A 288,358-nucleotide genomic window follows, 5' to 3' on the forward strand; every position below is an offset into this window, starting at 1 on the left:
ATTTGAAGATCAAATCTTCTGTTCAGCTCTGGCCATTCCAACAGGAACATTTTAAATTCCCCTGGTTCATTGAAAGTCCATCTTTTTCCCTGGAAGAGGATGTTCAGTTTGCTAGGTAGTTGATTCTCGGTTGCATTCTAAGCTCTTTTGCCTTCCAGAATATTATATTCCAAGCCCTAAGAGCTTTTAATGTAGTTGCTGCTAAGTCCTGTGTGATCCTGACTGCAGCTCCACGATATTTGAGTTGTGTCCTTCTGGCTGCTTGTAATATTTTCTCTTTGACTTGGGAGTTCTGGAACTTGGCTATAATATTCCTGGGGGTTGGTTTTTGGGGATCTCTTTCTCGGTGTGGGGGATCGGTGGATTCTCTCCATTTCTATTTTGCCCTCTGCTTCTAGAATATCAGGGCAATTTTCCTGAAATAATTCTTTGAAAATGATGTCAAGGCTCTTTTCCTGGTCATGACTTTCAGGTATTTCAATAATTTTTAAGTTATCTTTTCTAAATCTGTTTTCCATATCAGTTGTTTTTTCAATGAGATGTTTCATATTTTCTTCTAATTTTTCATTCTTTTGGTTTTGAAGTATTAAGTCCTGATTTCTAGTAAAATCAGTAATCTCCCTGAGTTCTATTCTTTGTCTGAAGGATTTGTTTTCCTCAGAGAGCTTTCTTATCTCCTTTTCCATCTGGCCAATTCTGCTTTTTAAGCATTCTTCTCCTCAATAGAACTTTTTGAACTGTTTTATCCATTTGACCTATGCTGGTTTTTTAACATGTTACTTTCTCCAACATTTTTTTGGATCTCCTTGACTAAGCTGCTGACTTCATTTTCATGTTTTTCCTGAATCTCTCTCATTTCTTTTCCAAATTTTTCCTCTATCTCCCTCACTCTGTCATGGCCTGAGCCCAATTTCTGTTTTCTTGGAGTCTTTAGATGCAGGAACTTGTACCTCCTCATCTTCAGATTGAGTATTTTGATCCTTCTTGGGGTCACAGGCAAAGTATCTCTCAATTGTGTTCCTCTTTTTTTTCTCTGCTTGCTCATTTTCCCAGCCTGCCTGGTTTCAGGGTGCTTCCTGAGCCTTTGGGACACCTCCACAAGGATCTCAGTGTGTGAGGCTCTGTCCTCCCTCCTGGTCTGTGAATGACCATAGTTGCCCCCCTCTTCCATGAGGCTGAGGTGGGGGGGCTGCTGTTCTATGGGGGGCCTAGAGTTCAATCAGGATCTGAATGTTGTCAGAACCCCAGAGTTTCAGGGTCCTAGGAGAGAGCTCTGCAGTCTCTTTTCCCTGCCCTCCCTAGGTTCAATGGGCTCATGCCCTGGGGGCTCCTGCTTACCAGCTCTGCCTGTTTCTGTTTCCTAGATCTGGGCTGCCTTGGCCAAGCTGCTCAATGTGTGCCCTGAGGGCTGGGCTTCACAGCTAGCTCTGGCAGAGGTTCCCCCCACTGTTCCTGTTTTGCCTAGTGCTCCCCGGGGTGTAGGCCAGGGAACTGCCCCTGCTGCTTTGAGCTGTGGCTCCCAGCACCCTGGGGCTGCCTCTGGGAGGCTGAAGTTCCTTCGCTCTGGCGGGCCACCCCTCTAATCCCATGGAGCCGAGCCTTTCCGCTCTTTTCCAGGTTACCTTGGGTTGGAAAATTGCCTCACTGGATCCTTCTGTGGGTTCTGTCTCTCAAAAATGTAGTTAGAGTCCTTAGTTTATAAGTTTTGCTCTAGAGCAACTGAGAGAAGGTCCTCTCCTGTCACCATCTTGGCTCTGGACAATTTCTTTAAAAAAAAAAGGGTACCACCATCTCTACCATTTTGACAAAAAGTATATAGGTTTGTCCATGCAATGGAAAAAGGTGTATCATGAACAGAACTGCACTTTTAAGAAAATCATTTGTGGGGAGGGGGGGGAGGATGATTTTTAGTGATGAAAGACGTGAAACCAGGGAGACCCTGGCATTTGAATTATGCCACTGCAATAAGAGACAGGTGTTGAGGATCTGAACTCTAGTGTAGTCATGTGAGAAGGGATAATAGGTGCAAGAGAAATTGTGGAGAAACAAAATTTGGCAATTACTCCAATATATGAGGTGAGTGAAAGTCAGAGGTCAAAGATGTTACAGGTTATGAATCTGGTGGTGCCCTCAGAGAAACAGGGAAGTTTAAAAGAATGATTGATTGGAGTGGGAGAGAAAAATATAATGTTATTTGTGATGAAAACCACAATCCATTCATAATTGCTCTCATGCCCCATAATTCATCTTCCCACCCAAAACAAAAATGATTGGGGGGGGCGGATTTTTACTCATCATTGCTCTAGAGCATAGTGTCCACTCTCCAGAGGGGAACTTGCAGAAGCTTTGAAGTGATTTTTGGACCAGAGGGTGCATATGCTGGGGGGGGAAATTTTCATTATGGCATTAGAACAGTTATTGTTTGTGGGTACCCAGATTGCAAGGTTATATTGTAACTGATGAGAGAGGTTGAATCTTGGTACAGAAGGGAAAACAATGGAGTAATGAAGAGGGAGTATTTGGGCATGGCTATATTAAAAGCCCACCATTGGTTCTCACAGAGAAGATTTGTTATATCCCATTCTCTTATTTGTCAGTCGATTGGTCAGATACCCTTTGGGGAATTGCATTGGCTTCCACTTTGAAGACTGTCGACTTAAAACAACCCCCGTCTTAAAACAACTGCTTTCTTATCATTTTCCATTTTTCTTTAACTCCCTTAAAGACTAGGGTGGGGGGTTGGGGGTAATAAGGGAAGAATCTAAGTAATTTATATAAATTTAAGAGGAAGTATTTAACTCAGTTTTAACCAAATGCAAGATGGTAGCCTTCTCAATCAACAGTCTAGGAGAAATATTAAATAATTTTTAAAAATATACTTTGTTTCTTGTAGACAGTGTGGGGAGGGGAAAGTTGCTTGTTCAGCAAAAACAGCTTTGCTTTCATAAAGCCAGTGCTAATTACAGACATAAAAAGGAGGGTCAGGTGATATTGTAAGTGCAGAAAGTTGGCCCTGTGGGATAATTTGAATGGCATTTAAGGAATCTTCCCTGGAAAATATGGACACAATGAAAAGAATACTGGATTTGGAAATGAGGATCTAAGTTCAAATATTAGTTTTTGCCACTTAATACTTTTATCATCTTGGTTAAGTCATTCAACCTCTCTTGGCCCCAGTTTCTTCATTCTTAAAATGAGGAGAGCTGGACTACTTTCCTCTGTAGTAGAGAGTATATAGTAGAAGCAAAATCCTAACCCATACCTCTTTACAAGTTAGGGTTGATTTATTTTCCTTAAAAGGTACTGAGAAGGAGGTGACTAGGTGGTACAGTGGGTAGAGCACCAGCCCTGGAGTCAGGAGCACCTGAGTTCAAATCCAGCCTCAGATAATAATTAACTAGCTGTGGGCAATAATTACCTAGCACTGTGGGCAAGCCACTTAACCCCATTTGCCTTGCAAAAAAAAAATCTAAAAAAAAGTACTGAGAATGAGCAGAACCAGAATTAATACTGCAACATGGGGTTGATGATCAATCTTAATGGACTTGCTCATTCCATCAGTGCAACAATCAGGGACAATTTTGGGGGTATCTGTGATGGAGAATACCATCTATATCCAAAGAAAGAATTGTGAAGTTTGAATAAAGATCAAAGAGTATTGCCTCTACTTTTAAAAAACAAAAAAAATTATCTTATTATGTAATTTTGCTATCTTATATTTTATTTTTTTCCTTAAGGATATGATTTCTCTCTCAACATATTCAATTTAGATCAATGTATAGCATGGAAACAATATAAAGACTAGCAGACTGCCTTCTATGGGGTGGGGGGAGGGAAGCGAGATTAGGGGGAAAATTGTAAAATTCAAAAATAAATAAAATTTTTTTAAAAAGGTACTGAGACCATCCTCTAGTTTTAGTTGGCTCAGATTGTTGATAGTGCTTCCTGCTCTCCTGAGTACAAGGTAGCCATGAGGAGTTCCAGAAGATCTTGGCTGCTTGGCTTGTCAATCACTAAGGGCAACTGAAGGAAAACAGTTTGGTTCAGCTGAATCAATTTTAGGTATCCTCAATGCCTATTCATGTGGAATATCCTTCTTCTATTATGTCTAAGTAAATCTTTTTGTTAATCATTGAATGACCTATGACTATTTTGATAATTGGCATACCAGGATCTCTGAAGAATCAAAACTATGTGACAGTGATGACTTGCATGAAAGAAGTGACCTGCTATATATTGAAAAGAAAATACATGATACTCCAATAAAGAAGGCAGTCAGTCATATTTAGAGAGCAAGATAATGGATGGATAGCTTGGGTACTGCATTGGTACCTGGGAAATGTACAAGTCTTCAAATATGGTATATAGATCCATAAATATTACATGCAGATATACATACAAATGTATTTATTATATGAGTGAAAAAAATTCCATGTGTGTTTTACCCAAATCCATCAGACAATTTATTAAGGTACAAGTATTTGTTTGGAATAGGATTCAGATTTCTCCCTGCTAATGATAAAAACTCTCCATCACCTAATAATTTCCACTTATATTTTATAGTAGTTGCACAACAAAAGATAAAATTCTACAGCAAAAAAATACCAAATATAATAGTTTAAGGGCAGTGTTTTTGATATACTAAAATAGAATAGTCATTTGCCCTTGGAGAAAAAGTCTTCCTGAAACCAACTATTCCCTCTAATGATTCTCCTTCCTATCTATCTGTTCAAAGATAAACAGTTAGCATTAATATAGTATGTTGAAATTTCCAAAATGCTTTACTGCATTATTTTATTCGGACCTCTTAGGCAGGTGCTTATCATTGTTCACATTTTACAGATGAGAAACTGAGGCTAAGAAAAGTTCAGTATTTTGCCTTGGGTCAATCACATACCTCATGGCAGAAACAGCTTTTGAACTCACAGTCTTCCTAACTCTATACTGGCTATACTGTGATATCCAGCAGATCCTAACAAAGAATGCTGTTCTTAAGTCTAAGTCTCTGAGTTGCAAAGAATCAAAAATCTGTCCTAAAACTGATTAGGTCTTTATGGAAGGAAGGCTAAGTTGGTCTTTGCTTCAAGTGAGAGCAAGGACTTCTGACCTTGTCATATCTTGCTATATTATAACACACTTTTGATTGAATTATCTGACAATTTGGGGTGGAAACCTTCTAGTCAACTGAGAAATTGTTTGGAACAGAGAAGAGTCCTGAATATAGTTAGGGTTTCCTCTTCCCTGCCTCTGCCCCAATCTTGTAAACTTTGGAGGGACATGAAGATTGGGGAGTTCCTATTTTTAGGACATTATTGTCCTCATAATGGTTAATGGCAGGGTTTGTAGTAAGAAGACAATGATACATTGGTCATTCTGACATTTCAAACTATGTAAGTACAGCAGAAAAACTACCCCATGCCTACTCCAGTAAAAGGCCTTCCATGAGCTGTTAGTCCTTTGTGTTATAAACTTAAATTCACTTTTCCTAGACTGTAGAGTATGTCAGACTTCTGGGGGGAAATATTTAAAATTTCTTTTCTTTTTATTTAAGGCAATGGGGTTAAGTGACTTGCCCAAAGTCACATAGCTAGGCAATATAGAGTCTGAGGTTGGATTTGAACTGAGGTCCTCCTGACTCCAGGGCCAGTACTCTGCACCACCTAGATGCCCAGGAAAATTTCAATAGTAGTAAATAACTATTTCTCAAATTTAAGTAAGTTTGGTTGAGCATACAATCATATCAATAGATAATCATGGAGGGAAGCACACTGATGAGGTTCATGAGTTATTTCCTTAGACATCCCAATTCCTTTGAGTTACTTCTAAGAGTCTAAGGGGAAATGTCATAGTGTGACTCTCAGAACATAGAGGAGGGCTAGAAAAATAAGAGCTGAAAATCATCTACATAGAGATAGTAAGATAACCAAATGAGAGAACATATGGTGAAAAACAGAAGGGGCTTCAGATCAGACTTGGAGGACATTCATCTTACATGAATGAAGGCCCAGCAACAGAGAATGAGAAGGCATGGTTGGACAAAAAGGAAGAAAAACAGGAAAGAACAATGTCATAAAAACCTACAGGAAAGAGTATCCAGGAGGGTTAAGTTTCAAATGCTGCTGTTAAGGATGAAGACTGATTAAAGGACATCAGACTTGGTAATGAGATAATTGGTATGTTGGAGAGGGCCATTTCAGTTGAATGATGATTTGGGGGAAGACAGACTGAAGAGATAGACTGGCTTTCTTGGGCTTATAACTTCAAAGGGGAGGAAAAAATGATAGCTAGCAAGATGTTAATATATATATATATATATGTTAATATATAGGTGGCACAGTAGATAGAGCACTGAGCTTATAGTCAAGAAAATGAGTTCAAATCTGGTCTCAGACACTCGTGTGACTGGGCAAGCCACTTAACGCTATTTGTCTGTTTTAACATCTGTAAAATGAGCTGGAGAAAAATCATTTCAATAGTTTTGCCAAGAAAACCCCAAATGAGATCACAAAAAAATTGAAAACAACTGCAACACAAGGGCCAACGGCTTCATCCAAGACCAATGATGTAAGAGATAGATGTCTGAATGATGTAAAATGAAGACATTAGAAAAGAGAAGACTTCGCTAGATTTTTGGCAAAATTAAGGTCCTTGGCTAAGGAGAAGTAGGGGTAGGTGCTGTGAGAAGTTTAAAGAGGGATACAAATTTTTGGAATAGCTGCTGTGAAAAACAGGTTATCTATTTAATTAGGAATGTTTACCTTACTGAAGGCCCAGCTGAAATTCATTAACAAATTTCTAATGGACCCTTTGTTTCATGATTAGAAATGTGGTAGCACTTAGACAAATATCCATTACCCCAGCCAAAATATACCAGGTGTTACATTTGTTTATGGGGATAATTAAATTATTGCACTTATTTTTAAAATACTTAATCCCATTCAAGTTTTCTGAAGATTTTTCAGTTTAAAGGAGTTATGTAAAAACTTGCCTTTGGTTTAACTTCCATGGGATCTGAACATCACAGATTCATAGCTAAGTGAAAAGGGTTGAATAGTATTTCAACATAAATCCTCTGATCCTCTAATTCATAGTCTAAAGAAACTGAATGAGTATAGGACTGGTCATAGGCCTTAAAGTTGGAAAAGTTTCTTAAAGGACAGTGGGAGTTAGGGTAGTTAGGTGGTGCAGCATGGATAGAGTACTGGCCTTGGAGTCAGGTGGATGGGAGTTTGAGTCTGACTTGACTCTAGCTATGACTTTGGGCAAGTCACTTAACTGCATCTCAGGCCATATCCAGTCATCCTAATTCATATCTGGTCAGTGGACCCAGATGGCTCTGGAGGAGAAAGTGAGGCTGGGGACTTAGCCCAGGTCCCCTCTCTCAATTCACCTGCTTATCAAGGCATCACCTTCCTGATGTCTTCTTCAGAAAACAAAGGACAAGCATTATTATAGTGGGAGGAACACTAACTGAAAAGAACCTGAATTCAAATCCCACCTCTGAAACTCACTACGTAACCTTGTGCAAATTGATTGGGTCTTTCATGGGCCTCCAGATTCCGTATCTATAATCCTATGATATATTCCAAAGTTTTCAGTTTAGAGTTTGGGAAAAGTGAGGCCCCCCAAAAATCATTTGTAGAAAGAAAAGTCATATTTGAACCCAATTTCTCAACATGCAGCATCTTTTTTATTCTAACACATGGCCTACATCAGTCCAACTTTGGTGTGTCACCGAAGTTAAGAGGATGGCAATTTGGCTTTCAGGTGTCACACCTTTCAAAGATTAACTTTTCTTTACTCTAAATTATCACTAGTTAGCCTAAGCAGGTTCTAGAATAATATATAATCTGCTCCCCTTTTATAGATTATTTCTGGATTTAAATATAAATTTTTAGAGTAACATCATGACATAAGAGATAAAGAACTGGACTAGGAATGGAAAACTTGGGTTCAAGACCTATTTCACATACTAACTGCATGACCATGGGTAAATCATTTGATTTCTATGTGCCTCTGGCTATTCTCTGAGATTGAAAATTGAGGGAAAGGTGTTGATCTTAACTGCTAGAGGAAGCTCTTCTCCATGAGCTCTCTCCCCTAATGAAATCACAGATCGAAGTAAAAAAAAAGGGTGTAATAGAATTTAGGATTTCTGGGTCACATGACTATTATGAGGGCATATTTATTACTTCCAAAACACTTTAATATTCAATCCTCTGGGCATTATGAATTATATATAAAAATCAGATATACATATACAAAAATCAAAAGATCTGATGAGATAAAACAATTAACTTTAACTTATAAATTAATAATGAATTATTATAATCCTTAAAATTACACATCTTAAGTAGTTTGTGTCTAGTGTCCACCTTAGACTATCCCATCCTTCAAAGAACAAGACACTGATTTTGCCCAGTCATATGAGGCCAAAAGGAGGAAATAGAATATTTAAATAAAAAATAAAATAAATAAAAAAGTGTTCTCTTTTGACTGGGGCCTACCCCAAAGTTAGGAACCACTGAGACTGCAAACTGTTAATATTCCATTCATACTACTTCAACTAAGCCAAGATAAGAAAAGCTGGGAGAATCAAGGTATTAGGGGTCAGTGTGGTCAGTGATGATAAGGGCTGAAGGGGATTAAAAGCCAGGTTAAGGCCAGTACTATTCCCTGTAGAGGGTACTCAGATTAGGATTAAGGCGTCAACGTAGCCTTGGAAGTGTACTCACCAAGAAAAGGAATGGGTAGGGAGGGGTTAATAAGTGATAGAGAAATCTTTTTAAAATAGCTAACATATCAAAATTTCAAGGAAATTTAGGTCTAGAGGACAAGCAGATAAATCAAGAGGATTCTAAAACCAAAAGGATGATTACATTTCCAAAAGGATTAAGTTCTCTTAACAAATATCATAACAAAGCAGGTAAACAACTCTCGATTCCAAGAGAACCCAATAACACCAAACTCCAGAAGGGTTCAAATGGAAAAAAAATGAATTCACAATAATCTCTTTAAAGTGCATATAATAAACATATTGAACATAAAATACTAAAATGGAGTTAAATTTGGCAAAAGAGAGACAAAAGCCAATATTAAGAAGTTCTATATTTAAATCACTTGAATTTGAAGAAAAAATTCCACTTTAGGATGAGTCTCCCTGAAAAACATTAGTTCAAAAAATCCTGAATAAACAAGAAAATAAATGTAAATGGCTTACAATTTTTAATGGTCAACAAAGAACCAATCTAGAAAATCCATAGATCACCTCCAGAAAAAAACAACTGTTTTGCATGAAAAAGATAACTGGCTGTGTGCTTTCTCCCGTCATTCTTTGACCAATAGTATTTCAGAGTCTGTTGACTATGATGAGAGATTATTATATACAGCTGTGGTCATGGAAAATTATTTTGTTCACATAAGGCCTTTGAGCTGACTTACACATAATTCTAACCTAGTTTGTCAGAATCAAAAATTAGGAAAATGGGTTTTTTTTAATTCTAAAAGCAATGGATATGGCCAACCACTTCATTCTGCTTTGGGGAAGAGATAGTAGAAGGTATTCATCAGAAAGAAAAGGAATCGAGAGAATCTAATTTTTGAAAGAACCTCAAAGGACCTCAAACCTAGAAACTATTACAACATACTGGACAATTGGTAAAAGCTGTTTAACTTTAAATATGGTTGAAGTTGCAATGGAGGAATATTAAGTGAAGATAAGTTTCTAAAAATCCTGTAAATTATAAATTTTCAAAAAGGAACATAAAAAGTCATCATGACCTAAGTTTATTACAAAAAAGCCAAATTGTAAAAAATAAAAACTGTAGTTCAAAAAAAAAAAGAGAAAAGAATTGATCTTCTTAAAGTCCACTATTCTGGGGCAGCTAGGTGATGCTGTGATAAGAGCACCAGTCCTAGAGAGTCAGGACCTGAGTTCAAATCTGCTTTGACAAATAAATTACCTAGCTGTTTCACCTTGGGCAAGTCACTTAATCCCACTGCCTTGTAAAAACTGAAAAAAAAAGTCTGTTATTCATTACACTTCCTAGAGTGTTTCAAATTTAAGTTTCTTCTTTCTCCAGTGAAAAAGCCTTCTTTCCTATCCAATCTTTGTGAACGAATCAGGCTCTATGGCCAACTTTAAGAACTTTATTGGCAGTAGTAGTAAGGCAAGATTAAAACAAATGGAGGTCTATATGTGGTCTGATTCTGCTATCTTACAATTTTTTAATAGGCTAGGGCAAAACTTAAAAATGACACAGTTGAGGCTTAAATCATTTAATAGCCTTGTACTTTCTAGCCATTAAAATTAAATCTTTTGTGCTTTTTAATGCCCAAGCTATTGCTTTAAATAACTTAATAGTACTGAACGGTTTGTAAATGTGTTTATTAAATGTCAGTAATTTTTACAATGCAATATTAATAGCAAAAAAGCAAAATATCTGCAAAGTATGTACAAAAGTAAAAAGCTTTACTATACTAGCAATTCAATCACCTTATAAAATCAAATTATGTTTCCCTCTTTTTAGACCTCTTCTAGTAATAATTTATTGCCAATCAAACTAAAGTACAGATGGTAAAATTTACAATGATATCCAGATGATACTCAGTCCCTGGAAAGTTATAAAAAGTTTTATGTATAAAAAGTCCCAAGCCACAAATACTTTTATACAGAGCTAATACAAATCATGTTTTATTTGATACAGTATCTATTACGGTTGTTACAAAATATATTTTTTAGATAAGGCTTCTTATGGTAACTAAGCTCTCACCACTGTATAGTACAGGAAGTTATTTAAAATATTTTGCAGTTAGTTACCTGTTTTCAAGTAAAAGGCAAAGAAATGGTAAATAGCAATTTGTAGCAATGTTGCATAATTTTCCAAGAACTAAACCAATTTTTTTCTGGTACCATAAAGTAGGGATATAGTTGCTGAGTGGTGCATGTCCATTACAACATTGCTTTTAAGGACAAAATTTTTTTTCACAGATTTAAAGCAGTATCTAGGCAATAATCCTGTAATGTTAAAGACCAAAATCACACACAAGGTGTAATGTCTTCACTGGATTAAATTCTCATGAATCTCACCCTTTTACTTATCAGTGTATACAGTGCCTGACACATAGTAGGTGCTTAATACTTACTGAGTAAAATTTTCATCAACAGAATCAAAACAAGCTAAATTATGATAATTTTCTACAACCTCAAAAAGCACTGCTTGAATTTCTAAGGCTTATAAGAAATAAATTTTGGTATATGAACAGTAGTGGTATTTAGAACCAAATGATTAAACATGAACATCACAAAAGTGAAATCTCTCTTGAAAATGTTAATATTACATTCAAGTACAGGTGAAGAGACTGCAATAGATAGTGGTCTGCAAAATGTACCTCAAATGACGTTCTTACAACACTAAGTCTAATATCTACTTGATGGTACTTGGAAAATACATCTAGTCAAAGTTCAAATTGTTAAACAAAACCCTCAGCTTTATTTCTATATTTCCATCTCTATTATAAGTTTATTAAGCCCTGACATCGTACCATAACATAATGGGTCTTTATTACAAACCTTGCTATTAAATATTAACTTCTATTTAGTCCTTGGACTTGTCTGTTCCTTGATGTAAACCATTAATACACTCCCTTAAAGATTATTACATATCATGTAACCAATGAACATCCTGCTACAGGGTAATAAATTTCTTAAGGAATTAATATTTAAAAAAATCAAGCAGCATAAAAAATCTACTTCAATTGCAAATATTGAAATAATGGGAAAAGGAAAGCAAGGCTGACCCAGTATCTTTTTAAAGCAAAACAACAAAAGATATTTCAACAAGAAAGATGTTTCTTTTTTAGATTATACAAAAAAAAAACTTGAAACACATGTGGCTTTAAAAAAATTTCAGTAGGGCTGTCTATTACCACTTTATGTAGTAAGTTAAACAAGTATGATTTCATGGACTCAGGAAATTAACAGTTAACACTGATATTCAATCTTCTTATACTTGTATACACAAAGAATACAAATAAAATCTGCAATGGAAGAAACCTGGCTTAAATTTTAAATTTAATTTTTGGATCTAACCAAATGTATTTCTTATTAAAAATGTCGATTTGAGGATTTTTCAATCAAGGAAGAACATAACTTGTTAAGTTTATTCCACATAAATACTGAGAATGAAACTGGGTATGTATTAAGGCTAGAATAAATTTTCTCCCCCAAAATATAAGTATATATATATTATAAGTTTTGGTTTGCCCAGCTCTTATCTACAAAAATTATAAGAATTTAAAATGGCATAATGCCCAATCACTTCCAATACTGATTTTAAGGAATATAGCTTTAAACGTCTGCTTCAAAATGCTTGCCCAATATCACTGAAAAGGTTTGTTTTAAAAAAATATACTGCAGATACCAAACAGTAGAAAACTTATATAAAATTTAATCAATTAAATTTAAAAAATAAACAAAACCTTCCATTCTTCCTAAACTTCCTTTTTTTCTTTTTTTTAATCTTTGGCTGAAAGTAATTTCCCAGATAGCAAAACTGGAGTCATTTTCACAACTGAATCAAATACATTAAAAATTTAAAGGTTTGGCTTAATTTTGGATATAATAAATCAAATGGCATCATGAATAACAGTATTTTGATTGGCACAAGCACAACATCTTGGATTAATGCCTTCATAAAACAAAGAAAAAATAAAAAGTAAAACTGAAGCCCAATTTTTTTATACTGTTTGACTTGAACAGCAACATTTTGTGGGAATACTTTTCTCCAAAGCCATTAAAACACTTTAGTGATATTACATGAAGTTTAAAAAGTTTACAACCACTGTGTCAGTATACATTACATAATATAATGTGCTACCCAAAAACACAAGGAAGGTTTGCAAAATCAATTGCTCAAAGGCACAATACATTTAAAGTGATTTTTAAAAAATGATTGGAACAAAGTTTTCTTTTGCCATGTTAAAAAAAAAACCTAAAGCAACCTCATTTACTACCCTGCCTTTTTTTACCATTTCTTCCCCATATAGTGGTATTTCAAAGGGAAGATCAATGCTCCAAATATTAAGACTCCTTTCCTTTAGTTTCAAAAGATATGCACAATGTGCCCTAAAGATTAGACTCATAGGGGCAGCTAGGTGACGCAGTGGATAGAGCACCGGCCCTGGAGTCAGGAGTACCTGAGTTCAAATCCGGCCTCAGACACTTAATAATTACCTAGCTGTGTGGCCTTGGGCAAGCCACTTAACCCCCACTGCCTTGCAAAAACTTAAAAAAAAAAATTGGACTTATAGTTCTATTTTAACTACTACCAAATGTTAAAATAATGTCACTGAAAAAAAACCCCATACATTTCAATTTGCAGAAATAAAACTTCATTACAAAATTATTCTATGGCAGGTATTATTAACAGTTTTTAATGGCAGTTCAAAAAATGTAGATTGCTTTAAGTAGGCAAATTTTAGTAATCTTACCTTTTTAGTGAGTATTTATGGCTCCAATAACATACTTTAAATGATTTAGAAAGACTAAACATTTTTCTTTATATATATATAAAAACATGTTCATCTTCACTAATGTTGTTTTGACCATTTGATAGTTAGATTTACATAGCACTTTACTATTGAAAAGCCTAATGTCATTATCTGAAAATCACTAGTGAAATCTAATCCTGTGGGTTTTAAAACAATTTTTTAAAGTTCATTTTGGCAAGAAGCATTAGATGTGGAAAAACTTTAGACATGCATGGAATCTGCTATATAGTCACATTATGATGTAAGATCATAGATCTAGAGCTAGAAGGGACCTCAGAGGTCATCTAGGAGTACATGTTTGAATGCTCATGCATTACCATACTGAAATACTGAAAGGTAATAATCCTAGAATGATGGTAATGGGACCTGAAGCCAAAAGGAAATCTACTTTGACAAGAATGTCAAGAAAAATCCCTGTTTAGATAGCTCACTGTGAAGTTTTAAAACTTAAGCCAGTTTAGTGAACTCAGCCCCTGAAAGACTTGATGATACATATTTTTGACCACACATTCAAGGAATTTCTAATCAATAAAATACCTGAGAAGAGTCAGCTACAGTCAAGTGATCTATGTCACATTTCTTAATCACAATTTTAAAAAAGGAAAGTTTGATTTAAAAAAAAATCACACAAGTTTTTCTAAAATCCAAGTTCTAAGACTACATATAACCTAAAATACAGTATTTGTTATTGCAACCACAACCATTTCTGATCTTAATGAGTGCATTTGTAATTATGAAGCTATTTAGTAGGATTCAATGATTCAAAAAAATCGTTATTTAAAAACAGAGGGGAATCAAATTTAATTTAATCAGGTGTCAATCAGAGTTATAAAAACTATAACTTTTTAAAAAGCATGTTTAACACTTAAAATGTACCTAAAAATGTTATTTCATAAACAGAAATAATACATCCAATATATGTTGTGTTTTTTGGACAATTAATAATGATAACCCCATTGAATGATCTGCTGAATTTGAAGGGGAAATGACTGTCCATAGTAAGTTTCAAACAAACACAAAAATGCCTCAAAGACTGAAGTTATTGGAATGATCAAATATAGTCAAAGAATGGTAACTGTGATGTTGCAACTGTATTTTTTAAAACAGCAATCACCAAAATCTTCTGAGACAGAATTTATAAAAGTCTGAGAGTTAAACAAATAAAAGAATTCTGAAAAGGCTTTATTTTAAAAGTCATATCACTTAAGTTGCAAGCAGCTTTGATTTACTACTATTGCCAGAATATTCAGCACATGGTACATTATTAATATATCATCATTAAAGAGGAACAAAGAAGATTTAAGTTACAATTCATGATTTCCTTTTGAACAAATTATTACACGGGGTCTTATTTACTTCTTAGCTTTCCTTGTACCATTGGTGAATACTCTTTGATTAGCATCAAATCAGAAATGCTTATGTAAACTTTAAAATATTAAGAACATTACTTTTAAAAAGCACAAATTTTAAAAAATGTACAACCAAGAGTTGTATATTAATTAAAAAAACAGTAAGGCCAAATCTGTGATAAGCCCATGGAATGCCATTCTTTAGATCAAATCTTTTTTGCTGTCACTACAACCTAGATAAAAGGCTACTTGAGTGTAAGGCAAAAAAGACACCTTTGTTTTTAAGAACTGAATAACTTAACCACATATCTACAAGTTAATCGCGGCTACAGAAATACAACTCAGACTGGAAAAGTGGGAAGAGACTGAAGCCTGTAGTAAATTTAAATGAGGTCTGCTACAGAAATACAATTTGATTTAACTTTATGCTATAGTGGGCAAGATTCAAAGCCTGAATCTGAGCAGAAGTTGGCAATAATGGGGTATTCAGCAGCTTTCAGCCACAAACCAAAGTTTTTGAAAGAAAGACTATGGTTTTCAAAAAGTTTAACACAGGATTAAGATTTTGTAGTCCTGTTGTAAACTGCTATTTATAAAAAAATAGACAACAACAAATCCCAGAAAACAAACAAACACAAAAGGGTATTAAAATAAAGTCTTTTGCACATCACTGTAGCATAAGCTGTTTGAGGTTGTCATGAAGGATAGTATCCTTCACATCACGAAAAACAAGTCGAATATTTTCTGTGTTAATAGCAGTGGTGAAATGGTGATATAAAGGCTTCTGCTGCTGGTCCCGGCGTTTGTTACGGAAACATTCCACCAGGAAAGTTTGGACGTCTGTTAAGCAGTGGGGATCCCCTTCAAATTCTAGGAAATAGTCTTTGATGCTCACAATTTGCACTTTTTCCTCAAGTAGGTCTGTCTTATTTAAGAAGAGAATTATGGAGACATTGCTGAATACCCGATTGTTGACTATTGTTTCAAAAATGTTCAGAGATTCTGTAAGGCGATTTGTCAGTCGATCTTCCATAAGCACCTGGTCAAATTCACTTGAAGAGACAAGGAAAAGTATTGATGTTACACTGTCGAAGCATTCAAACCAACGTTTCCTTTCAGATCTCTGACCACCCACATCGACCATTTTGAAAGGAACATTTTTAATTTCAAAGTCGTATTCATGAATGCCTTTAGTGGGTCTTCGGGCAAGCAGAATATCTTGTTGTGATGGAATGTAATCCTAGAGGAGAAGAATTATATTTATTACTTTAAAATGCAGTAATTGTAATTACTGTGATTCTGATATGTTTATTAATTGGGTTTACTGAACAAATGTCCACTTAAATTATTTATCCCCCAAAATTATTAAATACTATAACTTTAATATTATATAATTAAATTCTAATATCTTTAAAATATTCAAAAGTATCAAGGTGGATATTCTGACAAAAAGAAACACCTTAAATAATAAGTAGTATTACTTATTTCACTAAGCAAGGATACTATTTTTTTCATATTACTTCCTGTACAATAATGCACATTCATTTTCTACTACTCAACTTCTCAGTCAAGCTTTTATAAAATAGTCAAGAACTGTTCTCCTCATTTATCTACCCAATACCAACTTTATTATGCTTCTATACATGTAGCACGTATGCCAAACTAATAAATAATCTTTCCTTACATGAAACAAAGCCATCTTGTTTATTCCTGCCTCTACTGTGTTCTGAATTTCTATCTTCCTCTACAGTATCAAAGTATAGATTGGTGTACAAAATACACTTCAATTAATTCTTGCTGAGGACTAAGCTCAGTGAGATCTGGTACTACTACTGCAGGAATGTCCCTTTGTAATTTGGGGTTTTCCTAAGAAAGGTGCTTTCTAAACTTGTAAATTCTATATGAATATGAGCTGTCATTTTCTGTCTCAACTTTCCAACTCATGTTGGAATAGCACAGAATTAAAATTTTCTAGTAGTTTCTAGTGCTCCCATATCATGTTTATTAGCCTGAGTATACAGCTGCTTGCAGAAGAGTTTAATGGGGGGTAATAAGACTGTAGTCCGCATATAATCTGTAGTCAGAGATCTGACTTCCTGTAACACAATTAACCAAACTTTTTTAAGAACTTCCTTAAAGAAAACAACTCTCTTTCACAGTAGCTTTTCTTTTCTTTTTTTTCTTCTTGCAAGGCAATGGGGTTAAGTGGCTTGCCCAAGGCCTCACAGCTAGGTAATTATTAAATGTCTGAGACCGGATTTGAACCCAGGTACTCCTGACTCCAGGGCCGGTGCTTTATCCACTGTGCCACCTAGCCTCCCCTGTGCGCCACCTAGCCGCCCCCACAGTAGCTTTTCTTAAAATACTAATGAAGGGCAGACAGCAAACTAAAGTACTTCAATAATATTTACTTAAGTTATTTAACAAGTTCATTTTTAATACAAGCATTCTTCTAAAACTACAGCATATCACTATCATCAGTCTAATACTGTGCTGTTGAAAAGAGGGGCTAATCAAGGTAATTTTAAAAAATCACCAGTTTATGATCCCTATTCCTTATCACTATATCTTTTCCCAAAAATGATAGCACAATGATTACTTAGAATGTTGCTGTAAAATTACCCCACTGAAATGACAACAGAGGAAATACAAATATTGTTATTTTATGTTTGTATTTATGTAAGAGACAACAACACGGACAATCTAAATTATATAAAATTAATTTTGAAAACATTTACATTTTAAAGATAAAATTTCAAAGTAACATATTGTTCCCACTTTTTTCAAATTATACCACTCCATTAATCTAGAGGATCTACCTTAATTGTTAATGATCAAACATAAATGACTTATTAAGCATCTACTACATGCACAGCATCGTGAAGGCAAAAAAGAGATCTGTAAGACTTGATTCATGAAATATGAGCTGACAATTTATTTGGATAGATAAGATTAGTAGTGAAACAATGGGACACAATGTAAGATAGAGCTCAAACCAATTCTTTCACTCATACAAATCTTTTAGTCATTAGAACTATATAATTAAATTATTTCTGACTCTTCTGTTTACTTGACCCCCATATCCAATACCATCAAATTGGGTTTTCCCTTTGAAATTCTTCTACTTTTATCTCTCTATTTTCTGTGATATCACCCTAAATCTAGGCCTTTTATCTTTTCACACATGGATAATGATATTCTTATTTCTTCTATCTCTATATTCTTATTTATCTTTAAGCCAATGCCAATTTTCCTATTTTTTATTCTTTGCTCAAAAATCTCTAATGGTTTTCTACTACTTAATGAAGACCAATAATCTGGTTTGTATTTACCTCTAAGTTGCAGTCTACCTCCCTAACTAGATTTCTCAATAAATGTCCACATTTTATCTGTTTACTTATTCATGTTGCCTTAAATAAAAGCACTTTTATTTTTTCCTACCTTGGCCCGAGGTTGACTTCTATTGATAAACAGAAAAAAAAGACAATAGTAAATATATAAAATATGATCTCATCACTTCTAATTTAAGACACTAGGAATTAATTTTTTTCTAAACCTAGGAACTACTGTTCTCCTTAACACAGCTTACATTGTGACAGACAAGTTAGTTCCAAATATCATAAAAGTTTCCCTTATGAAGTATGCTCCTTTACTCTTTATTCCTTCTCTCCCTTCCTTCTTTTTTTTTATTTTATTTATTTAAGGCAATGGGATGCCTTAAGAGTGACTTGCCTATGGTCACCCAGCTAAGTGTCTAAGGTCACATTTGAACACAGATCCTCCTGACTCCAGGGCTGGTGCTCTATCCACTGTGCCACCTAGTTGCCCCATCTCCCTTCCTTTTCTAAGTAAATCTTATGTCTTTCATAGCCTAGATCCAATTTCATACATGGGCTAAACTTAAACTATCCATTCTCTGAACTCTCATTACTGTACTAATCTCAGCATTATAGTTTAGCACTTAATATATATTAATTTAGCTTTCCTTTTAGATTATACATTCATTAAAAAATCAGAACCTTTTCATGAACTTTTGGATCCCCACAAGATGCTGAGCAGAAAGGAGAAGGTACCAAAAACAACAATGAACACATTACTCTATCTTCTACAAAAACGCAAAGAGTAGTCAACCAACCAGAAAATTTAGTGCATCTTCTTCTACTATAGGTTTTCAGAAAAGATTTGTGGTGGCAGGATTATGCTACTCTTGCCTAGGTGTTGGAAAATATATATAAAGAATTCTTTTTTATCACTTGTTGGTTGTTACAGAAAGAAATTTCTAGGATAATAATTATAAAATCACTTAAATATTATCAGGAAAGAAAACAAAATGCTCGTTTGTTCTTGCAACAAAAATACTAAGCACTTATATACAAGGAATTGTACTATCTTGCAGCATAATTCCCATGGAGCCAGATCAACAGCATTCAGTAAGTCTAGAAAGGTTTGTCTTTAGAAAGGACAAAAACAAGTGATTCTGAGATGAAAATGTTTTTAATCCAAAAAGTTTTAACATCAATTCTTCTAAAATTTCTTTTCTTGTTTTACTAAATTACACAGGAGAATAAAGCAAAATTAAAATGTCTTTTTCTTATTCAGATGCATTTTTTTCCTTCCTTCAAACTGTCTTCTTCTTTACAAGTTTGATGGATCATAGCTGTGAATGGGATAATGGCTGTTGTTACTGTTTCTGATGTGAAGGTCCAAGAGACCATTTTGAGAAGGCTGCCTGTACTCTCAAGAGTAAGAATACCTACGTTCCTCTTTGGGAGTTAAGGAATCAAAATTTCAGAGGCTCTGATGAGAGATTAGACTCTCCTGACTGCAGTTTTATTGATACTCTGGTTGAACTCACTCCCCCAACTGTTAACAATCTCTGTCCCTCTTAAATCTATCCGCCCCTGTGATAGACTAATTCAAGACTAATGAAGAGCAACCTTCCTCCCCAAATCCCTAGTGCCACTTTCCAATCCCTATTGATCTCAAATGATACTGAACAATTTCCTGTTCCTTATCTGCCTATACCTTCTAAATAATGCAACTCCTGGAATTCCCAGTTTATAGTTAACAAAGTTTCCTTAATTATAAAACTCTTCCTCTAAGGCTTCTGCTATCTTCTGGTTCCAAATTCCAAGCCTTTTCAGTAGCAATTACACTGTCTCTCACACATGACTTATTGGACCTGTAGGGTGAATTGGAACACTCCTAGCCCTTCATTGTCCCTCTATCTAGATATATAGAAACCACTTCTATTGTCATCACTTAGGAACTTCTCTTTTAAGGTTCAACCTCTCTAAATCTGTTATGTATAACCAGATTCTGGTGGTTATTATCTAATAACTTCTAGAATATTCTCCCTCCTTTTTCAATGGATTCAGTGCCTGGCTCACCATTTTCTTTTTCATTTCAACTACTGTCCTTTTACCAGAAACTTTCAAAATATATGAAGTTCCCTCAAATAAATACCCATTTCCTTTATTTGATCACCATTTTCTAACATTCTATTGATCCCTATGCTTCTTGCTCCTCTTAATTCTGCTCTTTGTCCTTATAGTCACTGGAATAACTCTCTTAACTCCACAGTACTTCACCCAAATTCTGGCTAAATTCTCTGCCCTTTTTGATCTCAAACCCAAATTAACAGACCAGTTAGCCTAAAATTTCTGCTATGCAATCTCAACTGGGCTCTTACTGAAGCAAGATAATCCTTCTAGTCTTTCTTAATTTTCTATTTCCCTCTCACAGAGGCTGTTCCAAAACTCTTCTCTCAAGCTTCCAAATGCCCCCTCCACTCACTCAGTTGAGAATGTTAGTTTTCTAGGAGGATTATTTACAGAGAACTTCTTCTCCTTCCTTCTTCATCTGACAATTAATTCCTCCTCTTCCAAGTTCCTTGACTTCATTCCTTACCATTAAAATTTCTTTTATTTATTTAAAGCAATGGGGTTAAGTGACTTGCCCAAGATCACACAGTTAGGCAATTGTTAAGTATCTGAGTCTGCTACTTAGCAAAGTCAAACCTGTTTCTTACCTCCCCTCCCTTAGCCACCCCCACCCCAATATACTGGTCTCTTCTGTATATATATGTATATAAATGTGTCCAAGTCTCCCCAATCCATAAAAAATTCTCCCGAGGTTCTATCATTTCTGTTACCATTATATTACCTTCTCTTCCCAGCTGACATCGAGTAGGTGCCTTGACTTCCCATTTGTGCTCTCTTAACTTCCTTCTGAATTCATCATTCAAAAACTGCACTCTCCGAAGTTATCTATCTTTTAATGAATTAAACCTAATAGTCTCTGCTCTTATCCTCTTTAATCTTTCTACAAATTCTGACAAAATGACCACATTTCCCTCTCCTTCTGCATAATCTCTCTTCTCTGGGTTTTCAAGAAATTGTCCAGTCCTGGTTCTCAGACCTATCTCACCACTTCTCGGCTTCTTCAGATGATTCAATGTATGTAACACACCCAAACTCTGGGTGTATTCTAAAGTTCTGTCTTGAGTACTCTCTTTTCTAAATACTCTTTTTTTTTTTGTAAGGTAATGGGATTAAGTGATGAGACCAAGGAAACTATTGTGTCTGGGGCCAAATTTGAACTCAGGTCCTCCTGACTCCAGGGACAGTACTCTATTCACTGCACCACCTAGCTGCCCCTATATTTTCTGTTCTCTCCTGAGCACTACTCTTAACATCACCAACTAACCCATTTGACATGATTCAGAGGTATTTCAAACCCAGACTGTCCAAAATGGAATTAATTTTCTTCCCCAATCCACATCTTTCCCAACTTAATATACTACCATCCTCCCAGTCATTCAGGTTTGTAACCCTGATGCTATCCACAACCCCTCAATCTCACTCACCCTTGAATATACCACCAGAAGACTAACTCCTGTTTTTGCACCTTTGCAATGATTGTCACCCACGCCTAGAATGTATGCCGCCCTCCTCACTTCTGCCTCTTGGAACCCTTGATCTTCTACTTAAGCACCACTTATCTACATAAAGTGTTTCCTGATTCCCCTGTCTATTAGTACCCTCTCTCCCAAAATGGCTATCCTTTATTTTGACTATAAGTACACACACACACACACACACACACACACACACACAAATAAAAAACTGTGTGTATGAGTATGTGTACACACCTTTGTCTCCCCCCATTAAAATGTAAGTACCTGAAAGGCAAGGACTATTTCACTATTGTCTTTGTATTCTCAGTGCTTAGCACAATGCCTGCAAAGTACTTATCAACTAATGAGCAAAAAATCTCTCTGCTACTTTTATGTGATTAAAAATCCAGACATATACATTGTTAAAACTTACAGATTCTCCAAGTTTATCCAAGTTGTCCAGAAAATACTTTACAGATTCACCCTAAAAAACAAGAGTATGAATATACATTAAAGCCTCTTTAAGGAATGTAAAACTTTGCTGTAACAATTTATATTATTACATAGTCTTCCTTCATACAATCAAAATATAACTATTTATTCACTAACATAAAAACACATTTAAACCTCCCCAAAATATTAAAATCTCACCCTCCATAAAACATTGAAGCCCCAGATGAAGATCATAAATCTTTTTTTGTTTGTTTTTTTCACACAACTATTATTAAATGACTGAGATGGATTTGAACTCCTGACTCCAGGATTATTAGTGCTCTATCCACTGCACCACTTAGCTGACCTGATCATAAATATTTCACTGAAAAATCCCCTCAATAAGCCAATTAGTTTTTAAAAGTCTCTACTGGCTTTTTTTTTTTTAGGTTTTTGCTAGGCAATGGGGTTAAGTAGCTTGCCCAAGGCCACACAGCTAAGTAATTATTAAGTGTCTCTGAGGCTGGGTTTGAACTCCGGTCCTCCTGAATCCAAGGCCAGTGCTCTATCCACGTTGCCTCCTAGCTGCCTCCTCTATTGGCTTTTATATTTGGCTATAATATGTAGAGTTTGAGATATGCTTATTTTTTTGTTTTAGGTTTTTGCAAGGCAAATGGGGTTAAGTGGCTTGCCCAAGGCCACACAGCTAGGTAATTATTAAGTGTCCGAGGCCAGATTTGAACCCAGGTACTCCTGACTCCAAGGCCAGTGCTTTATCCACTACGCCACCTAGCCACCCCCAACATTATCTTTTGAAGTTCTTTCTATCATCCCTGTGGCAGTTAGATGGTACAGTGAACAGAATGATGGGCCTGGAGTTAGGAAAACTAATCTTCCTGAGTTCAAATTTGGCCTCAGACACTTAATAATTACCTAGCTGTGTGGCCTTGGGCAAGCCACTTAACCCTGACTGCCTTAGTTTCCTAATCTGTAAAATGAGCTGGAGAAAGAAAAGGTCCTTCAGTATCTTTGTTAAGAAAATCTTAAAAGGGCCAAAGAGTCAGACACAACTGAAAACAATTGAACGATAATTTTTTTTAACCACAATAAACCACAACTTGTTTGCTCAACAAACCACATCTCCTTGATTTCCAATTCTGAGCTACCATAAAAACAGCTGCTGTAAATAATTTTGTACAAATTGAAGTCCCCGTGCCTTTTTAAAAAGAATTGACTGATGTTGTCTGAATACAGAAGGAAACATACTGTATTTCTTCAAGTTTCCTTGCACAAAAATGACCAATATGGAAATATTTTACATGATTGCACAAGTATAACTTATATCAGATTGCTTATCATGGCGGGGGGAGGAATGGGAGGGGAGAAAGGGAAAGGAGGGAATAGAATTCAAAATTCAAAACTTTTAAAAAACACACAATAAATGTCAAAACTTCTTTTTACATATATTGAAGAGAAAATATTATTTAAAAATAATTCTCAAAAAAAAAGAATAAAAAAGGAATGACTGGACAAACTTCATAGAAATATGTCTGTCCTTCTATCCGAAAAATGGGTTGGAACTTCAGTTGTCCCAAAAGCTATGAAATTGTGTAGGTCTTATTACTAGCAATTCTACTACTAGGTTTATGCCACCCCCCCCCCCCCCCGCAAAAGAGATCAGTAGCCCTTTTTTGTAGTGGCAAAGAAAAAAATTAGGAGAATGGCTGAATAAACTATAGTATATGAATGTGATATAATACTATTATGCTGTAAGAAATGATGAAGGGGGGTTCTAGAAACACCTTTGTTTGAATGAACTGATGTTTGCATGAACTGTTGCAAAATGGGAGTAAGCAGAAAGCAGAAACAAAAGAATAATTTATATAATAATAGCAATATTGTAAAGCTAATCAACTCTGAAAGACTTAACAACCCCTGAGCAACATGACCAACCAGTTACAAAAGAATCATGGTTTTCTTTTTTTTGGACATCACTAATGAATTTGTTTTACAGATCTAAACATTTGTAATGGGTCATTTTTCTTGCCTTCTCATTGGTTGATGGAAGGGAGGAAAATTAAGAATTGAAAATAAAAATGAATTTTAAAAAAACTCAGTTATTTTTATCTTTCTTCTTTTATATATTTCTATCAATTACCTATCTGTTTTGGACCAGACCTTTATCAGAGAAATTTAATGCAAAGATTTATTCTGAATTGTTTTGCTATCAATTAAAATATTTTTCAATATAAGTAATCTAAATTATTTACTTTAGTTCTGGTTTGGACAAATGTATCTTCTTTCTTGCTCTAGTTTTTTTAAAAAATATTAGCACCATCTGGAATTTAGTCACTTCTTGTTTATTAAATGATAACTATATGTTAGAATTGTGCTAAGCACTGGGAATCCAAAGAAAGGTAAAAGACAATTCCTGACTATCCTTGAGAAGCTCAAGATTTAATGGAGAACGGCAGCTAGGTAGTAAAATAGAGTACTAACCCTGGAGTCAGGAGGACCTGAGTTCAAATTTGACTTCCAACACTTAACTGCCTAGCTGTTTGACCTTGGGCAAGTTACTTAACCCCACTGCTTTAAATAAAATTAAAAAAGAAAAAGAAAAACTAAGATTTAATGGAGGAGACAAAAAGTAAACAAAAATGCAAAGATGAATTACACAAAGAATAGAAAATAATTAACAGCAGGAAAAACCCAAAATTAAGAAGGTACGGAACTTGATGGAAGCCTAGGAAGTCAGGAGGTGGAGATGAGGAAAGGAAAGCATTCCAAGCATAGGAGAGAAACTAATTTTAGCTGACTCAATAAATATCCAAGAAAACCAGTATATCAGTGAAAGGTAATATTTGGCTTCCTCCTTGCCTATACAAGAAGGAATTTCTCATGCTTTATTGCTATAGCTAGAATTTCTAGGACTGTATCCAAATAATAGTGGTATCATTGTAAATATTTTGCATTGTGATCTTGCCAGGATGACCTCTCATGGTTTTCTTATCACAAATTATGCTAGTTCTTGGTTTCAGATAAGTATTCATCATCTTAAGGAATGGTTCCTTTATTCCTCTATTTTTTTAAAGGAGTATTTTATTTTGACAAAAGATTTTTCTGCATCTGACGATTTTTGCTTTTTGTTATAATTTCTCTTCATACTTAAATCAATGGTATAAATCCAATAACAGGATAGGAACTTTGAAATATTTTGTTGAAAGCCTCTTTGATAACATTTTATTCAATGTTTTGTGTCAACATTCAGTAGAAATACTGAGTTACCGAAAATAACAAAGTCATTAAGATAAATCAGGAGCAAGGTTTTGCTTTCAATAATAAATTCACCATTAGCCAATTTGATCCAATATAAGCTAATTGCCCAGAGCAACTGTAATTATATGTAATTCATTTTATGCACTTAGAACATTATTCTGAAAAAGAGCCTATTAGAGTTCCTCCAGAGTGAGAGTTCTTATCACATTGAAAAAATACCAGTTATGGCTTGTAATTTTCTTTCTTATCTTTAATTGTTTCAGAGAAGGCGCATAGAAGGATCCTATTATTCTGTTTTTGCAAATGATTTATATATATTCTAAAATTGACGGCTCTTTCAACATTTACTATAAGTCTTATATATCTATTGGGTCCTATAGTTTTATCCTTTATGGCACATTCAATTCCTTTGCCAGAGACTGAATTATTTAAGCTTTTTATTTCTTGGTCTGATATATTTATTTTTATGTTTGTTTATTTTTATATATCTTTCTCTATTCAATTTATTAATTTTATTGACAAATATTAAGTGTCTGAGACCGGATTTGAACCCAGGTACTACTGACTCCAAGGCTGATGCTTTATCCACTATGCCACCTAGCTGCCCCTTAGGGAAAAGTTTTAAAATAATTTCTTTCATTTCTCAGTATGTCTCTGATTTTTGATAATGGCAATTTGATTTTTGCTTGATTTTGAAAAATTGCTAACACTGAAACAGTGCTTTTTAAGATTTCCAAAGTGTTTAAAAAACATTATATCTCATTTTCTCTTCTCAACAAACATTAAAGTTAGGTGTTATCACTATCCCTATTTTATAAAGGAAAAAATAAGGTAGACAGAGGTTCTAACTTTGTGGAGGAAGATATCAGAAATATAAATTTTCCTGCAACAAGACTAAATCCCAAAAGCTTGGGTATGTTACCTGATTTTTTTTCCATTTGAAAATGAAATTACTTACTGCTTATTTTTGTTTTATGACCCAGGTATTATTAAGGATTTAAACTGTCTCCAGAAAGGAATCATACATGTTACCAGTACTTTTCTGAATTAACCCAAAGTATAATACAGGTGGCTGTGTTATATGTGTTTCAAAAATGAGAATTTCTCCAAATCTGTTCCAACATGACAGATATATTAGGGAACATTCTAAGCATTAACTTGAATTTTGAGCTTGTTTCTGTGCAGCTCTTCCAAAATAATCAACAAGACAGAAAATCACATCATTACACGATAACTCACTACTTTTCCAAAGGATATTCACTTTCACAAGCAAATTTCATGACTCTGTCACATGAATATATTTATTATATATCTTATGATATACAGGAGAAGTTATGATGAGGAAGAGAGATGGTATGTACCCTCTTTCAGGGCCCAGAGTTTTGGAGAGACTGCAGGCTGATAGCAGACTCAGGTCTAGATTAAATCATTATTTATTGTAAAATTCATTCATTTCTTAATCATTTAACATGTATAAAACCATGTTACCTTTTTTTAGTGTGTTCCTGGTTTTTTAATTTATCACTACAAAATTTTTGAACTGTGCCCTAACCCCATTTTCCTCATATGCTGTTTTTGCATAGCCCATGCTTTCATTCACTGTCATGACTATTAATTTTTGTATTTTTCTTCATCTTTATCTTATAAATTGTCCCCATTTTAAAGAGAATGGATAAAGATGAGAGGGAATCTGATCAACATTAATTTACAAGTGAAATATGTTCCACCTCTTCTACTCCATTTCTCTTTTATTCCTCCTATTAAAGAGAATTGGATGGAGAAGGAATTTGATCAACATTAATTTTTTATTAAAGATTTTATTTATTTTGAGTTTTACAATTTTTCCCCTAATCTTACTTCTTTCCCCACCCTCCACAGAAGGCAATTTGTCAGTCTTTACACTGATCAACATTAATTTTTAAATGAAGTATTGTGTTCTTCCTCTTCTGCTCCACTTCTCTTTAAAAGATAAGACTCATTTAGAACTAAGCCCAAAGGGCAATAAAACCGTACATATGCTTTGATTTAGCAATAACACACTAAGACTCTATCCCAAAGAGATCATAAAAAAGGAGAAAAGTACAAAAGTACAGTACAAAAATATTTTTAACAGCTCTTTCTGTAGTAGAAAAGAATTGGAAATTAAGGGGATGCCCATCATTTGGGAATTTACTGAACAAGCTATGGTATATGAACAACTGTTCTGTAAGAAATCATGAGTATACTAAGTACCTAGCTGTGTGACAGCTTGGGCAAGTCACTTAACCCCCATTGCCTAGCAAAAACCTCAAATAAATAAATAATTGAAAGAAATCATGAGTAGCCTGACTTCAGAAAAGCCTGAAGAGTTTTGCACAAACTGTTGCTAAGTAAAGTGAGCTGAATAGGAGAAATTGTGCATAATAACAGCAACATTGTGAGATGATTAACTAGGATGCATGCATCTTCCTCTCAGCAATTCAGTGATCAAGGTCAATCCTGAGAGAACTGGGGCATCTAGGTAGCAAAGTGGATAGAAAGAACGCTGACCCTGGAGTCAGGAGGACCTTAGTTCAAATGTGACCTCAGACCTTAATAATGCCCTAGCTGTGTGACCTTGGGCAAGTCAGTCTTAACCCCATTGCCTTAAATTAAAAAAAAATCCTGAGTGACCTATAAAGGAAAATGCCATTCACATTCAGGGAAAAAACTATGGATTCTGAATTCAGAGCAAAGTATACCATGATCATTTTTTTAAACTTCTTTAATGTGTTTACTTTCTTTCTCATTGTTTTTTTTTTTTGTCCCTTAGTTCTACTTCTTTCACAACATGACTAATATGGAATATACTGAACACAATTATATGTGCACAACCTACATCAGATTGTTTGCTGTTAAGGGGAGAGCTGGGATGAAAGGGAGAATAGTAAAAAATGTGGAACTCAAAAGCTTACAAAAGGATAAATACTTACATCTATCTTAGTATGTAATTGGAAAAAAAATGTTTAGTCATTACAAAATAAATTTAAAATAAAGCTAAAAAACAAACCCCCAAAACAAAGACAAGCCAAAACCTCCATATCATCATTTCTTACTATTATATTTTAAAATCCTCCCTTTCTGATCAATCCTCCACAGGTGAAGTTGATTTTGCTATTCCCTCCAGAGCATTACTGTCTCTTCACTTATCTTGTCACTGAGTATTTCCTTGTGGAATTTAATATATATCTACCCAATCAACTCTGTATGTGTGTGTGTATGTATGTATTTGGTTTCTCTTCCTTCGTGTATTTCAGTTTTTAAGACATAAGATACCCTTTTTTTTCCACCCTGTTGCTCTAGCACATTCCCATTCATGCAAAATATATTCTTCCCTCTTCTTATACAATGTATTCCTTTTTTTCTCCATTGGAAAAACCCAACAACACAGCAAATTCTCACCCTGGACTATAATTTGTCTTATGTAACTTCTTCTGTGACTCTTGAAAACAAAAGGATTCTGAAGAGACACTTGTCTGTTCTCTATTAGAATCTAAATACTTCATCATTGTTTAAATCTTTCCATTCCAAATATATTTACTTTCCTTAGTTTGTCTTGACTTCTTTGTTTGCATTTCAAAGCTCCATATTTAGTTGGTTCTCGTGCACCCCCCCCCCCAAATTGCCACCTTTTCTTTAACATCGGCTTTGGTCCTTTTCAAATATTTGATAGATTTTTTGTGGGAGAGGTATAAATTGGTTTCTATCTACAACCTACTATGTAACTAACTTTTCTGAAGATGGGTTCCTTTTTTTTAGACACTTTTAAACTACAAGTTTGACAGTTTACAGGCTCTTTTGTCTTCATTTTGAAAATAAAGGCAACATCTTTCCTCCAATATTGTGATATTTCTTCTTTCCCAAACTTTCATAATTTATTGACAATGGCTCAAAAATCACAAGACATTTCTTCTTGGCCAAGCCACTTGAATTCATAAAAGGGAAACTAGATGCTTTCTTCCTATCTCTTGCTTGGCTTTTTTTTTTTGCAAGGCAATGGAGTTAAGTGACTTTCCCAAGGTCACACAGCTAGGTAATTATTACTAAGTGTCTGAGGCCAGATTTAAAGTCAGGTCCTCCTGACTCCAGGGCCGGTGCTCTTATCTACTGTGCCACCTAGCTGGTGGCATTTTCGATATACTGCTCCTTCCCTGCCACATAAAAATAAAACAACCCTTTTCATTGTCCTTAGTTTCCCTGAAAGTGTCTCAACTTATTCTGAGTTTGGGGTTCCTGTTACTATTTTTATAATATCATGTGTTACTATAATCTTCTATTCAATGTTAATCAGTTTTCTTTCCATCCTTTCTTTAAAAAAATCCCAGTTGATAATATTCAGAGCAGTTCTTTTTGGTAGTGGCAAAGAAGTGGAAATTGAGGGGATACCCATCAATTGGGGAATGGCTAAACAAATTATATTTATATGTATGTGATGGAATACTATTATTCTATAAGAAATCACGAGGTGGGGCAGCTAGGTGGCGCAGTGGATAGAGCACAAGCCCTGGAGTCAGGAGGACCTGAGTTCAAATCTAGCCTCAAACACTTAATAATTATCTAGCTGTGTGGCCCTGGGCAAGCCACTTAACCCCATTTGCCTTGCAAAAAACTAAAAAGAAATCATGAGGGATGGGTTTTCAGAAAAGCCAAGAAAGATTAGCATGAATTGATGTAGAATGAAATGAGTAGAACCACAAAAATATTATATACACTAACAGCAACATAGGGTTATCATCAAATATGATGGACTTGTTCATTTCAGCAGTACAATAATCAAAGACAATTTTAAAAGACTTATGATAGAAAATACCATCCATATCCAAAACAGCAACTGTGGAATTTAAATGAAGACAAAAGCTCATTATCTTCAATTTTTAAGTTGCCTTATGCCTTTTTTTCCCCTCTCTAATGCTTTTTTTCTTCCATTTGGATTAGATTCTTCTCTCACAGCATGATCAATAATGGACCTATGTTTTAGCATGGTTATAAATAGAGAGCCTTAGGGGCGGCTAGGTGGCGCAGTGAATAAAGCACCGGCCCTGGAGTCAGGAGTACCTGGGTTCAAATCTGGTCTCAGATACTTTAATAATTACCTAGCTGTGTTGCCTTGGGCAAGCCACTTAACTCCATTTGCCTGGCAAAAACCCCCAAATAAATAAATAAATGAATGAATGAATAAAAAAAATAGAGAGAGAACCTTTATCTGATTGCTTTCTATCAGGGGAAGGAACTAAATGTAAAACTCAAAACCTTACCCGCCACAAAAGGATTGTTAAAACTACCATTGCATGTGGTTGGAAAAACAAAAAAAATTTAAAACACAAAACAAAACTTGATTGATGGATAAATTTCCTTGGGAACTACATTGATCTCTTCAAACAAATTCCATTTTTCCTCCTCAACAGACATGCTTCCCTTTGTGTCTTAATAATTTCATTCTTGTTAATCTCTCAATCTCTCCTGGGGCTAACTTAATATAGCATTTTAGTCCTCAGGCTCTTTCCCTTGACTCCTTTACAATCCGCTCCCTCCCCAAACCTAAGGTACATACAAGACTATTCTGAGATTTTCTTTCTTCCTCTATTACAACTTCTAAGAGGGAGTAGATCCTTTTCTCTCAAGATTTCCATCATTTTCATCCCAGCAACTGGCTTGTCCCTGTTGGAATCAGATACAGAAAAGAGAAGTTCCCTTTATTGATTCCTCCAGGATGAAATCAATACTAAAGTAAATAAGAAAAGTGAGCAAGAACAGCACATTCTTGAGGAAATGGACATCACTACTGTAATCATGCCTTTGTGACAGGATAGTGAGTTATTTCTGAAAGATGTATTCTTTTTTTAATGCTTACTTGACTGAGTCAACCAAACATTTTTTCATGTTTCCTTCTTCTGGTTCCTAGAATTTCTCACTTGAAAACACCTTAATAAAACAATGCTACTCTAAGTGATAGATTCACAGTGCCACAAAAAAAGAGATAGCTAGATAGCCTACATACATACATACATACATACATACATGCAAACTCACACAACTGCTGTTTCATTTCATTGATGGGATGATTTTTGGAAATTATGCAACAAACCCTGTTTTTTTTCCCCCACTCCTGCAAATACCTCCCCCTTCAAGAATGCAATTTCATATAAAATACAATATTTAAAAAAAGGAACTCCCCAGTCAAATTACCTCTCCCACCCCCCAAAAAAATGAAAAAAAGTTTAAAAAATACATTCTACACCTTTGCAAAGAAGATGGGGATGTTTTAACATCTCTTTGCAGCATTCACAATTCATGTAAATTGTTTTCTGGTTTTTCCATTCCATTTACATTTTGTAGTCAATTTGTTTATTGTTTTCTTGGTTCTGTTTACTCTGCATCAGACTGCAAATTTTTCTATGCTTCTCTGTATTCCTTGTAGTTATCACTTCTTACAGCACAATTAATATTTCACTATATTCATCTACCATAATCTGTTTGGCAATCCTTGACAAGCAATTTACTTTGCTTCCAATTATTTGCTACTGTAAAAAGCATATAAATACTTTTACATGTACATGTGGTCGTTCTTATCAATGACATCTTTGGAGAATAAATCCAGTTCACAATAACAAATGTTATTAATACTATCAATTTTATTGCATAAGTTTTATTTTATTAATTTAATTTTATTGAACAATTCTAAAATAGTTACTGATTCACAGTTCCATCAATATGCAACAATTTACCTTTTTATCTACAACTTCTCCAACACTAACTTCCCATCTGTTGACAGATGGGAAAATAAAAAATGATAAAGACCTCTCCTGGTTTATCACATCCTACTCCTTTGGCACCTTACATTTCAGCAAAATTCATCATTCATATTTAGTGTTTCAAATTTCATCTCTACCTTCTTTGCCTTTGTAGTGTCCCTCTGTTCCTTGCATTCCCTCCTCCTTACCTCAGCTCTTAGAATCTCTAGCTTCCTTCAAAGTTTTCCTCCTCCTTCCTCTCACAATCCTGTCCCAACTGCCCTTGCTCCAGTTACTAATATTCCCCTCCAATCATCCTCTTCCTTTATTCTACACATATTTCTTATTTAATATTTGTTTATCTTGTTTTCTCCTTCAAGATTCTGTAGCACAGGGCCTATTTTTTTGTGTCTTTATATCTCATATTTGTCACTCAGCAAGTGTTTACTAAATGCTGTTGACTGTTCTGAACTGAACCTAGAAGAAAGCTAGGGTTTTAAAAAGCAGAGATGAGTGGACTTAGAACGTTAGGAAGAAAGAAACAAGATAAAATTATCAGGTACAGGGACCATTAAGTAAAGCAGTCTGGAAGGACAGCAGAAGGAAAACATACAATTAACTGGAAAGGTGAGGTCAAAATCAAATAGTGAAGTTTTAAATATCAAACAGGAGTTTCTATTTTATCCAAAAGCTTTATGAGTAAGGGAGTAATACAATCAACACTTGTGATTTAGGATTATCAATTTGACACTGTATGAAAGATGCGCTGGACACTGGAGAGGTCTGAGGCATGGAAATCAATAAAAAAGCTATTGCAATAATCCAAGTGGGAAATGATTTAGGGTCTTAACTAGAGTATTTCTGGTGTGAACAAAGAGAATGTGATCAATATAGGAAATATCAACTTCAATGTAGACACTGTTCAATGTTTTTGTTAAGTTTTTGCAAAAGCAGTGGGGTTAAGTGGCTTGCTCAAGGCCACACAGCTAGGTAATTATTAAGTGTCTGAGGCTGATTTTGAACTTCTGACTGCAGGGCCACCACTACGCCACCTAGTCACCCTTACTGTTCAATTTTTTAAAACCATACTACTTTGAAAAAACCTAAAAAACAAAAACAAAAACAAATGGGGAAGGATTAAGTTTTCAGAGTTGAAGAACCTAATGTTAATATGACATAACTAATTATTAGCCTTTAATCCTTCTCTTGCTTAATAATTCACATTTTTAAAAACCTTTTTTTTTTGCAAGGCAAACGGGGTTAAGTGGCTTGCCCAAGGCCACACAGCTAGGTAATTATTAAGTGTCTGAGACCGGATTTGAACCCAGGTACTCCTGACTCCAGGGCCGGTGCTTTATCCACTACGCCACCTAGCTGCCCTAAAAAACCTTTTTTTAATTTAAAAGAGAAGAAAACTAAACTATTCACATCAAAAGCAAATTAAAAATTAGTTTTTAACTGTCCTTTCAAAAAAATCATGCAGTTTTATTTATCAATTGAATGGTCTTTTTATTAATCCTTAATTTTCAGAGTTTCTACTGTTATTTAGTTGGGAATTCTTTATTTGTTTTTACCCAACCTTTATAAAAATTGCATATTCAATTCACTGATTTGTTCTTTCTCTTTCATGGATGAAAATATTTGAAAATAAAAACTTCCTGCTTTTAACTTCTGTAGTTGCATCTCTTAAGTCTTTGGCATATTATCTCATTGTTTTAATTTTCTTTGATGAAACTTACCCACCAGTTCACTAGAATAATGCTTTTTATAATATTTTCTTTAGGGACTGGACAGTGAACATAAATCTTATTGAATTATGAGCAGTAAATGAAATACTTATTATTTTCTATCTCAAAGAATGATTAATCTTTGCCAAGGGTCTAATATACAATTAAAATTATGTAAATTTATTTCTATTCCCAGGGATCTATTAATACCTATAATTTTTCTGAATTTCTATTCAGGACCTTAACTTCTTTCTTGTTTATCTCCTGTTTAGCTTTTTCTAAGTCTAAAGGGGATGTGTGTTGGGAGAGAAAAGTCAAACATGTTATATTAAGGTCCCTTACCAATGGGTTTGTTTCCTGAGCAAAAAGGAGATGCTTGTGTTATTTACCTTATAAAGTAGTTGTAAAGAATGTCCTTTGTGACCTAAAGGGACTATGTAAATGAGTCATGAGTCATTTCACATCATTTTGGAATCTCTTTTCCTGTCAAGGTGATCTAGAATGACTGTAGGTATTATATGACTTGGGACATGATACCTTTTGAAGATCAAACATCATCAGCTATCATGTTTTCAACTATCCATGAGCCTTTCTAAGAACAGTTTCCCTCTAAAACCAAGCTATACTGATATATAAATATATAAAGAGAGAGAGAGAGAGAGAGAGAGAGAGAGACTCCCCCCCCCATTTGGACCCCATGTAATATAGAACTATATAAATCTATACCCAAACAAGAATATTTTTTGCCACAACCTTTACAAGTGATCATCCAACTTTTACTGGAAAGAGCTCTAAATAGATAAGAACTCAATTATGGCCTAACCCAAGCAGAAGGAAAGTGGGAGACAGACAACTTCATCTACCTCAGGGATGTTGAGATAATATACATAAAGCACATTACAAATATTAAAAGTACTATAAATGTGACTCTCAGAGCAGTCCTACACTTTTGGATAGCTTTAATGGCTAGAATATTTTCTTTATATCAAAAGTCTTGATCTGTCCATCAGCAACATTCACCCAAATTGCCAACTAGTTCTCCCCTTTGGGAGTCATGCAGAGAAAGATCTAATTGCTCTCAACACACAATACATCAAACACACTAAAACAAATTAAAAAAGAAAAAACACCCCAGTTATTGAATCCTCTATCTACTGAGTTTCTTCTTCTCCAGACTACAAACATGAATAGTTTCTCCAACCTATTCTCACTTGACAAAGACTTCGGGGCCTTCCACCCTCTTTGTTTCCATTCCTCAGGAAGCTCTCTACTTATGACATTCCTAATCTTCAGTGCCCAGAACTGAATATAATACTCCTGATAGAGTCTGGTAAAGTGACAGTACAATGGAACCATCCCTGTCATATTCTTGAAAATTACCTTTTCTCTTAATAGAGCTCAAGACCACAATTAGAATTTTTGTTTTTGTATACAGATCACATTGCTTACTATTAAGTTTGTAATCCACTAAAGTCTTCAAGGTGCTTAAGTGGATAGAATACCAGGTGTGAAGTCAGAAATTTATCTTCTTGAGTTCTAATCTGGCCTCAGACACTTAATAGCTTGTCATCTGTCAAATGAGCTGGAGAAGGAAAAAGCTACCTCAACTCTAATATCTTTGCCTACAAAACCCCAAATGGGAACACAAAGAATCAGATAGAATGGAAAAAGTCCTCCCATCTTTTATAAATTGATTGCCTAAATACTGCATCTAGGAAGTTGATTTTCTGAACTCATCTGTAAGACTTTATATTCTTATTAGATTCAATCTAATGCTCTAATTGGTTGGAATTCTGTCATTCAAGTGTGTTACCTACCTATCCCTTATAGTTTTGTGTCATCTCCCAAGGCTGATGGGTATATTATCTATACCTTTAAACTTTTTGTTAAATAACATAAGGTGAAGCCTAGGACATTTCAATGGAAACATGTAAAGCTGAGAGGGAACCATTAATAACTACTCTCAGTTTGGCCATTTAACCAGTTATGAATCCATTCAACTGTTATCTAATTCAGTGAAAAAATTCTAAGCACATATCCTCTCATATATGTATATTTACTTATTGACAAATTTATATAATGCATATTGATAATCATAAAATAGATACTGATAATTGTTATAAAATATGGATATTGACAACTGTGTTTATATTGTTAACATATTGGTAATTATGCTATAAAACTTACACAAAAATACATTTTTAAAAGAATGACACAAAGAAGAAATATTTTATATTCATCACAATAAGGAAAAACTAGAGTTTAATGTATAGAGGAATGATATAATTAAACCTGTGCTTTGGGAATATTACTTGGTAGTTTTATTGAAGATAACTTAAGAGTGTGGAAAGTTTTTAAGTCAGGAAGACTAATTAGGAAGCTAAAGGATCCAGGTAAGAAGTGATGAGGGACAGAAACTATTGAAACTGCATGAGTGAAAACAGAAGGAAGAACATGAGATATGTTGTAGAGGTAGAAACAATGATATTTGTCAACTAGTCTAAGTGTTGAGGAAGAATGAGGTGTCAAGAATGACTTGTTAAGAGTATAAAGCTAGGTTGCTGAGGGGTATCTACTCCAGTCAGAAACTATTTGGAAGGAGGGAAGTTATTCTTAGATGCTGTGAGCATTAGAGCTGAGAGTGGATTATAACTACCCTGAAGAGTCAATTCTCATTCCTAGAATAGTCAAGGGAGGTCAATAGTGAAAAGGTGAGAAATGAGGAAATGTTGAACAATAATGGGTAAAGTTGTGGTGGAGACAATTCCATATTTAATTTTCGCAGGAAAATGTGGGGTGGGACTAATCTTCTCATCCTCTGATTACTTTATTACACACCTCTTAGTCATGCCATGTCCCACAAGAAGTACAAAGTCCCCACTCTGGAGATCACTGTGCTTGTTATTGTTTGGTTGTATCCTACTCTTCCTTACCCTACCCCCTCACCTCAAATAAACCTTTTTAACAAATACAGTCAAGCAAAACAAATTCCCAGGTTGCTCATGTCCAAAAATGTGTGCCTTAATCAAGAAGTGGGCAACATTCTTCATCATCAATCCTGTGTTGATCATTGAGTTGATCAGAGTTCTTCAATCTTCTAAAACTAGTACAAACTGTTCTCCTGATTCATTTCACTGTATAAGACCACACAATTCTTCATTAATTTTTCTGAAACTATTCAATATACAAAATGTTCATTATCCTATATATACACCATAATTTGTTATTTTCAACTGATGGGCATTCCCTTAGTTTCCAGGTTTTTTGGCCACAAAAAGGAGGTACTAGAAATATTTCTGTTCATGTAAGACTTTCCCTCTCTCTTTGAAGTCCTTAGGGTTTAAGGCCTAGTTGTAGGTATTGCTGGGTCAAAAGTATGTTCAATTGGTAACTTTTGGGGCATAGTTCCAAATTGCTTTCCAGAATGGCAGGGCCAATAACACAACTCCACCAACTTCATCAATGTATCTAGGAATGTCTGAACAAGTATTGGTAGATGAATATGGTACAATACTACTGGGCTATAAGAAGCAAGGAGAGATCAATGACAATTAAAGACAATGTGATGGTGTATATCCATGCATATCCAGAGAAGAATATGTGGAATTTAAATGTAGACCAAAATTTACCATCTTCCAATTTTTAAAAGTTGTCTTATATTGTTTTTCCCCCTCTCTTGTTTTTTTCTCCATTCTGGTTTGATTCTTCTCTAACAAGATAACTAGTGTGGATCTATTTTTAGCATGATTATATATGTAGGACCTATGTTGAATAGCTTTCTGTTGGGGAGGGGAAAATGTAAAAACAGAAAAATGACTATTGAAAGCTACCATTTCATGTAGGTGGGGGGGGATGGTTTTAGAAAAAAATACATATGAACAGATGCAATATGAAGTAGGCAGAACCAGAACAATTTACACAGCAGTAGTAATATTTTAATCAATTTGAGTGATAATGAGAAGGGGGGGAGGGAGTTTTAGGTGAGTGGCCTAATTTATTTTTCATGAAATATAAGGCAAGGTTCTCTGCTGAGAGAATGAGAAAGGAAAAAATCATGGGGGGGAAGGGCTAAGGAGAAAAGAATAGGTTCAGAAAAGACATTGGTAAGTAGAATACTGAATTCATTAAGGAGGTATAAAAGGACTGCCTTGCTGTAATGAAGGCCTGGTTAGATTATATCTCATTAATTTGTAGTGGACTTAAGTCTGTATGGTTTCAGTTTTTCTACAGCTTTGTTCAGCAGTATGTGAACAGGAATCATAGGCAAAGGATAGTAGTATTACTCTAATCCAAGGTTGAGGCTTAGACTTGTAAGTTATTTTATATATTCTCTATAAAATCCTCAAGTCAGAATGTTTAATTAAAAGTTAAAATGACTCATTCCTTTAACAGCAATTTAAATACTAATACCATGACATTTTTTTACATCTGGCTCCCTTCATCCAAACCTCAAAACCTAAACCAAAGATCAGAATAATCCATCTTCAACAGGTCAAGGCAAGTAATACTAAATACAATTTACACAAGTTATTGGAAAATATGTCAACTCAATGGCTCAAATCACTGTACAAGGACAAATACAGAACTGACATAAGTTCAAGAAAGAAATTTTGAATAGTCAAAGCTTTTTTATACTATAATTTTCATAGTAAGTCATTTTGTTTCAATTTAATTTTAATTTATTTCTTCATTTCTAAATATAGTCCTCCTGTCCTCTCCTTCACCTCCAGCAAACCATCCCTTATAACAAAGATTTTTGGCAATTTGGCAAAAGAACAGATCATCTACCAAGATTAACAGTTTATGCAACATTCCACTCTTAAGTCTCTTACCTCTGCTTTTAATTCAATTCTTTCAAGGTCTTAAAACCAAGAAGTTATTAGCATTCATTTACTTTTTGTTGTTATATTTTTGTACTCATTGCATGTTGTTTTCTTGGTTCTGCTTATCTGACTAGCCCATCACATAAGTCCTCTCATGTTTGTCAGAATTTTCTATATTTATAATTTCTTTAAATTTGGTCATTCCCTACCTAACTGACAGCTATCTCTTTCTTCACCATACTATAAAGTATGAGACCATCTCCATTCATCCTGATTCATATCTGACCACTGGACCCAGATGGCTCTGGAGGAGACTGGTGACTTAGTACAACCCCTATCACTCAAATCCAATTCATGTGCTTGTCATGGCATCACCTCCCCTATACCATGGTCTTCTTCTGGAATGAAGGACAAAAATCACCACCATCACCACCACCACGACCTTACTTCTTACCACAGCTCTACTTATTGAAATGATTCTGTCATAACTCTTCTAAAAGATTCTCATCCTCATTCTTTCACTTACTGTCAATCTCTCCTTGGCTTATTCTCAATTCCCTACAAATGTGTCCATGGCTTCCAAAGCCTGAAAAAATACTCACTTGATCCTTTTCCCTGGACTACCTTCTTAAATCTCTTTTGCTCCTTGAAGCTAAAGTCCTCAAAAAGGTTATCAATAACAGATGCTTCCACTTTCTCTTCTCTCATATGATTTGGCTTCCAATCTTATTCCATCAAAACTCCTCCAAAATTACTAGGGATCTCTTAGTTGGCAAATCCAATGGTCTTTTCTCAATACTCATTCTCCTAGATCTCTGTGCAGCCTCTGACAGTGCTGATCATTCTCTCTTCCTAGACACCATCCTGTCTAGGACAACACTCTCTCCTAACCTATCTGACTGTTCCCTCTCTCCTTTGTTGGATCCTCTTCCTGATCATAGGTGTCCCAAAGGGTTCAGTTTGGCCTTTCTTCACTTTTCCCTCTATACTACACTTCATCTGGTGATTTTTGCCAACTCCCAGATTTAATTACTATTTTTATGACAATCATTCTCAAATCTACCTATCCTGCCCCAAACTTTGCTGACCTCCACCTCTGCATCTCCAATGCCTTTCAGATGTCCAGCACACATCTTAAACTTAACAGGTCCAAAACTGAACTCATCTTTTTTCCCCTTAAATTCTCTCCCTTTCTACCTTTCCCATTACTGTAGAGGATTACCATCCTCACAGTCACTCACAGAAGCCATCTCGATTCCCCACTATTCTCTTATCCTCCAGATGCAATCTATTGGCAGCCTATCAATTTCACTTTTCCCCCTATTCAATAAACTTCAATGACTTCTGATTACCTCTAGAATCAAATATATAAAATCATCCATTTAGCATTTAAAGTCCTTCAATAAGCTAATCTCCACCTATCTTTCAAGCTTTCTTATTAAATCACTCCCAGTCCTAAACTCTTTTTTTAAAGGCAAATGGGGTTAAGTGACTTGCTCAAGGCCACACAGCTAGGTAATTAGTGTCTGAGGCTGGATTTGAACTCAGAAACTCCACTGCACCACCTAGCTGTCCCCCAGTCTTAAACTCTTCACTGACTTCCTACTTCCTGACTGTTCCAAGAAAAATCTCTTACCTCTGGGCATTTTCCCTGGCTGTTTACTAAGACTGGAATGGTTTTCCTACTGATTTCCCTGGCACCTTGAAGTCCCAAGTAAAATGCCAACTTTTATAGGAAGCCTTTCCCAAACCTTCTTAATTCTAGTGCTTCCTTCTACTAATTATTTCCTATTTATCTTGTATCTAACTTGTTTGTATATATTTGCCCCAACCCCCGTATTTGTTTGCATGCTATCTCCATCAGATTGTGAGATCTTTGTAGGCAGGAGCTGTCTCTTGTCTCTCTCTCTTTTTTTTAATCTCCAGGAATTAACAGCACAGTGTTTGGCAGATAGAAGGCACTTGTGTATTTTAATGGATTGGTTGAATTGCCAATTGTCTTTTGGTTGTTAGGAAGTGAAACAGAATAGTATTGCCCAAAGAGCAATGGAAAAACACAATAGCCATGAAAAGGTTACAATGAACTAGAAATTGCAAAGAAAATGATGATGTTTGGTCTTTATCCCCCAAGACCAGGACATCAGGAAGGTGACAACAAGTCATGACAAGTAAGTGAATTGCAAAGGAAATGAAATATGAGTAAAGATATAACCAATGGGCAGATTGTGTGCTCCACTGGTATCCTCATGAAAAAGATTAACATTGTATAGATCACTTTCTATGGCAAACTCATAGGAGAACATGAAGATCACCCATAAGAGAAGGGCATGGATGAGTTGCAATCTCTATCACTGAAGGGAATACTATGCATATTGGTGAAACAGGAATCCCTAGCATAACAGGTAGTATGGTAAGATCATATCAGGATATTGTATTCAATCTAAAGTACATCATAAGAAAGACACTAATTTGAAAAACCCATGGGTGAAAAGACTGAATCATTTATTCAACATGTAATTACTATGCACTAAACTACTACTCACAAGACACCATTAGACACTCAGAATACAAAGATAAAATGAAATATAGTCTTTTAAAGACCTTTAATGCTACTAGGGGACCATAGCATTTATAAGAGATGAGAAAGTACAAGACAATGCCATTCAAAACTCATTTGAAAGAATTGGGGATGATCAATCAGGAAAAGAGAAAATTTGAGAAGGCTGAAGGGAGTAAGGATGGATAATACTAGTTTCTTTCAAGCATTCAGAAGGACAGACATGCTGGAGGGACAACATTGGTTTGACTTGGCTCCTGAGTGCAAAAACAAGAGAAGTTCACAGAATAGTCTAAAGGCCAGTGGTATTCCATGGACAGAAGAGTATATGGTGGAGAGTAAGTTATAAAGAGACTAGATTATGCAGGATTTTGAATGTCAAACAGAAGATTTTATGTTTGATCTTGGAAACAACAGGGAGTCACTGGAATTGAGTTGGAATCTGCATTTTAGGAAAATCACTTCAGTTGCTGAATGGAGAATAATCAAAATGGAGGAGAAACTTGGAAGAAGGCAGTGGCAATGGCAACTCTGTAGACTTGAGGTGATGACCTGCACAGTAGAAGAGGAGTCCTTCCTGACTTCAGGCTGAGCATTCTATCCAGTGCACTACCTAGCTGCTCTACTTTTGAAGTTACCTATACCCAAATTTTATAAACTGAAATTCTATAAAACAAGAGATATTTACTTTACATACTATAACACTAAACAAATATTTAATTACTTGAAAAATATCACTTGCAAAGTTGCCAGAGTCCAATTGTAAGTTGCCATTCATTAGCTGTGCAAATTACAAGAAATTCATTGCTTTAAAAGTTGATTTTAAATTGTCAGGCATTCATTTTCCAGAGTTTGAGTTTCCCTTTGTATTCCTGAAGATCTCACCTACTAACAGAACAGTAATTTTATTGTTATTTATTATACAATGTTATGAATCTTTTTCATGAGAATACCAGTGGAGCACACAATCTGCCCCTCACATTTCCTTTCCTTTGCAATTCACTTGCTTTTCACCTTCTTGATGTAATGGTCTTTGAGGAGAAAGAACATTATTTCCTTTGAAATTTCTACTTATTATTATTATTAATTTTATTATACATGAAATGCAAGAAATATTCCAAGTCTGAGCACATGGTCTAAATTAATAAAGCAAGCAACAACGTGTGTGTGTGTATGTGTGTGTGTGTGTGTGTGTGTGTGTGTGTGTGTGTTCACCCACACATGTTATGTCTTTTCTTCTAAAAATTGTTTGGGGGGCAACTAGGTGGCACAGTGAAGATAGAGCACCAGCCTTTGAGCGAGGAGGACCTGAGTTCAAATTCAGCCAAAGGCACTTAATAATTACCTAGCTGTGTGACCTTGGGCAAATTACTTAACCCTACTGCCTTGTAAAAACCAAAAAAACAAAAAGAATAATAAAAATTTATTGTTTGACTCAAAAGTTATATCTTCAGACACCATGCAGATATTACAAAATATATATGCTTGTTGGTTAAGGCAAGTCTCCCTATGATGGAAAGTAGGGGTGACTTCAGGAGATCGAGGAAACAAGAGTACAAATAACGAAAACAGAGGTAAAAAAATTGACAAGGAATTAGTGATTATGGCTAATGAGAGAGATCTACAGTGTCTATACCTGTTCAACCCACCCATTCTTCCTATTAGAACTTGTTATTGTTTAATGTATATACACAACTTCAAGCTATTTGATACTACTATTCAAGTATACAAATGGCTATTAACTTTGCTTTCTGGTCAAGCTGCAGTTTGGGACTAAGATAGGGAAAGTCAAACTCAACAATTAAGAGAGATTTCTTGATCATGTTCAGTAATAGAGATATTTATCTGTGTGTTGCCAGGCACTAAGCTAAGCACTCAGGATACAAAGAAAAAAAGTAAAACACTTGTCCTGTCCTCAATGAATTTAGAACTGAATGGGCAAAAAATAAAACATATGCACAAGTATCACAAAAATATATACATCATAGTTTCAAAAGAGGAACCCTAGTATCTGAGGGGACCATGAAAGGATTCATGAATAAAGGCAATACTTGAATTAAGTCTTGAAGAAAACCCAGAATAACAGAACAAGTCAGTAATTAGGAAGTATGTGGCAGGAAGCCATGAAAGACAATCAGAGAGACAAAAGATGAGGAACCCGTGTGAAGAATCGCAAGACATCCATTATGGTTAGATCACAAAGTGCAAGAGAAGGGGAATGAAATATGAGAAAAATGTAAAGGGAGAAAGGGATGAGTTTCTGAGGAACTTTCAAGAGTTTTATGGGGATAGGAGGAAGGAGAAAGGGGTGGGTAAATAATGGAACCAGGGCTTTACATTTAAAAGCATCACTGAATTGGCTCTGTTGCCCATAGAATGGAGTGAAGAGAAACTTGAGACAAGATAACCAAACAAGAGAAACAAGAATTAAAGTAATTTAGTTTTGACACCAACAATTACTAGCACTGAGACCTCAAATTATGCAACCACTTTGAATCTCAGTTTCCTCTTCTATAAAATGGAGATAATACTTTCAAGAAAGCAATTGTGCTTTACATGCTACGTGCTTTCATAATCCTCAAACGACTGCTTCTGCAGATTATATTCATTGTAAGAAAATGAAAACTTCTCCTTGAAAAGAAACATGAAATTAGAATTTAGATCCCTGATTCTTTTGTATTTTAAGAGTGGGTTTTACTAAACTCTAGTAAGCCACCTACCTCACCTCAGTCTCCTCAGCAGTAGGAATTCTAAGACTATTTAGACTGTTGGGATTTTTTTAATCAAATTGTAAAATGTTCATGTGGTACCTTACAGGTGGCCTACAAGAGTGACTGAAAAAATTCACATTACTTAAGTCAAGAAGCATTTAAAGGGCAGCTAGGTGGCGCAGTGGATAGAGCACCAGCCCTGGAGTGAGGAGTACCTGAGTTCAAATCGAGCCCCAGACACATAATAATTATCTAGCTGTGTGGCCTTGGGCAAGCCACTTAACCCCATTGCCTTGCAAAAATCTTTTAAAAAAAAGTAAAAAGAAGCATTTAACACTGCCTCTATGTTCCAGAAACTGATCTAAGCACCAGAAATACAAAGAAAGGCAAAAAAAAAAGGTGGGGGAAAGTCCTTGATCTCAAAGATTGCTCAGTCTAAGGGAAGAGACACTGTAAATAATTATACAAACAATACAAAAACAAGATAAAGTGGAATTACTTTTAGAGGGCAGGTACTGGTTGAGGGGAAGCTCTGAAAAAAAAAAACTTCTTGCAGAAGTTGGAATTTTAGATGTAACCTGAAACAAGTCAGGGAAGCCATGATACAGAGATGAGGAGGGAAAGTATCTTAGGCAGGCAGGACAAACAGTAAACTAATAGTAGATTCAGTCAGGAGAAGGAGGTGTAAAATTCAAGGGAGAGAGCAAGGCCAGTGACCCTAGACAGGTTAAGAGGGCTTTAAAATGCTTAATAATGGTCTAGCTGTGTGGCCTAGGACAAGTCACCTGACCTCATTGCCTTGCAAAAACAAACAAAAGAAGGTGGGCAGCTAGGTAGCATAGAAGATAGAGTTCAGTCCCTGAGTCAGGAGGACCTGAGTTCAAATGCGACCTGACAATTAATAATTATTTAACTGTGTGACCTTCAGCAAGTCACTTAACCCCATTGCCTAACAAAAACAAAGAAAGAAGGGCTTTAAAAACTATGGAGTATTTTCTATTTGATCCTAGAATAACAAGGGACCCACTATACTGTCTTATCCTGAATAATCTGGTTTTTGAAAGACATAATTTTTCTTTAAGAATTTAATTAACTCTTACTACTTTTGACATTTAAATGAGCAAAAAGGCCTTATAGGAAAAGATCATCCACATTCAGAGAAAGAACAATGGAGTCTGAATGCAGAACAAAGCATACTATTTTCACTTTCAAAAATTTATGTTCTTTTTCCTTCTCATGTTCCCTTTTGTTCTGATTCTTTCACAACATGACTTATATGGAAATGTCTAACACAGTTGAACATGTATAAATTATTTCTTACATTACTCAATGATAAAGAGAGGGAGAAAGGAAAAAATGTGGAGCTTAAAGTCTTACAAAAAACTGAATGCTGGGTGGAGCCAAGATGTCAGCAAGAAGGGATCCTGTCTTAGGCTCTTTCTCATAAATCTTCGAAACTAAGGACTCTAAATTTTCAAGAGACAGAACCCAGAGAGGGACCCACTGAGGCAGTTCTACTCAAGGTAACCTGGAAAAGAGCAGAAAGGCTCTGCTTCCTGGGGTTGGAGGGGCGACCCCCCAGAGGGCTGGCCCTCCAGAGTGAAGGAACTTCAGGCTCCTGGAGGCAGCCCCGGGGAGCTGGGAGCCAGCACTCACAGCAGGGGGGCAGTTTCCTCAGCTACGCCCCAGGGAGCACCAGGCACAAATTGAGGGAACAGCAGGGGACCCCTGCCAGAGAGAGCACATGAAGCTCAGCCCACAGGGCACACAGCAAGCAGCATGGCCAAGGCAGTCCAGATCCAGGAAACAGAAGCAGGTGGAGCAAGTAAGCAGGAGCCCCCAGGGCATGAGCCCAAGGAACCTAGGGAGGTGAGTAAAGAGAGAGAGAAACTGCCTAGCTCTGTCCTCTGCCTCCGGAACAGGACTCTGGGGCTCTGACCACATTCAGATCCTGATCCCAGTCTAGGCCCCCCCATAGAACAGCAGGGGCCCCCCACCTCAGCCCTATGGCAGAGGGGGGGCACATATGGTCATTCACAGACCAGGAGGGAGGACAGAGCCTCACATACTGAGGCCCTTGTGGGAGTACCCCAAAAACTCAGGAAGCACCCCCAAAACAGGCTTAGGCTGGGAAAATGAGCAAGCAGAGAAAAAAAACAGGAACACCATTGAGAAATACATTATCTATGATCCCAAGAAGGATCAAAATACTCAGTCTGAAGATGAGGAAGCACAAACTCCTGCATCTAAAGACTCCAAGAAAAACAGAAATTGGGCTCAGGCTATGACAGAGCTCAAAAAAGACTTTGAAAATCAAATGAGGAAGTTAGAAGAAAAACTGGGAAAAGAAATGAGAGAGATGCAGGAAAAACATGAAAATGAAGTCAGCAGCCTAGTCAAGGAAATCCAAAAAAATGCTGAAGAAAATAGCATGCTAAAAACCAGCTTAGGTCAAATGGATAAAACAGTTCAAAATGTTATTGAAGAGAAGAATGCTTTAAAAAGCAAAACTGGCCAGATGGAAAAGAGATAAGAAAACTCTCAGAGGAAAACATCCTTCAGACAAAGAATAGAACTCAGGGTGAATGATGAATTTACCAGAAATCAGGGCTCAATACTTCAAAACCAAAAAAATGAAAAATTAGAAGAAAATGTGAAATATCTCATTGAAAAAACAACTGATATGGAAAACAGACTTAGGAAAGATAATTTAAAAATTATTGGAATACCTGAAAGTCATGATCAGGAAAAGAGCCTTGACATCATTTTCAAAGAATTACTACAGGAAAATTGCCCGGATATCCTAGAAGCAGAGGGCAAAATAGAAACAGAGAGAATCCACCAATCCCCCCCCCCCCCCGAAAGAGATCCCAAAAAACCAACCCCCAGGAATATTATAGCCAAGTTCCAGAATGTCCAAGTCAAAGAGAAAATATTACAAGCAGCCAGAAGGACACAATTCAAATATCATGGAGCTGTAGTCAGGATCACACAGGACTTAGCAGCAACTACATTAAAAGCTCATAGGGTTTGGAATATAATATTCCAGAAGGCAAAAGAGCTTAGAATGCAGCCAAGAATCAACTACCCAGCAAAACTGAATGTTCTCTTCCAAGGAAAAAGATGGACTTTCAATGAACCAGGGGAATTTCAAATGTTCCTGTTGGAATGGCCAGAGCTGAACAGAAGGTTTGATCTTCAAATATAGGACTCAGGTGAAGCATAGAGATTGGAGAAGGGGAAAATATGAGGGACTCATGTATTCCTGCATAGAAAAATAACACTGATAATACTCATATGAACCTTCTCAATTAACAGAGCAGGTAGAAGGAGCTTTTATAGTTGAAGTACAGGAGAAAGCTGAATTTGAAGATAAAATATGGTATAAAAATGGAGTTAATAGAAAAAAGGGAAATGTAAAGGGAGAAAGAAAAAGGAGAGGGGGGAATAGGCCAAGATATTTCATATGATAAGATTTTTCTTTATTACAATGAGCTATTGCAATGATATGGAAGGGGGGAAGGCAAGGGGGAATGAGGGAATCTTCGCTCTCATAAGAGGTGGCTAGGAGAGGAAACAGCATCTATACTCAATGGGGTATAGACATCTGGAGTGGGGGGGGGACAGGGGGAAGGGGGGTGATGTGAGTGATGGAGAGGATGGACCATGGGGGGAGAGTGGCCAGATATAACACATTTTCTTTTTTACTTCTTGCAAGGGGCTGGGATTGGATGGCCTGTCCGGGACCATAGGACCAGGTGGATGCTGGGCCTAAGGGGTGGTAGGGGGGCTCAGGGCCTCTTGACCCCAGGACTAGGGATCTGTCTGCTGCACAACTCAGCAACCCTACAGCAGAGTCAGAGTGAAAGGAGAGAGAAAATATAGTACATGGTAGTGGAGAAATATGAAAGGAGGGAGCTGCGATCAGCAATGGCAACAGTGGAAAAATATGAAAGTAACTTTTGTGATGGACTTATTAAGAATATGATCCACCCATGACAGAGTTGTTGGTGTTGGAACAAAGAATGAAGCACATTTTTAATTATTATTATTTTGGGGGGTGCAGGGAAAATGGGGCTGGGTGGCCTGCCTGGGGCCACATAGCAGGGTGATTGTTGGGTGTCTGAGGCCGGATTTGGACCCAGGTGCTCCTGGCTCAAGGGCCAATGCTCTGTCCACCACCCAGCCATCCCTACTAAAAATTTTGGGTCTTTTTTTTGGTTTTTGCAGGGCAGTGGGGTTGGGGTGGCTTGCATGTCACACAGCTGGGTGATTGTTGGGTGTACGGGGCCGGATGTGGGCTCAGGTGCTCCTGGCTCCAGGGCTTGTGCTCCATCCACTGCACCACCTGGCCATACCTACAATTATTACTATTATTTTTTTATTTTAATTTTTTTCTCTCCCCTTTGCTTTATTGCTCAAGCGAGTCTGTATTTTTGGGGGGAGGGGTTATTTTGTTTACTCTTAAACAAGAATATTTTATTAATGTATAAAAAAATTATTTGTACAAAATGAGAATAAATAAATATTAAATATAACCCCCCCCAAAATCTGAATGTTAAAAACTCTTTACATATAATTGGAAATAAATAAACTGTTATAGCTATGGAGCTAAAAATAAAAATCTGCCCATTTTTTCCACACCATACACTTATGAGTCATATTAAAAGTTTTTTTCAGATTTCAGGTGGGCAAATAATATAGGTCTTAGTAAATTGTTCCATTTTTTTAACCAGTAAAAAATGAGATGATTCAAAAGTTTTTATGCTATTTAATTATCAAGTCAAATAAAAATAGCACCATATATATGTTTAGCATTCTTAAGGAAGCATATTTTGGCCTTCTTGATTCCTTTTTTGGAATACATCAAGAATACTGCTGACTATATTAAAATTAATATTAAGAGAGTACATTACTGTGACTTGACTATCTGGATGAGGAACCTTAGCAGTCTTTCTTCAACCATCAATATTGGAGAAACAATGTCTGGAGCTGATCTTTTTTGATTCATTCTCATCAAGACGTAACAAGTTCCTAAATGGAGAGACTTAGGAACTAAGTTCAGGAAATAATCTTCCTTGAAATTAAGATAATGATTAGTCTAAGGGCAAGAAGATCCTCTGATTAATCTAATTCTAGGCAGGAGTCTTTTCTGTCCATCATGGACTGATCTGAATAGGTTTGAGAAAGTTAAGATCTAGTTTTCTGTTTGATGAAAAAAAAATTGTGTTTTTTTAAACTTACTTTAAGCAATAGGGTTAAGTGACTTGCCTAAGGTCACACAGTTAGGCAATTAAGTGTCTGAGGCTGGATTTGAACTCAGGCCCTCCTGATTCCAAGGCTGGAGCCACCTAGCTGCCTGATTAATCAAAAATTGTTGCAAAAACTTTGTACCCATATTTAAACTTGACTAATTTTGCCTTTGTATTTGAATACTATAAATTGAAAAGAGAAAATGGTCAGAGAAAATTTCAAAATCAAGATTGCTCTCTATCTTTTTGGATTTCTCATAAACTTAATAAAGGTTCTTAGAATATATTTAATATTCATGACAGATTTGTGCCAAAAATGAAGAGTACCTGAAACTTTCTTCCACAAACTATACTTTCCAAAATACTTCTGTGTGCATTATTGGATAGTCCCACAAATCACTAAAGCAACAACAGAGAGCTCTAATAGCAGCAATTCAAAGTCTGTTATAATTTTTTATTACCTGTAGTACCCACTAGATATCTCTTTTGCACTTAAAGAATGGATTTTAAAAGTGGAGTCAGTCTTTACTCATGGAAGAATGGAATTCAAACATACTAAATAGTTTAATAACTTCTATAGCATAATGTCAATTTCTAACAGTCTTACTTTAGTCAGTAAACAAAATATTTAATCAATTAATATAGGGTTCTTCAACTGGGTGGGGGGGAGGGTTTCTGTGACCTTAAAAAAAATTATTTCAATATAATTTTTTTCCTTTGTAATCCTATGTGTTGTATGTCATGCCTTTAAAAAGTAGTATTCCAAAAAGGGTTATGTAGATTTCATCAAATTTGTCAAGTGTAAATAGACATAAAAAGTTAAAATTCCAGCATTAAAGAGGAAAAGTGATCAGCAAAGGAACACGTATCAAATGAATAAAAAAAAATTCTCTTCCAATCTTTCCAATAGTGCTGTTTTATTAAATGGGCTCTGACTCAAGGAAGCCAACAATAATTTATGTTTGTAAATACTGACTAAATTTAATTGTTCTTTGCTGACTGCTAAATGTCAAAATAAGTAATTTTTTTTATGGTGAGTTACTTGTTCTACTCCACAGTAGAACACAGGAATTAACCTAGACCAGCAGTCTAGTAAACTTGTTTTTAAAAGTATTTTGCTAAAATTAGTATAGAAATGTTTAAATAGTTATACAATATAACCTGTTATTAGATTTCTCTCCAACTAGGAGAGACTGGGGAAAGGGAAGGGAAGGGAAGGAGAGAGAAAAATGTGGAACTGAAAACTGTAAAGAAAAATGACTATTAAAAACTTATCTTTACATATAGTTGGAAAAATAAGTTAATTATTAAAAATATTTTGCTAACTACAGTATCAATCATTTTCTTTGGAACTCTATTTTTATATATTTAAAAATATTCTGAGAAAAAAAAGAACTCCCTTATTTCTAGCATTCTCCAAGATTATCTCGAATTTGTTTTGTCTATATCTTGTTTATAATATAATTGTTTGCATGTTGTCTCTTGGATTAGCATTACAAGCTCCTTCAATACAGGACTATTTTTTCAACCTTTTTTTGGTATCCCAAAGTGCTTAGCTGACTTCACTTCTTGTTGATTTGACCTCTAATTCAAGATTGGGGAAAAGAAACATTAAATGCTATTAATTAATTCTCCCTCCCAAAATAGCTAGTTTTTATTCTGTATATACTTATATCCACATATGGTTTCCTCCCAATGCAATGTTAAATTCTTTGAGAATGGGAATTGTTTCAGGCTCCATATACCAATGCCTAGCATTAGTGCTTGGCATAAACGGTTGTCCATAAGGGATTTCCTTTAAAGGAATTATAATAACTTTGGGACAGTTATTTCTAAGAGGAAGTAGGATGAGAGTCTGCCTCAAAAATTAAACTTAAAACTTGCTGAGTTAAACAATAAATGTTTTTTCCTGCCATATAAGGAATCAGTATCAAACTTATTCCCCAAAACTACTGTTGACTAACTCAACAAACTGGCTAAAGCACCAACAAGTACCTAAATCAGAGTGATGATGGAAGCGAACAGACAAATGAAAGAAAAGTATTTATTAAGCACTATCTACAAAGCACTGGACATACATAATGAAAAGCCAAAACCAAATCTTATTCTCAAAGAGCTCAAATTCTAATAGGGAAGGGTAGCATACAGATAGTATATGATTTTTCTCTGTAAGTGTTATGAACATAAATTACCTAGGTGTCTTGTTCATGTGAACAATGTATTAATCAGTAGACCACTGGTGATTTGACTTCAGGAAGTTAAAGAAATAGCTATATTAATTCTGGTCTTTTGTTTAACTGTTTCACATAGCAAATACTCCAGTAGCAGACTCATTTTGTGTGGATATGTATGAGTAGTAACTGGATTAACCACTCTAGTATCTTTGCCAAGAAACTTCAAATGAATTGTGGACAACTGAAAAATGACAAGAACAATGTAGTAGTAAGACTTCTTTGGTTGTGGTTGAATGGCATTACTTTTGCCTTTTATCTTAAAAGTGAAATGAAAATTGATCTTGGAATGTAGTTTATATTTTTACATTATTTTAAAAGTTTTTATAATTCTTTGTGATAATCAGCTTTTTAGAGAATAGTTTATGCTTTCTTCAGTGCCTAATATATTACAGATGAACACAGATGAATATTTAAAAAACATTTTGTAGAAGGTTTCATATTATTTAAATTTCTGAGACCTAACAATAGGTTTCAAAATTTCTAATTTCCCTATTGCAGTACTTTTTCTGCTCACATTTTGACACTGTAACATTATTTTGTTATCTCCTACGTGAATATATTCTCTAAGACTCAGCTCTCTTCTTCCTCTACTGAAATTACCAACTGATCTTTGATGATTTCTTAATTTGTATCTCTATCTCAACCTTCACTTCAAGCTCAACATGCAAAAAACAGAACTCCTATCTGATTTTTCTTCAGTTCCATTTACTACATTCTATGAATGGCAAAATCATTTTCCCAAATAACTGGATTCAAAAATTGAAGGTTATCATTTCTACCTTTGTCTCATGATTCATAACCACTAAATTTCCGAGTTTTGTTGATTGTACCTCTCTTGTAATACCTTGCTCCATCTATCTCATCCTACCACTTGCCTACCCTTTCATAATTACCTCTTGCTTGAACATTTTCTAACTTGGCTGGCCTGCTTAACTCCCCACCTCAAAGAAGTCACCCTTATGTCTACTCCATCTGGCACATCATTGACAATAATTTTCTTAATGAAGAGATAGGATCCATGTTATTGTTCAAAATTCTTCTGTGCACTATTACCTATTGAATAAAGGTCAACCTCCTTAACCTGGCACTCATGGATGTATCTGACTCTAATCCATCAAATACTACTACTTCTCTTCGTGGATTTTATATTCTAATAAAAGTGGACCAATCATCAGTAAAAGAATGTGCCTAGTTCTTTCCTATGCCTTGAACAGTTTTCCCACATGCCATGCCAAAATTTTATCTGGTCTTTAAGAAAATGCTACCTGTGGGTAGTTAAGTGGTACAGCAGATAAGAGCACTAACCCCGGAGTCAGGAGGACCTGAGTTCAAATTCAGCCTCAGACACTTAATAACTATCTAGCTTTGTGACCTTGGGCAAATTACTTAACCCCATTGCCTGGCAAAAAAAATCTTTTTCTTTCAGACTTTCTTTCAAACTTGACCACGCTTCCATTTTGTACTGTATTTTCATATATTTTTCCATCTCATCTAGAAGATTTTTAAGTTCCTTACTAATATTTTCCTCATATTAAACAAATGTTTAGAAACTCCTGGCAAGTCAATGTAAACATGTGCATGTATATGTATGTGTAAATAAAGTAGCGGGGCAGCTGGGTGAGGCAGTGGATAAAACACTGACTCTCAAGTCAGGATTCTGATCTCATATAGCTGTGTGACTCTGGGTGAGTCACTTAACCCTTAATGCCTCAAAAAGAGGCAAGAAAAAGACAAGAAAAATACTATTTTTGATAGAAAATATATAGTTTGCTGATATTTAAAAATATCTAAATTTTTAAAAATTATTAAAGGATTCTTAATGAACATCAAAAAAATTTTAAGGACTAGATTTAAAATATTTCTCATAACTATTATGATAAATTCAACTAATGTGAAAATTCTTAGAACTTCAGGGAGATGGTTACATCTCATACTCAAATAAATTTGTGATCCATGTTTGCCCATTTTGTATAACTCTTGTTCATTGTTACTTCTGTAAGTTCATCATAGAAAGTTCACCCAATATGCTAGAGGATTTTCTTGATTAATCCTAACATTTTAGGGGTTACAGGGGGATACACCTGAATCACTTGCCCTCAATATGTAACCAGTTCATTTTCTATCATAAATTTCTTTAATGCCTATCTTTTGTTACTGTTTTTCCACATATGTTGATATCTGCACATATCTACCATATGTCTCTTCATTTAATTAATCATTGAACATTTATTAAATGCCTATTATGTGCCAAGTACTATGCTAAGTGCTGGAGACATAAAGAGGCAAAAGGGAGTCCCTGCCTTCAAAGAGTTTATTGGAGTGGTTGACTGTCAGAGGAGAGAAAGGAGCTGCTTTAAGAGATGTTGGAAAGGTGAAATCAATAGGCCTTGGTAAGTGCTTAGATATGTGAAGGGTGAGGAACTGAGATATAGTGAGGAGTCAAGTAATTCCCTTTCTGTGATCTTCATTTAAAATTTTTCATCTCTTTCATCTGTACTAACATCCCCACCCCAACACTATGGATGGTTTGTTCGAATACATGTCAAAACCAAATTCTTTAGTTGCTATAGATCTTTTTGTAGTGCTCTAAGATTTGATATTCTCAGAACAATCTCATCAGCAAAAAGAAGCATCTGGAGGACTTTATCATCCACAGAGAAGCCATCTTAAATTCTAGTTCTCCTCTAATACTGCAATAAATACCTTTGATAAGCAAATAGCTCTCTGATCTATGCTTTACCTGATGTTTACCAAAGGATAGTGGAAAGAGCAATTTCTATTCCAGTTTTCAACAAACTTTAAATAGTATTAATATGAGGATGGAAGACACCTTTCTGGCCCCCTTGGTTTTTGTGGGGCAACTGGGGTTAAGTGACTTACCCACTGTCACATAGCTATTCAGAATCAAATATCTGATTTGAATCCAGATCCTCTTAACTCTAGAGCCAGTGTTCTATATGCTGTGCCACCCAGCTGCCCCTGAGAGATTTCTTTTTTGGACAAGAATCTTTAAGGCAGCATTTTCCTTTACCAAATCAAATGTTTTTCAAATAATCAACAAGCAAAAAAGGGGAGTGAAATCTTTTATTTAATACATCTTTCAATCATTTTCAAACTGGTACAGTTGTGGTACATTTTTAAAATACAGTTTGAGAAAATCATTTGTTTCCTAAAAGCATTATAGATCTAGAGTTTCAAGAGCTTTAGTGTCTAACCCTTTTTTTTCAAAAATAAGGAAACTAAAGCCAAAGATATTATGCCCAGGGTGACACTATTTATAGGACCTTTATTTTCCAAGTTTTCTTTGAATTGATTTTGCTCCCCACTTTATGCTTAAGAATAATATAATATAGTGGTTTAAAATATAAACTAATTTAAAAAATCTTATGGATCATGGACAATTATGATCTTATCATAAAGATGTTTACTAATCATCTTTTTAACAATTCATTCTAGAATTTTTCCAGGAACCTAAATCAAGTTCACTGGCCTAAAGTTTATCAACTATTTAATTCCCTTTTTTGGAAGTCAAGACAACATTTCCAGTCCTGAGGTAGCTTCTCCTCCTTTCCATGATCTTTCACATATTATTGCCACTGCCCCAGTAATCACCATCTTCCAGTTCTTTTTACATACCAGCACATAGTCTAGGGTGGCTAGATGATGCAGTGGATAGAGCACTGGCCTTGGAATCAGGAGGATAGGAGCTGAAATCCAGTCTCAGACACTAGCTGTGTGACCTTGGGCAAGTTACTTAACCCTGATTGCTTGGCATTATCTCCAGTCATCCTGATTCATATCTGATCACTGGACCCAGATGGCTCTGGAGGAGAAAGCAAGGCTGGTGACTTAGCACAGCCCCATTCACTCATATCCAACTCATGTATTTGTCAATGGCATCACCTACCTGATTTTGTGGTCTTCTTTGAAAATGAAGGACAAAGCTTTATTATACAGTTGTCTAGCCTGGAAATACATATTCACCAAGGATACTTGATATTAACTTATTGTTTATTTACAATATCAAGTTCCAACTAGTTAGTTCTATCACTTCCAGTGAAAAAATCCTTATCCTTGGCAGAGAAAACAGAAAATGAAAATGAAAGGTGAATAGGACTTATTTTTCTGCCCATAGTTATTATCTTTGTCCTATCCACTTCAAGCGTTGGTTCTACTTCTGCTTTGATCCTCTTTTCACTCAACATATCTCCAACCAAAACAGAACTCTCTTACTTCTTAGCTTCCTTTAACAGCATCAGCTTATTCTGAGATTTAGCATTCCTGACCCTCTTTTGAAAAATGTTCTTTTAAAATGAATTTAACCATCAACATAAACACTTCAAAATGCAAAAAACAGAAGACATAGAATTGTGAATTGCTGGTCTTTTGAAAGTGTATATTGAAAAAGGTGACAAAACTATTCTGTTTGTCACTTTAACTTTTTTGGTTTCTATGTATTTTTATGTTTTACTGATGCTCCTTTTTCTATTTATTCTTCACCACTAATTCCTTCTTACCACCAGAGAAAAGCATCGCTTGAAACAAAAAGCATAATCAAACAAAACACATCAATAAAATGACCATATCCGAATATATCACCCTACCCTTGTTGAATTTTTCATGGATCTGAAATCTGTTCCTTTTCCAACCATACTGCTCTCTTCAAAATACTCCTATTTTGGGGGAGCAGCTAGATGATACAATGGACAGAGCACCAGGCTGGAGTCAGGACTACCTGAGTTCAAATCTGGCTTCAGACACTTAATAATTACTTAGGTGTGGGACCGTGAAGTCACTTAACCCCATTGCCTTGTAAAACCAAAAATAAACAACAAAAAAAAGAACTCCTATTTTTCTTCCTCATTAAAAATATGTATATTTGGTCCTAGTCATAGGAATCTAATCTATCCTTTCTCTGATCCTCTGAAATCTGTTTTCTCAAAATTTATTTTTTATGTCATGTTATGAAGAGCATTCCTCTCATTTATCACAAACTCTTAAGAGGGAAGGGTCAGTTTTTCAAGATTCCCATCATTTTCCACCCCAGCAACCAGTTCATCCCTATTAGTGAGAATCAGATCCAGAATTCCTGTTGGTTCCTCTTCCTTTTGAAGAATGAAATCATTAAAGCTAGCCAAGAACTTAGAACCTCTCAGATGGTTTGTTTTTGGCAAAGTGAGCTCTAACAGATGTCCAGGTAATTCAAATTCCTCATTATGCCTCTTTGCCAGACTTATGATCTTATTTCCCAAACTCTTCAACCTATTTCCTCTTTCTATTCAGTTCTCTACAGTATATTCCTGACAAAAATCCCTACTGTTTCTCTCAATTGATCATCATCCACATAATCTAGACTCCTTCCCCTAACCCTCCATTTCCTAAATTTCCTCACATGCAAATGCCTTAAAATAGAATCTGAGCCATTCCAACCCCCCCAACCAATCTCTTCTGTTTGTTTTAAATAAAATAAGAGATAAAATTTGCTTTCTTATATTAGAACCTGTAGTTCCTCTCTAATTGCTGCTCAAACTCTGGACATTTGGTTCTGTGAGTTTCATTACTGATCCCTCTCTACTCTTTATGGGTCAGTGGCTAGATCTATTTCTCCCTCTCCCAATAATTTCCTAAGTGTATATGGACAAAACACATTAAGTATACCTGTGGAAAAATATGCCAAGATTAAAAGAAAATCCAGCCTATGAGGGAAAAAAACACTTTTCCCTATAAAATAGAATTCCTCTAGCTTTAGTCATTGTTGAACAATGTTTTGGTGGAAAAGTGGAAATCTGAAAAGACCCATTTAGATATCCTTTATAATCAGATCTCACTGATAATATCAAAGGAATCTACATGGATCATATTTTCATAAATAAGAATAACTCAAATTTATATAGTTTTCAAGTTCATAAAGTGATTATGATGCTATTTTAATAGTTCCTCTTAGTAATCCTGAGAATTTGGCAATGTGTTATAATTCTCATCTTATAGATGAGGAAAATGAAATTAATACAGGTAAACTGGTTCATTCAACTTAGAGCTAAGTCATAAATTCAAAACTCATATCGAGATCTTCTGACTAAAAATATTGTATTCTTTCTGCTACATCATGAAGACCTCCCAAAGATAGGCTTCCTATAACTTTTCCTATTTTATACCAGAAACTTTCTCACAGAGCCTAAACTTTTGAACCTTCAGTGACAAATAATTAACCCAAATAAACCTCATTCTCTCATAAATCTTATGAGGTTCTAAAATTTAACAAATTAAACTAAAAGAGGGTTTCCCATAATTTCAATCACTTTGGATACTCTTTTTTTGTTTATGCTCTTAACTTGGTAGTAATGACATTGTGCTGAAAGGTAAATGGCATAAACATAAGGGGAAATTTTGGAGAGGGGTTGACACATGGAATGATTAAAATTAATCTTTTTCAAATATAATAATCAGTAATTATACAATCTGTTTGAAAACAAATAGAAATGCATTTAGGTATTAAATCTAAGTTTGCATCCAGTTTATATTTTGTTTTGATGGATTTTCTCGTCAACTCTGCCATACTGTCAAATGTGAAGAGATCCTTTGTACAAATTAATTTTTAGTTGTCTGTTCAGTTTTCAGTACTGACTTCCTGTGCTTTTCTTTATATTTTTACCCATTAATGTTATCAAGACAAATTTATACCTATTTTAAAAAATTTTTCTAGTCAGTTTTCCTCAGTTATTATTAAGATATAGTGTTTTAGAGAACACTGAAGATAAATAAATCTGTGATCTGGAAGGCTGTCTTATCAGGAAAAAGGAAAAAAAAAACCCAAGATTCATGTTTCTTTTGTCACAGTTAAAAGTATTTTCTTAGACTACCTGAAATAATATTATAACCTGAGTTATAAAGGGCTTTTTTTTTTAAAGAGGTGGTAGAGGGGGCGGCTAGGTGGCGCAGTGGATAAAGCACCAGCCCTGGAGTCAGGAGTACCTGGGTTCAAATCCAGTCTCAGACACTTAATAATTACCTAGCCGTGTGGCCTTGGGCAAGTCACTTAACCCCATTTGCCTTGCAAGAAACTTTAAAAAAAAATAAAGGTGGTAGAGAATAGAGACTCGGTCTTGAAGTCTGAACAGTCTGAGCTCAAGTTCCACCTGAAATACTCACACATACAGGCTAAGTGCCTTTGGATAAGTCAACAGTCTCTCAACATCCTTGGTAGCTTTGGGATACTGAAAAATCAAAGTTTAGAGTTAAAATGGCAGATGAGAATTAAAATGTCTTTATTTTTTTCCTTAAAGAATTGAATCAGGGGGCAGCTGGATGGCACAGTGGATAGAGCACAGGCCCTGGAGTCAGGAGTACCCGAGTTCAAATAGGGCCTCAAACACTTAATAGTTACCTAGCTGTGTGGCCTTAGGCAAGCCACCTAACCCCATTCCCTTGCAAAAACTTAAAAAAAAAAGGAATTAAAAGAATTATTTTATTCTAGCTATATTGTAACCTATGACTGACTATTATCAGATAATATCAGGTCTTATTCATAAGCTGCATTTAAAAAGTACTTTATATTTGTAAAACACTTTACCCATAACAATCCAGTGAGGCAGAGTGCAGTTATTATCTTAAATTTACAAAGAGTAAAAAGTATACAAAAAGAGATGTGCCACACACATCCTTAATGTAAAGAAAAAAAATTCCAATAGCATGGATAGGAAAGAGCAGAGAAATATAAAGAAAATTCCCTTCTTTTTGGACATAAAAAAGATTATATAACACACACATACACACACACACACACAAAAGCTTTCATGAATTTCAAGAAAACACATATACAAGAAAAATGATCATACTTTTACGCTTTTTAAGTTATACATTTCCCTTAGTCTGCTTTTCAGTTTATTTAACTATTCCAGAACTATATAGTTCCAGAGACTGGATATTCCCAAATGTAAATAGAACATGAGAACATTAATTACAGATGGAATTAAGAGTAAGAAGGACCTAGATTTGAATCTCAGCTATGACAACAGCTGTGTGGTTTGAGCTAGTCACTTATGTATTCTAAGCCTTAATTAATAATGATCACTGTTCATATTAATTTCAAAATAATTCTATTCAATTATTCAATTCTACTTAGTTTTCTTGTATTAAAGGCATATCAAAGACAAAATTACTTGCTTAACATGCTTGTCATGGCCTCACCTCTCTGATGTCACAATCTTAAAAAAAATGAAGGACAAACTATTAAAGTACTAGAGAAAGTCATGCTACCTAATTCAAAGTGTAATACTGAATTATAAAGGTATTCACTGCTTTTCAAATTTACTAAATATTCTTATTTGCATTTAAATATAAATTTGTTTTTCCAGTCTTTCTTCTAAAATTCACCTTCTTTAATTTTCCTCTTATATGGAAATAGTTTTAAGTGTGTACTCCATTATTCGGATTCAACTTTTTTTTGCTTTGCATTATTTTCAAAAGGTCTTTCCAGATTTCTTTGTAATTTTCATACCAGCTTAATTGTATTGCATTAGTCCATTCCACTGATATACCAAAAAATTCTTATTTTAACCAGAATATCTCCTGTTGAGATATTTAGATTCCCCCCTAGCTTTTTGCTTATAATGTTGTGATGAAAATATTTTAAGAAATAGTTCTTTGTTTTTCTAACAATGCAATTATTAGGTTGAAGGGAAAAAATATCTTTCCAACTGAGTAATTTTATTTCTAAGAAGTTGGGTAGTATATATACACACATATATGTATTGTATGTGTCAATATATACTTATGTATCATATGTATCTATATATAGACACAAGGTAAAGTACAAGATTAGCCTGTACATATATCTAGAAAATGGGTTGGCCAGATGATGTACAATGATTTTTAACTTGCTTGGTATATTATTATATTGAAAGTTATCATGTAAACATCTTAACAGAAGAGATTTTTATTTCTATCTCTTTTCAAATGATATTATGTGCTTTGTTAAATGATTACTATTATTAAATTCTTATTTAAAATTGACCAATACCAATTCTCTTAAACTTAGTAACACATCCAAAATTGAATTCATACTTCTCTCCAAGCCCATCCTTCCTATAGACATCTTTATTTCTATTTATAACACAATCACCACACAGCTTTGCAACCCTATTCATCCTCCACAATTCACTCCCCCCATCACTTGTATGTCTCAACAATTCCACTTTCACATGTCTGACATCAGTCCCCTTTTCTCTATACTCAGATGACTTCAGGGCCTCATCTGGACTACTGTAAATGCCAATGAATTTGTTTGCTTCTCCTCTCTTTCCTCTCCAATTGCATCTTCCTTAGGTGGGAAAAGGCATCTGGAGAGAGTAACTTCAGCTGAATATCTGAAGTCAGACCATGAGAGAATTAAGAGGGTGAGAATAAAGGAAGTAAAAATGTCTATTTTAGACAGCTTTCTCAAGGAGTTTATTAATAAAAGACAAGAGGAAAATATGGACAGATCAAATGAGGCAAGAACAAATCTATTGGAAGAAGAGAAAACAGCAAACAGGAAGAGATGAAAGATAAATGAGAGTAGGGATGATAGAGTAGAAATCTGCTAGAAAAGATGGGATGGAATGCAATCACTTGTATATATGCAAGGGTATGCCTCCTGAGGGCTACCTCATTATATGAGACAGCTGTACAATCTACTTGGTAAGTTACTTAACCTCTCACTACTCTTGCATAAGAGAGGGAATTTTGTCAGTTCCCTAGACCAATGAAATTATAATCAACTGCTGCTTTTCCTATATAATCTTTATTATGGTTATTCAAGAAATCATGCTATTTCAAGCTAACAATTTTCTTTCTAAATCATAGCACAATTTTTACAACTTTCTTTCCCTAGAAACTTCCCATCTCTAACAACCAAAAGTGAACACATAAAATTAAATAATAGTCTCCCCTTGCTCCATTTATTAGGGTACAAAATCTTTACTATTCTTTACTATGAAGTATTCTAAATTATTTTTTTTTTATCAATCTAACAGCTTCAAGCTCTTTTCTTAAGAGTTTATAAGATGCTGGTTGGTTACAATTTTTTGGTTACAATCACTTACAATTTTTCAAATTTTTGTTAAAGGCTCTTCAGTCAAGAGGATGAGTTAGTGTGAGAAATACATAATATAATGTGATATAAAAAGAAAATGTCATTAAAAAATGAAAGACCTTAATTCTTTTCAACTTTGTTAAGAAAGCAGAAATAATGTATAAAAATCATTTAAAGACAAATGGAAAAAATGATCCATCTTCCTTCCTTTTATAGTGGACACAGGACTTCAGAACATTTAACCATTTGTCAACAGCGGCAATTTTCTGTCACAAATATACCTCACACACAGTAGGGGCTTAGTATATATTTATTGAATTGAAAAATTCCTGTATAATGTCCTTGTCTATTGCCTCAGAAAAATTTTAAGATATTGTTTACAGATTATCATACCAGTAAACTAGGATATTTAAGTATTGAGGACAGGCACTGGATCTGTGATTCCATTAGTATAAGAAATTTCTAGGGGCAGTTAGGTGGCACAGTGGCTAAAGCACTGGCCCTGGAGTTAGGAGGACTTGAGATCAAATCCGGCCTTAGACACTTAACAATTACCTAGCTGTGTGACCTTAGGCAAGTCAGTTAACCCCACTGCCTTGCAAAAAAAAAACAAACAAAAAAAGAAACACCTAGAGCAGGGATGTCCATTTTTCCTGCTCTTCTGTAATGTACTTCCCAGCAAAGAACTCAACAAGGGTTGCATACAAAATTCAATACCCATTCATGAATACAATGCAGTCCAAACCACAAATCAGTCCAATAAATGTGATGCAGTTCACTAAAATGGGCCTACAAGTTGGACACAACGTGTTCTAGGTAAAGAAATTCTAGCTACCAATGAATGCTGTGTGGCACCTTCACTGCAACTTAAACTCTCAAAGAGTTTACCCAGAGCAGTGAGAGAGTAAGTGACTTGCCCAGTCACAAATTACTGTATGTAGCAAGAGGCAAGACTTGAACCCAACTCTTTTGGCCTTCAAGGACAGCTTTTTATGCATTACGCCATGCTGGTTCTCATAAAAGATCATTCTATAAACAAATTAAAGGAGACTGGAAAGAGATATAAAAATCTTTTATTCTTAGTCTCTATTGAGAACTTTTGCTATAGTTGAAGATAAAAAAAAAAACTTTCAAAAACTGAAATAGAAGAAAATGATACAAAAGGACATAAAACAAAGGCCTAGACTGGATACAATTTTCTCACCACCTCCTACCCCTCTACCCCTCCCTTCAATGACATGAATACTCTGAAAACTTTAGTCAAGCTTGCTCAAAAATGACTGCAGTTTGCTATCGTTTTGCAGTCACATACATATACAGGATGTCACAAAAGTCTTAGTGCAAGTTTAAGCTATTAAAACTTCAATGGCTTAAAACTGCACTGAGACCTTTGGACTACCTTATGTGGAAATAAGAGCCAAAAGTATTATTAAATTTGTTTCAGCTACCAAACAGTATTTTTTTTAGGGGTTTTTTTTATTTTGGCAAGGCAATGGGGTTAAGTGACTTGCCCAAGGCCACACAGCTAGGTAATTATTAAGTGTCTGCGGCCGGATTTGAACTCAGATACTCCGGACTCCAGGGCCAGTGCTCTATCCATTGTGCCACCTAGCCACCCCCCAAACAGTTTATTTCAGAGTAACATTCTTCAGAGTGGAACCAACTCTACATTTAAAAAAAAAGAATCCAGAATAATTAGAGCATTCTAACTATAAGATTACCAAAGATTTCTTTCTCCAACTTTCCACTCTTGGTGTCTTCACTAGCAGTACCCCATGGCTGGAACTCCTTCCCTCCTCATCTCCCTCTCTTGGTTTCCTCTGAATATTACTGAAGTCTCTTCACCTTCTCCAAGAAGCCTTTCCTGGTCTTACTTAAATCTAAATCCTTTTCTTGAGATTGTCCCCAATTTATTATCCATATAAATTATTTGTAGTGGATTTGAGGCTCCTTGAAAGGGACTGGATATTTTTGGCTATTCTTTGTACTTGACATAGTGGCTGGCACATGTTAGGTGATTAATAAATACTTGCTGACTTGACTAGAGGGACTTTTTGCCTTTGAAAAACTATTTTAGGGAATAAATGATCTCCTCTAAAGTTCTATTACAATGTCTCATTGTGACAGGAAGGTAACCTTGGATCCTCAAAGATCATGTGCCAAGGGATCCAAGCTCTTACAGGTCTTATCCCAATAGTGAAGGGTTTTCAATAAAGGTACAATGTCAGACATTTGTGATTTTGGTGTGTGTGTGTGTGTGTATATATATATATATATATATATATATATATATATATAGTTGAATTCATTGAGGATCACCATAGAATGATGAAATTTTTTGATCACAACATCTCAGGAAAAACTGTCTAGAAATCACAGAATAGCAAATCAACCTTTTCTTTTGACAAATGTCTAGCAGTCTGGTGAAGCTTAATGGACCACAATAATAGTTTTAAATGCAAATAATAAAATATATATGAAGCCAATTATATTGAAAAAGTCGTAAAAATATTTTAAAAATAAGTTCATGGACTTTGAGTTAACAATCTCTTTCACAGAGGTATTTCATTTTGGCACAAGGAAAGCACAGATGTTAGCATAGGTTCTTACTGTGATATATGTCACACATATATTCTAATATGCCATCACTATTTATAGTACATGTGATTTATCAATAAAAGTACTTAAAACTAGTATGTTACTTAAACTATTAAAAAACAAAAACCAAACTAAATCTATAGCATAAAGCATTCATTACTGAAGCATTAAAATGGGAATTATGAATTCAACAATATTTAAGCACCTTTTATATATAATATTAGAGAAGCTAGGTTGCACAGTGGATAGAGTGCTAGGCCTGAAGTTAGGAAGACTCATCTTTCTGAGTTCAAATCTGGCCTCAGATAGGTTCTATCTACGTGACCCTGAGCAAGTCACTTAAACCTTTTTTGCCTCGGTTTCCTCATCTGTAAAATGAACTGGAGAAGAAAATGACAAACCATTTCAACATTTTGCCAAGAAAAAAAAATGACATATGGGGTGGGGGGGGGAGAATGATAACTGGGACCAAAGCAATTATGTTTACTGTTTTCTACTACAAAAATAAAAGCTGGAATTTTTTTTTTAAAGAAAGCTCTTCCTTAAGGGACATTATGACCTCCCTTGCAAAATAAAAAATTTTTTTAACACTCCAATTTCATTAGTCCTATGTGATTTACTTTCTTTGTTTAGTTAAAAAAAAAATCACAACAGTGGTCCATCAATTTCATAGATCAGGATTCTAGATAGATTCATTATGCTACAATGCAGTTAAAAAAGGGGGGAGTTGCTACTATTAGCATAGTAGTCACCAATAAATTTCACTTTTTTGCAAGAAATATTTTAAAAAGGGTATTTCTTACCAGTTGAAATTCTCGCCGTCGGTCATAAGCATGCTGGATACCATTATCTGCCCATAATGCTCTTATTGCAGGAAGATATTCCATAAAAACCCGTGTTTCCACCATTCCCTGTGCTGCCATAGCTGATCGAGTGTCAAATGCCATCATTTTGTCTCCATTGACTTGATTTGAATTATTTTCCCAAGGAATATGAAGTTTCTCTCGAGCATCTACAAGGACCCTCACACCTTAAAAAAAATGGGGTGAAGAAAATTATTAAAACATAAAATATATGTGCATTCCCTTAAAAAATTATCATTGACTAAAACTTAACACTACTTTAAGTTGATCATTTCTATCATCTTCTTTATAATACCCAGAGTAATTAAGTTGCTCAGACTCATATAGATAAATCTGGATGTTCACAATATCCTTAACATTAACTTATTCTGAAGAATTTAGAATAAAATTAAATCACTTCATAAAATAATTTCTGGAGTAGATCAAACTACTGAGAAAAATATTCTTCCCAAATGTTAGAAGATGCTCAGAAAGCTAGTAGTATCTTTGAACACCTATTCTTGGGTCTTAATTCAGCTGAATAAATCTACTTTTTTGTATATTTTACATGTGTCTCTGGAATCTGGGTTTATAACTACTAAAATGGATATGAAGTTTAGTGATTGAAATATTGGTTTTCTTAAAGAGCTAGACTTGGGATCTATAAACTGAAAACACACACATATACAAATACATTAATTCTTTTCCGGGAAGTTACTGCCATTCTGTTAATTTGAAGTGACTTGACATGAGCAGAAAGTGCTAAACTAATTTGATTTTGGTATTGATCAAGATTTGGGAAAGCATTGAATAGCTTCAGATCCTGATCCTAGTTTTGTGAATGAGTAACTTTTAGATTAGACTTAAGATTCCAAATAAAAACAAAAATGCTAGTTGAATTGAAATTATTGCCTTTCTCTGATAAGGTGTGAGTAAAATTTCCATTAACTGGGAAAAAAAATTGTTTGGTGAGTGTTTTAATGGGGGCTGCTTAAGGGTAACTGACCTTACAGAGATTTTAAATTCATAGATCCTAAACCTAGCTGTTTAAAAAAAAACCAAAATTTCAATCATTAAACCTCTTATCCATTGTAGTAGTTATGAATCCAGATTCCAGGGATTCATATTGTAAGAATACACAACCAAAAAATGGACTTATTTAGATGGATAAGACCCAAGAATGGGTGTTCAAAGATATTATTAGCTTTAACTTTCTAAAATTATTTACATTGATCATGAGTTAGTTAGCATCTATTTATTAACATACCTTCTAAATAATATTTACTTGTGTGGTTTACTCAGTTTTAGATATGAATTTTAGAACTTTTTTGGTTTTTGAGGAACTTAAAGGGAGTGTATTTTGATTTAATTCAAACAGTGAAGGCTAAGTGTATATACATTGAAGACAGCTTTTTTAATCTATTCTGAGAACTTTGGGAGAAAATAACAAATTGTTTTTACAACTTTCTGAATTAATTTCACTAAGAAACTACTGCTTTGAAAGACTTGAAATCCAAGACTTGATATACCTACTAAGAACTTACTTATTAAAGGAAATCTCAAAACACCCCAACTAGTAGATTGTAGGCAACCAGTGCACTTGATCTCAATTTCATCGAATATCCTTTAGACATACTTTTTTTTAAAAGTCAGTCATAAAAAAAGTGTTATAGGTTATTTTTTTTTCCCTGGGGAGGTGATTTATAAGAAACATGCACGAAAAATACTTTCGAACATAAATAAATCAGCATGGTGAAGCAACAAAAGAGCAGAATTTGAAACCAAAGGATCCCATCTCTCTAAGACCTTGGATCAGTCGCTTTATCTTTCTGGGCTTTAGGTTTCTTATCTGCAAAGTTGATAAGGGAGGAGGTGGACCAAATAATTTCTAAGGTCACTTGGGTCTAATCTAGAATCTGCTTCGAAAACCTTCAGCTACAAAACCCTGCCAAATTGTTTGATTGGATCTGAAAATGTAGATTCATAAACGAAGGGTGGAGGACCTTGACATTCTTTTTTCCTCAATTAGACCAAGCAGTTATTAAACGGTTCTGACGTATGTGCCGGCTAAATTAAGGCACTATAAACTGAAATCTTTTGGGGGGGCGGCTGGGTGGCACAGTGGATAAAGCACTGCCCCTGGAGTCAGGAGGAGCGGAGGTCAGATACCTATTAATTGCCTACTTCTGTGACTTTGGGCAAGTTAGACTTACGTTGAAACTTTTGGGTCAGTGCGAATAGCTGGGATATTTGGGGATCAATGCACAACTTGGAAGTAAGATTGGGGAAAAGTTGTAAAATTCGAAATAGATAAAATCTTTAATCAAATAGCTGGACTTTGGGGGAAGGGAGCGGGCATGTAAATCCCTCTCCCTACAGGAGCCGGCTGCCCCCATCACAGCCCGAGCCTGACAACCTAATAAAACAGAAAAGGGGGGCCCAAGCCACCCCCCCCGAAGCCCCCCGGCCGAAGGCCCCCTTTTGGCCCGACTTCTCAGCCCGCTCCGGCACCCGGTCCTGGGGCAGGCTCGGGGGGCAGTGGCCGGCGCGGGCGGGGAAGGGCACCGGCGGGGAGTGCCCCGCGGCCGGCCCCGACCAGGAGGGTGGCTCCCCGCCGAGTCACCCCACCCCGCCGCACTTCCCTTCCCAGGCGAGGCCGGGCCGGGGCCGTGGGGGCGGGGTGGGCGGGAGCCGGCGCGCCCGGGGACGCCCCCGGCCCCCCGGGCCCCCCGGGCCTCACCTTTGATCACGTTGCTGTAGATGGTGGCGCGGAACTCCTCCCGGGCCCGCTGGTCGAAGTCCTGGCCGTGGATGATCCGCATCTGCTTGAGGAAGGTGGACTTGCCGCTCTCGCCGGCGCCCAGCAGCAGGATCTTCACCAGCCGCTTCACGTACGTCTTCTCCCGCGACAGGCATTTGTCGATCTCCTTGGACTTTCGCTGCTGCTCGGCCTCGCTGCTGGTCAGCAGGCAGCCCGGGAAGCACACGGACAGCACGGAGCGGGACGGCAGGAAGTCCGCCATCTTACCGCCGCCGCCGCCGCCGCCGCGGCCTCCTCCGCCTCCCCCTCAGCCGCCGCCGCCGCCGCCGCCGCCCGGACCTCCGGCGCCCTCCACCTCCTCTCCTGGCGGCGGCCGCCGGCCGGGCACCGCAGCTCGAGAGCGAGGAGCGCGGCCCGAACGCCGGGGAGGGAGGGAACGAAGGCGGGAGGAATCGATCTGGGCGGGCAGGGCAGGGCAGGGCGGGACGAGGGGGAGGGGAGGGGGAAGGCTGGGGGGGGACGCGAGCGCCCTCCCTCCGCGCTCCGGCCTCGCTTCCTCTTGGGCCGGCGACGGCGCGCGCGTTGAGTTCCTCCTTCTGCGCGCGCGCGCGCGCCCCGGCGCCCGGGTTCCGCCCCCTCGGTGAAGGAGAGGGCGCGCAGAGCTTCCCCATTCGCTTCCCCACCTGCCCCTACGGAGAGCGGGCGGGGCGGGGCCGAGGGAAGGGGTCCGTCACGTGGCCGTGGGGGCGGCGCTCGGCTTCCCTCGGAGTGAGGAAGTCGCGGGGAGTCGCGGCGCGCGCCTGTGCTCGTGCCGGGCGCCCCGGGTCGCCGCTCGCTCGGACCACTCCCTGTGCGTTCGGCTCACCCAGAGGCCGCCGGCCTCCCTTCCCTGACTCCCACCCGCATTGGCCGTGGGTTCTCTCAAGTGTCGCAGACCCACAAGGGAACGATTTTGCCTCTTTTTTTTATTTTTTTTGGCGAGTGCTGTGGGAAGAGATGGACTTAGAAGGGAAATGGGTAAAAAAAAAAAGCCCCCAGGTTCTCCAATTTGCTTTATTCTGGATATCTTTGCAATCCGTGGAGCAGATGATCCTCGTCCTCATCCACCGCACCCGCCTGTCTATTCTTTTCCCAACAAAAGCACAGAATTTTTCTTCTAAGATTATGATGGCAGCGGCTGTGTGTGGCTCTCTTATTTCCAAGCAATAATTAAGCAATTACTCTGGCACTCTACAAAGAAAGGCAGAAACGCAGCGGGGAGGACAAGATGCAAAATAAAATGACAAGATGCATGCCATGGAAATGAGAGAGGGAATGGGGGAGGGGGAAGTTTGCTGCAGGAAGGATTTGAGCAGCCTTTAAAGAAACTGTAAATCAACTTTACTTGTGTCCCCATTTGGGATTTTCTTAGCAGTTATGGAGTGATCTGCTATTTCCTTCTCCAGCTCATTTTACAGATGAGAAAACTAAGGCAAACAGGATTAAATGACCTACCCAGGGTCACACGGCTCGTAAATGTCAGGTCAGGTCTGGAGTCGGGTTTTCTGACTCCCCTGCCTGTATCCACCGCCCCAATGGGACTTTGACCTGTTACATCCCTAAGAAAGTTTTGCGTGTAGTGCACAAAGATTTTTAAACTAAGAAAAAGACACGATAATGCAAAAATTATTGGGTGGCAGCAACAGGAGGAGTGAGGTCACAGTAAAAATTCCCTTAGACCGGACATTATATAATGCAGACCCTTCCCAAAAAGGAAATAGATAAGCAAACAAGCTGAGGATGGAAGCAGGGAGACGCTGGTTTTCCTGCCAGGTCATAGAGGATGTGACCTACTAAGGGACTTTTTTCCTAACCAAAAAGACCAGGCAGGACACCTGGAAGTACTTTTTCAAATGGAAACTTGAAGATCACAGCTGTTGGTAGTGAGGTTTGAGTGGTGTGCCAAGAAAGTAGAATTTTTTTATTTGTCCTTTTCAGCTGCAAATGGAAAAAACATTTTTGCTTCTGCTTTGCTTCTGGTCTGGCAACCTAATTCTCATTCATTTCTGTAAGAACAGGATACTTTCAACTGCTTTCATATAAAAAAAAACCCTGCTATTGTGGAAAGAGATTTTTGCCTCAAAGTCTCAAATGCAAGATTAGCCTTCACAACAAGTAGATAGTAAATTTGCAGAACTGGATGAACTCTAATCCCAACCTTGTGGTTAGAGATACGGGTGTGAATTGGGATAGTCACTTTATGTCTTTTGAGAATTCAGTAAGCATATTTTAACATCTACTATATACAAGACGCTGGAAATACAAAGAAAAAATAGAACAGGCCTTGTTCTTGAGGAGCTTACGTGTTCACATGGAGGGTACATTGATATAAATACCAATAGTTAAAGGAAAATTGAGAAGGGATATAAACAGAACCACAGTGGGGAATCAAGGCTGACTTTATACAGAAGGTAACAGAATTGAACCTTGAAGGAAGAGAAGGATTATGAATAGGGCTAGCCAAAAGAGAAAAGTAATTACTGTCAATGAACCCAATCCATTCTACAAATGCAAATCGAAATCTGCTTTTATCAAAAAGGAAGGAGAAAAGCCTGTAAGTCAGGGAGTTCACTGATTCCCTTTCTCTGCCTACCAAAGTGTGCATTCAAGAAATCCAGGGTAGCTAGGGGGCAGGTAGGAGTTCCTGCTGAACCAGTTCATGTTGTTACAAGCTAAGTGTTGGAGGAAAGTGTTCAAAGTCCTTTACCTAACCTTCCTTCTGAATAAGCTTGACAATCCTGCTGATTATTTCTGGAAGGCAGAACTTTGGAGCCAAAATCTACTCCCAACTGTTGTCTACATCAATTCCTTGAAAAACATTTCAAAAATATAATATCAAAACAAGACATATAATTGATTGCACAATCTATAGTAGTTGCTCTGCTGTTTGTTAGCATGAAAGTGATAGGAAACATTGAAGTTTTTGTTAGCTGGGTCTAATAGGAAAATAAGGAAATTCTAGAGTCTTTCCATGTCATATACCTGGGAATGAGAATGAAGTAATACAACATTTGGCAAAGTGGTAAAAATAAAAGCATTAGTATTTAACATTTAAGTGCTTTCAGGGCCATGATCCAACAAAGGAGAGTGAATAGTCAGGAAGAGAACTAAAAGAGCATCATCACAAAACTCCAAAGAGAAGAGAATATCTCCAGGGAGAGAGATATCAAAAATTTCTAATGCTAATAAAAAGCCAAGAAGGATGAGCATAGAGAAAAGGCCATCAAATTTTACAACTGTGATATCCCTGGTAACTTTAGAGAGCAGTTTCACTTGCATGATGAAGTTGGAAGACAGATTGCAAGAAGATTGAGAAAAGAGAAAGTAGACATCTTTTTTCAAGGAACTTGGCTATTAAAGGAAAAAAGAACTATAGGTCTGCTTGACCTTATGGAAGGATAAAGTGAGGGTTTATTAAGGATGGAAGAGACCCAAACATGTTTGTAAGCAGCAGGGAATAATGGAGTAGAGAGGGAGAGATGGAATTATGCACCTACTTTTTATTTATTTTTACTGTTTGCTTTATAATAAGTCAGCACCTTCCTAAAGAAAAAAGAAGTCAGCACCTGATTTGGACTAAATCCAACTGTACTCTGGTAAATGGGCAGTGGCTTTGGTATGGTGGTCTATCTGCTTCATTTCAATGACATTCCACATGGCAAATAGATTTTTAATAGGATTGGATTATCTCTTCCTGACAATACGTTACCAAATGGAATCAGACATTACATTGGTTCAGTTGTTAATTGACATATATCTCTATTCTCAGTAGCCAATAAATACACAGATAAATGAGATATCAATATGTATAGTATATATGATAACTGATATGACTGATGAGTTCTTTGTTTAATTTGATTAGTATAGATCTAAACTACAACAATGCCCTTTCCTTTCCAAAAAAGTTCATTACAATATAGTTAGTCATATGCCACCTTTGCAAAATACACACACACACACACACACACACACACACACACTCAGGATTAATAATCCTGCCAGGTAGGTTTTGTTATTACCCATTTTTCAGTTAAGGAAACTGAGACTGAGAGATATTTAGGCTTTTGACTCACTTAGTTAAGTGTCTAAGGCCAAACTGAATTTAAGTCTTCCTGTCTCCAAGCCCTGTGCTCCATTCCTCCACCTGGCTGCTTCTAAGCTTGAGAAAGACACCTGACAATGGGTGGAGGTGGGGATGGGATCAATATCATTTAAAAGAATATTGTCTAGGGTCCGCTAGGTGGGGCAGTGGATAGAGCACTGGTCCTGTAGTCAGAAGTACCTGAGTTCAAATCCAATCTCAGACACTTAATAATCACCTAGCCGTGTGGCCTTGGGCAAGCCACTTAACCCCATTTGCCTTGCAAAAAAACCTATTAAAAAAATATTGTCTACATCTCACTCTCCAATTAAGATAACAACTACAAAACCATGAAAACCAGGGACTTAAGATATATAATTGACTAAACAATCTATAAAAGTTGTCCTTGGTATTAGCATGAAGTGATAGGCTTAGAAACAAATATTGAAGTTTTTGATAACTAGGGCTAATAGAAAAAATAAGGAATCCCATGTCATATGCCTAATATTGCAAGTTCCCAAAGTTGAAGCTTAGAGGCCCATCTCTAACTTTATTCATCAAGAGGTGGCTCTGAGAGCCATGTGACAGTTGTGGGCATGAGATCATGTGTGTAAAAATACTTTGTAAACTGTATTCTGATATACATATCCATCAACAAGTATTCTCCCCCTGTCACATGTCAGTATTATTATTTATGTGTGAAGTAAGGTTTTAATTATCATCTTTAGGCAGATGATTCTCAGATCTATATATATCCAGTACTAGTCTCACCTGAGCTTCAGTTTCATATCACTAGCTGCCTATTGGACATTTTGAATTGAGCATAAGCATGAGCATTTCAAACCCCCACAAAAATCCAAAACTCCACCCATTGGAATGACTGTGGTAAGATAGCCAGTACTTTGGATCTTAACTGTAAGGAGTTGGGTTTTTTTTTTTAGGTTTTTGCAAGGCAAATAGGGTTAAAGTGGCTTGCCCAAGGCCACACGGCTAGGTGATTATTAAGTGTCTGAGATTGGATTTGAACCCAGGTACTCCTGACTCCAGAGCCGGTATTTTATCCACTGCGCCACCTAGCTGCCTCTGGAGTTGTTTTTCTTTAATGCTTGAAGTGTTCCCCTGGTCTTGTTGTTGTTCAGTTGTTTCAGTCACATCTGACTCTGTGATCCCTTTTGGGGTTTTCTTGGCAAGGATACAGAAGTGGTTTGTCATTTCCTTCTCCAACTCATTTTATAGGTGAGGAAACTGAGGCACAGGGTCACACAACTAGTTATTGTCTGAGGCAGCATTGAGATTCATACTTTCCTGTCTCCCAAGTTCAGCGCTCTTATGGATTGTACCATCTATCTAATTACTTCTTTTTTTTTCCTTTTTTTAGGATTTTGCAAGGCAAATGGGGTTAAGTGGCTTGCCCAGCTAGGTAATTAGTAAATGTCTGAGACCAGATTTGAACCCAGGTACTCCTGACTCCAGGGCCAGTGCTTTATCCACTGCACCACCTAGCCGCCCCTATCTAATTACTTCTGACAAAGCTAATAAGTAACAGGGTCAGGATTTTAATCCAGATTGTCTGGTTAGGCAATCTAATGTTTGTTCCACCACAAATAAGTGTGCATTTGGGTATCTGTACCACAACTTGAGTTTAATTAGTTTGGGAGCTAGAAGAGATTTTAGAGGTCAATATAGCCAACCTTTCCATTTCACAGATAATAAAACTAGTGCTGGGATTGGTTAAGTGTCATACTTGCCCAAGGTCCCCTATGCTATGCACCAGCAGAGCAGGTTTTTAAACTCAAGCTCCTTAAGTCTAAAATCTATCATTCTTTTAAGTATCATAGTCAGGTTGACAATATGAATTAGAGTATAGTAACATTAAATAACAAATACTGATGGTGTCATGTCTGGGAAAAGCAGGTTGTACTGAAGATTTCATTAAGAATCTGGGCAGTCACAAGGGATTGATTTTAACCAGTGAAAAACATGATTTTAATTATTGGTTGCTTTTCTTTTTGCTTTAGAAAAAGGCCCTTGAACTACTTAATTGTACAGCTGTGATCTGAGCTCATTCACAGCTTTTATTGTCTTAAAGATTTCCAGAATAAAACAGTGGATGTGTAGAGATTAGAGTCTATGAGAGTAGTTTTAGAACACCAAGTTAAAGTTCAGTTTATGATGCAGTGTACATTGTGAATGATTTTCTTCTAAGCTCAAAGCACATTTTGAAAACATCTCATTTATTCCCACAATAATTGGGTAATGTGGGGTTTTTTTGGTTTGGATAATTGTATAACATCTGTAATTTCAGTTAATCAAAAATGTCAAATAAGTATGAACTAGTCCTTTATAAAATTTGGGAGGCTAGGTCAGTCAAGTTTCCCCACATACCTTTTTGTATGCAAGGGAAGAGCACAGATTTGATTTGTATAACTATTTCTGTGACAACTGTTGTTGTACCTACCTACTAAGCATCCTTTCTAAAAACTAATTAATTCTGCTAATCAGTGGAGAGCTTTGAATGGAGCTCATGAGCAGTAAGCATTATTGAAACAGCTGACCCTTGGTTTATCCCTAAAATCCTGAGTAGGCATCCCCTTTGGGTACCTGGGACTGCCAATTCAAGTAGAATTGAAGTACTATTGCTAAAGAAAAAGCTACATCTAACATTTAAATTTTATGATCCCTCACCTGAGAGCTTCACCACTTCAGTGCCTTCCAATTACCTCTATCCAATATAAACACCTCTTTTTTGGTGTTTAAAGTCTTTCACAATCTGGTCCAAACTTTCCTTTCCAGGCTTATTATGTATTTATTTTTCTTGGTGTTAACTAGGGGACAATCCAAAATGGCCTTTCCATTCCTCTTACATAGTTCTCCATTTCCCATCTACAAGCCCTTTTCACTGACTGTCCCCAATGGTAGGAATTTACTCCATCCTGATTACATCTTTTAGAATCCCTAGTTTCTTTCATGGATCAGCCCAAGTTATACGTTCTATGTGAAGTCTTTTCTACCCCCCCACCCCAGCTGAGTGTGCCTCCCTTCACCAATTTTCTTTATTTTTAATTTTGTATTCACATAGACACATATGGACAAGTGATGTCTTGGCTATATTGTTAGTTCCTTTATTGGTTTTATATCTCTTGCTCCTTACACAGTGATTTGCTCCCAGGAGTTACTTAATGCATTCTTTTTGTTTGAGTGAAAGCAAACCTGAATCAGAAACAACTGAGGTTCCTAACTAAGCAAGGACTAATTTTCCTATGGCAGAATTTCAAAATATTCATCCTGTGTTTTAAAGCCCTCTGCTGTTCCCCACGTGCCCAGAGAAATCTTCCAAAAGTTTTTATTACATATAGCTTCCCTTCCCTCAGAGCAGGGATTAGCATGCTTGGGCCTGCCGCTTCCTTAAACCACTCCTCTGGCTAGCTCAGAATGGAGCATTACATGCCATAACCTGCTGCCTACTCTCTACCTTGGTATTAAATAGCAATCACCTAGATCAGGTTGTAACTGTCATCAAGGAGTTGTGACTACCCTAAAAGCACTGAGAAATTCTCATCATGACCTTTTTGCTAACCCCAGGTTGTCAGACTCCCTGGATAAGCAGAGAATGTAACCAACTAATTGATTTTATTATTGGTGCATATGTTACACAGGAAAAGAAAGTATCCAAGTGAACACAAGCTTTCAGAAGGGGGAAAAAAACAGCAAAAGGTCACTTTCTTTTAATAGTATCTTTTTCTTAGTGATCTTGGACTTCATCTAGTCCAATCACCCATTTGACAGATGAATAAATTGAGCCTCAGAGAGATGAAATGATTTGCCTCAAACACTATAAACAGAACTGGCAAATGAGACTTAAAAAGAGATGATAAGAGAAAGGAATAATAGCAAACAATAGCAATAAAAGCAAATAATAGATGAACACACACACACACACACACACACACACGGCTCAGTTATATCAATTTTCTTCCTTTTTTTTGAAGCAGTTAAATTTAAGTGACTTGCCCAAGATTATACAAGTAGTAAGTTTTAAAGACTGATTTTGGAACTCAGGTTCTCCTAACTCCAGGGCCAGTTCTCTATCCAGTACCACTGCCTTCCTCTTTTTTAAAATGAATAAATAAAACCTTAAGCTTGGTATCTTGGGACCTTGAATGAAACCCAGTCTGTTTTCTGATGTCATGTTGTGACTTCAAAAAGACACTGGCTCTTGAGGGATATGCCAGTGAAGCCCAAATTCTATGAAATGCACCAAACTGTAAAGATTTTGGATCTGGGCCCAGCATTTAACTATGTCTGTTGTGTGAAAAACAATCTGGCTAAGTCAGCAGTTCCTCTTGAAAAAATTGAACATCAAGTTATTTGTTTTGATTACAACAAATAAAGACCTATGTACTATTATATCAAGGGGTTGGAAATGCCACCATATGTGAAATTAGGGTTCTTTGAAGAAGTGTTATAATTATTACTTTATAAATCCTATCTTCCCGGCTAGATTGAATGGTCTTTGACCCTAGAGACAGTCTTTTTTTTTAAGGTTTTTGCAAGGCAAATGGGGTTAAGTGGTTTGCCCAAGGCCACACAGCTAGGTAATTATTAAGTGTCTGAGACCGGATTTGAACCCAGGTACTCCTGACTCCAAGGCCAGTGCTTTATCCACTGCACCACCTAGCTGCCCCTGTTCATGATTTCTGATTTCTCTAGAGACAGTCTTATATTCAATTTAATAGCAGTAGCTAGCAGAGCACCTTATCATGGTGATCAAGTAGGTAATAATTATTGAATGGAACCTAATCAAATAAAATAGATAATGGTGTCTAATCCAATTGTAGAGTTCTTTAGAAAAGAACAAACCAATATTTCTTGGCAGGCTTTTGAATATTAAATTATTTACTGTTGTATTAATAAGGTTTTCCTTATGTCTTGCCTAAATTTCTTATACTAGCATTTAAACACATTACTTCTTCTTGACTTAATGAAGAACAGCTGCTTACTCATGTGTATCAAGTACCAATTGGTAAATCATTTTCTGCTAGTCAAGCTTTCTCTGATTGCAACCGTGCTAAAGGACACATCTCTTAAATTTAAAATCTATTTAAGTCAAAAGAAAAAGAGCAAGAATGAACCCACAAAGAAAACAATGTTAATGTTCCACATGTTAAGTTCTTACTAAACAAGGTCAACTCCAAAGAAAAGTGAGCTGTATTAATGTTTATTTTATAAACATAGAAGCCAGACCAGAACTCATATGCTTCTGAGTTCACAAACTGTGGTTCAACTTGTGAAGTCTAGCATAATAGGAAAGCATAGAAGAAGCAGGCTAAAGCATTACTTATTAAATTATTCATTAAAGAACAAATAGACTTTGAAAATTGGGAAAGACTTCACCACTATCTAGTCTACCCCATTCAGGAATGGGATTTTCATAATATACCTAATCATCATCTGGGGATGCGGTTAGATAGTGTAGTAGATAGAACTCTAACTGTGGAGTCAGAAGAATCTGATTTCAAATCTGGCCTCAGACATTAGCCTCAGATACTTACTAACTGTGTGACCTTGGACAATAATTTAACTCAGATTACCTCACATCCAGTGCCATCTTCAATCATCCTAATTCATCTCTGGCTCCTGTAAGCAGATGACTACAGAAGAGAAAATGAAACTGGTGATTTAGCACAACATCCCCTCACTCAAATCCAATTCACTTGCTTGTCATGATATCACCTCCCTGATGTCATGGTCTTCTTCAAGAATAAAGGACAAGCATCATTAGCATCTAGTCACTTCTTGAAATCCTTCAAAGCAGTTTTTACTAAGCTGGCCTTTCTATTTAGGGGCATCATTTGGATTATCTGGAGGATTTTCTTGGCATGAAGTTTGAGATGGCCCTTTTTTCAACTCCAACCCATTGCTCTAGATTCTCACCTCTAGGTCCAGGTATAATTCATTCTTCTAAGCAATAATGATTTAGCATTTTTTTCATATAAAACAGATGTAATTCATTCTTCCCATGATAGCCTTTCAAAGGTAAAGTCACATCATATAGCCCTTCTTTTCTTCCCCACCTACTAGTCTTCTCTCTAGTCAAATCATGCCCAGTTCCTTGACCCACTTATCATATGTCATGCACCCAGGGTCCTTGACTATCCTGGTTACCCTCTGAATACTTTCTAGCTTATCATTATCCTTAAGCCATGATGTTATGGAACTGAATTTAATATTATAAATGAACTCAGAATATAGTGATACTATCACCTCCCTATTCTGGAAAGCTCTGCCTCTTTTCATTCCACCCAAGATTGCATTCACTTTTGAGGCTGTTATATATAACAATGTTGACTCCTATTGAAGTTCTTGCTGTCTAGTTGGGTTTTTTTTTTTGAAGCATTGGACACTTTGAGACCCCATTTGGGATTTTCTTGGCAGAGATACTAGAGTGGCTTGCCTTTCCTTCTCCAAAACAAATACAGCTAAGTGACTTGCCTAGGGTCACATAGCTAGGAAGTAGCTAAGACCAGACTCTCAAAACTGTTTCAGAACAACTGTTACACAAATTATGTTTTCTATAGCTCCTGTTTGGGAAGGTGATTTTTTTTTGCGCTCAAGCATAAGACTTTATATTTATCCTTATAGGATGTCATTTTATTAGATACATCCCTGTGATCTAGCCTGTCAGAAACATTTTGCATTCTGACTCTCTATGGAGTATCACACAGAAAATCTGACATGGTGGCACTGAAAAATAACAATTACTCTAGTCATCCAACCAGTTCTATATACAAATACTTGTATTATTGTCTAATCTGCATCTCCCCATCTTTCCCACAAAAATATCATGAGAAACTTTACTAAAATCTAAGTAAACTATATCCATATCATTTACCTCACCTATTAATTTAATTATCCTGTGCCCAAAAAAGTAAATAAAATTAGTTTAGCTTGATTTGTTCTTGATGAAGGCATACTCTTTTTAATAACCTCTTCCATTTATACATGTTTGCTAGCCATCTTTTAAATGTAATTTTCTCAGTGATAGCAGTCAAAGTCACCTGCCTATAGTTTGTATGCAGACTGTTCTCTTTTTTGAAAATTGATACAACAACATTTACTCTAATTTTCTGATGCCTCTCTAGCTTTCCATGGTTTTTAAATTATCCCTGAGAGGCTCAGCAATCATATCTGACAACTGTTTCAGGAATTAATATCACACTCACACTTTAATAGTACAATTTTTATTGCCAGTACTTAACCAGTATTCAAAGAACTATTCACTAACTAACCAAATAATTTAACCAAAGTTCAGGAATGATAGCGGCAATAACAGCAATATTGCAAGTATCAGCAAAACAGACTTCAGATAAACAACTGAAATGTCATTTCACTTAACCTTAGTAGGGTGTTCAGTTTGGTATTATTAAATACTAAACATTCATATTTATTTGCAATATTCTAAGAAGTACATGGGATCAGTCCAGTAGAAGCTAATATGAAGGTAAGACATGTGAAAAAGTAAACTATTCACAAAAATAAAAAATAAATCTAAAAATAAAGTCCATGAAAATAGTATTTAAAACAAAAAATCTTGGGGGCGGCTAGGTGGCGTAGTGGATAAAGCACCAGCCTTGGAGTCAGGAGTACCTGGGTTCAAATCTGATCTCAGACACTTAATAATTACCTAGCTGTGTGGCCTTGGGCAAGCCACTCAACCCCATTTGCCTTGCAAAAACCTAAAAAATAAAAAAAATAAAACAAAAAATCTGAATGATAACTTCAACACAATAGAAAATAAATCAATATAACAAAGAGAAGTTGTATTATTAAAATTGAGGTAAAGAAGAAAAGTCCCACAAAATTAAAAAGAAAATTTAGTATATAGCAATCAACCTTAAAATAGCAGTCATTTATATGAAAAAGTGCTAAATCATTATTGCTTAGAGAAATGCAATTTAAAGCAACTTTGAGATAGAGACTGGCTATCAGAATGCCTAGTATGACAAAAAGGGAAAATGTTAAATATTAAAAGGAATGTGGGATAACTGGGTCTCTAATACACTGTTGCTGGATTTGTGAACAGATCCAGCATTCTGGAGAGCAATTTGGAACTATGCCAAAAGGGCTCAAATAAAAATGTGTCTACCTTTTGATCCAGCCATACTATTACTAGTTCTGTATCCCAAAGAGATCATAAAAAAGGAGGAAAGACCTATATGTACACAAATATTTAAAGCAGCTTTTTTTGTAATGACAAAGATTTGGATGTTAAGGGAATGCTCATCAATTGGGTAATGACTGAATAAATTGCAGTATATGAATGTGATGGAATACTACTATTTTGTAAGAAAGCATAAGCAAAGGGGTGGCTAGGTGGCTTGGTGGATAGAGCATCAGCCCTGGCGTCAGGAGTACCTGAGTTCAAATCTTGCCTCAGACACTTAATAATTACCTAGTTTTGTGACCTTGGGCAAGCCACTTAACACCATTGCCTTGCAAAAACTAAAATAAAAAAATATATAAGCAAGTGGATTTCAGAAAAACCTGGAAAAACCTGCATGAACTGATGCTGAGTGAAGTGAGTAGAACCAGAACATTGTGTACATTAACAACAACATTGGGTGATGATCAACTATTATAGACTTAGCTTCTCTCAGCAGTTCATTGAACAAAGAGAATTCTAAAGACTTGTGATGAAAAAATGCCATACACATTCAGAGGAAAAAGCCTGTTGAGTCTGAATGCAGACCAAAGCATACTATATGGTCACTTTTTAAAATGTGTTTCCCCCTTTTGTTCTGATTTTTCTTTTATAACATGACTAATATGAAATATGTTAAATATGAATACATGTATAACCTCAATCAGATTTCTGGGGAGGAGGGAGGGAAAGAAGGGAGTTAGAAAAATGTGGAACTCAAATCAAATGAATGTTAAAACTATCTTTATATGTTATTGGAAAAAAATTAAAAATTTTAAAATAGCAAACTTTGGGCTAATATTCAACGTTAAACCCAAGCAAAAATCAATTATCATAAAATATAAAAGCAAAAATTTTGAAACAATATTAAAATTATTATGGTACAGTTATATTTAATATGTGCTGCAATAATGAAGAAAATTCTGCTTAAACCAAAAAAGAAAAAAGAATGGTATTTAACTGCAATCAAAAAACAAACTCTCAGGCTCAGTTTCCCACTTGTAAGGAGCAATGGCAACTTGACTTTTACTCCTCCCTTATCAGTGAAAGCTTATTCTTTCCACTTTAGGCTGACTCTGGCATTACTAGGATTGTGTCTGGAACCAATTGGAACTGTTAAATTTTCAGTGTGTGAGCATTTATATATTCTAGAAATCAGCAAATGCTATAAATCAGAACTTGATTTATTCCTTTGTCGATTGTCTAGATTTAGGAAGGTGATTAGAGAAAATGTTAATAATGTGTGTTAATTTAAAAGTTCTTCATGCTTATATTTATTTTTTTCTCTAGAGATCCAGTTGTTAAATATTTACTATTACACTACTGAGCATTGCTTTTCCTTTAGTCACCAAATCTCCTCCTCCCTCTTTGATTTCAGAGGTAGGGCTCTTGTCCAAGGATCCCATTATAATCTGTTATACCTTGTTAGAATAATGCTTTAGCCCAGAGAACAGTGACTCCCAGTCCATCTGGATCTATTTCTTTGCTGTTCTAGGAAACTCAGTAAGCAGTTTATTTATTAATAAACATTTGAAGCCCCCAAATCAGAATCAAAACCTGGTCATTAAGGCAGGGCAACAAGAATTTGTTAAAACTCTTGTTAAGAGTCAGAGAGAGTGTTTGTATATGTTTGTGTGTCTATATCTGTGTCTATGTCTGTATGTGTGTATGTCTTCCAAAGTAAGGTCTATTTGTCTCCTGACCTATTTAAATTCTTGTGTATTCCATCTAACCACTGGTGCTTTCCTCATTCTTTTTACTCAATTAAAGAAGTAGTCAGCTCAGAAGCAATAAAGATCAAATCTTATCTTCATCTAGAGATAACAAGCTTTAAGTTACCACTGAAAACAACAAATAAACAATTTTAAAAGAACAGTAAACTCTGGATTTAAATATCTCCTTTTCAATTGAAAAGGTGGGGGGGGGGGGGGAACCAAACCACTGTTTTCTTTGGCCAGATAAAAGTTCACCAGTTATAGGGCATATCCCATGTTCTAGATTCTGGTCTGTCTCTGATGAACATAGAGGTTGACTACTTTAATAGCCTGTGCACATTTAATAAGTCTTCTACATCTGTACAACAGTATATCTCCTGCCTCCAGTGCTGAAATCAACTGTCATCAGCTTGTGAGGTCTGATTGTTAAATTTTCAGTATGAGCAGATTTCAGAAATTTTTGAAATCAGCAAATTACAAATCTAGGCTTAATTTATTGTTTTGTTGATTGTCTAGACTCAGAAACTGCTATTAATGCAGATTAAATTTTTTAAAATGTGTTGAATACACATTTTCTCCCAGAGATCCAGTTGTTAAATCTTTGCCAGCACACCCCGATAGATAGATAGATAGATTATTTCATTTGGTCCTCACGACAACCTAAGTTTAAAATAAGTCTACCCTTTGATCCAGCCATACTATTACTAGTTCTGTATCCCAAAGAGATGATAAAAAAGGAGGAAAGCTAAGTTAAAAAAAAAAAGGAACCAAAAAAGCAAAAAGGTAGCACATACTAAGTTCCAAAATAAGTGGTACTCACAATAGAAGCCTTAGATTTCAGGTGAGGGAGATTATGTTGCAGAAGAATTCACTGAAGGTGAGGCTTAAACTGAGTCTAGGACAACTAGGTAAATAGAAAGGAAGAAGAGGGGGCATTCCAGGTTTCAGAGTGAGCACTCCCTGGGGACAATGAGAACATTTTAATTGGAATAAAGGATTTAAGTAGAGTAGTAGTGGGAGAAAAGATTGCAGTCAAATTGTGGAAGAACTTTACTTCCAGATTTAGAAGTTTGATTTTTTTTAAAATTTATTTTATAGGCAATGGAAAGGCCTTGTATAATGGATTAATGATGGCAGAATTTAGGGGCAGCTAGGTAGTGCAGTGGATAGAGTACTGGGTCTGGAGTCAGGAAGACCTGAGTTCAGTTCTGATCTCATATATTTATTAGTCATATATATCCTTGGGCTGTCAAATGAGCAGGAAAAGGAATTAGCAAACCCATAGAGTATCTTTGCTAAAGAAAATTCCAAATGGGGGGCAGCTAGGTGGCGTAGTGGATAAAGCATTGTCCCTAGAGTCAGGAGTACCTGGGTTCAAATCTAGTCTCAGACACTTAATAATTACCTAGCTGTGTGGCCTTGAGCAAGCCACTTAACCCCACTTGCCTTGCAAAAAAAAGATTCCAAATGGGATCACAAAGAATCAGACAGGACTGAGAAAAGATTGAAGGACATTAACCACAAATGTAGAATTGTGTTTCAGGCAGATTTTCAGAATACAAGGATGGTTTTAAAAGGAAAGAATCAATAGCCAGAAAGTATCTTCTAAGGATTTGAGCATAGAGGAAAGTAAATGGCAGAAGATAGAATGAAAAACTTGAAGGCATTAGAGTTCAAATTCTGCTTCAATCATTTATTAATTATATGAACTTCCCTTTGTCTCAGTTTCCTTAGCTGAAAATTGGGGGGTTTGGGGTAATAGAAGCACCTACCTCACAAGGTTGTTGTGAGGACCAAATGAAGTAATCTATCTATCTATATCTATCTATCTATCTACATATATATATATATATGTAAATATAACACTTTGCAAACCTTGAATGTAAGCTAAATGTATACATAGAACCTTGAATTTTAGCTGTGATCCAGAGTGGGTAATAATGAGACTAATGGTAGGATAAGTTCAAGAGATGTTACTTGCAGGGAGAAATTGAAAGGACATCATTCATGACTGATGGAATATGAGACAATAAGAGGAATAAGTCAATGACTCAGAGTTGACACTGTTGGGGTGTCTGGAAAAAAGATGTCTCCATTGATAAAAATAGAGAATTTTAGAGAGCTTTTGGAAGCAGATTCACTAAAATAGTCAGCTGATCTCAGAGTATAACAAGCTCCTCCTAGTGTTTATTTGTGTGCTTAGGGATGTTTTGCCTCCAAAATTTATAATTTATAATATCCACCCCACCCTCTGATTCACTTTGGAACCCTGGACTGTACTCATAGCTTCTGTTTGTTTTTTTTTTAAAAAAAAAAAGCTGAGTTCCAATTAGCATTTTAGGGCCATGGATTCAGTCTTAAAAAAACAACCCCTGCCCTGTTTCCTTTATCTAGATAAAGAAACTGCATTCTTAGAAGCCAAGGGAAAAACGAAAACACTCTGAATTCAGATCACTATGCTATCTCAAAGGCAGCTTTAAATTGCCATCACCTTTCCAACAAAGTATTAGAAGATCCAGAGCTCTGTCATCTCAATGGACACTCACTTTTATGAAATGGCTTTTCTGTCATGATAAAGGGAAAAAAGCAAGAGAGTCATTTCTTTGCCTCTCAGGCATCCTGAGTCATTGGGAATCATGAATCACTGGGTGCAGGTGGCCAAAGTCAAGAGGAAACCTTGTGACCCGTGCTGTTGGCACACCCAGATATGACCAAAGAATATGGGCAATAAGTGGAGGCTAAACTGAATAGTTGCTACTTATTGTTAGACAAATATAAGAAGCTATGTGGAAATGCTTTAAGAAATATAAAGTGATATTACAAATGTAAGCTTGCGTATTTTGAGTATATCATTTTTGTCATCAGAAGTATTTACTATACACTATGAAATGGGTTGATCAGATGTAGCTCTGTCTTCTAAAAGTCTAGTCTAGGACCCTTCATCTTTTGATCAGGGCTAGTTGACAGCTCAGGTCTGTGTAGAAAAGGCTAGCATTAAAACTCATGATTTCTACAGTAATTGCCAAGATGCTCTTAGCTTTTTTGCAGCATAAATCCTCTATGCTAGGGTTTGGCAGAACTACAAGCAGAGTCTGGAGCAGGCATTTCCTTCCAACATCAGCTCAACACAAGTAGGCTATTCTGGGGCAAGCTTGATCTATCTTCAGACTACACTAAGGGATATAGTTGTGTAAACACACAGACATTGCTAGTGCATTGTATAAACAGAGATTATCACTCACTACAACATTTCCTTTTGGGAGTCTTCTCTTACTTGATCTTTGATTTCTTTCTTTTTTTTATCTATTTGAGTTTCCTACTACCTTATAAGGAAGTAAGTAAAATCAGTTTTCTGGAATTGTCTTTTCCTCTTGTCTGTGATCTAACCAACTGTCCATTGCAGTAGGATTGTCATCAGAATAAATTCTTTTAGTGAAGATCTTCCTTAAGATTTATTTCCTGGCGGCTAGGTGGCGTAGTGGATAAAGCACCGGCCTTGGAGTCAGGAGTACCTGGGTTCAAATGTGACCTCAGACACTTAATAATTACCTAGCTGTGTGGCCTTGGGCAAGCCACTTAACCCCGTTTGCCTTGCAAAAAATCTAAAAAAAAAAAGATGTATTTCCTGAAGATGCTAGAATATGTTAAATATAGAGGGGGATAGAGGAATTGGTAAGAATGATCCCTGTTAAAAATCACAGAAGGAATAGATACTAAGACCAAATATAAATGTGCTAAATAAAGTAAAAAAAAAAAAGAATGTTAACTTTATTTCCTCTTTATGAAGTATAAAGTCTTAGTAGTATTAGTGGAGCAGGGTCAGTTAAATGGCTCATTGGATAGAGAACCAGGCCTGGAGTCAGGAGGATCTGAATTCAAATGTGACCTCAGACTCCTGGTTTAACTCTATGACCCTGGGTAAGTCACTTAACTCCAATTACCTTAAAAAAGAAAGAAAGAAAGAGAATTAGAGGAGCAGTTTGCCATTGGGTGGTAGCCTATAAAAAATGGCAAAACAATTCCAAGGAATATAATCCTTTGGCATAAGAGAAAAGTATAATCTATAAAAGACAAACCCTGCTGTATGAGGGGACCACTCTTTGTCTTTCTCTTTGCACCACTACTAAAGGACAGTGGAAGTGAGGAGAGAATAAATTTTTCTCTCTTCCTTCCCTTTTTACCCACTTTGCAATGAAGATACCCATTCATTAGAAGGCACCACTGCCAGAGAGATAATTAATGATAGTCACAGTAGAGAACTAAATATGAATTCAAGAGATGTCTAAACTTAGCAGTTTGGAGTCAAGTTTTAGAGAGGAGTAGCACCATGGAGTCCAGCAAAGAGACTTAACCCACAGAGACACTTCACTCCAGAAGAAAATAGGGTAAGTATACAATGGTATGAGAAAGGAAATTGTAGTTTTATAGAACATGGGTTGACTTGACCATGTGTATTCCTTACATATGCACTCATTATTCCCACTGATGTTATGTATACTTATCGGTTCCAGTTTTATAGGGGGAGTATTTTGAAGGTACTGCTCTAATTATATCATCTTAGCAAAGGCCATTGCTCTGAGCTAATTGTTTCTACCAGTTGATTAATTATGGTAAGATCACAGATGGGGGCACTTTAGGAATATAGATCCATATAGTACTTTTGAACCTAACATGGTAACTACGCTTCATTGGTTACACAATAGTGTAAGTGCCATTTGAATGGCAGGCCTAGAATGGGTGCTTCATAAAGAAATAGCATTGTTGTTTCCAAACCATTTATATCTTCAAGCTGCTAATGTCTTTCTTTTAGAAGATTGAGGCCTTTTATCCCTAGTTGCCAAATTTATCTCTTTTTTTCCTTTTGGTACATTTCTCATTTATGCCTCCTCATCTTTGCCTTCCATTTGGATAAGAAGGGATATCTTTTCTCCTTTCTAAAGATAACCTATCTCTTAATCCCATTTCCAGATTTGAAGGAGCCTTATTCCTATATATTATTATCCTTTTGTCCTACCCATTTTAATCTTTCTATTTCATTAGTTCCTCATCCTCTGTTTTCAGAAGTATAGCAGAAGTGCAAGTAAGAGAAAAGAATGTGGACATAACAGAATTCTGGAGCTACATCCTATTCTTTACTAAGAATAGTCATGGTTTTAGATGGTTACAATCTAATGAAGAATCAGAGGAGCTTGTCAATGCTGAAAGCAAAATAGCATTTGTTGTGTTTAAGGGAATCAGCCCATCAGCTTCTTTAAGTTGAGATGGGAACTGATACAATCAAAGTAAGATAGGGAAAAGGAAGAGGAAGGAAAATAATAATCAGAGCTATCACCACAGACCTGAAATATAATATTCTTCACTGTATGCTTGGAAGAGGAAGTATAGTGAGAAGATGCTCCCAGGACTTGGAGCTTGGTTGATTACTTTAAACAAGCCCTCAGTGGAGATCATGGCAGATCTAGGATCTGTGTTTTAAAGAAAGGGAAGGGTTCCTGCCTAGGTAAATCTCTGACTTATCATCCCCTAAGGTCCCAAGCAGGAGACATGTGCAAAGTTCCAGTGATGGGTCAGGCTAAAAGGATAGGACTGGGGCGGCTAGGTGGCGCAGTGGATAGAGCACAGGCTCTGGAGTCAGGAGTACCTGAGAACAAATCTATCCTCAGACACTTAATAATTACCTAGCTGTGTGGCCTTGGGCAAGCCACTTAACCCCATTTGCCTTGCAAAAACTAAAAAAAAAAAAAAAAAAAAAAAGGTTGGGACAACAGGCAGGGGGCAATGTGGTCAGGAAATAGACAACCTATCGGTCCAAAAAAAAAATCAATCCAGAGGTTTTTCCAAAATACAGCAGTAGAAGAATAAAGTTTGACCATATTTTGCAGCCCTGGGGAAGGCTCAAAGGGCCTTTGGATTAATAGACCATTTTGTCAAGTATATCTCCAAAGAACCAGCTACATTTCAGTGAGGAAAAATTAGAGAACAAAAGCATCTAAGAGTGAGTCCCAGTTCACTGAGTTGTGACACAGAACTTGGGAAAGAGTCACTGAAATTCTAGCAAAGTATCTCATAATTTCCAGCTTATCACTCATGATATGGAGTTATGCCAAATAATTTGAAGAGTGCAAGAGATGCCATTTCAGCTAGACCTTGGAAAGACAAGATTCTGAATAGATAACATTGGGAGGTAAGGAGGAGGGAGAACATTTTAGGCATAAAGAATCATTTTGCCTTGGCTTTGAGGCCAAAGAACCCAGTGTATATTCAGGGAAATAGCAAATGGATTAGTTAAAGCATCAGGTTGTTGCTCATTTATCTAATCAATAGTTATTTATTAAGCATCTACCATATAGAAATCATTGTAACTTACTTGGGGGCAAAACAAAGATAATTAAAATGATCCTTATATTCCTGGAATTGACAGAATAGCAAGAGGGTATACAAAGTAATTATGAATGAAGAATAGACTATTAGAGCATTAAAGCTGTACAAAGAGCCATGTGAGGTCCAAGGGAGGAAGGCAGACTTATTTCTGCTTGGATGTTAAGAATAAATTTCATGGAAGAGTTGTCATTTGAGCTAGAGCTTTAAGGATGGGTAGAATCTTAAAAGGAAGGAAGCAGACATTTATTAAGGACCAAAGACAGATCATCCATTGTGCTAAGCATTTGATCCTCCGAATAACTCTAGGAGGTAAGTGCTACTATTATATCCATTTTACAGTTGAGTAAACTATGACAAACAGGAAAGTGATTTATCCAGAGTCACATAGCTATTAAGAATCTAATGTCAGTGGCTCAGTGCAGAGAGTGCCAGGTATTGAGTCAACTTCTCGAATTTAAATCTGACCCTCAGATACTAACTGTATGATCTTGGGCAAATCACTTATCCTTATTATCTTCTTCTCCCCCCTTACATTCCTCCCAAAAGAATCTGAGGTCATAATTGAACTCATGTCTTCCTGATTTCAGGAATTCTGTCCACTGTGTCACTTAGCTGCAGAAATGGGGGTGAAGAGGCATTCTAGGCACAGACAATGCACTAATCATGAGGAGGGATAAATACAATCTAGTTTTTAGTATGATGTAAGATTGGAAAGGTAGGAAGGCATTAGCTCATAGAGGATCCTAATTATAAGTGGGAGGTGGGTGAGAGGAAGGAGCAAACATTTCCTCAATCTTTGTAGAAATTGAGAAATCAGAAAGAAAATAAGAATGCAGGAGTGGGGAGAGAGAATGGTAAATTTATTTTTTTTGGACATACAGTTTGATCTTTGTGATAATATGTCATACAGGTGGAAATTTCTATAAAGGGGACCAGCACAATATAAAATAGAAAAGGTTAGAATTCAGAGAGTTTTGCAAGAGTCTGACCATATTTTGCAGCCCTGGGGAAGGCTCAAAGGGCATTGAGCTATAAAAGTCTAGGGCTGGAAGAACCTTCAAGAACATCTAATTTACCTTCCTTCCCCTCTCTATTTTATAGAGAAGAAAATGGGCCTCAGAGGTGGATTTGCTTCCCAAGATAACATTGTCAGTTAGTTGCAAAATTGAGACTGGTGTCCAAATTTTCAGTTTTCTCCAGTCTAATGTTCCTTTAACCAGACTCTACCATATAGCAATACTTTGGGAAGAGTCATTCTCTTTGTTTGAATTTTCAAAAAAAGTATTATGTGTTGTTTGTTTTGTTTTGTTTTTGTTTTTTCTTTTTTACAATTCTGAATATTTGGTGACTATAGGGCAGCCTGTGTTTTGAATAAAGAAGAACCCTCCAGCAAAGAACAAAGAGGCAAAGAGCTGAACTAAAACTTCCAAAGCAAAGGCTCCCATCTGATGTTACTGAAAAGGAAAAAAAAAAGAAGCAATATTAGATTCATATGAGAGCTAACAGAAACAAGACTGTAACAGTTGGATCTCAGAACTCTGTCTTAATGAAGATAGCAAGCACTTGTGGGTATAAAAACAAAACAAATAAACCATTGGACACATTAATATTCCTGTTTCCCTTGTATTTACCAAAACAGTTTACCTCAATAACTAGCTCCAGATTTCTCTTTTCCCCACAGAACCTAATTTCTTTTTTTCTTTTTGAGGCAAGCAAGTGGTTAAATGACTTAACCACTAAATGTCTGAGTTCAAATTTGAACTCAGGTCCTCCTAACTTTTGGGTCAATGCTTTATTCACTGGGCCAACTAACTGCTGCTCTCACAAAACCTAATCTTCATGTTTCTTTTTTTTAGATTGGCTAGTGCAATATCTCCTTTGAATTTCTTATAGGTCATGGCATCTCAAGAGCATGGAATAGTCCACTAATGGCTTGGATCTAGTAAGTTACTCAGCATGTTAAGTTGGCTCCTCAGGAGATCAGGTGCTGAAGAACTACACTGAGAAGGGTCTACACCAGCACTCAACCACTAGATATTACTTTCAGATTGTGCTACTGGACTACTGTACAACTGAACCAGGCAGGCCACATAATCATTCATCTATGGTTTCATGGGCTGGAAGATTTGCTGAATTATTGGGCTTTTCATAGAATATGGATCAGTCTTCTGGAATTCCTGGACTTATGTTTCCATGGGCAGCCACACATACTTGGACCACTTTCAACTAATGACTCAGTTAATTACTCTATCTTTTACTGGAGTTTTATAATCTTCTTTTCAATTGGAATATCAGTGGGATCTTTCATTCACTACAAATAGGGAGATGTTAATTATGCAGATTAAACTTGAGTATGTCGGCAAATATTTACTAATACATCACTGCACAGAAATCTTTTCTCTCAAAACCTCAGCTTTATTATCTTAAACAAGAAGTAGGAGAGATCTTGTCTTTCTTCTTAGTTCTAAGGTGGCTATTTTCAGTTTTGGACTCCAACTTTACTTTTATTGTTGTTCTGTCATGTTCAACCCTTAGAGACCTCCTTTGGATTTTTCATGGCAAAAATACTGGAGAAGTTTGCCATTTTTTTTCTCCAGTTCATTTTACAGAAGAGTAAATCGAGGCAAATGAGATTAAGTGACTTGCCCGGGGTCACACAGCTAGTGTCTGAGGTCAGATTTGAAATATAGATCTTCCTATCTGCTGCACCACCTAGTGTTAGAGTTTTAATTAAAAACATCAGCTGGGTCGGCTAGGTGGCGCAGTGGATAGAGCACCAGCCCTGGAGTCAGAAGTACCTGAGTTCAAATTTGACATCAGACACTTAATAATTACCTAGCTGTGTGGCCTTCCACAAGCCACTTAACCCCACTGCCTTGCAAAAAAACCTAAAAAATAAAAATAAAAAATAAAAACATCAGCTAAATTATACTTCCCTGACTTCTGTTGAGTCTTATGCAGATGAGTGGGTGGGGACAAAAGTACTGAGGTAGTTTGGACCCTGGGGCAAGTTCATTGTATTACTGGCTTCTTAATTTACAATTGAACTAGCTAAAACTCAGATCTTACTTTCTAAGGTGTAAAATGTTTCCTTTGCATCTGAAAGCCTTCCTTTTATATTTTAATGACTGTCCTTTGCCCCTTCCTGCCTTTGGTTTTTGTTGTTGTTGTTGAAGTACAGAGTGTGATATTTTCATGCACTCACAAGGAAAATGAACACTTCTGGGAAAAGCTAGAAAGAGAAATTCCATTTAAAATAGCTGCCAAGATATAGTAATCATATGAACACAGTTACAAAATAGTATTTATATACATTTTTAAAAATCTAAATAATTGGAGAAATATTACTTAGGGTTAGGCCAAGCCAAAATAATAAAAATTATAATACTATACAATATAATCTTCATATTTAGTGCCAAACTAATCAAATTATCAAAGGATTATTTTTTTAGAGCTGGAAAAAGTAGTAATAAATTCATCTGGAGGATTAAGTTGTCAAAATTATCAAAGGAATTAATGGAGAAAAAAATGGGAAGGAAGAGAATTTAACAGTACCTGATGATATCAAACTATTATACTACAAAGCCATAATCATCAAAACAGTTTGGTACCAGAAAGAAATAGAGAGATTGATCAATGAAATAGCGTAAAGTAAGATTAGCAAATTAGACACATTGCATGCTTTATATAATGGCCAAAAATGTTTTTAAAAATTACAGTATAAATAATAGTTTGCTGACCCATGGTCTAGTGTTTGATTAAACCTGTAGATCCCATCTAATTGGACAAGCACTTGCTATTTGATAAGAACTGTTGGGAAAACTGTAAAGCAATCTAGCAGAAAGTGAGCATAGATCAATATCTCACCATATACTAAGACAAGCTCAAAATAGTTTATAATTTAGGGATACAGGATTCTAGTGTGGAAAATTTTGACCGAACAAGAGATAGCAAGTTTACTAAGAAGTAAAATGGACAATTTGACTGCTTAAATTGAAAAGGTTTTCGGCAAACGGCAAACAAAACTAACACACCTAAAATTAAAAGAGAACTGGAAAACTGGGTTAAAAAAAATCTTTGTAGGAAGTTTCTCTGTTTTTAATCTGTATAAGTAACTGAATCAAATGTATAAAAATTAGAGCCATTCACCAATTTAAAAAATGGTAAAAGTATATGAATGGGCAGTTTTCACAGAATGAGATCCAAGTTATCAAATAGTCATAAGAAAAATGCTCTAAATTAGAGAAATGCAAATTAAGGCAATTCTAAAGTACCACCTTTCACCCATCAGATTGGCAAAGTTGACAGAAAAGGAAAATGACAACTGCTAGAGGGACTATTGAAAGCAGATACTTAAATGATGATCTAGTCATTTTGGAAAGCAATTTGGAATAATTCCTAAAAAGCTATTAAATTGTATATTGCAGTGATTGCAGTGATACCTCTACTAGGTCTATACCCAAACAAGATCAAAGAAAGAATAAAAGATCCATATATTCAAAAAGAATAGCATCTCCTTTTGTGGTGACAAAGAATTGGAAATTGAAGGGATGAAGGGAATGATTAAACAAATGATGAAAGTGATAGAAGAATATTGTACTGTAGGGGTGGCTAGGTGGCATAGTGGATAAAGCACTGGCCCTGGAGTCAGGAGTACCTGGGTTCAAATCTGGTCTCAGACTCTTAATAATTACCTAGCTGTGTGGCCTTGGGCAAGCCACTTAACCCTGTTTGCCTTGCAAAAAAAAAAACACCTAAAAAAAAAGAATATTGTACTGTAAGAAATGATAAAGGGTATGATTTAGAAAAGTCTACGAAGACTTAAATGAACTCAGTCAGTCAATATGCATTTATACTGCTATGTGCCAGGCACTCTGAGAGGCAAAGAACAGTGAGCAGAACCAAGAGAACAATTTCTTCAATAACAAGTGTTGAAAAGATATAAAAAGAATTTGTAACTGTAAATAAAATAAAATTCAATGTTTTTTTTTAAAGAAAAATTCATTCTTCCCACATTTCTGAGCTTGGTTACAGACGTTGGAACCAATAAGATCAAGATTTGGAGAAGAGACTCAGTTGCAAATATTATTATTCCTTGGTACTCAGAAATACAAAGCTTATGTTCTAATATATAGTGTTATCAGAGTAAGATAGGTATATCCACTGAATGTCAATGTATTGACAAGTGGCTCAAGGAAAGGCTCTTTGGGAACTTGCTCATGCCTCTAAGAGAGAGAATGTAATTCTTTCCTTGAGGGAAGCAATAAAAGGGACCATAAGGCTAGCTGCTCTCATCTCCTCTGAGAGAAGGTATTGCACTAGCATTATATCTTTCTCTTCCCTAAATACTTCTAGTTTAAGGGAATGATTTTTTTTAATCCAGAAAAAAATTTTTTTTAAGAAAAGTCATTCACTTTCTTAATTCTTATCCTTTAAAATGGGAATGTAACCCATAGCCATAACAACAGGCTAGATTTATTCTTAGTATATCTTGGTTATTCTGGGCTAGGCCTGGCTCAGGCTAGTTCTCTGGTAATTTAGGTTCAATATTGGAAGAAAATGAGACACTTATAAGTTAGTCAACAGTTAACAAAAAAAAAGAGAGATTTACTTAGCCACAGCAGGAAAAGAATATGCAATGTGAATAGGCTTTGAGGAAACCTCTAGTTGATCTAACTCATCAAAAATCTCTTTCCTGAGTGACCTATCTTGATCAATCAGCCAAGCATCAGAGGTTCCTAGGAGTTCCTCATAACTGTCTGACACTCATGTAAGAGGAAGTGATGTCAATAGTTTAAACCTTTAATTCCCTGAACCAAAACTAATCTTGAGGAATGTCTCAGTACTTCTTTTAAAAAAATAAATTTATTTTATTTTCCAACTACATGCAATGATAGTTTTTTAACATTCACTTTTTGGTAAGATATTGAGATCCACATTTTTCTTCCTTCCTTCCCTAAAAATGTGGAATAATCTGATATAGTGAATAATCTGATAAAGGTTATACTGCAAAACTATGTTAAACATATTTCCATATTAGTCATATTACATACAAAAGAAGAATCAGAACAAAAGGGGGAAATCATAAAGCATAAAACAAATTTAAAAACTGCATTCAGACTCTGGAAGAGGATAATATTTTTCGTCACAAGTCCTTTAGAATTGTCTTTGATCACTGTACTGCTGAGAAGAACCAAATCTATCATAATTATCACACAGTGTTGTTGTTAATATATGTACAATGTTCTCCTGGTTCTCCTTGTTGCTGGAGAATTGGTGTCCCCAATTTAAGATTGAGAGGTCTTGAAGGTGAAAGAATTCACATATAACCCTGGAATTTTAAAAATCACTTAGGATTTATTATACAAACCTGCAAAATTCACAGATTAAAACCTTTCTCGTACTGGAGAGTCAGTAAGCAGCTTGAGGACAAATTAAATAACAAAGGACCTCACCAGGTGCCTGAGAGAAAAGAAAGTGAAAAGGAAAATAGCTAGGAGACCTAGTTGAGAGGAAAAGGATAGACAGTCAAAAGGTCTGGCTTAGTCCAGACACATGGCATAGAGGCCCATGGTTCTCCAACAGGCCTATGCTGGGAGCACGTAGTACTAACTTGTGGGGGGGGGGGCAGGGTGGAGAGAGAAAGAGAGAGAGAGAGAGAGAGAGAGAGAGAGAGAGAGCCAACTTCTCTTCCTGTCTGACTTAAGTGCACTTCTATAGTGGGTTGGACAAGGGTGGCGCTTGGGGAGTAGTCCAGCACCTGGCTCCAGGTATTCTCCAATAGGCAAGTTATGTGCTGATCTTTCTTGTCCTAAAGTGAATGACCTCTAAGTCCAACCTGTCATTTCTTGTGGAAGATGATTGTCATGCTTGACTCATCAATGGCCAAGGTCAACTAGACTGGAAACCTGAAGCTGGAGGAGAGGGAAGAAACTAAGGCCACTCCCATCTTTGACAATTCACATCTAACAATGGAGTCACTTTGAACAACAGGGAGCCCCCCAGAGAGGCGCAGAAAATATTTTTCTTTCTACAAAATTTTTTCTAATCACATCTCCTATGTCCCTAGCTCCCTGGATCATTCACTTCAGTCAGCATCAGTTCATGTAAGTCTTTTCACAGTTTTCTAAAGTTTGCCTGTTCATGATTTCTTTTTTTTTTTAAGTGGCTTGCCCAAGGCCACACAGCTAGGTAATTATTAAGTGTCTGAGACTGGATTTGAACCCAGGTACTCCTGACTCCAGGGCTGGTGCTTTATCCACTGTGCCACCTAGCTGCCCCCTGTTCATGATTTCTGATAGAATAATAGTATTCCATCACATTCATATATCACAGTTTGATCAGTCATTCCCCAATTGATGAACATTCCCTTAATTTCCAAATCTTTGCCACTACAAAGAGCTGCATAAATAGGGGTCTTTTCCCCTTTTTTGTGATCTCTTTGGGATCCAGAGTGGTGTTACTGGATCAAAGATTATGCATAGTTTTATTGCCCTTTAGGCATAGTTTCAAATTGTTCTCCAGAATTGCTGGATTAGTTCACATCTCCATCAACAGTGCATTAATGTCCCAGTTTTCCCATATCCCTCCAACACGTCTCAATACCTTTCAAGGAAAACCTAATTTAATTAGGTTATTGCTCTTCCCACATTAGTTGCCCAGAAGACCATTTCAGATAGTTAGTAGAAATTTACCTAAGGGCATAGCAAATAGAAATCAGAAAGTTTTACATAATAGAATGTACCAAAAGGTGAATGAGTTCTTTAGATGGAAGCAAGATATCTTCACTTAACTAAGAGAGAGACCCTGATTTCACCCAAGGGGAAATTCCCTGGTCTCCAGGGAGGTAAGATGGAAATCAGAGACATGTTGAGGCACAGGCTTTCCTTATTTGTTTATGGCTTCCAAATTATTTTTTTCTCTCTCCTTCTTGGAGTTGTTCCTCAAAACATCTGGAACTATGGACATACTATCTCAAAGCAGGAATAAAAAATGCCCTTCCTCAACAAAACGTTCATATCAGCTCTTCCCTAGTTATCATTTTGTCATTTTATCAAATAAAGGAATTTTCTACAAAATTCTCCAGGTTGGACTAGAAACCAGGTTATGTTAACACACAAAAACTAAGAAGGCTTGGTGGTTATGTCTATAGGTATTATAACTAGCACTGTGAAAAAAAAATTACTTCCTCTAAGGCTAATGTGACAAGCTGAGCTAGCTATATGAGGTGACAGTTTACAGGAAGTGGTATGCACTCAGAAGTCACTGCCCACAATTTCTAAAGTATTGTCTTATAAATGTTGACAACCAACTTCTGTTTCTGAATACTGGTCACCGATATAGGCATTTCAGGAGAGGTTTGGTAGCTTCTTAGGGGGAGGAGGCAACATGCACCATTCTATATTGTTTGTAATTAATTGGCTCATTAATTGGATGAATATTAAAGTGCCTGCAAGATCATTGTACAGAGCTGAGTAATGGTGGAGATACTTGGCTGAAAGAAACTTTATAAGTTATCTAATTCTACCCTGTCATTTTACAGGTTAGGAAACAGAGGATCAGAGAGGTTAACTTATTCACTGGGCTGATCACAAGTGATATGATAAAGTTAGGATTTGAACTCAGGTCCTCTGACTTTAAATCCATTTTTCGTATTATTCTCCTGTATTGCCTCTTTACCAGGATGTGCGATCCTGTTATGAATCCTATCTTGCTTCTGTCTATCTTGTGATCCTGTTATGGATCTGTGATCCTTTTCTACGGGTTGCACACTTCCACACAACCTTCCTTTCTCACACTGCAATTCTTGTCCATTTCATTGTTGTTTCATTATGTCTGACTCTCTGTGACTCCATTTGAGATTTTCTTGGCAAAAATACTAGAGTGGTTTACCATTTCCTTCTTCAAATCATTTTGCAGATGGGGAAACTGAGGCAAACAGTGTGCTTATCCAGAGTCACATCGCTAGTAAATGTATGGGGTCCCATTGAACTCAGGTCTTCCTGACTAGATCTGGCTCTCTCTCTAAGGCACCTCCTAACTGACCTGCAAGAGACTCTTGTCCATACCTCCCCTTTTTTGCCCATTAAGGAGATACATGGGAGAGTGAAATTGGTAGGAAGTGACTAGACATTTGTCTTAGGAGAATATAGACCACTTGAGTCAGGGACTATTTCATTTTTCCTTTGCATCTATAGTGCCTAACATATTATATGGCACATAGGCATTTACAAAATCCTTATTGAATTGAATTGCATTAAATTAAACATGTAGACATGTTTAAGTAAACAATGAAAACTATCACATGTGTAACCTTGAGCATTTTGCTTCTTTGACTCCCCAGTCAAATTTGTAAAATGACATTTACAGTAGATAATCTCTAAATCTTATGTTTCTCTAATCCTGCGTGATAAGTTTATAAGGAAACACGCAAAATCTATGAGTTCATGTGATGTGTAACTCTCATAAGGTTTTGTCTGATCAAACTTTAGAGGTTCCTAAATATGAGGGAAGTTCTGAGACTCTTCCCTAATATGTTTCCCTTTCTCCAGTATTTAGCAAAGTGCCAGGCAATTATTGATTGATAGACTGAATTACAACCTGTATCATTATACCATTAAATGTCGTCTCCTTCTTCATTAGCCAATGCCAAATTTTGACTGCTATGACATTTCTCATAGTTTGAACTGAGATTTATCAATTTCTACTTGTAGAAGTGAGGTAGGTGATAGACAAAGTCATTGTTGTCATCATCATTCTATAATGTATTGCACACTAAACTGCAAATACTACCCCAATTTTAAATTGCTTTCATAAATAGCTTTTAAAATATTAAATATAATGTATTTGAATTTTTTGCTTGTGTATTAATAGTTTTTTTGAAGCTTAAGTTTACATGCTAAAACTTCAAACGTTTTTTTTTAAACTGCTGCAAATTGGGATAGCTTGGTGGCTCAGTGGATAGAGCACTGGCCCTGGAGTCAGGAAGACCTGAGTTCAGATCTGACCTCAGACACTTAATAATTACCTAGGTGGGTGACCTTAGGCAAGTCTTTTAACCCTATTGCCTAAACTAAGCTAAAAATATTTTTTTTGATTAATCAAACAGAAAAATAGATCTTAACTTTCTCAAAACTATTCAGATCAGTCAATGATGGACAGAAAAGATTCCTGTCTATAAATGGATTAATCAAAGGATCTTCTTGCCCTAAGACCAATTATCTTAATTTTAAGGAAGATTATTTCCTGAACTTGACTTTGGAAAAAATATGAAAAGACTTAAATGAAATAATGAAGAGCAAAATGAGTAGAACCAAGAAAAGATTGTGTATAGTAAGCATAATGTTATTTTAAGAATGACGTTGAATGAATAAGTTATTTTGACTATTATAAATATCTGAATTAGCTAAAAAAGACATATGAAGAACGATGTTATCTGAATCAAAAAAGAACTATTAATATAAATATGTTTAGAATAATTTTACATACATATGTTTGTATCTAATGGTAACCATCTTTAGGATGGTTGGGGAGAAGGGAATAAAAAATAAATTTACATGTTAATTTTTTGTATATATATTTAAAAGGAATAGAAAGTTGTGCATAGTAGATTTGCTGTTTCATGTGTAATCATCTTTTTATTATACTGTTGTTGAAATGCTTGCTTTAGTTCATAAATTCAAAATAAAATTTAATAACGATTAAAAAAAATTGATGCAAACCACCTCTTTCCTCTCCTTACCCCTGCCTCAACTAATTATGTTTTTCATTAAGTTCATTCATGGTATATTTATTAGCATTCAAGCTAAGGATATTTATACTTCAGAACTGTCTGTCTTGAGATATCTATTATCTCCTTGTTTCACTTGATTTAGATTATTTATATGAACCATCTCATTATAGGATTTCCTACCCTAAAGCAACAGATGTAGATTGAAACTGCCAAAGGTCTTGAACATATGGTAAGACCAAGATGTCTCAAAGACCAATCATGTTTTTAGTTTTGTTTTACTCTGAATGTGAATAGTGTTGTCCATACAGATCTCTTAGATCTCTGAACTGCTCAGAGGAGCTGCATCCATCATAGTTGCTCAACTCATGATGTTATTATTAATGTGTACAATGTTCTCTTTGCTTTGCTTCCTTCATTCAGCATCAATGTGTATAATTCTTTACATGCTTTTCTAAAGTCTGACCATACATGGTCTCTTATAGAAAAATAGTGCTCCATAATATTCATATATAATAACTTGTTAAACCATTCCCCAATTGATGAACATTCCTTCAATTTCCAATTCTTTGACACTACAGAAAAGAGTTACTGTAAATATTTTTGAACATGTAGGACTTTTCCTATTTTTTTATGATTTCTTTTGGAGATCTTGTATTGGTATTGCTGGAACAAAGGGTATGACTAATTTTATCGCTCTTTGGGCATAGCTCCATATTGCTCCCACAAAATCTTAATGGATACAAGGTTCCTTTTTAAAATCTTATGTTTTTCCTTCCAATCTCTTGGTTTTCTTTCATCACCCCTAGTCCTAATTCCTCATACACAAAATGATTACTATGTAAAAATGTTAAGCGCAAATATATACAGTTTATACTAGACTGTTCACTGCTGAGGGGAGGGTGGCAGAAGAATATGTAACTTAAAAATATGCAATGGATAAATGTTGAAAAACTTTCATAATATGTAATTGGAAAAACAAAATAAAATCTCTCTTTTTAATTTTTTTTAGGTTTTTGCAAGGCAAACGGGGTTAAGTGGCTTGCCCAAGGCCACACAGCTAGGTAATTATTAAGTGTCTGAGACCGAATTTGAACCCAGGTACTCCTGACTCCAGGGCGGGTGCTTTATCCACTACGCCACCTAGCCGCCCCAAAATAAAATCTCAATAAAAAACCCCAATCATACTTGCAGAATAGACTATATTCTCAAAATGAGAGTCGTTATAGCCAATTAGTGCATGTAAATTGTGTGTGGGGGTTCGTTTGAGGTTTTTTTTTTTAAATAATTAAAAATGTGTGAGGTTTACTCATTTTCTTCACTCCTCAGTCTTGAATTTGAATTGTTGATTTTGGAGACCTGTAGAACTGCTTTCTCTCCACAATGACTATGATTCTTTGAAGAAATACTGTGAGCCATCACCAAGTCCCAAGATTTGTGGCATATGAGGAGCGCTTATAATTCTAATAATGTTTACACCAAATTTCTTAATCCCCTAGGTAGTTTGTATTTGTATTCATAACATTTCTGTAATCAAAATTTGGAATCAAGTTTTGGCACTTGAATTACCTTTGTCTTTAATTGTGAATGCCTCTTAGTTTATGCCAGTTTCATTTGAATTTGATGTATCAGTCGGGTAGCCTTGTGTCCTGCTCTCGTATGATCTTTTAGATTCTCATCTTAAACATTTTAAGCTTCATCATTAGCAGTCATGTTGCCTGTGAGTTATTAACAGACCTATTGTACATTAGCCCTGAGGGAGAGAATAGAAAAGTAGTATTCTTAAATCTTTAACAAGCAGAGTAGGGGCTTTATTGATAAGAAGTGATAACCAAATCAGAAACTTTTCTCTATTTGATCAAATATCATTATCCAACCTCAAATTACAATGTGGCTAAAGACTTGTATTTCTCACATGGCTTTTGGTGCTTCTGTCAATGAAGGGAAGGTTAGTGGAGAAGCAGAACAATTTTGATAATCTAAAATTAAAAAAGAATCTGCACAAACAAATCTTATATAGTTTTTTTAAAAAGAAAGTAAACAGGAAGATAGGAACTGGGGAAAAATTTACAACACATTCTTCTCATAGAGGTCTTATTTCTAATATATAAAGAACTGATTCAAATGTACAAACCTAAGAACCATTTCCCAATTGTGATATGAATAGAGAGTTTTCACATAAAGAATTCCAAGCAATCAACAATCACATAAAATACACTAAATAATAATAGAGAAATCAAATGTAAACAATTTTAAGGTTCCATCTCACATTCATCAAAGAGGCAAAATTTACAAAAATTGGAACAATTGTGGGAAAATAGGTAAATTGGCAAATTATTGGTGGACCTTTGAATTGATCCAGCTATTCTGGAAAACATTTTGGAACTATGTCAAGAAAAATTCCAAAAATTGTTCATTTGCTTTGACCCAGACATACTACTAGTAGGCTTATGCTCCAAAGAAATAAAAGAAAGAGGAAAAAGATGTATATATTCAAAAATATTGGTAGCAGCAATTTTCATGGTGGCCTAAAATGGAAAACTTAGGGGTGACCTTTTAGGAGATGATTAAATAATTGTGGCATATGAATATATTGGAATTTAGTGTGCTACAAGAAATGATGAAATGAGCAATTTCAGAGAACTTGGAGAAAACTTTATAAATTGATGTAGAACAAAGTAAGAAGAGCTGGGAGAAAAATTTTTACTATGATAACATAGCAACTTCAGAAAATTTTAGAAGTCTGATTAGTGCAATGCTAAATCTTCACTTCAAAAGAAAGAAGGGTACTGCAACTTCTTGACAAAGAGGTAATGAACTTAAAATGCAGAAAGATACATATTTTCATACCAAGCTAATGTGGGAATTTGTTTTTGGCAGACTATGTGGCTTTGTGGGGTGTGTGTGTGTGTGTGTGTGTGTGTGTGTGTGTGTGTGTGTGTATGTATTCATATATATTTATATTATATACATGTATATTACTTAATGAGGAAGAGGCAGAATGGGAATGGATCGATTAAAAATATTTATTTCATGGAAAAAGGTAGAATAATGAGCAATTAAAAAAATCTTAAAGGTCTTGACGAGAAAACCCCTTATCTGCAAGCGATGGATGAAACATTAGGAGCATTCTAATTCCTTCTAGTCACAATTTTTCTGCTATTTGATTGTGTCTTCAGTAACTCATATCCTTCAGGAAAGCCTTCTACTATACACAAGAGTTATGTGATGGGTTTGGTTTTCACCTTTTCAGTGGCACAGAGATGACATTTACCTCTGGAGATTAGCTATCTATTTAGAGATATTTGCACCTAAATATTGAAGAATGGTCTGGAGATGTTCATCACCTCTCCAAATCTTGCAAGTAGCTCCATGAACCTAAGATATGTGACATCTTCCACTATTCTTCCCTAATTGGATCTGCCCATATCACAAACATAAATGGGCTTCTGTCTTTGTAAACCCTATCATGATCTAACAAATAGATGATGTCTAGTTAAAACTAATTTAATCCATCCTTTGGCTTGGGATCTAATTTTGACCTAGCATACATCTTGCCCCTTTGAACTCCTATCCCTTTCTATTTTAGGGATACTGGCTTGAACTTTTCATGGATGAAGAACTATTTTCACCCTCCACTAGGAAGGGAAATAGTAGGAAGGACTTTTCTGACTCAATTTAAAAACATAGCTTCCTGCTCTTCTATCAGATGCTTTCACCAAAAGCAAATTTCCCAATAATTGCCATGGTGATCAAAAATCACTATAAATCCAATAGCATCCTGGATGTTGATTTGCTTAATACTTTGAGGGACATCATAAAACAGTTCCGAGTTTACCAAAATCACTTATATTTTCCAATTTGAGTGGTTACATGACTCAGTGGATAGAGTACTAGACCTGAAGACAGAAAGACTCATCTTGAGTTCAAATATAGCTCCAGACACTTACTAGTTGTGTGATTTTAGGCAAATTATTTAATCTTGTTTACTTTGTTTACCTTATCTGTAGAATGAATTGGAGAAGAAAATGACAAAATTTTTCTTATCTTTGGGCAGAAACCCCAAATGGGATCATGAAGAGTTGGACAATAAACATTTTCCAAATGTTCCTCTTCTTTTGCTCTTATTCCTTATAAAAGGAATAAAAAAGTTAAAAAAAGTTTTTCTTTTTTCCCTCATGGTCATTTTTATTCAGGATTATTTTTCCTTCCCTCTCATCCATCAGAAAGCTTTGGCATTCAAACTCAATAGAGGTACTTGCTGATTTTTTAATGTATTCACCAAGTAGCCAAGTTCTGGTTTTCAATGACATATACTAGACCATTATTGAAATAATGGGAGTATACAATGTAGTACACTGGCAGGAATGTAATAGCACTAAAGCAAACACAGAAAGGAAGGTTCTGACAGAGCATGATGGTAATGTGTCCACTTTTCAATAGTTACTTTAAATAACTCAAAGAACATCCTGGGCTTATTCCAGGGTAACCATAAAAGAAATTCTGGTCTTTTTATCAGATAATTTTTTTTTTGGCAAGGCAATGGGGTTAAGTGGCTTGCCCAAGGCCACACAGCTGGGTAATTATTAAGTGTCTGAGGCCAGATTTGAACTCAGGTACTCCTGACTTCACGGCCAGTGCTCTATCCACTGCGCCACCTAGCTGCCTCTTATCAGATAATTTTTGAAAATCTGTTTTCCTCTGAAAGAATATGCTTAATTTTGTACGGTAAGTGATTCTTGCTTGCAATCCAAGCTCCTTTGCTCCCTGAAATATCACATTCCAGACCCTCCAGTGCTTTAATATTGAAGCTGATAAGTATTCTGTAATCCTGACTGATTTCCTGGTATCTAAATTTCTTCTTTTTGTCAGCTTGCAGTATTTTCTCCTTTAGCTGAGTATTCCAAAATTTGGCTACCCTTATTCCTTGGAACTTTTATTTGGGAATCTTTTTCTAGGGGTGATAGATAAATATTTTATCTTCTTGTCATAGAATATTAGGGCAATTTTCCAGGATAATTTCCTGCAGGATATTGTCTGGGTTCTTTTTCTGATTTTTGGTCTTCAGATCAGTAATTGGCAAATTATTTTTCTTGGATCTATTTTCTGGATCTGTTTTTCTTAAGAGGCACTTTACATTTTCTTCTATTTTTTTTCCCCAGTCTTTAGTTTTGTTTAATGGAATCTATGGACTCATAAGAGTCATTATCTTCCATTTGTCCAATTCCAATTTTTAGGGTTTTATTTTCTTTAGTTACCCTTTATGCTTCCTTTTCCAGTTAGCTAATTTTACTTTTAGTTGAGTTGTTTCCCCTTTCCAGTTGGCTAATTTTACTTTTAGATAATTTGTTTTCTTTTTCCAATAGGTCAATTTTACTTTTTTATGGGTTATAGCTTTTTCCAGTTGGCCCTTTTTACTTTTAAAGGAGTTAATTTCTTTTCCCTTTTGGTCAATTTTACTTTTAAAGGCTGTTTTCTTCAGTCAATTTTTGATAATTCTCCTGCATGACTCTCATTTCTCCATTTTTCTTCTTCCTCTCTTCTTTGGTTTTTAATATACTTTTTGAGTTCTTCCAAGAGATATTTTTAGATTTGAGATCAATTCAAAAACCCCTTTGGAGCTTCACGTATAGGCATTTTGTCATTGCTTTATTCTTTTGAGATGCTATTTTTATTGACTCTCTCAGAATAGTAACTGCCTATGATTATTACTTTTTTTTTGCTCATTTTGATAATTAAGCTCCACTCCTGGGTTACAGGGAGTATAGTCCCATTTTTTTTTTGTCCTAGGAGGGGCGGGATCTGGTCCCTGGCTTACCATTTGCCTATGGTATTGCTTATGTTTCACTTGCTAGCAGTTTGTGCCCTGTGATAATGGCAGTCCTGCCTGTTGCCACAATGTTCTTAGTTCTAAAGGCTAAAGGCTAAAGGTTTTGATTACATTAAATCCACACAAACAAAACCAATGCAATCTAGATTAGAAAGAAAGCAGAAAGGTATAAAATAATTTTTATAGCAAGTATCTCTGATAAAGAACTTAATTCTAAAACATATAGAGAATTGAGTCAAAGTTATAAGACTACAAGTCATTCCCTAATTGATAAATGGTCAAATGATATAACCAGGCAGTTTTCAGATGAAGAAATTAAAACTATCTATAGTCATTTGAAAAAATGCTCTAAATCAATATTAATTAGAGAAATGCAAATTAAAATCACCACACACTTCTAAGATTAGCTATTATGAGAGAAAACGAAAATGATAAATGCTGGAGGGGATGTGGGAAAACTGGGACACTAATGCATTATTGATGGAGTTCTGAACTGATCCAACCATTCTGCAGAAGAAGGTCATAAAATTGTCATAAAAAGGGTCATAAAATTGTGTATTTTGATCTTATAATACCTTTATTAGTTCTACATCCAAAGAGATCATATAAAAGGGAAAAGGACCCACATGTGCAAAAATATTAATAAATGCTCTTTGTGGTGACAACGATTTAGAAATTGAGGGGACACCTATCATTTGGGGGGAATAACTGAATAAATTGTGATATTTTAATATAATGGAATACTATTGTTTTAAAAGGAATCATGAGCAGTGAATTTTTGAAAAATCTGGACTTGCATGAATTGATGCTGAGCAAATTGAGTAGAATTAGGAGAACACTCTACACAATATTAGTAATATTGTGCGATAATCAGCTGTGGAGTCTGAATGCAAACCAAAGCATACCATTTTTCACTTTTTAAAATTTGTTTTTTTCTTTCTCATAATTTTTTCCTTTTGTTTCTTCTGTCTTTGACAACACAACTAATATGGAAATATGTTTATTATGATATGCATGCATAACCTTTATCAGATTGTAGGTTGTCTTGGAGAGGAGAGGAGGTAGGGGAGGAGGGAGAAAATTTCACAAAATTGAATGTTGAAAAATATCTCAACATGTAATTGGAAAAAACAAAACACTATTAAGATATATATTTATATATTTTGTTTATATAAATCTCTCTCTCTCTCTCTCTCTCAATAAAATCCCAAAAAGAAGGACACAACTGGAACAACTGAGTAACAATGAGAGATGGGAAGCAACCTAGAGATAAGATCTTCTTTGAGAAGGACAAACATCATGTAACCTTTAGTTAAATGAATGGGTCACTTAACCTCTTTCATTTATTCATCTCTAAAGGAAGATATTGGACAGCCAGATGATTTTAAAAGTCTCATCATTTCTAAAATTTTTGAATTTCTTGAACAATAGGAGGAGAGTGGGATGGCTTGTCTTTGAGAAATTTCACATTGTTTTTGATTACCTCAAACTCCTCCCTGAAATAGAAGTTTGTCCTTTAAATACTAATGTTTTATCTAGTGATGCTGCATGACTGTGAGACATGAAATGTTTCTGAAGGATTCAAGATGAGGGCTTTTTTAGAGGGCAATGAAGAGGTATATAGTGAGTCTAAGTAGGCAACGCATAAATCAATATTTGTGCAACAGGATATTGTACAACATAAAGGATATTATCAGAGATATATTTGATGAGAAAAACTGGACTCAGAATCTGCATTGCAAAAATAATAATGTCTAATAATAGACATATATGGAAATATAGGGGTTTTTTTTTTAGGGAAAACTCCATTGATTCCTATGCTCTCTGGTGTGTTTTTTAGATTTTGTTTTTTCAGTTAGTATAGATATATTAATATGTATATCAGTTTAAGGGTTGCATATTTTACCTCATTTGATCCTTATAACAATCCTGTGGGTTGGGTACTATTATTATCCCTATTTTATAGATGATAAAACTGAGGCTAAAAAGGGTTAAGTGACCTGCCCAGGATCACATGGCTGGATTCAAACTCAGGTGTTCCTGACTCCAAGTCCAACATTCTGTACACCATTTGGTGCTTGCAGAAGTTTCTTCATCCTTCTCTATGACCCACCTGTGGGGCAGATAGATGACCTGGTAGATAAGAGTTCCTAGCCTGGAGTCAAGAAGATCTCTCTTTCAAATTTAGCCTCAGATACAAGAGAAATGGCAAACCATTCCTGTATCAGAGCTTCTGACAATCACATTCCCTTTTTTTTTTTAAGGTTTTTGCAAGGGAGCTCCCATGTAAATGTCCAAAACTAGCTATGAATTCTGAGAATTGTTATCCAAGAAAGACAGTTAGTCTTGATTTGAAAGGGAATGTGGGGGCAGCTAGGTGGCACAGTCGATAAAGCACCGGCCCTGGAGTCAGGAGTACCTGGGTTCAAATCCAATCTCAGACGCTTAATAATTACCCAGCTGTGTGGCCTTGGGCAAGACACTTAACCCCATTTGCTTTGCAAAAACCTAAAAAAAAAAAAAAAAAAAAAAAAAAAGAAGCTGTGATAAAAGGGTAAGTCCAAAAAGAATGGAATCTGCCAAAAGGATGAGTTTTCCTGACTCTAGGCCTAGCACTTTTTGAGTTCAAATCTGGTCTCAGATAGTTACTAGATATGTGATCTTGGGTAAGTTACTTAACCTTGTTTGCTTGTTACCTTATCTGTAAAGTGACATGGAGAAGTAAGTAGCAAATCACTTTGGTATTTTTTTCAAAAAATCATGAAGAGTTGGACAGAACTGAAACAACTGAACAACAAAAAGAGCAAGTGACTTTGAGGGAAATCAGTCTCAAGACTGTTTCTTCCCTGAGTGTGAAATTTTGAAGATCCTTGCAAAAATCAATCGTGGTGCAATACCAGCACTTATCAGAACAAGAATGGTTAACACAGTGTTTTAGGAAATCACTTAATAAATGTGATTAAGACCAAAGATACATCAACAGTGCATTGTAATAGCCATAGTCAGTGCATAGCATGACTTCACAGGCTGCTTCAGTGACTATACATCTAAATTACATGACAACATAAATGTTATAATAATAAATTAATATCCATATAACATAAACCATAACAGCAAAGAAACTTTAAAGTGATAATAGAAACAATAGACCTGCAAAACCTTCAGCCGCAGAAGCAGCATCATTTACAAAAATAGCTAACAGGATGAGCCACTGCGGCCCTCTGAGTGGGGGAAGGGCCTCAGACCCTCTCTCCCCTGGAACCAGTTTTTGTTTCTGTTGTTTTGGTTCTTCCTGGCCCTGCTATCAGTAGTTCTGTAGACTAATAGCCTTCCTTCTCAATTTGGGGCATCCCTCTGCTATGATGGTTCTCAACGCCCATAGGTCCCTCTAGGGACCTCCATTTTAAAGGTAAAGTAAGGATGACTATGCTTCATCCCCCCTCCTGACTATACTTCTGACTCTCTGGACTTCACCACACTACCTCTTTCTCTCTTCCTTCTCCCCATTCTTCAGTTTCTTTTTATGGCATATTTTCGATTAGAAAGTAAGCCCCTTATAGACAGAAACTGTCTTTATTTTTGTTAATAATTTGTTTCCCAGAGGTTAGCATAGTATCAGCTTCATGGTAAATCCTCTATGGGTGCTTTTAGATAAAGGATATTTAAGATTGTTACACATTTAAGTGTTTCAAAGTTTCAAAAGGATTGGGCGGGGGAGAGAGAGAGAGAGAGAGAGAGAGAGAGAGAGAGAGAGAGAGAGAGAGAGAAAGAAACAGTTATTTGAGATCTTTAGTCCATGCCAAGATTTCCGAGAAGCCAGACAATGAGGCGTAAAGTCCCTGCCACAGCAGTAGCAGAGATGAAGACTATCCCCCCATCAGCTATGCTGCATTTGAAAGTGAACTTGGTGGGGTGCTTGCTACTTAGAAATGGTGTTAAATCTGAATCCACTCTCCTTATGGAGATGAAATGGAGGAGAATGTATTCCTAGCTGCTTGGGGCAAATGTTGATTATTTCTGTGCTTGCTTAACTTTAAAATCCCTAGTCAACATTTGGATAGCACTTTAAAATTTTCAAGGAATTTTATATATGCAACCCTGGATGTTAGGTGTTATTATTATTCCCATTTTAAAGATGAGGGAACTGAGGCACACAAACATTAGGTGACACTTGTGGTCACACAGGATATGAAAATGTAGGTTGGAATACTCAGGTATTCTAGATTCCAAGTTCAAAACTATCCACTATGTTACCCAGCTCCTTAAATATGTCTTTGTAAAAGTTAATTAATGCTAACTGGTTAAATTCAGCTGAGATGCTAATTACTGACAGGGTGAGAGTGGGAAGAAAAATTAGACCCAGGATTTAGAGCCCAGCTATGACATTAGGGAAAGACACTACTGTGCTCCACAGGGGTATCTTAGGACTCTGAGAGTGTGATGTAAGGGGTTTTGCTCTGGGAGAAGGAAGCTAGAGTAATTGTTACAAGAACAAAAGCAAAACAAAGCAAACATGATAGTCTTTGGAAGGCTGAAATATAGGAGAATGAAGACCAGAAATCCCAGGTATAAGTGTTAGGCTCCCTGGAAGTCTCTGGGGGTAGAGTGGAATGTGGGACTCTTCCTTCTCTTTAGAAGCCTCTGAAGCACTGTCCTGATTCTTCTACAGTGTTTGGGCAAACACTTTCACAGCTTCCTTATTCACCAGGACCTAACCAATCTCCCACCCTTTGGTTCCTCTTAAGCTCTTCCTCGATTAGTTATCCACTGACTACTGGGAACAATGGAAGAAATGTTCTAGATTATAGTAAGCAAAAGGCTACACTGGCTGGGTCTTTGTCACTATCTACATTAGGGGGACCCATATTTCTGCCTCCTCCACAACTTTGGTTTGTGCCTATGTTTGATATTGCTGTCCATGGGGCTATGCCATCCTGATTGTGAGACCAAATGCCAGTGGGACCTGATTCCAAGATTGTCCTTCTATACTGGGATCCTGACATTTCCTCTCCTACCCCTTGGCTCCCATTCCAGGTCAACCAGGTCAAAAATAATACTAGAGGCTCTGCTATTGCTGGGGACAGATCTTGCCTCCCAGTATGTCAGGGCTGAGCAGTTCCCCTCAATGGGAAGGGGTCCTGTTCTTAGTTAGTCCACCATATTGATAGGGTCAGAATAGTCAAATCAATAAACATTTATTACGTATCTATTATGTATTGTGTTCAGCTGCAGGCATACAAAAAAGAGGCAAAAGACAATCTCTGCCCCCATCTCAGTAGATTATAGTCTGATGGATAAGCAAGGCTCAGGCAACTTGGAGAGGGGTGCCACTTTCTGGCAATTATCATCTTCAATGAACAAAGTATGTCCTGTTGCCAGTTATCATCCACCAGGAATCCCTGACATCTCAAACTCACAAGGCTGCCACTAAGACTAGGAATGTCCAGCTCTGGATCCTATGTTAAAGGAAAGGGAAAAAATACAAAATAAGACATGAAAACCAGAGACTCCTCCTCTAAGCCAGGATACATGCTCTATTTGATATGTGCAAGCAGTAGCCATTTCTGGTAGAATAGAGAGAAATCATAGGACTCTGAAAGTCTTCCTTTCTCACCTCCCTTTTCTGGAGAGAGGGAGGGAGGGAGAGAGAGGGAGGGAGAGAGAGAGAGAGAGAGAGAGAGAGAGAGAGAGAGAGAGACAGAGACAGAGAGAGAGAGAGAGACAGAGACAGAGACAGAAAGACAGAGAGACAGAGAGAGAGACAGAGACAGAGAGAGAGAGACAGAGATAGAGACAGAGACACAGAGACACAGAGACAGAGAGACACACAGAGAGAGACAGAGACACACACACAGAGGAGAGAAGAGAGACTCAGAGATAGACAGAGACAGAGATTCAGAGATACAGACACAGAGACAGAGTGGGGGAGGAAGGGAGAGAGAGGAGGGAGAGAGAGAGAGACTCACATTTTTAAACTGATGCAACCCCCTATAAATTGAAAATATTGGTCAACTGGAAAAGTCTCCGGGCTCTTGTTGAGGATCAAACAATGCATTTCAAGTGTACCAAAGATTCCCAACAAATCCAAGTGGCACAGCTCCCAGTGTCCTCCCAAAGATCACATGAAAAGATCCAAGAAGTTTCTTCAGCACAGTTTCAGACTGTCTCAACATTATAGACTTCAGTGGGTTAGGACAATTATCACTCTGAAATTAAAAAAATCATGCAACAAATGATAACTTATTGAAGTTTTCTTCAGGTAGTTTTTAAAGACAAGGAACATGTTTAGATCTGTCTCTAAAAATATTCATAGACAGTTTATGCTCTTTCCTCCCATGGATGATGGGAAGGGGTACTTCACAGTAAGTAGGCACCACTGATAGAAACATCATCATCAGTGCCACCAAAAGTATGGAAACCTTATTATCATATGCAATGATTTTCATATTTGTCTACATTTTGATGAGACCATTCTGGGTCGATACTGTTAACTAATTCCAAATGTTGTAGGAAAGACCAGAATCAAGTTTACCTTCTGACTCAATACTGCAGTGAAATGAAATATTTGTAGCTCTTCCAGTTAACAAAAGGAGATTTACTTAGCCAAAGTAGGGGAAGAATATTCAATAAGGATATTAAGTTAGGATATTGCAGTATATTGATTCATCTGAAAGTAGCTCTCTTGCCTCTTTTTTTGTCCAGCCAAGCATCCAACAGGAGTTCCTGGTGGCTTTTTGTACACAGACTACCAGGAAGCCGTGTCAACATGACTTAGTCTTGAGACAACTAAATCATTTAAAAAAATTTTTTTATTGATTTGTTTTTAACTTGCCTAGATTTTAAAAAGAGTAATATTGATCAATACCTGAGAAAAAAGTCTGATATTATATGTAATGTTCCATGGATCCCAAACTCTGTAAAGGAGCAGGGGGTGTTATCTTTTCATCTCTTCTTTGGAATCAAGCTTCTTCTTCTTCTTCTTTTTCCTTCTCTTCTTTTCCCCTTTTCTTCTTCTCTTCTTTATTCTTCAGTAATTCTACAACATGTTGTTTTAGTTGTTTTATGGTTGTTCTGGTTGTTCTTTCTATTCACATTATTGTAGTCATTGTGCACATTGTTTTCCTAGTTTTGCTTGTTTCACTTTACATCTGTTCATGTGTCTTTTCATGCTTCTTGTAATCATCATGTTCATTCTTTCTTTTTTTAATTTTTTAAAAGATTTGGGGCGGCTAGGTGATGTAGTAGATAGAGCACCGGCCCTGGAGTCAGGAGTACCTGGGTTCAAATCTGGCCTCAGACACTTAATAATTACCTAGCTGTGTGGCCTTGGGCAAGCCACTTAACCCCATTTGCCTTGCAAAAAAAGAAAAAAGAAAAAAAGAAAAAAAAAAGAATGGTTATATGGGGTAGCTAAGTGATATAGTAGATAAAGCCCCTGACCTGGAGTCAGGAAGACCTGAGTTCAAATGTGGCCTCAGATACTTACCAGCTGTATGATTCTGGGCAAGACACTACTTATCCCCAGTTGTCTCCAAAACAAAACAGAATTGTTACATCAAATCAGGGCTTCACTAATAATTGTATTATTGTGCTTCTCTTTCCACAACTTCTCTAGTATTGACTACTTCCTTCTTTTATCATCTTTGCCATTTTGCTAGGTATAAGGGAAAACTTCTGGGTAGTTTTAATTTGCATTTTCTTATTATTAGCAACTTGGGTCATTCTTCCCTTACCTCCCCCTCCCCCAATGTGGTTAACATTTTAAAATTCTTTTGAGAACTGACTGTTCATGTCCTTTGACCCACTTGATTATTGAGGAGAGACTTTTGACTTTATATATTACTGCTGGATGTCTATTTATTTTGGATGCCAAACCTTTTACAAAGATTTTCAGTTCTCATATTGGTGAAGTTAGGACCCTCATTTTGAGGAATGGTTCAAATCAGCCATCCTTCATTCCCAGGACTTTAGTCACAATACCCCAGGTGGGTACCTTCCTCCCCACTTCTGACCTTTCAGTTCTCCTTTTATGTGTGGTCTTCCCCTTTGAAACTCCTTGACAATAAAGACTCTTTTTTCCTATATTGTACCCCTAGCACCTTGTACATGTTTGCACATGGTGAACCTTGAATAAATGCTCATTGTCTTGAAAATTCAGTTGCTTTAATAGAAGCAGAGTGTTCAGAATTGAAGAAATGATGGTCCTGTTATACTCAATCTTTCACTTCTGGAGTGTAGCTTACAGATCTGAGTACCACATTTTTTTTTTTTTTTTTTTTTAGTTTTTGCAAGGCAATGGGGTTGAGTGGCTTGCCTAAGGCCACACAGCCAGGTGAGTACCACATTTTTGAAGGAACATGGAATGAGTTTAGACAGGGTGACCAGGATGATAAGGGACTTGAAATCCCTTCCTGCATAATTTAAAATTAGAGATTAGAGAAATTATTTAGCTAGAGAATAATTGCCTTAGAGGGATTGTAGTAGTTATATAAAAATTGCTATTGGAGAATTAGATTTTTTTTCTTCTTAAATGCAATAACTGATGGAAGGAGAGTAAGATTTCAGTTTTTCATAAGAAAAATTTTCCTAACATTTAAAGGTGCATCAAAATGGTATAGGTGAGGGGGTGGGGTAATGATTAGAACTAAGCTTTCCTCACCAGAATGTTAAGTGAAGACTGATTGACCATTTGGAGATGTCTATCAGATTTGTGATTTGATTGTGAGCTGGAAGAGGCCCTCTGAGGCCTTTCCAGATCTAGGATTCTGTGATTCTATTGAGTACAGGTTATAAACTGATTGTTTAGAAGTAGACCCAGGGATTAAGAACTTTACTTAGTCCTGGAGAAGTAGGGAAGGGTAGAGATGGGAGAGGGAATAGTTTCTATTCAAATCCTCCATATTGTTCAATTGAACTGAAGGGATAAGGAAGGTGATAGTATCAGAGGATTTTAGTTGAGAAAAAAGGGAAGATAAGGAATATATGAATGTCTTCACATTAAATTGAAGTACCCAAGGACAAAGAAGAAAGAAAACAGAAGGTGAATTGGTAAGTAGTATGGAGTTAGAAGGATAGGGATGATAGTATATAGAAGAAGAAAACAGGAAAAGTGAGTCTTGCTTAGGCTTGAGTCTGCAAAACAGGAATGAAGAAAAAAAGGAATTTGGAAGATAGATTGGAGACATGTTCTGGGACTAGGAGATGAAAAGTGAGTGGAGAATTTTGCTCTGATTATCTTTTACTCATTGATCTGTTTTTACAGAATGCTAGATCTGGAAAGAGTTCTTTGTAATTATGAAGCCTAATTCTCTCATTTTGTTTATAAGGAACTGAGATGCTCTGTGTGTGTATATAATATGTGTGCTCACCCATGCTGAGTACTTAGCCCAAGGTCATAGAACTTGTCAGAATTAGAACTTAAAACTTAGTTTTTTCTGACTCCAGGTTCAGCATTCTTGAGTCTTTAACACATTAGCTTCCTCAGATAAAAGACCTATAAAACTGAAAAATTGGCTTCTAGCCTACTGTTCATACTATTCTCCTTTTTAAGGCAGCTAGGTGGCACAATATATGAGTGCCTGACCTGAAGTCAGGAAGACTAATATTCTTTTTTTTTTTTTTTTTTTTTTTTTTTTTAGGTTTTTGCAAGGCAAATGGGGTTAAGTGGCTTGCCCAAGGCCACACAGCTAGGTAATTATTAAGTGTCTGAGACCGGATTTGAACCCAGGTACTCCTGACTCCAGGGCTGGTGCTTTATCCACTGCCACCTAGCTGCCCCACGACTAATATTCTTGAGTTCAAATCAGATCTCTGATATTTATTAGCTGTGACCCTGGGCAAGTCACCTAACACTGATGTCCCAGTTTCCTCATCTGTAATATTAATGGGAGAAAGAACTGATAAAATGACTCTGCCAAGAAACTCCAAATAAGGTCAAGAAAAATACAACATGATTCAACAACTCTCCTTTAAGGTAGTCATAATTCCCTCTATAGTTTACTATTATACTCAGAAATTGGCATTCATCTTTATTTCTGTTACCTTTATAACATTACGCAATCACTGGGGTTTTCTGGGATGAGGGGAGACACTCTTAGCTTTGGAGTTTTACAAGAAGACTATATTTAGTCCTGGAGAAACCTGCCTTCTATGGAGAGCAAGTGTATTTCTCTAAGGTCCTACCCCCAGATCCCTGAGGAGAATCAGTTAAAAATGAGATATGGTTCATATCCTGGGTTTCCTCCAAAGGGAGAAGTAAAAAGATTTTTGGTATGAAATATAAATCAGATATAGAAAGAAATGGTTATGGAAGATTTACAAGTTTGTATGAATAAAGATTTAAATAAACAACAGTAGTACATTACAGCTTCTGCTATACTTTCCTGAGTGACATGCAAAAAATATGTTAATTCCCTTGAATCATTTTGTGGGACTGCTAAATTGTTTTTTCACCTTCACTTTGTCACTTCACTGTCCAGAAAATTTCTTCCAGATCTATGTGTTCTGGAAAGCAAGTCAAGGTTTAGATTTGTCCTCTTGCTTGTATCATTTTCAGGAATTTATCACTAATCAAAAAATGAGAGTGATTGCCTCTCAAAAATGCAGCCATCATTGCTGGAGGAGTCAGTAGCTCCCCAACTTTTTTTTAAAAAAAAATTTTTGCAAGGTAATGGGGTTAAGCGACTTGCCCAAGGACGCAGCTAAGTAAGTATTAAGTATCTAAAGTCAAATTTGAACTCAGGTCCTCCTGAGTCCAGGGTAGATGATTGTGCCACCTAGTTTGCTCTGCTCCCAAACTCTTGAATTCATAAGGTTACTTCCAAGACTGTTAATCATTCGATCTCAGTATCTTTCTTGGTTATCAATATCCAAGAAAGAATTACAAAGCACAAGAACAGACTTATGAGAGATATGATAAATGAGACCATTACAGAGGATTCTTTAAATTTGTGCATCTCACATTTAATTTGAATTAGTACAATTCTGTTTTACTTATAGAACATAGTGCCTTTTTTTTTTTGATGTGGGTACTTCATACTGGGTGTTCCTTTACCATCATCATCTATGTCATACAATCAATTCCCTATTAATTGCACCACTTAGCCACCCCCCCTTTTTTGTTTGTTTTTGCAAGGCAATGGGGTTAAATGACTTGCCCAAGGTCACATAGCTAGGTAATTATTAAGTATCTGATGCTAGATTTGAACCATGCAATCAATTCCAAAATTCTTCAGAGGGACCTTGAAAGTGTTTTTGTGCTTCTGATTTCCATGTGAGCACTTTTCCTTATATGAATTCTCTGTAAAATAATTCAGGCAAGCATTCATTTGCCATTCCACCAACATGTCCAGCCTTTCAGAGTTGTACTCTTTGCAATAGAATTTGAATGCTTGGCAGTTTAGCTCAAGAAAGAATCTCAGTATCTGATGCTTTATCCTGTCAGGTGATCTTCAGAATCTTCCCAAGACATTTCAAATGGAAGGAACTCAGTTTCTTAACATGGTACTGGCATGCTGCCCATGTTTCACAGCCATACAGCAATGAGGTTGACACAATGGCTCTGTAGACCTTCAGTTCAGTAGGCAATCTAATACCTATCCTCTTCCACACTTTCCTTTGAAACACTGAGCTAGGGCTGGCAATGCATACTTCAACCTTATTATCATTATGTACATTCCTGGAAAGTATACTACCAAGGAAAATGAATTTATCCACAGTATTCAGAACTTTTCTATTTGCTGTAACTCATGGTTCTACATATGGATGGTGTAGTTCAGGCTGGTGGAGAACCTGTGCTTTCTTGGTTTTAGGCTCAAATTAGTACAAGCAAATGAGAATCCCCTCATCCCACAAAACCCCAGTGATTGTATAATGTTATAAAGGTAACAGAAATAAAGATGAATGCTAATTTCTGAGTATAATAGTAAACTATAGTGGGAATTATGACTACCTTAAAAGAGAGTTGTTGAATCATGTTCTATTTTTCTTGACCTTATTTGGAGTTTCTTGGAAGAATCATTTTGTCAGTTCTTTCTCCCACTCATATTACAGATGAGGAAACTGAGGCATCAGGGTCAAGTGACTTGCCCAGGGTCACAGCTAATAAATATCAGAGGTCTGATTTGAACTCAACTCTGAAAGGCTGGACATGTTGGTAGAATGCCAAATGAATGCTTGCCTGAATTATTTTACAGAGAATTCATACAAGAAAGGTACTCACATGGAAATCAGAAATCATCTCAGCTTCAGAAGCCCAATCGTCAGCAAACAAAAAAAAAATCACGCACCTACTTTCCCTCTACTTTAGACCAGTTAAATATTTTACCATCAGTGTGGCAGCTGACCTTGATGTTGTGCTTGCCCTTATTGAAGATGTCCGACAACATTACTGAAAACAAGACCGTTGCAATACCAAAGTGGGAAATGTGAGCTCTTCAGAACTTGAAGAGGTCAATAAATCTCTAAGCTTTCTTTTTTTAGAAGAATAAATGACAGTAGCTATATCTAGAATCATCTGAATTCCCTCCATCTAGTATATTCCCCAGAACTTAGTTATGTGGGCTGAATCCTGAATTTTCTTATACTTGATTTTTCAACTTTGGTCCCCATATGAGTAAATTTATATCTTGCATCAACCTCATTGCTGTATGGCTTTGAAACATGGGCTGCATGCCAGTGCCATGTTAAGAAATTGAATTCCTTCCATTTGAAATATCTTGGGAAGATTCTGAAGATCACCTGACAGGATAAAGCATCAGACACTGAGATTCTTTCTTGAGCTAAACTGCCAAGCATTCAAATATACTATTCTTAGTATACTTGCTATACTATACTTAGTAACTATTCTTAGTTAACTTCTTACTCTTTTTCTTTTTAGATTTTTGCAAGGCAAATGGGGTTAAGTGGCTTGCCCAAGGCCACACAGCTAGGTAATTATTAAGTGTCTGAGGATGGATTTGAACTCAGGTCCTCCTGATGGCAGTACTCTATCCACTGCATCACCTAGCCGCCCCAACCTTCTTACTCTTATGAGTGACTATTCCATCATTCTAACTGGAGCTTCTGCTACCATGAGAGTCAATCTTATGTCTAATTTAAGTCAACCTTATGTCCACAGCACAGATGGATGACAGTGCTTTCAAGAAGTAAGGCCAGGGAAGCTATGTGGAGCTCTAAACTGGCAATCAAGAGGTTCTGAGGTCAAATCCAGTCTCAGACATTTAATAATTACCTAGCTGTGTGACCTTGGGCAAGTCATTTAATTCCATTTCCTTAAATTAAATAAATAAAAAGAAAAAAAGTAGTACCTCTTTTAGGTCTCTGATCAACAAAATTGTGGCAATATGAAGGATTCAAGTAACTCCAAGGAAAAAACAGTGAAGATATACTGAATTCCTTCCCAGGTGAAATCACCTGTCTATTCTCAGGTATCATTATAAAGAAAAAGGCATTGGTAAGATTAATAATTCCATGCCACTCACCTGTGTCTTGGCTGCTTGAGTTACTATATTGACAAGATCGAGAATAGCCACATCAATTTGCATAACTACTTTGTTCAGTTCCCTGTAGCAACATTGTAGGACAGCTCGGTGTAGGACAGTGGCTAGAAAGCTGGACATGGAATTGGGTCGACATGGGTTCAATCTTTCTAGCTGAGTGATCTTAGGCAAGTCATTTATTGAACAACAATGATTCTCCTTTTGTACTCTGAGTTAACCCTGTTTACCTCAGTTTCCTCATCTATAAAATGAACTGGAGAAGGAAATGGTATTTCTATGCCAGTATCTGCCAAGAAAAACCATCATAAAGAGTCGGACATTCCTAAAAATACTGAATAAAAAAAGAGTTTACTTCATTTTTGTCACCATTCTATCTAGCTGGTCATAGAGTCCAGCTCCCTAGAGAGTCTGAAAATATATTTAACTACTCCAAAAAATTCAGACACCTATCCCAACTTAAATGGAGATGGGCTGTTACATACTGATTGGAGTCAGGTCCAGACCCCAAAACCATGCTTTAGTTGGCTCTCTTTTGACCATGTCACCATTCTGCTCTGGTTTTATCTTGAACTAGACTTTTAGAGGCCATGCCCTGGAGAATCTAAACCACTCAGCACTCCTGCCAAGGGACCTTACGGTCCTGATGGGTGAGAGCTAGTCATGGCTGGACTTCTCAGATCACCAACCATGTTTCTTAGTGTTATTATGTAACTTGCCTCTGCTTCTATATCCTCAGTCATACTTTCAAAGACTGCCTAAGAGGAGCTAATCCAGACAGTTTTGAAACTCCTTTCTTGGGGTTGTGCTGTTGTGATTGAGGAGAGTTCATCTTATTTACTAGGTCCCAGATGGCCAGTCATACTTAACTCCAGCCTTCTTTCTTTCTTTTTCTTTCACCCCACCCCTTTACTTCATGCTTTGAGATGAGTAATCAAATCCACAGAATCATTACTTCCAGAAAGTACATGATAATCAACTGTTCTATGGCTCCATTCTCCATCACTGAAACTTCCCAGATTAAAATGCACTTCCCTAGCAATCAGCACTTAATATCTATGGTCCTCCCTTAGGGTCCCTCTATTGCTGCTCTAATATGAAATGCTATATTGCAGTCATTATGTAAAAGAATGGGGCGGGGTGGAACAAAACCAAAAATGTCTCAGTCTCTGTTCTCGAAGAGATTATGTTCTAATGGGGGAATAAGCAGTTAATAAATGCCTTTCATTTAATTCATTTTAAAATTAACTTGCATTTATTTATTTGTATATAGATAACGCCAGGTAAAATATACATTTCTAGATTTTATTCTTTCTTGGCTTTACATATCTTTAGGGCCTTAGCCCACTACCTCTTAAATTGTTTATTAAATTAAATTGAATTCTAGCTAATTTTACATAGAAAGATTTATTATTTTGAGTAATGTTGCCATCTTGTGGCCTATTATGGTATTGGTAATAAAGAAATTTGAGGCTATATTTTCTTTGACTCCTCTCTAAGTAAAAATAGGATCAGGTCTTGGCTAGTATTGTACAGGATGGACTAGAGATTATCTACTTCTACCTTGGTGTTCCTTGAAGTGCTATTATTTCACATAGAGAAATTGAGCTCTTGCTTCTCAGTCCTTTCATCTAAGTCTGGGATAGAGGATGAATATAGTCCGAGCTCCGCTGAATCCTTTCATTGATTATATAAATTTGTACAGTTAGGACTTTCAGATATATTTCCTTCTTCCATCCAAAGTATCTTTTATTGTAACAAAGGACAATAGCGAATAAACCCAATGAACTCAGATACAAATTTACAACCACAGTCTCCACCCATTTAATGAAAGGAGATTAAAATAATCCCAGGTACATTATTTTGGCAGTCAAGTTATCTTGGTGGGGAATCTATTCACAGTGGATGGAAACCAGATTCTCTGACCTAACCCTGGGTGAGAGTCATTGAGGCCATATGAGTTTGGAAATATAGAGACTTTGGTTTCTAATCTCATTTGACTTTTTATTTCTTGTTAAGTCTTGCGTAACTCAATTCATTTCTGTGAGCCTCAAATTTTTCTAGAATGAAGGAATTGTACTAAACCATCTCTGGGCTTCCTTGCAGTTTTGATATGACATACTATGGATGACTGGCATTTTTTAGGTCATATAATTTATTGTAGCTTAAAAATTCATCAATTCACCAATAGTACAAAACTAAACAGCACTATAAGTTACTGCTTGTACAGAAAAATAGACTATATGTCATCTTGAGGAAAATATCTCTATCCTCCTCTTATACAATTCACCACCCCCCAGCTCTTTAATGCCTACAAAGAGGTGGGGGAAAGGGAAAAGGGAAAGTGAGATTCTTCTCTGTGACCATTTTGAGTCACAGAACACCAGAATTGGAAGGAATTTTGGGGATCTTCTAATCTAACCCTCTCATTTTATAGATATGAAAATGAAGATCCAGAAGAGAAAGTGAGTTGCTTAAGACCACCTAGGTAGTTAAGAGGAAGCTAGGTCACACAGTGGATAGAGCTTGAACTAGGAGTCAAGAATGTCTGAATTCAAATCCAACCTCAGATATTACTAATTGTGATCCTTACTGATGTGATCCTAAGTAAGTCACTTAGCCTTTGTATGTCTCAATTTCCTCATCTGCAAAAATGAGAGTAATAATAATAATAATAATAATAATAATAATAATAATAATATCTCTTATTTCCCAGGGTTTTTGCAAGGATCAAATGAGATAATTTTTGTAAAGTACTTTGGAAACTTTAAATTAAGACATAAATGCTAGCTTTTACTAATAATGCTTGTAGGTCCAGGACTTGAATCCAAATGTTCCGACTCCAGATTCAGTTTTTCTTTATGCTTATTCCACACATTTAACCTCATTCTTACTAATTGTGCTATTGATATTTGGCAGCATCTATCAGCAAGTGAAGCACTGTCTCTCTCTACTTAAGACAAGGACAGAGATCGTGATTGATTGCCTTCTACAAATCCTCTTGTATCCTTAGCTTCCCCATCACCTCATTGTTGTCTTGGTTGGGTGCACGCCCTCCCCCTTGTGGCCAGATAGCAAAGGTACAGCTCATGCTAATGAATATAGAACCACTTGCTGATTGGGTGGGTGCCTTATTCTACAGCTGCTTTTCAAGCTGCTTGCAGAGCGAGACTAAATCATAGCAGCAGCAACAGCAGCAGCAGCAGCAGCAGCAGCAGCAGAAGCAGCCAGCATCATTTACTACCCTATTCTTTATCATTACCTCTCCTGATCCCTAGATCATTCTATTTCTTATCTTCTAATTTTTTTTTGTAAATTTATTTTTAACCACCACACCATCACTTATTCACTGTTTCTGAGACTATTCAGTTTCCAGGATGACTATCAAACATCAAGGCCAGCAGTACAGGCCAAGAATGGCATTCCTCAGAAAGGTAACCTCTGTCTCTCATAACCTGGTGGGAACTAGGTGGGGCATAAAACCAATTCTTCCTTAGGAATTAAAGCCTGGACAATACCTAGAAGTTGTGGGAGGGGGATAGACAGAGGAGCAGGTACAGTCCTGGGAAAAAGGCAGTTATTTTTAATTGTTACCACTATTGATATTTGATAAATATATTGTGACATTGTGTATGTATCTGTTTAAGGAAAAAAGCTATTAAGGTTTCCAAACCAACTGGGTATACAAAGTATCAAAACACAGAGAGCTCTTGTTTAGAGCAGAGTGTGGATGAAAACAACCTGTTAGATGAAAAAACTGAGTATTAAGGAGCATCTCAGCAGATCTGTCTCTAGTCTTTTTTCCCTCCTTATGTAATAGACACTTGATTACCAAATATATTCTCTACAGAAATTGGTTGTTTTCTTGAAATTGAAATTCAATATTTGAAAGTTGTTTTTTTTTACAATACTCTGTATAGACCGTTGTAATAAGTCATTTGGGGCACTGGTCCTATTAGTATCGGTTTGTCTGTTCTTTGAGCCAGCAGTGGCACTTTCTACTATTTCTCTTGAATTACAAAGATTTTGGGGACTAAACATCTCAGTAAACTAAGGACTATCCAGTTGTATACATGGAGTTTGTTGAGTCTTATTGAAAGAGGAAGTATTTTGCTTGGCATCATTCTATTTCAGGTCTGTTAGAGAGGCATTTAAGAAAACTGGAGTGGAAAGATTTGAAGAGGATTAAGCATTAATCCACCCTTTTTCATCTTCCTCCCTCCCTCCCTCCCTGTGGTTTTATCTGTGACTGCTGCTCATCTTCTTAGGCTTATCTTTGGAAACAATAATAGCTGAATCCTCTGTGATAGACATAGCCCCTTGCTTCAGATTATGATGGAGTCCCAACTTCCCAATTAGAAATTTCCCAGTTAGAAAATAAGTCCAACTATTCCAAAAAACTCAGGAACCTATCTCAGCTAGTGAATGTAGGAGATTGATCAATGAAGTATGGAGAAGACCAGAATATTATTCTAGTTATACTCCAGAAACCCTTATGTTGTATTTTAGGATCTTTGATGCAAAGGGAAACCAATAACAGATATATTTTTAAAACCATTTTTTGGAAGACTTTACATATGTATCTATTATCTTTATTCTATTTCCTCCTAATTGAAAATTTCCTTCCCCAAATCCACCTTCCAGTTGAGATTCAAGATCATCATCCTATCTTTATACTGAATCAATCCCCAAACAAATATTAAGACTCCTATTTTTGATTCCAACACATTTTAGCTGCCAATAAGTTATTTTAAAAAACTCATTTGGAGGAGGGATAGATTTCCTATGCTTGGTCACAGAATCTGGAAAAGGGGCTATAGTTGGGAGGTGTAAAAAGGTAAAATCTGCCTATGTATTATGGAAAGAAAAATTTCCTAGCAATTAGGGTTGTCTAAAATGGAAGAGATGCTTTTAGGAAGTTGCGATTCTCCCCTCACTGGAAAGCTTTTAGTGATGACTGGATGACTACTTGTTGGGAATGTTATTCCTATACAATTCCTGTATGAGAACAAATTGATCTAGTTAACTTTGGGATCCCTTTAAAATCTGAGATTCTTTCATTCTTATTTTATAGATTGGTTATTTTGAAATCCTTTGATAGGATGATTCTGGATACGTTATACTCTTTTTTGGTCTCCTAGTCCCTGGTTCCTGTTCTTATTTCCTAAAGCTTTTTTTGATTGTTTTTAAAAGGGCTTAGCTAAATTTTCAGTGGTAAATAATCCTTGCAAAGCACGGAAAGGAAAGGAACATTTAAATTTAATTTTTATTATTTTTTTCAATTAACATTTATTTTTTCCTCTTACTCCCACCTTCAATAGAAAATTAAAACCCCTATAGCAAATATGCAGCCTCCATCAAAGAAACTTTCCCCAATTGTCCATGTACAAAAAAATTTGAATCTATTTGAAACCTTAGACCTCTGCTTCTCTAATGGGTAACATTTCACTATGAGTTTTTTGTAATATTAGTTGACCATGGCATCAGAGTTTTTTTGATACACATACTGATTTTATTGTATAAATTGTTCTCCTGGTTTTGCTCACTATGCTCTCCATCAGTTCATACAAGTTTTCCTGAGTTTCTCTGAAGCTTTCCTCTTCATCATTTCTTATAGAACAAGAGTATGCCATCATATCCATATAACATAATTTGCTTAACTGTTCCCCACTGATGGGCACTCCCTTATTTTCTAGTTTTTTGCTAGCTCAAAAAGAGCTGCTGTAAATATTTTGTGTGTGTGTGTGTGTGTGTGTGTGTATCTATCTATCTATCTATCTATCTATCTATCTATCTATCTATCTGTATGTATGTATATGCCTTTTATTTCTTTCTTCTCTTTTCAATATAGACCTAATAGTGATATCACTATTAGTGACAGCACTATCACTGGGGCACATTATGCACAGGTTAATTTTGGAGGGCATGATTAACAGATTGCTTTCTAGAATTACTACACTAGTTCACAGCGTCACCAATAGTGCATTAAAGTATATGTATATTTTTTAATAGTCCTCCTGGCATTTGTCATTTCCATTTTTGTCAGGTCAACCTAGCAATGGGTATGAAGTGGCACCTTGGAGTTGTTGTAATTTGTTTTCCTTTAATTATTATTTATTTGGAGCAGTTTATTATACCTATTTAGTAGAATGGATTTAATTTTCTGAAAACTATTGTTCATATCCTTTGACTATTTATTGAGTGATAATTGGATTTTATTCTTATACATTTGAATAAGTTTCCCATATATATTATAAATAAGACCTTGGGGCAGCTAGGTGGTACATTGGATAGAGCACTGGTCCTGAAGTCAAGAGGATCTGAGTTCAAATTTGACCTCAGACACTTAATACTTACTTAACTGTGTGAACTTAGGCAAGTCACATAACCCCATTGTCTTGTAACCCCCCCCCCCCCATGAGATCTTTATAAAGGAAATTTGCTGTATTAGCTGAATTGATTGCTTGTACAAAACTTTTAAATCTTGTGTTATAAAAATCTTTTTTTGTAATACCTTTTCTAATCTGTAATTTCTATCACTTGCTTGGCCATGAACTGTTCCCTTCCTCTTAAATCTGACAGATAATTTCCCCATTGCTTCTCTGATTTATTTATGATGTCATTCTGGATTCCTAAGTCCTGTATTGGTTTGGAGCTTAACTTGGTAAATGGTATGAGATATTGCTCTATATGGTTTCTTTCAATATTCCTAGAAATTTTTGTCAAATAGTGAGTTCTATTAATAATGAGATCATTGAGTTTATCAACAATAGATTTGCTCTTTCATAGAAAAAAATCTAATTAGTTAATGGTTTATCTACTTAAAATAATCTATTTCCTATTTTTATTTATTAATAACTTTTTCTGACTTTAATTTTGTTAAGAGATTAACAAATTCTTTTTAAGGCATTTTGATTTTAATTGTGGTTTTTTGATTTGTGGGTCTTCTAGTTTATTTTTTTTTAATTGCATGCCTAATTCATCGATTTATTCTTTCTTTTATATGCCTAAGAACTTACTGATATAAATTTGTTCCTAAAGAGTGCTTTAGCTATATTCTCAAATTTTTATTTGTTGTCTTACTGTTGGTATTATCTTTAATAAAAGTATCTGTTGCTTGTATGATTTTGTTTCAGTTTTCTATTGTAGTTTTATTGATTAGTTTCCCTTAGAACTTACTTAACTTTTTCTTTAAGTACTTAGATGCTATGCCATTTAATGCATATGGTTTAGTATTGACATTAATTTTTTAGCTGGTTTTCTTTTAATTAAGTCTGGTTTTGCTATTGATTTTTTGAGAGAATAATTGCTTACTCTGTCTCTTTAACATCAGCTGAAGCATAATAGATTTTGTTTTATCAGTAATTTTATCTCTTTGTGAATCCTTATGTTTCAAATATGTTACTTGTAAGCAGCATATTGTTGAATTCTGTTTTCTAATCTAGTCTACTATCCTCTTCCATTTTATAGGTGAGTCCCTTCCTTACATATTCATTTACTAAAGTTATTGTATACCTCCTCTTTTACTTTTCTTCTCAGTTTTCTATCCACTCTTTTTTAAAATTGGTTTTTGTAAGGCAATGAGGTTAAGTGACTTGCCCAAGGTCACCTGCTAAGTAATTATTAGATGTCTGAGGTCAGATTTGAACTTAGGTCCTCCTGACACCAGGTCCGGTGCTCCATATACTGTGCCACCTAGCTGCCCCTCTATCCACTTTATTTTTTTAAGATTTTTCAAGGCAGTGGGGTTAAGTGGCTTGCCCAAGGCCACACGGCTAGGTAATTATTAAGTGTCTGAGGTCAGATTTGAACCCAGGTACTCCTGACTCCAAGGCTGGTGCTCTATCCACTGCGCCACCTAGCCGCCCCTATATCCACTCTTTATAAAGAAAAGTATGGGGCAGCTAGGTGGCATAGTGGATGGAGCACCAACCCTGGAGTGAAGACTTCCTCTAAGACTATTGATTATAATAGAATTCTGAGGAACACATATATCATTTCTCCTTATTAGAGAGCAAACAGTCTATGCTTGTTTAGTTTCTTATGATTGTTAACCCATATTTGCTTTTTTTGTTGTCCCTCTTTTAATCTTGTTTGTATTTTGAAGTTTCTATGCAGTTTTCATTTTTTCCCAAGGAATGGGATCTCTATTTGAAGATCTCTATTTCATTAAGTATTCATTTCCCCCCCTTACCCACCCCCCCCAGGAGAATTACTCAATTTTGCTTGAAGTTTAAAATTTTTTTTTTTTTACTGTAAGCTTCTAGTTTTTGCTTTCTGGAACATTACATTCCAAGCTCTCCATTTCTTCATGGTGGTGGCTCTTAAATCTTGTGTGATCCTAACAGTGGTTCCTTGGTACTTGAATTCTTAGTTTTTTGTTTGTTTGTTTGTATTTTTAGGTTTTTGCAAGGCAATGGGGTTAAGTGACTTGCCCAAGGCCACACAGCTAGGTAATTAAGTGTCTGAGGCTGGATTTGAACTCATGTACTCCTGACTCCAGGGCCGGTGCTCTATCTACTGCATCACCTAGCTGCCCCTGCCATTGCACCACCTAGCTGCCCCCAGCACTTGAATTCTTTCTGCTTGCTTGCAATATTATTTTTTTTAACTTGCAAACTCTGAATCTTGTTCATACATTTTGGGGAATTATTATTTTGGGTTTCTTTCAGTATATGCCTGGTGGATTCTCTCATTTTTATTTTGCCCTATTGATCTATGAGAGCTGGAAAGTTTTCTTTTATTTCTTGAAATTTGATATCTTGATTCTTTTTTTTTTTTGACATGACTTTCAGATTGTTCAAAATTTCTTAAAATACCTCTCCTTGATCTGTTTGATCTTGGTCTATTGTTTTTTATGTAAATGCCATTATTTTAACAGCTCTGCTGTTTCATAGCATAATGAAATTTATTTGATCAATTCTAATTTTTAAGGAGTCTGTTGCTTGACTAAAGTTTTATACCTCTTTGACAACTTGTTAGTTCTCTTACCAATTCTATCTTCCTTAACTCTTGTTTCTGTTCCATTTATTTCTTGTAATACTTTCATTTGTGAAATCTTTTCTTTTTCATATTTATTTCATTTCTTCCAGGAATTATAACTGAGCTTGTATCCAAACTTTATTTCTTCTAAGGGTTTGCTTTTAGATGTTTTGGAGTCATTCTCTTTTTCTATGTATATGTCTTGAATATTCCTTTCACTATAGTGACTGTTTGTGGTGAGATTTTTTTCCCTTATTTTTATTCTTCTAGCCTTACTTCCTGATTTCAGACTTTGTATTATGGCTAAACACTGTGTACTTTTTGGAAAGATTGACTTGCTTGCTCATGATTCTATTTTCTGTTCTGTTGCTGTTTAATTGGGGGGTATTGAGTATTATGTTATTCTAGGATATTGGTTACAATTGAGCCTGGGAATCTTCATGTTTTCTCTAAAAACAGTCTGATCAAGGGTGAAATCTGAGAACTTATTTTTTGGTTTGAGCACTACAGGTTCCTGACCTGGGTTTAGGCCTGAGAAATTCAGCTGTGGGCTTGAAGTTTTGGTTTGTTTGCTCCTGGATTCAGTCACTGTCAGTTGGAAAGCTCTTCAGGTAACAGAACTATAGGCTTCTGTTTGATTTGGCTTTCCTACCCAAGTTATGCTGTAGGCTTCAGACTGGGCTGGGCTGGGGCTAGATCTGAGAACCAGAACCATTTCTGAATTCAGAAAAAGACAGTTACTGTTTTCTTCTTTATTTTCTTCTTGATAAAGACACAGTTTAAGACCTGCAACCATTTCTTGACCTGAAGATACTCTCCTCAGTCAACACTGAATATATGACATAGCATGGAGAAGTAAATGACAGGGTTGCCAGTTAGCACCAGTTCTTATTCCCCTGCCCAATTATAGATAAGAACCGGGACCCTTCTTGTCCTATTGTACAGTTGCTGCCAATCATCCAAATGCAACTGAAGCAGATTAGTTTGATGATTTTTCTTGTTAATGAATTAGATAAAAAAAGTTCAATTGAAACAAAATCTACTTTCTCTTCCTTTCATTATCATACCATATGACTCAATAATATTCCAATTCATTTGTAAACTATAATTTATTTACCCTAACTGATAGCATCACTTTATTTTCTCCTTCTTTGCCACAAGACAAAATATTGTGATAAATATTTTAGTAAATGAGGGATTTTTTTTCCTCATAGATTTTAGGGGTATAGGCTTAGTAGTGGTATAATTGGGTCAAACTGGATATGTCTAATCAAGTAACTTTTGAAGCATAGTTCTGTAACAGTTAAAATTAGGATAGACTGAGGCATAATCAATTTACTAGTAAAGTGTGAATTTATCTCTAAATAGATTCTTAGCTTCCCTTGCAAAGATAAAACCCCAAATGAGGATAACTCTATTTTATAGCTTTATAGTTTAAGGAGTACAGAAAATAGGAAAACTAGCATCATAGATGGAAGAAAATATGATTGGGTGGAAATTGGGAATGAAGATTATCAATAACACTCTCCTCTCCTGTAACTAAATGTTAATTGTTAGGGTCTAGCTATATCTACAAGGACAGGATAGCAAACCTAACTTTTTTGGATAACGAACTAGATTTGATTATCCTTGAAGGATAGCTTGGTGATGTAAAGATACTTACCCAGATTCTTTGGTACTCCTGTCTCCTTCAAAGATAACAGTCTTCCTTGACACAAGAATAGAACAGGAGAACTGAATTTCTAAACTTAAATCATTACAGAGCAGCCTGAATTTCTGAACTGAGTTTAAGAAAGAACCATAATTTAGGCAGTTATAGGGCAGAGTCAATTATTTGTAAGTAGAATAAATTAAAAAAGAAACAATCAATCTGATTATTAAGTTCCAAAGAGCTTTTGAGAATGGCTGAACCAATTCAAAGGTCCATCAGCACTGCATTAATGGACTTCTGAGATACCTTGCAGCTTACACTCAGACTGATAAAAGCCAGCTGGGCAGAAGAATGCAGTCTTCTCCTTTTCTTCTTCTACCATAATAATATAATTTGCATACCCTATCTACATTTAATACTGATAAACATTGCCTTTCTTTCCAGGGCATGGTATTGAATCAATATGGTGATGCACTAATTTTTTGTTCAAAGTGTGGTAGTCTACATACATTTATACCATCTATCCATGCTTTTTTGACTCTATGACTGCTGGATTCCATTCTCCTGGACTGCTGGATTCCATCATGATGCTATTGATCACTTAGTTTATTGACTTGTTAATTCCTTATGATTCCATTTAGGCTTTATGGCCTGAGTCAAAGATCAACTTTTCTACATCATACACTGTGTTTCTCTTAATGTATCTTAGAATAACATAGCTTTTAGGGACTGCCATATTACAGTGTTGAATCACATTGAGCCTGAAATCCACTATATCCCTCAGATCTTTTTTCTTAAGCGTTTCTGTCTAGTTATGACCTTTATTTGTGAAGTTGTTTTTATCAAAGTTAAGTGTAGAACTTAAATTTATTCTTATTATACATAGTTCAGCTTATGCAATTCAGCTATTCAAGCTTGTGGAAATCTTTCAAGAATACAGATTCTATTATTGTACTGTGTTGTCATTTCTCTAAGTTTAATGTTATCTGAAAATTTGATAACCTTGACATCCAGTTTTTCATTCATCTTATTAATAAAAATGTTGGACATTTTAATGGAATGCTCCATTAGAGAGTCTATTCCATGTTGACATGGACACCTGAACAACTATTCTGAGGCCAGTCATTTGACCACTTCCAAATGCACTTATCTCTACTATCATCTAGCCCACAATTTTCCATCTCTCCCATAATATAGAATTAAGGACTTCATCAGATACCTTACTAAGCATACTCTGTTTTTAGAATTCCCATGACCTGCTATGTTGATAACTCTGTCAGAAAAGGAAATGAGAGTGATCTAGCATGACCCTTTATTCATGAAGCTGGGTGTGCTAGAATTTTGCCAAGAATAGAAGGCAAGTTCACTGTTGAATTTTTTTGACAAGTCAATCTTCTATTCTGTTTTTTTAAACTGAGACATCATTTGCCTTTTACAATTCTTTCTCTTTCTTCCAGCATCTTTCAAAGATGACCAATAATAACTCAGTAATTACATCAGTCAGATTTTCATTACTCTACAATTTAATTTTTCCAGGTCTGGTGATTTAAATTCATTGAAAGCAGCAAGATACATTTTGATTGTCTTTTTAACTTAACTTAGCTTTACACTTACTCCTAGACATTTCAAACCTCAGAAGTTCAGTATATTAGGAACAGATGCACTGAGAGAAAAAATAGATTTTTTTTTAAATTTAAAATTTTACCCTGAATTCACAGCTCTGATGGAATTCTTCTAAGGGCTAATCTAATTATTAATTATTCATATCTTCAGAAAAAAAATTATGGTCAACCTAACACTTCAGGAAGAGTTGGAATCTCTCTTTTCAACATTCTCTATGTTGGGATTAATACTTAGATTATACCATCAAGTCCTCTATCTTCATGGACAGGATTCAGTGTAGAAAAAAATACTGGAGACACAAGGAAAATTTTCTTGAAAATGAGAGTTGTGGGCGGCTAGGTGGCACAGTGGATAGAGCACTGGCCTTGGAGTCAGGAGTACTTGGGTTCAAATCCGACCTCAGACACTTAATAATTACCTAGCTGTGTGGCCTTGGGCAAGCCACTTAACTCCATTGCCTTGAAAAAAAAATCTAAAAAAAAGAAAATGAGAGTTGTTAGGTTCTGGAAGGGTGATGTGTGAGACACTTTGAAATTTCTTTCTCTGGAGATTTTAATAAGTAGTAGATTGTCATTTGTCTGCAACATTCCAGGTGTGTTTTTATTTGAAAATAGATAGTCTCAATTGCCTTGCAGGTGCTTCCCAGCCTTTGGGACTCTATGACCTTGATACACCTTGCCTTTTAGAATCCTAAATAGGGGGGTGGCTAGGTGGCTAGGTGGCGCAGTGGATAGAGCACTGACCCTGGAGTAGGAGTACCTGAGTTCAAATCCAGCCTCAGACACTTAATAATTACCTAGCTGTGTGGCCTTGGGCAAGCTACTTAATCCCATTGCCTAGCAAAAAACTAAAAAAAAAAAATCCTAAATAGAATCTCCAAGGAATACATTCAAAGAAAATTCTATCAAAGCCCTTATGGACAGGATCTCTTGAATATTTCTGTGCTACATACCGTTTCCTATGTCAAAATGTGGCATAAATGTTGGAAAGGAAAGTTAATCTCACTATGTTTTTAAATGACTCTTTAGTTATTTCCATGTGATTCTCAGGAGGAATATTTTTAAGTTTATAGGAATCTTTAATAAATGTATTTTTTCCTTTGGAGGGGGGAAAAAAGTGAACTCAAGAGCCTAACTTAGAAACTGGGTGCATCTCCTTATATCACTATTAACTGTCCTCCTCTATGAAGAGAAAGTTGTGGGCTCATCTGATTATTTTTTTAAAAATGTAGCTTCTTGCCTGGACAGATCAATTGTATAGTGAGAAGGAGAGATCTATGTAGAAGGTGGATTTCATGCTATGGAAAGAAAATTGGATTTAGAGTCAGGAAAAACTTGGTTCAAATTCTGACTCTAATACTTATTACTTGTGTAACCTTAGGCACACACCTCACTCTTTGGGCTTCCATTTCCTCATTTATAAAGAGGGGTTGGACTAGATGGATTTTAAGATCCCTTCCAACCCAGTCCTATGACATATCCATATGCTAGACAAGTTCTCTTAGTGTTTTTTTAAGAAGACTTTTCTACTGAAAGGGGAAGTTTGTTTTCTTCTGGTAGGAGTGCATTTTGTATTTTCAATTCAATTGAACAGACTTGTTAAGCATCTACTATATATCAGGTGCCTGGGACACAAAGACAAAAATCAAATAATCTCTGACTTCAAGAAGCTTACTGATTAGAAACAGTGCTTACATGGATAAGTAAATGTAATATATGTATATGTATATCTATAGCAGTAGTAACTACCTGTCTGTCAAACTGAGATGGTCATTGTCACTTCCTCCTTCACTACCATCCCTGTCCATCATCTTCCCTAGGCCCAGAGAAATGAGGGGAGGGTCGACCAGTTGAATCCTTTTTTCCCTATGGTATCAGCTCCCTCTGAAGCTTCCCTAAACACTTGTAAAAAAAATTTATTTTCAGAGTTAAAACAACAACAATAACTAAATGCAAATACTTTCAGTGGTGGGGGCACTAATTACTGAGGAAATTAGGAAGTGGTTCTTGTAGAAGGCCACACTTAAATTAGCCTTGGAGTTAGGGGTTTCTGGAGTCAGAGGTAAGAGAGAGAAAGAATTCCAAGTATATGGAAAAGGGAAGAAGATGGTATATGTGAACAATAGAAAGAAGGACAGTTTGGATGGACAGAATATAGATATTTTATAATATAATGTTATATTTCATATGTGATATTATAATATTATACAATACTTTATATTATGAGCATATGAGGGAGCAATAATATATTATCAATCTGGAAAGAGCATTTGGAGGCAATTTTGATTGGAGGCAATAATTTGAAGACCTTAAATATCAAATAGAGGAGAATCTATTGGCAACAAGGAACTCTTGAAGCTTCTGAAGGAGAGGAATGACAATGTTTTAGACTAGCAGCTAGTACTGCTACTTCCTAACCTACCCTCCCCTATGGGTATTATAAATTTGTCTCTTTTCCCTGTGGTTGTGTCATATGTTACTTAGTGACCTGAAAGTCTGCAGCTCTGTCATTGAGGAAAGCCAAGGAACAAATGTAACTAAATGAATAGTTTTCTTTTCCAACCTCCCTCTTTCCCCTATTCCCCCCATCCCAAAGCTTTGATGGAAACAAAACACATTTCTAAATTAGGAGTCAATGGAAGTTGTCTGAAAGCTAAGTGTCTGTTTACATATTAGCTGTATTAATCTGTAGCTGTCATTCAGGGAGTGATGAGGCTGAAACAGAAGGCATTCTTTGCTAGCATTTGTTTACACATCCAATTACAGTGACAGAATTCCTAAAATTGTATCGTCATTAGTATGGCACTTGATTTGGCTCCAGATATCCAAATAATAAATCCTATCCTCAGCAATTTAAGATCATGAATTTAGAGTTGAAAGGGATATTAGGAATTGTCCCTTCAGAGATTGTTCAACTTTTCCCTCATTTGAAACATGAAGATCCTAAGGGAATAATCTAATAGTTTATAAACTTTTGGCTTTCCAGGGCTGCTAGTCAAAATAGCAAATGATAGTTTCTCTGAGCTTCAATTTCCTCATCTGTAAATGGAACAGCTAGGTGGCACTATAGTGTATAGAGTGCCAGGCCTGGAGTTAGGAAGACATCTTCCTGAGTTCAAATCCAGTTTCAGACATTTACTTTGTGACCTGGGACAAGTCACTTAACCCTGTTTGCCTCAATTTCCTCATCCGTAAAATGATCTGGAAAAGGAAATGGTGAATCATTCCAGTATCTTTTCAAGAAAATCTAAAATGAAATCATCAGAGTCAGACACAATTGAACAATAACTAACAAAAATGGGGCTAGTAAATTGCAACTGTTTCACTGGGTTGTAATGATCTAATGAGAAATTGTATGTAAAGAAAGACCTTTGTAAACCTTAAAAATACTCAAGATATATAAATATGAGAATTTACTGTTAATTCAGCATCCCCTCTCTATTATTTCATCCTTAATTTTTTTTAAAAAGTATGTTTTGGGGGGGCGGAGCCAAGATGGCGACAGGAAGGGATTGAGTCTTAGGCGCTCTCTGATAAAATTTGAAATTAAGGACTCTAACTAAACTTTCAAGAGACAGAACCCATAAAGGGACCCAGTGAGGCTGTTCTCCTACTCAAGGTAACCTGGAAAAGAGCAGAAAGGCTCTGCTCCCTGGGGTCAGAGGGGCAGCCCACCAGAGGGGTGGCCCGCCCGAGTGAAAGAACTTCAGCCTACCGGAGGCAGCCCCACGGCGCTGGGAGCCATGGCTCACAGCAGTGGGGGAGTCTCTTGAGCTGTACCTTGGGGAGCTCTGGGCACAAAGTGGGGGAACAGCAGGAGACCTCTGCTAGAGCCAGCACGTGGAGCCCAGCCTTCAGGGCACACAGCAAGCAGCATGGTCTTTCAGCAGCCCAGATCTGGAAACAGAAGCAGGCGGAGCCCATAAGCAGGAGCCCCCAGGGCATGAGCCCATTGAGCTGAGGGAGGGGAGTGAAGAGAGACTGCAGAGCTCTGTCCTCTACCTCTGGAACAGGACTCAGGGGCTCTGACCACATTCAGATCCTGATCACAGTCTAGGTCCCCCCATAGAACAGCAGGGCACCCCCCCCCACCTCAGCCCCGTGACAGAGGGGGGGTGCTTATGGTCATTCACAGACCAGGAGGGAGGACAGAGCCTCACACACTGAGACTCTTGTGGGAATGTCCCAAAAGCTCAGGAAGCACCCCAAAACCAGGCTCAAGCTGGGAAAATGAGCAAGCAGAGAAACAAGAGGAAGACCATTGAGAAATATTTTGCATATGAGCCCAAGAAGGATCAAAATACTCAGTCTGAAGATGAGGAAGAACAAGCTCCTGCATCTAAAGACTCCAAGAAAAACAGAAATTGGGTTCAGGCTATGGCAGAGCTCAAAAAAGACTTTGAAAATCAAATGAGGGAGTTGGAAGAAAAACTGGGAAAAGAGAGAGATGCAGGAAAAACATGAAAATGAAATCAGCAGCTTAGTCAAGGAAATCCAAAAAAATGCTGAAGAAAATAGCATGCTAAAAACCAGCTTACAAATGGATAAAACAGTTCAAAAAGTTATTGAGGAGAAGAATGCCTTAAAAAGCAAAATTGGGCAGATGGAAAAAGAGATAAGAAAACTCTCTGAGGAGAACAAATCCTTCAGACAAAGAATGGAATTCAGGGAGATTGATAAATTTACCAGAAATCAGGAATCAATACTTCAAAACCAAAAAAAATGAAAAATTAGAAGAAAATGTGAAACATCTCATTGAAAAAACAACTGATATGGAAAACAGACTTAGGAAAGATAATTTAAAAATTATTGGAATACCTGAAAGTCATGATCAGGAAAAGAGCCTTGACATCATTTTCAAAGAATTACTACAGGAAAATTGCCCTGATATTCTAGAAGCAGAGGGCAAAATAGAAATGGAGAGAATCCACCGATCCTCCAGAGAAAGAGATCCCCAAAAATCAAACCCCTAGGAATATTATAGCCAAGTTCCAGAATTCCCAAGTCAAAGAGAAAATATTACAAGCAGCCAGAAGGACACAGTTCAAATATCGTGGAGCTGCAGTCAGGATCACACAGGACTTAGCAGCAACTACATTGGAAGCTGGTAGGGCTTGGAATATAATATACCGGAAGGCAAAAGAGCTTAGAATGCAGCCAAGAATGAACTACCCAGCAAGGCTGAATGTCCTCTTCCAGGGAAAAAGATGGAATTTCAATGAACTAGGGGAATTTTAAATGTTCCTTTTGGAATGGCCAGAGCTGAACAGTAGGTTTGATCTTCAGATACAGGACTCAGGTGAAACATGGAGATTGGAGGAGAGGGGGGAAATATGAGGGACTTAATGAGGATGAACTGCATGTATTCCTGCATAGAAAAATGACACTGATAATACTCATATGAACCTTCTCAGTTAATAGAGCAGGTAGAGGGAGTTTTTATAGTTGAAGCACAGGAGAAAGCTGAATTCGAAGATAAAATATGGTGTAAAAATGGAGTCAATAGAAAAAAAGGGAAATGTAATGGGAGAAAGAAAAAGGAGAGGGGGGAGTAGGCCAAGATATTTCATATTCTAAGATTTTTTTATTACAATGAGCTATTGCAATGATATGGAAGGGGGGAGGCAAGGGGGAACGAGGGAACCTTTGCTCTCATCAGAGGTGGCTAGGAGGGGAAACAGCATATATACTCAATGGGGTATAGACATCTGGAGTAAGAAGGAGGGGGGAGCAGGGGGAAGGGGTGGGGATGTGAATAAAGGAGGAGAGGATGGACCATGGTGGGAGAGTGGTCAGATATAACATTTTCTTTTTTACTTCTTGCAAGGGGCTGGGATTGGAAGGCCTGTTCAGGACCATGGGGCCAGGTGGATTCTGGGCCTAAGGGGTGGTATGGGGCTCAGGGCTTCTTGGCCCCAGGACCAGGGATCTGTCTGCTGTGCCACTCAGCTACCCTACAGCAGAGTCAGAGTGAAAGGAGAGAGAGAATATAGTACATGGTAGTGGAGAAATACAAAAGGAGGGAATTACGATCAGCAATGGCAACGGCATTAAAATATGGAAGTAACTTTAGCAACGGATTTACCATAAAGAATGCGATCCACCCATGACAGAGTTGTTGGTGTTGGAACAAAGACTGAAGCACATTTTTTATTATTATTATTTGGGGGAGTGTACAGGGCAAATGGGGCTGGGTGGCCTGCCTGGGGCCACATAGCAGGGTGATCTTTGGGTGTCTGGGGCCGGATTTGGACCCAGATGCTCCTGGCTCAAGGGCCAATGCTCTGTCTGCCACCCAGCCACCCATACTATTATTACTATTTTATTTTATTTTGGGTCTTTTTTTTCTTTTTTTAGGTTTTTGCAGGGCAGTGGGGATCGGGTGGCTTGCATGTCACATGGCTGGGTGATTGTTGGGTCTATCGGACTGGATGTGGGGGCTGGATGTGGGCTTGGGTGCTTGTGGTTCCAGAGCTGGTGCTTCATCAATTGCACCACCTGGCCATACCTACAATTATTACTATTATTTTTTTCTCTCCCCTTTACTTTATCTCCCAAGCAAGTTTATATTCATGGGGGAGGGGTATTTTGTTTACTCTTTTTTTAAATTTTTTTATTTTTATTAAAGATATTATTTGAGTTTTACAATTTTCCCCCAATCTTGCTTCCCTCCCCCCACCCCCAACCCACAGATAGCACTCCATCAGTCTTTACTTTGTTTCCATGTTGTACCTTGATCCAAATTGGGTGTGATGAGAGAGAAATCATATCCTTAAAGAGAACAGAATTCTCAGAGGTAACAAGATCAGGCAATAAGATATCTGGGTTTTTTTCCCAAATTAAAGGGAATAGTCCTTGTACTTTGTTCAAACTCCACAGCTCCTTATCTGGATACAGATGGTACTCTCCTTTGCAGACAGCCCAAAATTGTTCCCAGTTGTTGTTCCAGGTTGAACATCACTCCCATGTTGCTGTTAGGGTGTATTTTGTTTACTCTTAAACAAGAATATTTTATTAGTGTAAAAAAAACATTTGTACAAAATGAGAGTTAAAAAAATTAAATTAAATTAAAATAAAAAATAAAATAAAATGAGATATTTGAAAAAAAATAAAAAGTATGTTTTATTAAAACCACAAGTAAAAGAAAACTGATTCTGAATATTTGGCATTGTGCAAAGAAAATATCCTTCCCAAACTCTATGATCTTGCCAAGTTGGCCTTCAAACTGGCATGCATTCCTCAAACATAAGCATCACCTACCATTTCTATGCTTTTGCAATAGCTGTTCCCAATTCCTAGAACACACTTCCTCCTCAACCTTTGTCTCATAAAATACCTACATGGAGCTTTCCCTGACCTTCCCTTCATCTACTTTGGATTTTGTTGCTCAGTTGTTTCAGTCGTGTCTGATTCTTTGTGAACCCATTTGGAATTTTCTTGGCAAAGATCATGGAGTGATTTGGTATTTCCTTCTCCAGCTCATTTTACAGATGAGGAAACAGGCAAATAAGGTGAAGTGACTTGCCCAGGGTCACATAAGTAGTATCTGAGGTCAAATATGAACTCAGAAAGCTGAGTCTTCTTGACTCCCAAACCCAGTACTGTATCTACTGTTCCATCTACTTGCCCTACTAGCTACCTCCTATTTATTTTGTTTTTCCCCCCAGTTCATACATAGACCTGTCGATTATCTCAATAAAATGCAAGCCCTTGAGAATAGAACTTGTTTTTGTTTTATTAATCTGTATCCACACTGCTTGCACCCAATAGATACTAAATTCTTACTGATTTATTCATTGGGAGAGTGCACTACAGATTTATCAATATTGTCCCCTCACAAATACATACAGCATCAATGGGAGGAGTAGACACATGGAGAGTTTGCAAGTAGAGAGGCATAGTTGTAACAAAGTACAAATAAGGAAGAATAAGTTACATCTCTGATGTTGCAGGGCTGCTCTCACTGACTTGGGTCTTGCAGATTCCACTGAATGTTGTTCCTCTGTTACACTGTAGTCGCCAGGGGCTCTTACTTATGACATTTCTGAAATTCTAGACAATCCTCTGAAAAAATCTCAAAAGATCTGGAATATCCTGGAATAGATAGGAGCCTCCTTGATTCTACTTTCTCAGTCTTGACTCTGAGAATTGTTTTCTCCAAAAGGAGTATGATATTGGCCTCAGGTTCTTCAGGAACCAACAACTGCTCAGCTCCAGAACTGGTTTCCTCCATGTAATTCTGCTGCAAAATACAATTGCTGATGATATGAGAAGTCCCTACTTCCCCTAACAACAACAACTGAAAGAAAAACAAGAGGAGCAAGGGAAAAGGTAATAAAGTGAGCTCAATAATTGTATTTTTCTACATTAATTCTATACTTCCTCATAAATTCAATAATTCTAGAATTCTGAATTCTCTTCAAAGATCAAATATTAGAAAGGTCAGCTTTGCTCCCCTCTTCAAAACTTTCAAGTCTCAACCCTTAGCCAATATTCCTGACCCTTTTATATGCAAATATGCTCCTCAGAATCTAGAGTTTTTGAAAGCTTGAAAATATAGCTTCTTGAAAGTCTGAAAGGGGCACACATTTACATCTCATTGTCTCTGTCCCTTAACTATTGTAACATCATCAGGAGGATTATGGGGACTCAGTTGATCAGAGCTTTCCTGTCCAGCAAGCTGCTATAGTTATAAGAGCTTTGGACTTTTATGTAACTCCTAAACTCATTCCCCTTCTGAAGCATATTCACTTTCCTTATTCACTTTCAGCTGATAGCCATCATAAAGCATTTGTTGCCAGAACAAAGCTCGGATGCCCTAGAATGCACTCAGTCTTCCTAAAAAACAAACTCAGAACTCCAAATCTATTGCTACCCTTTAAGCCAGGGGTGAGGAGCCTCCACTATGAGGAACTCAAAATCATTTGCTCTGGCACAACCAAGGCAACCACAGTTAGGACTCAAAATTTAAATCTAGAAGCTTTTTAGGGTTAGGATTTTTAAGTTGATAATTTGGTATGGTCTGCAAATGAAAAATATCCAAATGACCCTTAGTATCTGCTCTAAGCTAACTGATTCAGTTGTCCAAAAACCTCTATCCATTTTATGAAATGCCCTACTATTTAGGGGTTGATATTTGGTTAAGTTACATCTAGTTAAGAAGCATTTACTAAGAACCTACTATGTTCTAGCCTTATTGTAAGTGATAGGGATAAAGAAAGGCAAAAAACAGCTTTTGTTCTCAGGGAGCTTACTCACAATGGGGGGAAACAATGCAAACAACTCTGTACTTACAAAATATGTAAAACATAAACGAGATAATCTCAGAGAAAAGACACTAGATTTAAAGGACTGGGAAAGATTTATTGTGGACGTGAAACATTATTTTTAGTTGTTTTTCAATTTTAACAATTTTGTTTTCAAATTTTGAGTTCCAAATTCTCTCCCTCTCTTTCCCCATTGAGAAATCAAGCAATTTGACATAGGTTATACTTGTGTAGTCATGAAAAGCACATTTCTTTTTTTTAATTTATTTTTTATTCTCATTTTGTACAAATGTTTTTTTTACATTAATAAAATATTCTTGTTTACAAGTAAACAAAATACCCCTCCCCCCATGAATATAGATAGACTTGCTTGGGCGAAAAAAGTAAAGGGGAGAGAAAAAAATTAAAATGAAAAAAAAATAGTAATAATTGTAGGTATGGCCAGGTGGTGCAATGGATGAAGCACCAGCCCTGGAGCCACAAGCACCTGAGTCCATATCCAGCCTCGTAAACCCAATAATCACCCAGCCATGTGACATGCAAGCTACCCGATCCCCACTGCCCTGCAAAAACCAAAAAGAAGAAAAAAAAAGACCCAAAATAAAATAAAATAGTAATAATAGTAGGGGTGGCTGGGCACCTGGGTCCGAATCCGGCCCCAGACACCCAAAGATCACCCTGCTATGTGGCCCCAGGCAGGCCACCCAGCCCCACTTGCCCTGCAGCCTCCCCCAAATAATAATAACAACACCAAAAACTCTGTTATGGGTGGATCACATTCTTTATGATAAGTCCATCACAAAAGTTACTTCCATATTTTTCCAACATTGCCATTGCTGATTGCAACTTCCTCCTTTCTTATTTCTCCACTACCATGTACTATATTCTCTCTCTCCTTTCACTCTGACTCTGCTGTAGGGTAGCTGAGTGGCACAGCAGACAGATCCCTGGTCCTGGGGCCAAGAAGCCCTGAGCCCCATACCACCCCTTAGGCCCAGAATCCAGCTGGCCCCATGGTCCTGGACAGGCCTTCCAATCCCAGCCCCTTGCAAGAAGTAAAAAAGGAAATGTTATATCTGACCACTCTCCCACCATGGTCCATCCTCTCCTCCTTTATTCACATCCCCACCCCTTCCCCCTGCTCCCCCCCCCCTTCTTACTCCAGATGTCTATACCCCATTGAGTATATTTGCTGTTTCCTCTCCTAGATATCTCTGATGAGAGCAAAGGTTCCCTCATTCCCCCTTGCCTCCCCCCTTCCATATCATTGCAATAGCTCATTGTAATAAAAAAAATCTTATTATGTGAAATATCTTGGACTATTCCCCCCTCTCCTTTTTCTTTCTCCCATTACATTTCCCTTTTTTTTTCTATTGACTCCATTTTTACACCATATTTTATCTTCGAATTCAGCTTTCTCCTGTGCTTCAACTATAAAAGCTCCCTCTACCTGCTCTATTAACTGAGAAGGTTCATATGAGTATTATCAGTGTCATTTTTCTATGCAGGAATACATGCAGTTCATCCTCATTAAGTCCCTCATATTTCCCCCCTCTCCTCCAATCTCCATGTTTCACCTGAGTCCTGTATCTGAAGATCAAACCTACTGTTCAGCTCTGGCCATTCCAAAAGGAACATTTGAAATTCCCCTAGTTCATTGAAAGTCCATCTTTTTCCCTGGAAGAGGACATTCAGCCTTGCTGAGTAGTTCATTCTTGGCTGCATTCTAAGCTCTTTTGCCTTCCGGTATATTATATTCCAAGCCCTACCAGCTTCCAATGTAGTTGCTGCTAAGTCCTGTGTGATCCTGACTGCAGCTCCACGATATTTGAACTGTGTCCTTCTGGCTGCTTGTAATATTTTCTCTTTGACTTGGGAATTCTGGAACTTGGCTATAATATTCCTAGGGGTTTGATTTTTGGGGATCTCTTTCTCTGGAGGATCGGTGGATTCTCTCTATTTCTATTTTGCCCTCTGCTTCTAGAATATCAGGGCAATTTTCCTGTAGTAATTCTTTGAAAATGATGTCAAGGCTCTTTTCCTGATCATGACTTTTAGGTATTCCAATAATTTTTAAATTATCTTTCCTAAGTCTGTTTTCCATATCAGTTGTTTTTTCAATGAGATATTTCACATTTTCTTCTAATTTTTCATTTTTTTGGTTTTGAAGTATTGATTCCTGATTTCTGGTAAATTCATCAATCTCCCTGAATTCTATTCTTTGTCTGAAGGATTTGTTCTCCTCAGAGAGTTTTCTTATCTCTTTTTCCATCTGGCCAATTTTGCTTTTTAAGGCATTCTTCTCCTCAATAACTTTTTGAACTGTTTTATCCATTTGACCTAAGCTGGTTTTTAGCACGCTATTTTCTTCAGCATTTTTTTGGATTTCCTTGACTAAGCTGCTGACTTCATTTTCATGTTTTTCCTGCATCTCTCTCCTTTCTTTTCCCAGTTTTTCTTCCAACTCCCACTTTTGATTTTCAAAGTCTTTTTTGAGCTCAGCCATAGCCTGAGCCCAATTTCTGTTTTTCTTGGAGTCTTTAGATGCAGGAGCTTGTGCTTCCTCATCTTCAGACTGAGTATTTTGATCTTTCTTGGGCTCATTTGCAAAATATTTCTCAATGGTCTTCCTCTTGTTTCTTTGCTTGCTCATTTTCCCAGCCTAAGCCTGTTTTTTGGGGTGCTTCCTGAGCTTTTGGGACACTCCCACAAGGGTCTCAGTGTGTGAGGCTCTGTCCTCCCTCCTGGTCTGTGAATGACCATAAGCGCTCCCCTCTGCCAGGGGGCTGAGGTGGGGGGGCCCTGTTGTTCTATGGGGGGAGCTAGACTGGGATCAGGATCTGAATGTGGGCAGAGCCCCAGAGTCCTGTTCCAGGGGCAGAGGACAGAGCTGGGCAGTCTCTCTTCACTGGGCTCCCTCAGCTCAATGGGCTCATGCCCTGGGGGCTCCTGCTTACCGGCTCCACCTGCTTTTGTTTCCGGGTCTGGGCTGCTGACTGTGTGCCCTGAGGGCTAGGCAACATGTGCTTGCTCTGGCAGAGGTCCCCCACTGTTCCCCCACTTTGTGCGCGGTGCTTCCCGGGGTGCAGCTCAGGAGACTCCCCCGCTGCTGTGAGCTGCGGCTCCCAGCACCCTGGGGCTGCCTCCGGGAGGCTGAAGTTCTTTCGCTCTGGTGGGCCACCCCTCCGACCCGGGGAGCACAGCCTTTCTGCTCTTTTCCAGGTTACCTTGAGTAGGAGAACTGCCTCACTGGGTCCCTTTGTGGTTTCTGTCTCTCAAAAGTTTAGTTAGAGTCCTTAGCTTATGAGTTTTTATCAGAGAGCTCCTAAGACTCGATCCCTTCACATTGCCATCTTGGCTCTGCCGAAAAGCACATTTCCATGTAAGTCATACTGTGAAAGAAAATAGAGACCAAAAATTCCCAAGAATATAAGAAAAGTATTTGCATTCATACTCCAACAGTTCTTTCTCTGGAGATGGATAGCATCTTTCATCATAAGTCCTTCAGAATTTTCTTGGATCATTGTATTGCTGTAGATCATCTTACAATATTGCTTTTCCTGTGTATAGTATTCTCCTGGTTCTGTTCATTTCACTTTTCATCAGTTTATGTTAAATATTTACACACTTTTTCTTGACAGTGGGATTTTAGCTAAAACTTTTAAAAGTTGAAACCTAAGGAATGTTCTCTCTCCTCACCTCTATCTTTTAGAATGCCTCTTCTTTCGAGGTGTATCACAGGGGCAGGTAGGTGGCACAGTGGATAGAGTACTGGCCCTGGAGTCAGGAGGACCTGAGTTCAAATTTGACCTCAGACACTTGATAATTACCTTAACTGTGTGACCTTGGGCAAGTCACTTAACCCTATTGCCTTGCAAAAACTAAAAAAAAAAAGATGTATCTCAAACATTACTGCTACATGAAAACTTTCCTGATCTCATCAATGGTTGTCTGGTTATCTTCCAAATGATATTGTATTTCATAATTGGCAATTAAATCATTCAATGCAGACTTGAGCTCAAATCCTGCCCCAAATATCAGCTGTGTGACAGAAGAAGAGCAAGTTGTTTAATATTTCTTGGCCTTAGTTTCTTCATCTGTAAAATGAGGATACACTTACCTTCAACAGGGTTGTTGTGAGGATCAACTGAGTTAATGTATGAAAGGTGCGATTTTAAACCAAATAAATGCTATTATTACAATTACTACTTTGTATTTATTTTTGTTTTATATATATATATATATATATATATATATATATATATATATATATATATATACATGAATGTGTATATATACACCTATATACACACGTTTACCCTGTTGTTCCCCCCCCCCATTTATAGTGTAAGTTTTTTGGGATTAGGGATTGCTTTGTTCATAGTATCTGCACCCACCCCCCCATGTCAGATATATGGTAGATGTTTAAGAAATACGTGTGGATTGATGATTCCTATTCTAATGACTTATCATGTTAGGGGGTTTCTCTAAGCATGTGTCAGTAGATGTATGCTTTGAGAGGTCTTCCCAAGTCGGAAAGTCTTCAAGTATGGCTCAAGTGACAGATGATGTTTGTCATCTGAAGACCAGATGAACTGGATGGAAAAAAATTACAAATACTTTTATTTATGTTTTATTAAAACCAGAAGTAAAAGAAACAGTTCTGGATATCTGGCATCACACAAATAGAATATCCATATAAGTATGCCAAATATCTAGAATCAGGTTTCTTTTTCTTCTGGCTTTAATAAAATGTAACATAATTTTAAAAGATTTAAAATCTGAGGAAATAGACAAGAAATGCTTTGTTAGATGGTATTCATTTTTTTTTTAGGTTTTGCAAGGCAATAGGGTTAAGTGGCTTGCCCAAGGCCACACAGCTAGGTAATTATTAAATGTCTGAGGCTGGATTTGAACTTAGTTACTCCTGACTCCAGGGCTGGTGTGCTATCCACTGCACTACCTAGCCACCCCTGGTACTCATCTTTTAACCTCCCTCCATTCTGTCTTTCAGATTGAAACTTTGGTGAAAGAGATGCAGAACCCAGAGACAGGAATCAGAATGCAAAATCAGCGGGTCATGATCACTAACATCCCTCATGCAATGACAGGTAGGACCCGGCAGAGCCTTGAGGGTATTCTAGAGCTGAAGTCTGTGCTTGGAACAGAATGTATTCTTGTCACACCAGTTGGATTACGTCATAAACAGGAAGTGAGAGAAGTCAATTCTAAAATAAGGTTTTGATGTTGTAATTCCCAGGAGTAGGAGTTTTCAATATGTCATTTCTTGAAATCATTTCTCCTGGGTCACTATTTAAAAGAAATAAATATTTTATTTAATGCAGTTTGTTTTTATGACAAATTTCTTTCCCTTTATTCTTTCTTATAATAGAAAAAAGCATAATTGGGTAAAACTGATTGATGCAATTATAATTACTGATCTGTATTCAGTCTTTCATTTTTTTACTGAAAAATTATATTGTATTCAAAAATCAAACATTTAAAACATTTAGTTCTGTTTCCTTTTTCCACTGCCACTTTTAATATTATCATAACAATGGTATGTTGTTTCTTATTTTTGTTTTCTTTAGTCTGCATTCATTCACAATGTCTTCATATTCTATTTCATTAATATAAAACAATTAGTTCAGTTTTCTCAGACTGAAGAGCCCTACTTGACTTCCAATTCTTTTGCTAACATAAAAAGTGCCACCATGAATATTGTTTTTAATAGAACTTTTTGTTTGTTTCATTATATCCATGATAAATAAGATTTCACTGTCAGGTCACTTAACTTCTTTAGGATGAACCTTAATAGAAACACATTATCTGTACTTGTGATCATTTATTGTCCCTTTTTATTTCTACTGAATTTAAGTCATGTTTTTTGAGAGCCTTGACACGTTCCAAGGTAGAGTCTCCAATCAGAGGATTGATTGCACCTTTTGTGGACAACGTATTCTGTGCTAACAAATCCATTGGGGAAGACTTATATTTCCCCTCTTAATTTGTTATAAATTTTCATTTTTAATTTTTGATATTGTCAATTAGGTTTTCTTCTTATTTAAAGAAATACCCTAATGGTTTATTTATTTTTTAAATTACCTCTACCCCACCCCCCATAAATCCAGCTCCTAATTAAAAAAAAATTCAATTTTCAGTTTTGTATCTTTTTGATTTTCAAGCAATATGCTTAGTTAGAATTTTTTTGATTTTACAGTTTTTCTAGTCCTTTGTGCAATTCATTGATGCGTTTTTTCTTTTTTTATGAATATGTTTAGAAATATATATTTTCCCCTAAAGACTACATTGACTGTTTCCACAAAGTTTTGAAATGTTGTCTTAATCTTGTAGTTGTCTCTGTTGATAATATCTCATTTCAAAAATCTTTTATTGATTATGATTTCTATTGTCTTGTGATCAGTAAAGAATATTTAATATTACTTTTTTCTGTATTTAGCACATTGTCAATTTTTGCAATGGTTCCAAATAACTTAGAAATATGTATATTTCTTTTGGTTCCATTCAGTAACCACTAGAGATCTATCATATATAACTTTTGTTAAAATTCTATTAAATAACATTTCTTGTTTATCTTTTTTGTTATATTTGTTTATATCTGAAAGGAGAACAATGTTTTGCTGTCTATTTTTCTCTATAATTAAAATTCCTTTAAGTACTTAGGTGCTATACACTGGGTGCTATATTATATTAATATATATATATAGATAGAAAGATTATGAAATTATATCAATCCTGAATGCATTAAGTGAACATGCATTAAGTATTGACATTATTTCATAACCTACATTTTTGCTTTTTTTAAAAACCTTGTTCATTTTAAAAAAAAAAAATTTATTTATTTTGAATTTTACAATTCCCCCCAATCTCCCTTCCCTCCCCCACCCCCCACAGAAAGCAGTCTGGTAGTCTTTCTACCTTGTTCATTTTTAACTGTTGATTTGTCTGATTTTTTAAAAAAAATTCTTCTTTAAGCCCTCATTTTAGCTCCCTATGAATCTTTATGTTTCAAGTAGGTTGTATTGAATCCATTCTGCTTCCCATTTCTACTTTATGAATAGTTTATCCTATTATACAATTAGTTTTGATTGTTAATTTTTTTCCTGTATCAATCATATCCTTGTCTTCCTTCCTTCCTTCCTTTTCTTCCTTTTCTTTCTTTGTTTCTTTGTTTGTTTGTTTGTTTCTTTCTTTCTTCTCTCTCTCTTTCTTTCTATCTGTTTTTCTTTCCTTACTTATTTTTTTAGGTTTTTTTTTTTGCAAGGCACATGGGGTTAAGTGGCTTGCCCAAGGCCACACAGCTAGGTAATTATTAAGTGTCTGAGACTGGATTTGAACTCAAGTTCTCCTGACTCCAAGGCTGGTGCTTTATCCACTGCGCCACCTAGCCGTCCCTCCTTACTTGTTTTTAAGGAAGAATAATATAAGGAAAGAAATGGAATGGGATCGACTCTAGTAATGAATAGTTGAAATGGTATGTTCTTGTCCTCTCTTCACTCAACTCATCATTAGTTCTTAGACTTTTTCCTTCTCCACCGAATCTTTCCTCTATGATCAAAACTCCAAAGTTGAAGTTTATTTTGCTTGTTAACTATTCCCTTCCACACTCTATTCACTCTCTTAAACACTCTTTTCCTGTTTCCATGTGCATTTAATGCATATCAATACCAAATTCTTTGTGTTTTAATATGTTTGATTCTGCTTTGTTCAAATCAGATGATATGAGTTTCATCTTAAGGTCTCTTTTAAATCTCTTTTTCCATGTCTATATGCTTTTATTTGGATGAAACCTAATTATGAGAAATAATAAATTTGTCCTCCTCATTTCTCATCTACTCTCTAATATATTCCTTCCCCCCTCTAATTTCTTTCAACATCACCAATAGAAAAAAATTCCTTGCTCTGTATTTGTCTTTCTTTACTCTTTATGATTCTTGAAGATAGTAAGATTCTGAAGGAAAATTTATATATTCTTCCCCTCTTAGAATGTAAGTACTTGATTATGTTTTAGCATGTCCCAGTGACTCAAATGGAATTACTTTTCTAGATTTCTTTTGTCTCCTGTAGTTAAGGTCAGAGGTTCTCCTCAGTTTTGATCTTTTAATCAAGAATTCTTTAAAGTTTTCTATTCTATTAAAGATTCATATCCTTGATTTAGGAAGATACTTGTCTTGTGTGATCTTGACTCTAGTTCCTTGGTATTTGAATTCTTTCTTTCTGACTGCTAGATGCTCTAGAAAGGTATAATACTTTGTGAAATTCAAAGTTATATTCCCTTTTTTTTAAGGTTTTTGCTAGGCAAATGGGGTTAAGTGGCTTGCCCAAGGCCACACATCTATGTAATTATTAAGTGTCTGAGGCCGGATTTGAATTCAGGCACTCCTGACTCCAGGGCTGGTGCTCTATCCACTGCGCCACCTAGCCACCCCCTATACTCCCTTCTTAATATCAGTTTATATGAGATTCCTCCCAAAGGAGAACTTGGTGCATTTAGTCTATCACCATTCAGAATCTGCATGACTAAAAACTATGCATATAATTTAGATCATTAAAACCATATAGCCTAATCAGTCCCTCAGGGCCCAAGTCCTGTACAGTACAAAGAACACCTAAGACATTCTTTAGCATGACCACACTAGGACTCAAGCCATATTTTATGTCCAGGGATAAATTATTTAAACGTTAATTCTAAGCTAACAAGTAAATTTCTCCAAAAGAACAGAATATGAGGCACACTGCCAACAACAACAAAAAAGGAAATCACAGTTAAAACTATAACCATACTTTGAAGTCAGAACAGCTGTAGTGTGGCCAAGCCATTAATTGCTGAAATTCATAGTGAAATTTGTGAGTAGAATAGTATCCAGGAGCAGAAAACCAGGCACCAGAACCAGCAGCACTTGAAGTCTTTGCTCCAGAACATTTGCTAAAAATACTAGTTGGAATAAGATAAAGGTTTATAGTTCCCTTGCATGCAACTTTGCCTGAGATGATATTTCCTCTCATCTTTCTTATTCAACTCTGCTATATTGCTTTGTTCCCAGGCTACCATATCTTCCTGTCAGGGAATTCTCCTCCTAGGTAAGTAGGACCCTATGGACCCAGAGTGTAATGACCCCCCCCCCCCATTTATCTGGGTTTCCATTTCCCACTCCCTTCCTTTATCTAGAGTTAGGCAGAAAGATTAATTGAACAACATCCTTTCCCCAGTGTCTGTTCTCCCTCTCCCCCTTCATTTTCTCCTATATGATCAGAGTTTACTACCTCTTTATTGCTGAATCCTCCTTCGATTTTAGGGAGGTGATTTTCTTAAACCATTCAGAGAAAACGAAAAACATGAGATTGAGGGGAATATCTCAAAAGGTGCTGGAGGGAAAATGGGTCCCTCAATCAAAGAAAATAATTGTGATACTGGTCAAGAAAAAAATTTCCCACAGTATTTTGTCCAGATGAAGAAATGTGTTCTCTAGCAAGTTCTGATATGGTTCACATGCCAACAAAGTAATAGCATTTAATGATCCAATCACTGGAGTGTCCAAGCACCTGACTATCCAACGACTAGAATGATTGATTGTTGTCCTTTGTAATAAAAGAAGATCATGACATCAAATGAATGATGACTTCCACATTATTTTGATTATAGTGAGGGTAATGTTGTGCAAAGATATTCTTCTCACCACATTTTCCAGAACCATCATCACCCTGTGGCCTGATCTAATAGGAAACAGCACTTCTAGTGATGGCCTGGATGCTGTGGGAATCCTTGGCCTTTAGGTTTCACTAGATTGTAGATAGGGACAATGGGAATCTTGTTCATTCATTCATGGTAATGGATTAATTAGATACAGAAGCATTTGACTACTTTAAGAGATTTAAGAGACTGGGAAGACTATTCAGGTCCCCCATTCCTCAGAGACTTACCATAATAGCACTTTCCCCACTGTGATGAATAATGAAACAACAGCCTAATTTGGGAACAATGCCCCCAAACCCAACAATTCATCTCTACTATATATATAAAGGCTAATATTTAATGATAATAGGGGAACATATACTTTTTTTTTTTTGCAAGGCAATGGGGTTAAGTAGCTTGCCCAAGGCCACACAGCTAGGTAATTATTAAGTGTCTAAGGTTGGATTTGAACTCAGGTACTCCTGACTACAGGGTCGGTGCTCTAGCCACTGTGCCACCTAGTCGCCCTATACATATACTTTTGATTGTCTTTTTGTGTTTATCTAGACAATGATCTTTGTGTTTTTAAGTAATATTTTCCCAAATTACATGTAAAGTTAATTTTCAATATTCATTTAAAAAGTTTTTGAGTTCCAAATTTTCTCCCTCCCTTCCTCAACTCCCCCCTCCTTGAGATGAGAAGCAATTTGATATAGAATATAATGTGTGCAATCATGAAAAACATATTTCCATATTAGTCATTTTGTGAAAGAAGGCACAGACCAAGAAAAAAAGAAACATGAAAAAAAATGAAAATAATATGCTGTGATTTTCATTTAGATTCCATCAGTTCTTTCTCTGGATGTGGATAACATTTTTCATTATAAATCCTTTGTAATTATCTTGAATTTGACAGTGTTTTTTTTTTGTTTGTTTGCAAGGCAAATGGGGTTAAGTGGCTTGCCCAAGGCCACACAGCTAGGTAATTATTAAGTGTCTGAGACTGGATTTGAACCCAGGTACTCCTGACTCCAAGGCTGGTGCTTTATCCACTATGCCACCTAGCCGCCCCCAACTATGCCACCTAGCCGGCCCGACAGTGGTTTTTATTCTCCATGTGGTATCTCCCCCTAAGGCCTCTCTCCTCATAGGGATTTCATATCCAATTTGAATTGTATTTCCCAGGGATGATGACCATATGACTTCCTGTGTCTTGAAGATCCCTAAAGATTTGTATTCTACCTTCCATTCAATAAACCATCCTCTAGGCCTAGGGTCTCTGATACCCTCTTTGATGTCAAGAACTGAATGGAGAACTTGATCTCAGCCCTGATAATCTTTAAATTCTATAAATTCGAGGTCCATGGGAATTGATGGGGTCTGACAAGCTGGTAGGTTGGAAGGCGCTATTGCCTTTTCCTTCTCCTGATGTTCCATAACTAGGATATCAAAGAGTTGGTTTTCAATTTCTTTTTTTTAAATCCATGTTTTGAAGACCAAATCTGTAATTCCTTCTTAGGCAAGTTTCTGTCTCCTTATCCTTTCACAGGGATAGCTAAGTGACACAGTGGATATCAGACCTTATTTTCCTGAATTCAAATCTGGCCTCAGACACTTGCCAGCTGTGTGTACTTGGGCAAGTCACTTAGCCCTGTTTCCTTCAGTTTTTCTCTTTTTAAAATAAGCTGGAGAAGGAAGTGGCAAACTACTTCAGTGGTTTTTTTCCTCCAGTATCTCTGCCAAGAAAACCCCAAATAGGGTTACAAAGGATTGGACATGATAAAATAACAACAAAACCCTTTCAAAGCAGGACACCTGAGATGAAGTACCATTCCAGTCTACTTAACATCAAGCAAGCCTAGCCTATCCTTCCTAGACACTTTGAAGACACATCTGCTCAATCCTGAATAAGAACAAATGGGGCAAGGAGGCTGCTTTTCCTACAGGAGGAGTACCCTCCAAGCACTTAGCCCCAATACTCTGAGCAGGCTATGTTCAAGGGGATGGGGGCTTGTTCAAATGATCAGCATTATGCAGCCAATCTTTCAGATAATGAATATCCTTCCTCCTGGGACTCTAAATAGGATAAGCATGAAATTTATCCTAGTGAGCTAAATTTGCTTATTCCCTCCTGAAATTTCTGGAACAGAGGTGCAAGTCTCCTATATAGAAAGTTTGGGTCATAAAAGGGGGTATTGGGTTAATCCCCTCAAATTTTGAAATGACAATTTAGTATATTAATCTTAAAGGCAAGAGTGTGATGGTAAATGTTTAATGACTGGCTCTCCTTTAAAAAATACAAAGGACCCTCTTTTAAGTTTATTCTACATTTTAAACATTTACTCCTTAACTTTCTTGAGACTAGAAATTGACAAAACAATAAATCAAGCCCTGATTTATAAGATTATCCATTTCTGAGGTTTAAATACTCTTGCTGAAAATATAACAAGAGCCAAGATGCCCCCCCCCCCCGCCCCGCCCCCCTGCATCCCTGAGTCAGGTCTCTATAGGCTTTTCCTTCTGGTAATATTTAGCCTACAAGAGGTTTATCTTTTTCCTTGAATACTTCTTAATCTCTTTCAATACATAATCCCCTGTCAGAATACCCTTGGGAACAGTGGTTAGGTGTACTGGAAAGATCTCAATCTTGGGGAGGGGTAGGTTTGAGAGGGAAAGACTAGTTCTGCAACCAAGCAGACATGAGGAACCAACATGGGGCAATTTTACTTAATCCATTCTATTCCTTCCCTTCTCCTAAATTTTATCTCTAACAACTTAGATTTCCTGGAGTAATAAGGTTAAACTGGGATCATAATTAAATGGTCACTGACATGGGATCTGGGAGGAATGGAGCCCCTCCCCCTTCAACTAGGTTATCAGAAAGTCCATTGAGAAACTCTGGTTTCTGTACATTCACAGCTAGCTTGACCTCATTTAATTTTACTTTTATTAATTCAATAGTTAAGTGGATGGTCTTTTTATTTTCTTTTCCTTGGAACCTAACTACTGACTTCAGGCTTCTTGGAGGGTTTCCAAATGAGCAATTGTCTTATCTTTCTATACAATGACCTGCCAGTGTCCTTCCCAATTCCCATCTTTGCTTAGCAGATTTCTGCCCTTTACTTCTGATGTCCTAGACTAGATAAATGTCAATGTTTACTGGTATTTTTACTGGTATTTTACTGGTATTTACTGGTATTTTTCTTTAGATTTTCTAGTTTCTTCTAATGCTCTTTTAAATCTTTGTGGGGGTGCTTATTGGGGTAATGAGACTGACTGTGACCTTTCACATTTTATCTGAATTTATCCTAGAAGCTCCCACTTCACTTTAATTTCATGTTTGATTTCACTTTGAGTATACCAAATCGTGAATCTTTGTCTTTTGGGGAAAACTAAAGATATACAAGTCTCATTATGGGAATCTTTTTAATGGGAGCAGTTTATTGCTTTAAGAAATGAGTTGGGTTTTTTTTCCCTAGTGTGGCAGAATTTGTTCCTATCTATAAGTGAAAACTTTTGGTCAATAAAGGTGAATCTGAGAAGATGAATGTGGTAGCATAAACCTATAAATTCTACTAGTGGGGTCTGAGGCTGATGAGTACTGAACTGCAGTGGGCTAATGCTGAGTGTTTCAAGTCTCATGCCAATATGCAAAGTCCCTGGGAGAGACTAATGAAGGGGTCTGGCCCAAGACAGAAATGGTCATGGCTCCTCTATTGAGAAATGGTAGGATTTAATGAAGGGTTGCTGCACTACCAGTTTGACTGAGATAGGGCCATCTAGTCTGAAAAATATAATCCTAGGAAGACTTATGAAATGATATAGTGTATAACTAAGTATAACTAAGACAACAATATATATGACTCTAACAATAGAAATAGAAAAAGCAATGAAATTAAGTTTTATGACTTCAACAATCAAAATAGAACAATAAATGAAATTGTCGGCTACTAGCATTTTCACTTTCATCTCCAAGACTGATTATAATTTGCTATAGATTCATGTAGGACCCATTATCACAATGGCATCAGGTAAAATGACAGACACAGACATACCTAATACATCCTTCTCATATACATTAACTTACACACATAAATGGTATCAAGAAAAATGGTTTATAACCAACATTAGGATTTCTTGTTTAGCTATTGTGAAGTCCTGTCCAATTCTTCATGACTCCATTTGGGGTTTTGATCTCCTGTTTATTTTACAGATAAGGAGCTGAGGCAAACAGGGTTAAGTGACTTACCCAGGATCACATCACTAGTAAGCATCTGAGACTGGATTTGAACTCAGTCTTCTGACTGGTCACTCTATCCACTATGGTACCTAGCTGCCCTCTTCTGGGTTAGAGTAAGAAGGATATACTATGTGAAGGTGAGGGTAGTAGTAGCAGGCAGTTTCAGAAGTTGGCTTAAAATCATAACTCCTGAATTTTCTTTTTTCTACCTCCTATACACTGTGTCTTTCTAGTTGCTACTAAAACAGAAGATATAGAGAACCTATTCATTCTTTAAGTCAGTTTGAATGAAAGTAAGTCAGAAAACCTGGTAAATTCTGTCTCCTTAGAGTATGGGCTTTCTAGAAATCATGGAATCATTTGATAGTCTGATGTGACCTATGTACCCTTTCTCAGAATAATGCTTTAAAATACAAAAGATTACAAAGGAAGGCAATTACATTAAAATGCAGTTATCAGAATACACAAACAAAATGAGCAAGTTCATAGAACCCTGGTTAAGAACCCCTTCAAGAGACAGAAACAAATACATCTCGGGAGGGTCAATACTGTAGCTACAGTCAATACTGTAGCCTGCTGGGCTATGTCTACAGATCAAGCTGTTCCATTGTGAGTGATAGTTAATCTTTAATTTGATCTATTTCAGGAAGTAGTCAATTGGGAGAAAAATCCTAGGACTCCTTGGATGACATGATATAATTAGTTTAATGTCAGCAAAGTACATCATAACACTCTGTATAGATTGCTATGTGACATTTACAGAAATTCAATTGAGTATACCAAATCATGAATCCTTGGTATTTTTAGTGGCATTTCAGATGGAGAGTCTTATTCCTATAAAAATTATGACTGCAGAAGGCCAAGAGGAAAAAGAGACAGTGGCATCAGATGGTAATAACATGTAATAAATATAAGTGAGCTATTCTCAGTGACTAAACTAAACTAAACAAAACAGTGACTATACTAAACTAATCTAGGCATGATGCTCCTCAGAAGACATGGTTGGGAAAAGACATGGACTATCTATCTAATGTAGTGGATAAAGCTATGAGCCTGGAATCAGGTATACCTGAGTTCAAATATGATCTTAGACATTTATTAGCTGTGTAACCTTGGGTAAGTCACTTGATCCTATTTGTCTCAGTTTCTTCTTCTGTAAAATGAGCTTGAAAAGGAAATGGCAAATCACTCCAATATCTTTACTAAGAAAATCCCAAATAGGAATTTAAAGAGTCGGACAACTGAAAAATGACTGAGCAACAACAAATCCAAATCGAACCACAATTATAGATCAGTTTACAAGACAGAGAGTGTGTGAATCAATCATGTTGTTTAACAAGCAGTTTTGCTCCTCAAAGGTATAGAAAGAAACCTTGGTACTACCATCATCTTCTCTGATGATGAAAACATTAAATCCAGGGAACTAATGTTTTATCTGGAAACCTCTGCAAGATTACACTTTTTCAAAGTTTTATTTAATACCATTGACTCTCTTGTAGGTCTTGGCTTCTGGAACTGTTATATTACCATGGGCATTTCATTGCTGTTTTGCATGTTCCTTTTCAAGGAGCCAGGGGAATTGCTTTCAGTTTTTGGATGTTGATGGTTGTGGATGGCTAGTTTCTCCTTTCCCAAGCTTTTCTTTGTGTCTTTGAGTTTCTCGTGAGACACTGATTTTTAAAAAGTCCACATTTTGTTTTTGTGGAAGAGATTCAGAGTTTTGTCTCTGGAGGAAGCATATCTTTTTATTGAGAGGCCCATCTGAAAGGACCAGTGCAAATGTTACTGGAAGAGTACAGCTCTAGGAATGGCATATATTTCACTAGAAGGGCTCTAACTTTAGTCATGTTCCCCCAAAGTATATATATTTTCTTTTATTATTCCAATGCAACAAAAACAAAGAATTCAGTAAAACTTGGGAAGCATTTTATAAAGTGATATAAATCAATTTAATAAACATGTATTGTGGTAAATTCTGTAGGTTAAAAAAAACAAAATCCAAATAATTCCCTTGCTTTAATGGAGTTTATCTCCTACTGGGGAGATATAACAACAAATGGGGACTGGGGGAACCCCAGAATTGCTCTAATTAGTATTTCTATAATTATTAGGGCCTTGGACCATTTTCTCATATCCTTTAAATTGTTTGAATTTCTTTTCTTCAGAAGTGACTATTCATATCCTTAGACCATTTATCATTTGGGTAATGTTCCTCATTTTTATAAAATTGAATCAGTTCCTTAATATCTTGGAAATGAGACATTTAGCAGAAAAGTTTGCTATGAAGATTTTTTTTCTCCCCAGTTCATTGCTTCCCTTTTAATCTCTTAGCTTCCTGAATTTGTTAATGCAAAAGACTTTTAGTCTTGTGTAATCAAAATTATCATTTAATTTCTATGATCCTCTCTATCCTTTGTTTGATCATGAACTTTCTTCTATCCATAAATCTGATGGATAAGTTTTTCCTTGTTTCTCTAATTTGTTTATGATGTGAATTTTTATAATGCAGCCACATATACATTTATCTTATTTTTTGTCATATCTGTCAATCTAATTTGCATTTCTCTATTAGTAATCTAGAACATTTTTTCTAATTTTCAAATATTTTATTTTTTCAATTATGTGTAAAACCAATTTTTTTTACATTTGTTCTTTAAAATTTTAAGTTCCAATTTCTGTCCCTCATTCCCACCTATCCCTTCCCCCTCAATGAGAAGGCAAGCAATTTTTTATGGATTAAATATGAACAGTCATGTAAAATAGAACTTTTTTCCTAGTGCCTATTGATAGCTTGGATTTCTTTCTTTGATTGCCCACATATTGCCTTCATTGATAGAGAAGTAGTGAATTATGGGTGTAGAATATTTCATATGCTATAAGATGTAACTGCTTTATTAATTGATTTTACTTAACCTATTTATTTCTGTTATAAGGGAAAGTTTGATGATATAAGGAAGTATACTGGGGAATTACATATAGGTATATATTATATATGTATGCATAAACACATGCACATATGTATATAACTTATTTTTTAAAATTAATTTAATTATGTATATATGCTATTATCTCTCTTTCTATACATTTATAGATGGAAAATATATTCATAAATATTTCCCCTTTCAAACCCATTACAAATAAATAAACCCCCTTACAAACCATCAGCCTGATACAGATGAAAATGTTGAGTTAGTTCTCAGTGTGTGTACCACTTATGCTTCTTCCTCTCTAGTAACAACTTCCTCTTAAAAACTGTATATTTGGGTAGTGTTAGAAGAACACTTTCTTAACAGCCCTTTTATGTCAGTGTCTTCTCTGACTAGTTTTTGAGTATTTTGTCTGTCTTGTAGGAAATGATATCTTACAATGGATTGCCCAGCGCCTTTGGATTGGCAACATAGGTGAGTTCCTTCCCTCTTTCCTTCTCTCCTTCTTTCCCTTCCTCCCTCCCTCCCTCCCTCCCTCCCTCCCTCCCTCCTTCCTTCCTTCCTTCCTTCCTTCCTTCCTTCCTTCCTTCCTTCCTTCCTTCCTTCCTACATTCTTTTAGACTCTTCAGTGTATATCAAAGAAGTAGGAGGCATTGTTCCTCCTTGAAGAGTATATGTCCTAATACTCATCAATTGAGGAATGGCTAAACAAGTGCTAGATGATTATAATGAATAGTAACAATACTATAAGAATATTAATAATAATATAAGAAATGACTAGCAGGATGATTTCAGAAAAACTTGGAAAGATTTTCATGAACTGATGCATAATGAAGTATAGAATCTGCATAGTATGAGCTATATTGTTTGATAAAGAATTATGAATGACCTAACTGTTCTTAGAAATACAATAATCCAAAATAATCCCAAAGGACTATTGATGAGGCATATATTTTTTGCCATAGGAAGAACTGATATTGTTTGAATACAGACTGAAGCATACTATTTTTCACTTTTATTTTTTCTTTTGAGTCTTCTTGTACAAAACAACTAATATGGAAATGCTTTACAAGATGGTATATGTATAACCTATAATCTAATTACTTTGCATATCAGGAAGGGGGAGGACAGGGAGGCATGGAAGGATAGAATTTGGAAATCAAAATTTTAGTAAAATATTAAAAGAAAAAAAGAAAAGAAAGCTAAAAGGTGCAAAAAAGTATATATCCTGTCTAGATGGGGAGACAAAGTATACATTTATGAAACATTTAGTTTATGGTTATAAAGAACAAACAGAATACAAAATAAAATAGTGATGTGGAATATAGTTCTTTGATGAAGAAAGCGATGAATGCATATTTATAGAAGAATATTCTGGAGGAATGAATAACATGATTTAAGCAATGTGGGCAAGAAATGTGTAGGAACAATAAGAAAATCATCTCAGCAAGAGGGAACTGTGAGAGGTAATTGCTCTGAGAGAAAGCATGGCATAATGGATGTTATGCTGGGTGGATGGGATGCTGGGCTTGAAGTTAGAAAAATCTGGGTTCAAATTCTATAAATGATACTTATTAAGTTACCCAGAGCAAATTGCTTAACTTCTTTGTGTCTCAGGTAATTTCTTAGGACATATCTATGAACTTATATTTAAAACTGTACTGACAGAGGAAGTCCTTTTACTCCTGCATTCATAGTATATACATATATATATATATATATATATATATATATATATATATATATATATATACACACACACATATATCTGTATTTATATACCTACATATAATATATATAAGTAATACATGTATAAAAGATTAGCTGACAATTGTATATTGTTTTAAGTTTGCAGAAAACTTTTTTCAGGACCACTCTGATATAGAAAATATAGATATCATATCCTCTGTTTTTATAAATAAGAGTCTGAGAAGTGAAATGAATTGCCCATGGCTCAAAGCTAATAAGTATCTGAGATTGCATTCAAATCTAGGTCTTCTGATTTTTAATCTGGCATTTTCCCCAATAGTATATATCACATTGCTTTCCTATCTTAATCATTTGCATTTATAAAAGCTTTAAAGTTTGCAAAACCACCTTCTTCACACAGCTCTATGAGGTTGGATGGGTATGAGAATACCTTGAAGGTAATTGGAGCCAATTTGTATAGACTCATGAGAGCTGATTGTTACATCTTCGGTGTGTGTGTACACATACACACACACAGACACACACATATATGCATATATATATATATGTAACTGTTGGGATAGCTAGGTGATACAGTGGATAGAATGCTGACTCTGGAATGAAAATCTGAACTCAAACACTTGACATTTAGTAGCTGTGTGACCTTTGGCAAGTCATTTAACCCCAACTGCCTTGTATCCAGGGCAATCTCCAGTTGTTCTGATTGATATCTGGTCACTGGACTCAGATGGCTTAGGAAGAGATTATAAGACTGGTGACTTAGCATAGCCCCTCCTCATTCAAATCTAAATTCATGTACTTGTCATGGCATCACCTCCCTGATGCCATGGTCTTCTTCTAGAATGAAGGACAAATAACAAACAAAACATATATTTGAACACATACATGCACATATATCATGTTGATACTTCAAATATTCAGATGCTAGTTTTGGGCAAATCAGACCTTATTGAAGGGTCTGTATACATATAGTCATATAAACACACTTATGAAGTAAAAAATTTTCCTCATGACCAAACTGCAATATTAGTAAATAGAAATATATATATATGTATATATACACATATACTAATTATATATATACACATATACTTTGTGTGTGGGTGTTTATATGTGTGTGTATCAGTCTCCCTATTAGAATGCAAACACTTTGAGGGCTGGAACTGTTTCACCTTTTTCCTTATTTATTTAGCTCCTTATGTTCTTATGTCCTAATGCCTGGCAAGAGCAGATGCTTAATGAATGCTTCTTGTTTGTTGGTTGAATTCTATTTCCATATATAGATTCCTTTGACCTAACTAGACCTTTTCATCTTCTGAAAGGGCTTGAAAAAGTGAGGACTCTAGGATAAATTCATTTATCCCCCAATTTGGGTAGTGGTGGAGGAGCGGAGTGCATGTGGGAATTTGGTATTGGGATTTCTGAGCACTTACTTGATCTCAATTTCTGGGGCTTACCTGTTTCTTTCTAGAGGCACAGAATTTGGGAAATTTCATTATCAAGTATGGCTACATTTACCCCCTGCAGGACCCCAAGAATCTCATCCTTAAACCTGATAGCAACAGTCTTTATCGTTTTCAGGTGAGTTGTACTCTTGGTTAAGCCTGCCTGGCTCCTGTAGTGCCATTCTAATCTTACTTAAGAAAAGATTGATTTCATGTCCTTACAAATCATAAGTCACTGGTACTTAAATATCAGATGGGATAGGAGAAATGATGGCTGGCAAATTTTTGAACGTATGTACAAGGCTACTCTCAGGTAATCTGGAAATTAACAAGATTTGGATAAATCATGAAGCATAGTTTCTCTGATTTATTTTACAGACACCTTATTTCTGGCCCACTCAGCAGTGGTCTGCTGAAGACACAGATTATGGTAAACACTTTTCCTCTCTCCCTCCCCCTCCAGTATAGGCAAGTACTCTTTTCCTTATGCATTATATACTATTGCTTTCCTTTCTTTGGTTACAACTGGACCTTTAATTTCATTGGTTTGGAAATATTCAGTGTGGAAATTCTTTACACTGATGGAGATCTGCTACTCTTCTGTTGATTTATAATCTTAGAGAGGTGCACTGGGACATGGTCACATAAACAGTATATGTTAGAGACAGGAATTGGACCCAGGTCTTCTTGAATGCAGGGCTGGCCTTAATCTTAATTAATTAATTGAGCTTAATAATCAGTCAGTTAGAATTTATGAAATGACAACTATGCCTATATGTTCTAGGCATTGCACTAAGTACTAGGGACACAAAGGCAGTCTCTGCTCCCAAGAAACTCACAATTTATTAGAAAAGACAATATGCAGATAAATATGTACAAACTAGAGATATACAAGATGAATTGAGAGTAGTCTCAGAAGAAAGACTTCTTTAGAGCCCCTTGTCATGCACTTAAACCCTGCTCCTGTATTTCTTCACTGATTTGAAATTTGTCCTGTTAGTTTTAATATTAATTATGTATAATTATTTAATATTAATACAAAAATATAAATTAAATATTGCAAGATATACAAATAAATATGTCATATACATTTATTAAAGATAATATATTAATAAATATTTAATATTGTTTTTATATTGTTTCTGTCTGATCAACTGGCTAATATTAGTTTTATGAGGTCAGCTCAGAGAATAAGACCCATATCTACTGAAAATGCTTTTTGCAGCCCTAATATTATCATATCAGTTCCCAGAGAGAGAGGCTGAAAAATGACTTTTGTATGCTGGAATATAATCCGCTTCCTTTTTTCAGCCATCTATCTAGCCAAGAGAAATATCAAGAAGAAAGGAATTTTAGAAGAATATGAAAAGGTACATATATGCTTTAGAACTGTGTGTTTTTGTTAGTTGAATGGTGGTTCTCAGTAGGTGCTTTTCTTGTCCCTCACTCCTACACCTCAATGCCTTGTAGCTTCTATTTTTTGTCCCCTTGAGAATCTGCCACAATTTATAACTCATCATCCAGGTGTTCTGTCTGTGGCTGACATGAAATGTGGTCAGAGAATCAGAAACTTTTTAGCAGTTGCTGTTTTTGAGTCAAAAACTTTGCTTCAGGGCTTGCTTTGCACCATGTGTTATTCATTGGTCTATGTGGTAATGATTTGAGTCACCAAGGGACCTTGCTTCTCTATCCAGATTTCCAAATGAATACAGGCTAAACCCTTAAAAGGTGGAATTTTGTATAGTAAAGATACTGCTATTGCTTCTGTAATTTAAAAAGGTTAAGTCAATATTTGAATAGAATCAGCAACAGAACTCAGAGAATGCAAGCCCTCCCCCCTCCCCCCCACCCTGGCCTTTTTGCAGAAAAGGTGAATGCGATCCAGGGAAGTTTTGAATAACTTTCTCTACAGATAATACAGATAATCTCATCAAATGGTCTATTCAAATGCTTATCAGCCATTTTTGAATGACTGTTATTTGATGCTAAGGCTTCTTACCCTCCTCAATATGCTTTTTGATAAATTTTTATTTTTAAGAAGTGGGTGAAAGTTCGTTCTGATACATTTTGGAGAATTTAGCAATATTCTTTGAGGTAAATTGTCTTTTAAGAAACATCCTCCTGAATTGCAAGCTTAGAGTAGCAGTTTTTGTCTAGACACATTTCAGTTTAGCTGACTCAGGAGAGTCCCCGCTGTCTTGTCTCATGCAGCTTATAGTGACATGTGTTCTTAGTTCCCATTTTTTCTTCCTGTTCCAGGAAAATTACAGCTTCTTGAACAAAAAGATTAACCATAAATGGGACTTTGTTATCATGCAGGCCAAAGAGCAGTACAAGTGAGTAAAGAAAAAGCATTTTCTTACCATTTTCTTTTCTTCCACTATTTCCATCTGGTTTTGAAGAGCTCTAAGCAGGAAGAGTCAAGCTATTGGGAAAGGGAAGCAGAGAGGAAATTCATTTCTTCAGTATCATTCACCCAAAAACTTCCACATCCTAAAATTCATCAGACATTTAGCAAATCCCTATCATATTCAGAGCCCAAGATAAGATAGCACACAATACTTTGTAGTATAGATAATACTGTAATGGTAATGAATAATAAATTGTCCTTCAATCTACATCAAGTAAATAATGTCATGATATGAATGTAATTTGGAATAAAATGAAGGGGTGTTGTACAAAGACACCATTTTCACTATCTCTTCCAGAACCATCTGAAACCAGGGTATAATAGGTAAGTTCAAAATACTAGGTGAACCCCAATGCAGGGAAGGTCAATGGACTGTTGAGGTAGAGGTAGAATATGAGTTGTACTTCATGCGATGGGCTTGTGGGAAGAAGTATGGGCAGGAGAAGAATGAAAAAGACATTCCATGGAGAGGGAACAATATGAAAAAAAAAGCAGAGAGGTTAATGGCTTTAGGTCTCTTACTGCTTCAGTGGGAAGGATATGCTCCAAAGATGAATACTGGTTAGGGGTAGGTCATTTTGGTATCCTTAATTCTCCAGCAGTGTTTTATTCATTTACAAATCAAAACACATTTATTAAGTGCTTATTTTGCCTGCAAGGCAGAGTGTGATGCTTTGGGGATACAAAAACAAAAAAATGAAACAGTCCTTCCCCAGAAGGAGTTTATATTCTACTGGAATGAATCGATTTATTGGATTTTTCACTGGGGAAAATTTTCACCCCAGGTTACCTTTTTTTTCTCTTACCCAGTTACTTTCCCTCCTGGTAAACTGCCAGTTTCTCAGGGAATGCAAATTTGTTTAATATTAACTATTAGCTAAATATAGTTAAGAAGACAATCTGTTGTAAAAAAAAAAGCAGAACATGTTGTATACAAATGACTTTTTGATTATCTCCTGTTTTGGATTTATCCACATCACGGCTTCCCTTTCAGTGGCACGGATAATTAAAAACAGAATATTTATAAGACTGCCTTGAATTATAGAAATACCACAGTTCTTCAGAATCACCTATTACCCATTCATCCTTTAGCATGCACAAACAAGCATACCTAATGGTAAATACAATTAACATAGCTCAGTTATATAAGTGTTAACAATGGTCTTAAAAACAAACACAAACTAAACAAACAGAACACCAGGCCATTGGAACTATTTACTCACCCTGGCTTTCTGAATGTTATTTGTATTGAATTATATGGGATATAAATCCACTAACTCCTCTTTTCATAGTGTTTACTCATCATTGTATATTGTGCTCTTGACCTATTTGTGAAAACATATATTATGGAAAATAATCTTAGTGAAACTATGCAATTCCTAGTAATTGGTTCTGAATTCTGACATAGCAGCACTGATCAGCCATTCTTTTGGATTTTTATTCCTCTGTAGCAGGAAACTCCAGTATAATTTTCTGATATTGATACATTATGGACAAAAATAAGAATAAAAAGACTGAAAATGAATGAATGAAATCTAGATGAAACAAGGCTTCTAAAACCACCTGTCCTGGTGAACACAGTCCAGCATTATAAAACCCTAGAAGTCATCTTATTCTATCAGAAGACTGTGGGCAGTATTGCCAGGCTTACTTAGACATTGATTTTGTAATTTCCATAAGAATATAATGAAAAAATAAGGTGCCATAGAATTAGATTTCATCTAGGACTTGTAGTGTGAAAGTTAAATCAAATAGGGGGATAATCAAGACCTTGGCCTTTTTTCTAGCCTGTCCCTTTCCAAATCCATCAACTGGGGAAACCATTCTCTATAAAGAAGAGGCCTGTCATCCCTGCCCCTATCATAACCAACTGTATACTTATTGTTTGCAATGGGGAAGGCAAATCACCCTTGCTGAAGCAATAAGGCATCATAATTGATATAGGGTAGAAAGTATAGGGGAAAGTGGGGAGTCAAACCATTGTTATGACCTTCCATTGTCAACTTTTATCTCTCCTTGGATTCAGATGTAAACAATTACTAAGATAACTGGGAAAGGTGAGACTACACAGTTCACTGGCCCTGCTTCTGAAGTCAAAGGAGCAACCATTGTAGATATGCCTTAGCCATTGCTTCTGCAGGTTCTGTAGCCTCTGTTTCCTCCACAGCCAACTTACTGGATAATCAGAAAAGAAATTATTACTATCAAAGGCCTTGGTACCATTAAATGGCTTTATTTATTGCAATATGATTTTATTTATGGAGATAACAAGAAAGAAGATGTCTTACCATTTGATGGTACTTTGATGCCAGAGGAACATTGGCTTTTTCAGTCTTATTTGAAGCTGAAACCTCCTGTATTTGTTGTCCCTCCAAACCCACCCCCATTAGAATAAGAGTTGTCTCTTACTTTACTAATTGTATCCCTGGTGCTTAACATAGTGCTTTGCACCCATTAAGTGTTTAATAAATGTTTTCTCATTCATTCAGTTCCTGGTGTCGACTGAAAATTATTAGCATAAACTATTTTAGCAGGGCAAGAAGGATGGGAAAAGGAAGATTATTAGAGATGGGAATCAAAGATTATTGGAGATGGGAATCAAAGCTAAATGAGCAAAGTGTCATTGGCCTTACACTATGTTATTGACTTTGCAGAACTGGAAAGGAAAGGAAGAAAGCAGACAGATATGCCTTGGATTGTCAAGAAAAAGCTTATTGGCTGGTCCACCGATGTCCTGTGAGTAGATCCTTAACTAGAAATTGTTTTGATTGGGGCAAAAGGGAAGAGGAAGGGCAAGCAAAGGTAGTATGAAGGAGAATCTAACTGGTTGGATCAGGTTAGTGAGTGAGGAAGAAAGACAAACACACCTGAGAGAGAGAGAGAGAGCTGCCAAGATGATAGGAACAAGGATGATAGCTGTGCTATATGGCAGTATGAACTTATAGAGAACCTTTTAGGGAAATGTTGGGATAGTGGTCTCCTAGAAAAGAAATAAAGAACTGTCCTAAATTGGTGTCCTAAGACAAAGTTCTACTCACCCTGTTACTAGTTATGGATCTGCTTATGAATTCTATCCAAGTGCTCTACCATCTTTCTCATTCTCCCATGTTCATTCCACTTCAAGCCTAATGTCAGCCTATCTATGGTACTTGGCTCATACCAACTGGGAGAATTATTTGTGAGAATTGAGTGTCCAAATATCTTTTGAGTAGAAGAAGAAAAAAAATTTTTTTTTACTAGAACTCACAATATGGAAGATATTTTGGTTTTGTGATCTGGAAGACTGGTTTGGGAAAATGACTTGCACAAGCTTCTCTGATTCTACAAGTTTGTTATGAAGGGAGTGACTTTCAGGCCACACATGGGTAATGCCATGGTATGGAGAACCCAGAGGCTACTTTTGATTATAATTTATGAAACCATCACGCCTGATGTGTTTTACCCAGGCTTTTCCCATTTCTTGGAACTAGGAGTCCTATGAGTCTAGAGATCAAGTCCTAGGAATCAGGAGGATGTAGTAGTCAACTGAAAAAATAAATGAGACCAATATTCTCTCCTACTCTTCTGGCATAAACTCTAAGCACCATTCCCACATGAGGGGATGAGTAGTTTTTGGCAGAACAGAAAAGGAGTACAAACAAAAGGTGTTATTGTGTGTCTGGCAGGTGGCAGACATTTTGATGCCTTGAGGATGATTTTCCAACAGTTCTTCCATCATTAGAAGAATACTGCTACTGTTATTTCTTCTACTATGAGCAGGAACCATGGATAGTTTTGAATGTTGTAAGATCCATTTTATGTCCTGTTTATAAAAGTAGAGTTTATAGTGTTTTTATAAAATTTCACAAGGGGTAAATTTTAGAAGACACATAAAAATCTTGTCACAAAGAGAATGTAAGAATGTATCAGTGAAGAGCTAACATGGAACAATGCTTGAGTACTTGAAAGACAGCAAAATATTTTTGACTTTTAGAATTGTAATCAAAGGCATCAAATGAGGCTATATACAAAGCACTTTATCTGGACTACTTCTCCAACTTGCACTCAAACTTTGAGGTTTGGTCCTTAGTCATGGAGTTACCACTGTCCATTGGGTTTTAGGCATAACCCTGTGGATGGCTACTCATAACTTTCTAGCTCATGAGACCCCACTGAGATGCTCCCTATTACTATTCATTTAGTAGACTTAATTGTTCTTAGCAAAGGCATTTGGTAAGAAATATTCCCTTCATAAACCTGTATCTCACTCTCCTGCAAATACATACAACTTTTGTGGCAAGAAAAGGATCAGATTTTAAGTTTAATAGTGAAGAAACACATATGTGGGGTAATTTAGATCTCGTTACTGTAAAACTTGGAGGTTTTTTCCTTTTCGCCAAGTTCCTTAAAAGATCCCCCTGGATGCAGTATTTCTACAGGTTTGGGAGTAGGATCTGCTCCTCTCTATAGGTGACTCTTGATTTTTAGGGCTACCTCTCTGAAGCTGCTTCCTGTCTTGGGTGACTAGCTCTGTGTTTGTTTGAAATGCATTTCTCTGATCCAGGCTGAATGCAATTTCTCTTAATGACAACATGACCAGTGAAGGAAAGGGAAGAAGAAAGGATTATCTCCCTTTCTTTGCAACCTAGAGTACAGTACAGGAATTCTTTACAGTTTGTTCCAACTCTTGAATGCAAACTGAAACTTGAAGAAAAGGAACAACTTGAACTCAAATTCAGATATTCCCACTGCTAAATGATTTTTTCCTTTTGTAATATTGTCTTAAGGAATATGACTGATTTTCTTAGCTAATCAAAAGATCTTTCCTCTTTGGTGTCAGCTATATTACCTAATGACCAAGATTTGGTAATCTTCTCAACCTGATTAAAAATTAGTAACATATTTCTGTGGCAGTGTGGGAAATATGCTTTATACTTTGTGATTACATTCTGGCACTTCTATGACTGCAATAATTGAGAAGGAGAAGTGAACTCCCTCATATATATATATAACAAATTCCACCTTTAGCTCAGAAGACAATGGGGAAGACAGATTTCTGCCAGGAGAGATCATTTCAGAAAGAAATTTGCTAGTAATTAATAAGATAATTTGATGATGTCTTGGGAAGATTGCCTTTAAAAAGAAATGCAGGCATATTCCTTTTCTTTGACGGTTAAAAAATTACCTTTTTAAAAAGACTAGTTTACCAATTGCTCAGCAGAGTTCTCAGGGGATATGACATTTACCTCTCCCTGTCCTGTGCCCAACCATTACTTTTAACTACATTCAGTCCTGGAGATCCCAGTCTTTAATAAGAAGTGACCCTCTTTTATTCAAACTCATTGACTTAAAAACAAACCCTCACTTCAGTGTCCTGGGATAATTCTAATTATTGCAAATGAGATTATGGCTCATAAATCTAAGGTTCCTCAGAAGAGGATGAGTAATGAATCTATTCAATGTGATCGATATGAGTAGAGAATGGGACAAATAATTTAATCCTGCTATCAAAAAAGATTCTAATTGAAGTTATTTTTGATTATTTCCCTAGCCTGGAACAGACAACATCCTTGACTATGGCCTAAATAGAGTGACCAATCCAAATGAAGTTAAGGTAAACAGGTACGTTTCTGGACTTGGCACTTTGATACTAAAAATAACTAGCAGTTAAGTATATTGCTTTAAGGTTTACAAAACACTTTCTGTACTTATTGTACTTTGTAGAGGAGTAAAGCCAGGAACAAATACCTGCTTGTTAGCTCAGGTACTCTTGGATGAGAACTAGAAGAAAAGAATTAAAATGTCTATGTTCAAAGTTCAAGGATGAAAATGACTAAGATCCTGGGGTGGGGAAAGGGAACAGGGAATAGGAAGCAGAGTAGGATGTACCCAACTTAACCATTTGACTCAATTTTAATATAAACTTTAATTTCCATGTTTTCTTTGGAATCTAAATGGGAAGATCCTGTTCTTTCCTCCCTCTTTAGGAAGCAGCAAGGAGATGGAAATGTAAAGGATTGGAAGCAGAGGAATCAGAGGAGTTCTCATCCTTGGTCTGACATTTAATACTTTTGTGACTGTGGGCAAATCATTTAGCCTCTTGAACTTCCTCTGCAAAATGAAGAAATTTTTTTTCCTTGGACTAGATAACTTATAAGGTCCATCCCAGCTCTAAGACTTATCTTATGAGCCCCCTGTTTTTTTTAGGTTTTTGCAAGGCAATGGGGTTAAGTGGCTTGCCCAAGGCCACACAGATAGGTAATTATTAAGTGTCTGAGACTGGATTTGAACCCAGGTTCTCCTGACTCCAAGGCTGGTGCTTTATCCACTACATTACCTAGCCACCCCTAGCCCTTTTTGATTAAAGCAAATTACCTAAGCAATTTTGTGCTTTAAAAAAAATTCTTCTCTAACTTAAAGAAAGTTCTCAGAGGCCCCAACCCCATAAACATACCTCACAAGTGGTTGTCCAGTCTCTCCTCTTAAGAAGTCTACTCCATATGACAGCTCTTCAAATACTTGAGGACATCCATCTGTCCCCCTTCTTCTCCAGGATAAATATGATCAATTCCTTCAACTGATCCTGACATATCAAAAACTCAATGCTTTTCATTATCCTAGTTGCTTTCCTCTGGCACTCTGGCAGAAGCTTTCTTAAGATGAGGTATTCAGAACTGAGCACAGTCCTTTAGTTGAGGTCTGGCTTCTATAGAGTGCAGTAGAACTATCACCTCTCTATGTCTGAGAGCTATTCCTCTTTTAGTGAAGCCCAAGATCAGATTAGATTTTTTGGGTGCCATATCACATTGTTGGCTCATCAGTACTCAGTACAAAGAAAGACCAAAATCAGTCTCTACCTTAAAGGGGTTCATAATTTAATGGAGAAAACAAAAGCAAGATATAGACAGGATGAATTACAGAGCATCTCAGAGGCAATGCATTAGTATTAGGGGGATTGAGAAATGCTTCTTAAAGATAGACTTGAAGGACACCAGAGAGATCAGGTGACAGAGATGAGGAGGGAAAGAATTCCGAGTATGGAGGACAGCAGTGAAAATGGAGCATGGAAAGAACAATAAGGAGGCCAGTATCACTTGATTATAGAATACATGAAGGGAGCAAAGTAAGAAGACTGGAGAGTTAGAAGGAACTAGGTTAAGATGGTCTTTAAAAGCCAAATAGAGGATTTTAGATTCGATCCTGGAGGTAACAGGGAGTCACTAGAATTTTTGAGTAGTATGTAACAGGGGCAGACCTATATTTTAGGTAAATTGCTTGAGAATGGAGTGGGAGAGATGAGGCAGGGGAACCAACCAGCAGTTTGTTGCAAAAGTTCAGGCTTCAGTTAATAAAAGTTTGTATCAGGGCAGGTATATTACATGTATACTGGATATTTTATGAAGGTACTATGAATAGGATTGAATAACAGTTGAGATAAGAGAGACAGAGAGAGAAAGAAATGTAGGATAATACCTGGTTGCAAGTCTGGATGATTGGGAAGATGGTGGTGCCTTCAATTGAATAGAGAAGTTAGAAAAAGATTAAGATTATTTTTAAGGGGGGAAAAGGAGAGATAATGAGTTCTGTTTTCTTTTCTTGTTGATCTACTATCTATCTTTGCCTCCCACATCTTGTACTTCTAAAGCTGAGTTTTTGGTACCCAAGTATAAGCCTTGAAATTAATTCCTACTAAATTTCAACTCGTTAGATTCATTTCAATACTGTAGCCTGTCAAGAGAGAGAGAGAGATCCTTTTGGGATCTGACTCTGTGATCCCCTCTCTTAGCTATTATTCTCATCTTTGTGTCATCTGATAATTTGATGAGCATGTCATCTATCTCTTTGTCCAAGTCACTGGTCAAAGTGTTAAACCGCATAGAGTCTGGTACAGATCTCTGGAGTATTCCAATAGGGATATCATCCTGCTACGTTGACCCTGAACCATTAACAACTAGTCTTTGAGTCTGGCCATATGACCAAATATGAATCCGTCTAATTCAAGATAATCAAATCCATATTTCTCCACTCTTTTCTCCACATGAATAATATGATTTGGTCTATACAAGTTTTGCTAAAATATGAGCAAGTAGCATCTTTAAGATTTCTCTCATCTTCTAGTTTAGTTGCTTGTCAAAAAAGGAAATGAGAATCAATTAGTATGACTAATGATCTGTTTTTGATGAAGCCAAGCTAGCCCTTTGTAATCATATTTTTCTTTCTGGATGTTCACCAATCATTTCTTTATTTTTAATTTTTATTTTTTAATTGAAATTTTATTTTATTTTTCCCAATTTCATGGAATGGTAGTTTTTCAACATTCATCCACTTGCAAATTTATGAGTTCCACATTTTTCTACCACCTTCCCTTCCCTCCCCCCTTTCCATAGTGGCAAATACTCTCAACCATTTCTTTAATGATCCCTTCCAGAATTTTCTCAGGAATCAAAATTAAGTTTATCAGTCCATAGTTTGTAGACAGTTTTCTGCTTGCTTTTGCAAACTGGGAAAACATTTGCTTTTCTTCTATTTTATGGTATCTTTCTTGTTTTTATATGTGTTCTCCAGATATCACTTGTTAGTGACTCAGCAATCATATCTGGCAGTCCTTTCAGTACCCAAGGATATAGTTCAACTGGGCCATGGCCCTTGAATTCATCAAGGACAGCTCTTTTATTTTTCTTAGGTACCAATTTCCCGTTTATTACTTCTGTTCTGTCATATCTAGTCTTAAGGTCATTCTTCTTGGCAGAGAACAGAGATAGAAAGTCAAATTTGCCTCTATGTAGTGTGACTTCTGGTTCTTCCTGTTTTTTGCCTAACCTTTGGGGTGAATGGGTATTTGAGACCATGCGCTTTACTGCTGACTTCTTTCTTGAATTTTTTTTCCTTCCACGAGATTCTGACTTGTATCTCAACTTCTATACTTCTTCATTGGCTCAAGTACTTAATAAATGTTTATAGGTAGTTGATTCTTTGCAGGTTCTCCTTAAGGTGTCTAACTTGGGGGATATGTAATAGGCAGTCTTATTCCTAAAACCCTTTAGTTTAGTTTTGCAAACTATCCATCTAATGCATTCTTGTTAAGTCTTCTAGGCATCCATCTCTTTCGAGGAACTCTTAGTTATTATTTGTAAGGTACAAATAGGGACACTGTGGACAATGTCTCATGAGCCGATAGAATACAGTTTCATTTCAATTTCTAAGGTATATAGATAACTTTGGAGACTATGGAGTTATTCCTATTGTAGTTGTAGTAGTGGTGGTAGTGTTGGTGATAGTGATGGTGGTAGTAGTAGTTGTAGTAGTAGTAGTAGTAGTAGTAATGATATTTATAGTGTTTATACAGTACTTTGAGATTTGCAAAGCAATTTGCATAGTTTTTCTCATTTTGCCTTCATTTGCCTTCATTTTCCCTATGAATAAAGGGAAATGATTATTTTTACTTTACAGATAAGGAAACTGAGGCTGAAAGAGATTAAGTTTTATAAGATTTATAGTTAGTAAATATTTAAGGCACATTTCAATGAAGGTTTTCTTGAACTCAGTTTCAACAATCTATCCAGTGTCACTTCCTTTTTCTATAGCTAACATTTAATAACTAACATTTATATATCGCTTTAAGGTTTGAAAAGCACTTTTCAAATATTTTCTCATTTTATTCTTACAATAACCATAGGAGATAGGTGCTAATATTAGTCCCCATTTCACAGATGAGGATATTAGTCATACAGCTTGTCACTTGAGACAGGACTTTGAACTCAGGTTTTCCTGACTTCAGCTATAGCAGTCTATCTACTTTGTACCAACTACGATCCCCTCCATACTTATATACCTTGAAAAGTGAACTGGAACTGGATTTTAGTAACCTTCAACTGTATCCAGCCTGCTCATGGGACAGTGTCCATTAAGTTAGTGGTCCTATTTTGACCTTACAAATAAACACCTCAGTCCTTGAATCAGAGTGGGGTCATATAGACAGATCAATTATTTCCACAGATTAGATAAGATGGGAATTGAACTTGAGAAAGAAAAATGTAGTAGAAGTCTTTTTGTTTGAGAAACCAAAGATGATAATTTCCTTTCAACCCCAAACTATCTCACTATTTCACATTCTGTTTTCATAGCAGCCCTTGTCAGTGTTCTTTGTCAAATAGCAGATAATTGCTGTGTTCTTGTAAGCTGTGTTGCTATGGAAACTGAAGCACTGAATAAAATGCTGTATTGAGGTTGAAGCTTTGCTTTTTCATGGATAACTGACAGCCCTGAAGTTCTCTCTGGTTCTGAGAAGGGGAGGCTCAGGAGGCTGCCATTATAACAATTCTCCCAATAAGATGAATGAGATTTGAGGACCAAGAGATAAAACAAGAACAATAATAATCTGTCTTGATGCAATTAAATTAAAATTCCTTGATTAATCTATAGTATGTGAAAAATACTGTTCTGGGTGCTGGAAGAGATGCAAGGTTCAGATAAAAGATAGTCCTCATTGTTCTAGAGCTTTTCTAGGTCTATTTTGTTTTACATATCAGGTAGTTTGGGGTATTGCATAGCATGCTACAGCTTGAGACAGAGAGGACCTAAGTTCAGATCCTGGCTCTGACTCTTAAATGGCTTATAGGCAAGCCATTTAACCTTCTAGAACCTCAGGTTTCCCAACTGTAAAATGGGGCTAATAATATTTACACTACCTACCATACAGAATTGTAATGTAGTAGGACATTTGGAGACTAGATTTGGTAGTTGAAGTAATTTTCTTATCTTCTTAAGGCTCTGAATATAATGAATCTAACAATGGCTTGGAAAAATACAAACTGCTCTTCTCTGAAGAAAAGGGAGAAGAGAAAAACTCCAGTAGGAGCAAGAGATAGGCAAGCATGTGGAGGTTTGATCTTAGTGCTGACTTGATATATAGCCAGTCATTTGAGTTCAGGTTTTGCTTTTGGCTTGGTGCTGAAGAGGGGTTCAAGAGAAAAGCACTAGTTGACAATTCACAATTGATCAAATCAGAAGGAATTTTCCTATTCCTTATTCCACACTATTTCCAAATATACAATATAAGATAATCTAAAATAGTCTTAGAAAAACTTGACATCAGGATACCTTTTAGCCTTTCACTAGAATTATCATTTGAACTCTAAATTGCCAAACCAAAAGTAAAACCTAAACACAAAACTTTCTGTTTTGCTATGTGAATGCTCAGTCCAAGCCTCTGCACAGTGTTCTTCCTTGAGAGATTTTTCCCTCCCTTATTCTTTTAGGATGAAAGAAGAATGGATTGGAATTTCCTGGGGTCATGACACCCTAGCTTTTTCCAGAGTTTTCTAGATTGACATTGAGACTTTTCTTTTTTCTGAAGAAGCTCTTCCAAATGCCCCACTTCATAAAGATAGAGCTTTGTGAATCCTAAGGTTTTATAGAAATATATTACTATTATTATTTTGTTGAAATTGGGATGCAGCATGGTATAATAGATAGAATCCTGACCTTAGGACCAGCAAGATGGGTTCAAGTTAATTTCTTATTTCTTATTTCATTTGATTTTAATTTTACATTATTTTATTTTTTAGTTCTGAGTTTTATATATATATATATATATATATATATATGTGTGTGTGTGTGTGTTTTGTATAAACATTCAAAACATATTTTTGTATTAGCCATGTTCTTAAAAGAAGGGAATTAAAATATGTTTCTATCTGTTCTCTGAGATCATTAATTCTTTATCTGAGTTTGCATCATGAATCCTTTGGCATTTAATGGTGCATCTCTGTAATGATCAATTACCCACTGATACATACTGGACAAATCATATAACATACCAGTGCTCTGAGAAATTGGGCCATAGTGTTTTATAAAGATTCACAAAAACTAAACTTGGAATAGAAGTAAGAATGTTTTCAAAATGAGAATTAAAGAAAATGTCAGTGGGCATCTTTTCTATAAACAGCAAAATATTTTTAACTTCTACAAAAAGTCAAATTTGTCATATATATATATATATGTACACACACACACACACACACACACACACACACAGACCCTCTTGAAATACTCTCTCAACTTGTACTTGAACTTGAGGGTTCATTCCCCAGAGGGCAGCTGCTTTATATGACCACTGGGCTTTATATGTACCTTTATTTGGGTATTCCTAACACTATTGGAGTAGAGCCCACACTGGTGTGCTCCCCATTAACAATTAGCCAGTTGTCATTTATTAGTTCTTATCATAGGCATCTACAGATGGATAGTAAGATTATTGGGAATACACTCTCCCACAAATACATAGTGATGCTGGGGAGAGGTGGTTCAAATTTAGAATATGATTATAGTGAGAAATATATATTGGATAAACAAATGTCTAAGGCAACTGATGTCATCACAGGTCTTGGAATTTCTCTCTTTTTGTAGAATCTTCATATAGTTCTCCTTGGAACTAGGAGAACTTGGAACTCTGCTGGGAGAACAAGGTTCCTTATTCTTTTCCATAGATTAGATTGATTTCACTTAGCAACATTCTTTTTAAAAACTTTTTTTAAATTTATTTAAGGCAATGAGGTTAAGAGTGACTTGCCCAAGGTCACACAGCTAGGGAATTATTATTATTATTATTATTATTATTACATGTCTGAGGCTGGATTTGAACTCATGTCCTCTTGCACCATCTAGCTGCTCCCACTTTGCAACACTCTTAAACTCCCTTAGCAAGAGACTAGATAAGTTGACTCAAGATAATTAGCAAGAGGGTATATTAGACTAGACCTGATATTTCCTTGATATAAAGATGAGGAGAATGTAATTTCTCCCCAGTATAATCACATATAATGAGGTTTCAATGCATATACAATATATCCACATTCTGATCCCTTTGTGAGTAAGAATATCCCTCTGAGTCAAGAAAAGGACACACCATTGTCTTGATTTCAAGGACTAGTTCCTTGAAACTTCTTCCTCTCTTGGGTGACTGTTCTGTATCCATATGAATGCATCTGCTATTAACAGCTCCAATGATGTGACTAATAGGGAGGGTAGGGGAGTAGAAATTTTAAAAAATCTGGTCCCTTTCCTGTCAGTCTTCTAGTATAGGCCCAGAGATTTCCTCCACAGCCTGCTCCAATTCTTAAACTCTGGGTAGACTCTCTTACTAGATACCCTCTAGACTCAAGAGGGAAGAGGAGACAAAGAGAGAGAATTCTTTCCTCCCTCCAAGCCACCTCAGAGATAATACTCTACAACTATTCTGAGCTTTGATTTGCCTCAGTCTCTTCAGACCTTAGCTATTTAATGCTTACAGAAAAAAAGATAATTTGTTTTCTTAGTCAAAAGTGTTTTCTTATTACTTTTCACAACTCAGAGGGATATTTTTACTCACAAAAAGATCAGAATGTATACACAAATTGTATATGCACTGAAACCTCATTATGTATGACTATCCTGGGAACAAATTATATTCTCACCTTGATATAAAGGCAATCTCAGATCGAGAGTCATGTCCCCTTTTGCTATGATTATCTTGACCCCTATGACTTGATTTTAGAACTAGGTAGAACCCTAAGAAGTCAACGAATCTAGTCTCTTGCTCAGAGAGTTTAAAAGTGTTGCAAAGTGAAATCAAGGCATTTTCTGTAGGAAAGTCAGCAAGGATTTATTGAAGTGTTCTACCTTGGGAGATAAGACTACAGAAATGTTGAAAGACATTATATGCACCCTGTCTCTCCTCCCTTCTTCCTTCCACTGAAGAGGTCTCTTTTGCTGATAACCATTCACTGTTAGGAAAAGATTGCATGTATATCACTTAAATGTATTTTCTTCAAAATAACAATGATTATTCTCAGATGAATGACAGAAAATTCAGCTTTGTGAATCCTAAGGTCTTATAGAAATATATTACTATTATTATTTTGTTGAGAGATTTTGTGAAGAGAGGCTGAGCTGAGTTCTATTAATGTTTGACCTGTTTTTTTCCTTTTTGTTTACCCATTTTCTCTCTCTCTCTCTCTTTCTCACCAGCTATTTTTCTCTCATTTCTGTACTGTGACTTCTTGTGATGGTCTCAGTCTGTCGTGGAGTAGAAGGAAGAGAATTTCACTCTCAGCATATCTATCAGAAGCAGCCATTAACGGAAAGTAGAGATGGAGATGAGGATTTATGAAGTATTTCATTCTATTTGCCATGTCTTAGACCACGATTTGGTTTGATCACATGTCTATACCATGTGATACAGTGAAAAGATGACTAGATTTGGGATAGGACCTGGGTTTAAATCATAGCTACCTCTGTGACAATGGGCAAGCTATTTCATTTCATTGGGTTCCAGTTTCCTCATTAATTTTTTAAAGAGTATTGAAGTAGATGATCTATAAAGTCCTTTCCATTAAGATTTCATAACCACACTCTAACTTTCTAGGTTAAACTATCTTATTGTAAGAAGAAAAGGGCACAGGACAAATGAAGAGTTTTTTGATAGGTTATCTACTTAGACCTTGTTTCAAGTACGCACATCTCTCTGTAAGAGAAAATTTCTAAAAAGAGTAGAAACTATAAGTGACTGAAATGGGACCCTTTTGGAAAGAATCTATCTGAAGGGAAGCCTGCTAAAATGGAGGCAGCTAACTAAAAAGAGGCAACCATTACTTCAGTAGAAGGGAATATATAGGATTTCAAATCTTTTGGGGAATGTGCTACCTTTACTTTTTTTTTTTCTGAATGGTGGTTAGAATGGTAGTTAGACCCTAATAACTTGGGCCTTGCATATAAGTAGGCATTGGGAATGGAAGTACACCAAAAATAGTTCAAAGACTTCTTCTTCTAGGTTTCTTATTCTAAATCTTGTCTTGAATAGCGGGAAAGAAAAGTAGCCAGCTAGGTCCACCCCTTTCTTTGAAATTTCCCTAAATTTCATGGAGGGTTACATATCAAAAGAATAAATGATTGGGGCCCAAGACATATAAGATAGTATATGTTATTGTTGAGTTGTGTCTGACTCTTAATGGCCCAATTTGGGCTTTTCTCGACAAAGATACTGGTGTGTTTGCCATTTCATTTACCAACTCATTATACAGATGAAGAAACTGAGGCAAATAGGATTAAGTGATTTGCTCAGGCTCACAGAACTAGTAAGTATCTGAGACCAGATTTAAACTCAGGCCTTCCTGACTCCAGGCCCAACACTGTATTTACTACAACAGCCCACGAGATAATATTAAAAAAGACCTAAATATGTGTAGTAGATAGAAAGCTTATCTTGGAATAAGGAAGATCTGAGTTCTAGTTCAACCTCAGGCACATAGAAACTTGTGAGCATGGGAAAATCACTCAGCCTCTCAATCCTGGGCATATCTCCAATATTACAAATCATAGTTGAGTGGACAATTTGAAAAATGGAGGAGTTTCCAGGATGAGAATTTGTAGCATCAAAGAAATCACAGTTCCTGCCCAAAATGAAAATGGATAATGCCATATTCCTAAATAATCTAAGATTTGGGGACTGATGCTGGTAGAGGGCATGTCTTGTCTTCCCTGACAATTTGGACCAGAAAGTGATGGTTTCAGTATGTGTACATAGATAACATTGCCACTTGCTGTTTAGATTGGTGCTCTTTGGCAGGAGCTTTTAGAAGCTTTCCCTTATTCCACTTTCTGGAACCTCTTTGAAGAGGAAAACATGTGAGCTTGTAAAGGCCTCTAGAAAATGACTCATTGTGGCAGGTGTGTGCATGAGGGTGGAAGTCACATGCTTTAAGGAAGAATATTTGATTCCCAGAACTGAAGTCTTAATTTCTTTTAGCTTGTCATTTTGTGAATACAGATTCAAATAGGGAAATATTCTCTAATTAACAATGAGGTTTTCTTGGGACAACCTTTTTTTAGCTTTAAGTTATGTGGGATGTAGCTCTGATGAAGTCATTTTGAAAGGTATAAAAAAACTCTACCACACACAAGTTAACACAAACATGACCAGATTTTTTTTTTAAGCTAAGAAACATCAATGATCCAAACTGAGAGAAAGAGGGAAGTTGTTACAAATGATAAATACCTAACAAAGTATATGTTGCGATGACATACTTAGGGGATGTTTGTTAACACAGAACATTTTTAAGAGTCACATTTACGACTACCCAAAAAGTCTGCACCACACCAAATAAAAACAATCCCAGATGCAAAACCCTATCAGAGAAACAAAATCAAAGTACATATTGTTCTTGATTTTCATTTTGCAAAGACCTCTGATTAAGGAGATTATGGTCATGGAAACAAAAATATTGGGCCAAAGGAAAACCACATGAACTAGAATAGAAGATTATTTTCATTTCACATCATTCGAGACAGTAGTGCTGTTGACTCACAAGTACAGGGTGATATATCTGTTTTTAAACTAAGGCACACTGAGAATTCACTGAACTATTTGCAGTTCTCTTTTGGTTTTAGCATTGTCAAAGGAAAAATGTATTAGTACTAGTATCATTATCTGTGATTTAGGTTCAAGCATTCTAGAAACAATTTACTTGACACAATTTTACTTGATGCTCTCTTAGTCATTTCTAGTTGAGAGAAAGAGACAGACAGAGATAGAGACAGATACAGAAACAGATACAGACCAACAGAGAGAGAGAGAGAGAGAGAGAGAGAGAGAGAGAGAGAGAACCAAATCAGCAAACTCCTCAGTGCCTGCCAGCATGACTCTATCCTCCAAAAAGATCTTGGGTAACACTGATTGGAATTTTGAATGAGGAAATAACCATAATATATTAAAATACAGTTTGGGGTTAACATTCTGGGATACTGATCCTTCATTTCCCCTCAAGAGTTCCTTTTTATAATCAATATATTAGCCTTCAATTTCAAAAGAGAAGAAACTGTACTTATAGGTGGGTCATGGCAGCAGTCACCCCAGGTAGGTGAGAAGATAGTGATTTCATTTAGACAAGAATTAAGTTTGATTATCACCTTTATTCAAGTTTCAAAGGAAGGCCCTAGACTTTGTTCTTATTGTTTTACTAAAGGGGAAAGTCTGGAGAACATTTTTGGGGGATGAAATAGTATTTTTCAATATTCTTAGAGAAACTAAAAAGGAAATAAAAAATGGTACCCCAACTCCACAACTCATTTATTCAAGGATAGTGCTGATGTTTCTATCTTTGGTATTGTTGTGGGCATATGTATGAAATTGATACACCTGGCAACATATGGTATCTTTTCCCCAGGATGCTACTGTTGATTTGAGATCTTTTCCCCAAATTACCAATCACATAGTTTTTGAAATTCTAAGGAAATAACCACATTTTTCTGTTTTTGTTTGATTTTATAGCTTCCTAAGAAACAGAATCATTCTATTCTTCAGCATATAAATAGTTTTTCCCAGCTAGGTGGGGAGGAATTCATTTAAAGAAAGTATATCATGTTTCTACTCTGTAAGAAATATGACTCTTCTTTAGCACATCGGATAGATCCAAATTCTTTCCTGGGTATAATCAATTACACCTAATTAAGAGGATACAATGTCTTTAAAATCTGAATAGAATTCCACTGTAAATATCTGCATTTTTTTTCAGTCACTAAATATTTATTAAGTGCTTATTATGTCCCAAATAATTGATTCAGTGGATAGAGTCAGGAGTATCTAAGTTCAACTCTAGCTTCAGACATTTATTAGCTGCATGACCCTAGGCAGGTCACTTAACCCTGTTTGCTTTAGCATCTAATCTGTAAAATTAGTGGAGAAGAAAATGAAAAACCATTCCAGTATCTCTACCAAGAAAAGACTAAATGGGTTCAACCAAGAGTCAGACATAACTGCAATAACACAAGACCAATCTGTGTTCAGGTTCTATGCTAACTCTTGAAATGTGTACATATAATGAAATTTCCAATATGTAATGATGATGGGCTCTGATAATCATGATAAAATATCTGAATTATTTAGGTAGCATAGACCAGCCTTGTATATTGTTTTCAAAAAAATTGTTAACTACAAAAAATGTTATTTGACCTAGTAATTTATGGTGACTTTTTTTTTTAGATTTTCTTTTTCAAGGCAATGGGGCTAAGTGGCTTGCCTAAGGCCATGTGGCTAGGTAATTATTAAGTGTCTGAGGTCGGATTTGAACCCAAGTACTCCTGACTCCAAGGCTGGTGCTCTATTCACTGTGCCACCTAGCCACCCCAATTTATGGTGACTCTTCCCACACTCTACTGATCAATCATTCAACAAATTGATCATTCATTAATCCCTAATTTCATTCCTGATACTGTGCTAAGAGCTGGGAATGCACAAAAAGGCAAAAGACAGTCCTTAGGCCTCATCATCTAATGAAAAGACAGGCTTTATGCAGGATAAATAGGAAATAATTGAGAGAGAGAGAGAGAGAGAGCATTAGAATGAAGGAAAGGTTTCTTGATCAAAGGGTTTTAGTTGGGACTTAAAGGAAGTCAGGAAAGGCAGGAAGCAGAGATGAGGAGAGAGAGCATGCTAGGCAACGGATCAGTAAGGGAAAATTCCTGGAATGTAGAGGTGGAGTCTCTTATTTGTGGAACAGCAGTGAGGCCACTGTAACTGGATTGAAGAGTATAGGATAGGAGAAAGGTATAAGAAGACTGGAAAAGGGTATATCATAAAGGGCTTTAAATGGTTAGTAGGGTATTTCGCATTTTATCCTCTAGGCAATTGGGAGTCATTGTAGTTTACTGATCATCTGGAGTGACTTAGTCTGATATGTCCTTTAGGAAAATCATTTCAGTGACTGAATAGATTGAAGATACAGGCTATTACAATGAGATGATAAGGGTCTGCGCTAGAGTGGTGGTAGCATCATTATAAATTTGTAGTGGTCTCAGTCAGAATAGTTGTATGATTTTCTCCATCTTCACTCAGCAGCAAGTGTATAGGTATATAAATGAATCAGTGAATATGGGTATGATCCAAGGCTTAGGCTTCACAGGGAAGAATTCACAAAATGATAAGGGACTGTAGGATCCAAGAGAGGAGGACCATGTGGAGGTGGCACATTGGTGGGTGATGGCAAGATCGAGGGCTTTGAGTGTAGCTGAGATGGGGTGGAAGAGTAAGTCATGGGAAATGAACAAGTCGAGGAACTGAGTGGTTAAGATATTTGAGGGAAAGCTGAAATGTGTGTTGAAGTCTCTTAGTTATGAGGGCAAGAGTTGAGGAGAGAAAAATTGTGAGCCAAGTATTGAGCTCATTGATTTGTAAAGGGGAATGATTTGGAGGTATACAGACAATAATTGAAGGGTTTTGATTGGGTGTTAGATATGAATAGCATGAATCCCAAAGGAGGAGAGGTTACTGAGTGATGGAGGTAGAGAGAGAACTTGGAAATGACAATAAGAAGCAAGTACTCCATCCTTGCCACCTTGACCAGTAAGCCAAAGGAAATGACTGAAGGTACAGCCATTAATGGAAGGGATGGGCAAGAGGCTCCTCCTTTTACCCAAAACCTCCCGCTTTACTTTCTTTTTCATCTCCCCATCTTCCTGTGTTGTTTTTCATCTTTATTCTTGAAGAGGGACAATGACTTCAGGAGGATGAGGTCTTGACTTGGAAGTGAATTAGATTTAACTGAGGCAACAAACACACAAAGAACTTTTTTTCCTTGCCTCTCTTCCACATCCCTCCCATCCCCATGATGTTAAAAAAATAATGAAATAGAAAAGTAAGTCTGATTCATATTTCTTATTAGAAATTGGTTTTTACTCATCCTGGGCATGTGAACCAGTACTTATTTATTTTATTTTTTTTTAGTTTTTGCTAGGTAATGGGGTTAAGTGGCTTGCCCAAGACCACACAGCTAGGTAATTATTAAATGTCTGAGGCCAGATTTGAACTCAGGTACTCCTGACTCCAGCTCTATCCACTGTGCCACCTAGCCGCCCCCCCCACCCCAGTACTTATTTTCATAGTTGGCAGAAGTGGCTAAGTATTTAAAGAAATAATTCAGAATAACTAGAACAGATCTCTGCAGAGTTGTGGTTTTATTACTTGTTGAACTCTCAATTGGGAGGTAGGGTAGTAATATATAGAGAGAATAGCAGATAGTGTCAGGAAAATTTGAATTCAATTCTTGCCAAATCACTGAACTTGTGTACTCGCTAAGACTTATCTATTGTTAAAACAGTTCCCAGAATAATATAATCATAGATCCTTTATCTAAGAACTAAATTAGTTCTTTTATATATTTAAAAATTTTTTAAGGCAATGGGATTAAGTGACTTGCCCAAGGTCACATAGCTAGGTAATTATTAAGTGTCTGAGGTCGGATTTGAACTCAGGTACTCCTGAATTCAGGACCGGTGTTCAATCCACTGTGCCACCTAGCTGCACCTAAATTAGTTCTAATAATACCGATGTTAGAGTCTCTAAATTTTGAGGGTTATCCTAGAACTCATGAGTCAAAATATAAAACAATACCAATAAGGGCAGTAAAAATGAGACTGAAAGTAACTTTGTATTTAGCGGGAAAGGATGAGTTTGGGTAACTTAGTTTGTCAGGAGGAAACAAGAGGGTTAGAGCCTTCTTTTTTGAACTAGAGGAATTCTTGTTAATTTTAATGGTATGCATGGGTTCTCTCTATTTCTGAAAAGTCTGAATTTTGACTGAATTGAATTTGGAGAAGCTTACTTCTCAATTCTGAGTATTCATTTCCAGCAATTGATCTAGCCATTTTAGGGCAAAAATTACTTCTTGGGGATAGCACCATCTTGTGGATAGAATCTAATGAGACCTACACTAGTTTAAAACATAGTTTCAAGATAATGCTCACAGTAGATATATATGTATTTTTGAGACCCTAAATTGTAAAGTTAATTTTGGGGGGGGGATAATTTCATTTTTCATCCTTTAATATAGAACCATTAATTATATATTCCTGAGGAAAAAAGTCTATTAATAAATTCATTCACTACAGCTAGGTATGTTAAGGTGCCTTGATATAGAATACACATCTATTTTTTTGGGGGGGGCAGATATCAAATTTTCAATGTGATAAGGAACTTCTTGTGTGCAAGCTCTATCTGCCAATTCAGCTTATAATTTGCAATTTTTTTTTAGGAAATTGGATTAAGTGACTTGCTACACAACTAATAAGAGGCAAAGGTCTAAGATCAGATTTGAACTCAGATCCTTCTGACTCTAGGGCTGGTGCTTTATTCACTATGGCACGTAACTGCCCCTTGCTGTTTATAATCTTAAGACAGTTGTCTAAGGCACCAAGAAATTCAGTGACTGGTCTATGGTCACACAGGCAGAAATTGATCCCAGATTACTTTTATTCCAAAGCTTGTCCTCTGTCATATAATACTGATGCTCATACATATCTAATAGGACATAGAATTAAACATATCTCTCTATATATACATATATAGAAATATCATATATAAAAATTTATAAGTATATTTACATACATATACATATATTTACATATATATACCTGCAGGTAGAAAAATATTAAAAACCCTAGCTCAAAACTCTTTTGACTAGACAGGTTGGTATAAGCACAGGACTTAAGGGTTAGAAGACTTGAACTCAGCCACTTGCCAAGATATATTGATTTTGTGTATCCAAGCTCTCTGAACCTCATGTTTCCTAACTGAAATGTGGGAATAATAATAGTACTGTAACCAAGGTTTAAAGTTATTTGTACTGATTATCTCAGTTTTTTCTTGTATACTTTATATTGCATTTGCCTACATTGTGATAGAATCAAACCAACTCATAACTAACCCTAAGATTCATTAATGTGCTCTTAAAGCAATGGAAGATGATATTGGCAGATCAGACCTCCATCTTTTTTTGTTACTCAGTTCTGCTATGGTTTGGTAAAGATTGGAGAGATTCAGATATTCAAATAAGGAAGAGATGAGCTCATTTTTTGGAAGTAAAATTGTTTTAATTGCTTAAAGATTTTTTGTTTTTATTTTACAGAAAAAAACAATTGGCTTGGTCAGAAAAGAGGTAATTATGCTAATAAATTCCAGTAAGATTAAATTTTGAATAATGCAACAAATTTGATACATTTTGTAATTTCTATCATTGTTATTTGTTGAGAGACATTGACTTTCCTATGTGTTTGAATTTTAAGATCTGAACTGGGTTGCCCTGTTATCTATGGACCTGGAATTGAGTGTTGTGCTTTGTCCGTCCTACTATGGCCCTTGTTCTTTTCTCCTCACTCCCCCAACTCTCTCCATGGATTCTTTCAGATTGTCCAGAGTAGAAAATTATTAATGGTCATCCCTAGATCTGAAGTACTTCTTACAGAGATGTGCCATGTTTTTTGTGCCTGAATTGATATTGGCAGATTATGCTAATGGGGTTTGGGCAGAGAAAAGAAAGAGGACAAGAGATTGTTTAATAACAACTTTAAAGCCAGGAAGTGGTGAAAATATTATCTGTTTCAGGCATCACTACTTCCTGTTCCACCCCTCCCCCCACTCATTGGAGTTTGTCAACAGTATGTGAAGGAAGACAATGGTTCAGAGTGTTTTCCTATTTCTCTATTTTAGAATTTCTAGAGCATTTTTCAATCATTGTCTTCCCTTTTAAATAACAAATTAAAGGTTGGTAAAAACTTCTTGTCTTGGAATTGGGAGTCACTCCATCAACCATGGAAGCATACCTTCTGATGTTGATGATGACACTTTGAAGCTTTGATTCTGAAGGGAACTGTTAGTCCTTTAGAAGTGATGTGGGAACAGATACTATCCAGACAGGTAAGAGGTTGAAAATCTTCTAATATTTTTGTCCCTTACAGATCATGTACTATCAACAGGCTTTAATGAGGTCTACAGTGAAATCATCAGTCTCTCTTGGAGGGTATGTTACTGACTTTATAATCATATAGGTAAAGTTTTAAACAAGTGTTAAATGTAAGTGATAAGTAAAGCAATGTGGATATATAAAGATATGTCTGACCCATGCGTGGTATGAGTAGATGTTTGATCTGAAATCTATTCCACCCCCTTCTCTAAGGGAAACTGTAAGTTAAACCCTTGTGAGGAACAAGAAGAGAGTGAACAAGAAGACTAATTGCAATTTCTTCTTTCTCCAAGAGGGTTAGTTGATTAGGATTATATCTGTCTACCACACTTCAGATAACTGTTATCTAGGGCTATGATACTAAACATTTAAAAATAAAAGATATTTTTCCTGAACATATAATTCACTCTTGTGAGCTTAGCCCCCTTCTACCAAATGGTAGTTACAAAAAGTTATCATGAATAGCTAGAATAACTTTTTCAAAGTAAATAAAAAACAGAAATTAAATCACACATGTTAGAAGAGAACGAAGAATATTCAAGAGAGTAAATGAACTCTTTAACTGGTGATGAAATCATATCTCTTCTGAACCAAAGATAGAAAAAATGATCTTATCAAGGGGAGTCCACTCTTCACAATCTCTAGGGCTGCAGGTGCTGGAAGTCAAGGAACACGGTAGGAAGCTAGATTCCTCACATGTCTGGTAGGATAGGGGACATCCTGTCCACTATTCAAAAGTCTGCTTTTGCCTTTAACAACTGCCTCTTTTAACATCCTCCAACCATTTAAAAAGTACTTTATTTCCTCATATAGGTATACACCATGATAGCTACTAAGTAATATTCTCTTTAACTAATCAGGAGTTATGTCACACTATAAGCATCATGGTCACAGAGTGCCTTTAAAGGCATTGCCCAAGCTGAGTGGGCAGAAGTACTACATAAAGTTGAGATGGAAGATAGGAAATTTGCTCTACTTTGACCTATGACTGATTAGGCAACTCTGAGACTGATCATCTTGAAACCATGGGTCAGAATCTTGGCAGTTCAGTTACAACTCTTATTCCAGAGCAGATCTCTAGTTGATCATGTCCAAGATGGTACTTTAAGGAAAAATCCAAAATGTCTTTGGAGTCCAGTTATATTTCCAGTTTTAATTTTTGTATGGATTACCAAGATAGGCTATTGACTTTAAGCATTTGCAGCTATCAATGATAGGTTCTGAATAATAATTGCAGACATTTAAGAGGCACAGAACATCAGCATTGAAACAGACCTCTAGTTTAACCCATAACTAAAAAGGAAACTCCTACTTACAATTAGCAAGTGGCTCTCCAATATTTTATTGAAGATGTCCAATTCTGAATTGGAGAGTGAGACGTCCACTCACTACTTCCTGTAGCAGAGCTTTCAGGTTTACAAAGATTTTATATGCATTATGTCATTTCATACTGACAATAGACCTGTGAGTAGATCTATTTTATCCCCATTTTACAGATTAGGAAGTGGAAACTCAGAGAGATGAAGTGATTTGTCCATGATCCTATAGCTCACAAGTGTCAGAAGGGGAAAATTTTTGTGTTGCTGTTTACAGTTCAATGATTGCAGCTAAATCTTTGATGTTGGTAAAACTTTTCCTCCATAGTACGTTTCACATCCTTCTAAGAGTTTCCAAAGAGTATTTCCAAATGATTTCCAATGATTTCCAAATGATTTCCAATGATTTCCAAAGAGTACGTAATTTAAAAAATATTAAATATTTTACTTGACAGATTTCTTCTTAGTTCTGGAAATTTTCTGGGCAGATAAGAGCAGATTTTATTTATTACAGGGCTAGACTTAACTAATCAAGTACTCAGACTATGTTAGCAAATCTTTTTTGGAGTTTAGATACGTGATTTCTTTGGGGGTAGAGAACTCCAATCATAGAAGAGCCCTGTACTTTTGAAGTTCAGCAACTCATCTAGAACTTTTAGTCTTAAAAAGTTCATAAGAGGTTCAGAGAGACTTGATTAACATCACAGAAATAGTAGGGGGACCCAGGTCTTCTTGATTCTAAGGTTCTTTTATAACAACTCCATATCACAGCATTATTAGGATGGAAAATGGTGATGCCTTCTTTATGGCATCAAAGTGGCTAAAAAAATAGTCTGGGAAAATCTTATCTAGCTAATAGTGATAATTATACATAAGAAAGTCATAATTTTTCATCCTAGTCTCTCCCCACTATGTTTTAGTGACATTAAATAGAAAGCAAATAAACAAGAGAGAAAATAGTAAAAAAATTTAGGCCCATTGCCTTTTTGGAAAAAAAATTAGGACTATGACTTATTTCTATTAGATGCTCCTTATTTCATTAGACCTTGGATAGTAGTTGAGTTCTTGTTTTCTAACTATTGTTTAAGCACAAAGAACATTTTACTTGGAGTCTGAAGATAAGGGTTTAAAGTGACTCAGCCACATTCAAAATGTGTAGTGTAAGGCAAATCACTTAATTGTTTTGAATTCTAGTTTGTTTATATGTAAAATGAAAATGATGATATTTCTATAACCCAACTCACAAGGGGAGAATCAGATAGATCACGTGTATACCTATATATCAGATATTACCATCATTCTTTAACTTAAAGATCAATTTGAAAAATGAGGTTCAAACAGGAATAAAGTCAAAATATGATTTACTTCTTTATTTTTTCCCCATCTTTATCAGGATTTAAATAATATATATATATATATATATATACAGCATATATATATATATATTTAATATGGCAGATAATATTTGACCAAATGAAAAGGACTTAACCAAAACTATAATCATAATTGTAGACATTAGGGTATCTTCTTTAGTGTTATCATATGCCTTGGAATTACTTTTTTTTTTTTTAGTTTTTTTTGCAAGGCAATGGGGTTAAGTGGTTTGCCCAAGGTCACACAGCTAGGTAATTATTAAGTGTCTGAGGCCAGATTTGAACTCAAGTACTCTGACTCCAGGGCTGGTGCTCTATCCACTGTGCTACCTAGCCGCCCTGGAATTACTTTTAAGATACATCCTGTTCATCAAAATTATATAACTTAAGCACTACTCTCCAGTGTAATAATAATCATTCAGATTTATTTGAAGATTTATAAAAGCTTTGCTCACAACACTCCCATGGATTAGGTTAGTATAAATATTATTATCCACATTTTTATGGATGAGGAAAGTGAAATGGCACAAGGTTAGTGATATGTCCCTAGATTCATATAATTGTTAATTGTTGGAACTGAGATTTGAACCTGTCTTCTATGTCCTTTTTTCCACCATTATCACACTTAAAATATAGATGACTTTCCCATGACTCATGGAATATGCAATGTGGTTTTAACCTCTCTGTAAGCAAAATGCTCACCCTTTAAGGATAAAGGCACAACCATTTTTTTCAAATGGCCTAGCTGCCTAAAAATATGTGTTGATTCAAAACCACTGACCTCATCTAGAGGAAATTTGCTTTGCACAAAGTCCTGGGATTGGGTTTATATCTCAATTCAGTCCTAATACAAGGCTTGTATGATTGGTGAAAGTACCTAGAACTAGGCAATCTTTTGGAGAAATGAGAACTTGAGGTGATGTCCAAACCTTAGTTTATCTACTCCCATGATTGCCATTGGTGCTAGTTAATTGCCATAAATTGTGGTTACCTATTAATAGCTAATTGCCATTGGTGTCTGTTAATTGCAAAGTTATGTGCAAACTGATCTTAGTTCAGAATATTTGAAAGTTGAGTTGAAACTTACAGTTAAAATGATTATGTGAAAAGTTGTAGCGAAACTTAGTTCTTCCTCATGAATTCCAACACATTTCTGAAAATGGTTCCAGGAAAATGAATGGAAATGATACCAAAAATAAATGTAAATAATCTCTTTCCTCCAGTTAAGAACTACATGAAAAGAAGCTGGCAGAGGCTGGTAAATGGGTCAGACTGGGGAAGTCAGTTTGAACTCTTAAATAATAAATGGATCATAAGAAGCTGGTTATAGTTATAAAAAGAAATCATAATGGGAAAACTAATAGAGCTATTGAAAAGGGACCTGAAGTCAGCTAGTCAACACTTTAAGCAGAAGGAACCCAAATCAGCATGAGCTTTAGTAGTTGGAGATATGAAACTAGATCCTGTCCCTTGCCAGTTGAAATAGAAATGAGGGATAGTTCTTACAGATCAGTTTAGAAATAGGCAGGGCCAAGGCCAAGTACTTGTTGGAGAGCTGGGAACCAGTTCTAGTGACAGGGTAAGAGGGTACCAGAGACCTAAGGCTGGCATAATGTCCAATATCTAACTGGGAACTTTTAGTGTGACAGCAGAGGAACCAGCTGCTTATTAGAGATCATGCAAGGAGAAGCCAGATATCTTAAAAAAAGATCAACAAAACTGAAAACAAAAATTAACTTTGAATTGATTAATAAAACTAGGAGCTTTAACAAAAAAAACTTGAATGAAATAGATAAACCATTTTTTGTTTGTTTTTCTTTTTTTAAAAATGAGGTTGACTAATAGAAAAAATTAAACAGAACTCATAACAAATAAAGAAGAAATTAAATTATTGGAAACTATTCTTCCTAATTATATGCCAACTCAACAGATAATAAATAAAATTGATGAATAGATATAAACTAACAGTTATAAACTACCAAGGTTAAGAGAATAAGAAATGGAGAATTTAAATAATTCAATCTCAAAAATTTTGAATGATCCATTAAAAACTCCCCCAAAGAGGGAAAAGCTATAGAATCAGATGGATTTGTAAGTGAATTATAAATATAAATATAAAACCAAAGAATAAATAATGATCACATTACATAAACTGTAAAAAAATGGAAATGAAAGGTTCTTGCCAAACTTTTCCCATAAAATAAATATGGTCCTGGTACTTAAGCAGGCAGAGTTAAAGCAGAGAAAGAAAATTAACTAATGTCTAATGAATATTAGACACTAAAATATTAAATAAAATAATGGAGACCATCACAGCATATTAAAAAAAGTTTAGATAGTATGATCAGCTTATATTTATACTAAACAGGCAGAGGTCCAATATTAGGAAAACTGTAGTGTAATAGATCACATTAACAAGAAAGATATTAAAAACCTCACTATTATGTCAATAGATGCAGATAAAATTGACAAACTACAATACTCATTAATGTTAAAAATATGTTTAAAAATTCTGAAATTGATGAACCATTTCAAAATTTGGAAATAGTAACTATATGAAACCAAGAATTAGCATTACATATAATTGAGAAGTGCTCAAGATCTTTTGAATAAAACAAGGTATATAGCAAGGTTGTTTATGAAAATATGTAATTGCATATTATACATAATGCATTGGAACTCTTTGCAAAAGTAGGATGAAGTGCCTAGTAGAATACCAGCTGCTTCACAGACTTGCATGCATTTCATCTCTCATTTTTTCCCCTTCTACTGTGAGATTACTAATGAAAAATCACATGAATGCTTGAAGTCAGGAAAGTTAAATGTGCAAATGTTGAGATTGACTGTATGGAAATTTTTACAAGGGTTAAGACCAAATGCCATTCATTAGCTGACAAATGGTTAAAGGATATGAAAGGGGAATTTCCAAAAGAAGAAAGGAAAGTCATCATCAGTGACTTTTAATAAACCTAAATCACTAATAATAAGAAAATATTCTTTCTCCCTCACGGTCAACAGATGGACAAACCTGACAAAAAAAGAAAATGACACTTTCTAGAATGGTTGTAGGAAGACAGGCATACTAATGCTCTGTTGGTAGGGTAATGAAGTGGTTTAGTCATTCTGAATTTCCCAAATCATTAAACTATTCATATCATTTGGCAGAGAGAGATTATGTACTAAAGGCTCAGAATGAGACATCTATTTTCTAACATTGTCAATATGTGGATTTATTTGTTTTATAGAATTCTATTTGTTATATACAAGGGCTTTAACTTTCAGAGGAGGAGGTTTATAGGGTCATGCAAATTAGTCAAAACCAGGTAAATAGTTTTATTGACTTACATAATAAACCTTAAAAATTTTACATCTTTAAAAAGTTTTATTTTTCAATATTTCCTTTTGCTGTAATCACTTGTTTTCCATATTCTGGCATTAAGCTCAGAATACGTACATGTTACTAGGAAGGACTTTTAGTTGTAGGGGGAACAGAGAGTTATAAGGGCATTCAAATTAACAAGGATGAAGCCATATACATTTATGGACATATAATAAATGTTATGGGCCACCTAGGTGGTTCATTAAATAGAGTGCTGGGTCTGGAATCAGGAAGACTTATCAAATCTGGCTTTAGACCCTTAGTAGTTATGTGCCCCTGGATTTAACATTGTTTGCTTCTGATTTTTCATCTTTAAAATGAGTTGGAGAATTAAATGGGTAAACCACTCCAGAATCTTTGTCAAGAAAACTCCCCAAATGGTCATAGAGAGTCAAGAATGAATAAAATGACCTAACTACCAAAAACACTTATAATTTTTCATATATTTTAAATTTTAATTAATATTAATGTGATTCCACAAACTTTTGACAATATTTTTTATCCTTCATCATGAGAACATACCACATTAAGTGTACTTTTGATGAGCATATTTTTCCAAATCTAACTTTGATTATACTAACAATAATTAATAAGATTTTCAATAACATTTAAATAGGGGTATGCTGCAATCAGCTCAGACTGGCTCCTATGTACTTAACTGAAAATTCAAAGGATTCCAAACCATAGTACTAAGAAGTAATTAAAAATGGTGAAATAAGCTTAATTTGATTTCATCTGATCAGGATCAAATTACTGCAGTCTGGTGCCAATAGAAACACATGACCATTGCAGTCACAAAATTAAACCACATTAAAGTTATTGTTCATCTCAAGTAATATGCCCAATCCTATAAGGGGAGGAGTCTGTGTTTATGTCTTAGTGATGAGGGGGAAAAAAGGGAAGAAAAGAAGAAAAAGATGTCAGTGAATCATTAAAAAAATATAGAGAGGTGAACAGAAGTTCAGAAGAGGACAAGCAAGGTAATGTTAAAATTACCATATACTTGAAATATACACTTCTCTAGAAAAAAAAAATCCCCAAACTAATCCTAAACTGTGAATAAGAAAGATTAAAGTTTTCATATACAGTCCTTTTTTCCCTTTCTATTCTTTGGACATTTAAGGAAATGTTTCTATTTGTTGATGTAAGACAAGTTTGTAAAAATAAAAAGGAATGAAAAAAAAGTTTAGCTAGCTGTGAATTTCAAATACGGAAGATTTATTTTTTCTGTGGGAGGAAAATGTTTAAAAATACAAACAAAATATTTGCTAAAGGGACTGGTGTGGGAGGGTGGCTCATCACCTTCTCCTTTGCTTTACAGATAATAGACTTATTCCTTATGATACTTGGCAAATTCAAAGGCCTTCAAACCACAGTACCAAGAAACAAGCTGTCCAGTCTAGCTGATATTTCAGGAGTGAATTTATTTTGGGTAGGAACTGAAATCAGGGCATGGCAAGTTTACTCATTCAGCAGGATTTCATTGAACTCCCACACTATTCCTAACATTGTGAAGAATTGCTACCAAAAAAAAAGTACTATAATTAGACTTCTCATTTGTCTAACCAACTAGGGTCATAGTTAAGGCAAGGTTCTCTTATGTGACACTGAACCAACTGTATTTATCAGTTTCCTTAAGAGAAGGGAAGAAAACATTTTATGAAAGGAAACTATATAGGTTGGTTATAAAATCTGTGTGCAAATTTAAACTTTAATAACCTTAGCCATAGAAATGATAGAAGCATAGTATAAATGTCATATTAATGGCAGAAACTTATTATTTTGGGGGTAAGAAAATTTTTTAAAAATTTTGAGCTCCAAATTTTCTCCCTCTTCCATCTTATTGAGAAGGCAAGCAATATATATATAGTCATGTGAAACATGTTTCCATATTAGCCATTTTGAAAAAAGAAGAAAAATAAAGAAATTGAAAAACAATATTTGCATTGAGAGTTCATTGCTTCTCTGAGGGTAGATAGCATTTTTCATCAGGAGACCTTTAGAATTGTTGTGGATTATGTATTGACCAGAGTAACTAAGTCTTTCACAGTTGATCATTGCTGTAATATTTGGGTTACTGTGTACAATAGTCTCCTGGTTCTACTCACTTCACATTGTATCAGTTCCTATGTTATATTAGGTTTTCTGAAACCATCCCCCTCTTCATTTCTTATAACATAGTTATCCTATCATGATCTTATAAAAGGTGGATTCTTAAATTTTGTACATATTACCATGGTCATTGTAGGATTAATTAGTTTTCATTTGTTTTCACAAAAATAATTCATGAAATTACTGAGTAGCAACTAAAAATTGGTTTGGAAAATGCATCATGTGTTGGTTGTTATATTGAAAGTTAAAACTTTAAGATCTTGGCTTTTACATGCCATTTAACATATATTTCTATCTTATGCACATTTAAAATTATTAAAGTTTAAAGTCAGAAAAGGACTTTATAACTGCACTGTAATTTCTGTGGCTACCAACAGAAGCCTACATTAGAGAAGATACTTGTAATTATTTGACCTGATGTATGTTAGTTTCAAAGCAGATTGGGAGAAAGCCTTCTTAGATCTTGGTTTCTCTTGTGACCAATGGTAGATGTGTTTTAGGCAGTTGGCTGAATCAGGGATATCATCCTTGACTGTGGCATAATGACCCTTAAAAAGATGATTTCAACTTCCTTAGTATAGTGCTCTAAAGTGTATTGGTAAATGTTTAACAAGAAGTTCTGGGAGAAAAAAGTGCCCATGAAATACTTGTAAGTTTAATCCGCATCATTAACATTTTCTACCTCATTTCTCAAGTTTAAACAATGAAAACAATGCATCAAGATCTGATTTTAGTATTTGCCAATTTCTATATTGTAAATGCTTTTAGTGAAAATTAATAACTGGCCTTTAAGAAGTTATTTCAGCATAATTCTGCATATTTCTGACTCTAACCAAATGGGAAACCCAGTCACAGGTCTCCAGACCTGATTGACAATATTATTGTGAGTTTATATTGATAAAGGGGAAAGAAAAGCAAATTAGTAAACATTTATTAAATGCTTACCATGGACAAAACTCTGTGTTAAGAGTTGGGGATATAAAAAGATGCAGAAGACAGACCTTACCCTCAAGGAGTTTACACTCTAATTGGGGAGATAACATACAAAGTAAGCTATTTACAGGATAAATAGGAAATAATTAACAATGGGGAAGGGACAAGAATTAAGAAAGGTAAGAAAAGCTTCCTTTTAAAAATGGGATCATATACTGATAATACTCACATGAACCTTCTCAGTTAATAGAGCAGGTAGAAGGAGCTTTCATAGATGAAGCACAGGAGAAAACTGAATTTGAAGATAAAATGTGGTGTAGAAATGGAGTCAATAGATAAAAGGGAAATGTAATGGGAGAAGGAAAAAGGAGAGGAGGAATAGGCTAAGATATTTCATATAATAAGATTTTTCTTTATTACAATGAGCTATTGCAATGATATGGAAGGGGGGGAAGGTGAGGGGGAATGAGGGAATCTTCCGTCTCATCAGAGGTGGCTAGGAGAGGAAACAGCATCTATACTCAATGGGGTATAGACATCTGGAGTAAGATGGAGAGGGGAGCAGGGGGAAGGGGTGGGGATGTGAATAAAGGAGGAGAGGATGGACCATGGGGGGACAGTGGTCAGATATAACACATTTTCTTTTTTACTTCTTACAAGGGGCTGGGATTGTATGGCTTGTCCAGGGCCATAGGGCCGGATGGATGCTGGGCCTAAGGGGTGGTATGGAGGGGCTCGGGGCCTCTTGGCTCCAGGACCAGGGATCTGTCTGCTGTGCCACTCCGTTACCCTGAAGCAGAGACAGAGTGAAAGGAGAGAGAAAATATAGTTCATGGTAGTGGAGAAGTAGGACTGGAGGGAGTTGCGATCATTAATGGCAACAGTGGAAAAATATGGAAGTAACTTTTGTGATGGACTTATCATAAAGAATGTGACCCACCCATGACAGAGCTGGTGGTGTTGGAACATAGACTGAAGCACATTTTTTATTATTATTATTTTTTGGGCGGGTTGCAGGACAAATGGGGCTGGGTGGCCTGCCTGGGGCTGCACAGCTGGGTGATTGTTGTCTGAGGCCGGATTTGGACCTGGGTGCTCCTGGCTCCTGGCTCCTGCCACCCAGCCACCCCTACTATTATTATTATTACTATTTTATTTTATTTTGGGTCTTTTTTTTTTTTGGTTTTTGTAGGGCAATGGGGTTGGAATGGCTTGCATGGGGTTACACAGCTGGGTGATTGTTGGGTGTCTGGGGCTGGATTTGGACTCTGGTGCTCCTGACTGCAGGGCTGGTGCTCCATCCACTGCACCATCTGGTCATACCTGCTATTATTATTATTATTATTATTAATTTTAATTTTTTCTCTCCCCTTTACTTTATTGCTCACATGGGTCTATATTTTTTGGGGGAGGGGGCATTATGTTTACTTTTAAACAAGAATATTTTAGTAATGTAAAAAAAGCATTATTTGTACAAAATAAGATTAAATAAAAAATAAATTTTAAAAAATGGGATCATAGTTGACATTAAAAGGAAGTCAAGTGAATCTACAGACAGAATTGAGGAGGAAGAGCATTATCTAGGCATAGGGAACAGCCAGAGAAAATACCTGGAGCTGAGAAATGGAGTATTTTGTTCATGATAGCCTAACACTTTAACATACTATTGATGGAGTCATGAATGGTAAACTTCTAAGGAAATATGTTTATTTTCTTTTTAAAAAATTACATTTTTTTCCTTTACATCAGTGTCATCTCTTCATACCTCTTTCCACACATTCTTTGGCCAATAGATACTTTCTTGGGGACAAAGAAAATAGTTAAGATATGATACATTGGTCATATCTTTTATGCTATTATGCTTCATTTCATACTTACAGTCCAACAACTCTGCTGAGAGAAAGGAAAGATGTTTCACTTATGGTTTCCTGAAATCAAACTGCATCACTGGATTAATCAATTTTCTTTTCATTTTCTTTTTAGAATTGTGAAGTACAGTGAACAGTTCTCTTCCAATGATCCCATAATGTCAGGATGTCTCCCTAGCAACCCTTGGATAACTGATGATACCCAGTTCTGGGAACTGAATGCCAAATTGTATGTACCAAAATTATTTCAAATATTTTATTTTCATTATTTCAAATATTCAAATATTTTTGTGTACTTTTATATATTATTAAGATCAGAGGTTCCCAAACTTTCTTTGGTAATAGTTCTTTTAGTGGCTCAGTGGTTTTTCTAACAGTTCTATTTATTGAGTAAATGAAAATTCAAAATATCCCTTGATGTCCCTATGAGTTGCTGCCCACCCGAAGGTACCAGTTTACACAGTCTGGGAGCCAAGATTTAGATTATAAATTTTTGAAAGGTAGGGACTGCTTTGCTTCAGTAATTTTACTAATCAATTTAGTGGGTTCATTTTTATCGATTTAAAACTAGAGGGAATCTCAGAAGTCATCCCACTCGTTTTGTAGATGGGGAAACTGTGCCCCAGAAAAGTTGTGACTTGCCCAAGATCACACTGGTAGTTTTATTAGTATTTTAAAAATTAGTATGGGGGCGGCTAGGTGGCGTAGTGGATAAAGCACCAGCCTTGGAGTCAGGAGTACCTGGGTTCAAATCTGGTCTCAGACACTTAATGATTACCTAGCTGTGTGGCCTTGGGCAAGCCACTTAACCCCATTTGCCTTGCAAAAACCTAAAAAACATTAGTATGATTTGTGTTTATTTTCACATCATCATCATTATTATTATTATAATACATTATGGAATAGCACTCTGGCAGAGAGGGCAGAGAGCCAATTTTGGAATCAAATATACCTGGACTCAAGTCCCACAGTTTGACACATATTGACTGTGCGATTCTGGGCAAGTCACTTAATGCCCTAGATAAATCTCTAAAGACCATAAATCACAGTACAGTTGCCAATATGCATTGGTAGAGGGAGTTTCCATGCTAGAAGTTTGTTATATGGATAAAATCCCAGGTCCAACACACTCACATACACACACACATCTATTATATTATAAAATTGTATTCTTACAATTATTATTGTTATTATGAAGCATCCATTGAAGAGGTAGTAGGTGTACAGTGGAAAGAGCATTAGCTCTGAACTTAAACAGCCTAGGTTCAAATCTTGCTTGTGATGCTATCTGTATGACTATGGGCAAATCACTTAGCTTCTTTAGTCTTCAGTTTCCTCTTCCACAAAATGAGGGGGATGGTTTAGATAATTTCCAAAGTCTCTTCTACTCCTAAATCTTATGAACTTCTTTGAGATTCTTTGATGCTTGGTATTTCAGCCTTCTAGGGACTATTCATGATGGACAATAAATTGTGCACCTCTTGAGCTCTTCAGCCAGCAAAAGCAAATTGTATTGTGAAAAGCTCTTTTGCTAGTTGTTATTTCAGTAGTGGTTAGTCAAAAAGAATAGAAGTTGCATTCATGGAGCTTGAAACTGGGACATGATGACATCATCTGCCTCCACAGTAAATGACCATATAACATCAAGATGGCAAAATTACTTTCATTTGAGTGAGTTTTTGGTGGTAACTGATATTGATGAAAAAATGTTCCCTGTACTCCAACTGAGCCACAACTTTTTGGGGGGATAATCTGTTGCTAAAAGCACAAGTTGAAATTGCAGACCCTGAGAAATTCCTGAGGATTGTGGTCATTTTTATTTTTGTGCTTCAAGTGTCTTGCATTGGTACATTGTACATAGTAGGTGCTTAATAATTATTTTTTGAACTGGATTCAGCTTAACATCTGTCTTTGTACAAGTGAGTACATGGCTCACAGTGGGTCATCATCTGCAATTGCTTGGGGAAAAAAATTTAAAAAATACCTTTTTAGATGGATGAAAATAAATTGATCAAAGTAACTCCTAAGCATAGGATACAATAGAAAACCCAAAGGAAATGTACTTATCTGCCCTGGATCACAGATTCCCTCCCATTTTTCCTATGCGTCAGGGTAAGGCTTTGGTTGCTTGGAGATTCAACTTTGTAACTACCAAAGGAATAACAAATTGTATATAATAGATTTGCACTTTCATGTGAAGTAATCTTTTTTTTAAATTATACTGTTATGGAAATGCTTGTTTTATTCCATAAAAATGAAATTAAAAAAAAAAGAAAGGGAGGGGAAGCATGTGAAAGGTGTTTGATAAGGGGGAATGAGGATGGTAATGCATAACTACTCAGTTCAGCATGGAGTCCCTAGGTTCGAGAAGTGGAGAGATTTAATTGCAATCTTCATGGAGAGACTGAGGATAAAGTCTGTATAACTTTGGATAGTTAGGCATAGGAAAGCTGGAAGCAGCCTTTGATGAAAGCTGTGAATGGCCAGAGAACAGTGACATACAGTGTCTCACACACACTTCTACTCTTTAGGACTGGGTAAAATTTTACAGAAGTGTGTGAAAGACTGTAATCAACAATATCACTGACTACTTATTTTCAGGTTCTTATTCTTTCAGGTCAAATTTATTTTGGAATAGGAGAATCTTTCTCTAGAACTAAAGTTTGTAAGGCTATTGATTCAGAAATGGAGTGACTTTGGGGTGACTGGGTGGTGCAGTGGATAGAGCACAGGTCCTGGATTCAGGAGGACCTGAGTTCAAATCTGGCCTCAAATACTCAATAATTACCTACCTGTGTGACCTTGGGCAAGTCACTTAACCCCATTTGCCTTGCCAAAAAAAAAAGAAATGGAGTGCTTTTTAAAGATAATCTAGTTCAAATCTATCATTTTTCAGGAGAAACTGAGTCTCAGAGACTGATTTGCTCGAGGACTTGTGGGTAGTAAGCCACAAAGGCAGGTTTTGAATCCTAGTTCTTTGATTTCTGATTCAGCATGATTTCTACTATCCCACTCTATTTCTGCTCTTCTGTGAAGATTGGGAGGAGGGGAATATCCAAAGTTGATACTATAACCCTTTTTATTTCTGAGTGTCTCTCTCTCTCTCTCTCTCTCTCTCTACATGCATATATATATGTATGTATGTATGTATATATATGCATGTATATACACACACGTATTCTTTCTCTTTTCAGGGTGGACATCCCAACCAAAATGAGGGTGGAACGATGGGCCTTTAACTTCAGTGAACTGATCCGAGATCCCAAGGGACGACAGAGCTTCCAGTTTTTTCTGAAAAAAGAATTCAGTGGTATGTCTGACTTTTTCCTCACTTATGCACCCTCTTTTTATGCCAGGCATGAATCCTGGGAGGTTCTTAGGAAAGTAGAAGTACCTTCTGGATGTTTTCACAGTTTTATTTGTTTTGTGTTCATCCCATAACTGTATTTCCTTTTTAAAGCTTTCAGAAATGTTTGCCAGTCCTGGTAATAGCTGACATTTATATAAGAATTTTAAGTTTGCAGAGTGTTTTATATAATGTATCTCATTTGAACTTCACAATGACCCTGTGAGGTAGGAATTATTATCTACAATATATAGATGAGGAAACAGGGCCAGAGAGGTTAATTGAGTCATGGTCACATAGCTAGCAAGTGACAGATGTGGAGTTTGAGCCCAGATCTTCCTTATTCAAGACATGCTGGCTTTACTACCAAATAATCCTTCAGGTGGGAAAACACTTGTACTAGTTCACAAAATTTCTGTTAACCTTGACCATACACATGCTCAGGATTACTTTCACCTTTTCCCTTTGCCCATGTTTTTCCCTGCTTTGTCACTCATCAGGTAAAGGACTCTATTGTGATCCTTGTAGTTTTTTCAAATACAGAAGGGGAATGAATTGAAAAGTTAAGTGTATTAATGTCTTTAATGTCCCATTTCCTGATTCCCTTTAGCTATTGTTTATTTTTCTTTGTCATATGTTATTTATCCTGACTGGACAGGATCAACTTTGATGTCCAGTCTCATGAAAAATAGAAATTTCCTCAAAGTGCTCACTCATGCATCCATAAATATGAGATGATGCCTGTGAAATAGCTAGCTAAATCAGGAAGCTATGTCAGAAGGCAAAAACAACACACACACACACACACACACACACACACACACACACACACACACAAACAACTCAACTCTTTCTCCCTTGGGCAGAGAGTCAAACTGGTTGTGTGAGCTTAGTTGAAAGTTATCTCTTCATCATTCCCTGTCCCCAAACCTACCCTTCAGGGAGAACTAATTATTTGAGGTCTAAGACTCAAGTTACCTACATGAGAACAACTAGATGGTCCCTTCCAACCGAGATTCAGTTACACATTTGTAGGATCCTTTATCTAATTCTCATTGACATACCGATAGCCAGTCTAACACTTTCTTGTAAAACATGATTTTTATGATATGACATGTTAAAAATCCTCCCCTGCAATAGTTTAATTATAGTGACAAATCCCAGACCAAGAGAAGAGCTTGCAGTTCCACAGAGACCAAATGATCAGATTAGTAGTTCCATCTAGTGGTTCTGGTGACAAAATACAACTGTTAAGAGTTTGTCCTTGGTGTATCATACCCACCCATTCTTTGCCTCATTTTCTTTCTTACCTAGACTTAATTACTAAATGGGCATTGCTTCAGTCAAACTGAGAGTTATTAAAGACCTTAGTTTAAAAAGGCTAAGGTCTCCCATTGCATTCAGGGCCATCTCCAGTCGTCCTGATCCATATCTGACCACAGGACCCAGGTAACTAGAGAGGAAAGTGAGACTGGGCACTTTGAATAGTCCTCCCTCACTTAAATCCAATTCACTTGCATGTCATGACATCACATCCCTGATGTCATGGTCTCCTTCAAGAAATAAAGACAAAAAACAGCAACAACAGCATATCCATAATTCTATTAACTATAACAAGAATTCTTTGTATCAATCCTTCTGTCATTTCTGTTCTATATGTTGCCTGTTCCTTTCTTAGGCAATATGTAGGCTTCAGTTATGAATTAGGCCATGTGTATCTAACCTTTTAGTTCTTCTAGACTATCTCTAAGTTCCTTTCCAATTTTAAAATTTTGCCTTCCTGTGACTTCTGCTGAACAAGATATTTCTCCTTGGAATCCTGGGTTTCATTTGTATTTCACCTGCCAACTAATCTAATATTTGCCATCTTTTTTTCCCCCAACTGTACCTACATTCAGAAGGATGAAGAAGGTCCTTTCAGTCATCTTCCAATCCATATCTATCACCCTTTATTTTGTACTCCTATTACATTATTTATATAACTGCTCCCCCCAGCAGTAATTCTACTCTCCACCTTATTTTTGAAATGAGGAGTGCCAAGATGAGGAAGCTCTTCATAGTATGTCAAACTGTGATGAGGCACTAACTTGGCTGAGAAAGAACTGGAAGATTTCTGGGAGTTCTGTTTTCTATATCTTTCTTCAAAAATATACTGTTCTCCCTCAAATTAGTTTGTCTTTTCCAAGCAAAAATCACTTAGTTGGATATTAATTACCCTGCCAGTCAATTCATCAAAACTATTAAATGAAGCTTTTATTCTGCAGTTGGTGTATATTGGGATGAGGAGGGAGATGGATATAAACAACTAGAAGGTACTGTTTTTGCCCAAATCCAGTTGGGGAACTGGGACATACACACACTCACACACATGCACACACATGAACACATGCCCACATATATACACACACACTAACATACCACACACAGAGATACTTCCCTTGGAATAACTCATAATGATAAATCCCATTATAATCTGCCCCAAATGACAGATTAGTTAAATTTAAATTAAAAAAAAGATTTATAAGCCCTGGTTATAAGCCAGCTTGTTTCAAACAGTATTTGCCACAATCAAATTCTAATACAATAAAGGAACAGCAGATGATCTCATGGAATTTGATGTAATGGGATTTGATCTGTGTACTTCAATAGATGGAAAGCCTGGCACTAAGCCCAGGGTAATTATTCACTATGAACCATTTGAAGATAGGAGTGTTTTGCAGAATTCAGAAAGCAAGTAGCAGCCCAATGAATTCATAAGGAGGTAGTAAATAATGAATGAAAATTTGATCAACCTCTGCTGTCCTATTCCTTTTTTCTGCTCCTCTCCTGTAACTCATTTTTCTTTTGGTTCTTGTCTGTTTGGTCCCTCTTAACTTCTTCAGGGGAGAATCTGGGATTCTGGGAAGCTTGTGAAGATTTGAAGTATGGAGATCAGTCCAAGGTCAAAGAGAAGGCTCAGGAAATTTACAAGTGAGCATTGGAAAGACTGATGATTTGTGAAAATTTTTCCTTCAGCCTCTTCTTCCAACACCCTGTGCATCCTTTTGTGAATAGCTGAGCAAATCTGAGTTGTGTGAAGTATATTGCCTATAAATTAATAATGGTTGCCTGTTATTGGCAAGAAACTATGAAGACCTTGCTTTCCCTGTTTCTGAAAAATCTAAAGTCAACTAGTCAGGAGCACACAATGGAAGACCAGAAATCAAAAGTCCTTCTCCCCAATTGTGTTTGGTTTGTTTTGGTAACAGAGAGAGTGTGTATGTATGTGATATGTATGTATGTGTACTGGTCTTTGCATGTTTCTCTTTTTTAATTAAGATCAGATTTGACTCTGGCAATTCAAATGTTTTAACCCTTGGGGTTGATGAGACCCCTTGCTTTTTTTTTTTCTGGGACTTCTCTGCAGAAAGTATAAGCGGTCTCTTAACTTCTTCCTCAATAAGAAAATATTTAAGACCAGTAAAGATGATAGATTAGTTATTTTCTCTATACCACTTCAGCTCTACAACTCTCCAGAAAATGGAACTTTATTTCATATTAGATTCATCACAACAAGATCCACAGGAGAAAGAAAACACTCCAATCCCATATGTTAAATCATAATGGATTAACACCAAAGGACTATAATACTTGAAATATTCATTTAGTATCCATTTCCTATCAGCCTTCAAGTAACAGGAACATAAATTAACCAACAGAGCCTACCTGCTGGTAAAGACACTTTGATGTTGTTCCATGGCCCCCACTCACTTTACCCTGCCCCCTTGATGGAAAGGGAATGGAAGTTCTGTTGGAGATAGTTTTGTTGCTCAAAAGGCTATTGAGAACTGGTACCCTGATGGAGAAAAACCTATATCCCTTAATTGAAGGAGACTGGGACTGCCTTAAAACTTAGTTTAGGGGGTTGCTAGGTGGTGCAGTGGATAGAGCATGGGCCCTGGAGTCAGGAGTACCTGAGTTCAAATCTGGCCTCAGACACTTAATAATTGTCTAGTGTGTGGCCTTGGGCAAGCCACTTAACCCCATTGCCTTACAAAAAATAAAAAAAAAACCACCTTAGTTTAACAAATAGAATACAAAAGAAAGCAAACAAATGTTTAATGAGATTAAAAACTTCTGAGTTCTTCAAGGAGAGAATGGAACAATGACAAAATCTTATCTATAATAGCAACAATAAAAAATGAAACCCTTATAAGAAATTAGGAACACAAGTCACAATTTAGAGTTCTCAATGCAGAATTTAAATACTCAATTAGAAGATTAGAAAAATAATTAATGTTGATGAAAGATCTCTTAAAATAAGTAGAAAGACAATCGAATAGATTTTGAACATTGAAAATGCTGAAATGGAGTAAAATGTGGTAGAAGGAAAAACAAAAGGCAATAAAATTAAGGATTTATGAATGGACAAAGTGACTGACCTTGAAAATAAATTTTACAGAGATAACAAGATTTGTATCTCTCTAAGAAGAACATGAGAAATAAAAAAATCCTCGAATGCCACAAAGCTGGAAATACCAGAAAACTGCTCAGAGCCTCCAACTATAGACAACATGCAACAAGTGAGAAAATACATGGATTCTCTTCAAAACACATACACAAACAACACATACATGATGACAGATGACCTGTGCTTCAAACTCCAAGACTAAATTGAACCTTAAAGGACCTTAAAATATGAAGGAAAGGAACTTAGAATATTCTGTAGCCACAAGGAATTAGAGGAAGGAATGTAAAAGCAACTCAAAATTGAGAATTTAAATCAAATCATCAATGAAAAAAAGGTGATCATTAAACAAAATGAGGCAGTTCTGAAAAATTAGATAAGAGGAAAATATTTTACTTATAAGTGCTCTAAATAATATAAGAATAATAAAAAAATAAGTACAACTATAAAGTATAACTATTTCTTATCCACTCATTACTAGTGAAATCAATTATCCCATATTTAGAATGTTTTTTTTAAGTGAGAGACAACTATTCACCTAAGAGGTCAAAAAATCCCCAAACTCCAAGAAGTATCACTAAAGAATATAGAGGAATAAAAATATAAGAAGATAAAGAAATAGAAGATAAAGTGCAAGAACTGAAATGAACCACCATTGACTAACTTCCTGAACTCCTTATTGTCAATACATTTTGTGGGATGGAAGTTTAGGAAGAGAAACTCAACAGAATGGGAGAGGAAAGGCAGGAGACAGAAGGAATGAGTGTTGTACTATCAAATCCATGAGTGAACAGAGGAGAGATAGTGAACCCTAGAATATCTTGGCAAGTCAGAGGTTGCTAAGAGGAAAATGGGAGAGGCAGGAGAATGGGGTGACTGAATCAGGAGGACCTGGAGCTATTTTTCTTCAGTTTGCAGGGAGGAAGGGTCCTATTGATAAGCTCTCCCATGGAATACGATTTGTATGCCTGTGATGGGAGATGGGACCCCAGAATGAGCTCAGTCTAGAGGGTGTTAATGCTTTGGGAAATCATCTCTAAGTGTTATACCTCAATAGGTAGTGTAGTGGATCAGGGGAAAGGATATATGTAGTAGTGACGGTTCCTAGAAAGTAAGGGGGATGCTTTGACCCAGAGAGAAAATGTCATGGCTTTTGGTAAGGAAAAAAATCATAATGAGAACAGGTAGTAGGGCTGAACTTTAGTATTTGGGACCAAAGATAATTTCTGTCACATGGTACTGCTTCTGTCCAACATTGCTTCACTCACTAATTGATTTTTAAGAGTAAGGCTCAATAGCAAAAAAAAAAAAGGGGGGGATGATAGACAATAGAAAAAAAGGGATGATGGCATAAGAATTAAAAAGGCAATAATGTTGAAATTGGTTAGAACCCAAACTTGATACTCCTGAAGCTTCAATCTCATGAGAATATGGAGAGAATGAAGGAAAAAAATAAAATAAAGATATTGACCCTTATGAATCAATTATGAATCAAAAAGGGCAGTTTAAAAGGAAAATAATATAATAAACAAAGAAAATATCCAGTAAAAGAAAACTAATAAATATAAAAAGTTAGAGGGTAGCATTACAGGGGTGTTTTGAACAAATTAAGTAAGAGGGGAAAGAGAAGAGACAAAAGAGAGGAAGAGACAACTAAAGAAAGAAAGAAAAAATAAATCATTAATCTGAGAAAACTCTTCCAAGTAGAAAAATCACCAGCAAATGAGAGGGGAATAGGGACAGCTAAGTGGTGGAGTGGATAGAACACTGGCCCTGGAGTCAGGAGGACCTGAGTTGAAATCCAACCTCAGATACTCAGATTACCTAGCTGTGTGACTTCGTATTTTTTTTTTTTGTAAGGAAATGGGGTTAAGTGGCTTGCCCAAGGCCACACAGCTAGGTAATTATTAAGTGTCTGAGGCCAGATTTGTACCCAGGTACTCCTGACTCCAGGGCCAGTGCTCTATCTACTGAGCCACCTGGTTGCCCCACAGCTGTATGACTTTGGGCTAGTCACTTAACCCCATTGCCTTGCCAAAAAAAAAAAAATGAGAGGATAACAGCAAAAAACCTCTGGGATTAGATTAGTATAAAAGTAGTGTGGAAGAATAGCTGTAATGAAATTGTAAGAAACAATAAATATAATGAATACAGAGAAGTATAAAAGAACATGAACCACTGCAAAAGGAAATAATCAGAACCAGTAAAACTATATATAGGGACTACAGCAATGTAAATGGAAAGAAAAACAAAACAATTGAAATTCAAATTTGTGCGTCTGTGAAATTAAAATCAAGCCTCCAAAGAGAAGTTGTGAGAAAGTAATTCCCTCCCCCACTTTTTGACAGAGGTGGGGGACTACAGGTATGGAATACTGTACATAATCATACTTTTTTAATGTTTTAGTTAGTTTTGTTGGACTATTTTCTCTTCTCTCTGCCCCCTTTTTTCCTATTCTTTATTATAAGGGATGGTTTTTCTGGGAGATATTGGGGGTGGGACATAGGAGGGTGATGTAAAAATGAGAGATCAATAGTTTTCTATTTAAAGAAAAGAAAATAAATTTGTATTGGTCATGTGAAAGGAAACACAGACTGAAAAAAATAAGAAACTTAAGAAAGTTTAAAAGAAAGTATGCTTTGATCTGCAGGCTCCATCAGTTAAAAAGAATATATTTAGAGATTGAAAAAAAAGAGAGCTCTTCTGGGTCTTTAATCTGGTAGCTTATTTTTGTCCTAGTTTAGGACCAAGAGCAGGCCTATTGAGAAATAAAAATAGGCAATGAATGGGGTGAAGGTGCCATGGTTATGCATAAATTTATTGCCCAAGCAAACTGCAGTGTTTGGGATTCGTGAAAAGAAGAGTGTTTCTGGGACGGTCATCAGGATAGGGGGTGGGGAAATCATTTGGGGAAAAGGAAATGGGCTCTTGTAAAATGTGGTGGGAACCCTTGCTGTCTGGATTTCTAGCTAGTCAACCAGCAAGCATCTATTAAACACTTCGTATCAGAAAGAATGCTAGATGTTGAAGATACAAAGTTAAAAATCAAGAATCCCTGCCCTAAAGGTGCTTATAGTCTAATGGAGAGAGACGACATGAATAGAAATCACAGCTAGCTCTAAATCTATGATTCTATGATGTTTGATATATATATGTATATATAGATTCTATGAACCTATAATGTTTGATATATATGTATATGTGTGTATGTATTTGTATAGGTGTGCATGTGTTTATGTACATGCCCAAATTGCAACTTGGAAGAACATGAAAGTTCTTTTGAATAATGTGAGATGAGTTTTGAAGGAAATCAAGAAATAGGAAGAGAATACTCTTTCTAGTTTATGTACTGGTGCCAAGTCTGATGTTATGTAAACCTGTGTTTACATAAGGTTTTAGGCTAAGTTTTTAGGCTTCGAGGATTGTAAGACTATTTCAACTCAGGTTTTTCTAGGATCCTCACCAAACACAAAGCTACACTATGACAATGAGAGTAATGATCAACCTGTATACTCATTATGGTTTCCTTGGTCCTAAACTTTCTGTTTGGAACTACAGATTCTGTAGACGAAGGTGATGAGTTACAAGTTGGATCTTAGTCCAAAGCACTCTGGCACAGAAGGTTTAATAATTCTTGCTAATAATTTCCCTTTGATCCCCCAGGCTTTTTCTGGCTCCAGGAGCAAGGCGGTGGATTAATATAGATGGCAAAACTATGGACATCACGGTCAAAGGGTTGAAACACCCACATCGCTATGTTCTTGATGCTGCTCAAACTCACATCTATATGCTCATGAAAAAGGTTTGTTAGTTCCTTCCTTCCTTCCTTCCTTCCTTCCTTCCTTCCTTCCTTCCTTCCTTCCTTCTTTCCTTCTTTCCAAACTAATTTAGTCTTAGAGGGGATGGAACAAGAGCCAATAATCATTATCTATGTTAATTGTCCTGATACCTACTTCTTGGATTCAGCTTTCTGGCTCTTGACTCCCAGCCTTTGTATGGGCTGTTCCCCTTATCTTGAAAATATTCTCTCTTCACCTCCACTTCTTAGCCATCTTAGTTTCCTTCAATCTCAGTTAGGTGCCTCTGCTCAAGATGAAAGAAGGTGAGCCTTCTGCAGTTGTCGGTGTTCTCTCCCTCATCAAATTATCTTGAATTTAAAGTATTTATCTTGTGAGAATCACGTATTGATCAAGTGCTTGACTTGCAGAGGATCTGGATTCATATTCTGTTTCTGCCACTCAAATGTGTAATGTTGGGTAAATCTCATATCATCCCTGGACTTCAGTTTCCTCACCTTTAAAACGAAGAGGCCATTTAACAAGCTGAAAGTTCCCTTATATTTCTAAGCCTAACTCATATGATCTTATTTTCTATCCCCCAGTGGAATGTAAGCTTGTTGAGGATAAGGAATATCTATGCTTGAAATTTTTTTAAAATTTTCTAGCATATGTCTTATGTGCTGTAGGTGCTTAATAAATGTTTGTTGAATTATATTTTTAAAAGAGAAAACTGGGGGATTCATGAATTTGGAAAAGAAAAGGAAATTTTGTTGGACTAGCAGTCTGATTTTGTTTGTGGCAGACACTATGCAGGTAATTCTTTAATCACCTAGCTAGGACCTCCCTGTATTGAGACTGTTTAGGGCTAAAAATTTCCCTTTTGAAAAGTACTCTTTCAGGCTGATAAGGTATAGTTCAATTCAATAAGCATTTAATTGCCTTTTATATTAGACTGGCCCTTGCTAGGCTCTGGGGATACAAAGACAAAAAAAAAAAAAAGCCAGACTCACTATCTCACAATATAGTCTCCTTCCAATATTTCTTGGAGAGATGGAAGACTATCAATGTAGAATATTGTATACACAGTTAGTTGTTATTATCCCTATATCTGTCAGTTAGTTTAACTATCTTTATTTGTTAAAAGGGAAGATGGATTGGGAAACATTTTAATTTAATTTTTTTTTTAATTTTACAATTTTTCCCCCAACCTCACTTCTTTCCCCCCACCCTCCACAGAAGGCAGTCTGATAGTTTTTACATTGCTTCCATGCTATTCATTGATCAACATTGAAAGTGTTGAGAGAAAAAAATCATATCTTTAATGAAACAATAAAATATAAGAGCAAAATTACATAATACATAAGATAACTTTTTTTTAAAATTGAAGGTGATAGTCTTTGATTTTTGTTTTAAAATCCACAATTCTTTCGTTGGTTACAGATGGTTTTCTCCATTGCAGATACCCTAAAATTGTCTCTGATTATTGCACTGATGAAATGAGCATGTCCATCAAGGTTGACTGATCATCAACCCCATGTTATGGTGTACAATGTTTTTCTGTTACTGCTCATCTTGCTCAGCATTAGTTCACACAAGTCTTTCCAGGTTTCTCTGAATTCCTATCCCTCCTGGTTTCTAATAGGACAATAGCATTGCATAACATACATATACCACAATTTGTAATTGATGGATATTTGTTGGATTTCCAATTCTTTGCCACCACAAACAGAGCTGGTATGAATATTTTTGTACAAGTGATGTTTTTAGCCTTTTTCATGATCTCTTCAGAATATAGACCCAGTAGTGGTATTGCTGGATCAAAGGATATGGACATTTTTATTGCCCTTTGGGCATAATTCCAAATTGCTCTCCAGAAAGGTTGGATCAGTTCACAGCTCCACCAATGTCCCAGATTTTCTACATGAGTGGGAAACAATTTAAAGCAGTAATGGTGATCTCTACAAAAATGACTGTGATGTAAAATTAAAAGGTTGAATATTATATCAACCAAAAGGAAACAAAACCCAAACCCTACTTTATTGGTGTACCTTCCTTTGAGAAAATGCTATATATATATATATATATATATATATATATATATATATATATGAAAGGAGGAACTTATAAAATATATAAATTTGAGCAAGCCAAATAAATTTCACTAATTTGGACCATCCACACTCAGTTTATACTTTTGATCATTTATTTGATCTTGATAAATTATGTAATTTCTAAAGCATTTTATGAACTGTTTTCCTCATACCAGCCTTGGAAAATTGGTACTGTTTTAAGAATGAATTTGAGGTAATAAGATATTTTGACTATTATAAATACCCAAATTAGCTATAAAGAACATAGGTATTTTTTACCCAGAGAAAGAACTTTTTTTTTTTAGGTTTTTTGTAAGGCAATGGGGTTAAGTGGCTTGCCCAAGGCCACACAAGCTTATTAAGTGTCCGAGACCAGATTTGAACTCAGGTACTCCTGACTCCAGGGACAGTGTTCTACCCACTGTACCACCTAGCTGCTCCCAGAGAAAGAACTTCTAAATAGAAATATGTATAGAATAATTTTACAAATGGAAGGGATTTAATTCAGTTTTCCTCCACTGCAAACCCCTGAGGGTCCTTTTAATCTCTTATTCTGTTATCTTTGACTTTAGAGATCATTTTGTCCAAGGGCTCCTAACCTGGGATTGTTGGACTTCCAAGGGATCTGTGAATCTATTTCAGGAAGGGGCAAAAATTTTTTATCTTATTTTCATTAGCCTTCAACTCAGATTTAACAGTTTCTTCACTTATGAGTACTGACACCAGACTTTATTCTGAGAAGGGATTCATGGAGTTGGACCTTGATCCTATTTTTAATATTCTAATCCTACTACTTTTTCTACTACATCAGATTTTCTGTCTTTTTGTGAATAAAGCTGGGAATTTCTTTTCCTATGAATTTTCATGATGTTATAAATAAGAGGAACTTGATATAAAATCGTTAGCATCTTCAAATCAAGAATTCAAGAAATTAATTCCTTCCATATGCATTTAATTTTCCATTTCAATGATGAATTCTTTTAAATTAAAAGCTTAAATTTCTAAAAATTCATCACTGTTTTACACAATTAAAGTAATTGGGTTTAATAGGCAAAAATTCACACATATCATTTTGCTTGTTTGCGCTATTTATATTTAGTCTGATGACATATATTTTGCTTGAAGATAATGTAAAACTCATGACTTAGGGGTCAGATTGGTCTGTCCATTAATGGTCTGTCCATTAAGGTGGGGTCTAGCTTTAGACTTACATGAACTGAATTCAGTCTGGAGGGTATCCCCTAAAAGAAGGCATCAGACTTTGTTGATCTTTACAGCTACACTCTGGATCCCTGCTGTAAATTACTTATATAGAACATGATTTGGACCTAGGATCTCCCCTAAAAGGATTGAGTCTTTTCTGGAAAAGAACTTAATATATGAAATTGATCAGTTAAAACACAGAAATTAATTTCCTCTATTAACAAAAAAAGTCTAAAATACAAAAACCTAACAAACACATTGACAAACACTTAAAACATGATATAATAACACATTGTGTTTTATATTCTCCACAGGAAATTGATAGTTATAGCATGAAACACTAAGAAATTGCTAAGTAAGCATTTCATTTTGACTTGGCATCTTCCATGCCCATGTAATCCACTGAAGGTCCTTTTGGTCAAGTGAAAGACTTATCCTCTCATTGGTTATCTTCTCCAAAAAGTATATATTGCTTGTATAATCAGCACCTGGATTTAGGAGCTTCTGACCTCTTGAACCTATGAGATTACCATCAAGGCTAGAAATATTCATCTCAGGAGAGGCAATCAGAGACTTTGTTTAAAGTCCAGTCTCAGGGTTGTTTAGACCAGATCAGTCTATATGCTCACTGACATATGCAAGCATTTACCATTGCTGTAGGAATGGGGAAAAGAGAAAAAAAAAATCTCAACTGAATGGAAAGAGAGAGAGAGAGAGAGAGAGAGAGAGAGAGACAGAGACAGAGACAGAGACAGAGACAGAGACACAGAGAGACACACACACACACAGACACAGAGACAGAGACACATATATACACACACACACAGAGACAGAGAGAGAGAGAGAGAGAGAGAGAGACAGAGACAGAGACAGAGACAGAGACAGAGACAGAGACAGACAGAGACAGAGAGAAAGAGAAGAGGGACAAAGCCATTTCTCTTAAAGTCTTGTGAGTTTATACTTTTTTCCATTTCGGTGTACATGCCTTCCTCACTCCCCAATATCCATTTGGAGACCATGAAACTAATGAAGGATTACTGAATAATTTCCAAGTGCCAAGTCATTCAGTGCTGGGAAAGGGGTGCATCTCACAAGAAATGGCCCAGGTACAGGCTCAATTCCATGCATACTTCATGGAATGTGCCCTGTAAATTCATCTCTGTAAATTCATCTCAGTACATGCTCCAATCCAACCTCTTGCTACAGTAATAAAATTTAATTCCTTTTAAACATTTGATCAAGTTTTCACTAGAGACCGGGCATTCTCTCTCCTATCTTATTAAAAACCTCAATAAAATTTGACTATATTCACCTTTCAAAAAAAATTACTTCAGGATTTCTTTAAATAGTAGCTATCCCTAGAGTACTAAATAATTTGGTTTTTTAAAAATTTTATTTTTACACAAGTTTTCAGCTAAAGTGAAATATTAGTAACCTGAATCAGTTCAGCTTACAATTATGGATTCACAAAGAATGGAGACACTTTCAACTCTTTTCCTAAGGCAAATCTCATGTGAGCAAGTGCCATTATGGTCAGAGGATGAAAAACCAAAGCTTTGCCTCCAGTGCATTGAAATTTAGTGCACTGACAACACTTATGCTCTTTCAGTAGTATAGAATGGACTGAGTTTAGCATCTAATTATCTAGAATAATCTGATGGTCCACTTTTCCCTGACATCTATTATCACTTTCCTACCTTCACCCCTTTTTCTAATGGTTATATCCTGGTTGAAGTCTTTTTCCTTTTCTTTCTTCTCTTCTCTTTTCTTTTTTTTAGGTCCTTTTCAATAGACAATGTGGTGACTCAGAAGATAGAGTAGTGGACTTGGAGTCAGGAATACTTGAGTTTGAATCCTGCCTCAAACCACTTATTAGCTGTATGACCCTAGGGAAATCACTTAACCTCTGTCCACCTCAGTTTCCTTATCTATAAAATAGGATAATTATAACACCTATCGACTTCAGAGACCATCTAATTTTACATATAAAGAAACTGAGACTCAAGAGTGGTTAAGAGATTTACTGAGTCACAAAGATAATAAGCACTAGAAGTGGGATTTGAACTGGTCTCTAATACTTATTTCCTGTGTGACTTTGCAAACATTTTTTGTTTATCTTGCAACAACCCATAAATCATGTGAACTTGGACTTTGGAATTTGTTAAAATGACATCTTTTTTGGCAAGGCAATGGGGTTAGGTGACTTGCCTAAGGTCACACAGCTCTAAGTAATTATTAAGTGTCTGAGGTGGAATTTGAATTCCGGTCCTCCTGACTCCAGGGCTGGTGCTCTAACCACTGCACCACCCAGCTGCCCCTATAATGACATTTGATCTATATTGCAAAGGCAATACAATATTGGATCTGAAGTTACAGGCCTTGGGTTCAAATCCTAATTTTGCTACTTATTATTTACATAACCTTGGTCAAATCACCTAGCCTTTCTATGCTGAGAGACAGACTGAGAGAGAAAGACAAGTAGAGAGACAGAGACAGAGAGAGAGAGAGAGAGAGAGAGAGAGAGAGAGAGAGAGAGAGATAGAGTTTTAATTCTCTCTAGGTTGCTTCTGATGTATCTTTCCTCTTAATTCATAGGATCTCATAAAATCATGAATTTGAAGATATGTATGATCCTATAATATTTAAAAATTTTTTTATTACAAAGTCTCAAACCCTGACCACTAAGCTTCAGTGGTCTGAACCTTCCCTGAAGCTCTGAGAAACATTTTGGAAAATGGAACTTGGTGACTGGTTCTTTTTCAGGAGTTTCTCATTTTTCTCACATAACCTGAGCCTGAAAAATAAGGGCTTAGAAGACTTTGTTCAGGACTCATTTCTAGCAATTTCACTTCTAGAGGATGCATTGTATAGAGAAGACTTATCTGTAGTCCTGTGACAAAATCTCTTTGTGGGAGGACTGCTACCTGGATTGCAGTATGTAGATTTATACATCAAATGTGGAAGAGAATAAATCTGTAGGTTTTATCTTTTCTGTCTTACAATAGCGTGAAATTTGGTTCATTCTCTCTCATAACTATTCTTTTTTCTTTTTTCTCCTACCAGGATTCTTATGCTCGATACTTAAAGTCTCCAATTTACAAGGAAATGCTGGCCAAAGCTATTGAACCTCGGGAGACATCCAAGAGAAGGCAAGTGGAATTGTTCTAACTGGTGGTTGTAAGCCCACTTTTTGTAGTACAAAGGCACAAACGAAGAAAAGGGAGAATCTTTCCACCAAATGATATAGCATTGAGATATTTACATATTTCCAGGAGATCACTACTTTATAACTCATTGTTACATCAATATTTTCCTGAGTAATCACTTTCAGTAAATTTTTTTCCCTGATACTATTTCAGAAGAATTTGGTTATATTTTGACTCAATTTTCATAGCAAGAACAATAGTATCTCATTGGATTTAATTTGATATTCCCACTTACTTCTAACAATTGGCTAGCTTAGGAATCAATGTCTTTACTTTTCAGTGTTCTTTAGTGTCTTTAAATTAGTTCTTTAGTTTTTCTTTAGTTAAAGTATGGGAGAGTGTTTTGAACTCTTTGGAATTGGGACTATAAGAAATAAGAACTTTATTAATATTTTAAGTAGTTGCTGAATTACTTAAAGTAGATGCAGGTCTTTGGAACAGCCACCAACTCTCCTACACCTGCCAACCCAATTCCTTGAAAATTGGCAAATACATTTGCATTTATAGGTAGTGGGTTCATTTCATAGCAACCCCTTCACTAGAATGCATCTTTAGGCAATCCAAAAGAGGGAGGAAAAGAGATCAGAGTCATACTTCAAAGGAGGCTCAAAAACAAAACAAAAACAAACTTGATTTCATTGTTAAAGATAATGGACCTGTAATAAAAAGAGGGAGAAGTCTTTGTGTTCCTTCTACATTGTTCTTTCTTAGGGCAAGGAGCATCCAAAGGACAGGAAATCCTCTTCTTTGGGCAACAAGAAAGGACCTTGATAGTTTTACACACCCTGCCAATAAAGTAGAAGGAAAGGGGCTAGTATCTTCAGATCTCTTTGTGACGTGGTGCCCGTGTGACAGAGTGGTTGGGATCTTTAGGGAAGAAAATTGACTCTGGGACCATTTGTAGGGTGTATTAGATTGGTGGGAAGAATTAAGGAGGAAGTACTAAGACTCAGGGAGGTACCTCCAAATCCCTGTTGGACCACAATCCAATTCCACAAACACTTATTATTTGTTTACACTTTACCAAGCCCTGTGCAAGGCAAGGGAGATGCACAGAGACAACTGAAACAGGCCTTGTCCTCAAGGAATTTACATCCTACTGGGAGTCACAATAAGTCCGCAGATAAATAAGGTTTTATGGGAGTGAAAGAGTGGTTCTGAGAAAGTGCCATTGGAAAGTGTGAGGAAGGAGGGAAGAAAAAAGAGAGAAAGAGGGAAGGAGGAAGAAAGAATGGGTTGAAGAGGAGAAAGTTGAAAAAGAGACACATCCACCATTTTTTCAGGAGGGCAACTATTGGGGTATATTAATAGCGCATCTTGCATAGAACATGATGGACATTACTACTTGTTGCATTTGACAGGGAGCTCCAACTCTTCCCAAAGCATCAGTTCATTCCCCAGCCCCTGCTTCCTCTCAAGTTTTGTCCCTGCCTGTAGTACAAGGGGGTCATTTAATCAGAACAGAACATTTTTTTCCCTAGGGTGCTTGGCTATAGTCCCTCATCAGAGATCTAGCTGCCATTCCTTGATTTTTGCCAAGTAATTAGGCTTCACAAGATGCAGTGGGATGACCAGGGCTTTTCCCAAGGGTGCCAAATTAGGGAGCATCATAATGCAAGGACTCTAATAGCATTTACAATGCTTCAGTGCACCAAGGTGAGTTTGTTCCCCCTATTGGCACATCCAGTTTTGAGACAGCTTCTTTAGTAGATACCCTAAGCCAGTAGCCCAGCTTTTCTCTCCCCTACCACAAGAAGACATTTTCCTTACTTTCCAGATGAGGGAACTTTTTATGTATGTGTGGGCTTCTATACATGTATTGTTCATTCCAGGAGCAAAAATTCCTAGTTATGGTTCTTATTTGGGACTAGAGTCCTTAATCATAGTGGTAATAACCTGGAGATTCTAGATGGGAAGCCCAGGTCACATTGTTTTCATTTTTTTGTGGGGCAATGGGGTTAAGTGATTTGCCCAAGATCTCACAGTTAGTAAGTATTAAGTAACTGAGGTCAAATTTGAACTCAGGTCCTCCTGACTCCAGAGTCAGTGCTCTATCCACTGGGTCTACCCCCAGATGGACTTTATTTAAGTTCGCTTGTGCTGTTTATTATGTAAAGCAGAGTAGCCTGGCTTCTTCAGCACAGGGTGCCATATAACATGAGGTTCTAAGAGGGCAAGGTATAGCCCAAACAAAGTCTCTTAGCTGATTGAACTGATACTGAGATTATCACATTGTCAGGACTCCATTTAGTACCTCTCTACAACTTTTTTTTAAAAAAGATCACTAGAAAAATGGAGCCCATAACTATTCTGTTTCAAAAAAGATTGCTATACAAAAAGCTAGGCAAATGGCTTCAGTGAAGAGTTCTTCCTAAAATCTAACCCAAAGCATCCACATTTGTAATCTACCTTCCAATAATGGGTGATATTTATATAGGTGTAGGGCTTACATAGAGATTTACTCACAACATCCCTGCAAATAGATAGTAGAGATATAATTATGATTTTATAGGTAAAAAAATTGAGAAGGTAAATGATTTGACCAAAAATAAAATTAGAACTGGAGCTGAAACCTTAATCCCTAGTTTCCAGTCTAGTCCTTTTTCTCTGTTTTAGTTTTCCAAGAAAACTGGTTGCTCAACAAAGATCATTTATTGCTTATTAAATATCAGACACTGTGATAAGTTTTGTAGGAGCACATTAAGAACTGAGACAGCCCTTGCCCTCAAGGAGATTATATTCTAATAAACAAATGTCATATCTATATTAACAATATGACAAATGTCATAGCTAAGTAAATACAAGAAATATATAAGTTCATAGTGATTTGATGAGGGAAAATGATAGTGGGGAGAATCAAGAAAAGTCTCTTGAAGGAGGTGATACTTGAACCAAGTCTTGAACCAAGCCAGGGGTACCATGACACAAATTTGAGGAGAGGGAGACAGAGAGAGAGAGGGAAAGAAGGAGAGTGGAAGTGAAAGAGAGAGAGAGAGAGAGAGAGAGAGAGAGAGAGAGAGAGAGAGAGACAGAGACAGAGAGACAGAGAGACAGAGAAAGAGAGAGACAGAGGAGAGGAGAGGAAGAAAAAAAGAAGGAAAGAAAGAGAATGTTATGTATAGGAAACAGCAAGTTGGCCAATTTGACTAGTAGCATGGGTAACATATCATTGCCATGGAGAGACAGACCAAAATCAGACTGAAGGGTTTTAAATGCCTAATGGGGGAGTTTGTATGTTATCCTACAGGTGATGGGGGGTCCTGAAGCTTCTTGAGGAGGGAGTGTCATAGTCAGACCTGTACTGAAGGAATATTGCTTGCGGAGCTGTGTAAAGGATAGTTTGTAGAAGGGATTGATGACTGGTTGTAGGGAGATCAGTTAAGAGTCTATTGAAACGGTTTAGGTGAGACTTGAGAGCCTGAAGCAGAAGTAGGGTGGTTGTTCTGGGTGGTAAACAAAGGAGCTATGATTGGAATGGAAGCCCTGGAAGGATGAGCAGAATAAATCCATTTTTTTTCTCTCATTATATCTTTACTGGGCAATCAGTGTGTTTTCTACCATGCATCATTCTAATGATTTCTGTATCCTGTCTCTCTCATTGTCTTTCATTTTCAGCAGCAGTCTCCCATTCAGGCGGCGTCATCTCCGGTCCAGCCCAAGCCCTGTCATCCTTCGACAGCTGGAGGAAGAGGCCAAAGCTAGAGAAGCAGCCAATACGGTGGACATCACCCAGGTCATGAGCAAACTGGACCGGAGGAGCCAACTCAAAAAGGAAGTTCTTCATAAATAAACTAATAGATCCTGGCAGGATAGAGAAAGAGGCAGGGAGAAGAGATCTTCAAAGGGATGGGGAAACTAAAGAAAATCACCGAACTGAAATTCCTGGTGCACATTATTCCATTTCCCATCCTCCATGGGCTGTCTTCTTTTTAAGATCCTTCTTTTCCCATTGTCCAAGGACCACTGCTAGAATTACTAGGGCAACCAAAGCTAATTTCCCCATCCATTTTTTCATAAAGTAGCAGAAGTAGAGGGTGAAAAGCTTGGGGATGAAGGAGACATCTGGCTCACAATCATCATATAACAGCTTAGTAAGAGAAATAGAATCATTTGAATAGTATATCAGTTAGAGAAACTAGAAATTAGAAAAGGAATCCTTTCCTTGAAGCTTAGCTGTCTTAAGAGCATCAGTTAAAAAGTAAATCTGAAATGTTCCTCACTCCTCATTCCATTTAATGCACTGCTTTGAATGAGATTATTTAAGTAGTTTGGGGACAAGAGTGGGGGTAGTTGATGGATTCAGCAGTTGCTTTCTTTTTTGCTCCCACCCATTTCAGGTCTAGCTGAATCATTCCTTGTTCATGCTATTCCTAATTCCTTTCAACAAGCAACTACTAAAGGGCTACCATGCACAAGGGAGAGAGGGAAGAAGAGGATAGACATTTATATAGCACCTGTTATATGGTAGGTAGAGTGCTAGGTTCTTTACAAAAATTATTTCATTTGATCCTCACAACAACCCTTGGATTCTGATGCTGTTATTATCTTCATTTTTATAGTTGAGGAAGTTGAGGGAAATAGAATAAGTGACTTGGCCAGGGTCATACAACTAGGAAGGGTTTGGGTTTGGATTTGAACTCAGATATACCTGACTCCAGGTCCAGCACCCTATATATCCCATCACCTAGTTGCCTCATATTGCAAGGCTTTATGCTAAATATTAAGGATTTGCCCTCAATGAGCCTGCATTCTCTTGGACACATTCTTAGGGTCAAAATCATCCATAAGGGGTTATTGGTAGTGTGTCTCCAACACACAACAGCTTGTATGAAATATCCATGGTTGTCAAAGTTAAATTACAATCTCCTCCTTTTTATATTTAGCAGTACCTTCTAGGCTAATGAGTGAAAGCATATTTTTACCTACTTGCCCAAGAATAAGACTTTCAGCAATTCTTACAATGGATATTTCTCAAGGAAAATAACATCTGGTGGGTTTAGACTTAGTCTAAGCAACCCAAAGAGTGAAAAATGAAGTGAACGTGTACAACAATTGAGGAAATACCATATTTAAAGGCTTCTTGCTAATTTATACTGGGCAGGGCTACATAGCTATGATTTAAGGGAATAGATAACATGAAAAAAGTAGGCCAATTGAATGGATTCTTTAATTAGAGTTAGTGATGATCCCAATAGGCAAGTATTAGCCAAACCAAAATATAGGTAATTCTATTTGAACTTTTCAAGCTCAACTGTGATTTGATCCTTCTGCTTTTTCCCTTGCTATAGCTTTAGTGATTATGCTAATTGTCAGGTAAGAAAGAAGGATAATCCAACTCATAACTGGAAGGCTAATGTCAAGGATAAGATAATCATTTCTACAAGGACATTAAAAGGCAAATTTAAGAGTTGAGGATGGTGGTCAACCTTTTATAGTGTGTGGCCATTGGTTTCATGATGATGAAAACTCCTTAGACACAGTAACTTGATCATCTTACTTTTATTAAAGTATTCGTTTCATAGAAAACACTCTGATGGGAGGGCATAGTAAGGCACACCAGAAATCCCTGCCATTGAAGATGCTGACCTCGGTGGATCTCTTGAACTTGAGAGTTTTGAACTGCACAGGGTATGGGTTAAGCTGATTGGTATTCAAGAGTAAGTCCAACTTCAATATGAAAGTAGGGGACCACCAGTTCCTCAAGAAGGGATTAACCCAGATCTAAAAATGGAGCAGATCAAAGATCTTTTGCCATTCAGTATTGGACTTGTACTTAGGAGTGACTCCTGCACTTTCAACCTGGGTAAAATGGGGAAATCCAATATTTAAGAAAAAAAAAGTATAATTAGACAAGCTCCATTCTCCTCTACTCTGAAGACAAGGAAATTCTCATGCACATTGACACTGTACTCATTTACAGTTATTTGAATTTGTGATTTGCTGTGCATAGGAAACTGTTAGGAAGAAATTCTCTCAGCCAGTTTTAATGGTATTGCTTAGTATACTATGGTAAGGTATAGTATGGTACGGTACTACCACATTTCTGCAAATTATAGATACACACACCCTGAGTATTATTGAGACAATAATACAGATCCAGAGACAAAATTTGAACCAGGTCTTCCTAACCCTAAGGCTAGCTCTCCCTATAATATGTTGCTTCTCATGACAATTTTACCATTAGGTAATTCCTGCATTAGTAAAATAAGGGAGAATTAAGCTTGAATTTCTAGAAGCTAGCAATCTGGAGAAAAGAGATTTGACTGGGGCTCTAAGACCATAGGAAAGAAGAGAAACAGGGTCCAATTTTCTATTCATAGTCATTACTAAGGATTTTTTTTTTTATGATAAAGGTAAGGGTGTGAGTTTGCCTGGAAAGAAGGAAAGGCTAATCTAATGAATTTATAGGCAGCCATTGAAATTCTAGCCAACTGTATCACTGGGAGAGTCTAGGAATATCCATGGAGATATGAGAAAGGCTTAACTTCAGAAACTTTGATCTTTGAATTATGCATTTGATAGTGTAGCTTTAGAAATACACTATTTATTGCCTTCTGGTTATCTTATACTCTGTCACTATTTTCTAACCCAATAAACTTTTATTATAAGTGCAAAACACTGTGTGAAGTTATGAGATTATGAAATCAAAACCAAAATCACTCCTTGTTCTCTAGGGGCTTATTGGGTGAGATCAATTTAATACCATGTATACAGAGACGTATATACATGAACAATTCTACAAGGATATTAAAGTCATCTAGACCAGGAGCACAAACATGATCTCCACTTTGATTCTGTTGAAATCACCAGGACTGAGAGCATAACTTCCTTCAACTAGTCTTCTCTACTGACTCCCAAGTCAACTTCCACTTCCACTGTCAGTTATCTAGCTTGCAGGGATCAGGATAAAGTTCTCCTTGGGAAAGAATACAAAAAAAAAGATTTAATCATTAATTATAGGTTCCCAGGCTTCAGTATCCATTTTTTTCTGCCCAGTTATTTCCAACCAGGGACCAAGATAGTGCTAGACAGCTTGGCAATTGTTTGATGAAGATGGACACAATAGGTAACTAGCCTAGATCATTTCATACTGAAAAAACTCCAGCTCTTTCTTTTTTTAAAAACTATTTTAAGGCTTAATTCTTTGAATTATTCTCTCAACTCTTTAAATATCCAGGAAGAAATGACTTATGAAAAAGGAATAAGGTAAGGAAGACCTGGGTTCAAGTCCTGCTTTTTATACATGCATAAATATACACATATAAACATAGACACACACATATACATACATATATAGACATAGACACATATATACACATACAGGGGACTCTAGGAAGATAGCTTATGAGTGTTCCTAGGCCACTCTCTAAAAGTACAACTTAAGGAAAGTTGTTCATTTGCAATGATGGTGAGAAGTTCCACACCAAGGAGTTACTTAAATTTATGAAATTATAGAACTGAATTTTTCTCTCTGTCCTGTCTTTCCACCTGAATGACAAATAGAATCATAAGTCAAATTTTGAGAGGTAGTATAGTTTATTGGAAAGAGCACTAGGGTAAGGAAAAAAAAGGAAAGAAAGCACATTATCCTTGAAGTTAGAAGGCTTGAATTTGGGCTTTGGCAACTTCACTCACTAGCCATGAAAACATATGCAAGTGATTTTATTTCTCTTTATCTTAGTGCCCAGTATTCTATTCAGTGATTTTTATACTCCTATGAGAAGATGGGAAAAGAAATCTCAGAACCTTAATACGCATCATTTTTAGTAAACTTGTGTTATAGAATACTAATAAATGGCGTGTACATTCTTTTGTAGAAATAGAAACCTCTGACTTAAGGACTCTATAAAAATGTAGTAATATGCTAAAATGTGGCATCCATGGCAGAAATGTTGGATCCCAACTCTTTGAAGAATTCATTTAAGGACAATGAGAGGAGTTAAGTTAAAGGAATTAGAAGTTTGAAGCCAGGTATATATACCTAGACAGGAAGAAATGACTTACGAAAAAGAAAGGAGTAAGGAAGGTAAATAACAAGAAGATATCCCCAAACCAGAAAAAGTGCAGGAAATGTATAACCTGTACCATGAATTTCATATAGTCTCTAGGTCTTGCTGTCATTTTAACTTCTTTATGGGAGATTTTTCTACTTCATATTTTAAAATGAAAGCAAATAGGAAAATAGAATCTACTTTATCTTATTTTACAATCAAATTTGCTTTAAAATAGATGTTTTACACATTCTATATTCCAGGCTGAGGGCTCTATCCATTGAGCCACCTAGCTGCAGTACAGCCTTTTGAGTGGAGTTAATTACTCGATCATTAAGCATATATTAAATGCCTATTATATTCTAGAGACTGTTTAAGTCCTAAGTATACAAAGAGAGGCAGAAGATAGTCTCTACCTTAAGAATCTAGAAAGAAGAAAGTATCAAGGAGAAGACCAATGGTGTTAAATGCTTCAGAGAAGTCAAGGAGAATAAAGATTGAGAAAATAAAATAAATAAATAAAATAAATGTTTTAAAAATTACATTTCTAAAAAACAAAAGATGCCTATAATATATGCCATAGTTAAAGGGAAATTGTCTTGGGGTTACTTGTATTTATGGTAAAACTAAGTCCTTGTGCTTCTATAATTAGTGTAGATAATTGAGGGCTCACTTTGTAGTGGAGATACTTTTCATATTCTTTCCACAACTCATTATACTCTTCCCTCCCCCTCCCCCCAGGATACAGCTTCCAAACTAAAATAAAAGAATCATAGCATTTTAATCAATAATTATTGATTTTATTATATTTATTAATTAATTATACATTAAGTGTCAGCAACTTTGTAATGCTATAAGTGAACTCAGAGTTCATCTAGTTCATGCCCTCAAGTTCAAAATATGGAGGTTTTCTTTCAGGTATATCATAGGCCTTGTAGGACAATCTATACAAAATTTTCAAATCCAATGCAAATAAATTCTGAGTCAGTCTCTGATTCTTCCCTTAACTAACCTCTTGTGATATTTCCTCTGCTATGTATGAATCAGTAAACACCTTTCCAATTCCCTAGGTCAGATGAAATGACTTTTCTAAAAACCTAGTAAAGAGTCTCTAATTTATATATATATATATATATATATATATATATATATATGTATGTATGTGCATATGTGTTTATATATATATATATATAAACACATATGGTAAAGGCAGGATACCAATATTTTAAACCATTAATACTATCATCTGACCTATTTAGATATGTAACCTAAGGTCCCCTGGGCCTTGCCATTTGCCAGTTGAGCTTTCTTTTATGTATTATTTTTCCTAATTTGAATTTAACCTTCTTGGGAGCAAGGGACTATCTCATTTTTTTATTTGTATTCCCAATAATTAGCCTACTTTTTTATTCATTCATTCATTCATTCAGGATCTTCTCATGAAAGGGAAGAATAGGTAACTGGTGTCATACTTGGTCAATTCAAAGGTTTTCATAGTCTTGGCTTTGGAAAAATAAGGTGCTATGGATCACTTCTGGTTTAGGAAAGGGGGGCTGCAGGAGAGGTATCCAATTAAGAGTCACTGGTAAGAGAAAGAAAAACTCACTAGTTGTTATGAGCTTCATTCAGGGCTGTACCTCACATCTGTTTACTTGTTGTGGGATTCTGGGGTAAGGAAGAATGGAGAAGGGTAAGGACTAAAGAGGGGCAGTTTACTTGTTCTGCATTCCTGGCAACTGAACACTAGGTTCAAGTTTGCTCCAAAGATAGGTTCAGGTTTCTAAGTAAAGTTCTGTGAGGAAACTAAATGAAACATTTCCAAGTACGCATATGCTTTGCCCTTGATGTAAATTTGTATCTACTCATTATTGCCTTCCATTGTTATCTTATCTCCTCTGTATCATGCTCACTTTTCTTCTTTACATCTCTTGTACAAGAAAATCCATGTAAGCCAGGAAACAAAGCCCTTTTCTGGTTAAATTACTGCCCATTTCCTAACCTTTCATTCTGCTGTTTTTGTTGCCACATATGGTTTTTTAATACCACTACCTTGCTGTTGGAGGGAGAGGTTTGTAGAAAATGAGGGAAATCGGTCCCACAATATAAAATTGAATTGACTCAAAGTTTAGGATTACCAGCTACTCTGGCAAAAGGGGAGTAGGAAATTTACTCAGTATAGTTTTCATAGCTTACCGGGTTAATAAGCATTTGCCCAGAGGAAGAAACAATTGAAGTCAGGTAAGAGGAAAGGAGGGACAGGTAGGAGGACATAGAGGATAGAGCACAGGACCTAGAGTTAAGAAGGGTGAAGGCCTAATCTGGTCTCAGACACTAGTTGTATGTCCCTGGACAAGTCACTTAACCCTATTTGCCTCAGGTTCCTTAACTGCAAAATAATCTGGAGAAGGAAATGGCAAATCATTCTAGCATCTTTGTCAAGAAAACATGAAGACTAAAATGACTGAAAGAGAGAAATGGAAAGAAGTGATTATTACTTTAATTAAACTCCTTATGGTCTTTCCTTGGAGAGTTAAATGAGTTTGTGTGTGTGTGTGTGTGTGTGTGTGTGTGTGTGTGTGTGTGTGTGTGTGTGTGTGTGTGAGAGAGAGAGAGAGAGAGAGAGAGAGAGAGAGAGAGAGAGAGAGAGAGAATAGGGAGAATTATTCAACCTCTAATAAGTGGATGAAGAGGAAAGAAGATATAGGAATCATAGAATTGGTGGGGAGAGGGGAGTAAGAAAAGCATTTTTCCTACTTTTACATACATATAGTTATCTCTATTGGCTATCAAATTATTGACAAATTGAGGGACTTTTTGATTCTTTCTAAACTAGTTTTAATACTCTAAAAAGTCTACTTTTTCAAGTTAGAAAATAATTTACATTTAATCATCTTTGGTTGAATTTTCTTTCCAAATATTTTTTTCTACCTTTGATACCTGGGATGAATATGAATTCATATTAATGGAGTCAAATTAGAAGGCAATGTTAGTCTTACTCAAGATTTCAATGCATTTGGATTTTGTCATTTATATCTTTACACCATGCATACCTCTTCCCCCCTCCCTCGTTTCTCTTAAGACAGAACTGGAATCATCAATTTTGGTGCTCTCAACCATAAACTACAATAAATCATGATGAAATTAGAATTGTTCATGTTAAAATACACACATATACATATAACAGCATAAACCTAGCCAGCCCCAGTGCTTGAGGCCGACAGATGTCTGGGGGTATAAGAGAATACATTCTAACCTTTGGAAATGCTACTCATTCATCTTATTGTAGGAATCCAGTCTGTCCAGCTCAAGGTCTAAATAACAAGCCTAAGGGTAGCTGTTAGAATAAGAAGCAATTAAGAATATTTTGATTCAATTTAATTCAACAAGCAATATATTAAATTTCTCTTGTGGTATACTGAAAGAAAAAGAAAATAGTTCCTGTCTTAGAGGTGAGAGGGGAAATATAATATGTAAATAAATAATAAAATAATCTAGAAAGGGGAAGAAAAGGGAACTGTTCAGTTGGGGAGGGTGATGCACCACAGTAGTTCAGAGACACATTATTAAGGGACAGGGAGGGATTCTGGTACTTTTCTATTTTTGACTAATCATTCTTGCTAATTAAGTATTGAACTCTACTTTTTTTAGATTTTTTTGGCAAGGCAAATGGGGTTAAGTGGTTTGCCCAAGGCCACACAGCTAGGTAATTATTAAGTGTCTGAGACTGGATTTGAACCCAGGTACTCCTGACTCCAAGGCCGGTGCTTTATCCACTGCACCACCTAGCCGCCCCTAGCTATTTCTTTTTTTTAAAGATTTTATTTATTTTGAGTTTTACAATTTTTCCCCTAATCTTACTTCCCTCCCCCCACAGAAGGCAATTTGTCAGTCTTTACATTGTTTCGATAGTATATATTGTTCCAAATTGAGTGTGATTAGAGAGAGAAATCATATCCTTAAGGAAGAAACATAAAGTATAAGAGATAGCAGGATCAGACAATAAGATATCAGGTTTTTTTTCCCTAAATTTAAGGTAATAGTCCTTGGTCTTTGTTCAAACTCCACAGTTGTTTCTCTGGATACAGATGGTATTCTCCATTGCAGACAGCCCAAAATTGTCCCTGGTTGCTGCACTGATGGAATGAATGAGTCCATCAAGGTTGATCATTGCCTCCATGTTGTTGTTAGGGTGTACAATGTTTTTCTGGTTCAGCATCAGTTCATGCAAATTCCCTGAATTCCCAGCCCTCCTGGTTTCTAATAAAACAATAAACAGATATTTCTAAGGGAGAGTATGGCATATTATAATTTTGAACTTTTTAAATTTTTAGGCAAAGTCTTTGAGAAGGGGGCTATTCTGTCCTCGAGTTTCTTATCCTTCTTTTCAGAAAACCGTGGTCTGAGCACTGCTAAAATGTTATCAATAAGATAGTAAAGTGAATGTAACCCTTTCTCAGGTATTTGCTTTTTTAATAGGGGAGACTTAAGCTCAAAGGGGCTTGGCCTTACTAATTAAAGATTTTTTACTGGGTTTACCTGTAAACCTCTCCTGAGGGAGGGACCTGTTGAAGTGAAATTTATGCTTCCAGACACCTGTCAGCCTGAAGCACTGGGACTGACCAAGCTTATGCTGTTATAAGAATATGTGTATTATAACATGAACAATGATTGCATCAGAGAGAGAATCCCATTATTTTCTTGGACTATATGTGGTTTATAGCCAGAAAGTCATACGTAACAAAGAATGAAATCTTCTTGAAATCCAAGTGACTATTGAAAGGGGTTAAGGAGATCCAGAGTGCCTTCCTTATTCTCAAAGTTTTCCTTTTAGGAATAGCTGTCTTAGCATTTCAAGTTGGTTCAAGCAGGAGTGATGTGATCTGAAGAAGTGATGCAGAAGAAAATACCTACCCTCAGGCTTGTCATTTAGACCCTGAGCTGGATAGACTGGATTCCTACAATGGGATGGTTGAGCAGCATTTCCAAAGGTTAGGATATGCATTTGCTTTTCAGTTCTCTCTGGGAGCCATTGTGGATGATGAAATCAGTCACCCATTCTCTGAGAATTTAATGTAGGGACACTTTGGAAGAGGAAGGGCTGCTAAGGAGGCTGAAGGAAAGGGGACTGCCAAGAACAGATTTATGAGGAAGATATTTCTGGGTTTTCCAAAAAGTAGACAGGATCTGTGAAAAATCTCCTTGTATTTTCTTCATCTTTGGTCAGTTGGGGAAAAAACAACCCAAAATGTCTTTGCTCCATTGGATTCTTAAGGCCAAAGACAGTGAATCATCATTCCTTTCAAAATGCTTTAAAAATATTTCAGTACTTTTTAAAGTAAAAGTACTTAAGATCCTTGGAATTATGATTCAGAACCAGATTGGTGCCTTCGTTTGCTTTCTCAGATTTTCTCACCTCTTAGATTCTGGTGATTTCATTAGTATAGTCTTTGAGGTGAGGAAACTCCCTATATTAATGCAGGTCTGCTCTTTCTTTATAATAATTATCAGTAGTCTTACAGAATTACCTGGAGAACTGAGAGGTTAAGTGAGTTTCTCAGAAATGTCCTGGTCTTGAGTCTGAGACCAGCTTTCTATCCACTATATCAGATTGTCTCTTGTATATCTATATAGAGCCATAACTAGTAACTAAACAATTGAGGGGCAAGGGGCATGTTGTTTAGTCTTTTTAGTTGTGATTTGTCCTGACCCCATTTGGGGTTGCTAATTCCTTCTCAAACTCATTTGACAGAGGAGAAAACTGAGGCAAACGGGGTTAAATGACTTGCCCAGGATCACACAGCTAGTATCTGAGTCCAGATTTGAACTCAGGAAAATGAGATTTAGAGACTTTAAACTTAGCATTCTATGTTCTATGGCATCACTTAGCTTCCCTAGGTCATGCATGGGACTAAATCAAAGATGCAGCTAAGTTACCACTGAAGTACAGTTTATTTATCCTCAAGTGCAAATGGACAATTCTGGTGGTTTCTACATTTAAAACATAGATTGGAATTTCTTTTGATTCTTAAATTACTCAATCAGAAGCATTTTAAATATCTTTAGTTCTCTGGGATTTTGTGTGTTTGTGTGTGTGTGTGTGTGTGTGTGTGTGTGTGTGTGTGTGTGTGAAATGAGCCTGACAATGAGAAATAATCCTGACAAAGAGAAATGAGCCTGACAAAGTCCTAGAATTTGAAATCCAAGTGTAGACATGGGAATTGTTCAAGAATATGTTACTGCCAACATGCAAGCATCCTGACATATTTTTCCCTTATGAGCCACATGGTATCCTTTGGAATGTGATATGAAGAGTTCAAGTTGATTCCCAAGTCTCTAGGAAAGCTTAACCACCCCCACCCCCAAAAAAGTCCCCTTTCCTTCCCTACAGCTACATCTACAACCTGACTTCAGACTCTGGAGCCTGTGCTGCTCCTTTCCCCCAGGGAGCCCAGGGTTTCTGGGGCAGGGCTACTTTGACAAATAAAGAAGTGGAGGGGGGCGGCTAGGTGGTGTAGTGGATAAAGCACCGGCCCTGGAGTCAGGAGTACCTGGGTTCAAATCCAGTCTCAGACACTTAATAATTGCCTAGCTGTGTGGCCTTGGGCAAGCCACTTAGCCCTATTTGCCTTGCAAAAACCTAAAAAAAAAAAAGTGGAGACTCAGATACAACTAACCTGGAATTGGTCTTTAGTTTCCTGATCACCATAAAAACCTTGTTCTACTGTACTAACTTTAAGATGAAATTGTATGATGTCCCTGGAGATCACCCAGTTTGACTTCATTTTATAGATGAGAAAATAAATCCCAGGATGTAGAACAGAGAGCCAAGATTCAAGACTCTAAATTCAGTTGTGTTTTTGCTACTTGTTATATGTTGTTTTTAGCTATTTGACACAAAGGGAAAATAAGGCTGGTATTTGAGATTGAGGGGCAGCAGTGGATAGAGAGCACAGAGCTTAGAATCAGGAAGATTCATCATCATGCTCTTAAATATGGCTTCACACACTTGGTGGTTGTGTGACCTTGAGCAAATGACTGACTTAACCTTATTTGCCCCAGTTTCTCATTGGAAAAATGAGCTGGAAAAAGAAATGGCAAACCATTATAGTTTCTCTGCCAAAAAACCCCCAACAACTCCTAATCAGGTCACAAAGAGTCCATACAACTGAACAATAGCAACTCAAGCTTTAACTAAAAATAGATACAGACACATAGAATATATGCCAAGAACCACTTTAAAAATTAATCACAGGGGTGGCTAGGTGGTGCAGTGGACAGAGCACCGGCCCTGGAGTCAGGAGTACCTGAGTTCAAATTCAGCCTTAGATACTTAGTAATTACCTAGCTGTGTGGCCTTGGGCAAGGCACTTAACCCCATTGCCTAGCAAAAACCTAAAAAAGAAAATTAATCACAAATAAAATAAAAAAGTTGGGCATGAAAGCATAACCTCTAGAAACTGATTGATCACTTGAGCTTAGGAGTTCTAAATTGTAGTAGGCTTAAAAGTAAATAGATTAGGGGCAGTTGGGTGGCAGGCACAATGAATAGAGCACTGACCCTGGAATCAGGAGGACTTGAGTTCAAATCCAGCCTCAAGACACTTAATAGTTACTTAGCTGTGTGACCTTGGGCAAATCACTTAACCCCATTGCCTTGCCAAAAAAAAAAAAAAAGCAAATAGACATCTGTCCTAAGTCTAGTACCAATATGTTGAACCCCCCCCCCCCCCCAAGGGAACTTCAGGCTGCTTAAGGAGGTTGGAAACAAAGAATGGAATTGGGTCTGTGAATGACTGCTATATTTCTAGCCTGTGAGCAAGATAGAAAATCCTGTCTTATAAAAAGGAGAGACAGAGACAGAAAGAGAGAGAGAAACAGAATTAGTAAAAAATGAAAATAAATCACCGCTGCAGGAACTGATGGCTTAAATAAATGGGAAAATGTCATGTCTGATTGATAAAGCAGTAATTTAAAAACAGTCTTTGGGGAAAGTGGCTCTAATGCAAATACTGCCCTGAAATGGGGAAGGGTGGAGATGGGGGGAATCTCAAGACTAAGGTGCTCATTTATCTGGTCACCACCCACCAGCTTTCACCTGTGGTTCCAAGAAGCTGTAGCATGGGAAGCTGTCACACTTTGACAGGTTTAGGGTAATCCATTGGTGAGTTAGGGGGATGTCTACCCTAAGCATGGTGGAATGGGTGTATGAGAAAAATTTGTTCCAATAGCCCTGAGGCATTGTGGAACATTTAGAACTTGGTCAGATATACTCATTCCACTGCATCCCAGGCCAGCACCAATCATCTTGACTTTTGTCTTGCCACTGAATTTTGATGACTCTGGAAGAGAGAATAAAGCTGATGATTTTGTGCAACTCTATCTCACTTATATCCAATTCAAGTACAAGTAAAGATATCATCTTTGTGATGTCATTGAACCTCTTTGAAAACAAAGGATGAGCAACAACTTCTTACAATGGTTGACCATAATCATCTGGAAAATAAGAATACCTACTGAACTCTGAGGAGAAAACCCAAGGTGGGCCATTCAATCCCCAGACCTTGGAGAAAGACAATATCTGGCTTTGGGAGAGTCTGGATGAAGGGAAAGCAGAATAAACTGGGGACACAAGTGAACCAATCCCCTGTTGACAAGGGGGAATACTAAGACTCAGATTCTGGGAAGGTGACTTTACAAAGGGGACTAAGGATGACTGTTGTTCTTTATCCAATTAACATCACAATTTTAAACTGGGGAGATCCAGAGAGGAAAAATGATGGAAAAGGGTTTCCTCTTTGCTTTGTTTTTTGTTTTTAATTTTTTTTTCTCCTTGAAACTGATTTTCCCTTCCTTGGAAAAGAAAAAGAAATTCTCTCAATAGAGACTTTCTGACTAGATTACAATCTTTATGGCCATCAAACCTATAAAAGATTACCTTTTGGATATGCTTCTTCTACTGTGATATTATATGGCTTCTGTTATATCCCCATATAGCACAATAAATGAATGGAGTGCTGATATACTGTCAACCCATCTTTCCTTTTTAATGCCTTCCTAAACTGATCTATAGGATCACAGACTTAGAAATGGAAGGAATCCCTGAAGATCATTTAGACCAATCCTCTCATTTTCCAGATAAGAACATTAAAGTAGGAGGAAGGAAAAGTAGCATGTCCAAAGTCATACCACTACTTTAAAAGCAGATCTTGAAGGAAAACAAGAAATAAGAAAAAATATAGCCTGTTCTCTGATAAAGCTCTCTGATAAATATAGAATAGAGAACTGAATCAAATTTATAAAAGTATGAGTCATTCCTCAATTGATAAATAGTCACAGGATATGAATAGGCAGCTTTCAGAACTCAAAACTACCCACTGTCATATAAAAATGCTCAAAATCACTATTGATTAGAGAAATGCAAATTAAAACAACTTTGAGGTAGCACCTCATACAAAGCTGATTGGCTAATATGGTAGAAAAGGAAAATGATAAATGTTGGAGGGAATTTGGAATAGGGACACTAATGCACTGTTAGTGGAATTGTGAACTAGTCTATTTTGGAGAACAATTTGGAACTACCCCCAAAGGGCTATAAAACTGAGCAATCCCTTTGACCCACTACTAGGTCTTTATCACAAAGATACCAAAAAGGAAAATATTCTATTTGAACAAAAATATTTATAAAATCTTTTTGTAGTGGCAAAGAAATGGAAATTGAGGGTATGTCCATCAATTGGGAAATGCTAAACAAGTTGCATATGAATACTATTGAACTATAAGAAATGATGAGCAGTATAGTTTCAGAAAACCTGGGAATACTTATATGAACTCAAGCAAAATGAAGTGAGCAGAATCAGGAAAATGTACAAAATAACAGGAAAATGTATGTTGACCAATTTTGAATGACTTAATGCAGTGAATGATCAATGGAATGATCCAAGACAATTCTGAATGTATTATGATGAAAAGTGCTCTCCAGAGAGAGAGAACTGATGAAGTTTGAGTGCAGAATGATTTTTTTATTTTTATTTTTCTTGCCATTTTTTTGCAACATGGCTACTATATAAATATGTTTTGCAGATCACATTTCTTGCCCTTTCAATGGATGGGGGAGGGGCAGAAGTGAGGAAAACAATTTGAAATTAAAATGAATGTTTAAATAAGTAAATAAATAAATAATTTATTTTGAGAAAAGAAAACAGACCTAAGTCTCCTAAGTTTTATTCTAATGGTCTTAAGTTCAAGCAAATTCCCCCAGAGGGGGTAAGAGGTATTTCCAAAAGCTCAGGTTTTCACCTTATCTTTTCCCTCCCTCTTTAAAAAAGTATATTTTATTGACATCTTTTATTATAATTGTCATTTTCAGAAATTAGGAAAATTTCCTAATCATGAGAGACTCACTTCCCAGTGAATCTTCCTTTGTAACAAAGACAGTTAAAACCAATTAAGACATTGACTATTTTTGACAATATATGCAATGTGTTGAACTTAGAGGTTTAATGACCTCTTTTTAGGGGCCAATCTGATGTCTGGGACCCAACTTAGAGGTTGGACTTAAAAGTACTAGAAAACTTGGAAGAACAGATGACTTAGGAGCTGGAACGGACCTTGCATACAAAAAGAATGACCAGTTGTTCTTTCATTTTCCTTTATTCTTGGAATGAAAAAGCAGAACTGTTCTGAGTTACTGGGGGGAGAGGAGTGATTCATCCTTTATCTGACTGCCATGGGTTTATGAGTACATAAAGTCTCTGTTTCTTTTGTTTTTACATTTTCTTAATCTCAGAGGAACTTTATCAAGAGACAGAATATTCTAGTGGTGACTGTATATGTTCAAGGTATCTTGATGTGAGGTTCCAGCACAACCATGAGAAGAAATTTAAATATCAATCAGAGACAGCAGTTCTAGGAAACATTACTGACCAATGGCAGGGGAAGTATCTAAAGATGAATAAAGAAAGTTACTTGAAGACAGAACCAGTCATTCAATAAGCACCTACTTTGTGCTAACCACTGTAATAAGGTCTGGAGATACAAACAACAAAGACTCTAAGTTATTCTTTCCACTCTGACTTTGTTTTCCTTTTCATATTAAATTATGATTGACAATAAAAGATGTATTTGCATTGATTATATATTGTTGAATTGGAAGATTAAGGGGAGATATAATGGTTAACTGAAATATAAATAAGTTAAGGTAGAGATTCTAAGATCTCTAACTGGGGCTGTGATAAGGTGTTATGATTTTTATTAACTCATGCAGTTAGATAAAAACTTAGCAGGCAGTACATTGGACTTAATTAGGGTTCTTTATTTTGCCTCTACAATAATAAAGTATGCATGAAAAAACCCAAACTTCAGAATGCTAATGAAAGAAAGGAAAGAAAGGAAAGGGGAGGAAAGTATGATGCAAGGGCATCTTAGGTAAGATCTTCACCCCTTTACAGAAAGGATAGTGAAGGAAAAAGAGAAAGAAGGTACCAGAAAAGACAGCCCTGTTTTTGAGGCAGACTCTAGTTAGAGGCAGTAATCCTACTCTCAGAAGGGAAAAGGGAGCAAAATACTCTAATCAGCAGCTAACTAATTTTGCCTTCCACAGGGGTACCCTCAAGTTACAGTAGCATTAATAGACTGGTAAATCAGGAGAATATTATATATATATATATATATATATATATATATATATATATATATATACACATATATATATATATATATTACAACCTAATTACAGGAAGGATGTGACAAAATCTCTTGTGATATCTTTGTTGATAAAAACTAATCAATAAACATTTATTAATCACCTGCTACTTTCCGAGTCTTGTGCTAAGTCGGGATACAAAAAAGAGGCAAAACAGCCCTTGCCAGCAAGGAGCTTAGAATCTAAAATATTTATACAAATATATATATATATATATATATATATATATATATATATATATATATATATACAAAGTAAGTTATGTACAAGTTAAACAGAAAATAATCAATAGGGGGAAGCACTCGAATTAAAAAAAGTTGGGGAAGCCTTCCTGCAGAAGATGGGATTTTAATTGGGACTTAAAAGAAATCAGGGAGGTAAGTAGAAGGAGATGAGGAGAGAACATTACAGGTATAGGGGCTAACCAGAGAAAGGGCCTAGAGTCAAGAAACAGAACTTCTTGTTAATGGAAGAACAAGGAGATCAGGATTGAAGACTGGATTGAAGACTATCTATTGGAGAGTAAGGTGTAAGAAGGCTAAAAATATAGAATTAAGTTAGGTCAAGAAAGGTTCTGAACTTTAAGGAGATAATTCTGTTTTTGATGTTTGAGGCAATAGGGAGCCACTAGAGTTTATTGAGGAGGTGAGGGGATATGATCAACCCTGCACTTTAGGAAAAATCACTTTAGTGGATGAATGAAGGATGGTTTGGGTGAGGAGAGACTTTAGGTAGGCAGACTCACCAGCAGACCCACTATTTCAATAGTCCAGGTGTGAGATAGTAAGGGCTTGCACCAGAGTGGTAGCAGTATCAGAGGAGAGAAGGAGGTATATTTGAGAGATGTAGCAAAAAGTGAAGTTAAGAGACTTTGGCAATGAATTGGATATGGGGAGTGAGAGTGAGAAGTCCAGGATGACTCCTAGGTGGTGAGTCTAAAGGACTACTGGGGGTATGTTTTTATGATGATGATTAGTTATATTTTGGACATGTTTAGTTTAAGATGTCTACTGGATATCCAGTTCAAGGTATCTGAAAGGTAGTTAGAGATGCAAGATTGGAGCTCAGTAGAGAGTAGGTAGATTAAAGAATCATCAGTATAGAGGATAATTAAATCCACAGGAGCTGATGAAATCATTAAGTGAAATAGAATAAAGGGAGAAGAGAAGAGAGCCCAGGACAGAATTTTGAGAGATGCCTATAATTAGAGGGAGTAACTTAGAAGAGAATCCACAAAGGAGACAGAGAAGGAGCAGTCAAAAAGGTAAGAGGAGAAAAAAGGGAAGAGTGGTGTCTAGAAAACTTAGAGAGAAAGTATCAAGGAGGAAAAGTGATCAATAGCATCAAAGGGATCAAAGACTATTGAATAGGACAACTCAGAGATCACTGATAACTTTGTGTTTTTTTTGTTTTTGTTTTTAGATTTATCAAGGCAATGGGGTTAAGTGGCTTGCCCAAGGCCACACAGCTAGGTAATTATTAAGTGTTTGAGGTCGGATTTGAACCCAGGTACTGCTGACTCCAAGGCTAGTGCTCTATCCACTGCGCCAACCTAGCTGCCCCGATAACTTTGAAGAGAGCAGTTTCAGTGGGATGATTAGGGCAGAAGTCAGATTGTAAAGGATTAAGAAGAAACTAAGAGGAGAGAAATTAGAAGCATCTCTTATAGATGGAATTTTTAAGGAATTGAGCTATAGAAGACAGAAGAGACATAGGATAATAGGTAGCAGGGTTGGAACAATCTAGTGAGGTTCTTTTTCAGAATGGGGAAGACAAGGTTATGTTTGTAAGCAGGAGAGAATGAATGAGCCAGTGAAAGTTTGGAAATAAGTGAAAGAGTGAAGATGACAGAGGAGACACTCTGTTGAAGGAGATGGTATGGAACATGATTGAGTGAACAACCAGGGGGTTAGCCTTGATAAAGAGTAAGGCCACCTCATCTTGTGAGACAGAGTTATATAGAAGATAGTGGCAGAAGGCATCTGAGTGTTAGGAGATGAAGAAGAGTAGAAACAAGGCAACTCATAGCAAATGATATCAATTTTTTTTTCTGCAAATATGAGATGAGAGAGTCAGAGCAGGAGAAGCTATAGAAGGTCTGAGGAGGGATAAAAAGGTTTGGAAGAGCCACTGTGGAAAGTAGATAAGTGAGCTCATAAGGAAGGTATACTAGGACTGTCTAGAAGTAGTAAGGGCCAGTTGAGGTTGTATATAAATTTGTAATGGACCCAGTCAGAATGGTTGTATGATTTTCTCCATCTTTGTTCAGCAGTATTTTTGTAGGAGTGAAGGTTATAAATGGTGAAAGTTGACTCAAGGCTGAGACTTGGTAAGGTGTATTCAGCAATATGATAAAGGAGCTAGAGAATCAAGAGAATAGGAAAATGTAGAATTGAATTGGTTCCCCAAGGGTGGGGAGAAGAGAGATTGACTAACGTAGGAGAGATCACCTGAATGACAATCAAAAGGTCAAGGTACTGGAGGTCATGGTGTAGAAAAAGAGTAGGGTTTTGTAAGGGAAGGAGAAGGAGAGGTTAAAAAGACAATAGATTATGGTTGGAAAAAGGAATTTTAGAATTCTTGAACATAGAGGTGGTACATTTGTGGGTGATAGTAAGATCAAGAGTATGAACTTTGTGTGTGGCTGAATTAGGATAGAGTAGCTCATCATAAGTGACTAAGTTGAGGAACTGAGTGGTTAGGGTATTTGAGGGAGAGTCAACATGCTTGTTCATGTTCCCTAGTATGTGGGCAGAAATTTGGGAGAAGAGAAAAAATTTGAGCCAAATACTGCACTCATTAAGGAAAGAACAGGAGTGTCCTGGGGATCTGGGAACCAGACTTTACCAGAATTTTGATTGGGTGATGGATATAAATAGCATCTTCAAAGAAAGATTATTGGGAGCAAGAAGGAGGAGAACCTAGAAGTGGCAATGTGGGTTAGACTACTGTAATTTGATAAATGCATATGACTGAAAGGTGACTATAGGAACATAGACTTAGGACTGGAAGGGATTTTAGGTTTGGTTTTTTTTTTTTAGGTTTTTTAGTTTAGTTTTTTTTTTGCAAGGCAAATGGGGTTAAGTGGCTTGCCCAAGGCCACACAGCTAGGTAATTATTAAGTGTCTGAGACCGTATTTGAACCCAGGTACTCCTGACTCCAGGGCTGGTGCTTCACCCACTACACCACCTAGCCGCCCCTTGGAAGGGATTTTAGAAATTATTTAGTTCAATTCTTTAATTTTACAGATAGGGACACTAAAGTCATCCACATATATTCCCAACAACTAGAAGTAAATGTATGTCTTTTGATCTGGAATATTTGGTTCAGTTTTTGGCACTATGTTTTAGGAATGACATTCATTCAGTTTTTTTAAGGAAGAAAACCAAAAAAAGAAGAAGGACTGCAAGTTCATGCCATATAAATGTAATGTTCATGGGTATCATTGTGGAATTTCAAGTTGACTGACTAATATTCAATCCATTCTGGTTCCATCTTCCATTCTGGTTAATGATGAAGGCCTTTCCTATCTCCTCCCTAAGAGTAGTTTAGAGTGATCTTTTCTCAGGTCTCTTCCCTCATCCTTATTCTCTCTGTAGATTTGTATCAAAAATCAAGATATAGGAAACATTAGATAAAAGGAGCATGCAGAGAATATTGTACTATCTGTTTCTGGACAGACATGAGAAGGGGAAGTTGGAAAAAGAATAGATTTTTTGTTTTGAAACTTTCCTGAGTTCTTGAAGTTACCTATAGGGTACTGGTGGCCCTCTTCAATCTTTCTCTTCTTTGTTACAGCTTAGATCTTCTTTTACTTTCTCCTATCAGTCTCTACTTTCAGTTTCTTCTTTTAATTGTTGCCCTTGTACTGCTTATTTTTTCTAGCTCAGGTCATTAAGTTTACTGTAGGGCAAGGATGTTTTTTTTTCCCCCTACTGCTGATGCTTGGTTCTCCAAGTCTCCACTCCTTCCTCTCAGTTGGTTTCTTGTAGATGTCTGTGAATTCCTTCCATCTGTCTTTTTCCTCAAAGATTTTGATAGTCCTTATAATATCCAAATTGCTCTCAAGATTGAGAAGGAATGCTTATTCTGAACTATGATTTTCCTGGAGAAGACTTGGGTGGGGGGGAGACTGAGGACATAATGATGCTTTCAAGTATCTTAAAAGACTGTCCCCTGGAAGAGGGAGCCTACTTGTCTTCCTTGGTTTCAAAACTAGATAGAAGTTGCAAAGAAGTAAGCTTTGCCTTAATTTAAAACAAACAAACTGGGCAGTCGCCCAGGTGGTGCAATGGATAGAGCACTGGCCCTGGAGTCAGGCGTACTTGAGTTCAAATCCAGCCTCAGACACTTAATAATTACTTAGCTGTGTGGTCTTGGGCAAGTCACTTAACCTCATTGCGTTGCAAAAAACCTAAAAACAAACAAACAAACTTCTTATAATTAGAGCTATCCCAAAGTATAACAGGATGTCTTGAGATGGAGTAGGTCAGACTCTTTGATGATCATTTGAGATTGTCTATTTCTGGGGATATTGATAACAATCAGATTTGTGAATCTGAAAAGCTGAAGACCAGACTTGGATCATGGTAGCCCCCAAATGTGAAATCCTCCTATGAGGAAGACTAGCTTATAGCACTTATTTTATTATAAGCATCATACAGACACTCTTAAAACATTAAATATAACCAGACTTACTGTAATGTGAGCTTGTGGGGCAAAGCCCATTTTAGACTTTTTTTCTGTTTCAGTCACTGAATGGTGGCCCTAAATGACCAAGAAGTGTTACATGCAGCTTGTAAAGGAAATGTAAATATTTCTTTGAATTTCTAGGAAACATGAAGAGGTTCCTCAATCAGACTTGATGGAACTGTAGGGTGACTAGTCCTTGGCTTGCAGAAAGATTACCTACTGCCTGGGTAGCCTTTAAAAATGCAAGTTAGCATTTTAAGTGAGTGGTAAATAAGTGGAAGAGAAAGTTAGTCAAGGGAGTCTGCTGAATGTGAGGAGTTGTAAGCCAAAGGAGTTCATAAGAGATGTGCCCAGTGGAACATTTTGTTCAAAGAAGTAAAAGGATATCAGGGCCCTGAGTGCCAGAGGTATAAATTACTTCCATACTGAGATGTCTCTCTCTACTAATAAGGACTCACTTTCCTATTGGCAGTATAATTGTGTGTGTGTGTGTGTGTGTGTGTGTGTGTGTGTGTGTGTGTGTGTGTGTGTGTGTGTGTGAATCTTAGGTTTAGGTTTAGGAAGAAAATATCTTACTACTACTACTACAAACTTACTACTACTATATTTCTTCTGTGACATTTTAGTAAATGCCTTTGCGTTGGGTTAATTGCATCAACTGATTTACATGCTTATTTTTTATAAAAAGCAAAGAAAAAGATGCAACCAATGAATTTAAGAGAAGCAAAACCTTAATATCTTGTCTCTGCCCTAACATTCCATAATTAGATCAAATGGATTGGAGGAGACGCAATTGATCAGGTTCTTATTATCAAGCTCTGTCTTTTGACAAACTTTTGCCTCTTTTTGTACCTTTTGTACATGACTTTGTACAATTCCTAACATATATTGGGCACTTAATAAATGTTTAATGACTGTCTATCCCTCTCTCTACTTCATTATAGTTAAGGGTCTTTACTATCAAATAGAGAAATGTTTAGGGAAATTCTAAACTAGAGGAGGAGCTGATACAATTAGAAAGACAGCTAATGCTATAAGAATTCAAATATCAATTATCTCTAACTCCTACTAAGCAGGATAGAAAGTATATAATCCCTTTGTAATCTGGTCTATTACCTCCCACTACTTGCCAATCTGTGCCTATTAGATCAAGCTCCACTCCCTTCCAGTAAGCCAGGATCTCTCTCTCTTTTTTTTAAAGATTTTATTTATTTTGAGTTTTACAATTTTTCCCCTAATCTTATTTCCCCTCCCTTCACCCCCCACAGAAGGCAATTTGTCGATCTTTACATTGTTTCCATAGTATACATTGATCCAAATTGAGTGTGATGAGAGAGAAATCATATCCTTAAGGAAGAAACATAAAGTATAAGAGATAGCAAGATCAGACAATAAGATATCAGTTTTTTTTTTCTCTAAATTTAAGGTAATTGTCCTTGGTCTTTGTTCAAACCCCACAGTTGTTTCTCTGGATGCAGATGGTATTCGCCATTACAGACAGCCCCAAATTGTCCCTGATTGTTGCACTGATGGAATGAGTTGAGTCCATCAAGGTTGATCATTGCCCCTATGTTGTAGTTAGGATGTACAGTGTTTTTCTGGTTCTACTCATCTCATTCAGCATCAGTTCATGCAAATCCCTCCAGGCTTCCCTGAATTCTCATCCCTCCTAAACCAGGATCTCTTGAATAATGCTTTATTAATGTTTTCCCCCTTGCTTTTTTTTTTTTAACTTCAAACCTATTTATTCTCAAGGATCCAGATTATTCCCTGAAACCTCAGTGTGGTGTACTAAAGATAGTATTGGCTATGCAGTTACGGAACCTGGGTTACTCTTACCTTAATACAGGTTTCAAAAAGTTTGGAAAATCAAAGTCCCTATGAGAAAACATGGAACTCACAAAAAGACACTAAAGCAACTCAGTCAATTTTATTAAGGGCAGATGCAAAATGAAGAGTAGTAAAAGGAGAATGATGGAAACAGGTCAGGTCTTCTGAATGGAACTGAATAGCCAGGTGGGATCTCAATGGATCAATAACCACATATACTAGAAGTGGGCCACCTTTTCACTCTAGATCAATGGAGTCTAATTGTGTTTTTATAAGATTCTTATCTAAATCTAGTTAGCCCAGACACTGAGGGAAAGGATCAAGAAACAGACTTTGGCACTTGTGATGATTCATTCTAGTCATGGGGAGAGAAGATTCCTGGGGATTTTGAGGCAAGCTGAAAGGGGCTTCAGGTCTTTATTGGTCTTATCCTTACAAGATAACTCAAGTTTGTCTATTTGTTTTTTGTTTGTTAGTTTAGATTCTCTGGAAGCTTCTATAGAGTGTCCCTTACAACTAAATCTTTTGTAAAAGAAAAGGGTTGGACTAAATTATTTATAATGTCATTTTCATCTCTATGCCATGTGATTCTATTTCAAACATAAATTATAATAGCCAATACTCTGCAATCTTGGTCCTTATATGTAAAACTTGATTTCACTGATTGTAAATTCCTCAAAGATTGACTGGAATTACAAACACATTAGAAAAAATAGATAGTTCATACATAATATAGAAACTATATAGATCATATGATCATGCAATGTACATACATATAGACACACATGTATGTATATTTGCATGAATATACACACATGTGTGTGTATGTCTGTGTGTATAAATATATGTTCCTTCAAAGCTACTCCACAGTGAAGGTCATAAAGTAGGTTAACAGGAAGTAACAATAAATATTTGTTGCATTGCAAGATATTGGGGTAAATAGGTGCTAGGGACACAAGACAAAATTAAATAGGCCTGCTCTCAAGAAGCTTCATTATCTCGGGTGATTGTGCGAGACATTTAAATATGAGTTTGGATCAGTACAATCCTTGATGAGTTCTACAATCAATTTGAGATTTTAGGATGTTGGAACTTTTGAGGCAGTGATTTGAAGAGTACTTCCCAATACAGCATGATCATACTCTTCCCATTGGTGCTTTAATGAGAGACTACAGAGCTATTGATTAGTTGTCAGAGAGACTGATGCTTCCTCCCACATGACTGACTGCCCAGTATTCAGAAGGATGGACTCTTGTGGGAGAAACTACCCTCTGACTTAAAAGCAGACAGATTCTTTTGTATTTGTTTGTTTTGTCTTCCTTTGTTCAGGAGACCGAGCAACACACAATGAACTGCATTCTGTGTTCTGGATAAGGGGATGGCAGAGCAATCTGTCTATTTGCAGTTTCCTCCCTTGCAGGAAATGGAAATGGTTGCCTTAGGGCAGAGACATAAGACTTGAAGTTTGGATGTGTCTAGCATGGAGAGATCTAAGAACTGACTTTCCTAATCCAAGAGATGGTAGCATTTAGACCCTGAGAGAGCACCTGTAGAAATGAATGGAAGAAGTAGAGGGCTGTGCACCTATTTAGCTCAAGAAAAGACGGTGGGTAAGCCTAATTTGAGAGTTCTCAAGTTAGAGTTTGGGAAAAGGGGATTGATTTTCTGGTGCAGACAGAGAAAGAATAGGATCACCCATATAGTTCCTGAGCAGTATACAATTTGGACAGCAAAGTCAGTGAATTACTTGGACAACGTATACCTAATGGAGAGGGAATCACTTTTAGGCAAAGGGTGTTTGCCATCTGGGTAGTTCAAACTACAGGGTGGCACCGTGAGTCTGGGAGGGATTTTGTGAGAGGGCTCCAGAAGAGAGTGGCATGGAGGATACGCATGGCAAGGCAGTTGGTGAGAAGACAGAGGAGAAAGTTGGTGGAGAAAGAAAATGAAAGTATGGCTGGAGCAGCCACAGTGATATAATATTCTACTTATGGCAACAGTCAGGAGCCCTTGTATGGGAGTGGTGGAGCTAAAAGGGTAAAGTCCTCTAATGGTATTGTCATCCCATCACAGCTGCAGGAAATTTTCTGGTTGTCCTTTTGCTTCTCCCTATTCAACTCTGCCAACTAACTTACTTGGTTTCTTTTAAGTTTCAACTAAAATTCAGTCTTTTATAGGAAGCCTGCTCCAACCCCTCTTAATTCAAATGTTTTCAGTCTATTATTTCCTATTTATTCTGTTTGCAGTTTGTTTGCATATATTTGCTTGCATGGTTGTTTTCTCCGTTAGATTATAAGGTCCTTGAGTTCTGAAATTGCCTTATGCCTTTTTTTCTATTTCTATTTCTATATCCTAAAATTTAGGATACTTTCTGGCATATCATAAGTACTTAATACATATTGCTTGATAGATTTATTGGTCTCTGGTCTGGGCTTCTAACCAGCTGGTGAGAAACTGATAGAAAAATGGTTGAGTAGTGGGGCAGAGATGATTGTGCAGGAAAGGAGAGTGAGAAAGAGTGATCAGATAGTCAAAGGGGATTGTGATGGAATACTACTGTACTATAAGAAATGATGAGTTCCATGATCTTAGAAAAACATGGAAAGACTTACATGAAATAATGAAGAGCAAAATTAACAGTACCAAGAGAACGTATTTTTAACAAAATAATATTTTAAGAACAATTTAAAATGATTAAGTTATTTTGACTAATATATATATATATATACATATATATATATATATATATATATACCCAGATTAAATACAAAAGACATATGAAGTAAGATGCCGTCTTTATACAGAGAAAGAACTGATAAATAGAATGGCTTTCTGTATACATAATATATATGTATTTATGTCTAATGGTAGCCATCTCTAGGGCAGGGTGGGGGAGGGAAGGAAAAAAGAAAAAAATTATATGTTAACTGTTACATATTTAAAAGGAATAGCAAGTTGTACATAATAGACTAGCAATTTCATGTAAAATATCTTTTTCTCTTCTATTATATTAAGAAAATGTTTATTTCCTAAGTTCAGAATAAAATAAGTAAAAATTTTACTAAGCATTTCTTAATCAGGCACTGTGCTAAACCATGGAGATACAAAGAATGACAAAAGATTCTCAAGGAACTCATAGTCTAACAAGGGAGACAATATACAAACAAATAAACCCTATATGGTATAAATTGGAAATTATTAACATAGGGAAAGCACTAGAAGAACCAGGGGAGAGTACTGTTAAACAAACCTTGAGAAGGGAAACAGAATGTAAAAGGAAGGTATGGTCAATGGTATCAAAAATTCAGAAAGGTCAAGAAAGATGGACAATACTTTTTTTGCTTGACCTATTAGAGACTGTCAATTAGTAGTCAACAGTAGAAAACAAGATCTGTTGCCACTGATTTGTTTCTTGGGTTCTGTTCTGCCCTGTGATGAATCACAACTCAGACTTGGGAATGCAGGTTTTGGAAAGAAGAGATTTATTAAAGGAAGTTACAACATATTAAGAAAGTAATAGAAAAGTTAAAAATAGTTTAAAGAAAAGACCATGTGGATTGCTGATTGAATTGGCCAGGCCAGCTAGACAGGGTTCAGCAGGAGGCTGGAAGGTAAAAGAGTGCAAGCCCCCTCCTCCATCTGCTTAAAAATCTTTCCCAGAGTCCATGGGAGGGGGTGGTGACCCAAGTTCTGTGTTGGAGATTTTGCCTTTTGGGGAGGGGTCTCTTTTGGGTGTTCTTGGATGTTTCCAGGCTGTGCTCCCTGGCTGCCCCAACAGAAAACAATGCAATCCAAATCAGACTGAAGGTCAGGCCCTCAGATGTGGCCTGAATTAGGTGATAAGAGAAGTAGGAAGATTCCCTTTACAATGAAAACAAAAGATTTACAAAGTTTGTCTCCAACTGATCTCACCACTCCCATGCCCACGTTTCTCTTCATCAGGTCTAAGAATGAGAATTCTCATGTAGGCTTTGAAGATGGTTTTCAAGTCATATTATCATAGATTTAGAAGTGGGAAAAGACCTCCAGAGGTCATCTAGTTCAACCCTTCCAGTTTATAGATGAGAAAATTGAGGTTATGTTACTCGCTAAGGGTCAGTCCTTTCATTTTATAGCTGAAGTTAAGCTCAAGGTCCCACAGCCAGGGTCAGAGAGTTGAACCCAGGTGTTCCTGATTCCAAGTCCAACACTATCCACTATCCAGCACACTATTTCTCTATTTCTTTCAGGTACTTATAGAATAGGTCAAGGTGGGGATAACTTGTATCTCTCTCTTTGTTAGATAATAAAGTCATAAGGAGTGGGGAAGTGAAGGATGGGCACTTGGAGGAGGAGAAGACTGGGGATTTGAGCATCAAGAGGAAAGAAATGAGGATACACTTATTAAACACCAACTATATACCAGATATATGTGTGTGTGTGTATGTGTGCGTATACTATATTCTTACTATATTCTGCGCTAGTCACTTTATAAATATCTCATTTGATAGAAAGTCAATTTGCTAATCAAACCATATTGCTAGAACTATAATGACCAACTTCTTCCATGGTCTGTATATTCCTTTGGTTCATCATATTTGAAAACCAAAATTTATTTTTAAGGAAGGGGCATTTGATTAGCCTCTGTTGATCATTCCTGACGGTAGACAAATTGGAACAATGCCCCTTTTCTTTCTAATCCTTTATGTCAGCTGGGAAAAGGCATGAGCTTGAGGGTAGAGGAGAGAGAGAGAGGTGGAGGACAGATTTACAAAAGGTCAGATGATTTACCATTAGTATAGGGAGAGAGAGATTTATTCTAAGTGCCTTTCTTGTGACAGGAAAACACACACACACACACACACACACACACACACACACACACACACACACACACACCCCAAACCCGGAACTCCCAGGTGGGGTAAAAGTTGAAGAATACTTTAATTTAGCAGGAAAAGGGTCTGCATAATTGATGGAGCCACCATGCCAAAGGTAATTTCTACTGCTCCCTCTATCTCACAAAGACATTTAGTATTGATGGAGATCAAAGTATCAGAAAATCCCTGCTGGGGAACTGAAAGGCAAAGCTTCCAACTGCTTTTTTTTTCTGCTCTAATAATATCGTCTTTATGTAGTTAATAAACTGCACACTTCAGTCAAACTATACCATTACAGAAGACTTAGGCAGCTAATAATTTAAGAGCAAAGAATTGCCTCTGTTCTTCCCTTTGAACTAAACAACAGTCTGTTGAATGAGGGGGACATCAAAGTCTTGTCACTATTACCAGTGCGGCTGGCTTGAGCCGAAGGGCATAGAGTGGGGACTTCAGTCATCAAGGAAAAAAAAAAGATGAAAGATATTGGCTTATCAACCTAAAGGTGATACCAGGTGCTTGATTGTTTCTTTTTCTTTTTCTGTTTTTTTTTCTCCTTCAGCTATACAAACTATCAGGCAGGGTGCTTATCACTATTATTTGTTGGACTGATATACCTGTAGGAGGTGAGCCTATTCACTGTAACCTCTTTGGGGTTACTTTGGCTTCCTATACTTCCATATTCAGTTCTGGTCATGCTCCTCACTTTTCCCTCCATCCTCCTAGTTTGTTTTCTTTTTCCTCAGTTGCATCTCTTCCTTTTTTTTTCTTTTTAAATATAAGACAATGGGGTTAAGTGACTTGCCCAAGGTCACACAGCTAGGCAATTAAATACATTTGAGGCTGAATTTGAACTCAGGTCCTCCATACTTCAGGGCTGGTGCTTTATCCAATGTGCCACCTAGCTGCCCAGTTGCATCTCTTCCTAGGGCAATATTACCTTGACCAGAAGTTCCCCATTTGGTGTTTTAGCTTTGTCTTTCACAGTCCTCATGGCCTGATGGCTATTTATTTCAAAGTTCCTTTGTATTATTATGAATTTGGCAAACATAATCACTTCCATATACAAAGAAGAACAGAAAGACAGGATTGAATATGAAAGTACAAGTTATACAACTTTTTAAAAAAATGTAACTTGGTACTTATCTGACATATTGCAGACTGAGGAAACTCAGAAAGGAATGGAATTCTTTGGCAAGTCAGAACAAAGGACGGACAATTGACTGTTGTCTTAAAGGGATAGTGAAGTTTTTCTCCTACACTTCCTCAAGGATTATATAGGTATAGATCAGGGTTAGGGAAACTTTTTTTCTGTCAAGGGCCATTTGGAAATTTATAACAACATTCATGGGACATGCAAAATTGTCAAGTTAAAAATTAGCCTGCTATATTTAGTCAAATGGTTATTTAATTCACCTCTTAAAAGCTCCTAGATTTATTAAATTTTGAGTCCCATAGGTGGTTGCAGGGCAGTGTCAGACCAGTTGATTTCTCATCCCCCCCCCCCCCCCCCCCCAGCATAGAGAGTTGACCAGAGTTCCTCTCTGTGGTAGGAATAGAAACTATATGCCAGGCAAATGTCAGTACAAGCAATTTAGGTTTTACATTCAGCTGGGAATACAAATCGAAAGGGAGATTGGGAATGGTTTCAGTGGGACGGGGGTCACTGCTTTGGGTATAGTGCCTGCACCTCCGATGGTCATATTGGATAGCTTGAGGTCCCAAATAAGGACTGTCTGACAGATGAATGGATTTCCAATTGGGAAATAGATATCAGATAGTGTTAGTGTCTGTCTACTTCCTCCCTTTATCTGAGAGAACCATGGTTGAGTTTAAGACTTTCCTGCTCTTTAAAACTGATTTAATTTCTTCCTAATTAGTATCTTTAGGTGACTTAGACAAAGAGGTGGTTGAGCATAACTACTTTGGACTGAGGAACTGAAAAAGAGGGAGAAGAATGGCAAATATTTATATAGAAATAAAGAAAAAACAGATGATCTGTCTGAGTTATTGGGCTTTGAGTTTTTCTCTTGCCTTTTATTTCCCACTCCAAAACTGGGGGATCAGGACTTGAGTGAAAAAAATTCTGATTGACATTGATTCTTTATTGATATTGACATTGAGATTGATTCTGTTGTAACCTGGAGATTGATTTAATCCTAGAATGGAAGAAGTTGAGGAGTCTGTTTGATGATGCAAACTGGATGTGTCTTGCTCCCCAATTTGGGGTATTCCCTTACATTTTGTAGCTTGTTCCACTCTGCTAAACTGATGAGAATATGGTCTGTTGATTGTCTTCATAGTTAGAACTAAGGTGTATTAAAAAGCACCAACTAGTCAGAACCTGGTCTATCTTTTTTTCCCTGCCTGGATCTGATAAGAGATATCAAGTTAGAAGGGGAGAAGCCTCAGACCCTCCTCATTTTAGACTAATATGTGACATGTGAATGTAGACCTTTGTTCTTTGCTTCAATTTGTATTTATTCTTTCTTGTTTTAGATGAAGGAAATTGCTTTGAAAGGTTTAGAGAGCAAGCTACCAGAGGTCTGTGGGTGGAGTCCATGCTGGGATTTTCCTGAAGTTAAATAGTGATGATCAAAGTCTTAAGGTATCTATCCAGCCCAAATCATCAGTAACAGAGATGCAGACTTAGTCACCCACTGACCATGCTAAATTTAAAAGTTAAATGGGTGGGGCAAATGCTTTGTAAAACAAAAAAACATTAAGTTTGAGCTCAATTTCTATAGGGATCTAAAGTGTGCCCCAAGTATTAAGAGAGAAGATGTGATTTTTTTTCTAATTCCTTTTTGTTGTTATAACTTCAAAGTAATTATCTCTTTGTGAATACTAATTGATGTGAATTGGTTAAATTGAACTGGATTCTAAAAACTGGCAGGTAACAATGGGTGGAACATACCAATGGGAGTGTGAACCCCTAGAAGTAGAGAAAGAAATCTTTTGGCCCCCTTGGGGTGCTCCTAGAATCCTGGGGGGAGTTGTAACGGACCTTGCCTTGGAGAATGCGTCTAGAGTAGCATTAAACTATTTCTACAAATTCCCTGAAATAGAGTAAGCACAATTTTGGATCTTTTGTCTTTAAGAGCTAAAAATAACAGTTGGCTTCCTGGTGGTGGTAGGGAGTTTGTGCACTGATATGGTCATTTTGCTTTCTTCATTCTCTTTGCATACACAGAGAAAGTCCTTTATAGGGGTAGAGCTGAAGGAGGCAATTAGAGAGTAGGTCACTCTTGGTAGTAAGGCAAGGAGGATGACTAGGCAAGGCTGGTGCTATCCACATTCCAAGGATAGGGACCCAAGGAGATGGAGTGAGATTTCTGTTCCTTCCTCCTAAAAAAGTGACATTTTTTTTGAGCATACAAACTTGACAGACACCTGATTGCATATCAGAATTATTTCTGGAATTAAACATTGTTTTTTGTTTTATTTTCTGCTTTGGGAGTTTAAATAACATTTAATCCTTTCTTCCTGATTCTTCAAAGACAGCACTTGCCGCATTATTGCATCAGAGATATTGTATTGAAAAAAACTTATTTTTTCCCCTAAAATTTTCATTTTTATTTTATTTTATTTTTTCCTTTATAGCTCTAGATTTAGAACTGAATTTCTTTAAATACACTGCTACTTATTTTACATGAATTATTATTCATTGATTTAAAAATGTGTAAAATAGATATTGGATTGATTATTTTGGTAAATAATTTTGTCTCTTTGAAGTATAGTTTTCTTTGCTTTTTTAATTTTTTTTCACTGAAGTTTACAGTTGGAGTTTTGTTTTGAATGAAGTTTCTATTTTTAAATTTCATTTGTTTTGCCTGTTTTGTTTTTTCTTTTCTTCTATGTGTGCCCGCCTTCGCTGTACTTAATCTACAATATCTTTATATTGTATTTATGCATCAATGCCATTCAATAAATGGTACTAGATATGAGATTATTTGCGTATGTTTTCAATTTGTTTATGTACTTTAGTGTTACTTGCTTAAGATTCTGTATAATATAAAATGGATCAATTAGTATAATTTCCTCTGATGGTTGGTCATTAATAATTGGCATTATAGATGAATATTAGAAAAATACGAGTATTTGGAAATCCATCATTTTGATGGATTATAGATATGAAGCTGAGGATATTATAAAAATCCTTAAGTCTACAGTAAAACAGTTAAAGGATGATAGAAAAGTCATATTGGCATGAACTTAGAAGAATCTAATCAGAATGTTTTCTGTGAATTACCAGACTCATCTGACTACTCAAGAATTCATGAAAAAAATTCAGATAGGAGACAGTTATTCCTTCTTACCCTTCCTCTTATCCTGACTTAATGATCTATCCTCCAAAGTTGGAGTATGTTTTGCTTCTGCCTATCCTCCCTCTTAAATTCCTGTCCTCATTTCCTTGTTCTTAATGTATTTTTACATTAAACTCCTTGAATGTATGCTTGTGCATTCTAGGGCAGTTAGATAGCACAGTGGACAGAGAACTGGGCCTAGAGTTGGGAAGATTCATCTTTATAAGTTCAAATTTGGCCCAAGAGGCATTATCTATGTGACCTTGGGTAAGTCATTTAATCCTGTTTGCCTCAGTTTCCTCATCTATAAAATGAGTTGGAGGAGAAATGGTGATCACTTTAATATCTTTGCCAAGAAAACCCCAAATGAAGTCATAAAGGTTTGGTTGTACAGAACTGAAAAATGAATAAACAGCAAAATTGTGTGTTCAATTTTTTGACTAGATGGAAATGAGATTCATTTGATTCTTGTTTCCCCCACCCCTACTTCTTCTAAGCTTATATTTATATATTCATCTTTTCAGTATATATAAAAACATGTATGTGTGTCTAAATATGCACATATATATATTTCATAAACTCTAATTATATGAGACAGTAAGTTCCATCCTGTTTCCATTTCCTTTCTTCCCTAGTGTATTTCTTGTGTCTTCTGTTTTTATACTTTTCCTGAGACCACAGAAAGATTATACAGCCATCTTGTCCTACTTAACTCCCTCTACAATCCTTGAAAAGATTATTTTTCTGAAGAATGATGTTTATTCTCTCTATTTGAATATGCATACTTCATTGTATAGTCCTTCCAATTGCTTAAATATATTTATTCTTTGAGTTTTTCTTGACTCCTGTGTTTGCTAATAATGAATTTAAATTTTATAAGGATAGATAACACATATAGGGGGAAGATGATCTGGACAAGACGTTTTGTCCTGGAGAGGTCAAAAGTGGAGAGGAGACTGAGAAAAGTAATTCTGAAAGATAGGAAGAAGGAAGCAGTTCGGTAGTCACAGGTAGACTGAGTGGATGACTGGATGAAATGTGAAACTAATGTATGGTCTAGTGTCTAGAGTCAAACTAGTGTGTGATCTGATGTCTAGGGCTGGGGGGGGAGTTCCAAAGATGAGTGGATAAACTTCTCCTAGGGACTGAAATATAGATTCAGGAAGATCTGCGTATAGAGGTTCATGTTCCATTGTTGAAGGTGATCATCGAAATGGGGAGAAGTAGACCAATGGTGACAAACTCATAGTGAGATGGTTTGGGTGTCAGATGAACATTGAAGTGTGGTTCCATGAAATTAAAGCACAATTTTTCAAGCTAAGTTATTTTTAATTGTAAGTTTTTATTATTTGCCTTTTAGAGTATTATATTTCATGATCTCATTTCCTTTTTAATGGTGGCTGTTAGGTCTTGTGTGATGTGATTGTGGCTTTAGTACTTTCACGATTGTTCACCGAGACTTTTGTTATAGTTTCCTAGCCAATCTCTACCTCTACACCATATCTCAGATTTGTCCCCTTCCCACAGTCTTCATGATCACAACTCCAGTTCAGATCTTCATCATCATTTACCTGAATTTTTGCAGTACCCTCCAAGATGCCTCCTTGCTCATACTCTTTCCCTGCTCCAACCTGTCACCCAATCTGTACCTGCCATCCAGTTCTGATTGTGGTTCCAAGAAGTTGTAGCTTCTGTAAACCTGTCTGTAGATTTAATTTGCTCAACTTTGGAGCTCCCACCTGTCCCTAGACACCAGATAATGCACTAGTTTGGCCCTAGACACTAGACCATGGATTAGTTTCACATCCCATCCAGCCATCCACTCAGATAATCTGCCTATAACAAGTATGTACAGCATCTACACCCTGGTAAAATCATCTTGGAGATTAACCAAGTCAGACCAGGTTGAGGAAAACTTACAGTCCTCAAATCCATTGGTTAGTCAGAGGGATGTCTAAGGATACAAAGACTTTCCCAGGCAGAATGGATGGATGAGAACAATTTGTTTTAACAGCCATGAAAGTGGCAGTAGCAGGTATCATGGAGCACTCAGAGCTTGGTCAGACATGGAAGATACCAAGATCAAGGTCATACACTGTATGCTTGGCCATTGCCAGTTTTCCTGATTTTTATCTTGTCACTGGACTTCTATGATTCTGGAAGAGAGAGTGAAGTTGACAACTTTGTGCAACTCTCCCTCACTTCAGTTCAATTCATGTGCAAGTCAGGGGCAGCTAGGTGCCACAGTGGATAGAGCACCTGCCCTGGAGTCAGGAGGACCTGAGTTCAAATTTGACCTCAGACTCTTAATAATTACCTAGTTGTGTGACTTTGGGAAAGTCACTTAACCCCATTGCCTTGCAAAAAAACAAAAACAAAAAACAAACAAAAAAAAGATATCACCCTGGGATGTCAGGATTTTTTTAAAACAAAAGATGAACAAAAACAACAATCTGACTTCACCTACTTTTTATAACCTATTTCATATTCTCCTCTTTATGCATTCTGCATTCCTGTCTTATTTCCTAACTCCATGCCTTTTCATAGACTTTCCCCCATGTCTAGAATATGTCCCTTCATTTTGGTCTCTTAGAATCTTGAACTTCCTTCAAAGTTTATGTTGGTCAGTGAAGACCTTCATGATCCTTCTCAATTATTCAATTCCCTATCTTACATAACACATAGCCTCCATTCTCCTACACAGTCCTCTTACAAGAGAAATGATTATTAACTAATGATTTGAGGAATTCCAGGGTCTCCCTTTTTTTCTTTTTTCTTTTTTTTATTAAATATATTATTTGAGTTTTACAATTTTCCCCCAATCTTACTCCCCCCCCCCAGAAAGCAATCTGTCAGTTTTTACTTTGTTTCCATGTTGTACATTGATCCAAATTGAGTGTGATGAGAGAGAAATCATATCCTTAAGGAAGAGACAAGAAGTCTAAGAGGTAACAAGATCAGACAATAAGATATCTGTTTTTTTCTAAATTAAAGGGAATAGTCCTTGAACTTTGTTCAAACTCCACAGCTCCTTATCTGGATACAGATGGTATTCTCCTTTGCAGACAGCCCCAAATTGTTCCTGATTGTTGCACTGATGGGATGAGCTAGTCCTTCAAGGTTGATCATCACCCCCATGTTGCTGTTAGGGTGTACAGTGTTTTTCTGGTTTTCTGCTCATCTCACTCAACATCAGTTCATGCAAATCCCTCCAGGCTTCGCTGAAATCCCATCCCTCCTGGTTTCTAATAGAACAATAGTGTTCCATGACATACATAGACCACAGTTTGCTAAGCCATTCCTCAACTGAAGGACATTTACTTGATTTCCAATTCCTTGCCACTACAAACAGGGCTGCTATAAATATTTTTGTACAAGTGAGGTTTTTACCCTTTTTCATCATCTCTTCAAGGATATAGACCCAGTAGTGGTATTGCTGGGTCAAAGAGTATGCTCATTTTTGTTGCCCTTTGGGTGTAGTTCCAAATTTCTCTCCAGAAAGGTTGGATGAGTTCACAGCTCCACCAACAGTGTAATAGTGTCCCAGATTTCCCACAACCCTTCCAACAATGATCAGTATCTTTTCTGGTCATATTGGCCAATCTGAGAGGTGTGAGGTGGTACCTCAGAGAAACTTTAATTTGCATTTCTCTAATAATTAATGATTTAGAGCAATTTTTCATATGGCTATGGATTGCTTTGATCTCCTCATCTGTAAATTGCCTTTGCATATCCTTTGACCATTTGTCAATTGGGGAATGGCTTTTTGTTTTAAAAATATGACTCAGTTCTCTGTATATTTTAGAAATGAGTCCTTTGTCAGAATCATTAGTTGTAAAGATTGTTTCCCAATTTACTACATTTCTTTTGATCTTGGTTGCAGTGGTCTTATCTGTGCAAAAGCTTTTTAATTTAATGTAAATGAAATCATCTAGTTGGTTTTTGGTGTTGTTCTCCAACTCTTCCTTAGTCATAAACTGCTTCCCTTTCCATAGATCTGACAGGTAAGTTAGTCTTTGATCTTCTAATTTGCTTATAGTATTATTTTTTTATGTCTAAGTCCTGTAATCATTTGGATCTTATCTTGGTAAAGGGTGTTAGGTGTTGGTCTAATCTAAGTTTCTTCCATATTAACTTCCAATTTTCCCAGCAGTTTTTCTCAAAGAGGGAGTTTTTATCCCAATAGCTGGACTCTTTGGGTTTATCAAACAGCAGATTACTATAATCGTCTCCTGCTTTTGCACCTAGTCTATTCCACTGGTCTACCTCTCTATTTCTTAGCCAATATCAAACAGTTTTGATGACTGATGCTTTATAATATTATTTTAGATCAGGTAGAGCTAAGCCCCTTTCTTTTGCATTTTTTTTTCATTAAGCTCCTGAAAATTCTTGACTTTTTATTTCTCCATATGAATTTACTTACACTTTTTTCTAACTCATTCAAGTAATTTTTTGGAATTTTGATGGGTAGGGCACTAAACAGGTAGTTTAGTTTTGGTAGAATTGTCATTTTTATTATATTAGCTCTACCTATCCATGAGCAGTTGATATTTGCCCAGTTATTTAAATCTGATTTAATTTGTGTGAGAAGTGTTTTATAATTTTTTTTCAAAAAGTTTCTGAGTCTGTCTTGGCAAATAGACTCCCAGGGATTTTATATTGTCTGAGGTTACTCTGAATGGAATTTCTCTTTCTAGCTCTTCCTGCTGTATCTTGCTAGACATGTATAGAAAAATTGAAGATTTATGAGGGTTTATTTTATAACCTGCAACTTTGCTAAAATTGCTAATTGTTTCCAGTAATGTTTTGGATGATTTCTTGGGATTCTCTAGGTAGACCATCATGTCATCTGCAAAGAGTGAGAGTTTTGTCTCTTACTTCCCAATTCTAATTCCTTCAATTTCTTTTTCTTCTCTAATTGCTGAAGCTAACATTTCTAATACAATATTGAATAGTAGTGGTGATAATGGGCACCCTTGTTTCACCCCTGATCTAATTGGGAATGCCTCTAGCCTCTCCCCATTGAATATAATGCTTGTTGATGGTTCTCCCCTTTTTCTACAGTCTTCATTTCAAAGTTCAGTCTCTTGAAGGATATTGAAGGACCTTAATCTAATTCTTAGTCTACCCAACTTTACAAGAAATTTATAAGGAATTTAATCTCATTGTGTTCTAATCTGGTTTGGGGGGAATTGAATTCTTTGATTAGATTGCCCAAGACTCAGGGTAATTTAGAAGTAAAAGACATAATCAAACTTCATTAGAATAGGTCCAGCCTTGTAGTAATATTCATTCTCTCACTAATTGTTAACCAATCAAAACTGATTGGCATCCTCAGGAACACTCCTCTTCCAAGGGCATATAAATAGTGAGCTTGCTGGCATGATTGTCTTTGGCATTTGAGAGTGCCACTGATCTCCTTTATTAATAAAATGACTAATTACCTAGAAATTTTATCTCTTGAACTTTTAAAATGTCACACGTATGTTAAGTCTCTCAGGGTGATTACTCTAGGTTCAAGGTGCTTTGTGAGTCTGTATTTTACTTTGCTGGGCCTCAACTTCCTCATTTATAAAATGAAGGTATTAGACTAAATTAATTCTAAGTTCATCTCCAGCTCTGAATCTTATGAACTTTTGTTTTGCAATTTTTCCTCTGGTTGGTCTTATTCATTGCTAGGTTTTGACAGAAACACTGTAATATATCAGGGCCTAAATTTAGAAAGTGATGACAATAATTTTTTTTATTAAATAGCAAGCTACTGGTTGTTTAATTGTGTCTCTAGAAAGGCCGTGTGGAGATCCAATAAATAGTTTGGCCACTTGGCAAGTTCCGATTCTTATGAACAGAACTCATTTCTTCCAGAGTTTCAAATTCCTAGCCAATTCTAGTATTTTGCCATTGACAGTTGCCAAATGAAATTATTTAGAGTAGATGTTATTATTTCCAATTTCCATTTTGGGCAACTGAGGCACAGGGCAAAAATTAAGAGCCTTCTCTGAATTCATGACAAAAAAGCAAGAGAAAAAATAAAACTAAAACCTTGTTAGGTCTCATGAAAGGTAATTTCATTTGAACTAAACTGAGGGCTCAGTTCTAATCTCCTTTCTTTGAATTCTGTAATTCACTTAATGGAGACATTTTCCTTGTCTCAGGGCCTGGGTTCCAGCCCCTTTAGAGTGGAGAAAAATGTAAAAATCTAGAAAAAGTTACTTATTTCAAAGGATCAAATCTCTTGTCTTTTGAAATATTAGGTTTATTGAAGTTATCTTCCATATACACCTAATTTTATTATTTATAGAAATGGAACTGATTGGGATCTAACACTCAATAGTTCACTAAATGATTTTTTGATTTCCTTGTTAGAAATCCAAGATATAATAGGAACAATCGGAATATCCTTCATGGCCAGTGTTTGATTTCTTGGGAATTAGAATTTCAGTTATTTTAAAAAAAAATATTTTGCAAATCTCACTGCATTTCAGAAGACAAATGTACAAGACATCCAAAAGTCTTATTGCATCTTTGAGTTTTAATAGCTTAAAACTGGGTTAAGATTTAAGTTTTTTTTAGGTTTTTCTAGGCAATGTGGTTAAGTGGCTTGCCCAAGGCCACACAGCTAGGTAATTATTAAGTGTCTGAGGCTACATTTGAACCCAGGTACTCCTGACTCCAGGGCTGGTGCCCTGTCCACTGCGCCACCTACCTGTCCCAAGATTTAAGATTTAAAATAGCACAAGACTAAGCTATTAAAGCTTAAAATTTCACTAAGACTTTTGAAACATTTTATATAACATGTGACATGGGCATATTGTTTCACACTATTGAAGTTTAAAAACTACACTAAAGCTTGGGAAATGGTGAGATAGAAAAGAGCGTTGATATTGTATTTTGTGCTATATATTGGCAGTTAGGTGACACATAGGATAGAGTATTGGGGCTGGAACCAGGAAAACCTGAAATCAAAATCAACTTCAGTTGCTTCCTACCTGTGCGAACCTGAGCAAATAATTTAAACTTATGTTTGCCTCAACTTCCTTATCTGTAAAAATGGGGAAAATAATAACTCCTGCTGCTCAGGTTATTGACAATAAGACAAATTGCTTAGCAGAATATCTAACAATATAAAGTTAGTCATTGTTATTAAATCACAACCTCTCTATATAGTACAGACAGAGTCATTTGGAGTTTGTTCATATAAGAAGTTGGATCTTTAGGCAAAGTTGTATTTTTCGTTTTGCAAAGAGGGAGATGATCTGTCCTATTAGTGAAAGGCTGTTAGTGGTGGAAACTGCACAAGACTTGTGGTATGAAGACTGAGTTTTTTGATCCTCTTTAATACTGTTATCTTTTTTCTGAGAATATCTCTAATTTATCCAGTATATGTTTTATTTATATCTAGTTCTTTGCAAACAACTCCCTAAATAGGCTATGACTACCTTCAGAGTTAAAGTTGCCTCTCTTTGTATTCTTAGCACTTAGCACACACAATAGCTCTTGATATTTGCTTGATGAGTTGACTGAAGTCCAAGTTTTAACTTTTAAGTAGTCCTGTGACATTAAAGAATAGCCTTTCTGATACTCAGTTTCTTCACCTGTAAAATGGAAATAATATTTAAATAGTTATTATGAGTTTAGCAATGGTGGGATAAATGTGAGTGGTGGCACTAAAGGAGAGAGGACTCAAAGGACTCTTGCTGATCCTTACTCTTGTATGGGCAATTGCTACCCTTTCTCACCATTTTTCTAGCTAACTCCCTTGGCTCACCCTTTCTTATAATTGTTTTTCCTTTCAAACCTGGGCAAGCCACTTAACCCCATTTCCTTGCAAAGAAAAAAAAACAATATTCTTCTGGAAAGACAAGGGAAAGAAGGGTCATGACCCTACTTCTGTAAGTAGTGTCCAATTTGCTTACAACCTTTCCCCACCAAAGCTCATATTTTTTGTTTTTGGGTTTTTTTTTTTAGGTTTTTGCAAGGAAAATGGGATTAAGTGGCTGGCCCAAGGCCACACAGCTAGGTAATTATTAAGTGTTTGAGGTCAGATTTGAATTCAGGTACTCCTGACTCTAGGGCCAGTGTTCTACCCGCTGCACCACCTAGCCACACCTCAAAGCTCATTTTTCTAGGACTAGTTTATATTCATGTTGTCTCCTGCTTTTGGTTAGCTATAAAAATAGGAATCAATAAAATCTTTTTCCAGCTCTGAGTCCCAACTGCCATTAGACAAAGAAACACAGATTAGGAACGAATTGGTTACCCACAACTTAATCTTAACAAAAGCCCTAAAGGTGAGATGAATAGAAATTTAAATAAACTTCAAAGAAGCAACAGATGAACTTTTGAAAAAACACATGATCTCCCAGAAAGAAGAGAAATGGAATCATTTATTTGCAAGTGCTTCTTTAGGTGAGTTCAATGAAAACAATATTACCTACCCTTACAAACTGGAACAGTTAACCTCATTGCCTCAGTTTTGCTCCCAATTTGAACTTAGGTCCTTCTGACTCTAGGGCTAGTGCTCTATCCACTGTGCCACCTAGCTGCCCCAAAATCCACGTCTCTTGATCTTCTGCTTCCCCCTCTCTATTTCTGGGGCTCCAAGGCTCTTTCACTTGGAACAGGTATAATAGTGGCAACCGCAGCTTCATTCTCACAACTGCTTGTACCCACCTTTCTTGCTCTATGATCTCATTTCAGCAACAATTTCAATGATTCTTCAGATGATCAAGTAAACAAATACTGATTAATCTCTAAACACTATGGAACATTAATCTTCAATATCCAGTTATATAAGGATCAAGGAGATAATGATGATCAAGGCTTTTGAGGCCAAGCTTGTTCAGTCTGTTCATCTGTATCTGACGCTTCAATACCTCATTTGGGGTTTTCTTTGCAAAGATACTGAAGTGGTTTGCCATTTCCTTCTCCAGCTCATTTTGTAGATGAGGAAACTGAGGCAAATAGAGTTGAGTAATTTGCCCAGGGTCATACAGTTAGTAATTATCTGAGGTCAGATTTGGACTCCAGTCCCAGTGCTCTATTCACTGAGCCATCTAACTGCCCCTCTTTTGTAGCCATAAAGAGCTATATAAATGTGAACTCTTGAATTATTAATATTAAATTCTCATATGTCTTTTTTTGAATTTGACCAGTTTAGAAGATTAAGTTTAAAAAAAAAACAGGCTACAGTTTATGCATGAGTGGAGTTGAACTGCCATTATTTCATTACTACAGCAATTACGAAAAAATTGAAAAACACTAGGGGTGGTATTAAATCACTAAAGTAATGTTGCTTTGGGAACTTACTATGTATGAGTCACTGGGCTAGTCACAAGCCCATATGTGAGAGGGAGTTAGCAATGGGACAATAGCAATGGAAATTAAGAGAAAATAAGCTACAGAACTAAAGGAGCAGACTTTTGAGTTGTCCACAGGCCTGGGTCAGAATCAGATGGTCTCTCAAGATCCATTCTATCTAGTTTTATAATTCTGATAATCTAAGGAAATATAGATTATAATCATGTTCATAGACTGAAAATAGAATTACTGTAGTTATCATATTCAACATCTTCATTTTACCAAAGGGGAAATTGAGGCCAGGGAATTTAAGTGATTTGTGTAAAGACATATAAGTGGCAATTGATCAATCAAAAATGTATTAATTAAGGACATAATGGGTGCTCCTCTAGAATAATACCAACTGATGTAGGTTCTGGGAATATCAAAACAAAATGGAAAGAATCTTTTATATATATTATTGGAGGAAATAATGTCTACATGCCAAGATTCAGTGACTTTAAGTTTAGAATTCTTTCTATTGTGTTTTCTCATGGATACTGAAAATAGAAGATGTAGAAGTAGAAAATACACTCTAATACATAGGGACCATGGAGGAAGGTGAATTCAAGAAATTACACTAAAAATATTTATTAGTAAAGAAGTAGAACGACACAGTAGGTAGAAAGATGTCCTCAAAGTCAATAAAATTTGCCTTTAACGCAAACTGCCTGAGCAAGTCACTTAACCTCTAATGCTCTAAGCAACTTATTTCAATCAATAAACATTTATTAAATGTCTTTTGTGTGCCAGACACTGTGCTAAGTGCTGGAGATATATAAAAAAGAGGCAAAAGGCAGTCCTTGCTTTCAAGGAGTTCACAATCCAATAGAGGAAACAATGATAAAAGAAATAGACACAAAGTTATGTATAGGATAAATGGGAAATAACAGGAAAGGCTCTAGAATTTAGAAAGACTCATGAAGTTGGGATTTCTAATAAAGTCAGTTGGTAAAATGAGGAGGGAGAATATTTTGAGTATAAGGAAAAGCTGGAGAAAATGCCTGGAACCAAGAACTGGAGAGTCCACAAAAGGGCTGGAGCAGGAGAGGTAGATTTGAGAATCATCAGAATAGAGATTAAATACATGGGAACTGAGATCATCAAGTGAAGTATATAAAGGGAGAAGAAAAGACGGTCCAGAAGAGAGCCCTGTGGGACACTTATGGTTAGAGGAAAGGAGACTGAGATGAACTGGTCACATCCTGAGAATCTATAGAAAAGAAACTTTGAAGGAGGAGTATGGGGGAATGATCAACCATATCAAAATCAACATAAAACTTGGAGAGAGTAAGAATTGAGAAAAGTTTATTGAATTTAGCAACTAAGAGGTTATTGGAAAGTTACTGCAAAGGTGCCAGCCTGCATTGATACAGAGCATTTCCTCCCCTGAAAGTTACCTATACTAAAGAAATCAAAGGACCAATACCAATTCTTACTTACTCTGCTCCAGGCACAGGGGAATATAGAGAGAAAAATGAAATAGTCCTTGTCCTTCAAAGAGCTTAAATTTAAAGTGGTTCAGAGAAATACATGTAACAAAAGTAAAGGGGAGATAAAATGAAGAGTTCTAAGAATGCTTGGGTGAGAGAGAACACTAAAGATTAAGGTTAGTATAGAAAGCAGCATGGATAAGACAGACCCTGAGCTAAACTTTAAAGGAAGGGTACTGAAAGGTGGATATGAAGATAGGATATAATTCAAGAATAGGGAATATTTTGTGCACATTCATGAAGGTAGGGGACAGAATACTGAATTCAAGAAACAGCATATAGTCCCTTTTAGACAACACATAGAGAATTTGAAGGAGAATAATTTACTTGAAGGAGACACAGATTAGAAGCAGATTGTGGAGGGTTTGAAATAGTACTATCAGGAATTTGCATTTCATTCAAGGGATGATAGACAGTTATTAAGGGTTTTAGAGTGGTGGGAATAACATTATCAGACATTTAAGAAGATGACCTTTGCAGTCATTGGAAAAGAGTCAGTCTGGTGGCAAGAAGACCAAAGATTATTAAAACAGTTTAGATAAGAGGTGATGAATGCCTGAATCAAATGAGATAACATATTGTAAAGCAATTTGCAGATCTTAAAACATTATACCAATGTTATCTATCATTTTTATCATCAGAATCAGAATCATTATCATTATTATTTTTACAAAATAAAAGTAGTGGTTATGTAGATGAAAAGAAGAAGTGAGAGATATTGGCAACTGATTGGATATGGGGGAGAAGGAAGAATAACTCCAAAGTAATGAAACTGAACTGGTTACTAAGAGAAGGTTTGTCTTCTAAATACTTTGGAGAAGGGGTAGGTTTAGGGGAAAGTATGATGAATTCTGTTTTGGGTATGTTGAAATTGAGATGAGATATCCAGATAATGTTTACTAGGCATTTAGAAATGCAAGACCAGACTTCACAAGAAAGATTAAGGCATGATGGAAGAATATATCATAAGGCATGACTTGTGTTGTTACTGATTAAAAAATAACATTATGACTATATCCTAGTCTGAAGTCCTTGGTTTCATTTGAATCAAAGAAGTAAAGAATATTTCTTGGAAAGGAGACAATTTCAGGGAGAGACCTTAATTCCACGAGACTAAGATGATTAAAGGGAATTTGTATTGTTTATGATAACCAAACTAAGAGTAGAAATGGTTTTTTGTTTGTTTAATATGGTTAAAAGAGGTATCTCTTAACTTTTGACAAGACTGAAAGGGAGAATTCTTAGAAGGCATGGTTAAAGAAATAATTCATGTCAAGAAGTTATTTCTTACAAGGGTACACCAGCACTAATATTACTAGTGTCATGTTTAAGTAAATAAAAACTTGAGAAAGAAACTTAAAAGCTATATATCTTTGTTTTACTTTGCTGTGGAATTTTGTTTTGTTCCAGTGTAAATATGAAAGATAATTTGAGCATAGCTTGGGAGAGAAGATCTTCTGCTTAGCAGAGAGAACTCTGAGTCTCTCTCTCTCTCCAACAGAAATGCTTGTATATTAACAAATTGTCTTTGACAGATTTTGGCTAAAATGCAGAGTATAGCATTTTTTCTTCTGCAATGTAGATTTGGGAGTTATCTGTGTAGAAATGATAATTGAACTCATGGGACTAGATGAGATCACTAAGAGAGAAAATGTGGAGTGATAAGAAAGCCCTGGACAGAGCCTTGGGGTGAAATCATGATTAGAGAGGAGGAAATGGATGAGCCAAGAAAAAAGAATGAGAAACTATAAGAGGGAGAAGAACTAGCAGAGGATAATGTCTCAGAAACTAAGGAAGTGTGTAGGTGGGGTGTGTGGTAGGTAGTGTCAGAAACAGCAATAAAGCCAGAGAGAATGAGTACTGAGAAGTATTAATCAGATTTAAGAGAATTGAGATAAATGTGTTGAAGAAAATCAATTCATATTTTGCTTAATGATTAGCTATATTAGAAACAATTTTTTAAGGAGGATGGGACTGTCTGGTATAGAGATCTCTATCAGCCAGTTGGTAGAAGAGGTTTGCAACTAAGCAATTATCTTAGACTAAGATACAAGAAACTACTGCTGGCCCTAAGGGGATTGATGAATTTATTCCTTTTCCTTTAATAGAAAGGATGCCCAAGAAGAATGCAACATTTAACTTGATAGATATAGTTTCCTACCTCTCATCTCCCCATGTGGAAATGTATCCTCAGGGCATGGGTTATTGACTCATATGTCTAGTACTTCTACCAAGTCTGAATAGTTCTGAGTTCATATGGGTACGTATTTTTATGCTGTTAGGAGGCATGTCAAACATGACCTTAGGCCAACTAGAAACTGAATCAATGGAAGGCTGTTTGTGCAATGTAGGTAGCTCAATGGAAGTAGATAATGCTGGACCTGGAATTAGGAAAATCAGAGTTTGAATCCCATCTCAGATACTTACAAGCTGTCAGAACCTGGGCAAATCATTTGACTTCTTTCAATCTCAATTTTCAGATCTGTTAAATGAACATAAACAACAGCACTGAACTTATAAGGTTGTTGTGAGGATCAAATGATATAGCCCATGTAAGGTGTTTTGCAAACTTTAATGTGATATATAAATATGTGTTATTTTTGGTATTATTATTCCCTGGTATAATAAAATTTGAAGTGGAGGTGGGGGAAAGAAGTTGGTAGATATTTATTTGAACATAGGGAAGTAGAAATATACTCATCATATAATATTAATCCAGTAGGGGACATTTATTTTCCATACTCAAACTAAATTGGTTTGTTGGTTAGAAGGTATTCTTTGTTCTCAAAAAGGACCAAAATGATATTGCTATGTTGGAGTCTGAGGTCAAATCTGAACTTAGGGTCTCCTTGAGAAGAAGCCATATAACTCAGTGGTTAGAACACTAGGCCTGGAGATATTTACTAGCCAGTCTCAGTCATTTGCTATTGTGTGACCCTGAGCAAGTCATTTATCCTCTTTGCCTTGGAGACAGCCAGGTGGCTCATTGGATAGAGTGCTGGACCTGGAGTCAGGTAGACTTAAGTTCACATCTGACCTCAGATGCTCACTAGCTGTGTGTTTCTGGGCAATACACTATCTGTTTGGTTAATTCTCTAGAGATTGAAATAGTCAACCTATATCTTTGCCAAGAAATCACTTCATGGAATCAGACATGACTGAACAATTTGACAATTTCCTGACTTTAGACTCAAAGACAGCTCTCAATTTCTCTTTCTTTTCTTATTGCTATATGTAGCATTTTTTAGAACCATATTCAATAAGTATCCAATAAGTGTGCTTTATCATTGAGTTTATGGGAAAGGCCTTTTGAGTTTCTCTTGTAGACATAATACTTGCTTGTATTACATATAATATTAAAGATGAGTAAAATTTATTCTTATCCTTTTTAATGTCAAATAAAGGGGTATTGTATTTTTTCCTGCATCCATTGATCTGTTCCTGTATGTTACTTCCAATTTCCCAAAGTCTTTTTTCCTTCACTCTCAGTTGGTTTTTCCTCTGAAGAGAATCTGTAATCATGTGTCCCTTTTCATATGATTTCATATGATAAATGTCTATTCTTTCCAAAGTTCTTCCAACCATTTTGCCTCTTATACGGGCATACAGTATTGAGTCATAATTCTCTCAGCAAAATTAAGAGTCATGTTTAAGCAGCTCCCTGGAGGATCTTTTAAATGTGGAGTTATAGCCTTTTTGCTATTTTTTTCAAAATTTTATTTTATTATTTATTGATTTTTGACATTCTTTTCTTTTTAAATTTTGATTTTCCAATTCTCTTGCTTCCTCTAACACTTCAACTACCCACTTAGAAGACAAACAATATATCAATTATACATACAAATCATGCAAAACATGTTTCATATTGCCATATTTTTAAGAGCAAAAAAATAGAGAAAAATTATATTTCAATTTGCACTCAGAGTTCATTAGTTTTCTCTATGAAGTAGATAGCACTTTTCCTCATGAGTCTTTCTTTCCCATTATTACAATATTGCTATTCCTGTGCATTTTTCTTCTCACTTCACTTTGCATCAGTTAATTTAGATCTTGCCATGTTTTTCTGAAATCAGCCTTCTTATTGTTCTTTTTTTTTTTTTTAAGATTTTGGCAAGGCAAATGGGGTTAAGTGGCTTGCCCAAGGCCACACAGCTAGGTAATTATTAAGTGTCTGAGACCGGATTTGAACCCAGGTACTCCTGACTCCAAGGCCGGTGCTTTATCCACTACGCCACCTAGCCACCCCCTTATTGTTCCTTATGGCACAATTCATATACCACAGCTTGTTCAATCATTTCTGAATTAATGTGCATCTCCTCAATTTCCAATTCTTTTCCACTACAAAAAAGAATGCTACATATATATATATATATATATATATATATATATGTACATGCATGCATGCATATATATATATATACACACATATATCCACATGCACATTTACATATATGTAAGTCCTTTTCCTTTTCTTTTGATCAGTGGTATTACTGGGTCAAAGAGTATGTGAGTTTTTATAACCCTTTAGGTACAGTTCCAACTTGTTCTCCAAAATGGAGACAGGATCAGTTCACTATTCTACTAGCAAGTCATTAGTATTCTATTTTTAAATAGTTCCTCTAATACTTGCCATTTTTCTTTTCTGTTGTGCTAGCCAATCTGATAGATGTGAGGTGGTATTTAGAATTGTTTTAATTTGCATTTCTCTAATCAGTAGTGATTTAGAGCATTTTTTCATATGACTATCATATCCTATATTTCTCTTATACTCTTCCCTTTCTGTTTTCCTTTTGAGTAAGTTGTATTTCTACATACAATTGAGTATGTATATATATGTATATATTATATATATAATATATATATTTACTCTTTGAACTGATTATTCAGATTTTACCTTTATAGCTAAATCTTAATTTCACAAATTGTGTTGACTTTGGCAAACACCACTATATACTCAAGAGAGAATAGGAATAAAATAGCATAACATCTTATTATTATTGTGAAAACAAATTTGACCTTGTATATCTCCTAAAATCTCATTGAGGATGTCTACTGGTTCCTGAATTAGTTCACACTGATAAATCTATAATAACTGAGGTATTTTCCAAACTCAACTTCTATCTCAGATCAGGAATTGCAAGATAATGACCAAGAGCCTTTCCTGCTATCAATTCTTTTCCCCAATAGTAATAGGACATCCAGCTGGCTAACTTGGTTTACAAAGGATCTTTACCCAGACATGGAAAATTGTGGTGATGGACTTGGCCAACAGTGCTCATGGAAGGATGAAGAAATGAAAAGAGATCTGAAAGCTACAGAAAAGCTGCCAAGGCGGTCTCTTTACAACTGAAACAAAGACAGCCTTGGACCTCTTTTAAGAGGAGCAGGACCAGCTGCATTCTAGGAAGAGGTTTCAGAGCCACTGTAGGAAGCAGTTTGTGAAGAATCCCTTTCTCCTTTTAAACTGACCGCTCTCTTCCAGGAAGAAAACTGCAGGCATGTTGCTGTACTGCTCAGGACTAGAGATTACAGAGCTTAGATTCTCTTCTTCGAACCTTATTCAAGTTGTTTTTTTTACTTAAAAGAAAAATGTTTCATTTAAGGCCAAATGTTTTCCTTCTCCCCCCCCCCCCCCCCACTTCTTGGAACAAGAACAAAGCAATTCAAATGAAGAAAATGGAGGACACTCTGTGGTATTGTCCATAGAGACCAGGCTCCCAACTGGATCCAACCAAGTGCTTTGTTCCAATGTCATTTAGATAGAAACATTTCAAATCACCACCACAGAGCTGCTCAAGGGACAGTTTGGAATGAGAACGGATCCTGAATGGCTCCGAGGACCACTGTTGAACCTGACTGCATTTGTGTCAAACCTCACCACTCATTTTTTTCAGCTATATTGTTGTTGTGGTTGTTGTTTTCAGCTAGGTTAGCTCATCTAAACTCAGCCCAAGGAGTATAAAATGAAGAGAGGGGAGGGGAAGAAAAATAAAGGCTGGTAGGACAGAAGGTATTTTTGTGCATAAATGAATAGGATGCAAATTATATGCAAAATAACTGCAAAATAGCATCATCTGCCAATGAATTTGGGAGTAAAACTAAAGCTGATTGTACTAGAACAGTATTTTGTAAAGACAATTGGAGAGAACTTTACTTTGAGGCTTCAGCTAGTTTAGGAAATAGCCCTTTTAGGAAATGGGCCCTTTTTATTCATTATTCATTTTTTTCATTTATTCATTCATTCATACAATCAATAAATATTTGTCAAACTCTTTCTGTGTGCAGAATACTTTACTAGGGTTAAGAGAAATATCAAGTTTGGATAAGGCTTAGTCCATATGGAGTTTAAGGAATAGAGGTGATTATTTGAAATTGACAAATGTTATTTAAGGCCTACAATGAGCAAGATAGTATGCTAATTGATGATCATACACAGGAAAACACAAAACAGTCTTTGCCTCAAATATTTTACATATGACTGACTAATTCATGAAAATTTCTTCACTTTGGGATAATTTTGCTACACTATTCTCTAGAATGAACCAATGCCAGGACAAACTGAGAAAAATTTATTCTATCACATTCCCTTTGCAGAATTATAGAATCACAAAATATGAGAATTGGAAGAGAATTCAGTGGTCATATAGTCCAACATACATAGAAAAGAATTCAATGATCATATAGTCCAACAAATATGATCCTCCCCATAATATCTCACAGTAGTTGTCCACTCTCTATTTGAAGACTTCCAAAGAGGAAGCTATTTACCCACACATTTATTTTCAAACACAAAAGAGGGAGAAAAGGAGATGTATATTTTCATATTGTTCCTTTGGGACCAAGTTTGGTCAATTTAATTTTTTTAGCATTAAGAGGTTCTTCTTTCCATTTCCATTTTCATAGTTTAGTTTTGTTTTATTTTCCTGATGTTGCCTATTTCACATAATATCATTGATATGTCTTTTCATTTTTCTTTGTATTTATCGTAGTATCTTGCTAAGCTCCTAGTTTCTTCAACCAATCCTCAAATAAGATGAACTCAAGGCCCTTTATCATCTTGGTTGTCCTCCTCTGGATACTCTTTGGGTTAATCTGTGTACTTTTTAAGTAATTGTATCTACAGGTCTGATAATGGCAGAGGACAATGGGCATCATCTTCTTCCTAGAAACTGTGCTTCTCAATTCAGTACAAAATGGCATTATTGATTTTTGGTAATTATAGCACATCGCTGATTCATATTGAGCTTCCAGTTCATTGAAATTATCTGATATTTTTCAGAATAATTATCTAATTATATATCTTCAATATTATACTTATGAAGTTGATTTTTGTACTTAAATGTAATATCCCTATTGAATCTCGTCTTATTAAATTCAGGTCCAAATTCTAGTCTGTCAAGGTCTATTTAAATCCTGGCAATATTTTCTCAGTATGTTTACTATCCCTTCCAGGTTGGTATCTACAAATTTCATGAGCATTCCATCTATGTCTTTATCTAAGTAATTGATTAAAAAAAAGATAAGAAACAAAGTTACAAAAAACTAACATATCCAAAAGAGTCTTCCACTGTATACAGCATTTCGTACCCAAGGTCCCGGCTTCTAAAAAGAAATAGGGAGGAAATGTCTTTTCTTTTCTTTGGGGCAAAGCTTGGTCAATATAATTTTACAGCATATAGTTTTTGTTTTGTTGACATAGTCCTTTCAATTATGTTATACTCATTCTTTATTTTGTTTTTCTAGTTCAATTCTTCACTTTGAATCATTTTATATAAGTCTTTCCTTGTGTCTTGGTATTCATCATTTTAATGGGTCCTCCCAGAACACTAATATTCTAATATTTGTGCACCAAAAATTTGTTTAACCAGTTCTTTAGAACCACAAAAAACATTTCTGTGGTAAATATTTGTCTATAAATTGGATCTTTCTTTTTATCATTGACCTTCTTTGTATATATGTCTAGGAACTGAATTTCTATGTTGAAAGGTTGTAGATCGTATAGTTATTTTCTTGGCAAAATTCCAAATTGCTTTTCAGAATAATTGGGCCAATTCAGAGTCCCACCAATAATGCTTTATTGTGTTTGTTTTCTACAATTCCTCCAACATTGAATGTTCCCATTTTTTTTGTCATCCTTAACTTGACCTATTCTTAATAAAGCAGTGCTAGATCTTTCTGTAACCCTATTTCCTCTTCTAGATGGTTATATGCTGTAATAGAGTGAACCTGGATTCTGGAGAGCATGGGTTCTCTTGAACCTGGGTTCAAGAACTGATCAACTCTTCTTTTGTTCTGTTGTCAGTTATCATTGTCCTAGAAGCTCTAAGAAAAGATTATATTTCTTAGTTTATCCTAGATTTTCTTCAAAAATAGCAACAACAAAAATAAATCAACCTTTATGTCTATCACCAGTCTTGGTGATATTGTCATAAGCTATTGCTGTGGAGGTCAGAGTTTGTTTGGATAGGATTTTCTCCACTTCCAACAGAGAGTTCCATGCCTATCTTTACTTATGGAGATTGGCATTGGGTGAAGCATTCTCTTTTGGCCAACCTTCTTTTCCTTTTTGTCCTCCTTTTCCTCTCATGTGGGAGTGAGAAGTGATGAAATGAACAAAACAATAAAAGTTTTCAAAGAAAAACTAAGACAAACTAAGAAAACTAGCCTGTTGGGGAGGCTAGGCTAATGATAATTGACAGGGGCAGCTAGGTGGCGTAGTGGATAGAGCACCAGCCTTGGAGTCAGGAGTACCTGAGTTCAAATCTGGACTCAGACATTTAATAATGACCTAGCTGTGTGGCCTTAACCCCATTTGTCTCACAAAAAACCTAAGAAAAATGATAACTGACAACAGAACAAAGGCAGAATTGATCAGTTATCTCCTTTGGTATTGAACATTTACTTAGTCTAGAGGAAAATGAAAAGTACCATTTGAAAAATATGCATAAATCAATATTTAAAAGAAATCATAACCCATATAGCTTCTAAGATGCAAGCCAGTTGAAAATCCCAGATAATTGAACTGAGGTATATTCCTCTGGTCTAGTTCACTTCTGTATTTTCATATAACCACTGGTTTCCACTAACTCTTATTTCCTATATATTACCATTATTTAGACAATACAGTATTTGTGATCAATCAATATTTATGCAAAAAGAAAATGAGGGATGGAAAGAAAAATGCAGTTTATAGATCGAGTTAGTACAACAGGCACAAGGAGAGAAATTGGGGGCAGAAGGACAGGATTTGAACCTTCTGATACTTTGGAAAGGATAGTCATCTTTTGACTACCCCTACCCCAAATCTTTTTCTGTCATAGTTCATTTCATTAAGTTTCTAGTGGGATGTTGCTATCATCTCTCCTACTGCCATTTTTCTTTCTCTTCTGTGCTCATTCTCACAACCAAGTTCCAATTCTTCATGCTAGCATAATCCCATGTATTCTAGTGAAAACTTCTTGGAGATCTCGCATTTTCCTGAGCCTGATAGGGAATATTATCTCTCTAAACCACTGGACCACATTTCTCAGGGGAAATCTCTGAATGGTGTGTTACAGCCTAGTACTATTCTTTGCTTCCATTTTCTGTACATTTATTTTTAAAATCTAATTTGTTTAGTTATTCCTTTTGTATACATATTTCTCCCCTTCTCATTGGAATTAATTCACATTAAATCCCTATTTCAGTGCTTCATTATGATATGTAAGCAATATTGAATTCTGGAAATTTAGATACTGAGTTTTAAATGCCAGTGGAATGTAAATTCTGGAAGGATATCAGGCCAGAAAGAATTTAATAGATTGTTTAGCTGGATCAATCTAGCTAACTTAAGAGATGCCACCATCTCTACCTAAATGGTGAAGTTTTTTTTTGGGGGGTAGGGCATGGGATAGTCATACAAGACCTCCTTCTTTTTGTGAGGGCAGTGGAGTCGTGCAAATAGGGGCAGAGATTGCTAAGAATTTAGACCATGGACAATTTCAATTTGACTGTTGAGATTTTAAAGTGTGAAGTCCTTTTTTCACTCTAGTGAATATCTTGTTAGAACTGAATCACATCATTTTTGATATTCTTATTTATAAATGAAGCTCAGAAAAGAAGAAGAAAGTTCCATCCAACCAGAAGAATGGTTCACAGGTATTGCTTGACCAGGAAAAAAATAGATTTATTGGAGTGCATTTTACCATAGCTTTAAAGAAAATAAGAAACATTAATTCATAGTGCATTTATTCATTTTATATTTTAGTATGAATGATAAATATTTACAAAAAGACTAACATGGAAATTATTTCAAGTTATGTACCAATGCCAGTTGTTGAAGATGATAACTTAGAGAAATTCTATTAAAATTTTAATATGAATCACAAATTAAATCAACATGTACTCTGATACTTTATGACTTCATTAGAAACTTAGGAAAAATTGATAATGGAGGGAATTATCGGAAAGCATAGTTTAGGAAGACACAATGAGATCAAAGACAGATTACACAGAAGGTTCACACCTTTATATCAGGAATGCTTCCTTGGAAAAAAGAACTGGTAGTTATTGGATATGATGAATAACAATTAACTTTTAAAAACTTTAAAGATCTGTTATTTGTATGGGATTCCCCGAATCAGTGTCTTTGTACAGTTGACCATTTATATGTCAAAGCTAATATCATAATTGTTAAAGAACAAAAAGAATAGCATACATATATATATATATATATATATGTATAGGTAGCATACAATTAGAACTTCTCACTTTTGAACTACGAGTAATTGATAACCAAAAATGGGGAATGTATAAAGAAATTATATTGATACCAATTATAAGAATACAAACTGATAATTAAAATGAGGATAACAAAAAGTCCAGAAGTCACACCTTAGTCAGTTACCATTTGACTTAACTATGAAGTAGAAAAAACTGACTGCCAAAGCCAATGTTAATTTGGAATATAAACTCATCATCCTTGTGAAAGAAAATACTAAATTACTGTTAGCATTATCTTTCATAAAGAAGACAGAAACAGTGGAGAATAAAAGTAGTTTCAAGAAAGTTTAGCAAGGTCTCCCACTAAGTTAAATTATCTTAAAGGAATTTAAGGAATGTAAATGGAAGACTACAAATAAAAGAACAAATGGAAAAGATTTGCAAAAAAATTTTTAAACAATTATTTCTCTATGATGAATAATAGAACCACCACAATTTAACCCTACCAGCATAGTCTCAGACATGCTAATAAAGAAGATGGAATTAAAACTAAAAAGAAGTAAAACAAAGATGGGAAAAGAAACTATATAGAGAGGAGATCTTACTGGGGAGTAACAACTAAGTCCATAGAACTAAACAGTGTAGAGGGGAATCATGTATAAGAAGTCTGGAAAGGTAGACTGGGCTACTATATTAAAAAGCTTTCAATGCCACTCAAGCATTTACATTTGATCCTTAAAATAATAGGGAGTCATTGGAGATTATCAGGTAGCAAAGTCAGATTTGCACTTTAGGAAAATCTCTTTGGTGACTAAAAGTAGAATGGATTGGAGTAGAGAGATATTTGAGGAAAGAAAGCTCATTAATAAGTTACTGTGACAATCCAGGAAAGAAATGGTGATTGTATGAAGAAGCATAACATTGCTTGGGCAAATAGAGAGAAGAGGATATTTGCAAGAGATATTTTAAATATTTGGCAAGTGGGGTGGCTAGGTGTTGGGGTGGCTAGGTGGTGCAGTGGATAGAGCACTGGCTCTGGAGTCAGGAGTACCTGAGTTCAAATCCAGCAGACACTTAATAATTACCTAGCTGTATGGCCTTGGGCAAGCCACTTAACCCCATTTGCCTTGCAAAAACCTAAAAAAAAATATTTGGCAAGTGTTTAGATGACACAGGGGTTATGAACTTGGCCTGAAGCTGTAAGAAAATTTCTATTCATTTAATTTCATCAGTACTACAGAGAAAATACACTTGTTTTACTATTTCTCTATGAAGAAAATATTTAGAATTCTCTACCCCCTCCCCCCCAAAAGTAGCTTTTCCTTCTTCCTTCCTTCATATTCTTCAAAAGTCATATATCTCCTTCTTCCTTTTTGTTTTTTACAGGTTGGAAATAGAAGAGTAGCAGGAATTAAATTGATGGTGAGGGAGGAGGGTTAGGGGAGGCAAGTAAGAAGAGAAAAAAATTCAGGAAGGAAAACTGAAGAGCCTTGGGATGTTCTTGAATTCCCTTTCGGTTGACTATGGTAGAACTTTCCGTTGAGTCTGGAGGGCATAAGGGGAAAAGGGAAGCAATTATTTATCCAGGTCCAGACTGGATCACAGAAGCACAAAGTTTGCAAGTTCTAGCCCCCTTTCTTCTACTGCTCAAGACTTTAATCTGGTCAGTTATGTTTTAATTTCCATGTGACCACTCTGCTTTCCTAGAATATGGTGAGGCAATATTCTAATGTTCTTATTGAACTCTGATGTCATCAGTGTAGATAGTCCTTTGTATAAATACCTAGAGAATCTGAGTAATGGAGAAAGAAATCATATTACATCTGAAAAGATAAGAGTAACTAAAAGAGGTCAAAGTAATTCTTCTTTCAAAAAGATCAGAGTAAGGATAACTTTTCTAAAATACTATGGGAAAATTTCTTTGATATCAGTATATTTTTCCTTTCAAAGGAAAAAGTGGTAGTTAATATTTTTGGTTTTACTTACAAAGAACAGCAGTGTCTTGAGCAGGTTTGACTATATATGTCACCTACTCTTTGACTCGAGTGGCTCCCTAGCTCCTCTAGAATCAAATGCATTCTAACAATGCCCCAAGAAGATCAGTGATTGGTGGAAGTTTTTTCTTAAGTTGTTGAGGACAAACCTAGGCACAATGGGAAAAGGCAGCAAGTACCACAAAGGAGGAAAAAAATTTTGAGTTGTGAGTTACCCTTTTTACCCATATTGTGTGTTCAAGGCTAGAGTCTACTTTTCCTTGGACTCTGTTTATGTTTGGAGGGGAGTATGTCAAAGACTTTTAGGGGGATATTTTGTGCTAGCCTTTTTACTAGACCTGTTTAGTATGCAGCCTAATTTTGGGAGAAGCATACTGATTGGGATTCTAGCCATTGTATTAGAAAACCACAGTTCTTCAGGTTTCTTAGTCTCCTGAATGAAGAAGTAGCCAACTTCCCTCTGAGATCCAGAACTTCCAGTGAGGGTTTGGGATAGAAGTCCAAGAGTATTAACTACAGTTATGCATTTCTCATAACTGGAAATGTTTAAGCAAAGGCTTAAGGAAGAAGTTAGATGAATATAAAGCATTGGACCTGAGAACAGGAAAATCTGAGTTCAAATCCAGACTTAGACACTTCTAGCTATCTAAACTCTTTTTGCCCTAATCAACTAGAGAGGGAAATGGCAAACCATTTCAGTATTTTTGCCCCCCCCCCCAAAAAAAAACCCCATGGATAATATAGTTCACAGGGCCATGGAGAGTCAGATATGACTGAACAACAAGAAAGATATACTAGAAGGGATTCATAATTCAGATAAAGGAAAGACTAGAGCTTCTACTTCAAACCTCTTCACTATAAAGATCAAAGAAAGACCTGATTTAAATTGTCAGAATCCTTTCAGATGCCATGTTCTGTCTCTCTGTCTCTCAATCTCTCTCCTCTGTTTCTGTCTCCCTCCCTCTCTGTCTCTCTCCTTTGTTTTCCTTACCCTTATCCTCTTTCTCTCACCTATTCTCCCTTTTTCTCCCACTATCTCTCCTCCCCCCTTTTTTTCCTTTCTCTGTTCTGACCCTCTTCTTCAACAATTTTCATTAGATCTCTCTGGATAAAGCTGAGAATAAGTATCTATTTCTAATGTGTTGAAAATGAAAGCAAAACCTGCTATCACATGTACTTGTTGGCCAGAAAGGCAATCCTGCTTCCAAAGAATTTGCATTTACAATTCCAAATATGCACTTTTGCTAAAACCAAAGAATGTCTCCCTACTTTCAAGCTTGGATCTACTTGACCTCTAGGTTTTAATATTTTCAACAAAGTGTCACTTGACAATTCAGCTACATTCAGGGAGAAAAGTAAATGTCCTTTATTATAAATGCCTCCTGAATCGAGACAAAATAATGAGAAGGTTTAACCTGGAACATAATCTACTTCATTATATCTTTTTGAATCTTTTTTTTTAAAACTCCACAGTGAAGCTGCCATTTTCATTTCCAGATTTTTGCTTTAACTCTGATGACAGCGGCCCAAATAGCCACAATAGAGGCACACTTTACTTAGAGTGATGATTAAAGGAGCCTTCTCTTCTGACAAGGGAAAGATCAAGGCCTCCCAGGAGGTGTGTGTAGTGGGGGCTGAGCCTCAGAGTACTGAGTTGTTTTCTTTCTTTTTCCCCTCCAGCTGGAAGGGAATCTTATCCCAGCCCAAATTCCCCACATCTGATGAATCCTGTGAGTAATTTCCCATTAAGCTGACTCTTCTCTTAGTAAAAGGAATTGACAGAAACTCATGTCCTAATATTCCCTTTCCATCCTTCTCTGTCCAAACTTGTCAGCTGTGGGTGGTAAAGGGACAGTCACAGATGTCATTGTCCAGGCAGAATGCCCTAAAAATAGAAATGAGGTTCTCAGTTCATAGGCTAGAGGTGAAAAGTCTATTAACATTTGAGGTCTTGGCATTTGGCTTTTGTTTATCCATATCCTTCCAACTCTGTTTTTTCTTTTTTTGCCTACATTTTCTGTTATTTAAAAAAAAAATATGGCCCAGGCTCAATACCTTAGTCAGTAGAATGACTTATTATAATAATCAGTAAATTGCCTTCTAGTTTTGGATAATATACTCCAGGCCCCAGAAATTCTGTTCTGTTCACCTCAGGGGAATGGGAAGCTTCAGCATTGTTTGAACAATGGCTGGTTCTAGGCACTGATTAATTCAATACTTTATAAAGGTCTCCTGGTCCAGGTAAGGAGCAAGTTTACATAGATATGTGCCACTCAGACTCATTGGAGCAGCTACCTTCTAGTCTTTATGAGATATTTACACTAAAGGGATTCTTCCCTCTTTATCTCCACACCCTACTTCATTCCTCTTTACTTCAAATTTTGAAACTTTTTGATTTTGTAATTCCTTTGAGTCATCTTGTATATTCAGTAGCCAGTGAATGAAGAAATAATAATATAATTATTAATATAAATAAAAGTAAAGTTTAAATTTTTGCAAAACATTATATATTTATATATCTCACTTTAATTATGGAGTAACCTAGGTGTTCTTATTATCTCCATTTTTTAATATAAGGAAACCAAGTTTCAAAGAGATTTTACCTTTCTCAGAATTACACAGAAAGCAAATATGACTTAATTTGTGATGGGTGCTTGTCAGAAACTGGAAATTCCTCCTAAAGAATCTACTATTTTGTGTGGCCTTGGACAGGCCACTTAACCCCACTGCCTTGTGAAAACCTAAGAAAAAAAGAATCTACTATTTGTATATTCCTTTGGGGATAGGAATGGATCAGTGAGAGAAAACTCATGTTGACACTAGTAGGCCAGGAAAAGTACATGTAATACAAGGGACAAATGTTCCAAGAAGCGCTTGGGATCAAGCCACAGCACTCCTAACCTTTCTCCTACTGTCACCCTAAAGATGAGATAGGCATTAGTAAGCTATAACACATAACACATGAAGAAATTGCATAAGGGAAGGTCTATAAAAATGTCATCAGAAAAAATATAATGACTGGAGGAAATAATGGAATTGTCACAAGACAGGAACAAAAGGTCGAATACCTAGCATGCTGCCTTGGAATATGTCCAATGTCAAATTTTCTAGAGGAGAGACTTAAGGTGTGCACACTGTGGTGATCTTATAGGAGTATGTGGACCAGAGTCACAAAAAATGGGTGAGCATGAATGGGTTGTGATTTACATAATTTAAAAGAGTATGTGCATGATTCTTAAAATCTTAGATTTTTCAAAGTACTGAAATATCCCAAAAAGAGAAAGACACCAATTAGGTTTTTTTGGTTCGAAGACCTAAAATACTTGAGAAGTACTAAAGTACTTGAGAAAATTAAAAGTCACATATATTTTTTTAAAAGTCTTTAGAGAACAAGACACTCTTGGAGAGAGAAGTTTATGACCAAACAAGAAAATTATAATTTGCAAAATGAATGATTTTGACTATTAAATTAAGATGGTTTTGCACAAATAAAATCAATGTAATCAAGATTAGAAGGGATGCAGAAAGCTGGGAAACAATTTTCACAGCTAGTGTTTCTAATAAAGGACCCATTTCTAAAATATATAGAGAACTGGATCATATTTATAAGTTTACAAGTCATTCTCCAATTGATAAAATGGTCAAAGGAAATCAACAAGATGTTTTTAGATGAAGAAATTAAGGTTATTTATAATCATTGAAAAATGCTCCAAATTGTTATTGATTAGAGAAATACAAATTAAAACAACTCCAAGATATCGTCTCACACCTATCAGATTGACTAAGATGACAAACAAAGGAAAATGATCAATGTTGGAGAGGATGTGGAAAAACTGGGACACTAATACACTGTTGGTGGAGTTGGGAACTGATCCAATTCAGGAACAATATGGAACTATACCCAAAGGGCACTAAAACTATGTATATCCTTTGATCCAGCAAGACCACTATATTCCAAAGATAGCATTAAAAATGAGAGAAGTCCCATATTTTCAAAAATATTTATAGCAACTCTTTTTGTAGTGGTAAAGAATTGGAAACTGAGGGGATACCTAGCAATTGGGGAATGACTGAACAAATTATGTTTATGAAAGTTATAGAAGATTACTTATTGCTCCATAAGAAATCATGAGCAGCCAGACTTTAAAAAAACATGGAGGGGTGGCTAGGTGGTGCGAGCACCAGCCTTGGAGTCAGGAGTACCTGAGTTCAAATCCCACCTCAGACACTTAATAATACCTAGCTGTTTGGCCTTAGGCAAGCCACTTAACACCATTGCCTTGCAAAAAGCAAAACAAAAAAAAACCCTAAAAAAAAACATGGAGGGAAGTGAGCATAACTAAGAGAGCATTGTTCCTATTAACCACACTGTGAGATGATTAACTATCATGGATGAAACTCCTGTTATCAGTTCAGAGATCAAGGACAACCCAAGGAATTCTGATATGGTCAATGCCATTCATATTCAAGAAAAAACTGTGGGGTCTGGATGTAGAAAAAAGCATATTAATTTCACTTTTTAAAACTTCCTTTATGATTTTTCTTTCTTAGTCATGGTCTTTTCCCCCTTGGTTCTAATTCCTCTTTCACAACAGGACTAACATGGAAATAGTTAAACACGATTTACATGTACAACTTTTACCAGATTGTTCACTGCCATGAGGAGAGGGAAGGGGAGGGAGAGTAGAAGAAAAATGTGGAACTCATAAACTTGCAAATAGATGAATGTTGAAAATAACCTTTGCATGTAACTGGAAAAAATAAAATAGAATTTAAAAAAGACTTTAGATACATATGCAACATATCCCAGATTCTGGTGTCTATTATAACTGACTCCTCAACATTCTCCCTCCTTCTGCAATGAGTTCAGTTTTTGGATCACAGACTTCCTTTCTACCTTAATTCCTACTTTCATAGCAGGAGGTTTCAACATAAATGTTGCTATTTCCTCAAATACTTCCAGGTTCCTCAATCACTTAACTCCCACAACCTATTTGTTCTACTCCACCTCAGTTATATGCAGGGATCTTGTCATTACCATTTAAGCAATCAATAAACATTTAAGAATGCCAGCTATGTACTAGGCCCTGTGCTAAGCACTGAGGGATACAAAAAAAAAAAGGCAAAAGACAGTCCCTTCCTTCAAGGTGTTTACAATTTAATGGATACAATTTAATAAATATGTAGAAAACAGCTGAATAAATAGGAAATCATTAACATATGTTCCTTGGTCATAATTGTGATTTCTGGAATTCTTTCATCATAATTCTATTAATAATCTTTCATTATTCTAGCTTTTTTTAACCTTAAGACTCTGACCCCCTCTTCCTTTTCACTTTAACCTTTAATCCTGAACCTCCGATCATTTTTTCCAAGCTGTTTCTCCAGCTTTGGCTATACTTTTCTCCTCTCCTAGCCCCAATCCTTTGGTGAACAAATACAATTCTACTTTATCCTCTACTTTTAAATTTTTTGCCTCTATATTATATCCCCAACCATGTCCTGTCAAATCCCAATCTTTTGTTCAGTTGTTTAGTTGTGTCCAACCCTTCAATACCATATGGCCATTCTGTTCCTGAAGCTTTATTGGTAAAGAAACTGGAATGATTTGTCATTTCCTTCTTCAGTGAATTAAGGCAAGTAGAGGTTAAGTGACTTGCCCAGGGTCGAACAGCTAGTATGAGGCTAGACAATTTCTCAGGTTTTACTGACAACAGGTCCAGTACTTTATCCACTGAGCTACCTAGCTATTTCCTAGGATTACTCTTACCATCTACAGGCTTCTCGCCTTCTCATATGATGTTGAAAGGAGCTCAAGAAATCAAGAAATTATGCTGAGTCCATGACAAATTTATGTTTCCTAATTGTAACTGGGCCTTCCCTGCAGTAAAACAATCCTTCTCAAATTCTCTATCTCTCTCTCACCACAGTAACTATTCTAAACATTTTTTTCCTTTCCCAAGCCTCTCATGAATGATATGCTCCTCCTTTTTCACCTTCTCAGATGAAAATCTCATCTCATACTTTACCTAAAAAATTTTGAGACTATTTTATCCCTTTTCTCTCTTTTTTTTTGTATCTGATATCTTCTCCACCCCTCCTCTCATTCTAGTCTTTGATAAAAAGGTGGTCTAGTCCTTGCCATATCCAACCCTTCTATATGCAAACTCGATCCTATCTCCTGCCACCTTCTGCAGGAAATTGCCCCTACTGTCATTCCCATTCTTTCTCTAATCTTTAATTTCTCCCTATCTCCTGGATTTCCCCCCTGAACCTGTAAATACCCTCCATCTCTCCTATCCTTAAAAATGGTACCACACACACACACATACACACACACACACACACACACACACACACACACACACACACACTCACAAATGTTCCCATGGCCTCCTCCTCCCCAACAAAACTGGATCTTATAATCCTTTCTGATTTTTTTTACCTTTCCTTTTCAAAGTCTTTGAAAAAAAATTCCTATGTTTAGTACCTCAATTTTTACTTGTCTTTTTTGATACTCTTCTGAACTCATTATTTAGCCAAAACTGCTCTTATCTCTGATCTCTTAATTGGATTGGATTTTTTGGATTGAGAAATCCTTATATTTCTTAAACTCTTTGAAGCATCTGACAATATTAATCACCATATATATATATATATATGTATATAATCTTTCTTTTTTGAGTTTTCATGACATTTGTCTATGTGTCTCTTTCCTTCTCTATTTAGATGCTTCTACTCAGTTTGTTCTGGACCCTTCTCCATGTTATTCCTATTAACTCCACTTCTAGAGGTATCCCTCAATGTTTCTTCCTATCTTCTCTTCTCATTCCATTCTATCTCACTTAGTGATCTAATTAGTTCCCATGGGTTAAATTATCATCTCTATCCTGATGAGGACCATTTGTAAGGTAGTCCTAGTTTTGCTCCTGAGCCCCAGTACTATATCATTAATTTCCTACTGGACATTTTCAACCAGATGTCCCATAGGGATCTCAAAAAACATCAAAAATAGAACTCATTATCTTTATTTCTAAATTCCCTCCTACTCCAAACTTCAGTATCTCTGTTGAATATAACACTATCATCCCATTCATCTTGGTTCCCAGCTCTTAGTACATCCTCTTATATTATTTCATATTTAGACATTTAAAATATCTATTTTTGTATTAAACTTTATAATGTAGTCAATCATAGAATAGTAATATATATAAATTAAAATAAGCAAATAATACATGTTGTTAATGCATACTAAAAAATATTAATAGGGGTTTACAATCAAAAAAGTTCAAAAACCACTGGCTAGTGAATGTTGTTGTTCAGTCATTTCAGAATCTTCATGACCCCTTTGGAGTTTTCTTCTTTTTCTTTTTCTTTTTTTTAGGTTTTTTGCAAGGCAGATGGGGTTAAGTGGCTTGCCCAAGGCCACACAGTTAGGCAATTACTAAGTGTCTGAGTCCGGATTTGAACCCAGGTACTCCTGACTCCAGGGCTGGTGCTTTATCCACTGCACCACCTAGCCACCCTTGGAGTTTTCTTGACAAAGATACTGGTGCCATTTCTTTCTCCAGCTCATTTTGTAGATGAGGAAAACTGAGGAAAATCATATTAAATGACGTAAGAGTTACACAGCCAGCAAGTATCTGAGGTCAAATTTGAACTCAGAAAGATGAATTTTCTTGACTTTAGTCCTAGCACTCCACCCATTGAACCACTTAGCTGCCAGTGGTGGTTTCAAACTCAAATAGAAATGAATACCTATAAGTGGCATCTAGAAAACCTCAAATTAACACCATCTATGTTGTATTATATTTTTATTTATTTTAGTTAAAAATTTCCCAATTGCATTTTATTCTGATTTATTCCCCCCTGGAAGTTTTAGGCCAATGGTCCACTCTAATAGAGAAGTGGATTTAATTTAAATTGGTGAAGTGCATTAGAAATACGTGTAAAAGTTTGTACTTCAGTTCAAAAAGTGAATTTAACAAGTACAAAATGGGGAAGGTATTGTTAGATAGCAGCTTTTTTTTTTAACCCTTTTTTTTTTTGAAAAGGGTTTTTATGGTCTGTGAACTTAATTTGATGCAGAAGTGTTGCATGGCAGCCAAGAAAGCTAATGCCATCTTGGAATTCATTTAGAGAGGTGTAGCTTCTAGGAATACAAGAGATCATAGTCTTCTTGTACTCCAACCTAATCAGACTACATCTGAATTCTGTTTTGAATGCCATTATTTACTTGCCAAAATGGAGATTGTCCAGAAGGGGTCCAGAAAGAACTTGGGATATTCACCCATCTTTCACTTCTGAATCTCATCCTCTTGTCCTCGCAAATAAATAGGCTGAAGGAAAGATACAGATGCCAGATGGCAGGATCATTGCCTTTGCTAATTGCCAAGTGAATGCCTGGTCCTCTATGTGAATTTAGATCTGCAAAGGGTAAAGTTTAACTGAAATGGACTTTTTCCCATACCTTTAAGATTTAAATGTGAAAAGCTTATTGGGGTAAAGTAGGAACCTGACTTGAGATCCAAGTTATTTCATGATGAACTTATTTCCTTCCTTGAAATCACCTTGCCATGAGGTCTCTGCTTCTTTCATCATTTCAGAAAACTGGACTCTGGAACCATCTGACTGATCAGATTTAACCTTATTTTTCTGGATCCGGTTTTTTAGTCCTCTCCCCTACATCCCCTTTCTCTCCCCTTATATGTATGGTATTTTTTTTCCTCATTAGAAAGTAAGCTCTTTGAGGTCAGGGACTATCTTGCTTTTTGCATTTGTGTCCTCAGCATTTAGTACAATGTCTGACACTTGGTGAGTATCTACCTTCCTGGACACCTATCTACCACTCTACCCATTTCTCTAATGGAGTTGGAAGTTGGACCTAGTGCCTTATCAGTGGGTGCTAAAAGGCTCTATTCACTAGGGCAGTGTTACTGGCTATTCCAGTTTCCTGACAAATCTACAATAAACTTAATTGCCTCTTCCTTGACTTTGAATTCTAAAGACTTCCTGGAACACAACCCTTCCAGCCTTCTTCCTATCCTCAGCATTACTATTGAAATCTCTAAGAGCCAGGGTCACCTCCTAGACTGAGTTATCCAACTCAAATGTTTGTTTCTGCCCCATATCGGGAAGCCTGACTCTCCTGCTGGAGGAGACAGACATTGAAGGGGAGCTACCCTGCCAACAGATGCCCAGGGGTAAAAGGTATATTGTATAGCCTTAGCTAGTGAGCCCTCTCTTAGAGGGAGGCAGACAGGGAATGTCTTTGCACAGCTCAAAGGAATGTTCTGATGAAAAGGGGGCGGTAAAGGTGAAGAAAAAGTCACTTTATGCTAATCCAGTTTCTCACCAAGGGGCATCCCTCCAGGGAGTGAGTTGCACTCATTTGAATCCCTACCAACTTTGCAAAGTGACCTGGACACTATACCTAACCTGATCTGAGAAGGATGATTCATTTGTGGTCTCCACAAGAATGTCAAAGGATCATAGATTAAAAATAGAAAGGACCTTTGCTTTAAAACCATCTAGTCCAACCTCCTTCATTTTAAGAATGAAAAAAAAAAAAACTGAGACCCAGAAACAAGAGATTGCATGGCTAGGATTTGAACTCAGGTCCTCCGATTAAATCTCACACTCTTTCTATGGTGCCATAGCTCTTCAAAGAGGAAACTCCAAGGGTTAAAACTGCAGGATACCAAAGGTGTCCTGTTAAAAAATACCAGATGTAAGATACCAAAAGGCTGCAAGAAGGGACCCAGAGGGGTTTTATCTCCACTTCAGATTCCAAGGTTGGTGGGGAAGGACTCAAGGGAGTCCATGGGAAACTCTCTTAAACCACAGCTCCCAGGAAAGGGTCCCAGCCTTAGGAATTTTGGGGCCTAAGGCACGGGATATGGTTATTTCTTTCCTTTACTGACCTATGAAAAAATGTCTTTGGAAACTCTTTTAATCTAAAATCTCCTGCAGATTCTAACCACCCACACTTTTGTTCATGTAAGCAAAATGCTCCCATATTTTACATTCTTTCTTGGAGTTCCTGACCCCAGCAACTCAGCATTCTCCTGCTTTCTGGCCTCAATGGCTTGGAGGAGGGGTTGTGGGGGAGTTCACCTGAGTTCCCAGGCACTGTTTCCGTGGGAGGAATAAGATCTGCATAGAAAATAAATTTTATGCTATGGAACCTGTCTTCTGTGATAGATGAGAGAGAGAGAGAGAGAGAGAGAGAGAGAGAGAGAGAGAGAGAGAGAGAGAGAGAGAGAGAGAGAGTGTGTGTGTGTGTGTGTGTGTGTGTGTGTGTGTGTGTGTGTGTGTCTGGTTCCAAAGGCCAGGAGATTGTTGGGCCATCAATAACATCAGCCAACAAGCACGATCTGCTTGTAGCTGTGCAGACCTGCCCAACAATAAAGTGATTAGCAGGCAACATCTAAAAGTTGGTTTTTTCATTCCTTTCAACAAGACTCACTTTTTCAGGGGTATCTTGACCCAGATAACATCCTCCCTGCAACCCTCTCCCTTCCCCAACCCACAAACATCCCAATCTCTTACTTTGTCACTCCTTGGTCACCCCCACCATCTTCCTCTCCCTGCTAAGAGACACTACTTGCCATTTCCCCAAACTGCTAACTCTTGTCTCAGTGTTCTTTACATTCCCCTAATTCAGCAAGTTAGAAGGAGAACAATTCTGTGTTAAGAACATGGGATTTTCTTTCAGATGACCTGAGTTTGAATTTTGGTTTTATTACCTTTTAATAGCAGAATGAGCTTGGATAAGTTGCTTCTGTTCCTCTTTCTCTGAGTTTCCTTTTAAAAGAGTTGGACCAGATAATCTTTCATCTTCCAGCTTCAAGGTAATGAATCCCCTTCTAATCCATGCCCATCAGTCCTTCAAGATTCAATTAAAAATTTAATACTTCTCTGAAGCACTCAGATGAATTCCCATTCTGTATTACTTTGCCACTTTTCATTCCCTTTTAATTCAGTTTTGAAGCCAAGATTTTGCCTTGTAACTCAATTCAATTCAACAAACATTCATTGGACAATTACTATGCACAGAAAGAATCTTCTCTGCTAGGCATATGGCATGAAAAAGGCCAAAAGGAAACAGGTCTTGATAAGAATAATTATTATGTAGCTAACACTTATATAGACACAGTGTTAAGGATTTGATTACAAATATCTCATTTTATCTTCACAACAACACTGGGAGGTAGGTGTTTTTATTATTCATATTTTACAGATGAGGAAACTGAGAAAGAGTGACTTGCTCAGGGTCATACAGCTAGTAGATGTTTGAAGTTGATTTTGAACTTAGGTCTTCCTGATTCCAAGCCCAGAGCTCTTTCGTTGTGGTATCTAGTTGCTAATGAATATTCATTCCAATGTCAACTACTTGATGGTGGGGAAATGATTTATACACAGATCAGAATTCATAAAACATAGGGAGGGGCAGCTAGGTGGCACAGTGGATAGAGAATCAGCCCTGGAGTCAGGAGGACCTGAATTTAAATCCAGCTTCAGACACTTAATAATTACCTAGCTGTGTGACCTTGGGCAAGTCACTTAACCCCATTGCCTTAAATAAATAAAAATAAAAAAATAAAACAGGGGAAACAGAGAGAGAGGCAGAGAGAGACAGCAATAGAGATACAGAGAGAGAGAGAGAGAGAGAGAGAGAGAGACAGAGGCAGGGTTTTGAAATGTGAATGTATATTTGTAGATTCTCTCTCTAAACACTACTGAACACTTTCCATGGATAGCTCCCATGTCTACACATCCTTTTGTGCATCTGAAGTTTCTATAGCCCTGAGTGCCCAACAGTTAAGAAAGTGAAGAGGGAGTCAGATGTATCCTCAATTTCTTGCAATGTACTGCTAGGATGTGTTTCTATTTTTGAGCTTTCATTGCCAGGGAGGCAAATGGTAGCAACATTATGAAATTAGAACTTGTTTTAAAGTCAACTTGAATTCAAATCTAGGTTCTGTTACTCACTGCCTAGATGACTTTATACAATTCCTTCTTCATCAAACAGATCAGGGATTTTAAATCTGGAGTACCCAGACAGATGGGTCTGTAGATAAAATTCAGAGCTTTCATGAACTTGGATAGGGAAAAAATAAACCATACCTTTGTTTTTTTTTACTAACTTTAGGTATCTTATATAATCATATGTATCTTATTTTTTATTGTGTTTAAATAATTCTTAGAAGAGACCCATCAGTTTCATCAGACTGCCAGAGGGACCCATGACACACAAAAAGGTTAAGATCCCCTTGACTGGATGAACTTTACAAATATGTCCAACTATCGCATGAAGATATTAAGCAATATGACTAGAGGATCTCTAGTCATAGAGGACCTCTATTACTACTACTGGTTAAAGTATGCTTTAGGTTTATTTCTCTGTTGAAAAATAAGTTGGAAATTGCAGGAATGTCTGTCAATTGGGGAATGATTGAACAAGTTATATGACTGTGATGGAATCCTACTAAGAAATGATGAACTCAATGGTCTTTAAAAAAAAACCCCAACACAAAGTCCTGTATGAAATAATGAAGAAAGAAATGAAAAGAATATTGCTTTAAGAGCAACTTTGAATGAATAAATCATTTTGACTATTATAAATACCCAAATTTACTGTAAAATGCATATGAAGATAGTTATTATATGCATTCAGAGAAAGAAATGATAAATAAAAGTATGTATAGAATAATTTTATATGTGTGAGTATGTGTGTATCTAATAGTAGTCATCTCTAGGATGGTGGAGAAAGGAAGAAAAAAAGGAAAAAAAGAAATTTACATGATAACTTTATTATATATTTAAAAGAAATAGCACTTATACATAATAGAGTTGAAGTTTTATGTGCAATTATCTTTTAAATTATGTGATATTCTGGAAATGCTTGTTTTATTCCATTAATTAAAAATTTTTTTAAATGGTAATTTGGAGTCAAATAATGGAAGGCAATGAATGTCAGGATAAGGAATTGGAATGTCATAATGTAAGCAATGGTTGAGTCTTTGAAGATTTTTGATCAGGGGAGAGACAAGATGAGGAGGGATGGAAGAACTTCTAGAGAAGTAGTATAATTAAGAGGACTCTACAATCACCCAGAAATGAGGATCAAAACATTGGAAATGTAGAGGAAGGAAGGGAGAGGTTGCTAATGAATAGTGACTAATTTGATATTAAAATCATATAATCCTGGTGCTGCTAAGATTAATAATCAATAATTAATCTTGGTATTTTCCTCTGAGTAGAATTATTGTATTCTTTCCAAAGCATTAATATCTAGGAGTAGGTTTTGATATGGAGAAAGAAAAGAGGTCAGTCTTGATAAAGTGTCATTGCCCCAGGAAGATGAAAGCTGAGATGGGAGGCCTGGGCATGGAGGGGGTAGTACACCAAGCAATGCATGATGCAATTAGGAGCAACATTTTGGAGGGGTGAAGGGACCAAAAAGGAAAGGGGAAACAAAGAAAATTTTCTTAGATGTTTCCAAACTTTCTTCAGAACTTTGTCCTCATCCTTCTTTATTTCCTCTTCCTCCTCTAGCTTCTCCTCTTCTTTTTACTTGTCTTGTTGTTTATTTATTTTAGGTTTTTGCGCTTGCCCAAGGCCACACAGCTAGGTAATTATTAAATGTCTGAGACTGGATTTGAACCCAGGTACTCCTGACTCCAGGGCCAGTGCTCTATCCACTACGCCACCTAGCCTCCCCTTTACTTGTCTTCTTGCTTATCCTTCTCCTCCTCCTTCTCTTTCTCCTCTTCCCCTTCTCCCTCCTCCTCTTGTTTTTCTCTTCCTTCTAATTCTCTTTCTTTTCCTCCTTTTTTCATTTTTTCTTGTCTCTTCCTCTTTTTTCTTTTTCCTTTTCCTTCTCACTTCCCTTTCTATCTTTTCTTCTTTCTTCCTCTTCTTCCTCCTTTTTTTTCCTCCTTTTTTTCCCTCTTCCCTTTCCTCCGATTGATGAATAAGGCAGAAAGATAAACTTACAGAAAGGAGAATTTATTTTCATTCTATACATTGCCTAAAATGCTTGCCAAATTATGGTTGATGTTGATGCTCCCAGAGTATCCCATTTGAGACTTAATAAGACATCTTTTAATTTATGTTGGGTAAGGATTTATGAATACTAGGTATGCATGTTTTCTTGTGCTCTGTGTAGAATCTGGGGAGATATTAGTCATAACAACAAAGAATTGAGTAAGAATTCTGTAATTTTTAGCTTACTGTTTGTAAAATAAGGATAGTGGGATGTAGGGATTTATAAAGTTTAGATGAAACCCAGTTCTAGGAGTTATAATCTAGTAGAGATAGCACTTGTGGGAGTCAATTATTTGTGTTGAGTCAATCTTTAAAATCTTGTTTAAAACTTTTAGTACTTGTCAGGCAACATGTAGGAAAGGTCAGCTGCATGATGCTGTAATAAGTCAATGGCTGAGAAGGCATTGATCCATTCACTTTTAGAAATTTTTGTTCAGTTCTGAGAGAACTGTCATTTCTGACTCTCCATGATCCCATTTCGGGTATTCATGGTTAAGATACTGGAGTTGTATGCCATTTCCTTTGACAGTTCTTTTGTCAGATGAGGAAACTGAAGCAAATAGGGTTAAGTGTCTTGTCCAGGGTCTCACAACTAGTAAGTGTCTAGAGTCTTAAATTCCTTGAAGTTAGGGATTATTTTACTTTTGTATTTGTGTTCCTACCACTACCACCAACAATAAATGATTTTTATTCATTTTAGTAATTATGGTTATCTGGGGGAATCTCTGAACTCATCATATGAAAATTAGTTCCAATGCACTACATCCTATCTAGAGGGAATCTTTTACATTTGACCCAGAAGTCTTATAGGCATCCCATCTGTCCAAAGGAGAATCCATTATCTTTCCCTCCTGGCCCAAACTTCTCTATTTCTATGAAGGGAACCACTATTCTTCAATCTCAGGTTCTCAGAACCAGTCTCATCTTTGACTCCTAACTCATTCATCCAAACAGCTGCAAAATTTTATAGTTTCTACTTCCACAACATCTCTCCCATAGATGCCCTTTCCTTGACTCACACAGCCACAGTCCTGGTTTAGTTCTCATCACCTCTCACCTGGACTATTACAATAGCTTCCTAATTAATCTACCTGTCTCAAGACTCTCCACTCTAATTTAGTCTCCACATAACTACTAAAGGGATCTGCCTAAAGCATGTAGACCAGACCTTGTCACTCTTCTTCTCCAACAACTTCACTATCTCCATAATGACCAGAGGATCATATATTGTCATCTTTATTTTAGCCTTTTTAGATATCCTTTTTTTTGTATTTTATTATATAATTATTAGCATAGTAGAAGTAGTAGTATAATCATAGTATGAGAGGATGATTGTGGCTAGAGCTCTGGA

At 36.3% G+C, this 288,358-nt stretch overlaps 2 protein-coding genes across 4 annotated transcripts; one reads left to right on the top strand and one right to left on the bottom strand.

Moving 5' to 3' along the window:
- Nucleotides 1-10,370: 10,370 nt before the first annotated feature.
- Nucleotides 10,371-68,169, bottom strand: GNA13 (G protein subunit alpha 13). The gene is made up of 4 exons (XM_074224728.1): nucleotides 67,812-68,169; nucleotides 65,033-65,259; nucleotides 22,232-22,282; nucleotides 10,371-16,140 (listed from the first exon to the last, which is right to left on the bottom strand). The coding sequence occupies exons 1-4, from the start codon at nucleotides 68,092-68,094 to the stop codon at nucleotides 15,568-15,570; spliced, it is 1,134 nt and encodes a 377-aa protein (XP_074080829.1). The 5' UTR covers nucleotides 68,095-68,169; the 3' UTR covers nucleotides 10,371-15,567.
- Nucleotides 68,170-121,496: 53,327 nt separating this feature from the next.
- On the top strand, nucleotides 121,497-222,130 carry RGS9 (regulator of G protein signaling 9). Of its 3 annotated transcripts, none has more exons than XM_074224729.1 (17): nucleotides 121,497-121,737; nucleotides 144,839-144,935; nucleotides 157,109-157,159; nucleotides 159,867-159,976; nucleotides 160,219-160,270; nucleotides 161,152-161,210; nucleotides 162,100-162,176; nucleotides 164,905-164,986; nucleotides 167,781-167,843; nucleotides 184,165-184,194; nucleotides 184,994-185,055; nucleotides 196,095-196,208; nucleotides 199,174-199,289; nucleotides 202,208-202,295; nucleotides 207,436-207,574; nucleotides 213,908-213,993; nucleotides 217,666-222,130. In XM_074224729.1, exons 1-17 carry the CDS (start codon nucleotides 121,681-121,683, stop codon nucleotides 217,838-217,840), a joined length of 1,458 nt encoding a protein of 485 aa, XP_074080830.1. In that variant the 5' UTR covers nucleotides 121,497-121,680; the 3' UTR covers nucleotides 217,841-222,130. The 3 variants fall into 3 exon arrangements, with proteins under 3 accessions (XP_074080830.1, XP_074080831.1, XP_074080832.1); XM_074224730.1 differs by having other exon boundaries at nucleotides 217,669-222,130; XM_074224731.1 differs by lacking the exons at nucleotides 184,165-184,194; nucleotides 184,994-185,055 and having other exon boundaries at nucleotides 167,781-167,851.
- The last annotated feature ends 66,228 nt before the right edge of the window (nucleotides 222,131-288,358 follow it).

Source organism: Macrotis lagotis, chromosome 2, assembly GCF_037893015.1.
Source record: "Macrotis lagotis isolate mMagLag1 chromosome 2, bilby.v1.9.chrom.fasta, whole genome shotgun sequence".
NCBI lineage: Eukaryota > Metazoa > Chordata > Mammalia > Peramelemorphia > Peramelidae > Macrotis > Macrotis lagotis.

Bases quoted from the DNA above. Each gene is read 5' to 3' on its own strand.
- GNA13 (XM_074224728.1), bottom strand. From the start codon at position 68,094: ATGGCGGACTTCCTGCCGTCCCGCTCCGTGCTGTCCGTGTGCTTCCCG. The intron at 65,260-67,811 runs GTGAGGCCCGGG...ATTTTTTTTAAG, and splicing joins CTACAGCAACGTGATCAAAG to GTGTGAGGGTCCTTGTAGAT. The intron at 16,141-22,231 runs GTAAGTTTTAAC...CTTCTCCTCTAG, and splicing joins TGGATAAACTTGGAGAATCT to GATTACATTCCATCACAACA.
- RGS9 (XM_074224729.1), top strand. From the start codon at position 121,681: ATGACTATCAAACATCAAGGCCAGCAGTACAGGCCAAGAATGGCATTC. The intron at 162,177-164,904 runs GTGAGTAAAGAA...TTGACTTTGCAG, and splicing joins CAGGCCAAAGAGCAGTACAA to AACTGGAAAGGAAAGGAAGA. The intron at 184,195-184,993 runs GTAATTATGCTA...TGTCCCTTACAG, and splicing joins TTGGCTTGGTCAGAAAAGAG to ATCATGTACTATCAACAGGC.